Here is a 288,358-nt window from a genome sequence, read left to right as displayed (position 1 = left end):
GAACTAAAGAACGATTTTGACAAAAGCAGAGAGGAACAGAGACTGTGTATAACAGTTCTATCAAGAAAAAACTTGCCTGTTCTATCAAGAAAAAACTTGCCTGATCTCAAGACAAATGGTGACCACACCTGTCAGAGTTACTGTTGAAAATTAGATGCTAATTAAAGCACAATCAGGTCATGATGGCATTTTCCCATCAGCTCAAGGTGGAGGTTGCAGTAACAGGTAGGGATTTGTTGAAAAGGACCAACAAGGGGCTGAATAACATTGCAGAAATACGTTGGTGAAAGAAGTTAAAAATGTTATTTGAGAATTAAAAATTAAATAAAAAGTTCCAAACCCTTTTGATTACCCTTAAACAAGCAGTGACATGGGCAACATTGGTAAAGTTTTAAGCACAGGCAAAGGCTTCATGCTGGTAGAATAAGGAATGTTGTCCTTCCTAGTGCAATGAATATGCAGTTTTTGAAGTTACTGGGAAAGTAATCTGTATTTTTATTCTCACTTTTTGAGCTGGAGATAACACAGCCAAAGCAACTATTTCATGTCAGGTCTACTTTTGCTGGACATGGTTCATCTGACATAGGGATGGCAGTCGCAGAGGTTATAGCTCTGTGAGGTTTTAAAGACCTTAAGGTGCTGTTTAGGCAAATAACTGCTTGACCTTACTGCTAGAACCCAACAAGCCACTTTAATACACTTTGAAAACAATAAAGTAACTCCTGAAAGGGTTTCCACTGACACATGTTTAGCCCTGCTAAGGTACACATCTGCCCCATTAACACCTGCAGACATTTTGTGTAACAGAACACTGAAAATAAAAGTATTTTGAATAGCAGAATCTGAGACAAAACGAAATCAGGATTTTTAAGCATATTAAGAAACAGGTAAAATCAAGCTAAACAAGAAGTCTGCCTGAAATGAGGCTTCAGGAACCTTCCCACTACACCAGAATCATACAGACACATCTGGGCATGAAAACACACCTGCAGCTTTCCATGGGAAGGACATTGTGAGAACAAAATTAGGGGCAATTCTGTGCCTTCCAGAAAAGAGAGGGATACACTTAGGGAGGATTGGCCTCAAATAATTCAGTCTCCAGCATTTAAAAGACACTAAACTTTTGGGTGGCTACAGATGACTCCTAAGCAGAGTTTGCCATTTCACCTGGACAGGTTCAGTGCCTCATCTACTGAGACTGGGTCTCATTTTTCTTTCCTTGGTAATATCAGAGCTTCCTACAGGTCAATGCATCCAGGTCTTCTTTACATGGAAACCCAGGCCTTGAGGCACAGCAGGATCAGGCACCGAGTCTGGCAGTCACAGTAAAACTACTTTTGGTCCCATGCTGTTCCACAGTCACTGCCTATTTTAAGCATTTCAGTTTCTCAGGCAATGGAGCTGGTATTTTTCTAGAAGGCAGAGTCATGTGGAGTTGCATTGCTGCATACCAAGGGTTTGTTTCAATGATGTCTGCCCAGAGTGAGTCCTGAGTCCTGTTCAGCTTAACCAAAGTTCTCATCTGACTACATCCAAAATATCTTAAATTCATCTTCAAGGAAAAGTTTGTTCTGAGCACTATCAGTCTTTGTCAAATAAATGTCTTCTAGAAAAGGCAGGGTATAATAAATCTCATAAAGAAATAAGAGCCATGGACATTTAATGACCCAAGATATTGAGAAAAATACCCAGTTAAATCAGCATGCTTGGTAACAGCATTACAGTGTCTCATCTCAGTAGATACTGTTATCCAGCAGAAGCAATATCTATATTCCCAAGTCAAAAAACCAGCACATATTTCTCTCTGAAGGCAGGAGTCTTGTGTCTCATGCCTCTCTTCAACGACTAATGCTTTCCTTAATCTTTGAAGGCACGTTATTCCCTTTGCATACATCAAGTTTTTTGCCCATTATTTTCCCCTCAGGAAGATTTCACTGCTTTTGTATGTTGAGCTACTTTCTCTCCTTGGCTTTCATTGATGACAAAATCACATCACCAGATACTCTCACACCAATAACCCAGATTGTTGTTTTGCCTGGTTATACATTGCTATAACTTTTCGTTTCAGTCTTAGGTCCCACAAACAGGTTCTCTGCAAGTAGAATTTCCTTTCCCCGTTCCCAGCGTCTTTATGAACTTTCATTGCTCTCTGGCAGAAGCAGAGTTTCTGGGTCAATAATTTTCCATCTTTGGAAGCTCTCCAATTAATATTTTGTTATTTCTTGTGGTATCCTTGTGACTAAGTTGAGATGCTATTCCTAAAACTGTTTTAGACTGTTTTATTCTTCCTCTCCTGGGAAGAGAACACACAGTCCTAATTCACATCATCTTAAAGACATTCTTGATAGCACTGCACGCATTTTCAGCACTTTCCTCCATTGTAGCTCATTGTATTGTCCAGGGATAGATTCCATAACACCATGCATTTTCACCACCTTTGTCAGTGGCTGGTCAGTCCACAACCCCAGAAGTGGCAGGGTAACTCTTGCTTATTATACAGAGAGACAATTTATCATCCTAATGGATTTAACATTCTGCAGCAGAAGCTTCACATCTTCTGCTGTGCCTGGTGTGCTGGGTTTGCAGCTCAGATGATTTACCAGATCTGAATAGCACAGCACATTCTCAGATCTAAACAAAGACCTTCTCTATGCCCCCAAAGAGAGCTGTCAGAGGCCATAAGTTGCCATGGCTCATGAAAATCAGTGGCATAGCTTCACCAGCTGGTATTCAAGCTAACTTCATCAATTGATGAGGCAAATAATCTATGCAGTCATCTCTCTTTTGAAACAGTTCTACCACTTTATAGTACTTTTTAATTTCTGTCTACACTTCTGGTCCTAATGTTAATCTTCAAGCTGCCAGCTGAACCGTTCTCACTTTTTTCAGTATAACTGACAAACCATTTTTGGTAACACTAATGATTTTTGTCTGCTGGTATAGGTACTTAGTTTTTGCCCCCTCACTATTACCAAATTTAGCTTTGCTGTGTGTTCCCACTGGTGGCTAATGTCATATGTTAACATGCCTTTCTAATTAGCTTCTACTTTAAACACATGTGACAAAAAGAAATCTTTTATTTTCTAAGCACACAGTGCCAGGCAAAATTAACTTACAGCATGGTCTTTGTGTCTTAAGTGAGAGTGGTGTGTTAATGGCCAAAATACCAACAAAGCTGACACAATCTAGGTGATTACAACATGAAAGTTGCCCACTGATGCCACAGACTACAGTTTTTTAGATTATAATTCACCTCCTTCTCTGAATCCAGGCAAAACAAAACAAAACAGAAAAAAACCAAACCAGAACCAACCAACCAAAAAAGCCCAAAACACAGAGAGAAAAACAAAGGTAAAGTCAAGATGAAGGAAAAGTGTTCTGCTACAACCCAGCACAGGTAAAGCCACTGGGCCTGTCTATTCTCCTTGTTTAGAAGTACAGCAAGATTAAGTATCAAGGATATCCTTTGCAAACATCAAATTTTATGAGCCAACATCTGATGTGCCAGTGAGAGCCTCACTGAAGGTGACTCATACATATTGCCAAAGCCCAGGTCACACCCAGCTCCCTGGCCTTGCCTCATCTGACCCCAGCACAGTGGAATATGAGAAAAGACACAGCATCCTAAAGAAAACTTTCTCCTCCACCTTCTTCTAAGCTCTGGAGACATGAAAATTTACATTTGCCACATACAGTGGATCTAAGATTCTGTAAATGAGGAAATTCCTCAGAGGGCTTCAAGGTAACAAGTTATAATATGCCCAAGTACTTTATGCAAGCATACTTCCCAAAACAGATCTCCATGCATGACAGTTGAGCATCACCATGACTGCTTTAAGGCAAACTCAGTGTTCAAAAAATTAGGCATGATTTGAGCACATACAGCAACTAGTGCACCTTTGAGATGCATGCATTTGTTTCTCCACCCTAAACTGCCCAAGAAGGGAGAAAGGCATTTGAGCAGGTGACTCAACCAGGTCAAGAATGGCCATCAAAGGCTGATCATTTCTAGCATCATGTAAAATTTTTCTTCAGCATTTGGGAGCCTAGAGCATCTCAAAGGATTACAGACATAAAATGAGACATTATGATCCACTATTGTTATAAACCTGACCAGCTAAATCCCACACAGACTGCATTTGAGACCCCTGTATGCCTTGCTAATTGCTTTCCTAAGCCTCCCATGCCTTTAGTCCAGTCTGTCTCCAGTCCTCCAAAACAATGACACCTTGCAGAGCTGGCATCAGCAGATATCAGGAGCTCATGCAAACCTTGTTATTTTGCTACACAAAACTGTCAGAGAGAAAGAGATATCTGACCTCTCCAAATTTTAGTATTCAGCTTCATACAATCGTAAGGTTGCTCAAGTTTTGTGGTGTGCTTTGTCACATCTGTAAGCTCTGTTAACTAAGGACAACCAGGAACCAGGCAGCATTCAGTCTGCATGAAGATGGATGGGAGCCATGAAATCTGGATGAAGTACATCTCATGGATATATATGCCTTTTATTAAGAGTCACATAAGGTGGTTGGACGAGGCAGTCTGATTCCCACCATTTTCATGTCCTGCAATAGTTTTTTTGAGGTCTCATCAGTGTTGTTTCTTGCACAACCCACAGTTTTCTTGCTTCTTTTCCATGTTTAAGGACCAGGAAGGCCTAAAACAGTGGTCTTCATGTGGTGCTAGGCTGCAGACGTGCAAGAGGAGTTTATGGAAGCAGTGGCTGCCAAGTTCTGCCCAAGCAGGCAACACCCAGAGTCACTCCAAGTAACCTCTGAGATGACTTGTGATGAGAACACAGTGATGAAATGCTGCAGTGATGAGAACATGATGACCAGGTTGGAGAGAAAGAAGAGAAACCACCAGACCAGCACACGTGGTAAATGTCTGCAACACCAGCACAGGTACATGAACCAGAGCCAGTTGGAAACATGAGCAAATCCTTGCATGAAGGCAGACAAACACTAACACCACTGCTCATAAAGGGCAAAGCAGAGGCAGGGAGGTTAAGTAGTTTACTTAAGCTATGGAGCAGAGCCTAGTTAGGCATCCTGGAGCTGGGCTCAAGCCACTGTTAGACCAGCAGCTTTCAAATAATCATTCCCACAAACTTCTGTGGTGATATTTCTGAACAATACCAGGGAACATTCCATCATAAATTGTGCTGTGTTCCAGTTTCCACATTATAGCTATGATGTAACTCAGTAACACTTTGTCCCATCAAGCCCAATGACAATAGATTCAATCAGAACATTTGTCTCAGAGAGACAATGGGGAGTTCTCATTAATCTGGCACCAAACTCTGGCAGTTGCCTGCAAGGGTTTTTTTTTTTCCTAAATGCTTGCCCTTGGCAGCTCTTCAGCCTGCACTATGCCAAACCTGTGCCTGCCAGGAGAGCTGTGAAAATGCCCTATAACATTTGACATGCAAACAACATACTTCACTTTAGAAATGTAACATTTCTGCAGAAGTGCAAGAAGGAAGATGATGTTCCCCAGACATCCCACCAGCCAACCCTATGAGCATCGAGGACATCAGACCACAGTCAGAAGCAAAGGACCTGTCCTGTGAGACCTTGCTGGTGGAAACCAAACAGCAGGCACTGGGCTCTCAAAAGAGGGAAGGGGACAAGGGTAGCACTGCAGCACTGCTCTACATTGGGTTGATTGTCTCCTACACTTCTGCTCAGACCACAAAATCTCTATGGGTTGCTGCAAAGTGGAGAGGCCTCTTCACATAGAACAGGTGCAGATGGGAGCCCATTTGAGAAGTCAAAGCACAGGTATACTCTAACACAGTGATTGACACACATCACAGTCAGTCATCAAACATACAGGAGCACAAGCTATAGCCCTGCATGATTGTGAGCAGAGGCAGGGCTTGATTCTGTTTCTCTGCATATTTCTGCAAAGATTGGGTTTGTTGTGACAGTGTAACCAACATGACAAACCATCCTAAACAACTTACACGGCTCTTGATAATGCTGGCAGTAAGTCACACTGCTGTATCCAAGCAGCAAGTGGCACGAGACCTGCAGGGTGCGATAAAGTGTTTTTGTTTGGGCTTAGGGGATATCATGTACTGTCCCCTAACACAGCACTCCTTGCTCACAACTCCTCCCAGACAGTTTCCTCCTCAGCCTGCATGCAGATAGCACCTCTACATCTTCCATCCATGCACCTGTCCCACACATGGTGGAGCCATTTGGCCTGCTCACATCCCACAGCCAGGCTGGTTCCCTGTGTGCAGCACTGCAGTCCCAGAAAACCCCTTCCATAAGGGCTAAAATATGTCAAGTCTGAGTCTTAGACTAGAATTGAAGTGGATTGCTGCTGGGCAGTAATGGTTAGGAGTTGAAAATGTAATGACAGCGTCTATCTCAAACTAGCCCTTGGCATTTGCAATCTAAGAAAGTTTGATGTAGGTTGCAGGGCATATTAAAAAAAAATAAAAGAAAAAAGAAAGAAAAGAAAAAAAAAGAAGCAAAGAGAACCGTAAGAAAGAAGAAATGTAGTAATCAAAGCCTGCAACAAGGTCCCAAAGCAGCTATCAGCCTGCTCCATCCTTCCTCCTCCTGCTCAGCTTTGCTGTAGCTGCTTTCTCTGCAGTAGCACAAAAGAATCTCCTCTAGCAGAGCCCAGAGAAAGCCCTTCACCAGGGCTCCCAATCAGAGCAACTAAAAATAACACTTCAGCATGGCATCTTCTGCAAATCCTTCTTTTCCCACCAAAAATATCAAGGTAGCTTCTCCAAAACTTGGGACGAGACAAAATTCCAGGTTGCCTTGTTTTTACCAACACATCCACTTCCACTCCTGTCCTTTTCCCTGCTTCCTGTTTGGCATGAGGAGTATTTCTGTTGTTAAGGAAGTTCTTGTGTGGGTTGATGGAATTGAAGGAACTTTCTCTGGATGGATCTAGTCAGACAGAGAATCTTGAGGGTTGCTATAAGCATGTTACTCATCTTGACCAGCTCCCGCCTCCCATTCATTTCAAGAAAACATGTTTGTTTTGTTATAAATCTTGATTTGATTTTTGGGACATGAAAAGCCCATCCCTGCCAAGAAAAAATGCTACATTTTGCATGTAACTACTATGTCCTTCTCGTCTTAAGAGCTGAATGTTTTGAAAGAAAAAGATCAATTTATATTAAGGCCATATATTTATCAGGCCAAGACTTCTAACGGAAGGAATCTGTGCATGGAAAAATATATTAAGAATCACTGAGAGTTATTAAGAAAGCCACCAAAACAGTCGCTACTCAAAGCATGTAAGCCACCACCTTGTTTACTCTAAAATTTATCCAGAAATCCTTAACATTCTCATGACACATATATTATTGTTTCACCCACCACAAAAATACTGTCCTGATTTCAGAATTCATTTCTCTGGCTCTCAGATAATACAGGTAGACCACTAAGTGTGTGCCCAGGAATTAAAAAAAAAAAAAAAAAGAAAAGAAAAATAAGAATGAAATACACCTCCTCTTGAGCTTTTTTAGAGGGCCTTAAGATACCAAGTGGAAACTCTCTGGTTTCTTAAGGACCTGACTCATTACAGGAATTGTATTCCTCTCATGAAGATATTCAAATTTTTTCCACTCCAGAGTTTTTATAGCTATGCAATAATTAGAGTTTTTCTTCCACACTCAGGAGGTATTGGAATATCCTGGGGATACCCATATTGAAAATATAACAAAATCTTTTTCCCATGGCTGCAGAGAGACTAGACAAGCAGACAGAGAAGACCTAGCTGTACAGTTACAATTATTGTCCGTTATTATTTGGAAGCTGTTCAGGTCCTAGTAATAGTGTGCATACACCATAGTTCTGCTCCCCTGCCATCAGTAGGCTAATTCATCTCCAGCTGCATTTCCAAACAACATTACCCACATTCCTAATTCATGGCATTTCAAGGAGACTAATGTCACACTTAGCCTCTTTGTTAATAACCACATGGATATTTTAAAGCCATCCCTTCAATTGCTCTGTATCTTCATTAGAGATGGTTTCAAAACAGATTTTGATGCCCCAGGTATGGAGTCATTCACTGTGTAGACCTTGGGTCTATTTCTCTCAATGAATAAGTCCTATAGCAAAGGTGTGCAAGGTAGAGCAGCCTTTCATGCAGGGACTATTTTCACCTACAAGTTTGGTTCAGTTCTGAGAATAACTTTTCCCATGCTTGAGCATGGCACATTTACAAGTCAACCATGTGGTGAAGAGGATGCCTGCAGCTGTAAGGACACAGGCCCTTCTCAGTGGATAGAGATGTGGAACAAGTAACAAATTAGCATGGCCTGAAACATAGTCCCATTGACCAGTCAAGAAGGGTTTACATCTCTCAATAGGTATTTCTTCCAGAAACTACTCACAACAGAAGCCATACCCAGTAACCACTTGCTCCTCAGAGGTGTGCAAATATCCAACAGCTACAGAAAACCAGGGCCCAAAGCCAGTGATCGTCAAGCTCATCTCGTTATGTTATTTACCCACTCTTCAATCTCTTTAGTATATTCAAAGTTCCACCTCCAGATTTTTTTCTTTTCATATGCATTTTTTTGAGTCTAGGAGGTTTAATTATTTCCAGACCTTGCAGAAAAAGTCGAATGCTGAAAGAAACCTAAAGCATATGATCAGAATATTTTTTCCTTAAAACACCATGAATAATCCATTAAAATTATTTATGCCTTTGGATTGGATCAAAGTAAGAGAACAAGTAAGTCATAAATGACATCATGATGTATTTTGGTATACCACTGAACTGCGTCAATGAAATTACTTTTAACTTGTTCAGTTGAGGTTCCTGAGAAATCTTATCAGGATTATTGCTGGACATAAGCCAAGGTTGTTACTGTTTGTATTTTCAGTTCCAGATTACAAAATACAAGAAGTGTTTTGAGTAACTCTTGAAGACAACTAAAAGAGCAACTGTTTTGAGACAACAACACTGGTTGTGATGGTCCAAAAACAGAGGCAAGGCAATGTCTATAAGGAGAAGGCAGTAGTGCTGAATTGTTCTTTCGTGCCAGAAAACCTACGGACTTCAAATATAATTGCCAGTTAAAAAACCCCCATGTATCGGGAATTAGAATTGTTGACATTTTTGGTCCGTGTTTTTGTCATCTGCCACCTGTGAAAAAGATCTACCCTTTTCCTGCCTAGTTCTAAGGAGAAGGAGCTGATAAAGTGAAAATTTCATCCTTGAAAAAAAAGACTTTGCATAAACTATAGTTATTTTGAGTCTCTCCTATTGGTTGGACTGCCTGGAGAGGAGAGAGCTGTTAGGGAGGGAAAGAAAGAGAAGAATTTTGAAGCAAGAGAAGAAGCAGCAGCGAAGTCAGCAGCTTCTTCCGCGGGAGAGAGAGGGGAAGGCTTCAGTGCCTCCCCCACCCCACCCCACCCCACCCCACCCCAGGCAGACATCTCCGGGGGGCTGGTTTGCTACACGAGGGAAGCTGTTACTGCAGTGAGTTGGCTAGTGGGTCGGTAAGACATTAGTGCCAGCTACTCCCTTGGTGAGTGTGGGGTGTTGGCACACCTGGGTTTATTGCTTTTTTGAAGACTTTTTTCTTTCCTTTGGCTTCCTTGCCTTTTCCACTATAAAACTCCTGTCATTTTAACAGTTTCTGGTGAATAAAAAAAACCCATTTGTTAATCTTTTCACAGCGTCTCTCTCACTTTCTGGCATCTTTTCGAACTCACACTAAAACACCCCATGATGTATTAATCCACAAAATTTGCCCTGATTACCTGTACCTTACCCTCTACCTACAAATCTTCTCATCCCTTCAAGATATCCAGTTGCTTTAGGTCAGTAGGATATGACTCAAATTCAAGTGATGACCTATTCAGAATGAATATGCATAACAATTAAAATAGTCACAGCATTTATAAACACCTTTAGATATGTGATAGCGAAGAACATCACTAATCATTGCGTGTGCCTGTATCCCTTTCATATCCAGAAATCATTGAAATGACTGGTCTTGTTTTGAACTTTGAGTTTGCCATCATAGCATAACTGAAATCACTATTTTCTTTACCAGAAAGTTTGATGATATAGTATGTTCTTCTAGAAAAAACTGGTCCCTAGTCAATTCTCATTCATTAGTCCTCAAGAAAGAATATTTGTTGCATTCAACAGAAAATATTTGCATTAAAAGCAAGATCAGGGTAAATTTTTCAGTTCTGAAAGAATTTTCTGAATCCAGTGTTATTAGCAGCTTTCTTCTTCACTTCTAAAAATCTAAAATTTCTCTACCACTGCCCATATTCAAAATTTGGAAGGATGAATTTCTGTCCCTGCAATAAGCATTTGGTCCCTGCAATCAGCAAAATGCCCGTGAACAGCCTAAACAAAACTAGATTGTTCATTCCTCAGAAATGAACACTGACGAGAATTTGCACTGCTCTAAGTTCAAAGAGCTTGAGTCTATCTTCCAACAGGCTGGTGGCTTCCCATTTTGCTGCAAAACAATCAAGGAGGACTGCAGAAGTCTAAATAGAAATGACAATCATGCTGCCCTGCCAAATGACAAGCTCTCTGGGGTTGGGGTTTTTTTCTATTTAATACCTAAAATAAAATACTACAGTGCAAGGATTTGGTTCATGCATCAATTTTTTCCACTTTTGCCAAGTCACCACATCTTCCAGTTTGTAATTGTGCACTGCCAGATCCTATGTGAGACTAGTCTTGCCACAGCAGGGCTACCTGTGATGATTAACCAGTGCATGCACCAAGTCTTCAGTGCTGTCATGCTGTACTGCTAGAACTTCATGCAGCCATAACTCATCTTGAAAGAGCAGTTCTGAGTCAAACCTTATGGAATAAGTCACACATAAGAAGTTAAGCAGAATTAGTGGTGCTGGCATTTGTGTGTCATAGCAGGTAGAAGACCTTAAGACTTCTACATACTCGATGAACTTCATTAAAATGACATCTTGAATTCTTTAACACATTGTTTTTGGTTAAAAGAAAAACCACATCAAGCTGGTTTGCAGCTATATTCCTAAAAATCTATGACACAGTGTCTGTTTTTGCAGAGAAAAATGAGAGCTCTTTGTGTGATGTTTCCTGGCTCGAGCAATCCTAAATCTTTACATACTGTGATGTTTTGAGAGGGCTAACAAAGTCACTGTGAGACGCTGAGGCCTTTGTCTGTTTTGGGGCTATCTCTCAAGGCAAAATAAATACAGCGTGGATTTGTTTCTCTTTTAAGGAGCTATTCTTAATGGAAACCTGAAAACAGGGAGAGCTCCACTAGGTGATCAGACAATAGTCTATGTCAAGCAGTAGTGCTGCTCACACCGCTTTTTAAAGGAAGTGCAAGTGTAAGGAGCTGGGACTGCATCTCCTCACTCTGTGTGCTGCACAGAAGCTGCAGCAGGAAGCTTCAAGCAACTCTGGATCCACACTGCTGTCAGCTTCCTCAATAGACTTTTGTTCTGTTTCTCGATGGGTTGTGTTTTCTTAAGATACCTTTACCAGTTAATTGCCTCATCCTTAGCTAAGGACTTTAGTCAAATACACAAGGTGCTCAACTTCCCTACAGAGCAGCAAAAAGTTAAGGTCAACCTTGGGCTTTGCAGGGAACAACCAAGCCATACATCCCAGCCTTTCCTCCCGATGGGCTTCAGCACCTGGGATGGAGGTATTCAGAGTCAGATCAGGCAACTGACCCTGCTTAAAACACTTTAAGTGCTCACCCCTCTGACAATGCAGCTTCACCACCACCAGTGGCAGAGACACCCTGGGAAATGAGATGAAGAGACTAAGAGGGCAGCCACAGCCTTGTGGTTGCAATGTGGTAGGAAAGGGGTGAAGTTAAACCACCAGAAGGGTTACTCCCAGAGTCTGGGTAGATGCTAATACATGGCGATGTGAGCCCTCATTCCAACAGCCCTGAAAAGCAAAACCAGTCCCCCTTGGTGTAGCACAACTTGGTTACTGACCTCTGTGGTATTGTCTGAAGGAGGACAAGACAAACACTTCATTCAAGGCTGCTACCATCATACTTGAATATGCATTTTCTTTTCCCAGCCACTTCTAACACACTGTCTTTGGTCCATATGCTCACTGTCATAGCCATGAAATTAATCAGATCAGGAAATTCTTCCAAGTTAAAATCAGTAATTTATTTCTAGCCTGGAGCAGTCACTGTGCAGGCACTGGCATATGGCACAAGCAGCACACCACAGCCTAGGCAAATTGGTCTGGGGAGGCAGGGCAGGAATATATTGTAGGTCAGTACTGCAGCCAGACACCTCCTGATGCAAGAGCCCATCCCCAACCAACACACAGACAAACTCATCCCAAGACAAGCAGTGCAGGATCAGCAGCAAGAGCAGGGCAAGTCCCATGTAGCAAAGCTGAAAGAAGAAAAAGGGTGAGGATAGGTGGAAGGAGAAATACTGGAAGGGGAAGCCATGGAGCAGGCATCTTCTGGTCTTGCCTACAGCTATGTAGTGAGGGGTCATTTATATACTCATGAATCCCTGGGACTGTTTGGTCAGAAAACACGCTAACCCAGGCAGTTTGCAAGACCAGGGAGGAGGAAAGGTTTACTTTTCTCAGCTAAGCAGTGAAGAGCAGGCTTTCATAGTGTCTATATGAGGATTTTACCTCTTGATAGTTCACAAAATCACGTCTCTGAAGTCATGTGAGGAACAGGCTGGAAAAGTCAGAGCATCTGCTGGTGATTGCCCATGGGTCCTGCCTTCCCTGCCTGCACAGGGCAGGGAGTCCCACCTCTGAGCTCTAAATCTCCAGTGACAGTGGGAACTAGTAAAGCTGGGGCTCCCTGCTTCGTGTTCCAGGGACGCACCTGGTTATGTTTTCCCATGTGGAAGGCCCAGTCTGCACAGTGTGATATTCTGTAACTGCTTGTTGCTGATCAAGCACTCTTACAGTTTCTCTTAGAGGGCACTAACCTCTTTGCTTGACCATCATCCAAACACACTCTTTGCACCACACTTTTTATCTCCCCAGGTGGTAGCTGCACCAAAGGAGGGTCTCAGACAAATATCAGTACTAACACTTTCTCCCTCACTCATTGTTCTTCCATGATTCAAACAGCTTCAAATGACAGATTTGAAAAATGTCCAGGGGTTGTAAAGTGTGGGAATGGAAAGTTTCTGAATGCTGGCAAATGCTTATCAACCCCTGCATTGTAATATCCATAACCGAGTGGCAACAAAGCTGAGCCAAATTAGGTGGAAAAGGAGCTCACACAAAGAAAGATCAATAGATCTTAAAAGCGTGAGTACTCCTGAATAATTTCACCCACTATTTGCTACAGCAGGAGTTTCTCTTCAGTAACATCTCTAAGTGTTGTTACAGTGACTCTCAAGGAAGCCGATACAAACATCTAAGGTTTTCAGCTGCAAGACAACATGTATTTCTTCCAATTTTGCAACTTTTCAGCAAAACCAATCCAATAGCTCAGTCACAGTTTGTTGGGGAAAATATTTTATCCAATCCATGAACTCTTTGTTTAGGAATATCAGAGCACTCAGGCAGACCTTCAAAGAGAAATGTCACTGAGTATCAGGTACTACACAATGTTACAGAAAAGTTTTGCTCAAGAACATAGAGTGAATATGTCATTCAGGGTGGTGGGATGAACACCCTGACCAGTCTGTAAAACACTCCACTGACTACCATTGAAGTGATGCTCTCAGTTATAGCACACATGCCAAACCTCAAACACCAAGCCCTCATATCCTGCCCATCTTCTCCCTGCAATAAAAAGAGCTTAGCCATTCTTCACTAATATAGTTACTGTCATAGGATTCTGACAAAACTATTTTTATGCTGCAGAATTTCCTTTTCCAGAGAGGTTCTGTGGGAAAAATAAGACCATCAATCCTCCAAAAGTCCATTTGAATATTACAAAAATGTAAAAGAATTTCTACCCTTTCTTCAGCAAATTTTGCAAGAACTAGGGCATCTTCACCAAGCATGGCTGACTCTCCCACATTAAGAAAACTCATCCTTAACAAGGTTAAATTCCCCAGACAAATATCATGTCTTCCTAAGCTCTCTCAATGATAACCCATTAAAAAAATATAAAGAAATGGAAGATATTACAAACTAGTTAGTAAAGGCTGGGCTTAAACCTATTATTAAGTTCCTATTAAACCTAGAAATCTCAATTTAACTGGTCCCTGGGATGCTGCAACCATAATCAGGAGATATCCATATGTAATGCCTTCTTCCATAGGTCTTGTGGATGTGCCTGCCCAATGCCAGGCACAGCTACAGCAAAGTCCAGGTTATATAAGGACAGCACTGCACATTGGTCTCAATACTGAAAGCAAAATGTTTAAAAAGATGATCCAAGACTGGGTTTTAAAAAACCCTCTCAATTTTTGTCTGTAATAGCCATATCTTATGCCACTTACTTCAGCCATAAAAGGTATTCAGCACAGTCTTGAGCTCACAGGTAAGTAATTTCTCTCCAAGTCAACAGTAGTATCCAGGCACCAAATGGTGTGGAGGTGAGTCAGGTGCTCAAATAATTTAGAGGCTCTAAGACTAAACCTCTTTTGTTTAGTTTCCCCTCACGGAATGAGACAAAGAGCAGCTCCTGGCTGCCTCAGGCTCTTGAGAAGAACCGAGGACACTGGGAGAGAACTCACAGGAACACCAGGAGAGCAACTAATAGTTTAGCTAAGAGGCACATGAAGGGATCCAAGGTACAAAAGCTGCTCGACAAGCCAGTTTGCTCGAAGCTCAAGTAGTTAAAGGACTGATGTTCTCTGGGGTTGTTGTATTATTTCCTAACTGAAAGCACAAGGGACACTCATCGTCTCCAAAACCCTCCTTCCTAGGCCAGTACTAGCAACATGCACCACTGCAAACATGGCAGGAGCTGTTTGGCCAAGTCATTAGGTCAGGTACCTGTTCAGAAGACTGTTTGCATAGTCAAAGCAGTGAGAACAAAGTGTACAGGCTAAATAACTCGATAAATAAAAATGTACCTTAGGCAATTAGTGTTCTACTCTGCTCTGCTGCCCTTAATTTACCAAGGTGAACAATGAATTAAATAAGACTTTGCCAAGGGAAAAAGTCTGTACCAGAACATCCCATTTTGGAAATGTGGCAGAAGTATTTTTGAATGGCAAGACCTAAATTTACCAGTTGTTGAATTGCAGTTTTGAAGGGGTATTTTCACCCTAAACATGGATTACTCTAAAGAAAAAAAAATAAAATAACCAGCTATGAAACAGCAAGAAATCTTCATTTTCTCAAAAACTGTATCAGACACAGGTGGGCGATTTGAGGGAAGGTTTGAAATGAAATTCCATAGAAGCACTTACTTCTGAACAGACCATGATAACCACAGGTCCTCAGTCATGTTGGCAGGGACTACTCACAGTAGCAAATGTGTCAGTTAAGACTTTAAATGAATAAAAATATGAACTACATAACTGTTTTTATTATCATCATCAGATTATCCCATTTTCCATGTTTCAGGTCCTTCAAAGGTCAAAGACTTTCTAAGGGTGTGTCTCACATCCATTTGAGTGTTTTGCACTTAGAGCTGGGCTCGTCAGCATGAAGCCCATAGTCACAGCTCAGATGAATTAGAAAATTGCCAAAGCACCCTCTAGAAATTCCCCCTTTTTGAAGGATTGTAAGACAATCATACTTTCCTTCAAAGCAAAGGCATGGAGGCACCATGTAATGCTCCTTGTGCTTCAAGCCTATGAGCCAGGCTCAGCTTGAAATATTTATCTTGGTTTCCAGGCAGAAAGTCTTGCCAGTTGCAGTCTCTTCATCCAAATGAAAAAGCATTGAAAGGAAAATAGCTTGCATCTTCATATACTTCAAGCCTGTAACTTAAGGATAAGCATCTCTTATTTGCTAACTCCACAGCTATTACTTGGTTGTGTGTTCTTTCACCATTTAAAAATTAAAAAAAAAAAAAGAAGCCAAGTTAATGCAACCTCTCACATCCAGGTTACATGAGACACCAGAGCAAGAAAACAGAGCTGGGAATTTGCAGCACACAGCGAGCTGCACTAGAACCTAGTTTGGAGATTTAACCCATTCACAGCACAGTCTCTCCAGGCTGCTCAAAATGCAGACTACACTGCCTCCCACCACAGCACATGTGGAGTAAGATGGCATCACGCTATATGGAGAAGTTCATCCATTGCAATTTCATCCTAGCTTAAAGCCCACCAGACCCCTCACACTGCCAATCCCACCTAACCCTGTGAAGCAGTACTTTTAGAAAGTAAAACCTTAAACGTTTAGTGTTCAACTCCATTGTGACAAGTTATATATTAGTTGGAAAACACATCACTACAAGAACTGCCCAACTTAGCAGAAAGTGGTTGCCAAAGTTATATTCTTTCTATTGACTGGAGAAAATTGTTAAGTAAACAAATCTATCCCAATTTAATTTTTAAACAGACATTCTTAAGGGATGAACTGATAGATAATCATGGCTTGGCACACCTGTGTTATTTTACTTTTCTCCCACCCAATACTGGAAAGAGAAGAAGTTTTTCTTAGTGAGAGTATTCAGAGATTATCTGAGGCAAGAATGGAGTATTATGATCTCTGGTTGGGTTTCCTGGCTAGTACTGGCCATGAGCTCCCCCTTGTTGACCCTGCACAACACTAAGGAGCCTTTGGACACGCCCTGCTTTGAACAAGGTTTGGGCCAGATGACTTTTGAAGACTCCTTCCACACTAAATTATTTTATGAGCTTATGAGTTTATAGCCTTTGTCACAATCACAGGTTGACGTCAATCACACATTCTGGCAAGATGGTGAAACGTGATATTAAGGCTGGGAGCAAGTTTCATTCATAATGCCAGTTTTCATGAGTAATTATCTCATTGAATGCAAAATCACCAGCCTGTAATTAATTTAATTGCATCCTTCTGCAGCTCCCACCAGTGCCAAGCACCACACAACCAGCACTGGACTGGTAATTCTTTAGACACCCAGAGGTGAGCTTCATTGGGAGGGATTGGCACAGTTCACAGCTGCAGGCAGTACTGCTGGCTATACCAAGACTTTGCCTTTATGATTTGGGGTCTGAAAGCTACTTGCCTGTGTACCCATTTTTATCCCCCAGACAGCTTAGATGAGAAGATTTTTGCTCTGAATCTGTCAGGATTTGTTTCCTTTACACAACTAGATAGGCAAAACCTCAAGTCACACAGACCCTTGAGGAGCAAGGCAGAAAGAGCAGGTGACTAAAAAGAGATTATTGGGATCACTAGCTGTTCCCATCACAAACCTTCTCCAAACTATGCCATTAACTTTATTCCTAAGGAAGTAGCACCCATTGCTATAACAGCAAAGTCTTATATCACAGCTGGCATCAACCAAGCTGTGCAAGTCGCTGATGAAAGGAGAGTGACAGAGGGGTAGGGAATGGGGAAAGCAATAGGAATTTTCATACCGGTGAGACATGGTACAGACCTGTAAGGAGCCTTACTGCAGCTTTGAGTACTTAAAGGGGGCTTATAAGAAAGTTGGGACAAACATTTGAGCAGAGCCTGTTGCAAAGAACAAGGGGTGATGGTTTTAAACTATAAAGGAGGTTCAATTTATGTTAGATATAAGAAAGAAGTTTTTTACAAGGAGGATGGTAAGACATTGGAACTGGTTGACCAGACCAGGAAGGTGGTAGATACCCCATCCTTGGAAACATTCAAATCCAGGTTGGATGGTGCTCTGAGCAACCTGATCTATGTGAAGCTGTCCCTGCTTATTGCAGGGGGGTTGAACTAGATGACATTTAATGGTCCCTTCCAAATAAACAAGTCTATGATTCTATAATAAAGCCAAGAAAGAAGCACAGTACTTACTAACAGTTAACAGCACCCAAGTCCAGACTCTTCAGCCCCTCACCTGGGATGGGTCCCCTGCTCCTACTTAGCACTGCCTCTCCTGCAGCCACCTGGGGAGGGAGGTGATTCGGTGTGTAAAGTCAGGTCTCCTGACTAGGTGCAGGGAGGACTCCTTGACTGTGCTGGTAATGCTGACCCCATCACAGATCAATCTGGGAAACTAAAATTCCCAGGAACACCTGCTGGCTCATTTGCACCTCCCAGGAACACCTGCTGGCTCATTTGCACCTCTCAGGATATTCTCCCAGCTTTAGCAGAAGGGGAATTTCCAGCCCTGGCTTCCTTTCAAGACATCCCAAAAATTCAAATGCTTAGGTAGAAAAGAGTGATTCTTCATTAAGTGCCATCATTTTCTTCCCCAACACTTACTACTAAAAGGCTTCCTTGCTCTCCATCTGTTACCTTGCTGAAGGAGACAAGCAAAATACTGGAGAAAGGACCGCAGTGGTGTGACTTGGAACCTCAGGGCATATGACACTGCTGAAATATGGCTTCATGTCTTGTACTCCTGACTATCAAAATGGACTGTTGGGTTTTCACTTGATGTCTTACCCAGGCTTCAGCTATAAATCTCTACAGAAACAATCAAGTTAAAAATTGTCTTCCACTCAGTGTCTACAGACACGGTAGAAAACTCACACACTGCCAGAGTGGTGCCATGATGTTTAAGTTCTTATCATTCTTCCAGTGCTTAGTAGATGCATAATATTTCATTTCTTTTTTTAATGTATGCATCTTCTATTTATTCCCTCATTCAACCTGACACACATATTTCCATGTTTTTTCAACCAAGATTGATGGCAACCGGTCAGGAACATACCAGGAGTCTGATGGTTTATTGCTTTCTGAGTTCCACAATGCTGTAATGTCACAAGAATTTCATTTTATGAACAAGTGTCAGGTTAGTTCTTCTCCACAGACACTAAGCCCTGACAAACATGTACGACTTTTTGGCCCAGGTGCTCAGTTTGGGTTTCTAGTCTTGCTCTTTGCACCACTGGGGCTCAGATAATTTGCACTAAAATGTAATTTTTAAGGACTTTTTCACTGAGAGGGACCTTTGGGCACAAGAGCCTGAAAAATAACAGATTAACACCGCTTGGTGATGTTCATGAGAGAAAAAAAAATTGTTTCATCATTTTAAAGTGGGAGTCTCCAAGAATCCAAAGGCTTGTTTTCTCACAATGGCTCTGCTTGCGCAGCTGCTGGCCAGCAGGTGAGCATAGTCATTACCACAACCAGATGGAAAATTCAACTGTTCAAGAATTGGAAAGCACAAAATAAAACCAACCCAAAACTGAGTACAGCATTGCAGCATTCACACAGAACAGCAGGACCCTCTTTGCTGTGCAGACACGCTCAGCTGTGCACCTTGAGCTGGATCGTTGTGGTCCCCTCTCCTTTCACAGGGAGCTGTCAAGGCCACCGCACATCACTCATGCCCAACAGCTGCGGGCACTCATGCCCAACAGCTGTCTCTGGTTTCTGAGCTGGACAAAGGGCATAGCACTACCTCAGAAACAGCATGGGAGGACAAATACTCCTTTTCTCACAGGTTGTTTAGTGAGCCATCTGCTACCAGCCAGCTGAATTTCAAAGAAAGTCAACGATGTGTTGCCATGTTGTCCTCATGGTGTTAAAAGTAGTTCATGCTGGAGTGAAGTAAAGGCTCGATTACTTCCTTTCCTTAGTGACCATCAACTAACGGTGGCAGGTTTGCTTGAATTCCCCTTGGCAGATAGACTGGAGACCATTTCCATATCAGGGATTCAGCTCCATTACCAGCAGGGACACACTAAACAGGAATAAAACACCCCAACCCTGTTCCTATTGCTGCAAGAATGTGTGTTACAAAACTTGCAGACTTGCTTTGTTTAAACAACTGGGGAGAGCAGTGTCCTCCTTAGCAGGCTGTCAGCAGGTTGTGTTTCTGAACACTGTGCTCAGGAGGTGGACATGCACTTAAACCAGCAGCATGGCTGGATTTCTTTGGGAACAGACACTCCTCTTCTGCAGACTCGCTGGGAATGCTGCAAAGCCATTGGCACGGACTGGAACAGCCAAAAGGGAGGCAAAGCATTTGAAAAAGCAAAGAATGTCTCTCCTTTCTTCCCCCATGTCCCTCCAGTAATCATTTCAATAATCACCAGATTTATCCCCATGTTCTCACTTGGACTTCATTTCTTTCAGGCCATGAATGTGACAGTAAATAACTATGGCTGCTCTAGAAACAAGAGTCGTGGCCTCATAGGCACTGCCGTGAAATGAGGTAAATCTGATGGAAAAGGGAAACTGTGGGTGGTTCTGGAATAATTTTGTCTGGGGCCACGTTTTCAGTCCTCAGGACAGCTGTGCTGAAGCACGCACTTGGCCTCCATGCCTTGCACTGAGCTTTCCTTCCCCAGGCTTGCCCATGCAGCCTCAGTCAGGTTTTCCTTCCTGCATAAAGTCACACTGTTCATCTTTTTACTCAACTTTTCCCTTATTTTACTACCACAGGTTAAACTCTTAGGTGATGCCATGGAGATCTTAATTTGCTAAGTGGTGCCAACCCATCCAGGAACTTTTTCCTCTCAGAGATACCAAGCTTTGAAAATATTTTCAAGGAGAAACTCCTCTCAGCATTGATTTTTTTTCTTTTTTTTTAGTTATCCAACATATTTCTAGAATGTCTCCTCTCTAGAGCATAGTCTTAACTTCAGCATTTAAATTTTCAGCACTGGAATATTATTTCTCAGTGCACTAATGTGCTCACCTACTTTCAGATTCCTGCTAATCAAACTTTTTTCCAGCTATATCATACTTGCTTATGACAATATCCGACAAATCAGAACTAGTGTTTGTTTAGACTGCAAAATGGATAGTGGTGCTGTTTGCAATAGCCAAAAATAGAAGATTTTGGATAAGATAGGATAGGAACAGGACAGGCCTGCCTCCCTAGGCCACACATCACTGGGGAGCACGGAAGTTTACACTTGTCTGAAACTTGTTTGCAATAAAGTGAAAAAAAAATATATTTATTGTAGTGTCAAATCTTTCCCACCCAGGTAAGCCTGGAAGCATTTAACTTCTTTACAGAAAGTACGACAGATGTTACTTCTCTGCCTGCTCCATAGTTGTAACTGAAATACTGCATTGCTTTGTGAATTGGAAAATTAATTGTAAAATGTTTGCTTGCTGTTGAGGATTTAGATGAGATTAGGCCAATGCTTTGACTAAGCAGCTGCTGTCTTAGGTCTTGCTTCTTCTCAAAGTAGATCTTTACTGCTCCTGTCCAGTCTTACAGCTGCCACCAACTTCTGGGTATATCCCTTGGAAGTCTTTACCTTGTTTCTCTATTGGTGTGTTTCCAGAGAAATTAAATTGTGCAGAATTACCTGTTTCCCTGTCCTTCAACCCTTTTTATTAGGTAAAAACCCTCTTAGTGTTCCTTTTTGTATTTACCAACCCCTGCCAGCACATAGGTCAGGCTTACAGAAGAAGACAGATAATTTTGCATGGAGCTTGGTGGGAACTACCCATGTATAAGATGCTCACCTGGCACCACACATCTGGTGAGACTTAGGGAGGAATTGACTTCTTCCTTCTGAAAGCCCCAGGGATGGCCCCTGCCACTGGCAGGGCTCATACAGCCACCAAGCATGTGCTGCCAGTATCCTCACACACTCAGCTCTCTCCAGACAGCCCTGGAGAGCCCAAATCCCAGCCTTGTACTCTCAAGCACCCACCCAGATCCCCTGCTGCTGCCTGCAAGTGGATTTTAACCTGTGCTGAAGATGCTGCCTAACCATGCACATAGCAGTTGAACACTTTAACAGTATCAGGCCTCAAACAGCTGGACTTCTGCCTCCAGAGAAACTTTACGCTAATAGAAATGGGCATAGACAGTCCCTTTCCTCTTCGCAGTTATGTCACCAGTAGGGAAAAATACTCAATTCTCATCTACTTTCATCTAGGAACATTGCCTGTGCCCTTATACTTTGCATATGAACTGATATATTTAATTTATGATCCAAACAATTCTTCAGCAAAGGAAAGGAGTTGAAACTGCTCTTGAGGTCAGTTCAGATTAAGGAGCACATGTAGATTCCCTCTTCTTTACCTTAAGGTGAAGTTTGGCTACTGGAAGATACTATTTGCAAACTGGGCTCCATCTTCCCTGACTGGAAAATGACACTGAACATCTGCTGATCTCCTGACCGTGTATGTTACCAGATCTATGGCTTAAACCTCAGAGGATGCTGAAGTTCTTCCACCCAAACCGCTGTGAATGCTTCATACCCTCTCTGTCTCTGCTCCAGCATGTGTCTTACAGCTGCTGAAGGGGAAAGAGCATTACTATGAGGAAGGACTCTCTGCTCCTCTCTGATGTCACCAAGGACCAGGCTCTGAAATGCCTGTGTCACAGCACTGCAAGACCAAAGCCAACTGTCACCTAACACAGCTTGTGCTCTCACTAAAGCACATGCCTATTGTCACGGCATCTTGAAGAACGAGGCATTTCTCCTCATGCCTTGACCTGGAATAAACACGAGCTGGTCACTGCATTGTGCTGCAGAAAAATGAAGTCAGTCCCAACACAAAGAAAACACTGCAGGACATTTGGCTACAGCTGGCATTCTCTTGCCAGCACTTTGCACTCTGCTGCCACTCATTTTGAGAGGGTGCCCAGCACCTTACAGCAGCATGCCATGGAGAAGCTGATGCTGAGGCTCTCCTGTGCCCATCCACACCAAGTAAAGCAGAGACCAAACCCATGCTTCTTACAAACAGATTTATTTGCATTTTGACTGGAGCACAGATACAGATTTCTTCTGCACAACAGTACAAGAGCCAGTGCAAAATATGCTTTTTTTTTTTATTCATGTACAAAAACCCCCAATAACGAAACAAAAAGACAAAGAGTGTGGCAGTATTTACCCACAACTGGTAACGCCTCAGCCTCCCACCAACCCACCTCCACTCACCCTTGCCCATCATGCCAACTTTGTGGTCAGCATCGCCTGCCTCGAACAGCTGCACTGTCAGTGAAGAGAGGTAACTCCCCCCCCCCTTTGAAAGATAAACACTCACCCCAAGCAAACTGGGAAAACAGCAGGCTACTTTAAAAAGCTGGACATGCCATCTGCTTGCCAGGGAGCAGAATTTTGAGGGGATGGCAGAAAAAAAAAGGTACAAATCAAAACCACAAAATTAGGCACTAGCTTCACCCACTTGTTAGAGAGAGGCAAGGATGTCAGATACAGTCCGCCTTCTCATAATCACCCACAGTAGTGATGATCAAAACCAAACACTCCCCACTCTGAGTACCCTGTGCTGTCAAACAGATTATATTCTTATGAAAATATTTCTATTAGTAGCATAAAGTTAAACCATTTCATAACTGCAAGAGAAAAAGAAGCTACAGTCTGAATATAAGCATTTCTTTGAGAAGTCAAAAAGCCCAAAACAGATACAGACAAAAAAATCTGTTCCAGTCGTCCACCAGATGATTGTTAGAATTACAGCCAATGCTTAAGCAATACAACACTGAGCTAGGAAATGACATCGTATGGTTGTTCTGCTTAGGGAGTAGCCTTACTAGTTCACAAAGCTTTGGGAAACCTATTTCTCTGTTACTCTAACTAATTTTCAGAAGCTGCAATGTAGAACTGCAGCATTAGTGCAAGAATATGCTCATCTTCACCAAGGCCTGGGATTTATATTGCAGAAATTCATCAAATTTACATCACACTAAGTGTACCATGTCCAAATCACCTAGAGTTGCTACTATGGACTTTTACATTTCTACCCAAGGAATGGCTGGGTTTTGAAGCTTGATCAACCACAGTCTCTTACATTGAACTGCAATTAAACAAAGCAGATTACCAGTTAAAGCCAAAGAACACATGTACTCAGCACAAATATGTGTTGATACAGTACAGTATGTATGTGGATATATATATGCATATATATGTATATGTTACATTATAAAGGAGAGTGCCATTCAGGGTTTCTCAACTGCAAGAATTCTTTTGTCACTTCCAAGTCTTGAAACTTCAGCCCATTAAATTTCACACAAAGACAATGAGAACTCCAATGTTTTCCAGACTGAATGATTATTTCTATTTTAGCCAATTAACCACAAAAGGCCAGCTGAAAGAACAGGAGCTTTCATTTTGATAGCACCAGTCCTGCCACCTCAGTCAGATGGCCAAATTTTGATCACCAGATTGCCCCTTCCCTGCTCTGTAGTTGTGTATCACGGGCCTATCTGTGAGTTCTCAGGGCAGCACCGGTCATACTAACTGATCTGTATCAGTTTCCTCAGTTGATAGAGGAAAATGCCACAATTTATGAAATAATTTCAAACAGTCAGTACAGATCTGATGAGAACACAGGTTTATACTTTGCAGTACTGGCTTGAGTCCTATTCATATAAATCACATAATGATTCTGCCTTTTCATTCCCAGGAAACCCACTTCTACTCATAGTGGCTTTCATTAGGCATACAACTAAAAAGCTAGACAGTTTGGGAAACTGTATGATTCATTGTTATCCTAAAACTCAGTCCTTATAAAGAAAGATCTGCTGGACAAATTCTACATATAGCTGAAAGAGTCTCATTTAAATTATTTTAAGCAACTTTCATTTGTTGCTTTTTAAAAAAGGAATAGTAGCAACAATAACAAAAAAGCAAAAATAAGTGTAATAGACACTTAAGAGCAAAATAAATGCAGAACTCTCTTGGATATTTAGATGAGTGGGAGCTACTCTGCCTTTAGCCTATCTAGAATTTAGATATCTATCCCAGACTAATCGTTTATGCTTCCTCCAGTCTTAAGGAAACAAAAGCTTCCTTCTGGAGGTTGTCACATCCACAAACAGTTCAAACAAGTTCTTCCAGGGACAACAGACCCTCTGCAGCCACGGGGTGGGTCTAAGATTATCTGACACTTACACAGGGAGTATTTTTCACGTAAGCAACCAACATAAATCCTGAAGGTTTTCCTTGGTTCCTGCACAGATAAACTCACCAGCTTCAATAGGGCAGGGGTTTGCATTTATGATTCTGGGAGGCAGAGGGGAAGGTTCCTCAGCAGTCCAATCTCACATCAGCATTGCCCTGTCCACATACACCACCCATGCAGCCATGAGGGTCTGTGGCCAGTTTGCCCCTATAAAACCACCAGCTGGATAGGCAGCATCATGGAATAAAAGGACAAACAGTGCACCACATTTTCCTGACACCCAGAGATGTGACCCATTCTGCACCTTCCTCAAGGAGGGCAGTGGAGACGGAGGTCTTGATCTACTCTGGTGACCAGTGACAGGATGCAAGGGAATGGAATGAAACTGAATCAGGGGAAGTTCAGTTTGGACACTGGAGAAAAGTTCTTCACCAAGAGGCTGGTTGGTCACTGGAACAGGCTCCCCAGGTACCTCCCTTGCCCTTGATCATGGCACCAAGCCTGCCTGAGTTCAAGAAGCATGTAGGATGCTCTGCATGACACTCTTAGACACATGGTTTAGTTTTGGGTACTCCTGTAATGAGCAAGACATTGGACTCTATGATGCTTACGGGTCCCTTTCAACTCAAGATATCCTATAAGTTTAAGCTGAAGAACTCAACAGTCTCGTATACACCAAACCAGCTGTGCTGTGCGTGTTACTTAACCACAAACCTCCATATTTCTGCTGTGACTACAGAGGTCCAATAAAGACTAGAACTACTGTGTCAAGTGAGTGTAGGTATTACACACACATTAAAGCTATACAGCTTTACAAGAGGCTAACATAGATAAAACAGCAGAGTCCACCCAGTAGGACAATATGTATAATCTATGGGATTGTTTCCTCTGATATACCTTCTTAGAGCATGGAAAGGAAAGCAAGATATAGTCAAATTCACCCTCATATCAGTAAAAAATTATTTTATTTTTAAAAAAATCTAAACACAGCAAGACCCTAACAGTCTTATTTTTGTTCAAAATTGATTAAACAAGTGCTAATGAAACACTATGAGGGCTTTTGCATACAATTCCTTGGGAGAAAGAGTTGTTTTTTAAAGAATCAAGAAGAAGTTAAGACTTTTTAAAATAAGCGAACAGTTCTCAGTCCCTGACTCTGGGAGCAAAGCTACCTCCATCTTTTCTTCACTCTGCTGTGTTTCAGTATTGGTGTGTCCCCTCAATTACAAGGCTATCACATCTAAGTGGATATGACAGAGACTGCACTCCTGGCAACTTCAAGCTCTATTTTGAACTCTTTTCATGAGGTACAATTCACCCAAGTTAGAACTTGGTTGTAATAATGCCAAGGTCATGAGTTCAATCCCCTTTGTGGGCCATTGACTTAAGAGTTGGACTTGGTGATCCTTGTGGGTCCCTTCCAACTCAGAATAGTCTGTGAGTCTGTGAAAGCACTTTTTACAAAATAAACCAAACAGCTCCTGGTACACAGGGGTGCACTGGTCCCACCTACTCACAAAAACATCTGGAGTTTATTCACTGTTTTGGAAGGCAGCTGTAACTGTGTGACTACAACCTGGAAGCCCCAGTGTCCACAGCCAGAAGCTACTCCTCACCTAAGCAACGTGGTCCTCAATCAAGAAGCCTCGACTCCTTTACTTCAGAGGGAGGAGGCACCATGTCCCAAAGCCTAGGCATCCCTTCTGGAGAAACACTACAATTCATGGAGCATCCAGGACAGCCAGTTGTGCAAGATCGTGCCTAAGAAGGCACTGTTAGTCAATTAGTTGAGTTGGCCGAAGGCTTTCCCATTGTAACACGATTTTTCTATTCTAGTATTATTTTCCTTGCAAAAAAAATTGCTGGGGATGGGTGGGGCTTTTGCGCAAAACTTGTTGCTTTTAATGAAAAAAAGGTTGCTTTTCTCAATATTTTGCTGTTTATTTCTGTTGGGAAAACTTGAAACACATAATTTTTGTCAGAAAAGTATCAGTCCGTGTCTGTCCGAATTCCTCTAATGTCAGCTGGGAGCTGTAATTCCAGGGCTCCATGGCCCCCTCTTTCCCTGGGCACCCCTCCAGCCTTCATGACGCACTCCCGGTTTGACTAACCCATGGTAAGAGCATCATGGGATCTGTAATTCAGCCAAGGAGCTCAGCCCCAAGGGGGACACAGCGCACAAGGCACTTGAATGATAATTTCTGAGGGCTGCAACAGTAGCTCAAACTGATGCTGCTTTAAGGGCCAAATGGATTTAATTAAATGTTTCCATTTCAAAAGGCTGGAACATTTTATTCAGTGTTTTCCAGTTGACAATTTCTCATTTTTTGAAAAATTTCTATTCCAGGAAAATGTTTGGTATTTCAGCTTTCCGTGTCAATTCAGGATGAAATTAAATATTCAACAATCAGATTTTAGTGCTATATAGACAATCAGTTTGAGAAACAGCCTCCTTATTTAGCTGCCAAAAATGAAATGGCTTCACCCATGCAAGAGAGATGTGATCCAGTTTGCCTTTGACATCAGTGGAAGCCACTTTTTTAGCTTAATGGAGCCTGGATGGCATCCCAAAAGGCCAAGGAGGGTGGAGCTGACCATAGTTAGAGATATTGGAAACAGGAGTCAAGAATGAAAGAGCAAGAACACAGCAAGCAACAACTGAGATGATCTGTTACCTGGACTTGGTCAAAACTCAGTTTTACTTTAGTAAGTAATAGGAAGTCATTAATATTACAAAACCTAATTCCCAGATCCAGTAAAGATAGAAGTTAATCACTGCTTTGTAGAGTGGAAGAAATCCACAGTATGAATTTATCATGAGCACTACAACTTTCAATGTTCAAAACATTTCCTTGGAAAACCTCCATATATTCTGTTCAGGGAGACTACTCTAAAGATAATAGTATGCTACTGAACTGCTTGCCTCAGATTGTCTGTCTTCCCTTGAATTCCCCCAAATTGTTCTGTTGAATTGGCATTACAGCAGCTCTGTCAGGAGAGACCAAGGTCTCTGGACTTTGAGCACATCTGCAGGTGGAGAACAGCTAAGTGTGGGCTTCCAGAATCAACACTTTGGGTGAAGACCAGGCACAAATCCATCCTCTGCATTGCCCAATCTGGTTTAGGATGTTGCCTCAAGACTTCCACCTCAAAGAGCAAAAGAGGAGCCCCTGGGAGTCTACATCCATCAGCAACAGGGTGCGTGTTGAAAGCAAGAGAGCACTCAGAAGAGTAAGTAAATCAATTCACTCAACCATGAGGGTTCTAGAGAATTGGGATTTGTTTATCTTTCATTTCCCTTTAGTACAAGGCAGATTTTTCTAAGTAATAAGCAGAAACCTCTACAATTTTTTAAGACTGAAGAGGAAGGGAGGGACGAAGAAACATGTACAAGCTTTGAGGATGTTCTCAGCTTAAGAAAAAGGCAAAACCAAAATCACACACCACCAAAAATGTATATCTGTAAAAGCAAGTTTTTCCTTAAGCTGTTTGGTAATTCTTAGTTCACAGGAGCATTTATCCAGAAGGTTCTTCATGTTTCCAGTCTAGGTTGTAGCAATCTCAATGAGGCACTAAATTTCAGGCTGTTAAAGTCTTTCTGTGCAGGATGGTCATTTTAAAATGATGTGGTAGCCATCATTGCTTTCAGCTGTAACAAAGAAATGCAAAGTATATTTTCATTGCTTTTAGGAAAAATCAGAAAGACAGAACTTCAGATTTTCTTCCTAGGTAGTTTGAAATAGTTTGTACTCTTGTTGCACAATCCACCCATGAAAATCAATGTTGAACATCTAGGTCAAATAATTTACATAACCCACACACACATTGTCATCTTTTATCATTTTACTAGAAGTTTTTCTGTGCATTTATGTTAGTGGTATCAATGCATTATGAAACTTTTACAACAGTGTAACTGAGAGGAAAGCATAAGATCAATCAGTCTATCATAGTGTAGCCAACACCTTGACTTACACTAAATTAGATTACTTATCTTTTCAGGATAACAGCACTGAGTTTGTGATAACATTTAGTGCAACTGAAAGGAGGAGCTATCTTTAGAGCCACAGGCAATAGCAGCAGCAATACATACCTTTCAATGTGCTGATAACAAAACAAGATTCATCTTGGAAGTTTTGCACCATCTGAAAGGCAGAAACAAAAAAGCCAACACAACATATTTTTAGCAATTAATTTCAAATTTCTTTCAGTGTCAGTATAGACTTAGAGAAGAGGTATCAAACAGCATTTGGTGTTTAGTCCTACACAGCCCTGAGTAGCCCTGCCCAAGAGATTATTAAAGTGCATGACTGATTAATTAAGGTCCTTGCAGTTGCTAGTGATTTTATGAGAAGCCCATACTAAAAGTGCTTGCCTGAAGCTGGTCTAGGTTATTCAGCATTTTACCATCCTCTTTGTAGCTCTTCATCCTGCAGCTTCTTATACCACTCCAGTTATTCTATTACAGATCATGCTCTTAATTGCCTCCAGTGAAGCTGTTCTAGTTTAGACTGAATGAAGATAGCCTCTTTCCTAAGACCTAACAGAGGTAATTACACATTCAGCTAAACGATGGAGCTCAGTTGAGCTTACATTAGCATTTAAATAATACCTAGGGGTGGTAAACTCCAAGAAATGGGCTCCTTGCTGAATAAAGGAATTGCTACTGAAAAGCTGTCTCAGCAGCGTCCATCGCGTTACTTTGACCAGACATTAGTACAGATGCTGTGGTTGCATCATTTACCTGTTGGTATTTTGTCAAGGAATAGGAATCTTCGTGAAACTGCTATGAGAAGCAAGGCAAATCATGGCAAGAAAGATTAGAACCTAAAGATATGAGTTATCCATGAGAAACAACCAGATTTTCAGAAGAGGTAAAGGTTCTAGAGACACCCCTAAATACACAGGTGAGTTAAGAGACTCAGATGTCTTCAGATCCAATATGAGAAGCTCATTTAAGCTTCATCCTTAGTCTATGCTTCCTCCCATCTTAGAGTACCTATGTGGGACAGAGGAAGTGAATTACCTTCAGGAGGTGTCTCATACAGTTGAAGGAGATGCTGGACACGATTGCAGAGCAGGGAGATGTGACCAGAATCTCTCTGATCAGCTCAAAATCCAGCTTTAAGAAAAATTATTCTCCTAGATACTGCACTAGTGCACTTTCCAGCTGTAAATTCTCCCACAAAATACCCTTTCCAATTTAGACTCATCTGCTTATTCTGTTTTGGTTTTAACATTCAGCCCTTGCTCCTGCAAATCAAACTTCACTGGTCAGTTTGTGTGTTTTTGTCTAATGATGCATGAAATACATTCACAGAGTGCCTCACTCTTGCCACTATAGTATAGAACAAGAAAAAATATTTAAAAAGCAATAGACATTGTTAATAATTGACTTAAACAAATACTTAAAGTCATACCCAAACTGGTTCATGCAATTCCCCTACCAAGAGTTGCCTCCAAGCACTTTGCATCCATAAAGCATCAAAGTTTCAGATTTAATCAGGTTGGAATAGCAAGGAGACTTCAGAAACAAGCATTACAGCCTTCAATTTAGGCTCCAGTTGAGACCCATGCTCTGCTTCATTTGTTTTAACAATGCTTCTTATAAATGAAGCTCCTTAAGTGATTCTGGTGCATGAATGAGTAAGTAACTTAGTAGGGGGAAAAGAGGAAGAAGGGCAACTTACTATTAACCTGCAAGTTAATGGAATGGACTAAATTAAGCCATCATATAATGGGACGTAAATAACTGGCAGAGGTCCATTAAATTATGGCGTGCACTTACACAGCACTGACTGACCCAGTGGCTGTAACCACTGGCCAAGATGCAACACTAATTGCCCTACAGATTTTCAAACTTGCCTTCTTTAGGAAAGTTACTTACTTAATTTTACAGGTTCTTACTTTAGACCCTCACTTCAAAATTCATGTAAATAGCCAAAATGAAAAGAAATTAATAGAATCATTTAGGTTGGAAAAAATCTCTAAGATCATCAAGCCCAAATGCTGAGCTATCACCAGCAAGTGCACCACTAAACCACGTCCCTAAGTGCCACATCTACACATCTTTTAAACACCCCCAGGGATGGTGACTCAGCCACTTCCCTGGGCAACCTGTTCCAATGCTTGACAACCCTTTCAGTGAACAAATTTTTCCAATATGCAATACAAACTTCCCCTAGTGCAACTTGAGGCCCTTTCCTCTAATCTTGTCACTTGTTACTTGGGAGAAGAGCTGAGCCTCACCTTGCTACAACCCCTTTTAAGGTACTTGTAGAGAGCAACAAATGTTTGATTTTTCTGTGGTTTGTTTTGCTTAAAAAAAACCAAACAAAAACCCAACCTCTTTTACAAAGCAAAGGTCTTGAAACCACACCAAAATCAATGCTATGCATGACTGATTCGCTCTAAGTATTTAACCTGTTGGGATTAGTAACTTTGCAATGCTTGAAGTTGCATTCCATAATTTGAAAGTTCATTCCAACTTCAGGAAGTCAAACAACTGTTACAGCTCCAACAAAGTTTGCATTAACCCCTTACCTCATTGCTCACCAATACATGGATCCCTGTGGGTCCCTGCCGATAGATCCGATTTATCTGCTGCGGAGAAATGCTGTACAAGTTGGCAATCTTCTCCATTAATTCCAGCGTGGTCAATTCTTCTAAGAAGATTGCATGATATACTGCAACAAATTGAAAGTAGTTACAGCCTAGAAAATATAGATTGCACCAAGATGCTCAGCATCAACAAGGAAATGGGTTCAAGATGAAGGTTCAAATCTTGAAAGTACATAAACAAGTTTTGTTCCTTTAAAGCACCCCCCAAATATTTAGCTTGACGATTTGCATAAAAATATCCAGTATTTAGATGCAGCAGGCAATGAAAAAATATACAACTTTTACTTAGAGGAACACGCAGGGTCTAATGGCAACATTCATCATAGGCCACTTAAAAAACCCTCTCAAATAGATGCTAATATTTTTGGATAATCTGCTTTTACTGATTTTGACATTTTTAAAAAAAGATCCAATTAAAAAGTAAAATAAATGATACTATGTTACATAAAAGCAGTATTTTATTAGATGCTACCCACTAATCCCATAGGCACAAACTAAAGCATACAATGTATAAAATAACCACAGATTACAGTACTGTTTTACAAATTCAATCCAGAACCAGGAAGGAAAGCTCTGCCTGGTTAGTACTAAGTGCAAGAATTAAGGACACTATTCTTATTTGATGGTACATCATGTCATGAGGGATGACAAGACCCCAGAAGCTTTGAACTTCCAAGAATTAGACCTTCACTTTGGGACCTACTGACCTTCCATTTCCTGGAATTTTTTCAGACAAGATGTAACTTAAAGCAAATTGTTGATGGAGGGGTAGTTTATAATGCTATCGTCCCTACTAAGAACTGAATAGAGATTGTGCTGTGGCATTCTGCACCTAGGTTGTAAGCTGGGTCTGTTCTCCAGGCAGATGGTATCAGTTGGAATCTGTAGCCCTGAAGCTACAACCAGAGTTGCAGAACTGGGATAAACTGGACCTCTTCAAACACTCAGAACACTAAGCTGTTCCACACAGGACCTCAGGCAGAAAGCAGCATTCTCACCAGATAAGTTTTTAACAAGATCCATACTAAAAACTTACCACAAAGACTGCCATCTCCATTTTCTCGTTTTTGGTGGTGATGGGACCTGTTTTGCTCTGGTTCTTGACAGACGTAAATTGTCATCTTGGGCCTTACATTTCTATGGATTAATAAAAAAACAGTAGTAAGTTATTTAGTAGATCTAAAATTGTTCCATGTCAGCTACCAAACAATGAGAGATGGAATGACTCAGGCTGTGCATAAACAACAAAGGGATAATCTTGATGCTGGTGACTTAGATGTTTTAGGATGTCTAGTAAGAGACCACTGGGAGGTGGTGCAGACCACTTTAATCTTTTCAGGATGAGATAAGAATAAACAGTTTACAGCAGTTGCTAAGCATTTCATCATACCTGCCTCTACTGATTTAAATCCTATCCACCTGTAGGTTTTATAAGGTTACTGCAGCGAAAGGAAGTTTAAGAGTCATCTGAGGCTCCAGGGGTTCATTGTTTTGTTGTTTGTTACCTCTGATGGACATGCAACATAGGGTATTGTAGGTTATGTCTCTGATGAAATGGATGTAAGCTATCAGCTGGTAGCAAACAAACCACTGGAGAGCCACATTATGCTGCTTCATATTTTGGCAACATTTCTGAACTGTGGGTGGATTTGAACACCATTGAGATCTCCATCCTCTGAGATAACCTCTCTGAAGTATTAAAAGGAAGTCTAAATGCTACAGCTCCAGGATGAACTTCTAGTTAACACTGAAGTTACCAAGGGATGCTGTCATAACAAGAAAAAAAATAGGAAGGAAACAGTACAAACCTTCCTTTAATTGCATTAAAGAGCCGAATTCCATCAGCAGGCCCACAGATTTGAACAAAATCTTCTTTGGACATCTTCAGTAAGTCGGCACCTACATATTTCAAATTCATTTTTTTTCAGAAGTTAAGCAAATCTTAGCATCCAAATTGTGTGTATGGGCAGCAGGGAAGGGCAGGGGAAGAGAATCCACAAAATTAAACCAAACAGATTTGCATAGAAAAGTTGCAAATTCAGAGAGGTGTACACTTCAAATCAATCACTGTGAAACACAAAGCTAGAAGTTGCCAAAAGAGCAGTGCTGCACTAGAAAACATTCTAGCCAACTCAGAAACAAGCTAGATATTTAACACTGGTCATTAAATGACCCAAATTTCTCTGTCACATTCTCCAGGTTATTTAATCAAGTTGCAAGTCAGAGAGAGACTCCTCATGGTTTCAACATCTCTAACAATTGCCCCTTCCACCATCTTATTGGTGTGTACAACTACCTAATGGGAGGGTACATGAAGATGCAGCCAGATGCTTCTCAAAGGAGCACAGGGACAGGATAAGAGGCAGCAGATAGATGGAAGATGGGAAATGCTGATGAGATATATGAAAAAACATTTTCACCGTGAGAGTAGTTAAGTATTTGAAGAGGCTGCTTAGAGAGACTGTGAAATTTCCAACCTTGTTGATATTCAAAGGCAACTCCACAAGGTCCTGAACTTGCTTGAAGCTGGGGTTTGCACTTTATGAACTCAAGAAGTCCCTTCCATCTTAATTTATTCTCTTCCATCTTTACCTACTCTATATGTCTATACACTGTTTTGACAAATGCTAAGTAATCTAAGAACAGAAGAACAACCACACTGGATCAGACCAGTGATCCCACCAACAGGGGCCAGCAGCAGATGTTACTGATATGAAGCATGAGCTGTACTTACAAAAGAGAACAAAACCAAAATAATTGGACTGTTTCAACTCACCCGAAAAACTTGAGAAGAGTCTACAAAATGGAGAGAACCTATTACGATGAAGCCACTGCTGGGCATCTTGAATAGAAGCAGAAGGAAGGAGATGCTACATTGCAAAAAGAATAAGAAGGTCTTGAAATGAACTGTTCACCAGTGTCCTAAAAGAGAAAAGCACCACATTAACATGATCTCAAGTACTTACATCATTGCTGGGAGGCAGGAGCTCCATTTGGTGGGTTGGAGAACTGTTGCTAAAAGAAATTATACAAAGTTGGAAGAGAAAAAAAATACATTATTTTAAATTCTGCATTGCAGCGTCCATCCTCTTCCCCTCCTCTATTTGACTCACCTTAGTTACATACCAACTTGGTTTTTTTTCTCTATCAGGTTCTTTAAAAGAAAGAATAATAAAACCCTTTCTATCCAAACCTTTTGTTGGTCAGTTGAGGTCCTAATCAAGACTGGGAGAAAAATTCACATTTACTGACCTCTTTTAAGCTTTTGCATACAGGTGACTCACTAATGTGACATAAAGTAAGCAAGGAAATTGTAACCTACAGGGTGGCTGAACTCAAAATTTTTATGAGCCAGAAATACTCTAACTAAATACTCTGTTTAATAATAATTCTTCACAAAACTTGAATAAAGAACCTTATCATTCAACCCCAATGTTCTCTTAAACATAGTAAATTGCAATTTAACTATCTTACACAAAACCACATTTCTACTAAATCCTCCTAAACATAGACAGGACTTCTAAACACGTAAAGGATTTTACCAGAGAGCTAATAATCTACCACTGGAAGAAAATGCTTAACAGATCTCTCCACTTGTGATTTCTATGTTTGTCCTTATTCATAGTTTGAGGTGACTGAAAACTTGTGATACATGATGGATTGATTAATAAGCTGTGTGGAAGGCAATTAGATGGCCGAGTCCTACCCAAAGAAAAAGAAAGGCGCATCTATGCCAAATTCCCAGGGGAGGTACGCTGCAGGGAGGACTCAGAAATACTGAGGGACTCTGCTGTACATTTCTCCCATCAGTTATCTCCAGCATTTCGGGATCACTAGAACTGTTTCTTTATGATGGCTACATTAATGAATTACACAAGCCCTCCATTAGTCCTTTCTTCTGAAATGGCTTCTCAAAACTCAGGCTGTTTTGCTCCAGACAGGATTTCTTTACATCCCATACAGCTGGGAATTCAGCACCACAAACTATGTCAAGACAAAGTAATGAAGAAATACCAACTCTGAAGAGGTGCCAAAAGCCTCTAAAAAGCTTGTGAGAAGATACTGAGAATTGCTGGTCCAGGGTATGGTGTGTTCTCACCAGGAATTGCCTTGTTGGTCCTCTGATGCTCACCTTCCACAGTGGGCATGCAAAGAGTACTCTGCATTACAGAGAATTCCTGGATTGAAGGTCTTAGAAGGCTTTTGGGAAACACTCTTCCCTTCCTAGAAAGGGTAGTCCTTGACCTTTTCTTTCAGGGTATGAAATGTACGGACACACAAAGCTTATGCACACAAAGGGCACCATATCAACAGGAAAGATAAAGCATTTATTTGTTACATACCCATCTCCGAGGTTGAAGCTGTTGGGAGAACTGTTGTAGCTTGGAGATGGAGCATTGTTCATTTGATAAGGCACATCTGGCCAGGGAGAGCACTGTTGGAAGAAAGGCAGTGGAGATACTTTCATAAGGATGGAAATAAAGGATTTGATTCTCCTCTAATACCACATTCATGCTGTTGCCACGCCACTAAGTTCAGCTCATCACTCCTGCTGGGAGGAGGAGATGGGCCATGGATTTTCTACGCTGCTCTCCAAGCAGGCTGTCAGGGGGCCAGATTGATTCCAGTTGTGCATTCCACATTTCTTTCTCCCATTTCACAAAGCCTGTCCCCAAATAACACTGGGCCAAAGTGGGCACAGCTGTAAGTCAGAGCAACGCCAGTAAGTGAACTGAGACTGAAGTCAGCAATGATACAGAAATACCCCTGGTCTGAATTATAAAGCCCTAATTAAATCCAGGCAAGAGTGACAAACACGCTCCAGTGGCATCGCTTCAGGTTCATACCAGTGAAAGAGCAGAATTTGAAGCCTGCTAAAGCCTCTGGCGATTAGTCAAATAACTCCAGTCATAAATGGGTATTACATGGAGAAAATTTAAGATAGACACACAGACACAAAAGTTACTAAAAGCCTTCACAAATATAGGTCAGACTCGACATTCCATTACAGTAGTGTAAAACCAGAGTAATGCAGTTAGAATTGATGACTCTTTTCTGAATTTAAGCCTGTGTAATCAGTAGGAGACATCTACCCCCTTGGAACCCCTTGCCATCAAGAGCTCAATGCTTGTAGTAGTATCCTTGTTTGCAATGATAAAAAGACAACAAGTGTAGCTTTGCAGCTTTATCATCTCCACAAACACTAGCAAATATTTTATCATCTCCACAAGCACTGGCAAATATTTAACTCTTTGGCAACCTACATTTCCCCATGCAATATGTCAAAGTGCAGCAGAGCTCATAGGACAATTTGGGATCTGCCAACTCAGTAGAATTAGGTCTGTCAACTAGAAAACATGCTGGTTGCTCTTGGCAACGTGAGGAAAACTGAGTGGGAGGGACTAGATCTCACAAACAGGAAGTCGATTTAAATTAAAATTAAATTAACATCATTTTTGGAAGTCCAGCAAGCCACTTCAAAAACACAAGAACTAAATCTAACGACAAGATGTTCCCATAGGGAGACTGAACTGCCCTTTTAAATCCCTTTCTTGAGTTCTGTTGCTTAGCAATTCTGCAGCCTAGGGTAAGTTTACACATATGTCTTAGTAATGACAGGGAGGGGCAGAAACACATACAACTCTACACCAGATGCACCAGAATATAAAGCATTCATGATACTCCTAGTGTACAACCCAGAATCTTCTCAGATCTTGTATGTAACAGTAGCTTCATAGGTATATTCACAGAAAAACAGATCAATAATTTCATCAGACATGTCCATTCACTCAAGTGCCCCATCTTCAACATAAACTTTGGCCACACAGTTCTACAAAAAACCACCTCATACAACGGGCTCCTGAGGGCCATGACAAGTGCCCAGGAGCAAGGCAGAATATTGAGAAAATATTTTTTTTTTAAAGCTAGGCTGTTAAGGGTTGGTTTATACCCCAAAACATAAGAAACTTTGGCATCTTTCATAAATTTCAACAGAGAGTAATTCTATAATTTCACCCCACTCTCAATTTCAATCAGATCTGAACACATTATGTTTTCACAAGACAGTCTCCAGGGCTCAGTTAGATGCCATTTTCTCTCAAATTTATCTCCCAGCATGAGGTAGTACAATGTGTCTAAAATGCTTTACCTCTGTGAGAATAGTTGTCTCATAGGAAGGCTGATACTTCTCCTTCTCTTGGGTGGTCTTCTTCTCCATTTTTTCCCTGTCAGTCTTCTGTTTTCTGTCTGCTCCTTTAGGCTATAAGCACAAGCACAGACTCTCCCTTACACCAAGTATTACAAGTTTGGAGACAGAGGCCAACAGATTTATCTAATCTGTTCACAAAAGCTTCCTTAAGATTTATGAAACAAGATCAGATTTGCATCTTCTGGACAGAAAAAAATTAGAGAAGTGTCTCTACTATACATCCCCCATGAATGACTACTGCAATCCTAAAATAGGCTGACCACAGACCTGAGATGTGATTCCAAGTATTTCAGAACATGAACCCCATTACTTATGCATCTCAAGAGGTATTTGTACCATCTTTCAAGGTACAGGAAAGACACTGCTCACAGGAGCAAAATTGAAATAGCAGATCCTTTGAGAAAACAGGGCTACGGAAAGATTGTTGTTAAGTAGCCAAAAGTCTGCCATGCCCAGATTAGGAGCTTCAGAGATGCCTTCTCTCTGAATTCTCCTCTCCTCCAGGTATTTAAAATCTCCAAGATACACTTGTTGTTGTAGGATTAAATCAAAGAAACTGGAGATGCCATGACACCATAATGTTGTGATTGCCTATGAGCATCAAAACACTGTGGATACCCTAAAAATCTCAGTAGTTGCAGTGTTTGAGCACAATGGACTGGTGTAGGTCTTGGTGCAGCACCTGGATCATTTGAATTCAATTAGAATTGCTGTGTAGTTCAACGTTTATGCCACTTTGTGCACAAGAGTCCTGTCTAAGATCTTAAGCATAACCTGCTAAAAGTCTGTTATTTTACACCACTATTTGCATCACTTCTACACAATTTAAAATCTCTGTGTGTTTCTGTGCCTTAATCTAGTTGATGACAAAGTCAAAACTACCTCATACCTTGAACACTTTGATCTGGCAGCTTGCAGAATGCAAGTGTTCTGTGTATTCACCATTCTCATTCTGCTTAAAGGTGTCGATTTGCACCCGGAAGGGCACCCCTTTCTCTCCTCCATGTTTCCGTGGAGTAAATTCTGTGCTGATGCAATGTACCTGGCAAAACAGAAGCTGTGCTCATCTCTGGAGACAGTTGGAACCTGTGCAAATCTGAATTTCAGATATTGCCTGAACATGAGGTTTTGGGTCTTCCCAAAAAAACTGGGAAAGGCAGAAGAGTTCATTTGTTTTTATTTCCATTCCTCAAGAAAAAACAATTAGAAGAACAAGCAGCTCAAAGAAACAGAGCATCAAGAAAAGTATTCTTTGACTTAAGTAAATCTCTCATACAGATTAAAAACATACAGTTGGGTGTTTCAGAAGGAGAAATACTCATTGAAAGTGGAAAACGAGCAAAACTAAGAGGTTATGAACAGTTTCCTCTAGACAAAACCCACACTTAGATGGCAACATCAGAGTTTGGGTATTTTTTGAAGAAAATCCTAGCTGTAGCAGGTAATACTCCAAAGTTAGCAAGTAGCCATCAAATTGGTTTAGTGAGTATCCTACAAATTAATTATATATGATTGTCACATGAGTTGGTATATTCTATTACCATTTTTCTCTTCTTCATGTCCTGGCTACTCTAACTCTCCGGGTCTTTATAAAATATCCAACCACTGTATTTACAAGAGAAATATCACTTCTTTCTTACCTGAATGAATGCTGAGGCTCTCTTTGATGGATCCCAGAGAAATTCAACAGTGTTCAACTGGGTTGGGCTAGCCCTGGGATCCAAGATACCAACTGACAGCGGAATATCTGTAGAAGAAAACCCCTAAAATTTTAAAAATATTAAATTGAAGAAGAGAAAGCATTTCCATACAATTACAAGATGCATGTGAAAAGCAAAGCCACCAATGAGATACCTATTTGGGACCTATAATACTAGATCTCCTTCCCACCCAAATACATACAGGATTCCTATGACAGTAGGATATAAAAAACCCTAAACACACATGCAAACACTCCATAGACACCATTCAGCTTCCAAACACTGCATAGATATGATAATGAAATTGTCTTACCTATATCAAGGATACGGTCCCCAGGTCGACTCCACCTCCAGCCCTCGAGCTGCTGGTGCTCTGTGTACTGCAGGCGTCGGTCATGGAAAACTACACGAATTATGCTCTGTTAAGAAAAGACAGTAATATAAACAATGTGATCCAAAAGCCCCTTATCTTGAGATGACTTCCGCTTTCCAGAGTAGAAGCAAAAGCTGATCTGTTATATTTCTCACTCCCATTCATGAGGAGAGTAGAGGGTCCACCTAAGAGACCCATCACCATGTTTATCAGATTCCTAAGGGACCCCTGAGTGAGAGAGAAACACACTTCCCCCTTCACAGGGCACATCTATACTGTGTAACACAGCCCTGTACAGCTTTCTGGGATTCATTCTGGAAGCACTATAGGCACTTAACCTTAGGTGTCATGCCATGTAACATCACTATACTGCCTGCACACCCAAAAATGCTCATATGGGGGCAATATTTAATATGCCTGTAGCATGTCCCAACCCCAGTAAATCCCATTCCAATCAGCAAATGTGAAAGCCGCCTCACCTGTCCCTACACCTGCAGAGCTGACATGTTCAGACACCTTGTCAGTGGGAACTAAACTTGATTCCAGCCGTTAACAGCCAGTCATTGGATTTGCCCCAGTGTAGAATAGGAAAGCACCTGTAACAGCAAACTGGTCTGCACTTGTGCAGCCATGCCAATAACTGGAGAAAAAGGACTGGAATAAGGGCAATCCCCAGGGCAGGCAAGTCCTAAGTACTCCTAACTAATATGTCCTTTTCTGTATTCAGAGGGCTACACTTATATGAGGTAATGACCTCTAGCATCCCAGTTTGAAGCCCATACTCCTGCTGGGGACTTCCATATCAAATGAGTGAGCAATTTTTGCCAATGAACCTCATAAATGCCCCAATCAAACCCTAGCTTCGAGAACCAAGCAAGCCACAGTGGGAACACCTGCAAAATTGGAATTCCAATCCACACACTATCTGAAATGGGCCAAAAGACAAATAGGCAAATGCCTTAACTTGGACAACTTTTGAAATCCAGCTAGGAATCCAAATTTTGCAACTGGTCCCCACTTCTCAAAAGAAATCCTGAGGCAGAACAGTCAAGAATTGAAGGTTGGATCCAGAACCAAGGCCCAGACCAAAGGTTTTTAATTTGAGCTGTTTGGGGAGGAGGGGAAACAAAAAATTCCCCCTCCAAACCAAACAATCAACTTCTATATATTGATAATTATTCCCATTAGCAAAGTAAACTAGAGCTATGCAGAATCTGCCTGGCAGAGTGATGTAAACACCTGGGCCCTCCATATGACATGTAATAACCCAGGCGTGTTGCTGGGGTTAAGCAGGGAGACAAGTCTGCCCTTTAGCAGCTTTGACCATGTTCACCACTGAACCTTGGGATTCCCCTGAACCCAATATTCACTGTGAAACCCTAGGGTCAAGCAGAAAAAAGGTTTCCTAGAAGCTCTGCAAAGCCAAGCTGCATGGTCCCATGAAACTAGCACTCAACAACTTCATCAGCCCTGCTCCCACTAAATACAATGGCAAAGTGCTTTCCATTGTGTCAGTGTGAGCAAGGTCAGGCCCTTCATTAAAGGCTGTATGTAGTAGCAGGAAGAAAAGAAATCTATATTTCTCCTTACCTTTACATATTTTGTGTTTAAATCTTGAAACTCTCCCAATTTCCTATTCTCAAGTAGACGGATTTCATAAGACTGACCTAGAGTTTAAGGAAACATTTCCAAGGTGTTTAATATGTTGTAGCAATGAGAGAGTCATGCTGGCATTTTTGTGGCTGATAAAGCATACGTTTGATCAGGGAAAGCTTATTTTTGCTAACATAATGCATTTGCCCAAGTAATCAACAGGCATGAAAGCATAGCAGAAATCTGAGGGGAAGGTTTGCTTTTTGGCAACTAAACCCTCTCCAATTAGGGCATCAATCATAGCTGTCTCCCAGGGCTGCTACACTTCTGGTCACCCTCCAGAAAGTCATCAAGGTGTTCGAGGCAGCTGTCCCCCCATGTCACATGGCTGTGACAGCACTGCCTTTGTCTGTCTCTTCTGCTAAAGCAATGGTTGTGTGAAGAGATGGTGGCACAACAGGTCTAGGCACTATTCTGCAGAGGACAGAAACTTGAGTAAAATCTTGCCTTCTTCAGAGAGCAGTCAAGCCTGTAAGGTGTTTTGGTGAACCAGAGATATAAAATTTGTTCCGTAAGACCTGGAAAGTGGCTGTTCAGGGCATAAATACTCTTTCAGATGTGTGTGTGGAGGAGCAATGGGTATTACAGCATGTTCAAGGACCAGTTCCGGGAAGGGAATTTATACTCCAGCACCCCACCACCACCCTCAGCAGAAGGAATTTAGCCAGTTCAATAGAATTTAGTAACTGGTTTATGAAACAACATTTCTCTCCAAGGCTGACAGCAGACAAAGGAGACCGATGTCTCAATACCTTATGCACAAATTACTACAACAGTACATAAGCTCACTGTATTATACCAAGTCTTTACCATAAATCTGCAGCCAGTACCAAGGAAGGACAGGATCATTAGGATTAATGAAGCATATGTATACCTTATTTCTTGTTTTTCTTGTTCATCTTGCTATCCTCCCCTTTTCCTGAAGCATGTACAGGGTATGGCAAGGCAGGAGATCAGTTTGGATTTCCTGGCCCAGCCAGTATCTCTGCAGAACTGGCCCTGCAGAAAACTGCAAAGCACATATATCTCCCTCTAAGCAGCTCCCACTAGCAGAGACAAAAGTGCTACACTTCTGGGTAGGCATCTAGAAATGGAAGACTTATGAGAGCAGATGTGTCAGAAAGGCACCGTGTGTCAGTGAGATTCCCTTTTGAGAACTGAACCCACATGAGTATAGACCACATCAACAGAGCACAGGGATGACTGTACTTATTCAGCTGCCTGGCAGTTAGGAAAAAAAAAAGTGGGGGACAAGAGAGGCCATACTTTGAATCCCCAAACATTTGCACAACACTCCTGCTGATGTTAATAGCAGTTCTGCAAATAGAAAATTACTCTTGAATCTCGCAAGTGGCTTAAGGTATGGGGAGAGGGAAGAATAAACCATATGAAGTACCAAAATAAGCACTGGAAACATACATAGATCTTTACCCATCTCTTTGCATGTAAGTAAAACAAAATTACAACAGCAATCTGCCTTTGAAGACTACTGGACAACAAAAGTGGATTTGGTAAACTGCAGTGTTGAAATTGAGGTCTTCCAAACTTTAACTCAAGAGACTTTTTAATGTTCCCCTGATAAACGTTGATACTGTTCACTTGGAAAATTTTAGAGTTGTACATATTACCCTACATAATTAATGCTGTTGCATGAGCATAAAAAGATCAGGGTCAGGTTCATAAAACAGGTTTTCTCTCACAGAATCATAGAAAAGACCCATAAGATCATCAAGTTCAACCATTAACCTTGGACTGCTAAGTCCATCACTAAACCATGTCCCCTAAGTGCCATGTCTGTTGTACTATTTACTTGTATATGCTATCCATGTTTATCTATGAAGTACTTGGCTGCTCAATGGTTCAGTTCGGGGATAATTTCATCAGCTATAGACTGATACAGTTCATCCTCTCAAACCAATTTACAAAGCCAGGTATCTCCTGCACTTACAGTTCATTTCCAGGCAAAAATGAGGCTAGTTAATCATTGAAGAAAATTAATTTAGGTTTTGAGACTGAGAGCCCAAGAGACAGCCTATGACTGTATTCAGATGGGGTAACAGGGGCAGCAAAATTTCATATGAGCTGTTCTACAGAGGAAGATAATGGTCCAACCAGAAGCACTGCCAGCCAGCAAATATCTCAGGAATGAACAGGTTTTTGTGGCACCTCTGTGTACTGATACACTCTTACTCTTTGGTCAGACTGATTTGCTTATTTGTAGTTAAAATGAGACAAAGAAAATAATGGGCATAAAAAATATCATGTTCCTTCCACACTAGCATCAAGCACTCAAAGCTCTGCATCTTCCACCCCTCACATGGGGGAGGAACAGCACTGCAACCTGGCAGTCAGAGGGCACCACACATCTCCACCTGACAGGAGCGATTCACCTTGGATGGAGTTAGATTCTGTCAACTAGAAAAAAAGAAACTGCAGTGTAGACAGAGTTAATATTAAACTGAAAGCCAAAGAGGAAATAAAATGCTTTGATGAAAGATATATGGGTCATCTGATGGAAGCCCTGGAATGCAGTTTATGCCATGAAAAACCTCAGTCAAAATGGTATTCTACGCTAACTGCTTTCCTCTTGAACTCTGAATGTTTAACTCAAGTTGCTACACAGAATGATCATCAAGCAAGACTGCTTCCAGTCAAGCTTCAGAAAACATGCAGTTTATTTCCCTCTCTGTGAAACTCTATCAGTGGCAATTTAGTCCTAATTTCTCAAAGTTCCTTTACACATCAAGCTTTTGGTATTGATTTTGAATTTATTCCCCTTAAAGCTTTCCAGCCAATTCATTGCTTTGTGGCCCATGGTACCCATAATTCATTAGCATGGACAGCATTCAGGTACTTGTACTTTTATAGCAGTGAACTGCTTGGATTATACTTTTTCCTTGAAAAATACCTTCCAAACCTTGTTCACCCTACATTTTCCACCATCACTATTAGCAAAACTCCTGAAATGGTGAATTACAATCAGGCCTGAAATTATAACTGCGGGGGGAAAGGCCCTAAAGAATGACCACTTGGGCGCTGGAAAACACAATCTCTTTGTAAAATAAAGTGAACAATAGCGACCTAACCTGAAAAAAAGCTGACTCCTCCCTGGCATCAGAGTGCAAGGAGGTCACACAGGGCTTTGATACACAGATCATCTATGAATCCTCTATCCCTGACTCACCAGCACTGGCAGGCACAGACTGACAATTTTCTGCTGAAACTAAATCAGTAACAGATCATTCTTAGTCAGGTATCTAAATCTGCAAAGAAACATGTCTGCAAGTGTGACTAAAACAATCCGTACTCCCAGTTCCCAAGACAAACTGCAAGTAGCTAAGCCCAAAACACACAGCTGAAATACAGAGTTCCCCATATTGAGTTCTTCCCATCTGTCTCAGATAGAAATACAGATCAATACAGGTTAGACTACAACTTTGCAAGTCTGTACTTGGTGGCAAAGCTGAAAACAGGGGCAGAAGGTACCAACACTGAGTTTTTGTAGTGGTTTGATTGAATGGCCCAGTCAGGTTCAGGACCAGGACAGTATCTGGTCCTCAGGTGACAAAGGTTCAACATCCGCTGGGCTCAGAGGGAAGAAAGAGTCTGAAAAAACCAATTGTGGAAAAGGAGAGCAGTGGTGGCCATTTTAGATCAGTCACCATTTAGCAGGATGATACTCATCACCCAGTGCTAAAAGCCAGCAATTTGCTGAAACCCTCTTCCTACCCTGGGTCACAGCTGCACCACCATAGGCAATACAGGTTTGAGATCACTTCAAAGGCAGTGACCAGCCTGGCCTCTGGTCATGGTGTAATACTGGACACACACACAGGGGCTCCTAAAGCATCTCTGTCACTGCCTGAAATGAAGAAGACACTTTGCAAACAAATCCCCAGCACAGCTGATGCCAAAGCAGCCTCTGCATGCCCGTGCCACTCAGTGCTCTCCTCACTCACCACAACACTCCTTTCCTACCTCTGGCAGAGAACAAAACAGTAATAAATATTTAGAAAACCACAGTAAATTCCTGAGACGCAATTTGTCTCCCATCTTCATTGAAAGCTTCAGGGGCACCAATAAAAACCTGGGTGGGTGGTGATATACTGTAATTTGTATTTTAAACAGACATTCCCTGAGCAACAGCAAATTTCTGCAATCTCCTCCTAGGCTACAATTTGAGCAACTTACTTTACAAACAAGAGTACTATCCAGCAAAGTAGTAACCACCCAGGTCCAGAGAGTTTCTGGTTGGTAATTCATAAAGCAATTGCATCTATCTGACTGTTTACTTTTTTCAGTTTGTATTGTCTTTGGTAGTTAACGCACATTAAATGCAGGTGTGACCACTTAATTTGGGGACAAAAGAACTGCAAGTCAACAATTTGCTACAGATGAAAAATAATTCAGTTCAACACAATTTCTGATTATGAAAGATTATCACCATTTCAAGCTCAAAGTTACATTTTGTTCAAAAATTATTTGCTACACAACCACAATACCCTGCTTACTTTTCTTTGTTTTGGTGTTACGTTTCAAGGGTCACTTGCACTATGCATTTTGTGGTTTTCTGCACAATACACCGACACGATACACTAATTCTCAATTAGGATGCTGATGTTCCAGGCTGATATGACTCAGGCCTTACTTAATCTAGCAGAGTAGTTTGCTTGTCTTTCCAGCAATTAATTAAATCCTAACCTTTGAATAAGCAAAAGTCTGTGGAAAGGAAAAAAAATGAACTGAGTCCTCTTTCTCAGAATGGTCCACACAGCACTGGACAGAACCAGCCTAGAAACTGTTTGATTATTAAGCCAAGCTGGCCAATAAAAATTCCATTTAGCAACTTTATATGGACATCCTGAAGAGCGCACAGATAAAGGCAAAGGAATGCTGACAGTAAAACACATCATGCAGAAGGAGGGGGAGGGAAAAAAGCAAGCATTCAGCGTACCAAACCGAAGAACCTCCAGCAGGCAGGAGGTTCACCTTTGAAACAGCCACACACAAGTATTCAGGGCACCAGCCACATACAAAGATTTTTCTGACAAGATAGTTTAATGAACCCCCAGGGTAAACAGACAAGAGTGACAGAGCTGGCATCTGAACTTTCATGCTTGATTACCCACACCTTTTTAGCCAGTCACAAACAAAAATAAAAATTTGCATAAGACTTGCTCAAGTGTCCCATGTGTGGAAACTCTGCAGGATGAGAAGCAAAAGCAGAACCCTCAAACCCTGAGCCACAAATGGCAGTGGATATTGTGCAGTTGCTTACTGCAGCCTCATTTGACAAGATGCTGTAGATGTTTATCCAGTGGATATTATGAATTCACCAGCTACACAATAGGCCACCCTGAAAGTTCCCAACTATGCAAGGAACATGGAAATCCTGCAAAGGAGGACAAGCTGTGGGCCAGGAAATGAAAAAGAGCATTTGAGCCACTCTAACACTGCAGTGTGGGCTCATCTTGCCCCACATCCCATCTTCAACACAGCACCCAGAGATGGAGCAGGGTGGACACAGCCAGCCTTTTCCTTGCCATATCTCACCAGTTTCTGGTACTCAGTGTCCAGATTACATCCGTATTAAACTGCCCAGTCATGACCAATGTGCATTAACTCTTGTGGTCTCCTCCTGAACTTAGTCTTCCTGTGGCAATCAGAACCACAACTTACACATGCCTTGTTCTAGTATTCACAGTCTTGCCCTTCACCTGCCTCCTGCCTGTTTTCCCTTGCAGCACAGCTACCTTACCTCCATCCAAGTTCAGCACTGAGGATACCTGCTCTACTCCCCACTGCCACCAGCGCAGCAAGATTACAGAACCACAGCAGACCAATTCAACTACTAACTCTGCTATATCACAGAGCTTCATTGTCATCATGTCTCTATATTTTTCCTCCTTTTACAATCTGCCCCCAACTTGAGCGGGTTTCTTTGTCCTTTTCTTTCTCTTCCTACCTCTTTCTTGTGGGAAAGTCAACATATGCCTCGGAGCCAAGTTTGCTGCAGGAAAATTTCACTGCTCATTTGCCATATGAACATTTGGCAGAACCCTACTCTCCCCAAACTTTTGAAGATGGTCTATTTTACAGTGGTGACACAGCATAGCTAACAGGCACTAAGAGAAATACGCCTCATTTACAGCGGTTTCCACTTAAAAGAGGGGGGAGATACATTTAAATCCCCCAAGACTATAGTCCAGCTTTGAATCAAGGACAAAAAATGAGCCAGAAGACAAAAACATCCCCAATTGCTAAATTCACTGTGTGTACTTGGGCTTCCCTTGCATAGACCTCACCACTTTGTTGGATCCCACCTAATCCATGTTAGAAGCCATATTATAAACTTTTGACTTTTAATATAAATTAATCAATGAAGAAATTACAAACTTCCAATGGAAAGCTGAAAAAATATCTGCCCTGTGAAAATAATTTCTTCCTGTATTTCCACTTCTCTAGCATGTACTTGAAACCTTCAGAATTATCTCAGTCACATCTGTCCAGTTCAGAAAACCTCAGCCATCTCTGTGTAAGTAAAAAATACAGGCTTTTTCTGGTTTCAACCTGTTCTAAGTCAATTTGGACAACAAGTTTTATAGCTCTGTAAGAGTATCTCTGTGTGTAATATTTACTTGAGTTTCAGATAACTAAAAAGAATGGCCCTGGGTGAGGGTGCCTGAGAGGGATGCAAAAGAGCTGAGTACAACTCCTGACCCCACCTGGCAGCTCCCTCAGATGCCCTCAGGTAAGTTGCTTCCTTCATCACATTTCTGCAGTTAATAAACTGGGAGAAAGCAAGTCCCACTATCACATGTGGCTGCTCAACCAGTGCCCACCACAGGGAAGGGGAGGAGATATAATTGGCAACCATTCTACCAAAGCAGACTGTACCTTCCACACTGCTCACAAATGTGGCACTGAGTTAGGACAAGAGGAATCTCTCTGCTCCAGTGCTTGCCATGTAGCTTCAGGAACACATAAGAAACTCTTTGTAGGAAGCAAATGGGAGGAAAAAAAAAACACACTTGTTTCTCTACCACTTTAGGGGAAAAAAGAATATTATCTTCCAGAAAGGTATATTACTCCCATAAAAACAGCTAATCATGTCAAACCTACAGTATTTCTCGAGCTTCTTACGGTTACCTAAAATGTGACCTTTTAGGACACTACAAATTGGAAGAAGCTAACTGGAAAATTTCCACATCTTCTCAGATTGGTAGCTACATTAATATAAACATCAAAGCCTGTAAAAGCACAGGCAAAAATTTCACTATCATACTTAAAGTAATCTCAAAGTAAATATGGATAATGGGGTAAAGTAAAAAAATTACATGGAATACAAGGGAAAAATCTTCCAGTTATTCTCACATTTCTCACTATGGTCAGAGGAACTTCTAAGTATTCCCTTCCTTCACAGATACTTAATATTTATGGAAGAACAAAACGCAGTCTAGGGGCTTCCAGTAGAAGTCGTACTCAGGCTACAGTCCAGCAAGTTCACAGTCTCATTTGAATTTTATCCAGATGTTAGCAACAGAAGCAAGGATTACAGAAAGAATAGAAAACAGGCTCTCAGTTAACAGACAACTGAGATTCTTGCTTCCTAGGGACAACAGAAGTCAGATGCTCTACTTACACAGAGGTGCCCTGTCATCTGAAGTAAGATTCATAGTGAGCTTAGGGATGGTGTGGTTTGGAGACAGGGTTGTTTATCCTGGGCTGCCAAGTGAAGACAGAGCTGCCAAACATATGGGGAAATTGCTTCTGGCACAATTAATGGCTTCAGCTGAGACACCAGAACCTACTCAGAGCCATCTTCAAAGTCAGGCAGGAGACAAATTCCTTTTCTAAAGATGAAGTGCACCACAAGAACCAAAACCATCAAGTAGCCAGTCTCAGAAATGGGAAAGACAAACCAGCTTCATTAATTAGCCATCTTTTAAGCCATCCAAACCCTGGAACAGAGTGCAAATGGGTCAAGGAGCAGTATGGCACCCCACAATGATCAAGGAACAAGGATGCATAGAGGGCAGCCACAGGGAGTACCTGGTACTCGTTCTCAACAACACAAAGTCATTGCTCTGCCTGTGATCTCAGGCAAGGGTGGAGTGCATGTCCACATGGGAAAAACCACCAGCAGCAGAGTTCCTACAGATGCCCAGGGCCTGGTCAGTGATGACAGTGACTGTTAGGGAAAGAGGCAGTTTCTAGCATGAGACAAAGCAAAAATATCCCCACAAACAGAGCTATAATTAAAGCAGAAGCACACCCAGCCAGAGCTGGTCACTCAACCTTCTCTACACTTCATTTAGGCAAATAAAGAATTGTTCCAGGAAAAGTCCAAACATCCAGGCAGTTGTGACCCCATAAAAACTCAATTACGTAGGAGTTAACGTCAATACAAAACAGCTTTTTTTCATTTACTGTAAATCTCAGTGTTTAAAACTGGGTTCTCTGGCTGTAGAAGATTAGACAACCAAATTTGAACTTTAGACTTTTCAAGGGAGGCAAAGGTTCTCTTTTGCTTTCTGTTGTAAGCAGTTTCATCTCCTACCCAAACAATTACAATCGACCTCAAAGCGTCCTCTTCAACTGCTCCTTGCCCAGCGCTTTCTGCACTTTTCCTTGGAGAAGAAACCAGAACACATCTGCAGTGAGCTGAGACAGGACAACACCCAGCAGGTTTTAAACACAGCACCATTTAAATTGTACCAGTTAATGCACATGTCTTGAACCTTAATATATGCCTTTGCACCCTGGGGTTGAAATGTGGGGCTTTTGTTTGGATGTGATCCAGACTCCAGCTAAGTTCATCTATAGCTTCATGAGGCATCTGCTGCTCATGCATCTCTACAGCAACACTCCCAATATCAGCACAGGTTTACTCAGATGTTCGTGGTTTTCTCTCATCGTTTGTGTTTTTGGCTTGTTTTTTTTCTGAACCGTCTAGGACTGGCAATAAGGCTGACTCCTGGAAGAAACCGTAAAGCGGAGACAGTCAGCCTTCCAAACCCTAACCAGCTGTATACTAAAATCCTCGCATGGCCAAAACCCACAGGTCACATACAGCAGATCTAGAGAGCTGAACAGAGCCCAGGAAAACATTACAGGAAGAGGAGGCCAGTCACTCTGAAGTACCACTGGGGAACAGGGCTGGATTTGTCATACAGCCTGCTCTCAGTGACCCTCTGCCATCAACCTTAACTGTCCTCTATTGAAGTAATTCAGACCTGAGGCTCTGAGCCAGCCTAATGCTGGTCAGGAAACAAAAATCATGACTTGAACAGCATAAAGTCCACATGTGGTTCTGGCACTACAAGCTGATTCCCTTGGGCAATGACTTTCAGGTTTATGTGATTTTTGGCATTTTGTTTTTTACAGGAATGATTATATTTCCTCACATTTATTAGCATTCAGATCTACTGTACACAGGACTTGTTTCTTCCACATTCTTCCTGCTGGAGTTTCTGGAACCAGCTTTCATTGCTCCCATTTCTGTCCATGTTTGAAACTGGTTTCAACCAGACATGGTCAAACCACACCCCATATGACTGCAGACCATGGAATATGCACTGCATCAAGCTGTCTTGCTAAAGCAGTGGTTTGTAATATGGTTGCTGGTTGGTTGTTTGTCTGCAAATCTCTATCCACAAGAGACACTGAAATAGTGCTAAAAGGCAGGCTGGTTCCAGAAACGTTAGACGATGTTTGTGCTGCAGACTTCTGGACAGTGTAGCTCTGCTGACAGATGTGACTCCTGACCAACATAGCGATGCCAGGGGCAGCTTCTAATGCAAGGACAGCACCTTTACCAGTTTAGTGGACTGAAGGTGGAGCAGTGTTGAGACATCACATTAATAAGCCTATACTTGGGTCCATTGGATGAGTAATCCTCCTGAGATCCAGTAAAGACCTCTTAATGAAGCAACTGCCCTAAGGAATAGCAAACTAAGATTGTGTTCAACTTGGCTCCAGTTTCCCAAGGAATGTGGGAGGCAGAGGGGTAAGAGATCGGGAAAGACAAGTGTAGTGAGTCAGCCTTTGGTAACTGAGCTAAGGATTTGACTCCAGTTACTTCATTTACAGGCTGGTTCTAGAGCTGTGGCCAGCAAGTACTCATGATTCAAACGAGAGTAGACAAGCTTGGGACTCTGCCACTGCTGAATGTTCCCGAGTCGACTTAACACCATTCCCTTAAGCTCACTCCCTTATGCTCTCTCACAAATACTTCCCCTGCCCATGTTGAAAACACTGGTCTCTGGTCTCCAGCTTGGAGTCCTCTCAGCCTCCACGCTTGTGGAGAGCTCAGGCCAAAGACCTATTCCTCCTCAATGCCACTGACCATCTCTCTGGCTCTATCCATCAAGAAGCAAGGCTTATGAGAAGTCATGCTCCACAAGCCTGGAGCCCTCTCCCATCTGTACACAAACACAGCCACTGGATAGTTCTTCTTCTATCCCTTATGAAATCCTTTCAGATTTCACTTGAAACTCTACACTGGTTGCTCTTCTACCTGTGCTATGCAACTTGGTCTTCAATTTGCTACCCAGCACTTTCAGCTTTCCACAGTCCATAGCTCTGTCTGACCTGCCCTTTATTCCATCCAGTTCTGCCTATGGACTACTTCCTGAGCTGGTCCATTCACCACAACTGAACCAGTCACATGTGGAGAATGTGTTTCAGGGCAGAAAGCAGAGCTGCTTCACAACAACAAAAGGTCAGTTACTGAGTTGTGAAGAGCTCAAGTTCAGAAGAAACATTTGAACAGCAAGCGGCAAGAGTTATCGAGCAAGCAGAAAATCCCACATCCTTTACTCACAGTTTGGGAAAGTAACCCCACTGGATGTGAATTGCTTTATTGGTGCTGGGACAGCCACTGTATCTTTCTATCTGTCTTACTAGGAGCCAGCTATGACTGACACACAGGCAGAGTGGAGAGACATTCATTAATGAAGTTACCCATTTGCTAACATAATCCATCCCAACACTCAAGCATATGACGAAGGGAAGTGTTATGTAACAGTGTTTAGCCAAACCACAATAAACACAGGGAGAGGATAAGGTGCAAGAGGTGTCCCTCTGCTTACAGTCAGCATAAGGCAATAAGGTGTAGGGAATGGCCTAAATTGCTTCATGAGATACCTGTGGCATTGCAGTTGGTCACAAAGCTTTGAAGTCTGTCAGCTCTTGTGCCATGCTACAAGACTGCCCTGAGGTCCCCTTCACAAACCTCCTCAAGCTGATACAACATAATTCTATTAATGGGGTTAATTTTCTGACAGTCTTTAAATCATCATCTCTTCTTAACCTGAGGCAATGTTCTCACTGATATCTCACCAACAAAAATTAGACACCCAGCTCTGACCACAGCTCGCCAGCACTCTCTTCTCATATCTGTAGTTACATTTAGTGAACCCACAAGCTTCTCACAGCAGCTTATATCCACATGGGACCAGACTCCATGCCCTTTTTACTAACTAGCACAGGCAAGGGTTTTGGTCTAATGGATTTAGTATGAAGGTAGACTACATATCAGACATATTTACAGTCAAGGACTGCCCGTGCTACAGGAGACGGACAATGCTGGGAGCAAGACTGCACCCAATCTGTGGACTCTGAAGGAGCCTTTTGAAGTAGAATGGCTTTTAAAGTAGGCACCTTGCAAGAGCTCAAAAAAAAAATCCATCTACATTGGGACAGCCTTGAATTTCAAAAGTTTTTTCAAGAAACCTAGAACAACTCAGTGTAAGGAAGAAGACAAATTGCTTGGGAGCTTAAACAAATGAGGTGAGGATGCTCCTGAGAAGGTAGCAGGCAGATGCAAAGTTCCTGTCAAGGGGAACAGAAAGCAGTGAGCCAGTTCAACTGTCAGGAGATGCACAAATTTTTACTACTAATCACCCCTCATAGAGAAAGTGCTGTTTCCATGCACTGTGGCAAGCCAACAGAATTATGGAGTTGGCTTCTATTCCCAGCAGCTTCCCAACTCTGCCCCACTACACAGCTCCTGCCAACCTCTTCCCTGCTTTTCTCCTACAGGCCTATCTAGCCTCATTCTCCAGGTTGTGTCTGCAAGGACACATCCCACCTTTCCCCTTCAGGGATGAAAGACAGATGATATCCAAGAAATACCAAGGAAACAGGTCAGTACTGTGTCATGATGTAGCAGGAGACAGCTCATTGCAATAGTAAGTAGGACAAAGCCTAACACAAAGTCTGTCTGAAAGGCAGGAACAGTCAAACTTCACATAGGAAACCGCAGACTGCTCCAGTCAATGAGTTTTTTAAAACTCATGGTATTGTGTAAAGAGCTGTCTAGCTTTTTCCTTACCAAGGTAAAACAGCAGGCACTGCTTCATGTATGCCAAAATATTTCGCTGTTGACTGCTTTTCACAACAAAAGAAATCTGTTATCCCAATACAGGAAAGAATTGTGTTTCACAGGACATTCATCTCAATCTCACCCTTGATATGCCCCATATCACCTCCTGGGGTCTGCTCTGTTTAAGTGAATAATCTGGGATGACACAGTCACACATTCAAAGCATCTTCTGATTCCAGGAGACAGAACAGTGCCATCTTATGTGACAGGAAATACATGACTCCTTGCGTAGAGCCTGCAGTACTCCACTGATCTTTCTGTAGGGCTCCATGGGTCAACAGCTACCAACACAGATCCAGCAGCAAGCTGCACCTGAGGTCAGAGTCCAAGGGAGATCAGGGCTCTGATTTCTACTAGCATTGAAATAAACCTATGTGGGGAAGCATTCAAGCAAGCATCATATTTAGTGTCTGAAGCCTAAAGAGCTGGTGCAGTGTCCTGAACCAGGAGAGGATCTCACTAACAGTGCAGACAGCCTCCAGGTTGTTGTTAGGCTAATACCCTTGTTTACAGCCCGGCAGAAAATAAGTATAATATGTTTTAGCATAATCTGTGCCTGGAGAGGTCTGATCTCTTCAAGACCCACATGTAAGAGGTGCTGCAAAGTGACAGCCAAACACCAACCATAGATGTGTCTGCACAAATTCCGCCAAAGTGGAGGCAGCGCGGGTGAAAGGTATAGAGAAACACACAGTGCTTGTTTATCCTGGAATAAAAACTACCCTATGAGGTCTTTTAAAGAGGACTTGGATGCATTGAACCCTGGCAACTTGTCAAGTTAGGCACTGAGCAAAGCCACACCACACAGCCAGTGTGAGCAATGTCACTCTCTGCCCAGATCACAGAGCAGCCCTTGGATACCTGCTAATTCATCCTCTGGCAATGCCCTCCAGCAGTGCCTGAGGACTTGCAGTATTAAGAGCCCTCCCTAACTCAAAGTTTGCCCATCTGCTAATCAATCTGGCCTTGTGACTGTAGTTTAAGTTGTCTGAGATCTAGCCAGTACTCAGTCACAGGAAACTGTGTGTGCTACAACACTGCTTTAAGTCAACAGTTAAATAAGTGGTACTTCATTATTTTATAATAGGTGATAATCTGGTATCTAAATGTTAAAAATTGAATAATCCTCCTTTCCTGTACCCTCCCCCCCCCCCATCTCTATCCCTCTTTTCCCATCCCACTGTATGTACACAAGTATGGGATTAAATGTCTCATGAACCGTTCCCAGGAAATATGCTCTTCTTCAATGTAGTGCAAACCCTACCTTGGTTGAGGTAGGTCAGGGTTTCTTCATGCAGTTTCACAGCAGGTGATGTGGCTGTACAGAGGACATACTGAAAGGGTGGCAGTTTGGCATCGTTCTCAGGAGACAGTTGTGGTTCTTCCTGCTTGAAAATCGGCAGTGCAAGGACATCTCTGCAACACACAATTTACACACATTTAATTACAAAGAGTTTATGGAATATTCTAGCCTCAATCTGCACTTGGTTCTCATGGTCTGAGATAATGGAGATGACTTCTAGAGAAACACAGAGTTAAAATGGCCAAAAGAGAAAGGATCTGGCCTGTATAATGTAACCAGGCAACTTCTGCCTTTAGGATATCAGCACTGCACACAAAAGAACATAGCACTGGCAAAATAGAGTATGTCTGAGAATTAATTTATTATTTTAAAAACTAAATCAGATTTATGTTTCAGTAAAGCAGTTTTCTTGATGAGGAAAAAATATCAAAAATAGATTCTTTATCCTTGTGGAAGTACATTTGTTTAACAGTACTTGGGTTCTCTGATGAAAGTCTTTCAGAAAAACAAACAAACAAGAAAGGGCACTTTGACAGCTGAATGTCTGATTAGTAAAATGTCTTCAAACAGCGGCCAAGGGTGAAGTGCAGACATAGCTCTGGTGTGAAAAGGAGACATTCAGGTAAATAATTGCATGAACTGCTGGATTAATTGACTCATGAGATTTCCTTTCACTCTATTAAACCTGGTCCCAAGGAATCGCATAGCTCTTCTGGGCCATCTTCATAAATGCACACACAGGTGCTCAGGACCAGCTTCACCAGGACCTGCCCATAGTCCCTGTCCTCACTTCTTTTCAAGATGTTGATGCTGACTTGCCTGCTGATTTAATGTCAGGCTGATCCCAGTCCACACTAATCCCCAAGCAGAACTGGTATTAGCAAGACTGAGAGCTCAACAAATTAGTTGATTAGCACAAAATGAGATGTCAGGAATAAGCATCAGCTTGTCTGATACTTAAGAACCACATTAGCCTTAGCCATGTCACTAACACTTCTGATCATTGTGTCCACCTACTTAAGACATTTGTATCCTTGCAAATTAGGAGGATTATGTTGAACATGGAGACAATTCAGAAAAATATTCTTTTTCTCCTCCATTTCCTCCAGATGTGTGAAGACTTGAAATTTCCATTACAGAGGCTGCAGTTCTGCTCCTTTCAATAACCTCATACACAAAAAGCTTTAAGAAAAACCACCCAGGAACATGCCAGCATGTACAGGCATGCAGTCTGAAAGGGCATTAAGAATTTTTGCCTTGCCTGTTCAGTTAATGATCCACTTGTAGCACCCACAACCTTGAAGGACACCCAGGTCATGAGTGAAACACTGTAGCAGTTTAGAGCAAACTGCAAAAGTGCCTGGTTCAAACATAGGTACTCCTGTTTATGGCAAAATAAAGCCAGAGAACAAACTGCGCCATTTCAGATACAAACAAGAGAAAAGAAACACCCATCTCTGATTCTATTCTCTCTCCCAACCCCACACCCTCCACATTATCACCCACTCGAAGGCATCCAGACCCATTTGCTTACTGGCATTACTGACATAATCACAGCTCTTGCCCAACCACTGCCACAGAGAGGGTTTTCTTCCTTAGTGATGATTTACTACAGTAATGAAGTGACAGAAATGCCTGCAGTAGATTTCTGAAATAGATAGCATTGCTCCACACACATGCAGAATCTGATACTGCTCCAAAGTCATCTTGCTCACCCCAGATGCCAACATTTGCTCTTCTGCACAATGCTGTTGGAATGTGTGCAGCTTTACATATGGGAACGGATCAAAAACTCCGAAGCCCAAGAACTTCTGCACTTCAGCAGAAACTGCACAAAATCTGGCCCAGGTTTAACATTTAGGGGTGAGAAATTTGTACACCTATTCACCTGAAACAGTTGAGAAATTTAGGCACGAGGAAGTCAAAATTCAAATATCATATTTCACTCAGATTTCAGGGCTCTTAGCACCCCTGCACTTGCCAGAACAGCTGTCTGATCACTGAAGACTGGAAGCATGGAAGAATCCATGATTCAGTTTCTGGAAAGCATCACCATAATAAAGACCCAACAAAGCCACACAATTTAATCATATTTTTATTACTGGGGCATTTGAACTAATGGCCTGTGGTATCCGTGGCTTTGGGTCGAGACCTTCTAAAACATTTCACCTTATTAAAAGTGTTTTGAATTTAGAAGCAGGTCAATTCAAGGCTTACAAGAATTTTTAAGTTGTAAGTATATAAGCCATGGCAATATTCAATTCTTCAAAAGAAAAAAAAAGGCATTAAACCTTTTAAAACTCTCACAAGTTTCACCTTTAATGCTAAAGCTATACAGTTCTGATCTTAACCGACAGTAAGATCATGACTTACCGGGGAAGATAGAAAGTTATTTGAGAGCTCAGTCAGCTGACAGAACAGAAAGTAAAACACACACTGGGTTTTCCTAAAAAATGAATGAAAATGTACAAGGATTTTTCTGTCATATCTTAGCTCTAACTACAACTGCCACTGAGGTATGGCAGAACTTACACGGATGTCTCAGATAGACAGAAAGCCTTTGATCCCTGCAACGTATAATTTATATAAACTTTTCTTATAGCAACTTCAAATGTTTCAGTTTCCTGTGCAGTCACTGTGAGGGGGTATGGAAAGCCTTCAGAAAGGCACAGCTCAGCAGAAAAATGCCCCTCTTAGAAATGCATGACTTGACATATTCTCATAGAAAGTGAATTGGCCAGAATTAGAGGTCTGTACATAAAACCTATGAGTTTTCATCAAACAGCCTTCCCTGAAACACCTGAGGGCATTATTGCCATAAAAAGCATTTTAGGGCTTTTAGTCCCAGATCAAAACCACTATGGTCACAGTAGCAGATACTCATTAAAGCTGAAGTTTGTTCCTAAAACACTGACAGGTCACCTCCATACCAGCAGCCTTCCTGACCGAAAGGCATCCTTTAGCCCCCAGCTAGCATCAAGCAGCAAAATAAGCAAATGTGTTTTCTGGCCAATTAAATGGAATTTAAATTGTGGACTCAAGCCTGACCCAGACTTGATGATCTTGAAGCACTGTGCTAGAAATCCATGGAGTTAATGAAGCAGTCTGGGCACCACAAACACTCTCTAATGCAGAGAATACACACAAGCACCAATGCTGATGCTCCTCTGCTGCTACTGTTCTTGCTGTCCTAAACTAATCAGTTCTGCAAGAACACAGCAAAAGAATTTTGGCCACATACATGTTGTGAAACTGACATTGATATAGAGGGAGGAGATGCAGAATCTTGTATGAGGAAGTGGAGAAGCTGTCAGAAAGCAAGACTCTTACAGTATTGTAAGGGAGGTTATTACTTAGTCAGAAAAAAAAACAAATTCCTTTGCAAATACCCTGTTAAGGAGCAGGAATAGTCAAGACAGCATGTCTCCTTGAAATGAAGTATTATCTGTGTTGGAAGTGCTTCCCCAGACAGACTTAATGTCCTCTCAGGAGTGGTTGTTCGGGGGTGCATTTGACAGTCACGCTCTTGGGCCACAGCCAGGTCCTCCACTGCCCCAATTCAGCAAAATCCCTCTCCAGAGGAGCAGCAGCAATCGACACCAACCGAGGGCTGAGCTTTACATCTTCACAAAACAAGTAACTCACAAGCACCTGGCAAAGAGGAAACTCCCGAAGTTGCCTGCTTTGACATCGTTTGGAGGGAGGAAACACGGGTTTGTGCTACACATGTTACAGACTATTGTTTAGCAGCCCTTGTACTTAAATTAGGCGCATTTAATTAAACACAACTGTGCGAAGGCAGGAAAAAGCTGGTTTAGGCAAGTTCGGAAAGCGAAATTCTGAGCTTTTCACACTTCGCCCCAAAAAGCAGAGAAAGAAATCGCATCCCCAGAAAACTCTGTGCCTTCTCCGTTTGCCAACAGGCGTTTTCCACAGACTTTTGGCAGCGCTTGCCCGCGGCCGCACCTCTGCCCTCCGAGTCTCAGCCCGGGGCAGAAGGAACCCGGCACCACCACCGCGGCAAAGCTGCACAGCGAGAGTCAAAAAATGAAGCTGGAAAAAGAAGGTGGCAAAAGAAAAAGGAGCCCGCGGTCCCTCAGACAGAGAGAGCGGCGCTAACCCGACGGGGACCGAGGGGACCGGCGGTGCCGCTGGGGAACTGAGCGGAACGGGGGCATCGGACCCCCGAAAACACACACACAGTCACACACAAGGGCAAGGGCACCGCCGAAGCTCCCGCTGCCCGGGACTCACCGCAGGTAGCTGCCGGTCGAGTGCTGGTTGTAGTGCTCCGGCTGCGTGTGCCAAAACAGCATCTTGGGGGTGGCCCGGCGGCGTTGGCTGGGGCTGCGGAGGGGCGGCCGCTGCCCACCCCAGGCGTGCCGGGCACGGCTGCCACCAGCTGGAGCCGCGGCCCCGCCGGCTCCCGCCGCTTTTATGGCTCAGCCCCGGTCGCCGTGGGTTGGCCGGGCCGCGGGGCCGGGGCCGGGCGAGCCCTCCCTCCTACCCGCCCAGCGCCAGCCCCGGCCCCGGGCGGGCACGGAGCGCGGCCCCGGGGCGGGGCAGGGCAGGGTAGGGCAGGGCTGGGCGGGGCAGCCGCGCCCCGGAGCGGGGCAGGGCCTTGGGGAGAGAGAGAAGGGGTGGGTGGCCACGGAGCGCGGCCCCGGGGTGGGCTGGGGCGGGGCGGGGCGGGGCAAGGCAGGGCCGGGGGGAGAGGGAGAAGGGGTGGGTGGGCACGGAGCGCGGCCCCGGGGTGGGGCGGGGCGGGGCAGGGCAGGGAGACCAGCACCGACCTCGGGGCAGGGCAGGGCAGGGCGGGGCGGGGCAGGGCAGGGCAGGGCAGGGCAGGGCAGGGCAGGGCGGGGCAGGGGAGGGCCGGGAGGAGGGGGAGAAGGGGTGGGTGGGCACGGCAGCGCCGGTCAGGCCGGGGCGGCCCAGGGCGACTCACGACTCTGCTGGACCTGCACTGGCCTCCAAATTATCCGTGTTTTAAACGGAGCCGCAGGTGTGACCTGGCACTTCCATCCTGCTCGGGCCCCTCCGAGGTCCCTGCCTCTTTGAGAACGGCTGCTGATGGCTTTAGCAATAGCGGTGCCTGTGGCTTAACGCCGGCCTGTGCCTCGTGTTAACGGGACCTTTGTGTCGGGGCATTTTCCAGGTGGGAGGGCAAGAGGCAAAATTTGCCAGGGGAGGTGCAGGAACAAGAGGAGAGTGCCAGGGACTGAACTCACCCCTAACCCTTATCTCAACTCCCCCTCTCAGTAAGGAAAAATATGTTTCTTTGCCCTTTACTGTTGCAGATCCTGATCCTCACATACCTGCCCCTTTTGCTAACCCTCTGCTCTCCCGGCCCCTTCCTGCCCCATCAGTGCCGCTCTAGTGTAATTGTTTGTGCAGGGGAACGAAAGGGTAAAAAGGTTCTCTTTTTGGTCATTTTCTATTGTGTATCCACCAGCAGAAAGAGAAACAGGTCCTTAATTACTCTGAGTCATTAAATATTTTTTGATCTGTTTTCGAGGAGAAGGCTTCCTATCCATGAGGATCCTGGTCAAATTTCAGCTGACAAAAATGCAGTTTACCCAGAGTAGTTGTTGGCATTCACTGCTGGGTTTCACTGTCAGATGAGTTTTTTCAACAAGATCAAATTTCTATTCTGCCATGGTTACAGAATATTGTTACAGCAATTACAGGTCACTTTTAGGCCAAGCCCAATAGAGTCAGACGAAGTATAACTATGGGCATTGGTTGGTTGTGTCTTAAAGAACAAAGTAACCTGAAAGCTAACTAAGCAGCTTCACAGAGGTGCTGAGTGTAATAGTTTTAAGATACATTGTTTATATTTGGTTGTTTCTGTTCCCTTCAGGCTAAGAAACGGCACAAATCAATGTGCCTTTAAGGTAGTTTCTCTTTCCTCTGTTAGTACACAGCTAGACAAACACCTGGTTCTAACAAGGCCAAATGGCTGGAGTTACCTTGTCACTTTTTTACACTTTTAAAAATATTTAGCTCTGCTCACACAACATTTGAGACCTTGATTAAGCAAAGCCTATATATAGCTCTTGTACAGAGAAACAAGGCAAAGTTTGCTGAGTTGTCCAAGGACTTCTCTAAACAGTAAATATCCTTCCACAATTTGAGTAGTTTATTGCACCAACTGGAGAAATATGAAGTCCAATGTAAGAATAAACTACTGCACCACCATGAGACAAAGGATCCCATCAAGTCTGGCATGTCAGTATTTTATTATCCTTCTAGAAAGTAAGTATGTTGGAGTGAAAATTATTTTAAAACAATCCCATTTGTTTGCTCTCTGACCTGTTGCTGAATGTACAAAATAAGGTGAGATCTGCTAATTAGTTTTATAAAGACTGGCAACAGCTTTGTCTTCTAAATGTTTCTGTCCTTACCATTCCTTTCTTGGTCAAATCTGAGGAAGAAAAAAAATCTTTGTTCCTTGTCTACCTCTCCTGAAAGAAGCCATCTTCTGGTCTAATTCCTGCTCTTCCCCCAGCACGGAAGTTTGTACCACAGCATCAAATACCCTCTCCTGATCTTCAGAACTCACCACATCATAGACCAAGTCTTCCTCTGCTCCCCTTTGGGGCTCTCTTGATTGCTCATCTGCTCTTCCTCTTACCCTAACACAGCCCCTCAGTGAAGAATTCTTCTCCATTACAGCTTTCTCACCAATCCTATCCCTTCACTCTCCTATTGCCTCATAGATCAAAGTACTTTCTTTCCCTCTGCTGTGTTGATTGCTCTTCATCTCTCTTTTTAAAAGCTTGTTCAATTTGCCACAGTAAAATACTTTGATCGTATGATTAAAAGGGATTGAGTGAATATTCTGTTTGATGGATTTTTCTACTAGAGGTAATGTTATGAAGGGGCCTCAGGGTATTTTTTTGTATGAAAAAAAGAGGTATTTTAAGAATAAGTATCTTTTTCTGTAGGTATTTCTGCCTGGACACAAAAGTCCTGTGCCAGTGAGCTCAAGCTGGCATGAGGAGAAACCATATTTTAACTATGCAAATTCTTTTGATTAAAAAAAAAGGCAAAAGAACAACAAAAAAAAAAAAAAAAAAAAAAAGCAAAACAAAAACCAAAGAAACAAACCAAAAACACAAAAACCCCAAACCCCAAACACAACACCTTCTGCTCTTTCAGTTTAAGATACTACTGCTCCAAAAGTTTGTTCTGCTGCTTCATTGGTCATTGCAATCCCTTTAGCAAAGCACTGAGTGGGAAACATGTATGACCTTCTTCAGCACTTAGAGCCAAACTGGTAGAGCTTGGACTGAAGTGACCAAGACATGGTCAAATATTCTGTTCCACTTCTCCTGTAGAAGAAAGGAGTTTCCATTAGCCAGGAGTCTGAAGGGATGTGAGCATGGAAGCATTAGAACGCTGTAGAGATGGCTAAGTAAGAATCTAGATCTGTAAAAGAAATTAAACACTTAACTCCCACCAAGCAGAAAAGAAACAAAACATGTCTATACCTTTATGGCTTCCACCACAAATATCTGAATTGCTTCTGAAAAGTCTAACATAAACTTTTATGTCAGTTAAGCCATTTTGTATTCATGAAGCCCCAAATAAACTTAAAGGATCAAGGTTGAACACTATACTCTATTGAAGAGCTTCCATGAGTTCATAATGGTATTAGTCAAGGTTATTCAGGGGTTACTGCATTCCTCTCCTGATGCATGGACCACAGAGTTACGGCCTGTCTGGATGAACTGCAGGGATCTGAAATGAGCTGCAGAGACTTGGGAAGGCTTACTGAGATGATCACCCAGGTACTGAATATGCTTTAAGAAAAAAAAAGTCAGCATGGTGCCTTTTGTGTTCCCTCTATGTGTATTTCAGCTCACATGTTTTCAGCCTCTGACTTGGGGATTCTTGGGGAAACTATATTTAAGTAGGTTCTGCAAGATAACCAAGAAAAGTGGCTAATCTGTGACTGGCTAATTTGTTCTATCTTCCCTGAACTGAAACAAGAAAGGACTGAAAAGCTGAGGTTTTAATCAACTGCAATATTATGAATGAAGAAAGGAATGGCTTTTGTACAGCCTTTATTATTCTAAAAGCTAGTAAAATATTGCTTTGCCTTTGACAGGGTTTGGGACAGCTTCCAGTGGCAACTACAGGCTTTCACAGGCAGCCCACTGTCCCCTGAGATCTCCTGATCTATTCCATGCAAGTCTACTTTTCAGTTAAAAACCAACCTAGATGGGTTCCCATCGCCCTCTACTGAACAGCACCTCGGGATATAGCTGGTGGCCATCAGCTCTGGGCAGTGGCTACCACCAGGAGTGTGAATGTAATCTTGGTGTTACAGCCAAAGAGGATACTGAGCTGAACAAACTGAGAACGAGCAAGGTCTTGAAAATGTACGTTATAGTGACAGAAATGTTGAGCTTAGTTTAGTTCTACCCAGAGAAAGATTAACAGGTGACTCAAACATAGTTTATAAATACTCACATGGCAAATCAACATTTCATAAAGAATGCTCCTAAACCTCACAACAAAGGTACAAGAGACACAGAATAAACACTACAAGTTAATAAAGTGAGGCTAAGAAAAGAATGGTATGAACATAATCAACCATCAGTACAACTTTCCCAAATTTTGTGGTTAAAGCCCCCTCCCCCCCATTCTCATTTTCTAGATGTAACTCCAGACAAAATTCTTCTCACAAAAAAAAAAAAAAGGGGGGGGGGGGTGAACAAACAGAAAGGAATTCATTTCTGTGACCAGTTTGACAGAAGAGAGCAAAGATGCTCACCAGGACTCTTTCTGTCTTTACAGTCTCTGACGTTTCCTGCTAAGGGCTTCCAAATGCCCTCCTATTACAGCCCTGTCCCTGCTCTGCCTTGCAAGTCTGTGGCAATGCGTCCCCTTCCCTGGCAGCCAAACTGCCACAATGCTCATATGGTGTGAGGTGCTGTCAACACAATCACCACGACACAGTGGGAACCACATTAACTGAACTTAATAGCAAAACAAATATTAAGAAGAATACCACACAGATTGGCTTATTTATTTTCTTATTCAAGTCATTCATTAAAACCCTCACCATTTTCTCATTTATCAGAGGTCACCATCAAATTTCCAGCTGCCATAAATTTCCAGGCACAACATAGCACTGATGTATCCACGAGGTCTTTTTTCCACAGAAATTAAGCCTCGTTTGCAAACTTTCCCTTATGTTATATTAATCATTTTGACTGTCCTGATTTTATCACCAGAATCAATTTTTGTTTTCTTCCTGGTGAACATTTCTTTTAAAGTCATTTTGTTGTGGAAACAAAAAAAAGTATTTACACAATGAGGATGATCAATGATTGGATGACAAAATAAGTGCTTTTTAAATGCTCATTATACATCTGTTGGCATTGGCTGCCTCATTGTGAGCTACAGGCTGCAGTCCTGGGGACACACAGTAGCCATGTTTACATTGCTGCAAGAGAGACTGCCAGGGCTGACAGCGCTAGTAGGAAAGGAGCACATGACTTAAAAAAAAAAAAAGAAATTAAAAAAAAAAGAAAAAACCACGTACTTTTTGGCCAGCAGCAGACACTGAGTCTGCAAACATCTGTGCCCGGTACATGTCTGGGGGTTAGTTACAGTTTCTCTGCCCGAGGTCACCATGTGTACTGCCAACTCCAGCAGCGTCAGGTCTCCTGGCTGGAACAGCATGAACACATCACACCCTCACATACACACACACCAGGCTGGCAGAGCATGCAGACCGTCACCACCCAGTGCTTTGTGGGGAGCAGTGGCAGGAGGCAAAGCATCGTCACCCAGAGCCAACAACAGCCCAGCTCTGCTCACAGCTCTTCTGACTGAGAGAGCTTTGCTTCACAGCTGAAAAATTGCAGCTGGGACAAAAATATCTGTGATGGCTGCATGTATCCCACATCCACCCACCAGCCTGGTCTGCCACCCTGCCCCAAACACTGGTGTCAGCACAAGAAGGGAGAGGAAAGGGGGAAAGGAGTGGCCAGGAGCTGGGCCACAGCAAGAACTGACTGCTTCAGCCAGCTTTGTCAGAGGGGGGTGTGGGAAAGTAGAAGAGATGCCAGAAGATGTCTAGTCCATAGAAGCCACAGACCAAGGCTGTGTCCTCTCTCCTCATGGAAAGAGAGTTCTAAAAGCCTGAACAAGAGGCAGAAGGCACCCTCTGCAGATTTGCAGACAGCACTGGGTGGTTGGCATACTGACCACCAGTGCTTTGATCCAGCAGGACCGTGGGAAACTTGAGGCCGAGAGAAACCTTAAGTTGTGTAGAGCCATGCAAAGCACTGCATCAAGCTGGAATAACCCCACGTGTCTGTTCAGGCTGGGAACCAACTGACTGAAGAGCAGACCTACTGAGGAGGACCCATGTGTTACCTTGAAAGACAGATTAAATGGGAAGCAACAGTTCCCTCTTATCACAAATGAGGCAAACCACTCCTTGCAGTGCAGGAGATCAAGGGAAGTTACTGCCCCTTCTCCCTGGTGCTGGTGGGACAGCACCTGTTTGAGCCTCTTGTTCAAGACAGAGGTGAAGAATTTGGACAGGATCCAGCAGGTCAACTAAAACACTCAGTGTATAGAGCACACCTCCTGTGAGGAGAGCTTGAAGGCCTTAGGCTTGCTGAGTCTGATGATGCTGAAGTCAAGACAGGACCTAGTAACAGCCACTATGCAAAGACATTGATTAAGCCAATGTCCACACATTGGCCTTGGAAGTTAAATTGAGCACTAACAAAAACTTCTTCACTAGAGGAGTGGAACAAGTTACCAGACAGGCCGTGGTATCTTCATCCTTGGAGGTGTTCAAGATTCCAGCAGCAGAGTCATAGTTGATGCAATTCACTGTAGGCTCCAGCCCTATTTTGAGGTGGAGTTTAGATTTAGACATTCAGAGGTCTCTTCCCACCAACATTTCAACAAATCTGTGAAATTCTGCAAGGGATACTATGGTCCTCACATAGGTTTTAATGTATGTGCCCACAGTTCCCTTCCTGCTCAAGGCAATGTCCAGGTCTTTACCACACATGTAATACCCAAGCACACATAGGATGTCCAAGCTTTGCAAATTCTGAAGAGACTCAAGGTAAAAGGTCTACTTACTGTTCTACTGCATATACTGTCCTGCCCTGATGAGACTTCTGTCCAAAAGAATGCTGAAAAGTGGTTATTTTTAACTCTAGAGGAAAGGATTTATAATATGGACCTGGCAAAGTAATACTGTCAAGCAGACCCGTCCTGTCCAATGTAAACTCCTCAGACATGAAATTACACCAGGATAATTATTAGACACAATTGAGCATGTAAAAAGATCTGAAATGCTTCACCCCAAGGCATTGCAGAACAGCTCAAAGCATGAAGTACATTACAGTCTTTCATCTCCCCTTAAACACTTCAGAGACATTTTAAAGTCTTTGAAAGGAAAACATTGTAAGATCCTTCATATACTCAAAATGCCTTTCAGTAGTCCCTCAGAGAAATCTTTGTACTTTAGCAGAATCACAATTTACAGCTGCAAGTCCACTAGTCCTTCACAAACACTATGATTTCTGAAAACTCAAAATATGAGGAAACAATGACAATAATAATAATAATAATAATAATAATAGTTCTTTGCTTCAAAGCAAAGTTTTCATGAAATGAGGTTTTTTTATAAAAATGCTCTAGTTAGAGGATTCACACAACAAATACATAACTAAGAAGAAGATAGACTGGAAAAGGGAGCGTGGTTTTCTTGTATTAGCTACATGTAGTCTGACTGTAATTATTCTCAACTGGAATATCCCTACGTAAAAGCAATTTTTAAATGACAGTAATTTGTATAATTATTCTAATAACATGTTACTTCCTTTATTTTTATAAACCAATTTTAAGACTCTTTTTTTATTGTGTTTGCATAGCCATTTCTAAGTCAAATAATGAAGCCTCCCAAGTTTTCTGCAAGGTAAGGTAAGGTGAGGTGAGTGCAGACTGTTCTCTACTGCTAGTTACAAATGCATTTATTTCCTCAGCATTTCTTGTTCCCTCAGAATATCCCAGACTTCCTGCTTGTACAAGGTGTCACCTCTCATCTCTGCAAGTCCTATGGGGCAAGTTAATACATTTATATTAACTTCCTATGATGGCACACAGTGTGGATGCATCTTATATCTGCAAATATCTCATCACCGTTAAGTAACAAGCAAGTAGTCTTACCTTGCAGAAAACTTAAGGGCAAACTGACCAAGACAGTGATGGATGTGTGAATAAATCCTAGGGGGATGAGTACCCATCTAGCTCTCCTTAAAAGCCATACAGTTAGACCATGAGAAGCCATCTCTTTCAAGGTGGGATATGCTGCACTGAAGTCTGAGCTTTCACTTTCTTCTTATGCATACAGGGATGAACTTCAGAATTACCTGACAAAAAATAGCAGATTACAGCAATGTCAAAACCATGTAGGTGGAAGAAAGGTCACAGAATCACAGAATATCCTGAGTTGGAAGGGAGCCACAAGAATCATTGAAGTCCAACTGCTTGTCCTGTGCAGTACATCCCCAATAGTTTAACCATGTGCCTGAGAGCATTGTCCAAATGCTTCTTGAACTCTGCCAGCCTTGGTGCTCTGACCACTTCCCTGAGGACCCTGTTCCAGTGCCCAACCACCCTCTGGGTGAACAACCTTTTTCTAGTATTCTATTATCTAACATAGACACTTAATCTTCCCACAGGAACAGTGTGGTACATGGATATGGCTTTACAATGACCTTAGGGAGACCAGTAGAAATGTGACAATTTTAGTACATTCCTACACAACTCAGGGCACTGTTTTACGACACTGTTGTTTCCAAATTTTTTAAGACAAATCTGCACAAATTTCATGTCTCTTTAATACACAAATCACCTGACCACTGAGGTACCTTTGTGCTGTTCATAAAGACTTCTTGGAGCAGGATGGAATACCATCTGAGGGCATGAACAGTAATGAATATCCTCAGATAAGATGATCCAAGTGACCAAAGCGCAGAACTGCTATGTCTTCACTTCCAGAAGAAGACTTGTCAGTTTGTTTTCATAGTGAAATAACTAACCTCACTGCCCAGCCCTCCTGGGGACCATTACTTTAACTTTTCCCATGATGTAGTTAGGGAAGGTCAGCAGCAGTTCAGATGCACAGTATTTGGTACTGCTGGCTATAGCATGGCAAAAATTACCTATTTCTTGCCTCCTAATTGTCGAACAGCTGTTGGACTAGAGAGACAACAGACACTGAGGATATAATTGAAGCTCACTGCACAAAGCAGAAACTATTGTCTTCAGTAGGATTTTATGCTAGGCTAGAAACATCCCCCTATTTCATAGTAAAGACAAGCCTCAGACTTCCACAGAAAGTTTTCCTTTATTCTACTTTAATCTATCAGTGCCAATTAACCAACATTTACTTTCAGCTCGAGTAAGGAATTACAGAAATAATTATATCCTGAGAGAGATATCCCATCGGCTTCTCCAAACCTATTAACTGCCTCAGATGAATTGGCAATCAATTAACCGAGATTAAAAGGTTTAGCACACAAACCATCTCCATTTCCATCTCAAGAGCCAGGAGGACACAAAATTACTCCCCAACCTCTGCACATGTTCTTATAAATGCAACATTATTCTCTCCATAAAGGCATTTTGCTGGTTCATCCCAGGACATGAGTTCCTCTGACACTGAAATACAATGTGGGCTTGCTCCTAGCTGACCCTGAGCAGGGAACAGAATAACCACTCCTGACATGTCTGTTTATAAGGCAGCAGCTAAACAACTGTGTTACCACAGAATAATTCAATCAAGAGTTTTATTCTATAGGTACAGGTGGCCCATTTTAAAAGAAATCTGCAGTCTTGAAGAAAGGTTATTGTAGATAAAGATACAACAAAATATAAATACTAGTGTGCAATAGGAGGGTAAGGTTGTGGTAGTTTTAGTTACTTACAAGGTGTAGCTCTGCCTTCTTTGTTTGAATGAATGTAAACATTTGTTTAGGATAGGATGCACAGCATCCTAGACTCCCTGGACCATGCCAGTGCTGTCCCACTGTCTGTAAACACTGGAAATGAATCAGATGAATCCTGCCAAACATCTGCTTTCATTTATCAAAACAAGGTTAGGAAACTTATCACAGTTCATAAACATCTCTCGGGAAGGGACTTAACACAAACAAAAGGGAGGTGGTAACACTGAAGAGGAAGCTGAGCCAATCTAGCAGTGTCCAGCTCTTAACACCTAGTGTGACCAGTAGCAGTCACCAAGATTATTAATGGTGAGACAATACTGTTACTTTTATGATTAATAAATAGAATAAACCCAGGATGACATAATCTACTTGGCTGTGTCAAACAGCACAATTTATATCTGATCTTCATCGCTGCTTCTCAATAGTCTCCATTTATTTGGAGCACCTAACATTTTGATTTTATCATTATACATGCCTCCTGTGCTTTTTTCCTTCAAAAGCATAAAAGAAATTATTCTTGAGTTCTTCTTCCTGAAGGTTTCTTTCTGGACTTTTCTAACCTTAGCAGTGAGTAAAATTACTCTTAATCCAGCAATCCAAGCATAAACTGCATTGAAGAACAGTCTTTACCATTGGTGCCAGTGTTCAGCATGACTTGGAATCATGGGGAATTCAAAAATCCCCACACACTGTGATAATATTTACAAAATGGGAGGGATGGCCTCTTTAGGTAGCTTGCTAACTGCCCCAATCTAAGGAATTAAACAGTAAGTAACGTGAGGATATGAGGGGAAGTCTCTTGGTAGAGGTCATTGGGGTGACACGCAGATGTTATCCTAGGTCAGCAGCGGGGAGCTGGGAACAGTCACAGCCTGGCACCTTCTGGAAATGTGCTTTTAGTAAACATAGCTCCTTAGCCAGACCCCTCTGTTGCAAATATTAATAACTTTACTACCACAACTCTCTCTAGTAGTACTTAGAAAAATTTAAAATTTGATTAACTGTAAGAGCATACTAAGATTGCCTGAGTCATACAGACTGAGGAAGACACGTGAAAGATGCCAAATCTCCAAACTCAGAGTAAAAAGACAAACATACTAAAAACAAAACAAAACCAAAACCAAAAACCCCCCCAAGGTGTTTTAATACAACAAAATAGGAGCAACAGGACATGGGTAAAGACAGAAGCATTAGCATTACTCACAGTGGGAAATCTGCAGAGTGATCATAGGACACAGCAAGTCTCAAAATGAGATTTTGGAGGACAGGAAGAGGATTTTGTTTTAAAAGCAAACCCACTTTCACCCACACCCACATACTCCCAACCAGAGGAAGTGTGTCTGTCCATCATCCAGGCACTAAAACATGCTATCCAGGATCTGCTCAGGATCATTTGCAGTGACACAGAGTGGAAGGGACACAGCTCTGTAGTCCTCATCCTGGCTCCTTGCATGCCTGGTGGCCACTCACTGCTTTTTGAACCCTGTGGATAAATGTGATCAAGTGTTCCTCTGCAGCCTTTCACCTGTGATGATTTTGATGCCAGCAGATGCAATCCCATGGCTCCTCCTGGATGAGGGGGTTGTGTTGCAGCAGATTTCAGCCAGTGACCTGGAGAACCTGCAAGGGCCCAGGTTGCTCCAGGTGTTATTTCCACTCCTGTAGAAAGTGACGGCACTTGGCAGGTCAGCTGGCTGTAGATGTGACTTTTGGGGATTCCCATCTCTACTGGAAATAAAAATAATGGTTGAAAACCATTGAACTAGATAATTCAAGAGCCTTCCAGTGGCCTTGAATATGCTATTCATTGAGGTCGGAAGCTGTTATGGAATTTTTCAATACATGATTTAATCTGGGCAGCCTGAGCTCCAGAAGCAGAGGGAGGAAACCCAGTGACTCTGGAGCCAGGGGCCCTTGGGCAAGAAAAGGGAACATTTTCAATGGCTTTTAGAGAACACATTGGCCAAGTCACACCAGCAGTGCACTGGTGACATTATAAAGCTAGAAGAGCAGTGTCAGGTGAGCTGCCTAAAAGGAAAAAGTTTGCTCTTTATCCTGCAGCATGCAGAATTTGGGGTTTTAATTGCCTCAGTTAGAAGGCAATTTTTTGGCCATCGTAAACACAGAGTGAACAGCAGCCCCTCAGCAGGCAGAAACTGCTGTGCCACTGACTTCTCAGCAAGTGAGGTGTCCCACTGTGGGTTCTGGGGTGAACAGTTCTGCTCTGGCAGTTCTGTTCTTCAGTTTGGATCTGAGTCCCAGTGTGGCCATGCAGCTGGTGGTGCCAGCACAGTGCAGAGAGTAGGGAGGGAAGAAGCCAAGGGAGGGCTGGGGCTGGATTCTGCCATCAGCCCAGTGAGGTATGACTCCCACTAAAAGTACAGCACGGTCTCAACTCCAAAGGGACCAGTGTCTAAAGAGCTTTCCATGAACCACTTCCACATCTTTCTGCCTCAATGGCATTCTGTCTTTCCTAGTGCCAGGAAAAGTTTGCTGATGTTTTCTGCAGACAGCGTCTTCTTTTCTATTCCAGAAAATCTAAACTTTATTAATAAACCAAACAAACCCATGACTCCTAACCTTCACTGGTTTGTTTCATTCACTTCCAATATTCTAGGGGAAAATAAAACAAAATATTCCCTGTCTGGTTCCTGCAGGGTGTGGGAGCAGCTCGCGGTGGAGAGAGGTGACCCAGAGCTGGGGAGCACTTGGAGGACATTCTGTCTCTCCTCACACCACACCACACAGTTCTTCCCAGGCCGTCTGATAAAGGTGTGTTGTGACAGATCTTCAAGAGTGATGTTCCCAAGTCAAGAGAACAACACCAGCAAAGAGGAGCATATTAAAATGCCAGTAGCCTTTTGGTGGATGTATTTGATTTGATTTTAGAGACCGGTCAAACCCAGGAATTTATACTTCACACTCTAATATATCCAACTGCTTTTAAAGCAGAGAGCATTGCCAGTCTAAGAAATATAATCTTATCCCAAGACCTTGAGAAACTTGGTGGCTGTTTATAAGTGTCTTCCTCCATCACAAGCAGCTCTTTGTCAAGGGCAGCCAGTGCTAACCAACACTGATAAGAGGATCACATTCCCCCCCTGCTGCAAATCAGATTCTAAAGAAAAAAAACCCACAGCCCATTGAAAGGCATCGTGCAGGCAGGGCCTGAGGAAGAGCTCCCTGCCCATCGCCAGGTATGCCAGGTTAGAGACCTCAGGACAGGCTGTAAAACCTGCACCCTGGCTGTGGTTCAAAGGGAAGGGACATCACCCCATGCAGACAGGGACCATCAGCTGCATTACCAGTCTCAGGGCCAATTAATCTCAGAGAGCCAAGGGACAGCAATGCTCCCCCTATCAAAGGTGGCTTCTGCAGCATCTGTGAGATGGGGTGAACCTGGGGCATAAGCAAACTTAGAAAACAAACCCTAACAGAAGCAGAGCTGAAGGAATGATTGGATATCATTTAAACATATTTCAACAGTAAAGAAAGCCCATATCTGAACATGTGTTTTAACTCCATGAAGATAGGTAATAGCTCTGCAAGGATCCTGGAAGTGCAGAGAAACAGCATCCCCTTGTTGACAGGGGCCTTGGATGAAGATGTGCTCTGTGTCTCCAAAAGACCTCCCAGTGATCATAAATGCCTTGCTGTATTTTTTTTCCCGAGTGCATGGTTTGCATGGCCTTCTCCTGAAAGGGACCCTGCTAGAGCACCATCCCATACCTTGGTTTTCTCACCTGCACAGCCAGGGTAACTGGGCTGTCCCCACAGGAGCACTGGGAAGATGGATTGGTTAATATTTGCTTAGTACTCTGGAGATAGCACTATATAAGTCTAATTACATTTTATGCCCTCATGCGATAAGGATGTCATCTTGGATTAGAAGGGATTAGTTGTTAATGCCATTCCTGTACATACCGGTCCCCTCCAGGGCTTTGATCTCTGCTGAGAAGGTTTTTTGCTCTGCTTTCAAATCAGTAAGGTCTTCCTAGTTATGCTAATCAAGGAAATCAAAGATTCTTGGTGGTTGAAAACAATACTTGGTGGATACCTGACTATGCCTTCAGCCAATCATAAGTGTGTGCTCAATGAATGATGGTGTGCAATCAGTGACTCTCTTGCTCTGGCATCCCTAAACCTTTGGCAAGGTCAGGTAAAGGGGATTCGGTGTGTCCCCTCCCTGCGCACTGAGCTCCAAACACACCACTGAGTTATTAAGTATAAATCTAAGTTAATGTTTAGCACTTACCCAAAACATGGCAGTTACTGAAAGCCAAAGAAAATGGAGTGAGAAGCCACATGTTGGTAACAACTGCAGGAAAAGACGCTACTGAGAGGACCTGCCCATATCCTAGGACTGCTGCACTCAAGGGAGTGCTTCAATCTGCAGACATGTCCCAGAACAATGAGGGGGAACTGCTGGCTTCCCAGGTGATTCATAGGGAATTGGCTTTTCTAAAGCAGCAACAGAGAATATTCCATTCCTCCACCACAGTGACCCTGGCTGGTCTCAGAGGACTGACTGGAGAGCCAAAGTACTCTGCCCTGGCTGCAGAGGTATCAGGGATTAAGCCAAGATCCCTTTCAGGATCTCACTTGCTCCAAGCAATTGCTTACCTCTGGCACAGGTTGGATTTGAGCTGCTGACTCTGAATAAAAAAGCGCTGTCCTGGCCCCACCTCCCACTAGTGAAGGTTTGCCCCAGAGGAAACACTGGGTCTGTCCTCTACCACTGAACACCCAGGATTAGCCAGGAGTAGCACCCAGCCTCCTCTCAGCAGCAAGAGGGGAAGGATACCATCTCCTGGCTCTCGGTCCCCAGCTGACAGGAGCAGTTTTGGCTTAATGGCATGGTGAAGGACCTCATTGGAAACGAAAACCTTCAGAGACTTCTCAAGCTGCACTAAACTTCCAGAGACAGATCCTACCATGGTCTTTTAGTTGGGACCATCTGCAGCCACGTATAAAACAGGGAGCTGCAACAAGAAGCGTGGGAACCGGTGAACAGCAAAAGTCTTGCAAATGCCCCTAAACTGTGAAACCAATATTCAGCCAGGCTGCATGGTGATGGCCAGGGTCACATGTCAGCACAGGCTGGCAGGAGCACCTACCAAAATCCTGTGAGGAGGTGGTCTTCCTTATAGTTAAAGCTGGGAGCAGAGGCTGACAGCCTGAACTTGTTGCAGCAGCACCCGAGTGCAAAAGAGCTCCCTGAGCAAAGGGGACCCCATTGCAGCAGCTGCTGGAGTCATCAGAAGGGATTCTGGAGAATGATGCAATCTCAGCAGCAGTGGAGTTGGGCATTGCCCTGGGTCCAGCTGTGATTGAACAGCCTGCTCCAGGTGCCTGGTTGAGGTTTTCACAGGGATGTTGGAGGCAACACTTGGGAATTAGATGCCTAATTATGCTTTTTTCACTGGAGCTGAGCAAAGGCAGACCAGCAACAGGTGAAGAGGAACCAGGAGCCCTTTATGGTCCCAGGAACACCCATAACAGTGCTGAGAGGGCACAGCCAAGAGAGGAAGAGTGTGGCCAAACCTTTAGCCCCAGCTCTGGGGAGCCTGGGAGGGCTCAGATGAACACAGTGCAGGCTGAGCCTGCTGGGATCCAAGCTGAGCTGGTGGTGCTTCTCCAGCACCAATGGATGCAAAAGCAACCAGAGATTTTGGATTACCTGGGTTGGTTCCACAAGAGAAATAACCTCCATTTATTTCTTATTGTTTGCCAGAAGAGCTGGTCTGTTGCAAGACAGGACTAAATTACTACCACTGTCGCTCTGGGTAGGTGCTCCCCATCCTCCCAGGGCAAGAAGAGCTGGGGTGCAGCTGGGGGCAAGCTATTTAACTGTCTCCAACACAGCATTCTTAGCTCAGGCTGGTCTGCAAGGCAGAGCTGACTCTGGTCAACAGGCTGTATTGACACTCTTAAAAACAAACAAACAAACACTATTTTTAAGGGAAAAGAGATAGTTTGGTGTCTGCAGCAAGACATGTTCCATGAAGGAGAACCCATGACACAAGAAGCACTAGGGGCAGCTCAGGGCAGAGTGCTGGGGGATGTGCAGCTGCAGATACACCAGGGTATCCTGGCTTGGCACAGCCCCTCCAGATCCTCAGCAGAGCCATCACACTAGGGAGCCCCAAGCATCACACTTCTTCGGCTGCAAAGACCAACCCCACTCCCAGCAGCCACTCCAAATTCAGGGCACAGAGCCAAGCTGCCAGGGAAGCCAACAGGATCCCATTAGTGATTTTATCAAACTCAATGTTTTTTGGTAGAACATTCCCATTTTGGTGAGTCAGCAGCCTTGGAAATGTCTGTTGGCAGCAGTGAAGCTTGAGGTGGGCACACAGGGAAAGGCCCCTGGGATATGCACCTGACCTGGCTGTGTGGACACTTCTCAGAAGGAGCCATGCACTGAACCACCCCACTTTTTGGCCAATTCATCTCAAGTCTATTCATTGTCCATCAACAGAAGAGCTTATCCAAGCTGAGTTTTAAAGTTAAGAGGACAAATATGCGACAGGCCAAGACAACAGAAGGATTCATGCACTGGCTCATTTTTAAGAGTTACTTTCCCCTTCACATGCTTGCTCAAATCATCTGTTAAAATTAGGCCTGGAAACAAGTCAACATTATTACTCTGACTAATTAACAAGATTTCCTCATCTAAATTTTTCATGCTAAGCCCAAGATGTCTTGCCCTTCCACAGAGATTACACCCTCTTTGCATTTGCCTCTTGCGTATTTGAGGGCTGCTCTCATGTCTCCCTGGGCTTCTTCTTTTCCCTCTTATGCAGCCCAGATCAAGTTTGCTGGGAGTCATCTCCTTGCTCATCTCTGGCCACCCTCCAACCTGGCCATGTCTTCCTTGTTCCAGTCAGAGGCCAGCTTTTCTTCACAGACCTTCTCTGTGCAAACCCTGAGTCCCTTCTTCCAGCAAGTCCTCACACCCTTCACAAGGATTTACAGCCTGGTGCTTGGCAGGGATGGAGTTGCTAGTGCTGTTGGAGAGATGGAGGAGATAGGGCAGGGGGTGCAGGCTCAGGGGTAGCCAGCAGATGGGAGACTTGCCAAGAGACCAAAAATCCTGTCAGTCCTCACTCCCGGCTCCCTCTCTAGTGGGATTTTTCACCCAGGGAGCAGAACTGGGTCTTCTACATCAGCTTACAGCACTTGATCAAGGGCTTCACCTGTTCCAAAAAGAGGATGGCTCTGAGGCAGCTCTGGAGGAGCAAGGCAGGAAGTCAAACTGGGCTGGGGACTCAACATAGATCAAGATTGTAGAGCCCCTGCAAGGGCAGGGCTTGGTGGGTTTTTTGGGGGTTTTTTGCTTTCTTCTGTTGTTGTTTTAACTAGAATGGGTTAACGGAGGACTCACAGATGAGTCTCATTGGGCAGGACTTGGCTGCTCCTCTCCCTCTCCCAGCGTTGCCTGTGAGGCTGCAAACTGTAGCTGTTGCAGGTACCTCCTTGCAGGAAAAAGCAGGAAAAAACTGGCAGGGAGTGGAAATGAGTGGCAAGCAGATTAGAAACCCAGCTCCTATTTATAGACCAGCAGTCAAGAAACTGCCCCTGTGACAGAGCCATCCGTTTAACCCTTCTGGTCCCAAGCACCAACCCACTCAGAGATGCTGAGCCAGCCATAGCTTGTGCCATGAGGGAGCATTTTGGCACAGGGGAAGCAGGACAGATCCTGAGCCAAGGCACCAGCAGAGGGACCAGGAGACAGGTCCAGGCACAGTGGAATTTACAGGGGTTATTCCTCAGCAAGGGAGGGAGATGGGGTTATGGTGTTAAGAAGCTGGGTCACCAGGACAAGGGAGAGAATATCCCAGTGTCCTGCTGCATGGCAGTCAGAGGGAGACAAAAACATTTCTTCTAATAGTGAGGTAATGAACCTGTTTTAGGAGCAGCTCCAATGTTTCCAGCCTCTTTTGTCTCCCCTAAGTTTTGGTAGTCTGAAGGTAACAGGGCCATTGATTTAAGGGTCACTGCATATTCATTTTCCAGTAGTAGCTGGTGATGCTCACAGAGGGCTGCTGCGTCCCACAGGAGTAGACTGTGGTCCCTACCTCCTGCTGCTCCCCACCATGGTGTCCCCAGAGTTCATCAGCAAGAAGACAGACAGTGTCACCAGTCTCCCTGTCACATTCACAATGTTTGTTAAATGTATTCTGAAGTTCCCCTTTGTCTGCTACTCTACCTGCTGTCACTTATGAGTGTCTTTATGCCATACACAGTTGTTTTATACACCACCATGGAAAGACTTTTCAGCCGTTCTCCCACTTGCTTGTGTCAATAGCTATTTTTACAAGATTGCTTTTCTTTACTTCTTAATTGATCTAAATCCTTTCCCTCAGCTTTCTTGTTAAAGGTGGATTTAAAGAAAAGGAGTTCATTATCTCGGACATTTTTGAGTCATTATGAATGTCATCCCTCTCCTTATTAATTACTCATTACCCCTCAGCTCTGGAGGGTTGCTGTGTCCCCAATGTGTTTGTGAGCAGCTTCCCTGGCACTCTGTAATCCCCCCGGCCTCGTGTTAGCTCGGTCTGGTTTACACTGCCCTCGCTGTCCTCTCCGCTGTCCGCTCGGCTGCTCCCAGTCTCCTCCACTCCCAAACAAGCCTTTGCCTTTTTCTTGTGTCCCAGTACTCTCTCCTGCTGAGCACTCCAGCCCTGGGCCCCTCAGTGGGTTGAACCCCATGAGTATTGTCCCTGTGCATCTTGCCTGCCTCAAGGAACAAGCAGCCATTCCCACTGGCCTTGTGCCATGCAGAAAGAGGAGTCACTGGCTCCTGGTTCATAGGTTGGCTCTGGAGTTTGGATATAAATAGTAGTTTTTTGGAAAGCAATGGCTTTGCTGGGTCTGTTTGGTAGGTGCCAAGTTATGACAAAGAGGCATGGAGAATGGAGTAATATTGCACAGGGGCCTTGGGATTAACAGGCCAGTATTTCCCAAACCTTTGGCTGCAGTCAGATCCCCAGGGAGAATCTGAAACATGTAAGCATCTCCTGTGCTGCAGCAGTCCAGGGGGCACAACAGCTGCAGTGGTGTCATCATCCTCCCATAGTCTTGGCAGAGGAAAGCCATGCACAGCTGGGTACCCAGATACTGGCCATGCTACTGAAACAACCTTCCTCAGCCCTTTACATGCATATATTGACTATAATCCTGTGTTCCCCACAAATGGATTCATGACTGGGGATCCAATGAGTGATGGCCTTTCTCTGGACCTGAACAAGCACACAACCATCCAATCTGTGCTGGAAAGAGGCATCCTCTATCCCAGTCTCATGCTCAGGTTGACTTCCATGCTTCTGTTGCCCCAGCAACTTCCCTAAAGCTTTGCAGGACTTTTTTTCCCATCACAGCAAGGGATGGCCATTTCTTGTCTGGCCTGGCCTCTCCTCCCTGAGGTCAGTGTTACATGCACTTCTGCAATGAGTCTCCTCCAGCAGGCTCCTGCCAGGGCTGGGGCCAGGTCACTGGGGAAGGCCCTTTCCATGCTTCATGGAAGTGCATGAAAAGGCAAAGCAGGAAAAATGTGTTGGGAGGAGAGGGGTGTGTGACATTTGCTTGGGGAGGGTACATGAGGGTTGCACAAACAAGCAATTAGGTTGCACAATCAGAAGCAGTGGAAATATTTACCTTAAGTTCCAAGATCAACTGAGCTGCACTTTCTCAGGGGGTTTTAGCCAAAACACCTTATTCTTTAACAAGCATATTGAGATAAGACACCTGGTCCAGAAGTGCAACTCTGCTGATGTGCCCTGAGCTGTGCCTTGGCTCAGTGGGAGGGAAGGGGGTCACAAAATCATTTGAGGGGGATTACAGTGTTGGATTGTGAAGAAATCAACAGCAGCTCAGACTCTTCAGGACAGAGAAATAAATTGAGAACAGGCTGCAAGTGCTTTGAGCAAACCTTCACACTTGCCAGGAATCTGCTAACTACCTTTAATGGCTGGCAGCAACTCCAGTCCAATGTAGGGGTGAGCCCAGCAAAGCCCTCTGAGCCAAGGATTTCAGCCATTCCTCATTCTCCATCTGTGAAGCAATCACGAGGCTGAAGACAACAAGGGACTTAGTGACAAAGGAGCTACAAGGAAGAGACACTTTCAGGTGGTTCAATAAATAAGCACCCACTTGTCAATGCACTGCAGTGTCATCCCTAAAGAACACATCACAATCCATAGAACCATTTAAGTTGGAAAAGACCCCTAAGATCATAAAGTTCAACTATTAACCCAGTACTGACAAGTCCACCACAAAACCATGTCCATAAATGACACATCCATGTCTTTTAAATACCTCTAGTGATGGTGACTCAGCCACTTCCCTGGGCAACCTGTTCCAATGCTTGACAATCCTTTCCATGAAAATGTTTTTCCTGCTTTCTAAACCTCCCTTGGTGCAACCTGAAGCCCTTGTCCTATCCTTGTTACTTGGGAGGAGAGAACACTTCACTACAACCTCCCTTGAGGTAGCTGTAGAGAGCAATAAGGTCTTCCTTGAGCGTTTTTCTCCAGGCTAAACATCCCCAGCTGCCTAAGCCACCCCTTGTAGTGCTTATGTTCCGGACCTTTCATAAGTGCTGAGCACAGGGGAACAATCACTGCCCTGGTCCTGCTGGCACACTATTGATGATACAGGCCACAGTGACATTCGCCTTCTTGGCCACCTGGGCACATGTTGGTTCAGGGAGATTTTGACCAGCACCCCCAGGTCCTTTTTTCTTGTGCAGCTTTCCAGCCACCCTGCTCTGAGTCCGTAGTGCTGCATGAGATTGTGACTCAATGGCAGGACTTCATCTTGTTGAACCTTGCACAATTGGTCCTGGCCCATCCATCCAGCCTGTCCATATCCCTCCGTAGAGCCTTCCTACTCTCTAGCACATCAACACTTGTCACAGATCAGGTCAGTCAAGCAGGACCTGACACTCACAAACCCATGTTGGCTGGGTCTGGTCCCCTGATTGTCCTGTATGTGCCACAAGATGGCACTCAGGATGATCTGCTTCACACATTAAGTACCTCAGCCTTTTCCTCATCCTTTGTCACTATGTTTCCCATTGCATCCAATAAAGGATGGGGATTCTCCTTACTTATCCTCTGGCTGCTGTTTATTGTCTTTCACTGCAGTAGCCAGATTAAGTTCTGTCTGGAATTTGGCCCCTCTAATTTTCTTCCTGCATAACCTCACAACATCCCTATAGTCCTCCTGAGTTGCTGCTCCTTCTTCCAAAGGTCACAAACTCTCCTCCTTTCCCTGAGCTCCAGACCAAAGCTCTGTCCAGCCGAGCCAGTCTTCTTCCCCACTGGCTCATCTTTTGGCACATGGAGACAGCCTGCTCCTGCACCTGTTAAGATTACCTTCTTGAAGAATATCCAGCCCTCCTGGACACCTTTGCCCTTTAGAAATGCCTCCCAAGGGACTCAGTCAGCCTCCTAAACAGGTCAAAGTGTGCCCTCTGGAAGCCCAAGGCAGCCATTTTGCTGACTCCCCTCCTTAATTCTCCAAGATTTCATCATTTGTGATTGCTGTGCCCAAGACTCATCACATCACCCAGAAGTCCCCCATCACAGGAGCCAGGAGACTGAGAACATTATTTTCTTCTGCTCCTGTATTTCAACTCCACCCCCCAAAACTTTTGCCTTCTGCCATAGCCATGCTCCTCCCTGCAGCAGTGGGATGACCTACGCCGGCATCTCCAAATGTGCAAGTCTTGACATCAAGACCCGTATTTGTGTCTTTTCCAAGGAAATCAACAGGTGGTCAGATCTGGGCAGTGAGTGCCTGGAGGCATGAGCCATTGCTGGGAGAAGGCAACTTCTCCAAATGGAGCTCTCTGCATCTGGCAATGGTTGGCAATGAGCCAACCACAGCTCCATTGTGGCCTTCTTCCTTATAATCCGAGCAACAGCACATGGACTTGGTAAAACTCAGTTGCAGGGTATGGAGAGCTGTGCTCTGGAGATGGAGAATGCGAGTGCCCAACCCGCTGTGATCCAACCATGCTGACCAGTGCTCGAGGGCAGGGAGACCTCCACCTACACAGACAGGCCTCTCTCTGCACGAGTCTTGCCCAAACTCTCAGAATGACTTACTCCTGCATCTGTAGGATGCCCCTCTCCTCAGCTCCCACAATGGGTTTTGAAACAACTGACCATTTTAAGCATGTGGCACTGAAATCCATCTCCCCAGCTTGGGTTGTCTAATACATTTGCAATGCCTCAGACTTCAGAACTTTTCCAAACACCTCGGGAATGTAAGGCTAATTTAGGTCAGTGTCTGGAGTTTTACAAGGCCCAAATGAGGTATTATTCTATTCATTCTCTCTTCCCTTTCCTTTAACCCCAGGTACTGGCACTGCTTGAGAAAACACATGGAAAGTGCTCTGGGAAGAAGTCAGGGTCACTGGTCCCTCCAGCCAGGTCCCTCCTACTGCTCTCCCATGCAGCAGAGGCAAAAAAGATCCCACAGTGGCAAGATGGTCCATCTGCAGCAGGAGAGCATCACTGCTCCTCGCTCCCGGTCCAGTCGCTGCATCTCAGTGCAGAAGGGTCCCTGGGCTGGCATGGTGACTTGGTGACAGTCAGGAGTGCAGGGCAAAGGAGACACCAGTGAGGGCTGCTGATGCTGTGAAGGATCTGCCCGTCTGAAACACTCCCAAAACATTGTCAGACATCTGGTCCAGTAACAAGCTACAGAGGAAAAAGGACAGATCAAATAATACTCCTGAAGGAGAGGATAGTTTAACTAGCGGTGCCTTATCCAGCATGGTCAGAACCATCAGGTCCTGCACGTTGGAGCTCATGCACTGACACTGTCCATGTATTTCTCTGTCTAGGAATATTCACAACAAAAGCCTCCATACAAAATCTAAATCTCCTGTGCTCTCCTGGCTTCCTTGCCCCCACCACAAAGTATTTTGAGGGAGGACCTTTTACCTTCCATCATAAAGGTAAAAGTCATACCTTAGGGGACTCATTTTCTCAGTGCAGAGCAGAGCTTCACTGTAGGTTTATAAATTGCAATGAGCTGTTATTCCCTCAGGGCAACACACAAGTGCTTGAGTGCTCAGGCTCCCCAGACAATTAAAATTCAAGTTCTTTCTCCTTTATTTTGTACCAGGCAGAGAGACCAGTGCAGTTCCCAGCACCCCTTCACTTCCCCAAACACTTCATCCCCCAGATTTCTACTGCCACATATTTCAAAACCTCTGCTATTCCCCTCAACAAGCCTCAGAACACAGGCATCTTTTGAAGCCCTTGCTGGTTGCGCTACATGACTTTGCGTGACCATGAGCTTTCAAACAGCATATGGCTCCCCAATTTGTAATGTCACAAGTATCCCCTAAAATCATGGCTTCCCAAAAGACTTGCATTCAAAAATCAGCTGTCTGGCTGGTTGCACTGGCACTTATAGACAGGTGCCTACAGGAAACACCCAGCCCACCACATCCTCTAATACATAAAAACATAGAAGTCAAGGCAGGAATAAGACAATCATTTACAAGCACAGGCTGAAGTGAGAAACCACTCCAGAAGAAGACACCCAAGAAGTCACCCATGTTCCACTTACTCTAGGGCAAACTCAAAAGGTTTTATTTTAATTTTTTTTTTAGCAAATTCTATCACATAAATGTTAACAAAAAACATCTGTACAATTGCCATGATACACTCAAAAGTGAAACAAATAAGATATAAATACAGATATGGATGTAACATGACAAAAGCGGAAAAAATAGAAAAAAATACATGCGCATGAACACGGTGCCAACAAAGTCATTTCTCATAGCTGGCATTTTTCAGAGCATTTTTAACTTCCCATTTAAAACATTGTTAGCAACGTCCTGCTGTATACTACAAGGGTTGAGATTTCTGTCCCTTAATATGTAATATTATGCTTGATAAATAAAGGGGTGGGGAGAAAAGGTTTTGATGACAAAGATGCAAGTTACGTTACTTATACAGGTTATTGGTAAGCTAGTAATAAGCAATTAAAAAGACAGTCTTGTATTGTATTGTAATCCAGGCAAGCACACATAGTGTACCTTAAGAAAGCCACATGCCTCAATATTTCTGAACTACATGAGAACTACAGTACGTAGACCTGTGGGGCGGATGGAGCCTGTATTTGCCCATGCCCACGGAGCACTGGTGCAGCCAATGGCAGAAAAAACACCCATATCTGAGATTTCTGCAATCTTGCAGCCAAGAGCTGCTGTCTGCTGAGAGTTTTCTCCCATTCAGATTTTTAAAGCATGGTGGGCAAAAAAATACAATTTTTTTTAAAGGTATGAAAAATTGAAGCCCTGCATAACGGGCGGCAAGAAAAAAAGAAAAGGCAACTGCAGTAGGTGGCTACTGCCAGGAGAACGTGAACACAAGCTCCACCAGTGCAGTGAGGCACTGCAGCATGCAGACTTTTCTCTGCGTGGACACTGATTTGTAGCCAGAGAGACCTTTATGCTTGCTGAAGAGAAAACAAAATGATTGTACAGCTTGTTGAAGTCAAAACTGGAGATCAGAGAGGTGACATTCAGAGCTAGCCCTTTGAGTACTTCAAAGGAAACACAAAATAAAAATTGGGTCATGTTCAACATACTAAACAACCTTACTATGTACATTATACGCAATGGTTTATAAATACCTAAAGCAGAATGCTCTCTACTGTATACAGGTATAACACACTTCTAGAGTACTCAAAGGATGAATAGTCCTTGACTGACATAACAAAATTAAGTAGCACATTAATGAGCATCTGTTGACAAACAGACTGAATCTGATTCAGAAAGTAAGGCCTGATTCTACCATGTGCAGCCCCAGGTGTGCCAATAGCATTGGAGAGCGCAGGCTGGTCGCTGCCTGCAGCAGGTCACACATGCCTTTGCAAGGACGAGCTGGTAACCCCGACCGAGGTGCTGGGTCAGGGACATTACAGTGCGTTCACTCTCAGTGCATACTAACAGGATTTTATAAAATATATAAAATCATTTGAAAAGGAATTCAATTCCTGAAGGTTTGCTACAGTGTGTCATTCAAAGAAAAAAACCCAAAACCAACAAACAGCAAATTATGATGGACCAAGCTCCATCATAGCTGGGAAGGACTAATCACCACCTGGTCAGCTGTGCTGACCTTCTGAACGCCAGAACTGGAACAGAAGGTGCTGAACTGAGATGGGGAGAGAGAGAGGCATAAATACTAAGCAGTTAGGAGTACAAATTAAAAAAACAAACAAACAAAAAAACCCCACCCCAATGAAACCTAACCCACTACCAAAACTTCAAACAGGACAGCTAACTGCTGCCAACAAGTCAGCTGAGTATTTCCTCAAAAGGAAAAATAAATTTGTGTTAACATAAAATTTGAATCATTCAAAAAATTTCAAAAAGAGCATTCTAGCAAGCATACTGAAAGATGTTGAAAAGAAATGGTCCACAGAAAGGGAGACACAGACCATGGAGCAGCCAATCCTCCTTTTAGTGAGGATAGCTTTTCTGAGCCTGTTGAGACACCCTGTGAGAATCCCACGCATCAGGACTACACAGTTGCTCCTGCCATTGTATTCCTTGTTGGTTAAGATGAGGAAACTAGCCTTGCAGTCAGAAAACGCCTGGACATGGATAAATCAGGGGCAGATCACCTCCTCTGCTCTTATGTGAGCATGGAAAGCGAGCAACAAGCTTTGCAGCTCCATAGCACATAATCCCCACCAGCCCCAGTCCCTACTGACATGTGGGCTGGGAGAGCAGCTGGCACCAAGCATCAGCTCCCGGCATAGCTCCTCAGGGATGAGGCTAAGACACAGAGGCATGAATTGATGGAAGGGGCTTTATCCTCCTCTGCTGCAGTAATGGAAAATCTCATGTTCTCACTATGTTCCCAAGGTGTCCCTTCAGCTCCCCAGAGTGGACATGGAGGAAGCTGGAGAGACTCCAAAGCACTGAGAGCAGCCAGGGAACATACATCCATCACCACAGCTGCAGCCATAAGCTGCACGTCCCACCATTCTCTTGCATCACTGGCACTGGGGGCAAAACCCTAGTTCTCTGATCTATTGCAGGTTTGGGGTGGGCATGCCCATCAGCCAGGATTCAGCCCAGGCCCAAAACCAGCATTAATTAGCAACCTCCTGCTTTCCCTGGTTACAGGTAGAGCCAGAGGGAGCTGCCTCTTTGCAAACAGATGGGTCTCAGTTTGGGAAAAGGTGATGCTGTGTGTTATCTGACTGCAGCTAGTTTGCCTCTGACGTGGTCTGTGTCATCAGGCTGCAAGAGGATTTGCCCTGCTGCACTCTCACCCAGAGCACCCTGCTGTGCCCAGCAAGGACCCTCTGCACTACTCTGAAAGGCAGAGCACCCAGCAGGCCTGTGCATGGGGATGGCCAGGAAGGAGGAGGTTTCACAAGGCAGTTAACAGCCCTGCAGGGTCTTCAGGCACAGGAGGGGATGTGGCAGGCAGCCAGCACTGTCCCAGCTAGCTCAGCGATGCTTTCATATGGTATTTCTGTTCAGATTCAGACACCCTTTCTTTTTTCTCGGATGAATATTTTGCCCAAAGTACAAAGGAGTTGTGGAGACAAAGCTACTCATCACCCAGCACCAGCAGGTCAGTCAGAGAAGCAGATCAGCCCTTTGATGCTACAGACTTAGAAACAAATCATCTGGCACTGAGGTACAGCTCTGCCAGCTCCCACTGCCCACCCATGGACACACTCAGAGCACAACCTGATCCCCACTCACCTAACTCCACCACTCTATTCGTAGACATCAGTCCCAGAATTGGGTCTCAGATTCCCTTTGGGGAGTAATAAGTAACCTGGAGAGTCTTTTGAGCACATGAAAGAGCCAAATGGGTTGAGAGGGAAGAAATATTTACACAGTCAAAGAAAGGAGCAAGATCCCAGCTGTTATGCACCGCACAGCTGGCTGGAGAGCAGTTAGAGATAGATCAGCTCATCTGGGGTCTGTCAGAGCTATGTACAAAAATTCAGATGTTTAAAAAGAACCTAGTTTTTCATTACTCACTTCGTATCTCAGTATTAAAGCATCTGAGGCTGGAATCACAGCCACATCTGCAAAGACCTCCCCATGGAAAGCCTTGCAAGTCAGGCAACCTGCAACAGGGAGTACAAAACAGGAACACAAGACTTGTAAGAAGAGGAGAACCCAGCCAGACTGGGTGCAGGGAGAGAGCAGGTAACTAGCACACAGAAACCAAAACTGGGTATGAACTAAACCAACAAGATTTGTTTGACTTTTACCTGTGTCCGGGTTCTCGGACTCAGTGTTAGAACGCTAACCTAAACATATTTCTGAGATTTCAGCAGGCTATACAAATATGTTTAAGTATGGCTTCCTGTTGTTCACTTTTAATGAAGACTGCAACACAGACCTTGCTTTCTTTACATTCAATACCAGTAAGATTCTACATAAAAGCTCTTAAGGGACTAAAATACTGATTGCAATAAATATCTGCATGGCCTCCTTAAGCTGATGGAGCGCGCCAGTGAAGAGTAGCAGAAAGGTCTCTGAGAGGCACCGTTGATTGCTTCTAAGTCTACACATATGTCCACACATCTCCATTAACTGTGCGTTGAAACATCTGAAGAGGAACTGCTGTTGCTGTTGGTGGTCTGGGCCCTCTTTATATACAAGTTTAGTAGCTTCATCTGAAAGAAACAAACCAACATCAGGAGAAGTTGTCAGGAAAAAGAAATGGGTAAAAGTTGACTTAAATCTAAAATCTCACATTCTGTGGTGAGCTCAGTTTTGAGTGAGCTGACATTGGGCACTCTGGAGGAAAAGCAAAAGCAAAGCTGACCGAGTTTCAAAATGGAGGCAGAAGGGTATGCCCAGTCCCACTGAGGTTACAGACACATTTAATGGGATTTAGAAAAACCTCTTGCAATTCACTTCAGCAGCCATCAGTTCAATCCTGCAGCCTGATCAGGTCAAGCAGGATTCCCCCAGAGGTCAGTAGGACTGCAGGCACACTGGTGATCCAAGAGCCATGGGTCTCTCCTAGAGAGCACCCTGAACTCTGTGCTTTATAAAATGTTCATTGTCAATGACATTGTATCTTCACTAACTTGGAACATCTAGTAAAACTGCAGTTGTTATGACTATATACTTCCTTTGCATGGGTTTGTTTTCTTTTTCCGCCTTGCCACCTTCACTCAGATGCTGTAATGACTCATGCTCACTTTAACTTTAAACATGCAGGCAGTCTGCATAAACCCAGAAGAATTACTCACATGTTTATAGTTAGTTATATGGTGGACTAAGTCCATGGCATCTCAGGCACTGGCATAATAAAGCCTCTACAACACTTTATAGGGGAATTTCCTAACAGCCCAAATATAATGAGGGAAACCTCAGTACCCAAAGCTGTCTCTTTCCAGAGCAATTTGGAGGCACAAGTACTTTCTTTAAGGACAAGACAACTCAACATAAATGTAAAATCCAAGTGTCTCAGTCTCAGGTTGCCTTGGCTTGCATCACCAATGAAAAGAATTATTGCTTCAAAATGAAATGTAGCTATTCAGATGCAGAGATCTATTTCAGAAACAAAAAATGCAGAATTCATCTTAAAATTGCATAGAAATCTTGGGTATGATGACTTAAGACAGGAGAAAAAAATTTTGTGATGGCTTCTTGAGCAGCTCTGAAAACCATTAAACACTGCCTGCTTCAACACAAAAGGCCAGCTCTTGTCTGAAGGACAGAACTGAATTAAGGGCTTGATTTCACTTGCAGCATCAGATCAGAATTTCAGTTCTGCAGCCAGTCTGACCCCAGGGCACTAAATCCTTTGAAGGGTCACTTGAGCTTGCTTTTGTCCCAGAAGGAAAGGGACTCGTGCTGTGCTATTAAGCGGGAAGCTTTACCTGCATTTCTACCATCCCTAATCACAACCTGCTGCTGAGAGGACCTGCTCTCCCATCATCCCAGCCATGCATTCCGATCACTCCCTGCACCAGGTTACCTGGGCAGCCACAGAGCGGACTGAAAGGTATTTAATTTGTATTGCAGATCTGGTTTTCAGGCAGAGCAGCCAGCTGATCCAGCTCTCTGGATGCAATACCAAAGGGGCAAGGCAAACGTGGCTGGAGTGAGAAGGACCTGCTCAGTGGCAGCTTGCACTTAACACAGGATCGAATGCATCACGAAACCAATCTCTGAACTCCATCATAATTTTCTCAGTAGGATTTTAAATGCTCACACTGCTGAGCAACTGTTGTGCTGCTCTAGTGGTATTTGTCAGGGTGAGACAGGATTTAACAGAGTACGGGTAACTTGACCCAGAGCTGCAGTGAAGCCACTGGTCTTGCTGCTAGTAATAGCCTGCAGTATCAAAACACCAGAGACACATTACTCCTGTACCTTGCTTCCTGTGAGCTGTGCAAGATGAGGTTTTAGTTCTTCTCCAATTACTGAATAAATTGCCACTAGGCAAAACACACTAGCTTTACGGACACTGCTCTCCGTGTTATCATAACCCTAGGAAACAAGAAAAAAGGGTCAGAAGACAAACAGCACACCCCAACATCCCTCGTGAGCAATATACTATGGAGCTGATGTATATTTTGCAAATGTGGTTGACCTAAGAGATCAAGAGAAAAGCGCTGTTTAATGTAACAGTTTGCAACTTGAATATTCAAGGAGGATACAATCACCCAGTACATACTATCTGATCCGTCTGTTATTACTTATTACTGCCATAATTTATTAATATCTTGTTATTTATAACATTAAATAGTAATACACAGTTTCCTAACATAAGCTTGGGAATCTATTGGATACACACACCCCTGTATTCAGTTCAGATGACCATGTACTGTTCCGGATGGCGAGGGCTTCTTGAAGGGAGCCTACCTATCAGGTAGAAAATACTACAGGAAAGACCCCTGTACATGTGCTATCTCTGGCAGCTTGAGCAGAGTCACCACATCACTGAGCAGCTGGTGACATCAATCCCCAGCTCAGGCAGAGATTCATCACTCAGCAGCCACACCATCCCATGAGAAACACAGACATTACTTTAGCCTGTGGGATCCTGGCTCCTCCGGATGACAGATGACCCCTGCCAGGAGAGCCAAAGGAGGGATGCAGCACTGCTGGGGCTGTTCCACCTGCAGGGCCAAACTACAGCCCAAAATGAGAGTCTGCAGGCCCACAGATCACTGAGCTAGAAAATCAGAAGACATCAGTGAATCCAGAGAAACACCAAACTATTGAGAATCGAGGTGGAGAAAAGGCTGAACCCAGGCCCACAGCAAGGAACTCAATTCCCTGCAGTGGAGACACAATCCACCGCTGGGCGGACAGCTGGGAAGCTGAGGGCTCTCTGTGGGTCCCAACCCAAAGGCTCGCAAACCCATAAGTTGCCATTGCCTGATCTCATGTCTTCCTATGGACCTGGGATTTTTCCTACATGTGCATCCCAAATTGCTCCCATGGAGGGCACACAGATCCATGCAGTGTTGAGGTCTAAGAGAGCTGCATCCTGGCAGATGCTGGGTTGGCAGAGCCTGCTCTGTATGTGTCAGTGGAACCTCTCCATCTGCCAACTTGTTGCTTCTTCTCCCGACGTTTAATTACCCAGCTCACTGGTTAGAGCATTCACCCAGGAGATGATCCGGGCTCAAAGCTCTCTGTGGCCTCAGGGTATTGAGAGGCAGCACATGGGAGAGTTCCTTGCAGCCTAGCTTCATCCCCCCCTGCTCCGAGGGAGCCAGGGCTCCTCAGCAGCACCAGGGCAAGCACCACAACTCTCCCCTGCCAAACCCTGCTCCTTCCTGGAGATCCCCATCTGTTCACGGGGATCTTACTCCAGGCTGTTGAGTTGCACACTCATGCTCGTATTGCTGCTGTCTGACACTCCTCACCTCTTCACCAGTCTGCCAGTACCCTCAGCATGATAAACAAGCATAAGGGTGATACTCTCCACACACAGTCCTTAAGCCAGGATATCAAATACTTCCCAAATGTAAGGAGTAGAGTCCTTTGATCACTATGAGTTTCTAGGGTAAGGAAGTATCACTGGCAAACTAGGCCCTGAAACAAGAACCATTTAAAGACATGGAAGCAATTTAGGAAGACTAATACAACAGCCTTTTTAAAGGCATGCTGCTCCCAAACTTTTCCAGTGCAGCGAAGATTCACTGTTCATGTTGTTGTCACCAACAATTATGGCTAAAACCATTTTACAACAAAAGTTTAGATCAATACAGAATTGTCCAATTCCCAGAAGTTGAGAATTAAGAAAAGAATTGCAAGAGTTGACACTATGAATGCTAAGATAGATAAGGGGCACTTCTGACTTTGCTCTTGTCCTTCCAACATTTTATGATCTCAATGAGAAAGCCTCTTTATCCCAGTTCTCCACAGAAGTCTTACCCACCCAAACACGTCTTCCCTTTCACAATGACTGATTTGTTCCTGTCAATCTCTCCCCCATAAATACATATTCTCTTTTCCCCCTCACTGCTACTTCCCTTATTTTCTTCTCGCTTGCAGCCTCATCCCAACCGCTGGCACTGCCCACTGCTTGTGCAGGGGACCAGATGACAACACTGACACAGCCAGTGCTCAAAACTAAACTCACAATATAAAACCAAGCCTTAGCAGTGACAAAAACACAGCTCTCCACCCAGCCTGAGAGGGTTATGAAAGAGGGTGAATGAATTCAGCAAGCAGTTTGGCCCTGATTTCAGAGAGGAAAGAGGAGAGGAGCAGCCTGCCTGCTGGGATTCAAATTCAACTGCAAATACCATCAAAGCACAGAACAGCTCAGCAGAATTAAAGGGGACTACAAGACATACAGAGACAGCATAAGATGTGGCTAACTCCTACTCTCAAATTTATTACGTGGCTGCTAGTGGCTTATTTAGGACGCAGGTCAAGGCACCTAACTGTGAAACATACACTTAGCAACCTGAGTTTTCTTTGCCTTAACACTAAAGACATCAAAACCTCAAATATAAGAACTTTAATTTACCAAAATTTAAGGCATTACAACTTCAATTTACCAAAATCTGGCCCTACAGGGGTCCATCATTCTCTCTCAGGTCACAGACCTTACAAATTAGTCAATAGTGGTTTGTGCTCAGGGAGCAGTTACATGGGATTCTGTACCTGTAACAACCCAGGAATGATATCAGGTAGGAGCTGATGCAACGATTCCTTGGAAATTCTCTCGATGACTTTTGTCTGCATTTTGATGGCAGCTAAATTAATTGGATAATCTGCAGTCTGAATGATGGGGCAAAGCACCTTGATGCACTGCTCAGGGTGAATGGAACTCGCCAGGGTGGAAGCAGCTTCTTCAGCAGCTCTGACGACCTGAAACGAAAGCAGAGCAAAACCTTATGTTACTGGGGTCACCCCTGACAGCCAACACCACTGGTGTGTGCTAAGGAAGGACTGCCAGGAAACGTTTGGGGATGTTCATTAACAGATCTGCAGGAGGCTCTATCGAGAGGCAACTGACTCCGAGAATTCACATCTTTTGCCTTCCAGTGACATCTTTGTTCCAGCCAGTGGCAAGATGTCCACTCTGCCTAATGTAACCATGTCAAAGCTGTGACTAGTTTGAAAAAAATCATCTGCCACCCAAGACAAGACAGGCACTCCCATCCCTGGAAAAGCAGAAGGATGACATCTCTCCAGTCACTGCCAAAGAACCTAAACCCACTAGCTTAGACTTACACAAAATTTATGTCCTTAAACACTGCCGTGAATGGCACTCTTGCACCTTTTAGTATCTCACCTGCCAAGAAGTGCTCTGGTGCCCAAGCTGAGACACCTATGGCTACACAGGTATGTCCTGCCATTTCCCAACTAGCCTATGCTGTGATCAAATCCAGGCTACAGACACATACAGACTTTAGAGTGTCCCTGACCAGGCAGCTGTGCTCTCAGAGCTGCTGACTGGGATCACTATACAAAATGGGAGGAAGAATAAGTGGAAGCAGCAGTAGCTGCTCACCTTTTGCAACTAGCTCCTACTGTAAAGCAATCACGCAAAGCAAGGGAGATCCTTAAATTCAACTTCATCCTTCTATCAAGGGGAAGGCATGTTCACAACTTTCACTCTTCCCCAGCAGGTAGGACAGTTAGTTCAAAGAGGAAAGACCCAAATCTGGTCTCTCCTCCCATGAGAATTTACTCATTTTACATTCTGCAGTAATTGGATAAAAAAGAACAGGATGGGAAGACAGGTTTTCTTTTTTTCAAGTGTCTGTGCTAATTGCCAGGCAACAAAATGAAGCTTCCTGTTGGTTGCACTCTTCCTGGCCACAAATAACACACCCTTTGCTCCTCATGTTCTTGTTACAATACAAAAAATGGAGGATGCTTTTTCACATCTCCTCACTCCCCTGGACTCTGGGCTTACTTATAAGGGAAGGTAGATCCTCAGTGAAGGCAGATCCTCTGCCCCACTAGGCAGACTTAAATCCAATACCTCAGTTTTAAGAAGAAAGAAGCATTCACAAGTCCTCATGTTTAGGACCTCCCAGCTAGATCCAAGCAGCCCCTAACCCTGAGTCCAGGAGCATGAACACAGCCTTTCAAGGCATCTCCTATTCCCTGGCAATGTGGGATTTTCAGGTGCTCAGCACTGGTTCTCTAACTCCTCCTGAACTGAACTACCCAAGGTTGTCTCAAGTCAATACTTTGCAATCAGCACTAGGAAATCTGTCCCAGGCGAACCACAAAAATGCAAATAAATCAAACCACAGGTTTGATTAATCAATCAATTAATCAATTTATCAAACCACAGTCACTTAGACTGAAGCCACAACTGCTGGATTCACGTCATTCTCTTCCACACACTGTGATGGTATCAAACTCAGGGATTCCTGTTCAACTAAGGCAACCCATGGATGTAGCTCAAAAGAACCCTCAAAAGAAGGCAAGCTTTCATTATTTTTAAGCAACTACTGTGGATAATGCATCAAACAGGAATATTTGGAAGTTTATCTCACTTCTCACTAGGACAAGAATGTCTCCCTATCTGGACTACAAAATATTATCCAGAAAGGTTTAACTGACTTTTAAGATGGCAGCAATGACCAGTGACCAGAAGAGATCATGGCCATCTACAGAGCCTAATTCACCCCAACTGCACCACTAACAATCCTCCACTCATGCTGACAACTACCTCCATGAAACAGGAATGCCACAAGACACTTGGATACCCAGAAAATAACAAAACTCATTCACTTGACTTTTGGCATCCTCTAAAGTAGACCCAACAGTGAACATGATCTCAGACACATCCTACAGCACAAATAATGCATGCAGGCAAGGCCCAGAAAGGATGATGAAATAACCTGAGATCTTGACTGATTCTGTATCAGTGCTCCATTTACAGAAGAAAAGCTGTTCAAATGCTCCATTTACTTCAGGCATTTCTCTGCATTTAATAATAATAATATTAAAATATATTACAAAAAGAATGGCAATCCAGCATGTGGTCAGTGTTAAAAAATTTCATCCTGAAAGATCTGTGAATGAGTAACCATGCAGAACAAAATGCTTGCTTTCCCACTTCCAGCAAGTTTTCCCTCTTTCAGCTACTTCTTTGCTAATTTCTCTTCAATTTCACACATAAGAAGCATGAAAGTATTTTTCCACATAAGTTAGTACTAACTTAGGAGTAAGCACTACCTCGTGATTTTGTTGGGAAATGAGAGAAACACCAGAGTACTTAAGGGAAACCAATGCCAGGCTTTGATACCACAGAATTGAATTGCTGGAGTGGATAAAGTCAGGAGGTCCCAGAAGGTCTCCTTTAAAGGAATCAGCTTCCTGACACTGCAGCTTCTGATGTCTGCTTTCCACAAACAATGCAGTGGACTTACAGAGAACCCTGGTATCATGCAATCAATTAAACTACATTCACCAACAACTGCTGGCTAAAAAGCCCCCACTGTAACTATTTGAACATAGGCACTTGGGATTTTTGTTTTGCAACGATGCCAAATACTTTTGGTAAATGTTTTAAGACACCCTCAGAAATAAAAGCTTGCACATATATCACAACACACTAAGAAAAAATAAAAAAAAATTAAACTTACATCCTCTTGGTGTTCTACTTGATTAGAAAGCAACAATACTTTAGTATGCACCACCTAAGGTCAGGCTCTGACCTCAAATACACTACTGTAAAAAAAAAAAGTAGGTAAAAAATTCAATTACTATTCTGCCTGGGTTTCAGCTCTATAGCCTGTTTGCATATAGTTTACCATGCATGTTAAATTGAAGGTATGAGGCAAGTCCATGAGAAAATTTTCTTCTTAAAGCCTATTAACCAATTCCAAGCACAAGGGACATTAAAATACAGTTGCAATTTTTCACAAAATAAGGGTTCCATAGCAACAAAGCTCACACATAGTTTGCACATCATAAGGTGAGCAGGGAAAGCTGTGAATGTGCAGGAATTATTTATGCCCCTTGCCAGTCCTCCTTTCAGCACAGATACCCATTTCTAACAAGGATCAGGCCACATTTACACAGTGGTTGGGTATTTCACATTCCTTCTCCCTGCAGGGCCTTCCCCCTGAGCACAGAAGGATGTACTACACATATCCATTATGCTTCCTGCTGATAGGAGCTTGTAAATGTGACAACACCAGGGAGACTTCCAAGCCTTCCGAGAGCACATCTGGCGGACAGTGCCTGCATCTCAGCCACGCTTCAGCAAACTCTTAAGTGTATGATTAACTTTAATAACATGCTGAAGTCTCACTGACATCAAGAGGATTCAAGCATGTCCTTACATGCTTGCCTGAATCAGCCATCATAGGTAACTAGCTCCTGGCTCCCTTGGGAAGGACGGGCAGGCGACAGGGTGTAGGAAGGGGTAGGACATTGTCAGCTGCAAGTGAGGCAAAAAGACAAATTCATCCCTGCTGTCACAGAGGCCCAAATGCCACCATTCTGCAATGCAAGCACCAGCCCTGTCTTTCCTCCTGGCTTTGGCAAGACATAACATTCAGCCACTCAGACAAACCCAAAAGCAACTCCCAAGAACTAAAACAAAACTTAAACCCTTAAATCAGCTACAAAAGCCCCAAGAGGAAGCACGTTTCTGAGTATTCACCCAACCCTCTCAGACTCATGCTAACCTGCTAATGCCAGGGAAATCAGCAGCATTCCCACACAGAGGGAAGTGCATTATCAAAAGTGCATGACTGCCAGGTCATTTGGCAACAGAACATACAATTATAGCAGAGCTTAGCAAAAATATTTTGCCATGAGGCACAACACTTGTGTCTCACAAGTTCCACATACCACACAATATCAAAAAAAAATCAATTATCTTTTTTAATCAGGGCTTTAACCTGGCCAGTAGAGTGAAACAACCTTAAAAGGAGTGGGAAAAATGAACAAACAGCACCAAGCAACAGATCTTCCTCCCATCTCTGAAGGCAAGATCAACAGATACACATCGGGAAGTGACATGAATGACTCATACTAGCAGTAACACCACAATAAGTAGTGGCTATGAAATCTATCCTTTAAATCCAAGAAAATGAAAGGGTGCTGCATGCTACATGCTCAGACTGGGGAGCTCGCTGTCATAAGAGGATTAAAAGTTAGACAAGTTTACCAAAGGTATAAAAAGGCCATCACACACAGAGAGGCAGACAGAACCATCTGCATTTACGCTTCAGACAGTTAGAAGGAGGAAGAATATCTACAGGGAAGCATCACTGTATGTTTGCTTTTTGATAGTCAGTCAGGTAGGATATCAAGTGAAGCAAACTTTTTGTCTGACCTAATATAATTATTCTCAGAGATCTCAGAAATACAAAAGAAAACTAGCAAAGCCATCAAATGATGATGGCAGTTAGAAGCAACAGGTTCAAAAGGGTGGCTATGAAGCGAGATGTGCAAGACTAGAGAGAGCCTGTAGCGCTTTAAAAACACAGACACTAAGCTTGTGTGTAAAGTATGTCACAAACATGATTTTACCTCCCAGTAAAAGCTTAGAGCAAACCATGACTTGAACTGGATAGTTTGACATCGCTCAACACAGGGCAGAAAGCCCAAGAATGCAGATCTAAGAGATAGCTCTTGGCCTTAAAGCAGCAGACTTTTCTCCTTTCCCAACACTCTACACACTGGAGACTAAATTCAGCCTGACTTCTGCTGGCATAACATAAGTTGTGTTTGCTGGGGGGTTCCTTGAAAGATATCTGTGGTGCATTAAGACCTTTCTAGTGAGTCTCACAAAAGAGAGAAACTTTTATACTTCCCCTCAGTTTGCTTTAGGGAAGGAACCATATTCAAGTGCACAATGCCAAAGACATGTAGCACACAGAGAGTCACCTCTAGCAATATCTCATGGTAATGTGTAAGCTTCAAAGTAATAGGTTAGGCAGTGCCAGAATATGCACATGGAAAACTTCCTGATTTCAGTGGAAGGGGATATGCTGATGTGCAGTATCAGGAACAGTGTGATCAAGACAGTAGTCACCTCTCACAGATCCTTTTCTTTTAATAGAAAAGCACATTGGCATCATCAATGTTCTACTGAATTTGTTGGATGAACTTTGGATGACAATTCCCACTGGTTCACAATGCACTGCAGCCATGGGATCCTATTCACTTAACACAGCCACAACCAAGACTCCCATCTCCTCCCACTTGATTTCTTCTGCTCAGCTATTACTCTCAGTGCATTAAGATGTTGTTTGCTGCCTGATGGCTGCAGCAAGCAGCTTGTCTGTAGCAATATGCTCTTGGTCAATATGCAGCAGCTTTCTAAAGAGTTTTGATAATTTAATTTCTGCTTTAAAGTGACACAAACTACTGGCAAATAAGGAAAGAAAAGTATGTCCTGACTCACCTAAGGCTGAACCATACCAGGTTCATAGGCTGCAGAGGACATCGGTGTAACAAGCTGGGACCTCAGCAAAGCAGCACCTGCACACCTAGATGAGAGCTGCATGTAGGACCTCAAGCTGGAGTACTTTGCCTTGATTATTAGTTACACTGTCTCTGTACAAAGTTGTAGAGGATGAGGCAGTGGAGGTGAAAAGGCTTTGTACACTATTGTGAAACATGCAGAGAAACAGAATTCTATTAAGCAGAAGAACAAGGTTTTGCTTTCAGGTTTACAAGGCATGTGTGGCTATGTTCTTGAGCCAATTTTTGCCATCTAGAGGTGGTTACTTAAAGCCTGTATAATCTAAGCTGGAGGGGATGGAGGTTTACCAATACCCAGCCAGGCAGACTCCCACCCCTGAAGGCTTCACAGTCTGATCCAGACAGGAACAAACAATTATGGACTTGGTTTCAAAGCAGGAAGTGGACTCAGCAATGGGGAATGCTAAGTAGATGAAAAAACAATGTGATTTTTATACGGGATTCAGAGATGAAGTAGATTAGGCTGTTTCTTCTGTGCACTAAATATTTGAAATGTGTTGGGAAATAGAGCACATAAACATATACCATGAAACATCACTAGCCATCCAGCTGCAACGCTTGGTTGCTTCCAGCATGGACTATATAACAATCCATCTTCAAGACTGATCATTTAGTGCTTTTCTTCTTTAGCAAGCTAAATTTTGCAGAAACCTACACAGATTGTACCATCGTCAGAGGACAGTTATAAATCCTATAAATGTCAGAGGCCAGTCTAAAAGCACCTCAGCAAGATAATAACAATTATCTACAGCTTAATGGATAACTGTGATTTCTTCTTTTTTTCCCCTCTTTAGAGGGTTTCAACAAAGAAAGTTACATATAAATTATCCTTATGGACCTTCTAGATAAAAAAATACAGAAATTAGATATCTAAGATATGGCATAGTATCCTTTCCTTACACATAGAAAATACAGATCAGCTAAGTTTATAGGCAGAGAAAAACAGAAAGCAGAGAAAAAGTAATAAAGAAAAACAGAATGGCAGAGACAGAATCAGGGAATTAGCTATCCTATGATTTTTCACTCTGCAGATTTCCAAGAAATAAACCATTTCTGCTTTAATATACACAATTATCCTCATTTTGCTGGTATGAATCTGAAGCAATGTCATATCAATGGTATTGGGTCAGCAGGCAGCATCTCTCCTTAGTTACGGGTGAGTAACTACACTGGAACAAATGAGTTAATATTAACTAATTGGCAACAGAAAGATGGTTCTCTTCCAAATAACTCCAAACAAAGACTGATAAAAATCAACAGGATTTAATACCATCCACAACCTCAATTACGTTCTAATGCTCCAAAAGCAAGTGAAAGGCATTTACATGTCAACCCCCATAAATATTTCCAGTTATGACTGAAGCAGGCTTGGCTCTTCACATCACCCCATTAAATCAACAGCATTGAACAGACTGTTATACTACAAACAGTATAAAAACAGGATGAAGTTAAAAAATGCAAACTAAACATGGATCCCAACCCAAAGTCTACTAGTCTGTAGCCTAGGGTTACAATAATTTTGACCTGCCACTGAGGTCTGTGCTTTGCCAATCTCCAGTATTTGTACTCACAACAAGGTGTGACTCAGCCTCCAACTCCATGCACCAAGTTTTCCTCTGCTGTGTCCCTGGGAGGAAATGTGGTGCTCTTAGCTGTGCTTCTCAGACTCTGCCTTCAGCAAAAGAAGGAAGACTTCTAGCCATGGCAAAGACCCAACTGTCTAAAGACTTTTGTTTGGACTTGGAAAAATAGCCTATTATCCAGGCATCCCAAAATATCCAACTATGCTAACACTGCTCTGATACTTCCAACTACACAATCTGGAAAAAGCACAGGCTTTTTCTGTTTAAAAAAATCTTTAACTAAATCTTTAATCAGCACTCAGTTGAGGTAGGGGGTAATATTTGCTGGTTGGTGAATGTGTTGATTTTAATTTGTCATTTTATCTCTCCTGGCCATGCTGAACAACAGCACTATTGAAATATTTGGGTAGACAAATAAACCTTCTTGATTTCCAAAGAGCTGTCTCTTAGTAGGATGACTTCTTGGAGACAATACCTGAGATTAACAGTTCTATACTGTGCTCCTCTTCAAACTCTCTTTTTTGGTCTCTTTAGATTGATTCTCTGTGGGTCACACATAACAGAAAATGTGAGCAATAACTTGGAGCAATTAGTAATCCCTGTGGTGGAGGGGAAACAGGTGAAACAGGCAAACATATACACCTTGCTCAAAACTGACATTTTCTGCTAACTTACACACCAAAGGATCTCAAACCATAAACCAAGATCACTTCTGTCTTCTACTACAAGGCAGAAGCAGTCCAGAAATGTAACAAACTCTGGAGTGACATCAAGACACCACTTATCAGGACAGGCACAGAGATTAACTCTTTCCTAACTGAATTTTATAGCAGCTTTTCTTGAAATAGTTCTTACAGTCCAGAGGAAGATTTTAGTATTGCTCTGATACAGGTAAAGAGAAAACTGTAGAACAAACCACTCAAATCTTCCTTTCCTTCTTCAGCTATTCTTTCAAAGTGCCCTTCAATCACAAATTGGTGAATCTTCACTTAATCTCCAGCTCACTGGGATCCAGGCAAAGGGCAGCACCTCTGCCCCTCCTGGAGAGAGCAGTGCTGCAAAGTCAGCAGTGAGAGCGAGCTGAAGGGCCACCACAGGAAGGGAATTTGTGACCTTCTGGCCCAGAGCTATGAGTTTGACCAACTGGGCCATGCCCAAATGAACTCCAAGTTAATTTTTCACTGACTTAACTGAATCAGCAAATCCCAGCTACAGGTAAAAATACCTAAAGCATATTCCCAGGTATATCTTTAGCCTAGCTCAAGATACTCAAGTGCAGGTACCTTTCTTAACTTCAGGAATGCTGATATTCTCAGACCACTGAGACACAGATGATGCCTTTCATGGGCTGCATCAGGGTTTTGAGAGCTTCATTTACATGGGGACCAGAAAACACTCATACACAGAATGAAAAATCCAGCACCAGTGCCCCCACTTAATACAGCTGCACACACAACAAATAGCAAATAGGAATATACCTGCAGTGTCCTGCCATGAGAACTGCCGCCCAAAGGTCTCACTGCAGCAGCTGATTTTTCATTAGGAAGATGCTATACAAAACCACAGTAAATCAAAGCTATGCTACGTACAGCAGCACAGCAGCTACTTGCTGATAGCAATACAGCTCAATTATAAAGAAGTGCCAGAACTCCCATCTCTTCATTCCTCACATGAGCTTCACTTTCTCTGTAGCAGATTTATTCTTTGTTTTTCCTTGGGAGGCACCTCATCCAAATCCTGAAGAACCTTTCCACACCACAAGCATGAAGAACACAGTGTGGGGAGCACAGAGACAAAGTATGGTATTTTCAACATTTTTCTTGATTTCTGTAAACTCCCTCAGTCCCACAAGAACAGTGAATTCTGATAGAAACAGCAGTTTTGGAGGACTCTCAGACAAAAAATACAAAGGGCATTGAGTCAAGGTGAGCTGAGAAACATGCAAGCAGGAAAACTTGCCAATAAAAGGCACTCCTTCAGAACATAATGTTTTGTCTGACTGCTTTATCAGGAAATCAATTTACAACTGCTTCTTATTACTCTGAACTGAAAATGACAGGGGTGCAAAGGCTCTAAATCAAGGAAAGGAAGGTAGGCAGAGTAGGGCAGCCTTCATTCACAAAGGATTAAATATTTTCTACTTTTGCATTTTAGAGAAATCCAGCCTGTCAGTTTCTTTTCCTGGGGGTGTTTCTTGTTTTGCTGTTTGGATTTTTGAACAGTACTGTTTCTGCTACCCACAACTAACATAACCTTGTGCCAGTTACGCAATGCTCTGGAGCAGTCTGATCTATACAATGATCTTTTCATGGCCAAATCTCTTCAGGCAGAGATGCCCAAAATTGCTGGCTTAGAACAATCCTGTTGGAGAGCAGAATAAATGTCTTAGATTTCAAAGCAAAGATTTGGGTAACAAAGCCACATAGAGAAATTCTGATAGCACTTTTTAAACTTGCAACATTCACAAGGTAGATTAAAAGATGCAGCTTGGAAGACAATCTACAAAACTTTACTTTAAATGTAATCTGAATTGATCTACTTCAAACATTATCATGCCCCTTTATTCTTCCTTTACTCCAGAATACTTTCAGTTTTATGTGTGAGTTCTCTCAAAAAAAGGAAAATGCAATTCACTCTTCCCTTTGCTTCTTCCTCTGCCCCTGCAGCATGGCCTTTTAGTCCATTTTCTTCTGTTACTCAACAGTGTCCAGTTCTCCAGCACCGCCCAATTTCACCATTCAGTTTTCACACACAATTCTGCTTGAACACAGCCCTTTGTGTTCTCCAGTACATTTTCTATCCTACCTGTACAGACAGAGGCAGCACAGAGCCACCACTGTCCTCCAAAAAATAATGAAACATGCACTTTTCTACTACAGTGTCTCTGTCTCTTCCAGAAAGCAAGGAAATCCTGGGAACGTGATTAACGGTGGTCTACAATTCCAGGTAACTCCAAGTCCCAACCTTTTTCCTCACTGCTTCAGCACGTAAAAGTCTGTCTCTTCTTGGGAGATTTAATATTAAATTATTCTATTGTCAAGATGGGTCAACATGTTCACCTTTTAAGTCTCACAGGTCCTACATTTTTTCAGCAGGTCCATATTGCTTTCCCAGTGGCAACACCGAAAGGCTCACTCACCTCCTTGTGGGAATCCTTGTGTGCTTCCAGTGTTTTCATGATAGTCAGCTCCGCATAGTTCTTAAACCTTGCAGGCTGGTTCCGTAAGATCTCTCTCAGGACTCGCAGCGCCAGGGCTCTTATTGAATGCTGTGTCAAGAAATATCCGCATTAGAAAATGTCACTTTTCAAAATTGTAGTTTGAAGTAAATTCTCATGGCTCCCTACACCACCAAAAATCTTACTGTGCTCTACCAAGTCCAGTGGAGCGAGCAGTGTAATCCAAGTAACAAAACTTCAGAATTGGTCTCCCTTACTTGCTCTTGCACAAAAATCCACATAAAAGCCACTGTTCTCACAGATACAAGAATCAGAATTACTCTACTTCATTAAATTTCATATTCTTTTGACAACGAAGTACAAATTTGTACCCACAGCAGCATGGCTGCATTACATTAATTACATTAATGTCCACAGAAGGTCAGACTGCATTTGTTTTGCCCTTATTCTTTTTCTTAGCTTTGCAGATATTAAACTGGGCTTCATCCATGCCACAAATCTGTCTCTCATGCAGTAAAATCGACTCTTCCTGTAATTCTTATGGAAAGTACTTTCAAGAACTTAAACTTATTGTAGTCAACACTGACCTATGTCTTAATCCTTTATATCAAAAAATCATTAGCAAAATGGACTTGTAACACTTGCTTCAATTTCATAATTTACATTAAGTTTCTGATCTGTGGCCATACAAAACAGATTCTATCACTTCAGCAGAGAAATACTTCATTTTATACTTGGCCTTTAAAACATGTACTTTGCCATTCATCTGCAAAATTCATGCAGTAGCACAATTCACATGTGCTTAAAGCCACCAGTGTGACAAATGCATGACAGTGATATTATTAAACATGTACAACTAGAGCAGCTCATGCTTATACTACAAACAATGACAAAATGTCAGCCACCCACACTGCTACAGAATTATCATTTCTGTGATAAAACTGTAGATTTTTTTAAGACTTCAAAAGAAGATTCCCTATAAAAGCAGCTTGTTCTTGACAACATTTTTGCAAGAGATAGAGACCCATCCAATGAGATCTAATATCCTGGGTCTTTAAAACAAGCAGGGAAAAAATAATTAATTTTTTCAGAGTGCCTTTATTTTGCTTTTTGGAAATGCGTGTGATACCATTGAGAGTTTGTAACTTGATACTAACTCAAAAGGGACCAACTACTGAAGTTTTGGTAGTTTTTGTACTAGATTAGAAGATAATTTCCTTTTTGATTATAATTCAATTTCCTAGTTATTTATTAGTAATGATCTGGAGAGAGGGGAAAAAAGGGGTACATTTCAGAGTAGCTTAAAACTCATCACTGAATACAGTGAAAACCAGAGTTGTCAACCTTCAAGAGAAAAAAAAGAGCACTGCAGCATCACTGATGAGTAGCAGATTTCATTTAAACCAGTGTGTAGGAACTATCACCACAGATGAAGCAATATACAGTAGAGTTAAGACAAAAATCTACATCTCACATCTTTGTCTCCAAGTGTTTCAAGCAGCAAGAGCAGAATGGTTTTGAAATGCTCCTCCCAAACTCCAAGATTATCTTCCCTTGTGATCTTTAGCAGCTCCAGGAGAGCTCCTTTCCGCTCCTCCACTCGCTCGTTGTGGTTGGAGAGCTCTTTCAGAAGATCAGCCACCAAATCTGAATGGTCAATGGGTACTTCTAGGACAAATGGCAGCAAATTATTTGGAGAAACAGGGAACAGATCAAAGATGCCAAGATTACTAATCCTCTACAGAATAAAGTGCATGTAATAAGGGGCCCCCCAAAAATGCATCAAATTCCCAGTGGTCTCAGTCAAGCAGGCAAAAGAGTCTGACTAGCCCACAACTTAATCTGAGTTCATAACACAGCTCTTGAATCTGCACATGGCTCCTAATGAACCAGGAAGAGATGACAACTGGATTTCTTCCAGTTCCAACAATTACTTCTACAAGATGAGAATTGCTGTGGCTTTTTCTCAGACACATACACACCCCAAACCATCAGTCACATGCGTGACCTTTAGATCAAAGTACAGTGACTCATCAGTGTACTGCAAAAGAATAAAGTTGAGGTGTAGCACCACTTAAATGAAGTGCAACATTCAGCAATAACAAGCTACTGAGTGAGCCATTCTGGTCATAGACAGGAAGGTCCCAAAATAGTGTCCCTACAGGTGCACGAGGATGCTTAAGGGACTAGATTGAGGGAAACCTCAGGCAAACAAAAATCAAAACTACAGTATAATATTTTCTCAATAGCCACAGATGTGGTTCTGCTGGGACATGAAAACAAAGGGTATTTCATACCAAGCCTCAACTCAGATGCAAAGTAACACAGAACACATGCCCAGGCAGACACGTATCTGAGAGCACTACCCACACACAAATATACGAGGAGCAAGGGAAGCAGCAGCTGCCTGCAGTTTTATGAGGGATGCTGATACAAACCATCCCGAAGCTGGTCCATGTCATCATCGAACACTGCTTCCTTCAGGGCAGTCTTGTCATAGGTGTTGATGGTGTCAGTGTAAGGATAGGGGTTATATTCTCGAGCACGTGGCCCTGAGAAGGCGCGGGGAGGCTGCGTGTTAAGCAAGGAGGTTTTGTTATCTAGAGCCATTCTGCCACCTTCCACAATGTCGCTGCCTCCACGGACATCACCAGAAGGAAGAGCAAGGCCACCATCTCGAGACACCTGGGGGATCAAACAGAGAGAAAAAGATATGAGACTACTCAAATTCTGTGGAAGCTGCAGCCTTTTTGGAAGTCACCCATCAACACAAGGAGGCATAGAATCACTTATACTTACTACTCATACATAATACAGAAGGAAAACTTTCATTATCACCTCTTTGTTTAACTACAATGTTCAAAAATATCTCCTGATGACAGAGAATAACACTATGCTAACATTCCTAAATTTAAATTAGTATCTCTCAAATAGCAAAAACTGGCAAAGATCATAAGCTCTGGAAACAGCACTAATTTGCTAAGAAAAGGAAAGGAAGCAAAAGCAACACCCTGCTCATGAAACTTCACAACTCACTGACAGAGGAGACTGGGTGATGCTTAACAAGCTAACATGAAATGACCAATAGAAGGGTCACAAAAAATATCTCAGACCAAGAACTTTTAGCTTTGAAGGCTAACTTAATCTACCTTTTTGACCAGATAAGAAGCAAAACTGTCATGGAATCATAAAATACCTCAAGTTGGAAGGGACCCATAAGGATCATCATTTAAGATTCCCATAAATTTTGCAGGCTGTGTATTTAATTAAAACAAATGGCACCACTCATAGGAGATAATTCTGTAACCACTCAAGCAGCACAAGATATCATATGAGCTGTGCACTGGGAGTGATTACAGGTCCTAAGCCTGTGAGGGAAACCACCCATGCATTTTAAGAACTAACATTTGCCCTACAGACCTGACTACACACACTCCATGAATAAGCCATCCTTGAGACATACTGAGCCTGAGGGACACCACCACTGTTTCCATCCTGCACAGGATGCCCACAGAGAGCACATTTCACAGGAGGTTAGACTTCAAAGGGAGCAAGGGACTATACTAGTGGGACCCCATAATTAGGGTGTAAGAAGTTAACAGCCAATAAGGAGAAGATGCCTGTAAGAATATAGCAGGAATAACTGGATTTTGTACACTAACAATCAACAGCCGGGTTTGATCACAATGTTTTAAAATGTCATCTATCTGGAGACATTAATAAATTGAATACTTACAATGTCACAGTCTTTCTTTCCATCACGTTTGATTGGCTCATTCAGGTCCTCTTGACTACGGAAACTAAATTTTTCAATCGCTTCTGTGACTCCACGAAGAGAGCTGTAGATTTCATCAGAATTTAGGTTCTCCGTGTCATAATCCAGCATACTAAAGACCAAACGCATATGAAATGTTACAAAGGAAATTGGAATCTGCTTCTGAGTGTTAACAAAAACAAGTTGGAGACAGATGGTTTGGTGTCCCCTTCCTTACAGTGACTTGCAACAAAACATGGATGGAATCAAGACAGAGTATAGGTCTGAGTCTCCCCTCAAAAGAAGTTAAATCTAGGAGATGCTCCACCGAAATCAGTGGTGTTACATTGCTGTAAATGGGGGGAAACCAGGTCCACTGTTTCTTACATTCCATAGCAATAAGTGTGCTAAGATTCTGTAAACCAAAAACCCCTATCCCCAGCATGGTAGTGGTGTAAATTAAAAGGAAAAATAAAATCAGTAACTATGAGAAGTGAAAGGTTTGTGATAGCTGCTGGAAATGAAATCAATTAAATTTAAGTTTAATAATATATGAAACTGTGACAGATTTAAATGGAAAAGGTATCTTGACATAAACCTCAGTCTAACATGGCCCACTTTAATTCATAAAGTAGTAAAACCAAAACCACTTGCACAATGCCTTCATAAAAGATGTATCTCAGTATTGAGCCTAAGATTGGGAATTCTCTGCCTCAAATCTGATGCTTTCTTGTAGTCTGTCTGTTCTTCAGAAATCTCTAAGCAGCATAAAGCCACAAAGGTTTTGGGATTCCATAAGGAGTTTTCCAAAATTAAGTTCCATTATAAAATGCTCTGTATGCAAGGGCAGATGATATTAAAAGATCTGACTAAAGAGAAGCTTCTACAAGCTTGGGGAAATTAAAAAGGCATTACTGGCAGGGCTTTGCTCTATCTAGGATAAGTTGAGTTTGCATGACAATCAGTTTACTAAGAGAAAATTGAATTAATAGACCCAGTAACAGAGAACAGTTTCTCTGGTGGAGTCTCAGACCTCAGTAGAGCCAGAAGCAAATAGACTGAATCAGACATTTACATCAAGTTGTTTGTCAATAAATTGCAAGAAGTGGCTCCCTACAGTGGTGAATTACTACTACTACTTAGCAGTTTGGGAAGGATGACAGAATGGGCTTGGAGGTGGATGGCTGAATAAAGAATTGCATTCCTTTCCCACAAAAGAAAAATTCCTTTTAAGGTGGTGGTGGTGAGTGGAAATCAAACCAGAAAATCCCTTCTGAATCCTGGGTACACAACTATTGTTCTTGCTAGAACCAGAAGTAGGATATTAAATATCTAGAACCACTATTTTGTTCTGGAAGAAACTTGGGAACTTCAGACAGAGAATATGATTGGTGCTGCCCAGTTCCTCCGAGATGAACACTCTGAAAATAGCCCTAATCCCTGACTCCCAAGCAACGCGCTCGCACTACACTCACACAGGCACCAGCACCAGGTACTCTGGCAAAGAACCAAAGAACAACTCCCCAGCTTTAAACACTGTCAGGTCAGGGAGAAAGGAACTACTGAAAGAGCAGACCAAAACCAGGAAACAAAAGCTCTTCATAAACCTACAGAAGTCCAACTGTTTAGGGCTCTTCAGACAGCTGAACAACACTAATGCACTGTGATGGCTTTCCAGACAAGAAGGGAAGGCAGTTTTTAGATTCTTGAAAAGTATCAGGCAGGAATAGGAAAATCTTCACTTCGTATGATCTCAAAAATACACAATTTGATCTCAAGCACATTTAGTTAGTTGATCTTAAAGGGTTCTTCATACAAATACATAAAAGTGAGCAATGAAACCACCATCTGAGAAGGTAAACATGTGACTGAACCTGTGTGCTCACACCAAGAGATGGTACAACTTACCCAAGGTCACACAATTACATCCGTGGCAAAAAGATGAGAAATAATTACAAATATACTGACACTAAATCTTCTGCTGAAATCATCACTTCTTTCCTCAGTGATGAATTCTGCCCTACACTGTTAACAAATAATCCAAGTACAGATTCTGAAGTGCTAAACAACTAAGCCGACTTCTCAACAGAGCCACCAACCTGATGCGTTCATCAAAGCACAGACCCGTATTTTAATAAAAATCTGAAGAATCCAGTGATTTCATATGTCAAGATTAAGCCTGTGTAGGAGATCACATTATGGCTGTGTTCTACATGAATGAAAATTCTACATGTGAACACACATGTCTATTGACAGTATGTGCACTGGAATACTTCACAGACAACACAATGCAAGGAATAAAAATAAAATGGAACTACACTCACCTTTCAGAAAAAAAAAGGCACAAAAGGGAAAAAAAATTATGAGCCATGCAGAAAACTAGAGGAAAGGCACAGGATGAATAAGAAGTGAGTAGAGATGAGAAGTGTTTAGGGATGTCACAACATTATTTTCCATCTTCTGCTGCACAAAATCAATGCAGCTGTCTACAAGTTTATCAGGATACAATTTGGCAGTTTTCCAGTCTGCATGAAATATATTTTACTTCCATAAACTGTTATTCCCTTTCCAATCCAAACTATGCGTAAGTAATTCACAGTTAAGTGTCTTCAAGCAGTACACAGTAACTAACTTCCTTGCACTTTCAGGCTCTGGGCTGCAATATATGTCAAATAATTCTAATATCTGGTGTCAGATAATGAAAGGCAGAAAAAATATTCTCAACTAGTTTTACTCAAAAAATCAACATGGATCTCCTCCACATATATCTGAGCATCCTACAAGAGTCAGAACATTAATTTAAAGTTTTACTTCTGTAGGTATTCATAGAGTATCAACTACTGGATTTTATTTTCTCTGGTTGTCAAATTCTGAGCCCTCAAATTAAGATTTCTTTACTTTTCTTTCCATAGTTTTCCATTAGGAACTTCTCGTTTCAAGGAAAGACAATATGAGTTCTTCCTCAGGTGAGAAAGCACATCTGCAGATAGTCTGTTGTCAAGGTATAAACTTAAAAAAATCCAAAGAGTTTTCAGAGGCATCTGAAAAATTAAATTTGTACTGAGAAAGGGTTTTTTGATTAAAACCAGTATACAGCTTTAGTCCAGTGTACTGATCCAAGATCTGAATGCAGATTGGAACAAAATGTGAGGGCATGGGAGAAGGAATAGATGCTGAAAATAGAGATTGATAACCTCTAAATCTTGTGGTAAGACCAATTTTAAATTCAATAATACAGATTTCCAAGATGTTCCACCATCACACTGTGCAAGCAGCTGTTAAAATCATATATGCAAGGTTTGATGGGAAGTCACTCCTGAGCTGTATCTGCCATTTGGAAATGCTCGTCTACCACACGCACAGCAAAGTCAAATTAGAAAGATCTTGCCTGTTGTATCACAGTGCAACCAGTGCCTGCCAAAAGTGCTCAGTAACTGTGTTCTGTGTTGGAAACCAACTGTGAATCATCTCCCTGCCACTTTCCCGAATATGTGCAAGAGTCTGAAAAAATCCACTTTTTTCCCCACTTGCATGCTCCATCTTCCCCAAGCAGCAAGCACCTCTGCTCTCTGAAAGCTGGCGTCATCTTTTTTCCTTTTCCAGCCAAAACCTCTGGAAGTCCCATATTTGAACAAATCCCGCAGTGTGAAAGGTAAATAATATTGTGACACCTCAGACAAGTTGGTTTAACAGGTAGCTTGTTACCTGGGAGAGTAAGAGCGTCTGAAAGTCTTGTGGGAAGGAGCAGTGGGGATGGAGTTAGGCTGAGAAAGGGGAGGGGGGTGCTTCGACAGCCCATCTGCACTCCAACCCCAGAGCCGACTGCCGTGATCAGAGGAGAAACAAAAGAGAGAAAAAACAGAGAAAGGAGAGGGAGGAAAAAAAAAGAAACTATAATCTGAGTGGCTTAGTGCTGTCATGCTGCCTTGGAGAGAGAAAAAAAATTAATAGAAACAAAATTAAACAAGAATACTCCGTTGAGCCTCACAAGTCATTGTTTTGTCCTTTATTATTCATTTCCATTTTTATTTCTAACATAATTATATGATTCATGAAAAACCAGTCCCTACTTGTGCTAACCAGTGGATTTTACAAATGGATATAGCCTCTATAAACAACTCTTGTAACAGTCTGTGTAACCAATCCCTGACCACACTTCTGTATTCAAACTCTAAGAAGGTTTTTCTAAGCAACAGGATTTCCCTGAAGAAAGGAAAATTGTTTTATCAGACACCTGAAGGTACCTCATGAAGTCTGTCTCCTGGTGCCTCAATAAGAGCCTGCAATCAGACCCTAAACAATCAGCAAATCTTTCACAGGGCTTTAGATCTGATCCTATTTCACCTGAATCCAAATATGCAGCAAGTGAAAGTCAGTCTAGAGTGTAAATGTATCATGCAAACTGGGGACTTGGCTCAGGTCTCGGCAGACAAAGCTGGAAAGACTGGGTGAAACCACCCTCTGAGTTGATTCAGATCTCTCCTTGAACTTCTACAAGCCCCTTTGGGTTATTGTTTCACCCAGTGCCTTTGAGTCAAGACATCCATCCCTGTGTCAATTTGTCTAACTTCTGCTTTTGTCCTGTTCCCTTTATGGCACATGAATTTTCAAAATCACGTTCTAAATGAAAATAGAGATGCTTGAACTGATGGAGTATTCACGACACCACTTTGTTTCTATTGCACAGTGCACTGCCTAGCAATGTGGTACTTTAATATATGCAAGTGAAAGATATTGTAAGGTCAGAAGTGGCAAACAAGTCAAGAATTGCTCCAGTGCAAACAGCAGCAAAGCCAGCTGAAAACTCCTCTGAAGGGTAGTGCCAAGAAATTCACTCCTTAAACAGCAGTCAGAACCCACAGCTATTGCGTGCCACTATTATTATGGAAATACCCAGACTCCAAGACTGCTGATGAGAAGTCTCACAGCTCAGGTCTCACCTACCTGCAGACAATGGCCACCAAACAATGCAGGCTTGTACTTATTGTACAAAGTCGGAGGCTTATTTTAATTCTGTTTCCATGCCTTGACTTGCTAAACTTAATACTGAAAGTGTCAAATTTTAATTTTTAATATTGTTTTCTATTATCAGTGAAAAAGCAAGCACGTAAACTTATAAAGCCAAATAAAATTGATAGCCTTTTATTTCATGCATTTCCTCTAGAGATCTTTGAAGGACTAAATTCTTTTCTTTCTTTAGGTGTTTTTTGTTTGGTTTTAATAATTATAACTATATAGAGGCTTCTGGACTACTAATAATGGCAGAAACCATAGGTTAAATGTACTCATTTGATATTCCTTCAAATATTCCTCCAGAATTCTAGGTACATAAGTTCATTTACCAATCAGAACAGTACTCTTACACCAAAGGACTTCACAACTTAGTGTTTTCCTTTTTGTCACACAGCATCATTTACTAAATCTCGAAAATATTTTCTCTGTCCAACACAAACTCAAGCAATTCACTCGTGCATTGCCTAGGAAACACTCCTTTCAGTCTGAAGACTGGGGTTTTTTTCTGATTATTTTCAGTCCTCCCAAGTACCCTTCCCCTGCTTTTCTTCTCCTCAGAAAGCACCTCTTCCTTCCATAACTCCTCTCACCAAAACCTAAAACTGTCAAGGAAAAAAAAAATCAGGTACAAATGCAGAAGTAACTCACAGATGAAGTGGATATGTGATAGCGGTCATGAAGCAGAACCAGAGGGAGCAAATTAAGGGAGGAAAAAGGACTCTGTCGAAAGCCCTGAGAGCATGTTACCCTCCTGAAGACACTAATTTCAGAGGATACCTAAGCAGATGTTATCATCTGGACAGGCAAATTAGCTGTTTGCAGAGTGCAGTTCAACCAAAACATTCAAAATCTATCCAGAGAGCCCAAATACACTTACACATAGATACACACACCCTAAAAAATCAGTCATCTGGAACACATGCATAATACAGTAAGTCTGTACCATTGAAACCTTGCTGATTAAAATCGAGGATATTGTCTAAAAACCATTAGTAAAATGGGAGACCAGATGTGCTTAGCAGCTTTTTTATATTCCTACAGGGTGCAAACATCCTTTCCACACATATCCCAGCCCCAAAGACATGTAGGTCTCTAGATAAGACTCCCAATCTATGCATCAAGAAAAAAGGAAAGTAAAACCTTCAACACTAAAGCTGGCATTAAGAACTGGAGATAATCCTTCCACTGAGTACACTCAGGTTTCCTGTACAAGACATAGGCAGGGACAAGGTAGGCAGGGCTGGCACATGGAGCACTCTGGGAAGCAAGAGGCATACACAACCTCCCTACAAACCTTTGGCAGTGGGTCCCATGAAAATGTAAAGCCAAACCTACTTTCAGAGGAGGGCTACACAAAGAAACTGGGCATCTTTATCCTCTTACACTGCTATCAGAATGACCTGGGTGTGCTTATGTTCCAAGTTTGCAGACAGAAAAGTGACATTTTATACCAGTGATGAATAGTAAATGATGAGCATTTGTAGTGGAAACAGGACCATTAAAGGACCCACACCTAAAAATACAACACTGCAGTGTCCCCTACTTCCCTCAACCTGTTAGCACATCTTTCGAAGCCTTTTTCCTGAAAGGATGACAACCAGAGCTAATTCTCCCTTGTAAGTCAGGATCAATCTGTGATACATAAGACATTGTCAAGAAGGATGCAGTCCAGGAGAGCATCAGGAGCTACTGCCCCTGATCTGCACTACCTGCCACTGCTTTTCCTACAAACAGCAAAAATCTGCAGCTGTTGTCACTGCTCAGAGGTCACTCACCAAAACAAAGTAGAACTTCTTCCCTCTATATTTTAAAGGGCTTTAACAGCAGCTTCCTCCTTCACCTACCACTGAAGAGTAACTTCTAAACATCACCCTTGAATAACTAAATCCAGGAGGAAACAGGGCACACTTCTTGAAAAGACACCTAAATTTTTGATTCAACATCTCCAAGAATTCCACAGAAAATTGAAGGAATGGATGCTTTCTAAAGGAATTTCCTGGCCCACTCTATCCACAGCAGTTTTGATCTTGACAATGGCATTGCTCTGGAATTACGTGCCCTCTCTAACTATTCCTTGAGCACACAGGGTAAAAAACTCCACTTCTTAAATCTAAAATGTTACAAAACAACGGCAATAATGTACACTGAATGCTTTAATCCATATTCTGGTATCAAGAGGTGAGAAGAAGGTGAAGACAAATTGAAAAGCAGTGAGTGAAGTGGCAAAACAGTTGTGTTCCAATGGCAAAACCCAGAAAGCATGGTAAAAGGTTGTGGAATTATAAAATAAGTGCCACATGCAAATATGGCTAACAAAGCCACAACATAACCACAAGGAGACACATCCCAGTTAATAATTTCCCGTGACAGAAATCAGCAGGGCAACAATGCTCAAGCTAGTCAAAAAGGAAGCAACATAGTTGGAACCATTCCCCTGAAACTCTACCACTTAATTTCTTAATGAAACCTTTGTGCAAAAAGCTTATAATAGGCAACTCGACCTTGGCTTGCAAACTCTCAGTTTAGTTTCAGATTACAGCAGATTTAGGGGTCACAAAAATATATTTAGATATCCAAAATTTTCTCAGGAAAACCCATGTGCTCCTATGCTGCTGGAATTAGCTACTCATTACAGGCTAAAGGCCTGTACTTTTCCTGACACAAGGAAACTCACTCACATATCTAAGCATCCCTCCCCACAGAGCTTCACAGGTCACAACAAGGGTAGATCAACATATTTCAGTGTAAATTACTATACAGGACTACAAACTGCAGCGCTCACCCAACATATTTCCTTCTGTCTCTTCCACAACATAGGGAAGTGACCTCCCATGGAGAGGGCAGGCAGACAAGAGCAGCAGCTTTTAAGCTTTCCTAGCATGAATCAGCTTGTCCAGGTAACAACTTAATACTTGCACAAGTACTGTACTAGTCAGAAGAATTACTGATCATACCTGTGCACACCTAAAAAACAGACACAATCTGAAGCCCCTGACCTGAAAGTCATTCTGTATTCTGTGATATATGCAACCTAAACAGGATCTTACTTCTAATGCTGCCATTTAATATTATTTTTATTGACCCTACAAATGCAATTCTGGAGAAGGCTTAGTTATGAAAGAAAATGGATATTGTAAGAAAAGACATTAGGATTACACAAATAACATGAGGACTGGAACACTGAAGTCAATCACCAACCATGTATTACCATGTTTAAACCCTGTTTCTTTGGAGCAATCTACTGTAACCTTTTTGTCTTGTTTTTGCTTTCAAAGTGAGTCATATTCTGCAAATGCACACTCAAGTGCTGAAATTCTTTAATATTTTGCAAGTAGTTTAATTAGCTGCCACATTACCTTGGAGACAGTCCCCCATGGGAACAGTTGGTAGGTGAAGTTAAGGGGCTGGTTCTGCTGCTGGAGTGCCGGGAAGGAGTTCGACCAAGGGTATTGCTGGGGGAACCCTGACAGAAGCAGGAAGACAGGGATTAGCAACATGTTGCAATGCACAGGCAGGAGTACAACAACAGGTCCAAACATTGCTTTTGTTTGCTCTAGACAAGCTTAGTGCAGTTTTGAATTTGCCTCAACCTAAAAACACTGCAGCAATGGTTCAATAGTCACTAATGTGATCCTGAAGATTCTACTCTGAGGATAAAGAAAGTATATGTGCATTTCCCTACAATCCACAATAACTGCAATTTTCCTACCCAACATGTATGGCCTGTAAATATTGCCAGAGAAATGGTTCATCAATCCAGCAGGCCATTCAGCTTCTCAGACATGATTTGCCAGACTCCAAAATATGCAGACCATTATCCTGGCAATTTAACATTTTAATTGCACGGCTGTTTTCCACATTGTCTAAAGCATTCTGATTATGCTTGTTACAAGCACAAGTAAGCAATCTAACTTATCATTTTTCCACTGGCCTGTACAATCATTTATACCACAGCAAAATGAGTAGAAATTGCTCTCAATTCTGACACTTAACACAGAAAGTACTAGGGAATGCAGACCATCTGCCCAGAAACCTAATGCTGCAGTTCAAGCTCACACAAAGGTCTACTTATCCCTATCAAAGTGCAAAGATAGGGAGGGAGTGCTCCGGGAAAGGAAAAAAATTTCTTAAATTCTCTACTAACATATTCCTTCAGAGAAAAAAAAAACATGCAAGAATTTCTTATTAAAGCAAAACAGAAGTTAATACACAGACTGGTAGATCACATTAAAGGTCTGGCAACTTCTTAACAGAAAATATATCTGTTATTAAACTAATTTCAATCACAGTCAAAAGCCCAGAAAATCTGTGGTATCAGGATCTGTTTTAGAGAAAGTCATTACTGGCAGGATTTTCAAAAGCACCACCAACTTGAAAGCACAAACCCCACCAAGTTTTAATGCACTTCTCAGTCATTTTTTAATCTCTTCTGGTTATGGCTATATTAAATTTCAAAATAATCAAGTTTCTTATTTTAATGGTCCCTATAAAAGTAACATCAAACAAAAGGCTCTGTTGCCATATTGCTTCAAGACAACAGTTACAGATAATTCAAACTGCTGAACATCTGCAACAGCTTATTGATGACCTGCTGTCTTTAGGGCTCTGCTGTTTGCAAGGACAAGGGCTCTCACCACACTGGTGTTACTGGAGTTCTTGAGGTGGTTGTGCAGGAGCTTGGTAGCACCATCCTGGAATGTTTTTGGCAAGGCACCAAGTAACATGGTAAACTCAGGAGTGTTCAGTTCAAAGAGAGAAATCAGGACTACTTGTGCTGCCTGAAAGGAAGAAGAGAAGAGACCATCAGCTTTTTTCCTTTGAAAAGAACATGCATTCTGTTAGTAATGATCCTTACAGAAACTGGATGTGTGTTTCATTGCAAAAGAGGACTCCCATACCAGGCAAATTTTTGAAATGTTCTTTGTGATGTATCCTAAGGAATTACTAGCACCTACAGTTAATTTTTGAGTTCTTAGACCTTACAATATATTTTTACATTTATGTAATTAGTTTCTTAGATGTGAAGTACAGTTATTCACAGCTCATGAGAAGCTCTTACCATTTTCCTGTCCAGCACATATTTCAATTGAACAAGTTACTGCAAAAACTTATTGAAAACAAATAAAACCAGAAACTCAGGTAAGTATGAAGGACTGCAGTTTGTCCTTCCTATGCTTTTTATTTCAAGTGTGAATGGGACTAGTTCTTTTCCCATCCAACCTGTCCTCCTCCTAAGGATCTGAGAAGTTTGTTTCATCAGACAATCAACCTGTCTTTGTAAGTCTGACCACTGAGGATGTTACAGCAACAGAAGACTCCATCTGAAGTGGAAAATCTACTAGGATGGCAAGAACCACCATTATCTTGACCATGGGCAGGCTAAACCCCACCAGATTTCCTACATTTGATAAGCAAAACCAGGGTACTGCTTGAAACAACTGAGAATTTTATCATTAATTTTACTCAACAAGGTTTGCTTTATCTGCCTCAAGGAACAATTGCCAGAACAGGGTCTCCACTAACCCATCAGCAAACACAGAGCTCTGCATATCCTGAACTAAGACAATAGAATCAAATGGGAATGGAAGCAGAATAAATCACAGTGTGCAGATCTGCAAGAGTAATTAAGATCACATGTTCCTAGCTAGACTACCCTAGCAGCATCCAACCAGTGTGGATTGCACCAATTCTGGTTTCTTCGCCCACACCTTTACTTTCAGAGTATACAAATATACAAACACTGGTTAAAAGAACATTAAGAATGAAGCAATGACGAAGGACCTGTGATGGTTTGCAGCAGCACCTTATCCAGTGGGGGTGTAGCCACTGGAAAACTACCAGAATATTTATCTAGACACAATGCAGTGACTGGGGTTCACAAAGTAAGCATCAAAAGCTACACATGCTCTCATTTTGGAACAGCATATACACGGGCCTTAGAAAGAGCAGACACTTGTGTTTCAGGAACTCTCTAAAACCTCCTAAAAATGAAAAAGAACTTTCAAGTAGATATAAATGTAATTCACTGCTGTGGGGATAAATGTACTTTCATTGTTCTCATCAGTTTAAACAAGGAGTTTTTAGTAAGTAATGTGCTTGTAAAGTAGCAATAATTAAGTGTATCTGCAGTTCCCAGTGGAGTGGAATTCTTTAACAGATGATGAACTTGGCTAAACAAGAACCCTTTCATAGTGGAGGGGAATCAAAGTACCTCATTGTTTTAGTGTACAAATTACAATTCAGGCTATACTGTTCCTTCTGCTATCAGCAGCAACTAACACAGACTTGTATGTAAAAACATTTTCCATCCATGAAACTTTGTTAAGTATCATCCTTTTCATATGGCCAACAAAGAAACGGAGGACAAAACACTGAGGAGGCTTCCAAGGTCTGCAGCAAAGAAGTGGTCTTCAGACTTCATTCCACATGGATCATGCTGCCTCCTGGTAAAACTCTCATTGACTTGAACAGAAACACAGTATGTCATTAATTCCACACTAAAGCCCTAACGATGAAAGAAGCAGGGAGATAATTGTCCCCATGGTTTTCTTAACTCCACAGTCTCCCCTCCTCTGACCTGACATTCTGGGCAACTCTGCTGTGAAGCCTGCCTGGTATCCAACAAGGATGTGTATGTCTGTCCATTTTGAAGCAAGAACTTTTAAGTTTTCACCAGCATAGTATTTTCTGTAATAAAAACATTACTGCATACAAGAGATCTCAGCACAATGAACAAAGTGTTGAACTAAATGCAAAGTGACAAGTCATGCTACAGTACATTCCCATCTGTGAATGGCATGCGTATCCTTAATGGTTAGGAGTGGACATGCACATCCTCTGTGACAGAACAAGCAGATCTCACACTTGTTGGGCTAAAAAACAAAACCCAGTGTATGCACTGATCATCAAGGTTCCCAGATTGAGAGATTGCTCAGACAAGAATATCTGGACATACCAACTGGTAAATCGGGCTGTCCAAGGTGGGAAAGAATTGCAGACACCTTTGTCCCACATATCTCCCACTGATGGGTTAAAAATAAAGTCCATCCTTGAAGACCTCCTAAGCAAATAGAGCAAACAGGTGCAAGAGCACATGCACTCTACGACAGGACATTCTGGAGGTACCTTTCTTGTGTGCCAGAGATGTTCAAGATGCTTTTCACAGATCTGAGCAAATCCTTCACTAAAGCTCCACCAAGGAGCTTATGATCCTTATGATCCTGTGGCTTCACTCTGAAGCACAGAGTTACCTAACTGGGACAGTCTGACCCTAACACACAAACTCTAATAGCATAGACATTCTCCTACAGCACTAGCTGAGTAAAGTTTCAGGTCTCACAGGTCACTTCAATTCTATTCCATTTGTGTGTTTTGGCTTTAATAAAACCAAAACTGTGTCTGCCCTCCCTCTTTGCACAAAACACAGCTTGTCTTTAGGAGTGTCTGCCAGTATTCTGTGTACTCAGTGCTCCTTAGTAGCTTTGCTGTCACCTGCAAATAGTCATGGGGCTTTGAATGAAGTGATGAACAGTAGCTCCCAATGTTCCCAATCTGCTGTGGTGTGGCCTCAAAGACAGCAGACCTATAGTCTATGCTTTTCAAAATAAAGACAAGTACTACTATATCCTGGGAGTGATGCTCCAGTAAAGGTCTCAAAGGCTACATGGGTAAACCCTGTCTGTGTTCTTTCTAAATAGTCCTCAGCTATCCAACTGCACTTCCAGGTTTATTTCAGGCAAAAGTCATTATCTGAAAGTGCAGACATAACTTCCTATTTAATATTTAACACACAAAGGTGTTGGTCCCAGCCACCATAAGATCAACACTCTTACTACTGGCCTCAAAAGCCAGAAGGTCCACACTAGCTTGAAATCACATTTATAACATGTTCCAAGTTTCACTACTGCAATACTTTCCAGTTATTCCAATACAGCTAATTTTATTTCAGTAATGAAGAGCATCAGGAGCAGCACTTCTACACCTGCCTTAATAGTTAGATCTGGCACACTTGATAATCCTCTAAGTTTCATTTATCTAACACATTTTTTAGTTAAAGGACATATTTTTACAGATAATGTTTCTAAGAGTTTAAAATTTATGGATTTTCAGCTTGTGACAAACCAGGGACATTTTCATAATCTCTGAATCACCAGTCACCCTCTAAAATCTTATTTCATTAGATTACTGACAGAGTATATTTCACAAGCAATAAAAAACTTACTTCTGTACACTATACAAACATTTTTCATGCAACACTCATGCTTGATGATACGTAGTCTAAAGAAAGAGTAATATCTGAATTTTCCCTTACCTTTGTGTCCCTGTACCATTATTATGGAACACAAATCCATCTCCTTTCAGTGACATATAACGTAGACTCTACAGATTATCTAATCTTAATGAAGCCATTCTCTGCTGGCTTGAGCTGGAGAAACTCCAGTGACTTCAGAGCCTGACTATGCTAGAGAGGGGGTCTGGCTCTGTGTCAGGCTTTTGAATCATTTGCAAAGGATTGCTTATGTAACTTCATTATTTTCCTTATCACAATGCAGTGAGGGATTGGGTTCCACAAGCTGGTAGTGGCTCCCAAAGTTTCACACTTAGGTCAGTACAATTCATGCTGTCCAACAGCGTTGGCTGCTAAAGGGACACAAATGCTTTAGCAACAGTTGCTTTTTGGTTTCACCTAGACAGTGGACAATAGCCAGATTTTTCAAAATTTGTAACCTTTGCAACTTGGTTGAATTATAATAAAGTTTTTCTGAAATGGTTTGGGCTTATTAAGCAAAAAGATCAAGGCTAACTGGAAAAATCCATTGATTTTAGAAAGGAAATGTGATCAGTGACCAAAGGTTAATACAAGCACCTTATGATTGCTGCTGCTGGTGGTCCAAGCAGAATAAGCAGCTGCCTGAGCTACATGAAGGCGGTTTCCAAGTTACTCAAACATCTGTTGGTGATGAGCTCCCAACAATGGAGCCCCATAAAAGGAGAGGACTTTGTACCCTGATCCTTTATGAGAGACTACAACAAGAGAGTTAACAGGAAAGCACACCAAAGCCAAAAATTACTTCAGACAGACACACTTTTTTCAGGCTTCCAGTCCAGGTCTCTTTACACAGCTAGACAGTTGAGTTGAGACTCCAAACACAATTAGTGTGATTAGTACACAAGGCTTTCAGTCTACCTGTTTACATTTCTCTTCCAAGTTTCCTTCACCAGGCCCTGAGGAGGCTGTAGTTGTCCTAGCTGGCAAATCCTCACCCACCCAACTATGCATGGTCTGGGTTTAACAAACAGGAAAGTTGATATTATTTAAAGAAAACATAGATTTCAATTCAATCATCTTTAACAGTACACATGCCACCATTTTGCAGAAGAGTTTTAGTCAGTTGCTTGCTTAATTTCAAGTAACAAAAAGCATTACTAGATATCATCTGAAGAGCATTCCTTTCAGAAGAGGGCAGCACTGGCTCAAAATTCAATTCAGCCACAATTCTCAGGCTTACAGATCATCCGTTACAGCTCCTAGAAGGCACTCCTGGTGGCCTCCATCATCACCTGAAAACCTCTACTGAGGTGCAGAGCCCAGGCAGTGCTGAACTAACATGGCACTTGCATCTGGCTAGCCAGGAGTAGGGGAATAGGCGCATCTCCCTGCACCTACCCATACAGGCATCTCTTTAAGTTCAGAGGAATAAAGTTAACAACTTGTAAACTCCTGTCTGGGCATTATCTGATGGACCAAGATTGTCTACAAGTGCCTTTTTTCATGTGACTGGTCTGGGGAAGATCCTCACTAACATCTACTCTCTTTTGACAAACAAAATCAAATTCTGTATGCACCCCACATTTCATGCACCAGTCTAAGGTAAGTGTGGTTTTTAACAACTTAAGGCACACTGGACCAGAGAAGCTCTCTCATGTCACTATGAATTGTACTAAACTGCAGATCAAATACAGATCCACTGAGATCAAGAGGCAGCACTTAAACATTAGGCAGCTTGTATTAGCACACATGGGCTTCAATTCTCCTGTGAGTGTAGCTGATGTTAAGCAAGTTATTCACATCTACTGAGAGTTTGCAGGCTCTAAACAAGAGTTATTTCAGTGTATTTTCCAGCAGACAATTAAGTGTTAGCTGGCACTAAGCTAACAAACTGTCTACCAGACCAAACCTCCTGCTTGTTTCCTTTTCAGGTCTAGAATCAGCTGAGCATGGGCATCCACATTACTGATATGAAAATATGAAGCACAAAGGCTTCAGCAGTTTATACATAATCCAAGCACATTAGCTTGAGGACAAGTTCATAAACACACAGTTTTCCCAAAAGACTTGTGTTAGAATATGCTGTTCACATCCACATCCTGAAAAGGAAAAATTTGTTTAACAGATTTAAATACAGACTCATGTACAGATTAAATCCACATTGCTATTGTGTTTTACACAGCACACACTTTCATATATCACAAAAGGCTTTTACAACTCAGAGATGGTTGCATTACAAGTGTCAAAGGCATCTCAGAAAAGTGACAGCAAAAATGATGCAGCACTGAATCATCACATATTGGGGTAACTGTTCCACAATGGTTACAACTCCATATGCGTGCTGTTGTTTTGCGACCTGGACACAGAAAGACCACGGCAAAAATGTTACTTCTCAAGAACAAGATGATACCCCAGAAACCAAGTGAATGAGGGCTACCCTGGGTAACTTGGCTCATTACAAAGTGACATTTGTTGCAGAAACAGGTTTACAAAGGTTAAATTTCATTAACAACTGAGAAACTTTTATCATAAACCCGGCATGATAGAAGTCTGAATTCCGAGGTGAAAGTTCCCACGTGCAAGCTAAGAAAGAAGAAAAGCTACTGAAGTCATATGGTTTGTAATGAAAACATGTACGTCAATCTGCATGGATTTTTGAAATGCTAGAGGAAGTATGGCAGGCTGACCTGTCACAGTACAAACAGCTCTGCAATGCATCATGTAAACATCACCTCTCGACTTGATTTTCAAAACAGATACATCACCTATACTTAGTAGGTGTGTGCATGTTTGCACTAGCTCTTCTAGCAAACAATGTGTGCTTATATTGCAAACTGCTTTCAACTCAAAGGATACTAGAAGGTTGTATAAAGTGAAGAGGTTCATTTTAAGGAAATCTACCCCAGCACCATGATTCCAACAAGCATGTGATGATTTTCTGGCCACTAACATTGGGTAAAAGCCATTTTCCTCACACTGCGTACACTAAAAACATTTGAGCTCTCATAGCTCTGTAGCATCAAATTCAAAACAAACAGAAAATGAGGGATACTGTTTTGGAAACACAGCTAGGACACAGAGATCCTTTTTGTTCTAATAGCATTAAATCAAGTAAACACTAAAGTCCAGCAGGTGCCATTTCTTATGTACTACACTCTTTTTCCTAACACTGACCATATTTAAATGCCTGGAAGGACTTCCTCTGGGCACTTTGACTGAGTTTGACTTCTTTAGGAATATCCTTTGTCTACAAGGCTGACCTCAGCAGTATGGACATAGTCCTATTTAAGACTCCATAAGCCCAAAATGAAATCCTAATGCCTCCTTCTCTGGTAATTTGGCTCATCATGGAGTCCATGAGATACATGAACGTGGGGTAGGAATATTGCAAGAGTGCCAGAGGAACCTCTGACACAGAAAGACAAGAGCTGTGGCTGGGGAATACTAAAACAATTTGCCATTCAAAAGCATTTCTGCAAACTTCCTCTTTGCCACTGCTACTGTAACAGGCCATAACCAACAGCGTTTATTGCTCAACACCAGTAAAGATAAACAATGTCATTTCAGCTCACTGAGAGGCTTTGGGAGTGCTTTTACAGTGAAGCATCTGTCCCTGAGTTGCTGAAATCAGCCTGGTGCTAGATGGAAAATGAAAACTTCAAATGATTTTACAGGTCTCAAGGCACCACACTGCAAAGAAGTCAAATTTAATTTCCTTAGAAGCATTTTCTATCCTGACTATCACTGGTGCTCCCATGGATATCACAGCAGTATTTTATCCAAAGCTGCCCTAGGCTTTATTGATAGATAGGATTTCCTTATCAAAGTGACAACATCAGTATTTCTCATGCAATGACCTTGAGGATTACTTGTTAAAGTAGTAAATACATCCTCATTGCCTGCTTCAGCTTATGAAAAACTTGTTGACCTGTAGCTTTCTCTCTGAAATCTTCCTCATCTTCTGGTATAATTCAGAAACAGTTTCTCGGTCAGTTCTTAGAAAAAAATTTGATTCCAAACTCATTTTCTTTGGATACCCCTAGACTTCACCTGCACACCAGTGGTGCCAATTCAAGGAGGGCCCTTCCCAAGGGAGTCTGAGGAGGACAATCTTCATGCAAATCACAAGCACTGGCAAATAACACAAGCACTCTCCTGGGCTTTTGACTTTTTGCAACAGTTACAGTTTCTTTACCAAGTCCCATCCAACAGTCTGTATTCAAGGGCAGCTTGCAGTGGCAAATGGGACAGTTGAAAGATAAAGTTTCCCCAGTTACATAAGTGGAAGGCAGAATGTGATGTACACGTGACAAAAGGCTGCCCATAACATGCGAAAATGTCCCGAGGCTGGTAAAATAAAACCACTGTAGGAATGTTTCATCAACAGAGAAGCCAGTCAGGATACCTGGCACAAAGGTAAAAATTTCTTCTGCCCTGAGATTAGTAGTCCAAACAACAATCAGGCAATACAGATCTTATTATTTATTGTTAAGACCAGAGCTTGGCTGATTAACTCCATGGCAGGCATTGTCAATGGCCCTTCACCTCAGGAGTCCTCGCTCTCCTCCAGCCTGTACAAGCTCCTCCTGAACACTAAGATTCTGTGTGCCCTCACAGTTGATTCCACACCCTCAAATTCTGGGTGATCATATTTAATAAAAGTTTCCATTCAGCCAAACCTTGGACAGTAGCCTTCTGTAGGCTTTGGCCAGAGTCAAATCAGAAGCCTTATTCTAATTTCCATTCTCAAACTGATGGCTATTTTCCAAGATCACAGTATTTTCTCACACAGAGCGCATACCTGTCATCTAAATTCAATAAGCACTTTACCTACGTAAGGATTGCACAATAACTTTGCTGTCAATGTGATAACATGGTGAAGTTACTGACTTAATATCCTCGGACCAGTCATCACAGTGTTGGCATTGCCGCTGTGTTACTTTTCTGTGCAGTAATTTACTGCCTTTTGTAAAATTATTTTGTCAAATCTTTAGCAATTTCTAGAGAAAAATCACAATTAATACCCTGCTGAGGAATAAACCAAGGAAGAGGATAGTCAAATGCATCACACAAGGTTAGATGCTACCACAATCAAAATCAGAGCTCATTTATCTGAAATCCTGATCTGTGCCCTGCCCACGGATCAGTTCTGCTTGGGGAAAAAGCAGCGAGCTGGCTGTATGTGTGGGAATTACCAACAGGTGCTATTCTCGCACTGGAACCATATCCTGCCCAGGTCCCCACGCAGTGCTGCAGGACCTGCTCCTACGCTCTGGCTTTTGTTCAGCATGAAGGGCAAATGTCTTCACCTTTCTTCCCTGCACTGCTTGCAGGAAGCAAATTGTAACTTGAATGCAGGGTAAACGCCCACAAGTACTAACAATCTTTAAAACAAGACAAATATTTACCTGTAACACACTGTGGATCACCTTATTTTAAACCTGAGGCTTTACAATTATTTTAACTGTACACAGTTCATGGCTACTATCAGCAGCCTAAAGGTTTCTGCCCTGAGAGGGAATTACGCCATTTTGTCAGTGACACTCTTTAGTATCAACTACACATTCCTCAAAGTACATCACATTTTTCTTGTGTTAACAGAGCTTATGTTTAACTAAAGATGTCATTCCTTACAGGAACATAAACTGGTTTCTGCACAACAGCATTTCCTTTTACTTTTTCTGATTTCACTAGCTACAAAACATGATCTTTAGTTCAAGCCAAGTGTCAGATTGGTTAAGTGTTCTCATTAAGTGTGCTTAAGAAGTTGTCTCAAAAATGCACAAAGTTATTAAGAAAGCTGTACCATTCAGTTTGAAGAAGTTTTTGGACTAAATGATGGGTTTTGTTCTACTTTTTTCCAGTGCTTTAAAACCAGGAGGCTGGGACCTCCATGACCATCACACATAGTAAATAGTAGTAATAGACAGATGATCACTAATAAAAGGATAATCTCAGTATTGACTGAAAATATAATCCATTTCTTGAACAGACACCTTGATTACTATAGGATCAGATCTGCACAATTAATTGCCATGTGCAGCTCCCCCTCACAGCCACAAGCTTTGCCCACTGACAAAGATCACCAGCATGAGTGCAACTTGTTTTACCTGCTTCTGCTCAGTGGTGAAACCCAGACAGAACAGCATGGCCATTACACACAAATGCTACTTGCTTTAAGGTAGCATTCCATCACTCGAGCCTGGGAGAGAAGGACATGTGGAACTGTATTTCTTGGGGGAAGAAGCCCCTGCCTCCAGGAGAAGCTGAGCTCTGGCATCACTGTCCCACCCAGTCAGCCACAGTCACACGCATGGACTGGACCACAGCAGCTGAGAGTTCTCAGTACCAAAGAGAACATGTGCTCTTCTCAACTTGCAGGAGCTGAGCTCATTGCACTGGTATTCTCAAGTCCAGATCCTATTGAAAAACTACCTTATTTTACACTTTTTACAGGCCTCTTGTGTTACTTCAATCATCTGAAGATGGAACTGGTTCGTCCCCCTCTCCCCAATAACCTCAACTACTGTTTCCATATTTAGGTTCTCACAGTGTTTACAAGTCATGGTATGCTCTGCATGCAGCAAACCTCAGTCCTTGAAGGCCACCAAAATACCCTCCACAAAGGCAGAATTTTCTGATGCTTAAATGAATCATCTTTATTCATTTCCAAAAGAAGTATTTTTTTTTCTAAGTTATAGTCTCAAAAAAAACCAAGGGTCATTTTTTAATTGTGTTCTTCAGAACATTTCACCTGCCTGGGTTGGCCCTTGATAATCCAGTTCAGTACTGCCTAACGAATTTATTAGTATGTTAACTACAGTCCTGACAGAGATAATGGCCAATTGCTTATAAATCCTTTTGTTGCACCGTTTCTTCTAAAGCCTGTGGTTTGTACTATGTTCTTAATAAAATCATAGTACAGCAACGGTATGATGAAATAAAAATCACCTGAGCGCTCCTTTTTTTAGCAGCCTGCATTTGCTTAACTGTGTAATAGTTCATTTGAAAGCTACAGGCAGCAAAGGCAAATCCAAATCACACACAGATTTAATGAAAAGAACTTAGATTCAGTAATCTCTTGTCAACCCTAAGGCACTTGACCAAGTCCTGCTCAGGTGGAGTTTTTTGGAAGTTTTGCCAGAGCTCTGCAAGTCATTGAAACGGACGGAAGGACGGACACCACACTGTGAACAACCACTCCCACTTCCCACAGGGAACAGCCAATTTATTCAGCTGCAGCAGATACTCTTTGCTCCACTTTGCATGCAGCAATGATGACCCCTAACGGTGGAACAGTTCTCCTGCTGAGCAAGATGCAGAGATTTTGCTTTTCAATGTGTACTTCTGCTTAAAGTAATTACAGCTCCCCCTCACAGATCACCAGCAGAGTAAAATGCTTGAGGTTTATCTGAACTCCAACAGAGAACCAGCTGCTTTGCCAGTTCAATTCTTTCTGACTTTCAACATGCAAACATTGAAATGCAAATGCATATTCTAGATCGAAGTCCAGGATTTCAAGTCCCCCTTTTTCATGAGGCAGACTATCTTACAGAAGCCAATTTCAGTAACACTGCTGTGAATAACCCCTACAGAAAGTCTCCCAAAGAGAGGATGAGACATTTTTCTCTAGAAACAATCACCTCTGTCTGAGCAAGCAAACAGCACACACCAAAACAGATCAGCTTTGTTTCAGCTATCACATAACGCTGCAGTGGCAGCACATTTGACACCCAGTGATCTTTTCAACAGAATCAAATAAAAATCATTTTACTATTTCCAAAGTTATAAAGTTGTATGTTATTCTAATATTAAGCCAACATTTAATGTGTATGTAGAGTGTCAAATTCTCATACAATTTTTACGTTCTGCAATTATTAAAGTTTGGGTTTGGGTTTTTTTCTTTTAAATCCAAGTAAATCTCAAAGCCTTTAACTCCTCCTGGGAATAGGAGGTAATTTTAAATTGTGTTACAGATGCCAGGTACATAAAAAGAAGTCTCTTTTTTCTCTTGGGAGAGATGAGTATCCCAATCTTCCCCATTTTAGCTTGCCTGACACTTGCATCTAGAGCAAGATAAAGAACAAGGTAACTATTACCCAGGCCTGACCTAATTGTGTCAGTTTTTTTCCAGGTAGAGATAAATATGCAGCTCCTAAAAGAAAAGGGTTGAGAGCCCCTGGCAGCTTTGTTTACTGATTTGTTTACTTTCTTTTAACAATATTATAACACTGAAGTTGTGCTAGATTTAAGTCTGCAAAGCACAGAGCCTTCATCTGAAAAAAAACCCCCACAACACCTAGAGATATTTCCAGACTGCTTAAGAAAAAGCATATTTTCAAACTATCATCTCTTTTTGCATGGTACTAGTAGTTAAAGTCTCGCAGAGATAAGTACCTACTAGGAAAAAAAGACATGCTTCAAAAGTGTGCCTGTGCTGAGCCAACAACTTCATTCGGACAGTGAGGTATGAATATGAGGGTTTTTATAAGTTAAGAGTCTAATCACTGATTTTTCATTACCTTTATGACAGGTTTGTTTGGGCTTTTTCTTCTTTTCCAAGACCAGGAATTACTGCAAACACTACATCATTCTGGCTTACCTTTCTCACATCTGAGCTCTTTGGTTCTGTTGTCCAAGTTATAATTCTAGATACAGCAAGTCTTGTCTCACTGGAATTTCCAAAGTCTGTTGGATCCATCTGTCTTGCCAAGGACTCAATATACTTCAGGATAGCAACTTTCACCTGAGAAAGAAAAAGGAATTTTTTTAAGCTCAGGAGTCAGCAAAGATGGATTTATCCCATAGCAAACAGACACCAGTTCAGATTGACAAAGCTTATGTCACAAGTGTGTGGGGTGGGGAAGTATCCCTGTGACACGTCTTTACAACATTCCAAAAATCAAGATCAACTTTCTACCATGGATAAATTTTGTGTAGTAAGAGTCTGGAGTTGAGTATTAGAACTGGTTTGAAGTATCTATGTACGCTTGTACATTTGCAAAAGCAGGTCAGAACTGCACCATACTGTTCCCACTAGCAGTTATTGCTTCTGATGCCAAACTACAGCTTCTGGTCTCAAACAAAATGCCGGATGCTGGAGTCTGAAAAGATCCGAACTTTGGGCAATTGAAGAAAGAACACTTGAGTCATTTGGCATCTCGTATATTCGTGTCTCTGGAAGATAAATGTGTATGACTTCCAGAGTTTACTGGGTTCCTATAGCTTGAAACAGCAACCTTCTGAAAAAAGAGTCTGCACAACAGTATTCCCTTAGGGAGGATTGAATGACAGAAAAGCTCTTAGGGCTTTTCTCTCCAAACCTCAAACGTGCTACATCTGATCTGTGCAACAAGCACTTGTTAAGGTGTGTCTGGGGTCCCAGTTTCCCAGCTTTTTAGAGTCAAGTCTCATCTGTCCTGCATAGCCAGGTTTTCTTCCCACCAAATCAGGATGAGGAGGAATTCCATGTCTGAATTTTAATACATTCCAGTGTGCTTAAAGCCCAACTCTTATTGACTTATGATGAGTTACAGGGCCCTATTTTAAAGATATTCACATTTATTAAATTGGAGAATGAGAGAGTTAATCAAAGTTGCCAATATGATCTATGTATCACTCACATACTTAAAATTAATTACCTTCTCATGAGTTCTATGCTTTATGTTAAGCCTGACATGGCAAGCTAAGACAAGCTTGTTGATGCTTTAATGAAAGACCTTTTGATACTGACCTTGAGATTTGGTGTTTGGGTCTGATCTACAATAAACCTCATCAAAATGTTAAACTGCTGATCAAATGGAAAAGAATCCCTGTTCAAAGAAAACAAAGGCAAAAATGTAATGCAACAAATTTTTAGGACTAAATTAACATATTAAAGATTAAGCTTACACACCATATTTCAACACTTACACTTTCTTTTTCTTAACTTTACCATCAATGAGAGAAACTTCAAGTCAAAGACTAGCTGATTATTGACAGAATACTGGAGAAAAGTACTAAATCAGTATCTTTCTACACTGTTACTCTATCTACACTCTGTACACTTCTCCAACTTTTGGCATATCTATTCATTCCTTCTTCATTTCAGACTCTGCTTTGTTCCCTTATCTCTAGAAGCAGCCTGGTTTATCTTGCCCTCAGAGTTCATACCCGATTTTGATTTCTTTCCTCTTTTTTTCTACTCTATCCTATTTTCTCCTGGATTATTACTGCTTTTTCTTTTTTTTAATTATCCTTTTTCCACAATGACCTGAACTTTATAACAATGTCTTCTGATGGACATCCTTCAAAAAGGACATGGAGTTTAGAATTGTATGAACATGACAGTAGCATTCAAGATCTGATCCCAATGTAACTGTTATTTGCCGTTTGAACAACATGAAAGACGGTCTGAACTTTGTGGTAAAGCACCTTTCATATTCTGAATCCTGCAAATATTTTGTACCTACCAGTTAAAATAAACTGATATCTAAGCACACACACAACAAACCCTCCAAATTAATCAGGTACTTATTTTAAAATTTATGCTTTCGAGTTTTTTACTTAGAAGAGAGACAGGCCTTTTTAATTTAATGCTTGGAATATTGACATTGTTCTCCTTTATTCTGGTATTCATCGAGACTGAGCACTCCAAATATACAGTGCTGCTGGATTTCTAAAATGATCCTGCCTTCCTGCAATCCTGACAAAAACCTCTATAACATTTACCATCTGAGTACTCTACCTGGTGACATCTAGAGCTTTTTGAACTTTCGCCTGCACAGACCCCAACAAATCTGCTCCCATTTTCTTTAGCAACTGGGTCAAGAGAACAAAAAGCCAATCCTGCAAGTCATCTTTATGAATGATGATGAAATCCACCAGGGTTTCCAGAAACATGCTGAAGACCTATTAAAAAAACAAGTGTCATAAAAAGAAATAGAGTGTTTTAAATAAAAATAATCAAAGGGGAGCAGTTTACAATCTGAGTTTCAGGATGACTTTGTTATAAACAGTTTCATGAATGAATGATTTTAGTGACTACATTGCTCAAAAAAAAAAAATCGAACAAGACAAGTCTAAAATGTGTCGTATTAAAATACCACATGAAACAAATGAAGGAAGGAGGTAGAAAACACTTACTCTCTGTTGTGAATTCCACGGCAAAGCAGGCCATGCAACAGAACAAACCACTCGTTAGCACACATAGTGATCAAGGCTAGTTGTTCAGATGCAGTTTGTCAACAGATAAAAGACACATTCATTGAAACCTTTCATTTTCTTAAAACACAATCTCTTCTCAGCTGAATTACTCAAAACGTTATATACCTTGGATCAGACCCAGCCTCCTCAGGCATGAAAGGAACATGTTTATATACATTTGTATGCACAAAGTTTACACGTGTTTAACACCACAGCTAATGAGTTTGTAGCAATTATTCTGTAAAAGCAGTGGTGATAACAGATCACTGCAGCCAGAAAGGACGTACTGGAGTCCATTGTGCAATAAACTCTCACCTTACTCAGAAATTGGAAATACTTTGCAAACAAATATTTACACCTTCACTCTTTCCATAACACATACTGAATTCCTGAGAACCAAAACGTTAAAACCTTACAAGTAGGAACTACACACTGCTGAGACCTGTGGGACAGCTGGTCCACACTAAAATTAAGGCCAAAAAGGCACCTTTTGAGCAAGACCTGTGACAGGCAACACTATCCACCCAGGGAATTTCCACCTGACCATTGCTTATTAAAACTGGTTTACCAAGGGGTCTTGAAGTACAAATATTTATACAACTAATTCTTTCTCAAATTGTATTTTACTCAACAGCAGATGTTTTTACCCAGACATTACTGGTTGCCCTCAACAGCAAACCTCTTAAAGAAAGGGCATGAAACACCCTTTTCCCTTCTCCCTTTGCTCCCACTTACCTGTCAGCAGAAGACTGCTGGGTCTGCATATGCCTATGGGCCCATACTCCCCATCCTCTATAGCCCATGTTTTCCTTAAGAAATGTCTGTAAATTCATGCCATGGCCTTTAACTTCCAAGGTCTGTGTTATAAAGGCAGCAAGGTGCTATATTGAAGACTTTAATTGTGAGATTCAGAATAGTATCTTGGTGAGACCCTCCTGCTCCCAGGTGTTTCCAACACATGAACCCCAGCAACTACGCTGATCATGCCCCTTCACGGACCACCAAGAGACTCTCCAGAGGAGCACAGATAAAACTGAACTTCTTGCTCCAGGAAGTGACCTCCAAAAGGCATTAGGCTGCTCCTTAAGAAGCATGGAGTGACTGGTTCCTGGCAACATAAGAGACACCGAGACACATCCCTTTCCTTGTAAAACAGATGGAAATCAAGCAGATTTATAAATGCCCGTTTCTCCCAGCAGATGGCAGGGGTAGAAACAGAAAACACTCATCTTGGAACAATGTCAAATGTGCACACATGGTAAGGTAAGAGTGTGAGCCAAGTCTTTGTGATCTTACCTTGCTGTGAGGGTCAGCAAACATGCGAGTAAATATTTCACACAGCCTTTTTAACTCGACTCGGCTGAAACACATAAATAAAACATGATATTAATACTAAAGCTTTAGTTGTAGCAAAAATAAGCTAACAAATACTAACAGCTAAAGGATCTAACCTTCTTCATTAAAATGTTACTTCAGTCACACTTCTGAAAACTCTGTATATCTAGGCAAAGCCTTAACTGGCACTTAGGTTTAACTGCTGGGAACACCAGTTTTACATTAAGAAATCTGATAAACATTTATATTTTTTAAATTTTAGGGCAGACATTTGGATTTTCTCCTGCTTTTATTTTCTTTTATATCCTGGATTTCAGAAGACAACTTGAAATATGCATGTGTGGGAGGCACTTAGTTCTGCCTGCGTCAAGGTTGCTGAATTACTGAATCATATCTATTTTTCAGCTTAGAAACAGGTTTCTCAAGTCTCCTTTGAGTCAGGGGTGTCAACTTTCCAAGAAATTTCATGTTGTCTGGTTATATACTAATGAAATATTTTAGCCTAAATTCTTAGTTGCTTCAGTAGTACCAGTCTAGAATCACACATTATTAACAGATCAGAACTGGCCCCAAAGTCTGAGAGCGGGCACATTTAGGAGACAGAAATAGAGGACACATCAACAAACTATCAGAAGACAATTAAATTAAGACACAACATAAATTGCCATTATTAAGGAATTATTATGTGCACAGTAGTGTTTTACAGTAGGGAAAAAAAAAGATATGCATGGAATTCTGAATCTTGAGTCAAATGCAGAAATCTTTGGTGCCAAAGCTATTGCTGGCAATGTACTGAAAATCAAAGTCTCAGCTTTCCTGCAAGGCAAACAGGCAAAGAAAACAGAAACTTTGCCTGTTTACAGTGCAAACAAAAACAGAGCAAGGTAGTTGAGTTGCATTTCCTGCATACTACAGATGCAATTAGGCATTTTTCATAATTACTATGAAACCAGAGCAACTAGTGATAGCTCAGAGAACAGTTATTGAAGATTTTGACTACTTGTAACATCTTTCCAGACTGACATTAATTCTACAGTCCACAACTTCTCTCTTTCTAAAAACAAGCCTCAGACAGGCCAGAATATGCTAGTAGCATACAGGTATTTTATTTTAGATTATTTATAAGTAACAGAGGACATTTTTTCTAATAAATCTACACATCAAAAGGCTGATCAAATTTTAAAAGGGCACAAAAACAATGGTTTTAAGAGTTTGATAGAAAGGAAAAAATCTTTGTAATGACATCACAGTAAGCTCTCAGGTTAACTCAGAATGAGGCTGCACAGACTCAAAATGACTACAACACTCTCCTGAGTTCAAGCAGATTGCAGCTCTCTGAATGAGCCCATATTTATTACTCCAATGAATTTTTTTCTGGACAAAGGTTACATAAAGTCAGCAAGTGTAAGTCTGTCTGTTTCTAAAAGCTCGTGGACCCAAGGTGTCAATGCAAGTAACTAAACTCCAACAGGCAGTGGAAGAACATTTCCTTAAGGGACTCATTGGCCTTGTTTTATTTAGAAGACCTTATGGGAAGCCCTTAGAAAAAGGAGGCCACACGAAGCTGTATGCAAAAAAGAGTATAGGGAAGGGCCATTCCACTTTGCATGCACATCCCTGGACGTGCAAATCCCAGCTAATACAGGATCAACCATCTTTCAGTACAGAACAGTACAGAAAACCTAACCACATCACTGCCTTTTATTAACTTGTTATACCACAACAGAAGATATAAGGTTTAATTAGAAGACAGACTTGTCCCTTGGAGTAATGACCTTGATGATGTTCTGCAAGATGCCGTGGGAACAAACAGGATGATAAAATCTAATCATTAGAACAGGCACCAGATCAACTCTGAACCAAGGAGGAAGCAGATCAAAAGAAAACCAAAATAAAATACATAGAACTAAACACAGTATCAAATTAAAAAATAACTGTGCAGAGCTGTAGTTTCTGGGACAGGTTTAAAAATGATTCAGGATCAAAGCTAAGAAGACTTGCTAGCTTTAGAGACTAGTGACAGCAGTACAGTTCAAACACTGCAACCAGCAGGGTTGAAATCAATAGTTTAATTCCACTGGCAATTCTTCTAAGAGCTACTGATCTGGATATAGAGCCCATCACCAAAATCTCTCAGCACTTCCTCTCTTGCAACTATCCCCCAAAGCACTCCAAACTTTGGTTATAGTCCTCACACACCTTTGTGGCAAAATCAAAGTCTCACCCAACTTTTCCATGCAAGTATATGAGGTGCCACAGTGTTTCCAGACAGTTTGTTATAGAGAAAAAAAAAAAAAAAGACAGCACACGCGTGGGAAGTATCTTTTAAGAGACTCAGACCATATCAAAAAGTTTCTCTGATGCAGAGACTCTTAACTACCCATTCTAAACACCTGTAGCACCTCCCGGTTAAGGACTGCCTCGCGTCATGTGAAGTGCTGTAATATTTTTACGATGGCAAGAAAACAACTTTTCTAGGCCTGTTTCCAGTACATTTTCATTCAGACTTTTAACATGAACCATCAAATATTTTCAGCCAGTGTGAAGCCCCTTTAAAATGGAAACAGTTGCACAAATCCAAGTACGCAGGCTGTAAACCGCACAACAACCTGTTACAAACTTGGCCGTAATTTAACTACATCCGACTCATAACATGAAAATAAAATTGTCACAGTTGTTTGTGAATATTATCTTCAAAGGAACCAAGACATAAACAGCTTGTTTCAAATACTTTCATGATAAACTGAAGGTGAAAAGCCTATGGCCTGAGAGTCAGTTGTCTAGTTAACATGACCTATGGCCATAGGGAGTTTTCACATGACTCCTGAATAATTTGAAGTCCTCTCTAAGTTGTCACTTTTCAAAGATGTTTGAAGGGGTTTTGTGGTTTTCAACAGGGAAAAGGGTCTGCTTCTCCTGCCATAAGCAAAGTTTCAGAATTGGGACACCTAGATCATTGCCTTAAGAAATTTCACTCTACACTATGTACTACATTTATAGGACACAAGTTTCTGATTTAAGATTTGTCAAGAGTTATAAACAAGATCTATAATTACAGCCTTCAATAAGAGTCAAAGTATACCCAACGTCAGCACCGTCTGATCTCAGCTTTGAAACACACACACACACCCTGAGTCATTTTAGAGTAAGTACAATGTTTGCTTCACCAACTAAATTGCTGTGGGACAAAACACTGAAGGTTCAAACAGACTAATGTAAAAATGGTACCACCCTTTGAGTATGGTTACAACAGCATCACTGTGGGAAATCTCACTGTGCTGCAACAAGCGCCTACCACTGGAGGTCTTCATGAGACAGAGGAGGGCCAAGAGAAGACAGCAGGCTTACCTGAGCCTTTTCTAAACTTCTGTCACAATTTAACACCAATTATACTGATGACATAGCAGAAATTTTTCCAAAGGTTACTTGAAGTCCTACATTGTGGACAAAGCCTTCACAGCATAGAAAGATACTTCTCACCTCCCTAAGGCAGGTCTGTATTACTGACTTCTGATTGTAGCCAACCCTAATGAATTACTGACACCATAAAACTATGAAGGTCACCTCAGTGTCCGCTGGCTTTTCAGTAAATTCTGAAGACCTATGAGCCCTTCCTTCCTTTCAGACCAGTTGGAGCTGGCACAGTGGTTCAGGACCTCAGCCACATCTTCCGTCTGCCGCAGGTAATGTGGAATGCCCCCATTCCTGGAGCCGTAGGAGCGCTCCGAGCAAGCGCTTGATGCGTCGCTGTTCGCATCATCATCAGAGTACATCCCATAGGGTTCATATCTTCTTCTCACAGGCTTTTTCTGGAAAAGGAGAAACTCAGACTTACCAGGTTATATACAGTTACATCAACGGCAAAAGAAAAACACTCTATTTGTAAGCATTAAAAGGAAGATTAATGCTACTGTTACAGTGACGTAAGTGTTTTAAAGACATCATCATGCACTCCCTGCTTAACTCTCACAGCAGAGGAAGACAGATCCCACGGATTTCAATGAGATTAATTGAGTGAATAAGGGGAGTAGGGTCTGCCTTCCTCAGCATGAAAGCAAGATATTTATGCCCTGTGGAATTAGTTACTGGTAATGAAATTAAATGTTGTTTTACTGGCAATAACAGTCACTTCAATTGCTACAGATCCTATGATCATACAACCCTACCAACCAGAAAAAAAATTATAAGAAAGAAAGAGCTGAATGATACTGTGCAGGCATGCACAGTCGCTTTGATATATTGAAGTGACTGTAGAAATGTACTGCATATAGGAAATGGCAATTTCTCTGTTAGTCTGGGCTAGGATTTTTCCAGAGGCTGCTAAGGGAGTTGAGTACTCACACCCCACTCACATCCACAGCATGGCATTAGAGGACCTAATTCCCTTAGGTACATCTTTTATAACTTTGGCCCTTACAGAAGGAATATTAGAATAATTATGGCAGCAAAAAAAACTCTTAAATGAACCTTAGCAGAACAGGGTAAGGCAATGCATAAGAAAAAGATCATCTATATTCTAAAGTGTTTGCTACAGAATTCCTTCCAGTGACCAGTCCTGGAGTTCTTGGACTTGTGAAGCCAGCAGAGTTTTGCTTCCACTAGGACTGGAGGACTGAAGCATAGAAAGTAACTCAAGTGCAGTATCATGGGCATTTGCAACAGGGTGGGGAGAGTTGGAAAGTAGAAATAAAAAGTCAAGAAAGCACTAGTACCTTGCTCCTGGAGTCTCCTAACAGCTGTAGGCAGGAAAATTTTGAAGGGTGGGAAAAAGCATAGAGAATTATGTCAGAAGCTTATGTAGGGTTTGTTTATGCAACAAAAACGTATAGCAAATGTGTCTTAGCAAATTAAAAAGAAATACAGTTTACGCAAAATAAAACTGGGTATAATAATGCCTGACCATCTCCTAACTGTTGCACTACACGTATTGCCTGCAATTTCCATAAGGGTGCTTGGAAGTGAGATTATCTGTTAGTAAGTTTTTTAGGAACAGATCTATATACAGTACCTCTGCTTACTTTTAAGAAATCCTGCACCGAACGGTATCAGAGTTTTGGGTAATGGTTTCTTTCCCAACATATTATTAGCAGCATTTCAGTTTAGGGTCTTAAAAGAAATTCTGATGTGTGTGAGCCACTATCTACAGAACAGCACATTTAATCAACTTCACTTGTGAAGTTCCCTTTCAACCTGCAGTTCTTACACCACACTTTTTTGAAGATTAGCTGCTTTAAAAAACCCCTGGCTGGCCCCCTGGCTTAAAGGCCTTACTTAACAGCAAAGTTTCCATCACCCTTTGAGCTCTTCTGACAGATCTGAGCACTGATTCCCAGTATAGACACTGTGGGTTTAGGCCAAGTCCAGCTCAAACAGAAGCTGTCCATCCAACAAGAATTGTACAGAGGAGTAGAGGCCAGAAAATGACCCACTGTGTTTTGTTTAAATTGGGAATTTGGCTAGAGCCATCTTTGGAGAAGTTTTTTTCATTTTCTACTACATGGAAAAGAGAACTCTTTTGAGAACAAGGCTATGGGGCAAAAGCTGGCGTCGCATTACTCTATCAAAAGGAGCCTACTCAGTGTTTGTAAGGTGCCTCTTATGAGAAGGCAACCAAGACAAAGAGCAAATTGGGATGGTGGAAAAGAAGGGGACAAGAAGATTGTTTTGTATCCCTTAAAGCTGTACAAATTCAGACTAATCAACCAAGTCAGAAGCACCACCTTGTTTCCAGCTAGACTTAAGTATTTCCCTTTTAGCATTCAACCTTTCATGATTTTAACATTTCAGTATAATGTTTTTTAATTTATAAGATGAAATACTTAAAAGGGAACTCTGTAAGTCTAGCTGAAGATTAAGTCACACCCAAAGAAATCTCAGTGCTCAGCAAGCCACTGAAACACTGTGACAGTCTCCCTCAGGAAACCTGTACTCAGCAGCTGCTCACATGCAAGGATAAAGCCTGATTTCATTTACACAGGCAAATTATTGCCTGTAATTATACCCTGAACTGCTCTGGTGGCAAATTTGAGGTGCTGAGAGCAGAAGTTGACTCACAAATTGTTTACGGTATTTGGTAATAAAAATGCTTACTAATGATTCAGCCCACTAAATTCAACAGTGTCATCCATTATATACTGTCCTACCTTTCTATTATTCACAAATACATTTTTTGTTTTGAAAGGTAAATTTTTTTAAAAGGGACATTTTTCTAGGGATACTCCAATAGGTGACATGAGCTGGGAGATAATCAGATATAACAAGGAAAATGTTAGCCATCCTCAGGGAAAGCAAACTAGAAAACAGAGAAAGGCCATCCGCCAGAAATACTGGGGACATGGTTCATCCTCCTTAAAGAGAATCTGAGATAGGTTTTTTAGATATCTATCTCAAGATACATCAGGAAATCCTTCTCTCAGTTCAGGTATAGAGCTGGAGAAGACCCACTGGTACCAGCTAATGCTCCACAGTAATTTCTCCTGTCTCTGCACATCCTCTCTCTCTCCCAAATAGTTGAGGCTTAACACTTGCCTTCTGAAGAGCAGAAGACACTTTCTGAGTTGTAGCCAAGAGATACTATACTAGAGTAAGATTATACAGGACAATATAAAGTTTTTTAAAATCACAATAAAAGCAGTGAATGTTTGAAAGTACTAGCAGCAAACTAGACAAATACACTTCAATTTAACTGCATGAGATGGTACCAATTCCATGCAAGTCAATTTATGAGCTGAGTACCTATCCAGGTGCAAATAAACACAGGGCAGGAACTTGTGAAATTCTCTGTTCTTGCTGAAACCTGATCAGGAATTGACACTAACAGAGGGCACTTGTTTTTCTGACAGTCTTCAGGCAGGTAATGGGACTGATGGAAATGCCCAACCCCACGAGTGAGGAGCATGAACATCCTCTGACAGCTAAGTGAAAGACAAACAGCTGATCCAACCCATCCTGCAGCTCTAGCACTAAGCCACAGCAGTCTCTCTGCTATCAACTGTGGAGAACTAACACGGACCAAGGGAAAACATATTGCTGCCAATATACCCATAGACAAAATAGCAAAAGGTAACTATCTCTACAGCATCAGACACAACTACCTCTACAGCGTCAGACACTGGCACAATCAGAATAAAGCTATTTAGAAAGAGGAGAACATACGTACAGGTAACGTTAAGCCACTTTCCGGTGTTGGAAGCATTTTGTATTTTTCCTCTTACCAGTGCATCGGCCACAGCAGCCTCCAGATCTGTGCTGGTGCTCAGGACTCGCATGGCATTCACAGAAGCAGGCATCCTGCCTGGCTGGCCGAGTCCAAACCGGTCTGCACAAAAGACAACATTGAAAGGCAACGTTAAATGAATTCACAGTCACTTGGAATCCTAATCAGGTGCCCGAGTAGCTCTCCCCAAGGGCTCTGGGAACTCACGGTGCTTTTCCATTAAACACCCTTTTACCCAGAGCTCCGGTGAGTTTGCCATTAGGGTAAGAAATAAACTATTGTTTGTTGGGCGTTAGAGACAATTTTGGATCCTCCGGGCAACTTTGTATTTATTTATTTTAATCTAGGAAGCAGGGTATCTATTTTGTTTTAATTTTTACTCAGCTGTTTCAAAGTTTATATTAATGTCAGAAGCAGACATGCCCATCCCAATCTGGCACTCTCAGAAATCAAGAGAAAGTTTCTCATTAACTTCAGAGAGACAGAACCATTTCGAGTGTCAGAACATGTTAATACTTGAGCACTCATCCATCCTGCAGCCTTTTCTCAGGCAAGGATGTGAGACTAGCAGCATCAGATTAGCCTATTTTATATCTCAAGGCTTGATTAACCAGTACAATATTCCCCTATGCCCTCACAGTATAAAGTTTATTATTTACTTGAGAAGAGTCTCCACTTTTTGGTTTAGTCCTGTTCTTAAGAGGCCATTTAAATGCCAAAGCTCTGTATCAAAACTGAATTTTTAAGCATACGATATAATGTTTTTCTCTTTGAATTTGATGGCAAAGCTCTCAATGGCACCCAAAGCAACAGGGATTGAGTCTAAACCCCCATTTACACTCTTAATATTAATTAGCTCACTTTATCATTCCCCAAGTCCACAAAAAAGTTAATGAAATTAGTTTCTTTAGCAAAATCCAAATTCGAAAGGGGATGATAACAGGGATGACAATGAGTGACTGGAGTACCATGGGGCAGGCTCTGGCAGCCTAGTCCTTCTAGATCGGGGCAGATCAGATACCAGATTACTGAGATCCTGGATTCAGTCCATGAGCAGGAAGATTGGTTTTGACATTCCAAGGTTTTGTTTCCACGTGAGCTTGTGTTTGCTCATGAAGTACTTAGATTATCCCTCCAGAAACACACATTACAAGTCTGTTCCCTGCACCCAACATGCCAATAAGAGTTTTGCCAGCAAATTCAGTGGTGCATGAATCAAACTGCATGAACCCACTTAATAGACCTTCAACTGATCCACACTGGGGGCAGCCATCAAGCAGCAGGACAGAGGGATCAAGTCACGCAGGTCTTTTAATAGTTCATCTATATTTAATCTAACAACGGAAAAATACTGCTCATCAAATTGCCCAGCTATATTGTGGATTTAGAAAAAACTGAGGTCAAATGTGGTTTTCAGCAGCTTAATGTATTTTTTGGGAAAATACTGCACTTACCATAAAATCATTGCTTTAAGAATCTATTGCACTGAAATATCTTTTAAGGAATTAGCTCACAATGGCATGCATAATTTAAATCAGAGATTGAAGTGTGCCAGTCTACTGTCCTAGTTCCAAACCTTTATTTGAGTGTGATGAAGATCAAGCTACTAAAAGGAAACAGGGAAGATTTTTTATATCCAAGTATTTTGAGAAGAAAACCCGCCCCCTACAGACTAGTATTTATTTCAAATAGAAGTGTTATCTACCAAAATTTACTGCTGCTTAGAGTTATGAACCCAGACAAGACATTTCTGATTTATAACAAAAGCACATTTTCTACGAAACACATTACAAGGGTAAAAAAAAATAAACAAACTTCTTAGAACTACTGCCAAAAAGTAATCAAACCATGACATTTCACAAAGAAATAAAAGTTGTACATGTTATTACTATCCCCTTTTTTAATGTACTTGGGTTGAAGAATCACTTCAAATACTTAGGTGAAATAGTGCTTTATCCCTAAAATAGAAAGATCTGTGCACTCAATAGACGCACACAGGAGATGAAAACGAGTTAGGTCTGATTGAAACTAAAGTCACGACTACAGAGATCTACAGTACAAAGATGTACAGAAGACAAGGATTATCCTAAGTGTCAATAATATCTGGTACAGAGTGAGAGTTATAAATGTTGAAGCAAGTCCTGGACTCAATTTTACATTTAAACTCAACTCAATGACATTACTCAAGTGTTACTGAGATCAGAATGTGGCTTTAACTTTTGAAATTACTTAGCATCAAAAATATCATTTGTTTTCACATAAATCTAGTATTACATTAGAAAAGGGTAGATAGTTTTCTTTTTTTTTAATTAAATGAAGAACAAAATGACAAAGTAATTCAGTTGTAGATCAATTTAAATACCCAGCATAAAGAAATAAAATTGAGCTTTTTTAACAGATTAAGTGCAGTGTGGCATGCTGGCTTCTATCTCCATGGCTATCAGGAAGTTTCTGAAATAATTTTTTCAGTGATCTTTACATTCATAACACCCAAGTAACCCTGGGCTTCTCCCTACGACACTGTTGCCATATCTGAGTGCAGAAGTAAGACCTTAGAAGAGATCTCAGCACATCTCTAGTGTGGGGCTGGGAACACATCTGGCTCCAGGAATAACCACTACAGGCAAGCCCAGTATTACTGGGCAAACAAAAATCAAAATGCTCTGGCCACATTCCCTCCTCTCCTTGGCTAGATTCATTATGCTTGTTACAAACTTGGTGAACATTTGCAACCATCACTTTTTACCTTATTTTTCCATTTTTCAGACAATTTTGGCCTTCTGTAAGACACAGGTAACCATACAAAATTTGCTTAAGCTTTGTAGCAAACCACAGGATCCAAGCATTAAGTGACTATCACAGGAAGCTGAATGCAAACAAGGCTTAAATCTCTATTACAATCGAGCTATTTTAAATATTTTAAAATCCTTTGGTTACATACAAATTCAAATTGTTCTTTGGAAAATGCCAGTCAAATCAGCTTGCAACATTTCTGTTGAGTAACCTGATATGGGAAATGTTTTGAGAGTTTTAGGTAAGTGACAACCACTTAACTAGACTCATGAGAAACAGATTATTTTTCACTCCCTATCTGAAGGGGGTTAATTAAATAGCTTTGACTATCACAAACTCTTTATGCAATTTTAGTCTCCAAGGAAATAATGAAGGCCTCATCTTTTACATCACCTTTGTCCCCACAACTAAGTCTCTATTGTCCCAAAGCTAGCAGCCCTCATTCAATTCTTTTAAGACTCTCAGTGAAATATCCTGATTTCAAAGGGAGTTACAGGTTGTCCTTAAGAATCCAGCTCAGGGGTGAGGAAGAAGGAACTGGAATCTGCAGATTTTTCTCATTATATGTGAGCATCATTTACCTGATGCAAAGCCCAGTGAAACTGAGGAAAAAATTTTGGGGTTTTTGTCAACAACTTCCATGTACTCTGGACAAGGCCCTCAGAATTAGATGAAGGACAGATCAGCATGTGTTGTGCTCCAAAGTTAATTTTGAAAGCTCATCAGGTGTTTAATTTTTTTGCTTTTGTGTATTTTGGAGAGGATTACAAAGAACTTTCATTAGCAGAGACAGCAGTCCAAAATATTTAGTGATAATTGGGATGAAACCCATCGGAAACTGCTATACTACTCCTAAAGAGGACATATAATTTGCAAGTACTTTGCATCAATCAGGATTTAGCCCATGCTGCACAACTGATCCAATTTACATGAGAACTGAGTAAGCGATTGAATAAGCCCTGGATCACCCTTTGTTTAAACACTGTTCAGAATGTTCCTACAATACATAAAATTAAAAACATCCAATAAAAGAAATTCAAAACAAAAAGCCACGTTGAACAAAAGCAGAACAGAAAGCCCACAGCGGTGGGAAGCACATGCCAAGTGCTGGCTGATGCACACACAATGGCAAATGTTAAGATGGTGTAATACAAGACTACGTATAAGAAGCAGATTCATGCAGTTAGCGCTTGTTCACCTGACTGCCCAACAGAATCAGCAGTGGAGAGAGCACTAGTGGACCTGGAATGACGTCGAGAAGCTGCAAGTAGAAGGAATGGCAACACCCACAGGATTAACACACATTTAACCCGAGACAGAAAATGCCACAATCCAAAGGGGATGCGTGTGATCGCTACCAGTAAAGGTGTTTCATAGTGACAGGGAGATGAGGCTGTATGTGAATGCATAACAGATACAGTGCAAGCCCCACAGCGACGCCTCCATCTGCAGCTTCCCCGCCTTCCCCTCGTGACCATAAACATGATGCAGACACAACTCATTTGTAACAGTCCCAAACCAGGTGCAGCTCAGCAAAATCACCCCAGTGCACAACAGTCACGTTCCAGACCCACAGGTCTGGGAGATGGCCACGACAAGAACGTGGAGCACAAAACCACAGAGAAGGATTTAGATGTGTCTGATCTAAACCCCAAAGTGAAGCCATGATGAACAGTTACAAATTGTGCTTGCAGGTATTTTTCCACAACATTCTAGCCTATGCATAAAAAAACAATGTTAACAAAGAGAATGCATAACCACATAAGTAGAAAGAGTCATACAGGGAGGTCACCAACCACTGTGTATCGGTCCTTGGGTTGGGTTTCTTTTCCAAGTAAACACATGTACACACATATTGCAGGTGTTGCTACTGCCTAAGGTGTCTTGCTTTTAACAAATTTTGTATACATGTTTCTTGAACCTCAGTATGAACATGCACAGAGAACCAGAATAAGCACATCACAAACCTATCTAGAATTACACATGTATACAAATTGTTAATAGCAATGGAGCACACACAGTAGCAGAGGAGCCTAAGCCAAATATAGCTCCCACTCCAATTCCCAGTTGTTAGCAGCACATCAATCACAAAACGCCTTTGGAAAGGTCTTCAGTTCTTGGATTCAGCATACAAGTGAGTTCTTTATGAAAGCAAATGACAAACTGGTCCAGTTATTTCCAAATTACATAAATTTAGGTTTCCTAAAGAAGCTTTCCCTATGTCTAGCAACGACATGCTCACTAACTCAAAGCAACTGACTCAAGAAACTGATTCTTCATTTGAGCAATTCATCACCACAAACTCACTGAAGGCTTTGTTGCTTTAACATCATAACTATTATTGTCAAGAAACTGAAAAAATAAAGCAAAATCACCTTCTAATACAAACAGGCTTTGTCAATTGTGCATATACATGTGCAGCAGAAAAATTCTAAGTCTTCTTTCTAAGGCAAAGAATTCATAAACACAAATACTAGTATTATGAAATAGAAATCAGCAAAGTGAGAAAACTGAAATTTGTGGTTTTCCAACTGTAAGAGCTTCATTAAAAGATATACAGAATAAGCAATGTGGTCTTTGAATATGGAGAACACATGCATTTATTCCAGAGAACAATCCCACTGACATCATCACTAAACTCATGGAAGATTTGCAGGATCAGTGCAGGATTATGGACTGAACCTCACAACTAAGGTTCTTAGATCACCATTGCTTTCTCCCAAACCATTCACTGTGTCCCTGTGGACACCACTGCACAATCAGGGCTCATGGAGAAACAAGAATAATAAAAAAAAATAATAAAAGATCCCACAGCTCTGCAAGGAGGCTGAGCATAGACTGACTCTTGACTAGTATTTACTCACTTAGGAAGCAAGACCCCTTATGCACAGACATGCACACCTGCACAGCAACCCAAAACCCAAAGTGAGTTTGCAAGGTCAGGATGTTAATCTTGACATTGACCATAATACCACTAAATGCAAGAACACTGTCTATACACAAAGCTACTGTAATTCACGAAGATACAAATTAATCTTTATGAGCTAAACTGGGCCAAGCATAGTAGGATTATATTATCTTCACATTATTGCAAGATTAACTGGGTTCTAAAAATACTGTAATAGAACCATATTGTTTTGATTTAAACTGACAGATATAAATTTCTCTGAGATGAATTACACACTACATAATTAACAAGTCCATGAACATGTTCAAGTTTAAAGCATTTCAAAGAAAACACAAGGAAAAAGGCAATAGGATAGCAGCTACATTGGATTACTGTTGTTACATTGATACTTCCTCCCCACGTAAGCTTTATGACCTAGTAACAACATATTTCTAGAAATGCATTAACTTCCAGGTAATTAAATACCATAAACTAAACTGAGATTACCCTCTCCCCACAATAAAGGTTGCTACAAACAGTGTAACACACACCTGTGAGTTACATTTTATAGTCAGTGTACCAGTCAGAATTGGTGAAGGTGCACAAAGCTCACCCCAACTCTGATTCTGGTACATTGCAGTACACTGCAATTATTTTTCAGAACAAGGGCTCAAGACAATATTTCAACAACTGTATTTTCAATAATATAAACAAAACATAGCACAGTGATAGAACACTGATGAGTTAACCCTGACATCCAGCCTGCTTATACATTTTGGCTGAAGGAAAAAAGCATCATCCAAAAAGGAAGCTAGGAAGTTAACTGTAAAAATGAGCTACAGTTGTGTATCTACTGTCTTTTTATCAAATCAGCTTCAGTTATGAATGATAAATTGAACTCTTCCCCTTTTTCACCAAAAATTGAGATATTAGAGATAATGTAAATAGATTATTTTATAGCTCAATATAATGAAGTCTTTGAACCCAAAAGCCTCTCCAATATTAACCATGTGATGTTCCACTTACACCTGTATCACGGATCTGCATTCTGGCACTGTGTGCAAAACAGATCCTGTAACACCATTCTCCATTAAATTACTACATAAACGAAGAAGGCCTAGAGATCAACTATATGTCATGTCTGAGATGACAAGTCTTTGATACAACAAGTAATGTATTAGGTTGAATATATGATATGGTATTTGATCAGAAACATTAACTATCTTGCTGCATTCAGCATTGTGCAAAAAACTGCATGTGGTAAGTATAATGAGATTTTCTATTTGTACTGTACACTTAAGCTGCACTTCAACTACGCTCCTTTAAAACCTTTCCATGATTTTAAAATGCTTGACAAAGTTTCCTACAAAACAGCATGTGCAACTTAACTGATGACTAACAATGTCCTGTAAAACCTCTATGAAAAGAGTTGCTATATCCATTGGAGGATTTAATATCTAAATTATATACTATAACTGTATCTAGCTGCAAGAAAGTCAGATTGGGAATAATTAGTCACTGCACAACAGACTCGATGCTACCAGCTACGTTAGTGTGACCTGGAAGATCCAGGCTTGCCCTCCCATCAGTGTTTTACAGCGAAGTACAGCAGCCCCATACAAGCTGATTTAATGAAACTAAAAATTGCAAAAGTTCAAACTAAACTATTTTCCTGCTAACAGTGAAACACTGAGAACCAGAACTGAAGCATGCAGAAGAAAACAGAGGGGAAGAAAACAGGGTTGGAAAGAAGGAGTGTCAGGAATCCAGAGGACAGGAAAGAGCTCATTCCACCTAGTAGTGTCTTGAAAGGGCAATCACAACAAGGGAAAAAGGCAAAAAAATATTGACCCTTAAAGCTCCAATGCCTACATGTACTCACCAAGTGGAGGAAAGCCCCGAGCAGGGCTTGTATCTCGACTGCTCTCACGGCTGGTATCACGACTGCACCCCTGACTCATGCTGGGTCGGGGGATACGACTGCTCCGTGCTAGCATGCAGCATGGAGAGTTTCAGAGAAGGTGAACAAGTTTAATGAGGACAGAAAGCTCAAAGTCAAGTCACATTTCTGTTAGTTACGGTAATTATTACATTAGTAATTACAATTTGCAGCAGCCTGCTCAGGCTCTTTACAAACCAACTACCTTACATGCTGAGCGGTGTTTGTGATGTGAAATTTCAGCAGCATTAATGTCTGGCTGACAGTTTGCTTTTTTCTTAAGCAATCCAAGTTTTGTTATTCAAGTAGAGCAGGGATCTTCAATCATTTAGGGGAGCTCTACTATTGCAAAACAGATGAGGCTGAAAGAAACCCTTCTGGAATATTTCTTCCTTAATTATAAGATAAACATCCTTCTGGAACAAAATAGCAGATGAAATTTTTTTAACTAATTATGATACCTATATGCTATTTCTACATAGATTTGCCTTTCACAAGGATAGCTTTGCCATGAACAAATATCCTAGGGAAAAAAAAGGAGTACTGTACAGACTTGCAGAGGTATTTTACTCTAATGAAAGATACTGGGAAAAAGCATTTAGAACCTGAATACCTGAAAGACAGGTTAAGAAGTTATTTGAATTTGAAGAGAGCAGCAGCTTTAGATATTTAACAGAAGCTAACTTCTGCTCCTCAAGCATTTCTAAAAGCTTGTATTTATAGTTTTATATGCAAATAGATTGAGACATATGCACACTTAAGGGGAGCTTTAAACTATATTCTTTACTTTGACAAAACACTACATGTTTATGGATGTTTGAAATCCTACATGTTTGAAAGATGTTTGCAGAATGTTATTTAGTAAGCTTTATACCTGGTAAAGAACACAATATTTTTCTAGGAAAAGAACAGCAGTTAATTGTCAAGAGTTTACCTTGAAGAATTTAATGACAAGAGGGATTTCCTTCGCTGTTTTGAAAAGGTAGGAGCACATTTTAAGTGTTCAGGAAAAGCCATTAATTAATTTTCTCATGCACAGAGTAAAATCTAATCTACCAGCTTTGATGACAATACAGCAGAGGTACATATGCATAATATGAATGTGCTAATACTTTGACAGCATCCCTCCCTGTTGATATAAAAATAATGCTATTTGCATGCTTCAGAATATATATATATATGTTCTTATAAACCTCTATTGATTTGTATAGAGAATGTAAATGCCTAGACTCAAGCTAATGAAGTTCCTCTACAGTGTCTTTCTGGTCTCACATACACCCTGTGTATTAGTATGCTTTAAGCAAAACAGTACAGAACAAAATAGAAACCTTCATATTTGGGATTTAAAATTCAAATAGAGACTTCTGCCAGATTCTTGGTTTGTCAAATCCCTTCCACTTTTGCAAAATCCAGTTTGCATCTCTCAGCTGAATTAATGGTTCTGATGGTAGACCTTTGATGTCAGACAATACAAGATGAGCTATTAACCAAGCTGATTGGATCATCAAAATGTCTAATGGTTCTGCGTGAGTTAAATGGGCTTACAGTAAACAAAACAGACTAAATTATAAGAACTGAATGAAATTAGAGTCCATGGGTACAATAATCTCACGTCAGATGTACAAGCTAAAAAGCTGACAGGTGAACTACAGGTAAAAGTCACACACTGAAGTCTTCCATACAAATACCTGCTTGAAACTGCAGACTCTAGAAGCAAACTTCTCATTCTTGGGTCTCATGCTTAGATGTAAATAATGGCAGCCTTCACAACAGGTTTGCACAAGCAGTCGTATCTCTTAAGAAGAGATAATCTGCCAGTCTTTTCTATAATACAACCCTACTAAAACCAGTAAAGGCTCTTAAGAGAGGGAGAGATGTGAATGATTAAATAAAATAATGGATGCACACAATACATTCTCCTTCTGTAACAGCTAACAGCAGAAGCATGAAGAAAATGCACTCTAACTGCAAGAGAACAAACTAGCAGGACAATACTACAGACGAAGCACAATACTGACAAACAGCACGAACAGAGCACTGGTTACTTCATGAGTAATGGTCAAACAAAAGAGTTGCATGTTACTGGATACAAATACAAAAGCAATGAAAAAAAATGGACTGAAAAGAACTAAAACATGAATCTGCTGTGGACTCCCAGGCACCTCCCTCACATTTTTAATGCTGTGCTGTGTAGAGAAGATTGTGTATTAGCTGCCCAGAGTATTTCCTTTAGACACTGCCAGAAGTAAGAGCCAGCAGTGTTGTAATTTAGAGAAGTCTCTCATACTGTGACAGCCTGTCTCTGCACTGCAGGCAGCAGAGACGACAGACACAAGTCTCAATTTGAGAATTCTCAACCCCCAAATGCTGGACAAAAATCAAGTAAATGAGTAGCAAAATGGATTAAAAGGAGTAAGTAGAATGAAAGCAGACAGTGTGCCCACAGCCAGCTCTGCTGTGAGAGAGTCTAGGACAGGACAAGGATGGGTGGCTTTTAATAATATCCAACTTCCTAATCTGTACTGTACATCGAAGTTTTACTTCATCTAGAAAGTCAGAGCACTTGGACACCACTATTAAAACACATTAAGCTGTCTGACAGCAGTGGAAAAGAACAGAAATAAATATCACTAGCAAAACATGATAGTGCCCCTGTTAACCAATCTATCACTTCGAAGAAACTTGTATTTCATAAGGGTGTGAATTTTAATGATTCTTAAGTGGAGACTAAATATCAGCAGATGCTTTCTTTACATCAATATGAGCATTTTAGAGAGTCTGAAATGCTGCCAAAAGAGCCAAAGGAAAGCTCTGCAGTGGGGGTACATCCAGTAGAGGCAAGTCAAGAACTGCCTTCAGCTTTCCAGTAAATATGCATAGCATAACCAGACAGAGTGCTGCTGCATGAAACTGATAGCCAGCTGTGCCTGCTCTACTTCTTGGAAAATGACAATCTTGAATCTCTCACTCCTTTCAGATTCAGCTGTGCCACAGGATCTGTTGAGCATCCAACAGAATTAACTTCAGGCAGGTAACTTTCAATCCATGGGAAACGGACATCATCTTTTTGAGGACATGATCTCCTTCAAGGGGCCCAAAGAAAATCTCAAGATTAACTGGACTATCCTCCTCCTTCCCCAACTATCATCACTAGAAAACTCACTGAGGAGACAGCAAAGGCAAAATTAAATCTCGAGTTTCACATGCAGGTAACCACAAATATGCCTCTTTGAAAACAACATACACCAAGGTTTCCAGTATACAGAAGGAACCATTACTCATAGATGCCTGTGGCCATCATGCAAATCTAAGCTAGCATCAAGGTACTGATGCTAACAGGCATCCACATGCTGTATTAGCTTGCTACTGCCCCAAGAGGACCTGAAGAACTCCAGTGGACAGTTCCTGCACTGAGACCCAAGGTGAGTGGGAGTCTATTCAATGAAATGAGCAAATAAAATAAAATACCAAGGAAATACAGAGATTGAAGCAACATAATAAGAAAGCATAAAATGTTGTTAGCTACTATGCTATAAAGTAATAAATACAATGGAATAATGATATCTAGCTGACAGCTAAAAAGCTAACCAAGCCAGTATCACCATTTTCAAGATCCAGTAAGAAGACCGAATTTCTGCAATTGAGCAGCAAAGTCAACACAAGTGTCAGACACTCCTGTTCCCATAACAGCCCAGAAAGAACTGGTTGTGGCCATCAGCCCAGGGAGGGCAGGTGTAAGCCACACATCTGACACATGTCAGAACTCTCTCCCACTCTCAAAGAACAAGCACTGACTGTTCTCAGGGAGCACATCAGAGAAATGAGATATAAATTATTCTTTCAAACGAATTCAAGGCTCCCGTAATGTACCTGAAAGCAGGCAACCCAAGAGTGAGGATTTTACACAAGGCAACTTCCCTTCAGATACTCAAGACTGTTTCAAATCAGACTACATAACATGATGATCAGCTTAAGCACGGGGTGATGGTACTATCCATCATTCTTTGCTTCCTCCTAATAAACAATGCTCTCCTACAGAGTGATAGCAGAACAATTATCTCCAGTATTTGGGAGGCACTTTACATTTTAAAAGCAGTGAACAGAAAAGCACAATGAATTCATACAGAGGCCATAAAATAGATCCAACATAAGAAGAACACTGAATTTGGAAAAGCAATCACAATGAATAATGAAGTATTTTTTATGAATCATAATGGCATATGCACTCAGGTGCTTTAAATGTACTTCAGTATACTGGAAGAATAAGTTACTTCTCTATTAACAATCTACTCTAAATATAAAGGTAGCTTAAATGTAAAATACATTTCCTAAGACAATAGTTATGAATTTAATTGCCAACAGTAAGGCTATAACTTCAATCAATTTCAACCTACTAGTAAAGTCTTTGGAGACAAAAAATAATTTAGTCTTAGTATAATTTAAAGTGTTCTTCTTCTACATTAGCTTCACACTTATAAAACAATTTCTATTAAAAAATGAAAATATTCAGATAGTACACTGAATATCTTTTCACCTCAATTCAGATACACAAGTTTTACATACGATGTTTACTCACCTGATTTTAAAAAATAAATCTGCTGATAAATTTGAAAATAGAAACTATTATAGAATATTTACATAACAGTCAATGAGACAAAAATGTTGAAAGTAGAACACAATTAAGGCAGAAGTCTAAAATGCCATCTAAGAACGTGGCTCCAAGAAATTAAGGATGAGAGAAGCAAACCATTTAAGCTGGAATATTTCTAAAATAATCCAAGAAGGTGCTTTTTGCCTTTGATTTCAACTGACTGCAACGATTGCTCAACTCGTTTTAGAACTGAGCCGCTTACAGCAAATGAGGTCTTTCTGCTGTGATGGTTATTCACAACAACTGTTTTTGCTGTCTGATCTAGTAACATCACTCATGTTGAATTTTGAACAGAAGACACATCATGACATCTTAGGCTTACTTTGAAAATATAGCTCAACCTGGAAAATTAAAATTATTCTCCTATGAACCACAATCACATTAACCTGTTAGCTGAAAAATAACAGTATCATAAGCAGTTTCCTAGTGAACAGGAAAGTCCCTCCTTCAAGGACGCTGGTCAGCATGTCACTGCAGTGACTGTTCTTACCTAGTCCTATTCTGTTGGGACTTGTCTCTCGACTGCATCCCTGGCTCCGAGGAATCTTGCTGCGCTTCTCTGAAGATGATGGCACTGGCTGGACTCTGGATGTTCCACTGCTCAGGCCACCATAGGAGCTTCCCAAGAGCTTACCCGGAGAACTAGACCGGCTACCAGCTACAAGAGAACCAGAAATAAGGAAAAAACAATTAAAACACCACAAGATTTTAAACACACTGACAGCAGGACTAGGACACAATAGCTCTATCTAAGAATTTGATCCAAATCACTCAACAAACTAATGGGAGTGTTCCCTACGGGCTTTGTAGGAAGACCATGGGAAAGCCCATGGACAAGGAACACTGACATCAGCAATCCTGCCTTCTATGAACTGTGCTGCCCAGGGCGGATCTAGCCCAAAGCAGACACTGCTGTGTTTGAACACCTCAGCTGGCTTCATGAAAGCTTGTGGAGGTGCTGGGACAGCCTTGCTGCACCAAGATGGAATTCACAGGCTGCTTCTCCTCCTCACAAAGCAACATCAACGAGCCTGTGTGGAGAGCTGTGCTGCAGCTGCCACGTCTGGCACAGGTCATCTGCTGCAAAGCAGCTCAGGCATCTTCATGCTACACTGCAGTGGTGGCATTACTTTCCTACAATAACTCACTGAAAGAAAATTAAAAAAACACCTCAACCAACATAAAAACCCCACCATGTCTGAACAGATCAGCACAATAAAGGGTAAACCACGTGAGCCTGTCACATTTGTAGAGATGCTGGCTTACTTAGGTCTGGTTGGTTAAACATCAGCTATTTATATTTCAGATGAATTTTAGCAAGTTGAATAGTTGGCCTGTTTTATTTTTTGTCTGTTTGAATAGTCCATGGCAAGTTTATATTTCTTCTAAGCCATGTTATCTCTAAGAGAGTCTACTAATCAAGATTAATTTACATGTTTACATTCCAGCTGCAGAATGTCATTCTATCTGAAACAGTTTTGCTGTCTACCTCAACGAGGTGACTGATGCTTTCTTTTTTTCTGCTGTGAGTCTTCATTTGTAAGTTATTTGAAAATTACATAATGCAAGCTTAAAGGTAAAGAACTGTAATAGATTCCTGACAATTTGTTTTGCTTCTTCACGTATGCAAGTCCCTGAAAATCTGCTCTTGCCATTACCGTTCCTGACATTTAATTTTTTTGCTAAAACAGCCAGGAAAAGTATATTTGAAAAGGTTGCAAGAACATATTAGGGTAAGCTCATATTTTGAACTGATATTCTTGTTGGTTTCTTTCTGAAAAGTATCTATACATATCACAAAAATTTCATTTCCAGATACTATTACAACCAGCAAGAGTTAAAGACTGTTCTTCTGTCTTAATTTAAGATGATATGGAATTCTGTTAGTCTCGTAGACAACACCATGATACATGTATTATATAAATTACTTGCCCCCTCCGATTTCTTAGTCAAAACCATTTTGTATATACTCCGATACTGTATGTGGTGTTGGCTCCATTCTCCCCATCCCAAAGTGACAGATGCCAGTCTTACACACAGCACCACAACCCAAACACCAAGACTCCTCTCAGTTATGCTGCTGCATTTCACTGATGTCAGCAGGGTTGCACTGCAGTAACTGAAGAATTTAGCACCTGGGGTTAAAGCTACAGCAGTGAGCCATCTTCAACATGCAGAACATATGCTTACCATGTTTGATTACTGGGAGAAAGCAAAATCTCCTGTCATACACAATTAGATTTAAGACTTTCAGAAAATGTTTTTAAGTCTCACAGAAGAGAATGAGCGATGCTAAAAGCTTAGCAGTTAAAAAATGTGAAGGAAATAACATGAAAAAGCAAGAAAGGGAAAAAGTTTCTTACCACCAGCAGGATTAGCTGATCTGGATCCTTGATTATGAGGGCAGACCAAGGGACAGGCAAAAAGTGGATTAAAAGACAGCAAGACAATACAGCATTCAGCATGCGGTTTATGCTATACACGATACAGACAGATTTATTTACAAACAATGTCACTCCTAAAGCCTCTGCAGAATGCAGTGAGTTAATGTGCAGATGCAACTAAATTTCCCAGTGTTGATCAGCTACTTAGCAAAATGTCAACCAAGACACCGAGACCCAAGTTGTGCTCGAAATCACACCCCAGCCCAGCCTGCAAAATTGCAGCATGGTTATCTACTGTGTGGGCATGGAGAATTTGGTCCTGTGATTGTATTATACTTGAATTCCTAAATTACTTCATGCAATGTTTAGCTTAAGGTTAAACAATACATCTGGCTGGGCTAGGCTGGAAATAGGATTTAGCAAACTAGACCAAGGCACCAGGTTCAGACAAGACCAACCTAACTCTTCATAAGGCGTTCTTTAAAAAAAAAAAGGAAGTCCATAATCTTTGAAATCTTTGGATACTTAACTATTCTTTAAATACTTCTGAGACTTGTTTCATGTGGTCTGACCATTTTTCACCAAACTAAGTTTTGGGGAAAAAAGTAATATCTGGCATTAGATCAGATTCAAAACTGAAGATATCAATTTGGATCAGCATACCCAAGCCCAAACACATCTTCATAACCTCAATGTAAAGATTTCCATTTGACCCCATCCTCAACATACTACTACTTTCTTCAGCTTTCCCAGCCTAACATGAGGCTACAAACTGCTTCTTCACCCCTTCAGCATGACAGAGCAAAGCAATGAGAGAATGAACAGAGAAGGGCTTTTAAATAGCAGTACACAGCAAGACAAGTCCTGAGAACAGACAGGTCCTTCCCCAAACCCCATGTCCTCTTTACCCACAAGGCTGAAGGTCCTCAAAATAGGGAGAAGCTTTCTCCCTACCCCCAATTCCTTTTAGAGTTTGAGTGACAAAATTCTCCTTAGATACACATGACAAAGATGCAGCAGCATCATCCATATGTGTGGCTCCTAAGGGAAAACCATGCTTTGCCAGGAAGCCAGAGGGTGCAGATGTGTCATGTGAGTCAAAGCAGAACCTTTTTCTCCGTATCTACACAAAATAGGTAATGTCCTATTTTAAACTGATGCCAAAACCCATTCATTTTAGACAGCTCACATGTCACACATACAGAAATAGTCACGTAAGCAAGAGAAGCTTGGCAGGGCAAGAACCCAGGACAGCAGTCAGCTACAGCCACAGCGGGTGTTCCCAGCAGGACTCAGCACCAGTTGTTTGGTTCTACAGAGCTCAGCAACATGAAATTCTGCTGCACAACTGGTAAAAAAAGACAGCTACTAAGCCCTCAGATTTGGCGCTCTCTTTGTCAGGAAGAGAACACACCAGCTACATGGGGATCCATTTTATTACATGTCCAAACATTATTATCAGAAGTGAGCCCAATTCTCAGCTGATACTGCTGCAAGAGAAACATATTAATAACTCCATGTTCTGCTCCCCCAGGAATAAAACAATGCTTACGCTGGGACTGGGAAACTACTTTAGCCCGGCTGCGACCTCGAGAATCAGCTGGTGTTGAGGTGACACTTGTGGCACTGCCAGAGCTCTGTCTCCTCGTACGGATCCGACCTGGAGGAATGCAAAGACAATCAGACCATTAGTAAGTTTCTCACAAAGGCAGCAGCAGTGTTTAACACACTATACACACAATTACCCAGGGTATACAAAAGAATTTTACAGGGAGAGGCAACACCTTTTATTAAGCTGGCTGAGACGCAGGGGAGGGATTGAAAACAGCCACAGTCCATGAGTCCAAGAACTTCTTTGCTTTCTGTAAACACTATCATCCAGTTCAGTTAAAAAATATTACCTCTCTATAGCCTTTGCTTCTGTTCTATAGTAGCTTCTTTACCAAGGATCAACAATAAAAAATTTCAGCCTCCTCAGTGCAGCTTCCTATATCAAATTATTACTTTCTGAGAAGGTGATCACCCTTTCAGAGACAGGTGTGACAGATGCCCTCCTAAATTCCATCACTGGGATATCCAGCTAGCTGTTTAGTGCTTTATATCCCGCTCCCCCTGTGCAGGCTGGCATGCACTCCTGTGACAGTCTGCCAATACAGTCTGACCACACTTTTATTTCAGCCTCATTGAATTTTCCCTGTTTACAGATCCCTCATATTTATCCAGAAATCAGTGTAACTTTACTTGTAATGGAGAGTCTCATTTGATACAATTGATGTTGTGGAAAAATGATTCTGTGTGCTTTCTCTTTATTTAAGCAGAGAAAGGATATAAAGTGTTCTTGGACCTTGTTCTGTCCTTTCCTTATGAAAAAGCCACGGAAATTTGAGCTAGGAAAGCTCACAGGGCCATCAGTTCACCCCCTTCCTAGGGAACAGTTGTTTCCTACAAAATGTTCTTTACAGTGCTAAGCTTCAATTATCTGTCTCCAGTTAATGGGAAAGAAATTATAATTAAGAGTAACACAAAGAAAGCCTCCATCAGTACTTTTCAACAGATCAGTTCCCAGCCAAATCTGAAGTTGTTTCTCAGGACTCATGCCAGTGCTATCCTGCATTCAGAGGATGACTTCAAGGTTCAGGCACAACAATAAAAGGGGAAAAACCCACAGCAGGTAATAGAAGAGTCTAGACAACTGCACCCACTGGCTACAGATATCCATCTCCTGCCCTCTGTCTCCACCATAAGCATACAGAGAAATATGAATGGGGAGACACACACTTCCCACCCAAAAAAACCCCACTTCACATAAGGTAAACATGCAGGACAAGACAATGGCAAGCAGCCCAGGCTGAACGATTGGGAGCTGGGATCTTCTCTGAGCTCTCAGAATATTCATAACATGGTTTGCAAGTTTCTGCTAGACACAAAGTTACAAGGAGATGCTTCAGAAGAAAGGCTAAACTTTCCTGCAAGGGAAAAAGCCTACAAGACAACTCTACTTCAAGCCTCTCCACTAGCATCTAGTTTTAAAACAGCTCAGTAAGCGAAATACAGGTACTGTACATTCAAACAATTGCTTATAAATCAAACACAGAAGAAATCATTAGCATAAAACTGGGAAAACATAAACAAAACTTTTTAATGACTGGCTTAACTAAACAAGCTCTGAGCACACCCCCGTGGGTCCAGCAGTCATGAAAATGGCTGCTGAGGTGGTCTTACCACCAGCAAGGCTGCAGTTCTCCTCTGCTCTAGGACAGCCTTGCCCCTTACAACAGTCAGCCTGAGTCAAGAACCAGAGGCAGTTCTTGAGCTCTCTACTGACTCACTGCCATCCCCACGCAAGTTTGGCACTGGCACAGCTACCCACAGATGAGCAGAGCCACGCTGCAACTTGCTGACAAGGCATGAACCCCAGACCCCATCACGGGCCTCCAGGCAGGATTGCTGTGGGAAGGAGGCACACAGAACGCTCTGGTCAGAAGCCCCGAGGCTTCCCCTCATTTCTCATGTCAGAGGGGTATTGTAGTAAGAGAAGAAGTTAAACCTGACCAGTCTTAGGAACCAGTAATGGAAATTCACTTACATCCTTCCAGAACACCAAAGGAGGCCTTGGCATTGCAGAAAGTCCTGGGGATTAACTCAAGCGGAAATTCAACATTACACACAGCAGCAGACAGTACTGGAAGACAGGTTTAGTGATGTGTATGGGCCAACAAAGGGTGAGAAGGTACTGATGCCTCCTCGTACGCACAGGCCACCTAAGATCCTCAAAATTTTCTAGATTTTTCTGCATCTACAAAAAATCTACTGATTTCTCTATCAGTAGGTGACTAAGAATGAGAAAACTGGGACAATATGTAGTGACTCTTCCATCTTAAGGAATACAATGTCTAAGAAATTATATAAAGAGAAACCGAGATAAGCTTCTGATAACAACTCTAGAGGCTTTAAGAAAGAAAACTGAAAGGTCAAACAATTAACATGTGACTATCAGTAGGATTAGAAACAGAGAACTCACTCCTATTCTGCAACCTCTGAGAATTAGTGGAGAGATTCCTACTAACTTCAGCAGTTTCTGAACAAATGAATGCCCAGGAACAAAATTCTGCTTCCTTTTGGACTCGTAAATTTGCACCCTGTTTTTGCCCTAATGTGTGTCAGAGAGAACAAGGACTTGCTCTCTCAAAGGAGGAGCAGAATGCCAACACTGATACTGGTTTCCTCATCCTTTTAAAAAGGCTGACAAGCACCTGAACTGACACTGTGCTGGACCTGCATTGTGCAAATGGATTTTTATATACATTATACCAAGTACAACATGTATATATAGTAGCTACATTACAATACAAATGTGTCTGCTACATTTCCCTAAGAATTTCATCCACAAACAAGAATCTCTATTCACACCCAAGAGTTATTTGCACACAGGACTGTGGGTGTGGCTTTATCTCTATCATTCTAACCCAGACAGAAAAAACAATTTCAAGCAGGACTGGAAAAAAATGTATTAACTAATTGATGTAGACTTTTTTGTTAATAGTTAAGCAAACACCTCCCCTCCCAAAACTTCTTTGCTTTCAAGTGGGTTTGTCTCCATATCTAGCTCAAACTGCAGATGTAGCAATCCATACGTTGTTATTTTTCTGCTGCTTTTAAAAGCATTACTGCATCCTGACAACAGCAGCACAGCAAAGGAACAGATGAAGACTGCCCCAACTAGTTTCCAAAAGCCATAAAAAAGCCCTTGATCTAAATTTGATACGTGACACATCGCTGTTGGTACAGAAAGGATTTTGAAAGACTTTAAAGCATATAAATGCTTTGTGTTAAGAAACCATTTGTGGATTTTTAGGAGGTTTTGGTTTTCTTTTTTAAAGTTACTGTCGTTATTATAACAATAGTTCAGAATCAACACTCTGAAATGTCTAACAAATGTCTAAACTCAGGAAGGTTGTTTTGTTTTTTTAAAAGGAACAAGTGAAGGAAGATTCTATGATAATTTCTGCTTTACAAGAGGCATCACCTGGCAGCACTGCTCTAAACTCCTCTGGATGGATACTGCCTCATCCCCACATCCAGTGCTCAGAACAGACACTCAGCCTGTGTATTACACTGAAGAAAATGGCTCTGATATAGTCTGGAAATAGTATGTAAAAGTTCCACAACTCAGTTTAATTGATTTTATGCTGTGAATAGTGGTACCTACAACCAAAAAGGTTATATATGGAAGCACTGGGACAATGGTGGGATACCTACAGATCAGGTTAAAGCATTTAGGTTACTCAGCACTGAGGTTTTCATCCCACTTGAAGAAAACATTCCTGAAAGAGCCTCTAGGACCTCCTATCTATATCACTGCTAAATGACACATGGACATCAAAGACACGGAGCAATTAAAAACATGATTTACATATAAATCTGTAAACAACTTTTTACAACCACCACTGGAATTGTTTCCATTGCATATTCAGCACTTGTCCAACATTATACTAGTGTAAGACCTGACCCTGCACCATAATTTTCCCTGACAATGATTTGACCCTTACTGGAAACCATCAGGTTGTGCCATCTCTGGGTTTTGCACAAGAACTCCCTCCAAAGCAGAGGGCTCAGGGAAAAACAGACACTCCACTTTGCCCTACACAAACAAGCACAGGGAAATCAACCCAGCACTTGCAAAGGGACGGACCAAGAGAAGCAAGAAACTACTACCTGAGCAGTTCCACTTAAGATACCACAGTCAGACATTACTTTTAATGAAGCCTTGCCCTTGAGGACAAGGGAGCCTTTAAGGCAGGGAAGAAAACAGGACTGGTGATTTCTTAAAACTTCTGTTACTCCCAAAGCCTTTGATAAAGCACTCAAGGTGTCCAACTGAGACTAAGTTATCTGAAAACTGTAACGAACCACATTTTATTGTTTTGTGGTGAATGACAAAAACTATTGAAAATTGTGCCACTGTGACTCAGGAAACTGCTGATTTGGTTTTAAACTTGCCAGTTTCAGGTCAAACCAGGGTTTATGCTCACCCTTTTGGGAAAGGCTTGTCTGAAAAAAAGGCAGCCAGATAATGGAAACACTCTGAACCATTACTCCGTACCAAAAGTCAGCATTAGCATCTTCTTAAAATATTCCTTGAAAAGCCCTTTCATGATAAAACAAGCAGAAGCTTTTCTAAGGTTTCCCTTTAATCAGGTATAACAAACATGCCACAAGTGTTACCTCCCCAGCACTAGCTGTGAAGTCCCAATCAAGACTATAAGGGTTTATCACTGTTGAGGTTTCTGTGTGCAAAGCCCCTCATGCAGTCTGGGGAATCCCCACACATGAAGGGTCTGGGCAATCACGGTGTAACTGTGCACTACATGGAGACCTGCACTGATTTCACTGCTGTATCAGCTCACACTGTCTTTCTGTAAGGAAGTGCATTTCAGCAACATTTGCCAATTGAGATGGCACTACTTAAAAACCAAAGGACTGACACTCAGCTCAACTTGTATTCTTGCAACTGGCACAACCTCCTCTGTCTTGCTCCTGTTTTGAGCTGCCTGGCTCCAAAACAAACCACTGAGAACCGAGGGCAAAGCAGATGGGAACCGCCAAGTCCACACAATGTTGGCTCTGGCTGAGGGGAAGGTGCAGAGCTTTTACACTGTAGCTACAGAAAGCCATGATGGGAACCAGATTGCAGATTTAATGTCAAGCTGAACCACACAAAAACAGACAGGGATTTTCTCTTAAATTACTTACTGGTGACATGCAAAAAATCTAAAACAAACCTCAGGGGCATGAGTGCAGATGGCATTTCTGCTTTATATTCTGTTTCCTCCTGTATTTCCAGAGCAAGGTGATGTTTTTCTCTTCCCCCACTCTTTTAATTTTTACATTTATATCAAGAATATAAAATTTTGCCCTCCCTGTGGTTCTTTACAAACTCTGCAAGATTAGAGAGTTGTCAGAAGACCTTCCTCAGCCTTCATCATTCAGTGTAAGACCCTAAATCCTGAATAAAGGTTGTTTTTCCCTGAACTATCTCCAAGGAAAACACAGATGAGGAGTTTCAAATAGGGATCAAACTCATCCTTCAAGGACTCTGGCTATTGGTGTCCTGTGTTGTTATAATTCTCCCTGATCCTCATTCTCCCAAAAGAAAGAGAATCCTTTGGCAAAAAGAAGACATGAGATTTGGTATTTAACAGTAAGGGGATGGGCAACTCCACTTTTGAAAGTTCATCTCCATCTTCCTTGCCCCAGGAGACTTGTTGGTATCTATTACAGCTTTTTACCAAATCCAATCTGCTTCTAATGTAACTGAACTGAAAACAATAACCAAACAAAAACCCCACCCTTTTGCATTATGACAGTAAAGCACTTAATAAACTCAAAACAAAGGTATTCCACAGTTCTGCTGTTGTAACAGGCTTTTACAAGTATTATTACAGCTACAGAGAAGATTGAGAGCTGCATAGAGTATTTCATAAATTAACATTAAACCTTAAGCATTTCAAAGCTAGGCCAGAAATAGAAAGGTATGAGAACGGGGATGAAAGGAAGAAGATAAAGGGGTCAACAATTAACAAAACCAAAAAGCTCAGTATTACAACTTGGAATTTGCATCCAATTCATTACTGATTTAGAAATACAGGCACTTAAGCCAACCTCATAGTCCTTATTACTGACATATCACAAAGCACAAACATTTGCCTGAGAGGCAGAGCCAATTCATCTCTCAGCACTAAGTACCATATCCAAAAACGGTACAGACCTTTTCTTCTAATCAATAAATCAATACATCAACAATAGTAAGAAAAATAACACACGTCACAACAGCACAGTGGCACCTCTCAGACCTCCACATCCAAACACAAGCGGCCATCAAGGACACAAGCACAGTCCCACAAGACAGTAGTAAATCCCTCAAAAAGAGACTTGCATTGGGAAAAAAAGGTTTATTGGGGAGTTTGGTGTCTTCATTCTGTGTAGAAAACATTCTTGTTTTCAACTCCTGTCTACCTCAGAAAAAGTGATTTCCCAGTGATCTTTTTTTGCTTGAGAAGTAGGAAATAAAGAACAAGTTTTGACAACAAGCCAGAGAACAGACTGGGATCCTTCCCAAACTAGCAGGGTCAGTGTTCTCCTTAAAAAAGCCTTTCCTCCAACTGTCTTCAATGTAAGCCATCTCACTCAGTTAACAACAAAAAGAGAGAGCTCAGGTTTAAAGAGGTTGACTAAATACTCCTTCCCCAGAGATCACTGTTTACTGTCCTCATTTTTCTGCCATGTGATCATCTCATTCAATTCTCTCACCACCCAGGCTCTTCCCGAAAGCATTTGGCAGTTGTGACCTGAGCTTTGGATGGAAAAACACAGCAAACCTTTACACATCAAGGAGTAAGAAATCACAAGCCTTGTGTTGGGGGTCTTTTTGTTGTTTTTGTTTGTTGGTTTGTATTTTAGTCTTTGCACAGGTCACCTTCAACCAAAAGCAGCGCTTCAAGTACAGAAACCTACACACAACTCCATGACCAGAAGTCAAGTCATAAAAGCAGACTAGTGCTTATCAGCAGGGAGGAGGTTGAAGAGAAAGTGAAGAATACCCATGGCATCAAAATGAGCAGGACAACCATGCAACACTTCATGCAGGTCACCAGTGAACATGGATGAGAACCAGATAACACTTTGAGAACAGAGACCAGGCAGGGTAGTACAACTGTGGACACAGCTCAGTTACACAGAGAGACTGCTTACCCTCGGCTTTACTGGTAGTACCATCTTTAGGCAAATTAAAGAAAAATAAGGAAAGGGTTAACAGGGAAAAAATCAGTAACATCAACAGAAGTGGGCACTATATATTAGCTCCATTAATGTGCAAAAAAAATTAATACAATTAAAGAAATGAAAAAAGTTTGACCAAGCAGCAAATCAAACCTTGATATATCTGAAGAAAACACTTGCAGGTTTTCCCTCCTGCAATAACCAACCTCTGCCAAACTCCATTTTCATTGCTTGCCTCACCATTTCTCTCATGGAACCTGAAGGTGATAAACGTCGCTACTAGCTCAAAAGGAAGCAGAGTCCTTCAGGAGCAGCCGTGTTTGCATCACTTAGAGTGAATTTACTGCTTTTCTCCTACAGCCTAGTTTAAGAACAAGACTAACAGTTTATTCAGTCTCTCAGGTCCAAGGACCAAGTCAGCTTGAAGGAGATACTGCCCCTCTCCTCCATTCTTCCTCGCAACATAAGACTGTTTGAAGGCCGTTTAGCCACTGAAGCCAGTGTGCAGCATGACTCAAAAGTGGCTGCATCTGTAAGCCCAAAAGCATATGATCAACTTTTACACTGTGTATTATGTTCCCACTGCAATGTATCTACATCTCAAACCAAGCATGAACAATTTAAATCAGAATAAGAATTCAGCTTCCGAACTGAATACAATCAACACACCTAAGCCAAGGTAAAACATTTCAGATATGAAAGAAAGCGGTCTCAAAAAGGAATCTATAGAAACCATCCCTATATAATTCACTAAGGATATATTACTAAAGACCAAATGCCCTACAATAAGGATAAGAAACTTCTCAACTGACTCAGTGAAGATAATCTATATAGTTCAAATCAAGACCAAAGGTTCCTGGCTTTCCTCCCTCTTGTAAAGAAAACTTGATGACAAGTCTGGGATCACATTACTATGAAACCAGTAGAATGAGAAACTAGCTCAGATGAACAGCTCTGCTCATAACCAAGATGAAGCTCAGCAAATATGATGTTAATCAGTTTCTTGCTTTTCCTCCTCCAGGACTCCTTCAATGGCATCTCCAGGAGAAAAAGATCCAATGTGAAGTGTACTGTAAGAAACCCTGAGGCAGCTGAAGGTGATTTACAATGCTCTGAGAGAATAATGTGACAGGTGGCTACAATCCAAAGAGTCAGCATAAGGAACAGATGCTTATATCCTGTCCAGAGGAATGGTAAGGCTGACTTCCCCTGGCTTCTGTATCTGTCTCTTTTGTGAAACAGAAAGTGATCAAACTCAACTGAGATGTACTATTCAAACCATAAAACAATAAAAGGAAAACCAGTTTCAGGAAAGGAGGGATGAAAAAGAAGGAAAAGAGACAGGGGAACATGTCAAAAGGAATTGAGCAGTAAGTGTTCTCCTCAGCATCATCCCAGAACCGTAAGTTCTGCTTTTCCCCAGAAAGAAGAGACGCAGACTATTATACAATTCAAAACATAAGAAGTTCCTTTAGGTCAGTTCTGTCATCACTTTTTTTCCTTAATCCCAAAGGGCAAGAGATCACACACTGATCCTGGAGAGCTGGATATCTTAAAGGTATGTTCTTCTAGAGTTTAATATTCCAGTAAAACTATGAGGCACTTTCTGCTACTAAAGAAAGCTAACTGCAGGAGTAGAACAGGTAGATTTACCTAGTGATGCGTATGACCCTGGGGGCAAGGCTGCAGCAGAACTGAAGGGGGTGGATGCTCCAGAAGACGTCACTTTTGACTTGGCACTAGCTGCTGCATTCACATCGACGTCACTGCGGGATCGCTGCAGAGATCCTGGTGTTGACACAGATTTTGTACTTACTGTAGATGCTGCAGATGGGAGTGGGAGATCCAGAATAAAGAAGATTAATTTTTTGAGCTGTGTGCTTCAAAGAGCCTGACAAGCAGTTTAAAGTACTATTTTTAACACTCCCTGCTGGCACTGAAATACCTCAACTAAGAATGCTTTATCAGGGCAATGTGGGCTTCCCCACACTGCCTGCAAAGATACTCCATCAATGCTGACCTGATGCTACCTATAAGAACTTTATCAGACACAAGCCTAAATGATAAGATCAAAAAGGCTGTCAGGCCAGTAAAAAGAAATTTCTAACAGAATCTAGATGGGAAAGTTCAACCACAGTACCCATCACTGGATTGTGAGTTGTTGGCCAAAACAGACCTGCAGGTCCTTCAGTCCAGGTCTAATAACTTCCTTCCCAACACCTCATCTTCTCGTGAGGACCGTTGTTCCCATCACTTGTTGATGCTCACCCTCTTAAGCATGAAGCTTGACTACTCAGCTGCAAGCAAACATGCATTTGTGTGCACAGTCAAGTAGGTTATACAGTAATACCTCCTTGAATCAAAAGTTTCAGTTGGGTGTACTGTATAGACAAACAAGCCAGAACCTGATCTTGGTCAGGTGTACAAGGCAGCTTATCTTTTACTAACAAAGTTTTGACTATTATATTTTGTATTAAAATGTATTATTTAGATTATTGTATGCATTTAGTTAAGACAGAAAAGCTGTACCTAAATATTCCATCTGATGATAAAAATAGATTAGTAATAAGATGGAATTTAACAGTGTAGGTCTTGTGTGCAGACACCTCCACTAAGTGCTGAAACCACAGAGAATAAATGACAGGAAACTGTAAAACTGAAGGCATCATTAGACTATGTAGCTGTATGTCTGAGGCATTAGCAGCAGTTTATTTTAGTTATTACACAGCTAAACATATCTTGCTTAAAATTTTCAAGGCTTTTTAAGCTTCCCTTTGGGTGTAAGCAATTACAGATTTATTAATGTCTTTCAAAACCATAATTTTATCAGCAGCTGATGCACAGAATATGGTGTAAAACCCAAAACTAGTTAACATTTTTACATACTAAGCTGCCATTTTAGGGTGCAGTAAACAGTGATCAAACTTGTTCTTTGTATATCACAATGTCTTATATTCTCATTCTAATCCATCACACTTCCTCAGCAACACCAGAACACATTTTTCAGCTCCTGTTCTCACCTCTAGATGTAGTACTTCCAGTAGGACTTCTTTTGGCAGACAGTGGACGGCTGGAAATTAATATAAATATTTATTAAAAAAAACTAGTATTTCACAGTCATCAGAAGCAATAGTATTGTTTCCTCAGTGCATAACTGAGTTAATAGAAAATTGTTTATATACAGGAATAGACTAATAAAGCTTGTTGTTTAAGAATCAATAACAGCATCACCATGAAATCCTTTATATAAGCACTAAGAAATAAATTAGTATTCACATTATTTGTGTAAGAAGACATTTTTGAGAACACTTCTTGTGGTTTTAAAAAGTTACACCAATATTGATATTTTTCATAAGGACATTACACATAAATCACAGACATTTGGAACCTAAATTGACTGTATCTCTAAGAGTAGCTAAAATACATTCAACAGAAGAGTTACATATTGGCTTTGCAATTCAAATTTAGTTATTTTTTTTTCTCTCATATGGAAAGAGGCAGACTTACACCTTTGGATTAATGCTAAATGCAGAACCTCAATCCAGGCACTGTTTTAAGCACAGCTGAAATGAATGACTAACAGTACCTGCAGAGCACAAAGAGCTTCCTAGAAAATTATTTATGAAGTCAAGATAATAATTATATTTTCAAAAGCCAGTAAATAATTTTGCTTGCTTTTTATTTGCATACAATGCTAGCTAAAGAAAAAAACAAAGTATATATTTTCGAGTAACCAAGCATAGAGTTCAAATGGTGACCAGATGAGACAAAGCTATGTGCCTCCAATTCAATGGAGCTGCCTGTCTGCAGCTGTTTAAATCGAGAGGTAGTGACACAAAGACCTACTTGAGACTCTCCTGGGAGCTGGAGGAGGAGCGATCCGACTGTGGCAAGGACACGATGCTGTCAGAGTTCTTCAAATGTGACTGCAGGGCCTTCTGGTAGGAAGACTCCAAGGTGTGGTACAAATGCTCTGCCTCTCGGCTGAAGTGACTGTGGAAACCCCAGTAACACCTGGAAACAAGGCACAACACTGTGAACATGCCCTTGTCGTGTTTGAGGGGGCAGTGGGGCAAAGGTACAGCCAGAGCCCTCTTTTTCACCACTGCCATTAGTGGGGTCCTTAGCCCAGTCCTTTTAACCATCTATCCTGACACATTTAAGACATTTAATTTTCTTCAATCCATTGTATTGCTCAAGCACTCACAAAGAAGGCAAACTAAATGAAAGAACCATTTGGTACACTTGTTGTAAAAGCACACGTAGCTATAGAAGGAATCCTCATGCCTCCAGATGTTTGCTGTACACGGGCGATTGCAGACTTACTAGACTAATAATAGTTTGGGACTGGGTATGTAAGAGTTACTTGAAGAACATGCCACAGGCAGAACATACGCATGGGCTTGATTCAAGAAAGCACCAGCAGGTGTTTTCTTCCTTAATTTTAACCAACAGTCCTCCTAGAATGCTGCAGAGACAAATCTCTGTACTGAGTTGAGGCTGCTGACTGTCTTCTTGGGAAGAAATAACAAAGAAGAGGAAATAGATGCTCCCGTGGACTTCGAATTAGTGCCATGAAAATATAAGAGCATTTTAAAATGAGGGAAGAACTTCTCTCTGATTCAAATCTCCAGGCTGTTAGCAAAACACCATTCACTCCCAGTACAAAGGAGATGAAGACTCTCAGTACTTTTCAGGGGGCAACTAATGGACAGTTCAAGAGTATGATCTTTAGCACAAATGAATCAAGAATTGTTTGTGTGTGACAGCCAGTCCTCAGAGCCTCAGAGAAGCCACAACATTCTCACATCACCAGAAGAAACAAATTTCTCTTACAATCAGCCACGCTACTATTTAATAAACATGGGAAGAGAGAATCAAGCATGCCCTCTGAAGTCTCATACCATTCTCCTTGCTGTCTATTCAGATTAAATAGTCACCTACTGTGAAATCTCAGTGACTCCTGTAATTTTCAGTGATGGACATGCTGCCTTTCAAAAGGATTTAAGCAGTCCTAGTGTGAAACACCTCTGCTTGTAACACAGCATTTGGATTAATGAAATTTATTGTTCATTGATTTCATGTTTTATAGCATCCTCTTTCTGAAGAAAAACATTCCTGTAGTGTTCTGTTCAGAAGTGCATGATCCTGGTACATCAGCACACCACCATAAGCATAACCACATTAAAGGAAATGCATAAGATCTTCAACAGAAGAAAATTAATTGCAAATACTAAAATTTCATATCGATAAACACAAATATATTGTTTCAGTGTCCTAAAATATTACCCTCATTTAGGATACCATTTAGCAGTATACTAGCACAAGGACTTTTAATTCAAGAATAGTAAATAACAACAGCTTCCTCAGGAAGCTGTTCAGAATGGTCACCCCTCAGCCTCACCTTTTTCCAAACTAGACAAGCCCAAAGTCCTTAGCTGCCCCTCACACAACATTCCTTCCATCCGTTTCACCAGCTTTGTTGTCCTCCCCTGGACACACTCAAGGACCATCAAATCCTTCTGAAATAGTGGGGCCAAAAGTGCACACAGTGCTCCAGGTGAGACTGCAGCAACACTGAATAGAGTGGGATAACTCCCTCTGTTGAGCAGCTGGTCATAATTTGCTTGACATACCCCAGGCTGCGGTTTGCCCTCCTGGTTCACTCTTAATAGCTGCTGTGTGGAACCACAGATCCCTTTCTGCAGGACTGCTCTACAGTCACTCCTCTCCCAGTTTACAGTTGTGCCTGGCACTACTGTCTTGTGTACAGCAATATATTGGTAATAGTATATCTGTATATAATATGCTTGTGTACTAAACAGAAATCTCAGCTTCAAGCAACTCAAACTTCAAAAAGAAAGATGAGGTTGCTAGTTCTCAACCCTAGACTGTTAAACAAGTTAGGTTAAGCATTTGAACCGCTCAGACAGAAAAAAAAATATTACAAGAACAAAGTAAAATAAGCACTACTAGAAGATGCAATACATGTAACTCAGCTCCATGTGATGACCTCCTATGGCATCTCCTGCTGAAACACACACTCCCACTGAAGCGAAGGGAAAGTTACCATCAGCTGAATTCAGGAGAATGCAACTTGGCTTGCACTTATGTCTCAACCATGCAATATCACTGGCTCACCACACATAAGGGCAAAGAGGGGGAAGGAAGCACAGGCATCTTCCACTTACTTTCTTGCTTCTATCCTGGCTTCAGAGTCTGCATCATGAATTCCCTTCTTTATTGTTTCAGCTAACACTGATATGTGTCTGAAATAAGAAAGAAAACATTATACAGCCTTTCAGAAAGATGAGCCACACTTAAAAACTAATAGCTGATTTGATTTTGCCTTGGTCTCCCAAATACAAACAGTACATCACATCCTCCCATTTAAGTGTAAAATCCTTGTTAACCTCACAAGTCATTTTTATTTCACCCACACTGCTGTATATGAAATGGCAAGCAGCATTCTTCACAGATTTTTAATGAGCTATTCAAATGCCTTGGGTTCAAAACCACTATCTTAATAAGCCTTAAATACTCTTGCACAGTCAGGGCTAACGAAATTGTGTCCCAGTTTCTTCTGCCACAATCACTAACTGGTCATTAGTTTGAAGTAAGGTGGAAGCCTCAGAAACTGATAAGACATGTAGTAGCCTTCACCTCATCATCTCACTTCAGGGTGCAAAAGGGAAAAAAAATTGTTAAAGAAAAATTATTGAGTTCAGGAATTTGTTCAGCCAGGTTTTCCAAGGCTGGCAGAGAAGACAGACCCACCAAACTCTGACTGACAGAATTACAGGAACAAATGGTATGTGTGCACATACAAATGTAATTTTTTTTGTGGCAAAAATATGCCTATTAGAGCTGCCTGATATGATCTCCATCTCTCCTTTCTCCAGAATTAACCTCCCTAGATACAAACAGGAGAGAACTAACCCACTTACATTCAGAACTTACCTTTCTAGGGAGTGTGTTTGCCACTCCTGCAACAGCAAGTCTAAAAATTCGTAACAGCGCCTGAGAGAAGAGAGAGAGGAAATGCTGAGTTAATATACAGAGGCACAGGGGCTTTGCCGTACCTGACTCTGAACAACAGCCATGTTTTGTTAGGAAGCTTTTTGGAACATCAAAATCCATCAAAAAAACATCAACATCTCTAAAAACATCATTAATAAACCATCTGAAGTCTTAACTGGAGGCAGCTCACTATAGAGAGAAGTCTGTGGAGAAGACTTGACATAAAGCAATCCAGGAAGCCAGGATAGGAAGCCAGAATATTCATGCTGATGCTTTGTACCTGTTAGTTCAGGCTTCAAATAGAAATTTCACCACTAGCTTCATGTGGGGACACTTTCTGTCTTTCTCCCTCACTTCACGAAACTATGGCACAAGTGTGCTGAATTGTGTTCAAAGTTTGTCACCAAATGCAGCAACAACAAAGCCCTTCCGTTTGTCTAACTAGAAGAGAACTGGTCCATCTATATGGACGAGGCAAGAGTCTCCCCGTGAGGCAACAAACTGGTGTACTTGGATTTTGAGTGCAGATAGGACCATTAGTACCTCCAACCCAACTTCCCTTCCAGATGACACTATCACAGAAAACTACTTCTGCTACTGGTTTAAAGACTACACGTCACTACAACAGATGAGTCGGGAATAGAAACGTGCCCATAAAAAAGCTGAAATAATACGATGTTATACCAACATGTAAGCACTAACATTACTTTAAAAAACAATTCTTTCTGGAGAAATGCCTTTTCCTCTCTACAGTGCTGCAGCTTATACAAGTCAGCTGACTTTGAACTGGAACCCAAATCATGGGGGAGAATGAGGTTCATGTCATAGTAAGTACATATGTGTATCAATCCTTTTCACAACTAATGACAAATACATTAACATTATCAGAAAGCACATATGAACCGATTTACTGGCAAAAAACATAAATTCAGACTAAATTCTCACCTTCTAACTGCAACAGACTTGGAGGTACAATTACTGGTTATGATGGGTATTAACCGAGGGATGTGCGTATGCTGCAAGAAAACAGGAAGAAATCTTTATATCACAGTTGGACAGAATCAAAGACCATCTTCCAGCCACTTGAGCTCAGTGTTCAGACACTTCTTGCTCTTCAATTCTTAAAAACAGAACTGCTAAATAAAGTAACACTAACAGACATGGACAGATTTTTATTATTAGAAATATTTTATATTTTATCTGCTAAAATATCTTTAACAGACACTTTATTTTCACTGTCACTGTAGGAGGATATAAACTGTCAGTGGTGACAACTAGAGAGACATCAGGCTATGCACAGCTTAGCCAATAAATCACTAAGCAGAAGTCACTGCTGTGAACTAACAGTTTTAGGAAACGTGAACAGTCTGTGAGGTATTTTAGAGCATAATTAAGAGGATGAGTCTCTGCTGCAAGGCAGGTTTAAATTCCTTTCAAAGAAAAAAGTTTGCTCAGCTCTTAGAAGGACAGAAATATCTTGCTCTGCAAAAAGAAGTATTTTTCCTACTATTCTGGCAGAGCTCAAAGAACATCATCGACACAAGGCTGCACAACATCCAAGACAATCAAGACCAGCATAATCAGAAAAGTAGATTTAGGCACTTTATTTTCCATTGGAGTAGCATTCATATTTCATCAGAAACACCACAGTATTTGGAAACTGTAACATTGTTCTCTTTTGATGTATACTTACCCGAATGATTAATCTAACTGCTACAACACCAGAAGTGGCCATGACTTTGGCACTATTAGGAATTAGATTAAAAATTGTTGGCATGATGGCTTCTGCCCCATGGTCAAACTTGTTTCCCAAAACTGATGACAAATGTCTGAAAAAGAGAATGAAGTCATGGTGATAAGTGAGCTGAAGATTAAGCAAGTCAGACTTCTACAGAACATCTGACATAAGCACATCTGACATCTCCATCTTTGCAACTGTCACCTCTTCTCCAACTCCAAAGGACAGAGTTCCTTTACTTTCATTTCAAACTTGTGCTCTATATTCATCTGAACCCTTAGAAGCAGTAAGATGAGCATTAGATAGAATAACTAGCACAGCTAAAAATTTATTATCAAACAAATGGAATCATGTTGATTGAATGCTTTTTACTGTCAGTTTGTATTACAAATTCTCTGAAACTCCCTATTTTGCCTTAAAATGCACAAATTTTTAAAACAATGTTAGAAGCACTGCAGCACCCTTTTTCTTGAAGTATTTCACAAAGGATAGATCATCAAAAATAAAAACTAGCTCAGTCTGAACCAGAACAAAACATACACATTTTCAGCTTTATTGTTCAATCCTTCCCTATCATGCAAAGACACAGCTTGATCACTCATTCTGCTTATCTCTAATCAGCATTGTTTAATACTCAGGAACACGGTTTGGCAGTAGTACAATTAGCAGCCCACATGGTTGTATCAAAATCATGTTCTACCTCTAACAATGTAGAGCTAGCAGCACAAGTTGAGTCCTAATAATGTTTTAATCACAGTCTGTTCCTTTCTTTCTGCATCAGATTTCAAGTATGGATAGAAAGTAAACTTACCCCAAGGTGATACAAGCCTCTCGTACTACTTGAGACCGCAGGTCTTTAGCAGATAATTTAAATGCTCCATCCAAAAGTCTTAAGTGTTGGAAGAAGTTATCATATTCTGCAGCTCCAGCCAAAAGTAAGGAGCGGATCTTTTTCAACTGTTAGGAGCATAATGAAATCAGTGACTGTTAATGAGCAATAAATATAAGGACAGTTATAAGGACCCAGTTATGTTCTGGGTCAGTATCTCATTTCCAGGGTTCTTGTACAATTCTTCCACAACATGCATTGAAGAACTCGATTCTTAATCTCCAAACAATTTTATTATTTCTTATCTTATATTCAACTCATAGGTTGACATACTAAGTATAATAATACAAACACACACTAACTTTCAGAAATACAGAATGCGGCTACTCAAACTGTATTGTTAATGACCCAAATATTAGTTTTTGAGCCAAAAGATATCTTAAACATTCCCCTCTCTTCTCCTATTTACCACAGCTTCTAAAACTTAGTTCATCTCACAGCTGACTCATATTAAAATGGTATTTAGATCTAAAGGGCATGGCTCACACTCAGGTTTGAGTAATACTGACATATATTGAATGTGCCCATTGACTTAATTAAAACAATTATCTGGCTCTTATCGAAGTGGACCCCTGACAGCGAAAAAATGGGAATTTTTCTATTAGTATTACAAAGACCACCATCTCCTACAGACATTCCCCTGGACATCTTCACAGGCCCTCCTGCACACAGAGATATCTGCACATTGCCTCGATTTAAGCTGTCACTCTATACAGAAACAAAATTAATCAAAAGTAACCTGAATCAGCACAGTCTGCCACTCAGATCTGTAACACAGGATTTGACATGTCAAAGTGCTACGCCAGTGATGAAAGTCTACTGTGTAGACAAGACCATGCACCTATTCATATTATGAAAACACAGCTCATCTCAGTAAATACAACTCAGTCTTGCCATGCAAATAACATCCAATTTTCCACTTCCACATTTCCCACAGTCATATTTATTTATTCAAAATCTAAGTGTGTGAATTCTTTCTGAATTATTTTGCACCTTCTTTTGCAGAAGTATAAACAAGTTCTCTGTAAGCAAAGTAATTTTCTGCCTTATCAGGTAAATTTTAATATATTCTGAGGAGGTCTTTTGATTTTAGCAACTGTTAGCAAATCATTACCCTTATATTTGGATTTGCTACGTGACTTTCACTTCAACCTGATGCTGCCTGAACAGATTCCTGTATATCAAAAAGCATTTCCCCTCACAGATGTGGTTTAAATTCAGTCTCATAAGGAAATGTTTCACTCTAGTTTGGGAGAATATAACAGATGCTCACCACTAAAACTACATTACAGCCTTACTCTGAGATTCTCTCTGTGCCTTATTCATGGGACTAAGCTCAGCGTAAAAAGGCCTTATATTAAAAGAGATCATATCTAAGTTCACTACTTACCGCGGAAACTCTCTGTTCCCAGTCATGCTTATCATCTGACAATATCTCTCTGATTTTGTTTATGGATTCCTCAAGATCCCGGCTGGAATAAATCTACAATTTGAAACACAGAGCAGCACCATAATGCAACATTCACTCCAGAAATTCAGATCACTTCCCAACTACGTTCTTATGTCCTTTGCTCCTCAATGCTTAAACATCATGTGCTACAAGTGGCTTTGCATAATGCACAAAGTTTACACTCACTGCCTGCAATCAAGAATTACAATATGATCACAAGATAATTAAAGGATCATCTCTCATTATTTTACTATAGTTCCACAACCTTAAGCAGCATTCCTGCAACTGCTAGTGGCTGTGTTAGTCAAGACCCACAGAAGATCATGAGTGCTGTTCACAAGTGCTGTTCAGCTGTCCCAAACATAAAGCTCTGGCGAAGGAGAGGGGATATGGGATGCAGCTCAGCTATTTGGCTAAATCAGCAAACATGCACTGTCCAGTTGTCAAGACTCACACGACACCACTCCCTGAGACACAAGTCACCTTTTGCTTTCAGTTCCCAGTTGGTACAGATGAGATGAAGGGAGGCTCCTGCTGACTTAAGTCTTCATTTGACCAGACTGCACTGCACAGTGAGCACATCCAGTTCCAGCTCCACATCCAGCCCCGTGACAGCTCCATCACAAGCCTTCCACCCTCATTCCCTCCACTTCTAAGAATTTCACACAAACTAGCAGCAGATGACACCATTCAAAACTTGCCTCACTTCAACTTTTAACCTGCTTTCCCCTTAAAGATTTGTCAACATCACAATAAATCACAAATTGCCAGAGATTAGCATGAGATCCTATATCCATCTTCTGCTTTTTAGTACACTGTGGTTTAACATGTAATTCTACTTACCTGAACCGTTGGGACATCTTCAAATGCCTTAATGAAGTCTTCTTCATCCACAGCACCTGCTCCCTCTTTGGCTGCTGACACACAAATGAAAAAGCCTTTTCAATCTTCTTATCAACAAGAGAATCAATTAAGAAACCACCAGCTATCAAGGCACTTAATCAGGAGAAAGTTCACTACCCCTGCAGCCTCAGAGTGCTGCAGATGTAATGAAAGCAGAGACAGGGAAATTCAATGCCAGGCACAGGCTAGACATTCATGGCATCCTTCAACTCCTAGGCATAGAGGGCACATTAGGGAAGTGATTACAGTAGTCACTCAACAGTTAGGGGACACAGTCTGAAAGATGAAAGGGAATACTTAGTTTAATTATATGGGAGATTTTATTTTAAAGGATTTAATCCCATCTATAATAGATGAAGGTGGAGATCTGACAGGTGCACAAACAGACAAATGATAAGGACGATAAATAGTCTCTGGAATACTAATCAGATTAGAGACTGATATAGGAGCTTTCTCCATTTCTCTAGGACACATGTAGAATTATAGTCACACATAGAACTGTTGCTCACATTCAGAATGATTGTTTAGGTTTATTTCTGCACCTTAATTGCCAGCAATGCCCAAAGGTCTGAGAAGAAAGCCACTGTGTCAGTTTTAGCTTGCAAGGGCTGAAGTTTACCATGTAGCTGTAAGCAGCCTGACCCAGTACAGTTAGAGATGCAGCTACAAAGGCAAAAAACACTGCAACATTGACAAGATTTACTCACAGCCCTCAGTGCACAACCACACAGCTACAACCTTTCATAAATGCAAAATATATCACAGGGATGTGGGGACCACTTCATCCTACCAGACTTTGGTTGGGGCATGCAGAGAACATACATGTAATGATTTCACAGGGAAATCATTACTGGATTCTGGGGGCCAGTCTGGATGTCCTTGAAATAAGCTCAATAAGAGCACTATAAATACTTCACATCAATGTCAATTCATACAAGCTATTGGCTTACTTGAAGACTTGGAGCCCAGCGGTGCAGACCCAAGTCTGCGGGTGGTCCCCATCCCAACTCTGCGTGAGTTTGCAGGGGCCTTTGAAGATGTAGAGGAGCTGGCTGAGGAAGGTCTGTTCCCATCCACGGAGTCTTCATCATCAAAAATTTTATCTGCCAAAAAAAGCCACACTCAGCTGTAAGTCCAGTGAAGCACAGGGATGACCCAAAGAACACGTCCATGCTATGGCAAACATGCAGCAAGTTCCAGTCTGCCCTGCCAGTCCTCACCTCAGCAGTGTCCTCAGCCTAGAAATCCAGTTATTCATAAAACACCACCAGGTTGCTGAACACAGTCCTTTGCTATTGCAACCACTATATTATAAACCCTTTCAATGAATGCATTCAGATAAAAACAGCAAACTTCAAATCCACAGCAGAAAGATGCAAGCCACAGATAATGCCTGGGGTGCTCACAGTCCTCACCTTTCATGTTGATGCCTCCATGAGATACTTTGCCATGGACTGTAGCAAAATCAAGACAATGAGCAAATCCAAGACACAGGTGAGGAGGGGACCAGGCAGCAAAGGCTGCCCCATCACACCAACCAACCACCTGAACCAGACTGAGGATAAATAGGGTAACCCAGGACAGTTCACACGGCAACACTCACGCTGTTGATAAACCCCAGACTATTAATCACAGACTCAACCAGAGCTATAAATTCCCTTTAACTCTTTAAATTATCACCAGATATTCCTTACAACGAAATAGAAAAAGTTACCTCAAATTCATAAAAACATAAATATAAGGTGCATTGAAACTTGTAGAACCTTCTGTGTATATCCAACTTCAGCCTCTACAGCCAAACATGAACATAAATGAACTTAAAATGAATTACAGTCACTTTGATTCTCACTCAAGGTCACTGCAACTCCAAAGGAGTGCTTATATTGCAGTTTCACATGGATTATCTAATTCACTTGAAAAACCAGCCTTAGGTTGAAAGGTGACAAATCATTTGGGCAGCTGATAGAGGCAGAACACATAATTATTGAGGCCAGAAAGCCAGCTCAGTCCCCATCACTCAGCTTCTCCACAGTAACACTTCATTCAGGATTTGTGACTTGCCTCATGTTTATCCCTCTGCAACAGCCCAAGGTACACACCCATTCTCCACAGGTTTAGGAACATTTCCTTTACAATCTTCACTTGGCAAAAAGTCAAGCAGGTGCTTTAATCCATCCCTGCTCAGGAAAACACCTGGGAACATCTAGTAACAAATACAGGCTCCTAGTGAGACACTAATGAGTGAAATTCAATACAAGTTGAGCCTTCTGAAAGTAAAAAAAAAAACTTGGTAACAGTATAGGGATATTAAAGGGAAGACAAGAAAGAAAAGCCTGTGTTGTTCTCAGCCCCATCACCTTCAGTCTTCCCTGCACTCATTTATCAGCAGCTGGACACAGGAAAACCATTACAGAGCATCTAAAAACCTAAAGATCCCATTTCGGATAATCACAGCAAAACACTGAAATAGCAGTACACAGAAGCATCCAAAAAGTTAATACAGGTGGCCAAGGACATCTCTTCCCTTAATTTTGATGTTCAAGATGTCTTGGAATACGGGAAAGGGCTAGGGAAAAAAAAGGTAATATACTAACAGGTACTTGTACTGTTTTTCAGGCAAAAATGAACACAGCAAAAATGAACGCATTAAGTTAAAGGAATTTCAGGTCACACTGCCAAGGAGAAGAATATAAGCCATAATTAGGATGTAGGCTCTCTCTTTAACACAGTGCCTGAAGGCAGCCATGGAGACCGTGCTACCTCCCTATTGACACCAGTCATGTTCTGACATATGTAATTCAAAAATAATTTGAAAAGAGCTCAGGGAACAATCATGAGAATGATTAAAGGATTAGAAAATACATTTTTAATTCAATTAAATGAAAATTCACTGCAGGAGTTTGTTTAGCCTAGCCAGATTCTTAATAAGTTGTTTGATTATATTCTGTGTTAACACAACAACTCAAGATTTATTAACACAGTTTCCCAATGTGGTCTATTAATGTTGTTTCTCACCTACCAGAAAAATATACAACAAGGCCACTGGCTGAAGGTTAAAAACTAATTATGTTCTGAATTGCCTTTTTTCCCTCTCTTCCCTCCGCCCTCCTTCCGCTTTTTGCAACGAGGACTGACCCTCTGCGAGGCTGGGAGGTGTGTCACCCAGTGGATTCTACCACAGGCAGTTTTCAAAAGCAAAATTGAATTGTTTTTTTCCCCATAAAGATACAGTCTAGTTCTAACAGGAATATTTCAAAAACACTACTGGGTGAGAGTTGCACAGGGGTCAGGGCAGATTAAAATAGCCTTTAAAATGTGTAATGTCTGAAGTCTATAGGAAGGCGCTTAAGTGATTCAGAAAGCCTCGCACAGACATTCAACCCAAAAACTTCTAAGCAAAACCTGTCCCAATTGCACTTATTTCAAAAGCTTCTACACAGATATTAAGCAAATTATTATTTGGCATATGTGTATTACCAGCCAAGAGAAAGTCAGTCATATGCAAAACAAAAGATACTCTACCAGTTCATAATCATTTCCATCAGGTAATAAAATTCTCCATAGCTGCATTTCAGGCTATCTAATAGCAGCCTTACTTAACTCCCTTCCTCTTCTATCTGCATTTTTAAAGCCCACGCCTCTGAAAGGAGAAGAGGGTGTGGTTTACTATTTCATATAATAAATAGAAAAATAAAAACCCCAGGTATGAAAAGCATCACACTTCTGTAGCATGTTAGCAATTAAATAAACTATAATTTTCATCTAAAACAAGGTTTGCTGAACATTATCAAAACTACAACACTCCTAAAAAATCCAACCAGCCTGCTCACAGTTCTGGGGATGTCTGGATTACAATCACATCTCCCTGTCCATTAAGTCTACAAACTAAGCATTACATATTTATCAAACCAGCATATCCCTTCAGAAACCCAACAGCATTTTCTCATCTGAGCAGGGAAGAATGACAGCACCACATTCAGAACTGCACATCAAGTCTGCCAGCAGCACGTGTGCAGGACAGAAAGAGAAACAAAGAACAGAAAGAAACCTGACCAAAGGAGTACAGGAAAGAACAGAAAAAGAAGCCACTACATATTATTATTAAAAAGCCTTTTTTTTGTTTTGCCACCCATTGACTCCTGCTCATAATAATAATTTGAGCCAGGATCATATTTTTCAGCGTATCTGCAAATGGTAAATGCAGCATGGGTGTAACTCTCAGGACACCAGCTGAGGTGCACTGAAGCAGAATCGGTGCCCCATTCTAACATTAAATAACCACTGATGCTCTCCCATCCCAAGACACCCCCAGCACTCATTTATAAGAACCTTACAGTTCTCTCTGCCAGAGATATGCCCTTATAAAAGAGGCCTTTGTCTGCTCGGCACTCTGCTGTCTCTGAGAAAGAGAGCAGACAATCTGCTTTACATTTTTTAATTCCTTTACATTATTTAAGAAGAAAGAAAAATTTGCTTACAAGTACATATCCTTCTGCAAATAAGCTTCCTCAACATTCCTTCATATTTTCCATAGCGTGCCCAGATGCAAGAGTGCTTCACAGAGCGCCGTGGCTTTCAGTCCAGAACATAATCAATCATTGCCCCTCGTATTCATTAAGCGTGCTGTCTTCACACGTGGATTTAAACAGCCATGGCCTCTGTCCTCTCTCTACAACTGCAGCTCTGTGGGATTCTCAGCAACACCCATTTCAGGCCACGAAACTTCGGTTCACTTCTAGGAAGGAAATTCCCTACTAGCGGGGGGAACCCGGGACAAATAATGCAGGATGGAGACGAGCTGAGTCTGCCTGGCTCGGCTGGCTTGCACTAGGATCCAGCCTGACTTTATCCCCTGGGAAGCGCTAACAGGAGCATCTCAACAGCTGTCATCATTTGTCCATGACGAATAAATTTAGTCATTATTCATTTTAGAATGTAACCCCTTCAGGTCTGGGCAAGGTGTAAAATGGTGAGAAGAGGCTGCCCTAGCTGTTCAGGAACCATAATAAACAAGGGCCAGCATTTCGCCTGCCTGAACCACCAATCTGGACCTTTTAAAGTGAAATAAAATCTCAAATTTCCTTTCCACTGAAAAGAGATGCCTTCTGGCTTTTAAAAACTTTAGTATGTCAGATTCAAATCTTTGAGTTATTTGCCTGTAAGCTTTGAAGACAGCTATTCTGTAATGATGGCACACTGGGAAAATAGCTTACCATCATGTCTGTTCCTAACAGATGCCCCACTATGGTCTTCAGATTGGAATCTGTAAGGGACTGAACTTGTCCTGGGCTCATTGTGCCCATATGTCCCATCTCCAAGAATCAGTGCAGCTGAAACAGGCAAGACAGATTCAGTTTGCAAGTATCACTCAGATCTCTCTTGGAAGAATCTCCCTTTTGGGTGCAGTTGAAGGCAGATGTCACCAGAGAAACCTGCCTTACCACCCTCCCCATGGCATCCTGCACCAGGAGCAGGCACACAACTGCTAAAGCTGACATACACTTCAGCACATCCAAATCCCACGCTCACCCCTACTAGGTGGGCAAAGTCCACCTCCCTGAAGCTCTGAGAACCCTCTCAGAGCCAATAACACACACTGGCAAACCTACCAATGCCAAAGAAAACTGGGTTATGTTCCTCTTTACTCCTTTCTGCCAGACACAACCCCACATACATTGGTCCACATTCTTGAGACAGATACCCCTTGGACATTTCAGTTCATGCCTTGCCCCAAGGCAGCCTCTGGCACATCCATGGCCAGCTGTATCTCCCACAGGACACAGGGCGCAGTGCACACCTCTCTGTGGGTGTCCCGGCAGCCTCCAAGGCAGACAGCCCCAGCCAAGGCCACATCCCTCTTCCCATCAGCACACAAAAAACCCATGCATAGCTTAGCTGGAAGCCTGTCCAACTCCAACACGGATATTGTAGAGGTTTCTCCAAAAAAATGACTTTATGAACCTACTAAAGATAAAGGAACATGCATATGCTCCTCAGCAGGATTAAATGTTTGAAAACAAAGGAGTCACAGCTACAAGCAAAAGTGCATGGGCACAACACATTATTAGGGTTTCCTGCTTGGCCATCAGCTCCCCAGCTGCTCTCTCCTAGCCCCAGACACAGCCCCTCCTTTCCCATCCTCCACACCAGGAAGTGTTTTGAGCCTTTAAAATGCCTTCCACTCAGTGACCCTGGTCAGCTCCCCAGTGACTCCCACCACTTCTCTGCCCTCAAGTCCAGGTCCTCCAGTCACCCACTCCAGTCCCAGTCCCCCCTGCTAGTGCCTTCTGGAACTGTTTTCTGAATCTCTTCATTGTCCTTCACAACTGGCTTTGAAGTGGATTCCCAAAAACCCAAGCTCAGCAAGAACCCCTTCAATGGCTCACCAGGACTGAGCCAGTCACAGCAATGATCTGGTCTACAAGAACATGCATATCAGTACCTTGGCTTCTTCCTCTATCTCACATACCTCACCCTGTTTAAAGTAGAGTAGGTATCATTGTGGGTAGAAGTTTGTCTTCTGAATAAGGTTTCTACTATGTAAATCTAGACACTTGTGACCTTAATAAATACAGTAAGCAACATGATCGCCATCAACCACAAGTAAGGTGGTGCTTAGAGACCTAAGACAGGAATGTTATGCCAGGTAAGTGAACAAATGCTTTTTGTTTTAATAATCCTTACAACACCCATGTGCTTTTCTTTAATCCCAAATGCTTCAGCTTTCCTTCTTTAGTCAGGAAAGGGGATATTCATCATCTTGGCTGCTGTCTCATTCTGTCTAATCATGAGCTAATGAACCTAACAGATCTTCAACTGCTATCACAAAGGAAAAGAAGAATCCTGAAAGAAGCAACACTTGGAAATGTCTTTTGCTTCAAATACATCATATTTACACAGGCAGTTGTTCTGATACACATCCTGCTTAGTCTCAAGCACAACACTAAAGCAGTTCCAGAGTATCGAAGCCTGCCATCCCTCTGGAAGCAGAAAAACATTCAGGCAGTAGAAATAACAAATAAATTACATTTTAAGATTCACTTTATCTTACTGGTAAGAAGAAACTGTTGTACACTCAGACCTGACCAGATCCAACATCGGACTAGGCAGACACAATACATATATGGGAAGCAAATTCCAGCTTCTATCTCAGAGAATAAGCAAAAGCCCTGGAAACATTCAAAATCTGCTCTCAAGGAATGGCCTGGTAAGTAAAACAAAATTGTCTTACAGAAGACTGATCTGAAATCATGCAACTCATGACTGATTTAAGTTGCTTTTCTGAAGGACATTATAATTTTCAGTGCTGGAATAAGATGACTCATTTAAGCTGTAGCCGTGATGGCTGTGGGGATGCTCGAGAACAAGAGCCCTAAAGCCTTGAAAATAAGAGATAAATAAAAAAGATTCAATGAGTCGTTTACTTCAAAACATAACCTTTTTAAATCCTAATGTTGACAATATTAATGCCATTATGTTAACAAGTCACAGCATGCCCTAATAGCAAATGAGCATTAACCCAAGTAAGAACACGGCAGAAAAGGTTTTAGAATGTCTGTTCATGAAACTAACACACCTGGAAATATTTTTAACTGTCATTCAGACAGTTTTCAGCCATATGAAAGTTTCCATTAGCTTTAATAGATTTAGAGATGGTACAAATTTTACAAAGCTTGCATTCCTACAAACTTTGTAAAATTAAGTATCAATGGGAGACAATAAAATAGCTATATACTGAATGAAGGAGCACCAGCTCAAACAGCCAAAAGAATTCATTACAGCATCAAAAGCCGAGATAAATCCATCAAAAAAGCCAGGACTTATTGGTTTCACTAATTTCTTTAGTACAGTTCATTCAGACACCTCAACAAGAATCAAACTTGTGCTAGGAGCTGCCCAGACACAGTCTTTACCCCATACTGATTTTGAAAAATGAAGTAATTGAGAGACAGATGCAGGCATGTACATAAGGCAAAATAAAAAGGGACAAGAGAAAGAGATAAGGATCCGCTTTCCTCAAAGTCATCCTTGGAAATAGAATATTCCCACAGTGCCTTTTCCCGCCAGCCACAGCGTCCTCCCCTAGACCTCAAGAGCATCAGGAAATCCACAATGCATACCCTGGAAAAACTGACCCATCCCAAAAGCCCATACGTTTACATAAAGTTTCAATTTAAAGAGCAAAACCAGCTTTTCCCTGCCCTGCACTCACCCCTCTGGTCACCCAGAGGTTCATCATTAGGCTTTGCTGGGCACCCACTCACTGTTCCCCTGAAGGGAGACACAACTATCTCCAAATGCAGTTTCCCACAAATAACACAGCTCCTTCAGAGCCTGTAACACACTCCACAACAGGGTGCCAATTCTGTGTTTCACTGCCGTGGCTTTCCCTTTTGACTGTGCTTGGGGGTGCTATCCCTGTTTTTTTCTGGACCCTTGAAAATACCCTTTAAATTGCACTGCCCCAACCACAAACATTATTACTCTCTCCTCACAGTGCTCTCCTTAGCATAATCTTCACAGATAAAAAACACTAAGTGGGGTCCTTCGCCCCAGAGATACCAATCAGTGAGAAAGGCTGTTTATGCAGGTTGGATATGGGGAATCTTTTAGAGTCAGAAAATACCTTTTTCCAGAACTATATGAATTAGCCTTGTTGCAGCATTGGTGTAGGTGCAGGAAAGCATTCAGTCACACCTGAAGTGCAGATAAAGCACACTGTTCTCCCTTTTAATATTAATCCAGTGTGCTGCACAGCACCAGTGTTAAGATTATGCCTCAACCGTACTGAAGTTTAATTATTTAGGCAAATAATTACATAGAAGAAAGTGAATTTTTCTGCCTTTGTACACAAGACAGAAAACTTCCATTCCACAGAAGCAAGGGAGCTCCCTCAGGCATCATCTCCATACACACACATAGCAGGGATGTGTCAGTCTCAAGAGCAATCAATGAACCTTTTCCCCTCTTTGCTCTAACCTCCAGCTCTGCATTTGCTGGAAAGCTCATGGCAACAGCCTGGACTCACTGTCAGTGAGCAAGTGTTGGAATTCAGGCAGCATCACCCAGCTTCTGATCATCCACACTACACCCATCATCCCATGCTGGGCCTGTGGTCAGCCTTGCACAGTATTAACTCTAAAAATTATGTAAACGGGATTAAAAGGCAGAGCCATTCAGCAGGAGCAAGGACTATGTGTTGTTATTTTAACATGTGAGTAAACTGAAACAGGGCTGAGGGACACTCTCAAGGGCATGAAGAGTTCAGGGCATTGCCAGAGTCTGGATTTAAGTTCAATTCCTGAACATATGCGTGTTTTTTATAGATCACTTTCTCTCCCTCCTACTAAAGATGCAAGTAGTGTCACAAATGTTTTCTTATTTTCCCAATATTTTCTTCTAATCTGGTTTATGCACATTCAAAAAAGGACATTTGCAAACGGTTCAGATAAAGTAGAAAATCACATGACAACATATTAGAAAAAAAATGTTTTAATTTAGTTGTTCTTGACAGGTTTCTTGAAGCTTAGACACCTGAACCTGAGTTGTCTGTATTTCACTGGGTTGGTCGCCAGCACTGATACAGGAAAACAGCAACCAAAGACTAAATGGAACTCCCAGGGAGACACCTGCTGGTGACAGCTTGGGGTTGATCAGCCAAAACCCAAATGAACAAGCAGAATAGAGGGAATAGAGGGGTGAAATTTTGTCTTACTGGGCTGCCTACCCCCTATACAAATGAAGTGAATTATGAGGCACACCAACAATTCGAAGCCTTTGAATGGACAGATGTTATTCACAAGTGAAGGGCAGGAGCACCATGAGCAGACAGGGCAGGTGATTTTGGCCCAACGGACCAGGTCCAGATTTCCAGCTTTGCCCATCTGCTGCCATGACATCCATCACAGGATGAGGCCCTTCCCCAGCCTGCACTCCCCAGTTGGCATTCCCTGCACGGATTGCTCTGCCTTCTCGGCCCATTAGGGCCTGTGTAGCTCACCTCGATGCTGACTGCCCCAACGGCCATCAGTGTCAACAAAAGGAAACTGCAGTTTCTGTTGTATCACTTACTGCTTCTTGAAGGGACGTTCATTCTCTACAAATGCAGCACAGTGGTGCATAAAGCACTGACAACCTGCGTGCAGAGGTGTATTAGCAAGGAAGGAGCACCCTGATATTTTTAGGACAAAGCACTGTTACAAAAAAGGGCAATGCTGCCTCCGGTTACCCAGAGCACTTTTTGGGGAGAGGGCCACCACAGAGCATCTCACAAAGCCTGCTACTGCACGCAAGTCCTGCAGCAGAAAACTTTCCAGAAATATCTACAAGGAGATAAAAATGCCATGCTGCAGCCTTGTTTCCTTTCTGGACCGGTCTCAGAGGATAGCTGGGTCTGTGCAATGAAGCCAGTAAGATGTGCTGGAGGGACCTGGGGAAGCTGCAGCACCAGCCCTATCCCACTACCTTTATTTAGATCTATTTACAATCAGTAACAGGGGCAACATGTTGCCCAACACCTCGTATTTGCCATGGGATGATCCTCCCAAAGGATAGTGGTGCATCCTAAACTTTCTAAGCAGTCACATCTGAGCCAAAAAAACAAAACATGAGCAGTTATTCCTGAACAATGAAGGAAAAACAAGGCTGTCAGCCTATGTCTCCTGTACAGCCACAGAAAACAGGAGCCAGGGCTTCTGCCCAAGGCCTTCATCTGTGTGATTAAAAGGATAATGCAAGAACACAGGTACATCTGCAAAAACTGTACGGTGCTATGCACATCACACATCAATGACTCCCACCCAGCATGCTTGGTCTGATGCATAATTAATATACTTTCATTAGATGACCATTTAAAATACTGTAAAAGGCTCAGCTGGCAATAACTATGAGATAACAATGTCTAAAACTGTAGGTGGTTGAGACAAAAGAAAAACCACAGAAGGAAAACTGGGGAGCAACAAGCAACAACTCGACAGCCTACATGCCTCTTGAGAGATTATGAACTACTAAAACAGGCATGACCAGTGTGAGGACCAGGAATTTCTACCATAAACAAATGCTTCATCTTTATAAAGATGCATGTTACTGTAGACTGTGAAGGCACATATACAAGCAAAGCGTACAGACAAGTTTTGTTCATTTAAGAATAACTCCAAGTTGAATTTTATGATCAAGGCTATGCTCTGTAGCCAGAAGTGGTTACCAAACAGTGGTTTGAGATGCTTCTGAGCTCCTGGGACAATGGCTACTGGGTTAAAGAGTTGGCACTACGTTCTCCAGAGCATCCACTGCAGCTGATAGTAAGGGAAAGGGATGGGGAACCTGACTTGGTGCTGATGCTTGTTCTGGAGTATTTAGTAGCACTGACTGTCTGCATCAGCACTCCATAGCACAAGTTTCTGCCTACTCCTAACTAACAAAAGTAGTCCCTAAAAGGATTCTTGCCTCCCCACCACTTCAAATCGACTCCATGAGAGCAAGCAGAGCCTTTGATAAGCTGAATGCACACAGGATCATACAAACCACGATTCAGCACCATTACATCAGTGCCAACATTTGCTGCCTGTGCCAGCTTCTGTAATTTCTACGTAAGCACATCCAACCACAACCAGAGCTTAGACCAGCAACCTGCTGAGAAGTATCTCTTCCGTACCCACATCTCCCTCATTTCGGTAGTTACTGGCAGAGGGAAGCAGTAGTTTGCCAGTAATCAAGCCCACTTGGATTTTACTCCCAGTATCTCAAAAGAGAATAAACACAGCAAATGAACAGCCAGCAATCCACTTTTCTAGGGATCACTATTTATTATGATCACTCAAGATCAGTGACTTCAATGGTAGCCTTGAAAATGCTTTTTTTCTAGAAGCAAAAGTAGAAACTAGTAGAGAACAGATTATGAAAACACTTTAGACTCTAAAAGCACCCAAACCTCAGAGCAGAAAGACGTGTTTTACTACTAGTAAAAAAATGCTTGTTCAGTAACTTTTAGAATGAGTGTTCAGTAACTTATAATACTACTCTGCACAGATTTGTGTATGATCTAAATAGTATTAGTTCCAGGTTTTTGACGCAGTGGAAACAAAGGCAAAATTCACATGAGGAGGCCGACTCTGGGTCACGCAGGGAAGTCAGAATCAGAGCACATGCCAGAGGATGTATCAGAGTACAGGATTCCCTTCATTTAATCATTGTCACACTAGGCCAAATTGTGCTTCCAGCACTATACATTGGGGATGGAGGCTAATGTCTCAGATTTTCTTCTATATTGTTTCAAATGAGTATGGAGAGGTTTTAGTACATCAAGTAGTAGCCTATTTAACACACATCAGGACAGCATATGGTTTCCAAGTGGTTGGCTAATAGAACTAAAAGAATCAAAGTGATATTAATATGGCTTCAAATTTAAGCACAGTCTGAATGTCTGACCTACAAGTGGAAAGCTTCAATTCCTGCAACACATCAGTTTCTTGGGCCTTCTTCAAACACCCTTCAAAGCCCTAATTTAAGCAAACTATTGTCTCAAGGAAAAAAGTCATGGGAGAAAAGCTCCAAAGCCAAAAATGTGTCACAGCTTATAAAATATTAACAGTCAGCGTGGCTTCTGCTTTCCTGAAACTGGTTTCCCCTACTCCCCAACACCTTTAAAACAAAGACAGATCTAAGCACCTTCATCCGCTTTCCTCCACCATAAACAATCATCATTATTAGGTACAGCAAATAAGGCAAGTCATATTCAGAGGGGAAAAAAGGAAATACAAAGGTGGAGACATCACTGAAACCTTCATTCCTTTTGTCACTAATGATTTCAGAGTACTAAATCTGATCCTCATGTTTCAGAGGCAATGTGAAACCCTGAGCCAGCAGGGGAACTATAACATGTTGCAAAGAAAGCATCTTTCCCAAAGAGCTTTCAATATAAATAATGCAGTCATAGCATAGTTAAATATAATTACTGTTATTCAGACTTCATATATATACAAAAAACGAGCACAAATATCCTTCCCCTTTTTCTTTTAAAATAAGGGCAGATAAAGAAATGCAAGTAGTTGTGTCCTAATCAGTCTGTTTAACATAATCCTGCCAACCCACTTTTATTTGGCCTCTCTGCTGCTGTTCACCTTCTCCTCATGACTCAGCATCCTTTTTCAGTCATCCTCAGGTCCCTGTATCTAGGTAAAACCTAAGCCTGTCACCCAGCCATGACTGAAAGTTGGGCTCAATAATTGACTCTGACACCACAGCTGGTCATTTGATTTCTTTAGTAACCACCCTGTTTTCTTCTCATATATTGTGTGTACAGTAGAAACTTTCACAACTGTTACATCCATGAAATAATGATGAAAGAAATCAGTTTCCCCACACAAAGCTACTTACTGCACCAAATAAATATGTCAGGATCAATTAGGAAATCCAAATTGAAAAAATGTGGTGTGACAGACCAGGAAGCTCTTGATTCATCTGAACTGAGCTCTACCAGTTTCTCTACTCTATCTCCTATACCACTTGACTCTAAATCCATGACCACCCTACCCACAACAAGAGCTAAACAAAGGGACTAAGGGCAGGCTAATTTTGGCCTTAATGTCCTCGTTTAAATCAGAGTTCAGAACCTGGTAAGAGGTAGTGGAAACTAGGAATAAACATTTAGAAGCAAACAAAGACCTCTGGTTCAAGGGCAAAGTCTGTTAAGTAAAAATGAAGGATGAATTTACCTCAGGACTCAGACACATGATCAAATTATTGCTGCTTAACATGTTATAAGACACCAGCTGAGACAAAGTAACAGCCCTTGTGCTGCTCTTAGGCTACAGCAAGTGCAAAGTAATGTAATTTAACTTAGCCCTAAAGAAAGTAAATTAAGCCAAGCAGAATTATTCACATTTACCACAAAGAATACAAACATTAATCACAACCCAGCTAAATATCTTATTCTGGATACAGTCATTAAAGACTTCACAAAGCAAATGCTGACCTAAATGGAATTGTAGACATTAAAAAAAAAACAACAAAGAGGTTCCTATGCAAAAGCTGGGAACACTGATTGCAGAAAAAGCCTGGCACAGCCATTTTCACCACTGCTAGGGAAAGAAAGAAGTCAAAATTCCTTAGCAGTGATGCCTTCTCACAGGTGATTCTGCCAACAAGACTGAGACAAGGTGCTGAGCACTGCTGGTTTAAATCCTTCCTCATTCACAGAAAGTTACTGAAATCATGCTGAGGTAACATCAACAGCAAATGCTGGGGTTCATGAAACCAAACACCCCAGATCTCAACAGCCATAAGGAATCTCAAAGGCACCCAGATGCAAAGAAAACCTACGTGCCAGTCTCACAGGATACCTAAACCCAAGCCCATCTATGCAGATTTCTGGTTTCACACAGGCACACTTGACTCCATGCAAGACTTGAAAGAAGTCAACAAGTCAAAACCAAAAAGAAAACAACACTTCATTAGTACAAGGAACCATTTTCTAAGCAGCTTGAGATCTCTCCTCTCCCTAAGGCAAGTCTGGCTGGCACAGCAATTTTGTACACATGACCCTGGAAGGACACTGCAATGATAATTTAAGTGGACAAATTAGATAGCAGCTTCTTCCCTCTTGCACTGATTTGTTTACCCTGTAGAAAGCTACTTCCCTTCATACATGGCATTTACTCTTTATTCCTAAATTGCAAGCTGTAAAGGCTCAGCTCCCAGAAACAAGCTGTCCCCTTCTCAGCATGATGTAAACACACAAGTCACCAGAAGAACCCCATGCTACACAACTGTATTTCTGCTTTGTAAAATACCGTTTGAAGTTGTAAAGAAAATTGTAAAGAAAAGCCTAAATATATGTGTTAAGATGAACATTTCCTACTTTTATTTTGGTTATAGGACATACAATTCACCCTAAAGCTTAAAGTCTTTATCCTTAAAACTTACAAGGATTTTTACTACTTGCCTGAAACACAGAGCACCCAACACAGCCAAAACCTGGGTAACCACAGCTTAATATGATACTTGATGTCCACTGCCTGAGTCAAAGTTTTGGGAGATGGAAATAGGCTCTAGAAAGGACCCAAGGAGAGGCAAAGTTATTAAGCTTCTACAACACACAGGGAAGGTGAGACAGGGAGCTGAGAAGGGAAGACAGAAATCATTGTGAAACAACACATACCACAGAAGTTCACAATCTATGTGCTTTGTGAGCCATCCTGGGAATTGGCACATTTGCATCGCCTTGTTTGTCAGATCAACTCATATCATGCTCAAAAGCAAGAGTCAGGCATCCCTTTCAGTCCAGCAATTCAATTCAATACTTCCTAGTGACTGAAGTCAAGATACCTTATTCTCCACTATTATAAAGTCACTCCACACAGTTTGATGTTAAAAGAGAAAAATTACTAAATATCATAACCAGGAGACAATTTAAATGGCTAATATTCCCACTAACAATGCCTTCTTGGTTGGCATTTTCTGAAGTGCTAGACACAAGTTCAAAGCCTATCATAACTACCTAGGGTCAAACAAGGATGACCCATTTAGACCTTCTTTCAGTGCAGAAATCTTATGGCACGTACTTTAATGCATGAAAACTTTCTGGACAGGCCTCCAAAACTTTAGGTCTCCCTGCTCTCTGAGGCTTGCACGGCAGACACTTTTGTATTCAGTTGGTGTGGAAGAACAGGCAGAGAAAACAAGATAAAATGGATCCATAACAGTATAATATCCTACAAGTCAGCAATAGAAGAGAGCACATGAGCAACCCACTGCAAAACCAGGTACCACAACATTTGAGGTTAAATCCTTACCAGAAGGAAACAGAAACTAATTTGTTGCTTTAATCCTGAACAGGCTTCCTTCAAGACTGTTTGGCAAAATAAGCCCAACAGGGCTGAAGTCAGAGACACTCATATCTTGGAAACTCCGTAACAGCCGCCCAGGTTGAGATGATGGTCTTCAACTACTTACTGGGCCTTTCTCAGTGCAGTAGCACTTATGAAATCTTCCTCTGAACCCAGGTTTACCATAAGTGATGACTGTGAAGAAGAGATTTGTTTCCTAAGTTTGCTATGAAGATAATCACCTCAAGGTTAAGTACCTGCAGCCATCAGGTCACAGAGATGGTGAGAGCTGAGGGAAGGAAAGATCTTTGAAGCACCATTTATGCTGCTTCTTCACGCTTGCACAATTTCCTATATGCCCATTTTTATTAAGTCCTTATTTTTATATTGTTTTGTTGTCATCTTCCACTCACTTCACAAACTTGTACAGCAGAAAAGGCATGACTCAGAAAAAAGCACCATTTCTGCTTCACACGAGGCGAAATGGATGGTTTTCTTCAAAAGGGTGAGGTCATCCAGTGAACGCCCTGCAGGTCCTCACTCACATACACAGTGTTCTGTAACTCATCTGTACACTGCAGGACAAAATAAGCCTAAATTCAAGGTTACTAAAGGGACTTTGTGCCTCATGTGCTGTAAGCTGTCCAGACATATAGAATTTACATTCCAGAGCAGGAACCAAAAAGAATAACACATGTCAAAGAATTAAAATAATTTTAAACACATTTCACTTCAGATACAGAAGCATGCTTTAAGTCAGAGGCACAAGCATTATAAGGATGCACCAAGACTAAGATGGTTTGGTTCTGCTTAAGAGTTCATGTGAAAAACCTTTTGAAATATGACTGCTCCTATTACACTTATCAAAAAGGAGTACATGAGTCGGGAAATACTAAAAAATGGGAGTAAGTTGTTCAGAATTAAGTATGTGTTAAAGGGTAAAATCTAACAAGAAGAATAATGGTGCTTCTATACTATTAATGTCACAATAGCCTCTCACTCACATGTGCAAAGTTATACACTCGTCTTATATATAAGTATCCATTCATGTGGTGGTTTGTATTTATTATTTGTGCTACTTGGTGTAGCAACATCAAGAATCCAGGTGACACCAAGACCATCCTTCTACCAGCTGAAAGACACACCAAAACCAATCTTCAAATTATGACAACTAGTTACAGACTCTACCTAAGAGTTTTTGTGAACCTTCAATATTTTGGCTTGTTCGTCTGGGTTTTCAGAGCTCTGCAAACACATCTGTCCTAACTAGTTGCAAGAACTGCTTGAGAGCAGAGACTCCCTATTTCTGTTTACTCATTCACTAAGATTCCAGACTCCTACGCATTTGCTTTACATTTTCACAAATCAGAAGCAGGAGTGACCATGTCAGTGTTATGTTCTGTGTAATTAAGTGTTAATACTCGCTTTGACAGGCAGGATTACTCTCTGTTGACACAATGAAAAATTCTCACAAACTCCGTGACTCAAACACTATCAGGTATGGAAGTGGTAACGGCACAGAGGAGGTGTGAAAGTGGAGGCAGATATGAGCACCAAATTAGCAAGTTTTTATTATTAGCAGTTGTTTCCAGGCATTGCTTAGACTATCTGAAGAATCAGTATGAAGAACTAACATTAAAAAGATTTGCATGAACAACTGACTATAAAGATGTGAAGTGAAGGAAAACAGAAAAGTGTATCAGTAGTAGCATCTCAAAAAAATGTCAGCAGACTGGTCTGCAAAAGAAAAAGCTGCATAAATCTTTCTCCACCCAATTCAGTAATTTTTAGTAGGCAATACAGGCTGCTGGTACCTTGTTGTTTAACACAAATAACAGGGAGCACTCACAGGGCACTGCCATCTGTCAGCAACTGTCACTGAAAACCAAACATGGGGGGAAGGTGAACAGTTAGCAGCACTCTGCCTCCAGAGCAGTCAAAAACTCAGAAGAAACCAGAATAAAGTCTGGAGGAAAATATCTTAACAAATCCCTAAACCCAAAATCTATGCTCAATATGTAGATAAATCTTCAGCATTTCTGGAGAAGGCAAGTACCAGTTGGAGCTTGAGGGTTTCCAGGACCACTTGATTCCCATCCCAAGCAGGAGTGCTGAAGTCCTGTATACTTACAGGTACCACAGAAGTCTTCTCTCTAGGGATGATTACTCTTCAGATGTGGCCAAATGCTTTACCAGGTATCAAGTTATTCAGAGAGAAAAAGTTTTGGGGCCTCCCAAAACATGAGAGCAGGATCAGACTGGTTCACCTGAAGCTCACATGTCAACCACTTATGTCACATGAGCCACCTGAATCTCCCTCCTCCATTACAGAGCACTTAAACTTTTATTTCAAATAGCAAGAATTATTATTTTGTCCAGACTGGAACTGAATGGCTCAGTTACACAATGGCTACTCACTGTTCCAGCAGCCTGCAGCAGTGACCAGCAGCATCCCAGTTCACTGGATTAGTGCGTGTCCCATCAGTTCCCTACATGTTGTCAAAGGTTGAACCCATGTTTAAGAGACACAAGCCAACCAGGGAAGCAAGTGCTGAGCCATTAACCTGCATATTAACCAGCACCCAGGCGGGCTTCCAGTCCAGCTAAACTAAGTCAGTTGAGCTAAAAAGGTGAAACTACACTCACACTGACCCTCTGGTGAGGGTCTGTTCTTGGCATGATTTATTTTGAAGGGTTTGTGAAAGGATAAGAACAATTTTGTCTCCTGGCACTATGGAGAGAGGAACTCCTAAGTCTCTTACAAAACTGAGGTATGTCCTATCTGTGAATTTCTCCATGCATGTGCCATTCTCATTTAGGCACCATAGATAATGAGGACAGTTCCTTAACAACAAATGACTGAAAGGCCAAGAAGCATCTTGCTAGAATGAAAAAAAAACCATAAATTAATCACAAACTAAAAAAAGGGGCAGAACTTAGGAATTTCACCTTTCTAAATGAAAATTTTGCACTCAAAGCCATGGCAATAAAGCAGCCTTAAGCCTGTTCAACTCTCACTCCTGCAAATACACCACCATGCTGGCAAATCATCTGGTTCTCTTTAGGAACCATCTGTGCTTGCCTTCACTTATAGAAGAATTAGCAAACTGAGGAACTGGTACATGTGAAGCACAGCATGTAATAGACAACTATAGATTCACTTTTACCTTCACTCAAGACTGAAAGCAAGATCAGGTTTTTGAACTGGGAAATGTGAATTTCAATGCCACCTTTATATATTGGCATCCATAAGAAGTGAATGCTCCAATCAGTGCAATTTTGACCTGTTTGCTGGGCCTTTTCCCCCGTGAAAAGCTTCAAGGGTCCCTACTACGCTTTTCCTCTTCTTTACAACTTGGAGACTGAATTGATGAAGCCTCCACTGAGAAGCACAACTGAGGAGATGGGTCAGAGAACTTCCAGTCCCTCTTCTTTTTAATAGTAATTTTGTGGTTAGTTTTTAAGTATTAGAACCAGGGTCCTCCTAATTAATCTGGAAATCCCCTCCCAGCTGACACAAATTGCAACGGGAGTATGAGAGGGATTGCTGATGTAGGGGTTGGTTCTTAGACCACTAGATTACATTTAAACCAGGTTTAGTTACCTTCTGTTTGCAAACATATGAGGAAAGAAGGTCAGAAATTTTACTGAGATGAAGAAAATGCATTCAAACATCCTGAGTTACGAAAAATGTTTAGGTTGTCTACACAGGGAACAGAAGTACAGAGCTCTGCCTGCAAAATAAAGCTTAATGTTACAAGTAAAGGTTCAGAAGACTTGTAAAAATAGTATTTCAAACAATAGCACAAAGATTTAATGGAACAAAATACAGCTCACCTACTAATTTGTAGCAAGCTGCTCCTCAGAAAAACAATCAGAATATATCCACATTTAAATATACAGATTTAAGTTCTTAATATTAAAATCAAAGAGTAATCTGCATCTTCATGCTTCACCAAAAATACCCGTGTGCAACTTGACAGTCAGGCTGATGACAGACCAATAAAACTAGAGTGAAGTAGTCTCACCAATTCTAGTATAACACTAAATCAGCAGAAGATGTGCATTAAATGACACAGGCTGCCATTTATAGAAGTGCCTCTGTTGTGGCTTGCAGCCTTTTCATGCTGACATCAGGTTGTGTTGTTAGCTGAGGTCACATTTTCATCTGCCTTTAGCCCTGTTACCACCCTTTATAAACTAAACTAAGTGCTCGGTAACAAACACACCATCTCAAGTGACACTGGCAATCTGTGTCTTTAGCTCACTGACACAGCTGTAAAGCACTGAGTAAAAAAAAACATTGAATGAATCTGGAAGTCTTCAATAGCTACTGCCTCCTACAGAAGGAAAAATAAAATAATGGCATTATTTAGGTTGAAGGGGACCTCTGGATGCCAAGTGATCCAATCTCCTTTTGAAAGCAGGGCTGATAAAGTTAAATTCCTCAAGGCCTCATCCAGACTCATTTTAAAAGTCTCCATGGATGGGGATCCTCTGAGCAACCTGTTCCAGTGTTTCACTCACCATCTTCAAAGTGAAAAAGAATCAACTCATGGGAAAAAACCCAAGCATTGAGCTGTCCCCTTGGTCCCTGTAGTATGCGGACTACTGGAACTTGCATAAAACCAACTGCATCTCTTGATAAAAGAGGTCTTATTTCTAATTCAGAGGTTTTCTGGAATTAGTGGTCTTATAGGTACACAAAAGTCAAGATTCTAGCCCAAAAATTAAAAGATGAGCTGCTGATCACAGCCTTTTCCTGGCATTGGTATTGTGTGTTGTTTCACAGAAATCTCCTGCATGCCAAACACACGTCAGACCATGGTCAGCCAAGGGAGCACAGGACTATCAAACACAGCTCAGGTGCATTCTCACCTCTAACTGGCACCATGCACCACTTTTTAGGGCATGTACAACATGCTGGTTTAGATGGCTCTGCCATCCAGCCTTCCTGGGAAGAAGCTGGTGAAAAGAACCAAGCAGTTTCCCATGCACACACTGGAGGCCCTGAAGGGAACATCCCACTGCAGCTAATGGAGCACCTGGCCTGGTTTCTAGAAATGACACAGTGTCTTGCACAGTCCACCTCTGTCACAAAGCTCCCAGTGCCCCAGCATCCTACTGCATCTCCCACACTCTCAGGCAGAGTGAGCAGACCTCCTTATACCATGCTTCAATAAACAAGAAACAGTTTGGAGAAAAATAGGGACAAGGCTGCCTTAGAGCCCATGATAATAAATAGGCTTCAGGGATCAACATGAAAGGAAGCAGCAAGCAAGGAGCACAATGTGCATACAAAGACACAGTAGAGAATCTCTGGAGAAATCCCACTGCAGTGAGACAAGATCCAGCACATCAAAAAAAACAGGAAAAAAAGGAAGAAAAAAAAAAGACATCTAAGGAAAGCACTAGGGACAAGTATGGAGCTTCTTAAGGGGGAAGGGACAGAGAATAAGTTTCAGTGAGCTGGTGCATAAATATTTTGCCTGTGGAAGCTTGGGATCAGATCTTATTTAAGTCTCCAGTGAAAAGGACCGTGATTGTCTCTCCACATCATGGAAGCTCCATGTGATTACAAGTCTCTGCAGATTCAGCTCCTGCCCAGCACAGAGCTCACACAGCAGGAGCACAAATCGGAGCTGAAGTGCACTGGCAGAGCTGCAGGGGAAGACGTGTGCCCGGCCCTGCCTCTCCAGACTGGCTCCAGGACCGCCCCGATCCCTGGCAAGAGCTGGGGAGAGGTAAGGGGGGAGAAATATAAATGATCAAGAACAGAGTTAGACCCATTCCTCATAAAGCAGACCTAATTAGAAATGTCAGGTCTCATTATGAGCCAGCGCTCCACTAGACAGGAGTCCCATTACTCCAGAGATGTATATGGAAGACATGCATTTCTTAAACATGCACCCATTCCACAGCCAAAGGGAATAGTCTGATTATGTGGGGGTAAAGGCAGCCCCAATGCTACCAGCTGCTCAAAGAAAACACTAACAGAAGCAGTGCCAACACTGTTTCATACCTAAAACTTCTATTTCCTCCTTCCCTCTGGAAGATGAGGAGCACTCATCTTAAAATCATTAGAAAGAGCCCATTAATATCAAAGGGAGCAGATCTGGAGCAAAAAAAAATTAGTGTAAACCTCTGCATTTAAGCATTCAAAACTCTTTTATCAAACCACTATCCATCCTGGTCTCCAGTGAAGTCCAGTGTTTCATATTCCTTAGACATCAGTATCTGCATCTAACACCAGAAACTTCCATGTCAAGCATCTAAAGGACAGGTATTTATCTCTTCCTCTGTAGTGCATTGTTTGTGCCAAAATTCACCTGGCTTGACTCTGAAGGCCAAGTGCAAAGCAGCAGCCATTAGCAGCTTCCCTCATGAAGATTTGTCTGCAGTGAGATCCCTGCAGGCTACGTGCAGGGTGTAAAGCAAGGCAGGATTATTCAGGGATGTCTGCAGTTTTGGGGCTTCAGGGGAATAAACAAAAAAAGAGACTCAAACTGCTTTTCACAATACAAAAAAAGGATTCCTTTGACAGAGTGGCAGGGCAGAATTAATTCCTTCAGCAGGCAGAAGAAACCCAGTCATTATACAGTATTTGCTGTCTTAATACTACAAAAATAGGATGCTTTTATTTATTATCACTTGGTTTTGTTCTATTTCACATCACTATATCTGAGCTACAAACAAAATAGTTCAGCCAAACATAATGGAGGAGGAAGGCAGCATAATGCCAACCAGGGCCAAGTACAGACAATGCATGAACTGTACTTCCCCCTCTGGAGTAACCAATAGCATTTGTCCACTCCTGCATTTGGAAAGAAGGTCCTCTTCATGCCCCCAGCTCACACGGCTGTAACTGCAGGTTTTGTTCTAGTATGTTAAAACTGGATATACCATCTGTGTTAGAATGTCTTTCTCAGAAATAGACTTGACAGTCTAATCTCATCCAGCCTAAGGTCAGTGATCTGAAAATGAAAAGTGACGAGGTACAAGAAGACCTTCAAGTCTCCAAGCCTTTGCCCTTAGGCTCTTTAGAAATCAATCAGGTGCTCTTCAGTCTAGACACTTGAATAAAATCTTGTGGTTATGGAAGCTGCAGCCACTGTGGTTACAGTATACAAGGGTAGGGATGTTCTTGGGCACTGGCAGAAGAAAACACACATCTCGTGTATTTTCATTTTCCCTAAAAGCCTATCCTGCCAATGACAGCAGCTAAACTCAGCTCACTTGTTACATACTCAACCTGAAAACAAATCTCATCAAATAAATGAGAGCAGCAGCATAGGAATTCATCAAAGTGCTCCACAAGAGGTGCAAGAAATTTCATCTCTTCCTCAAGCAGCCTTTGGACCCTGCTGAAGTTGTTGATTAATGGAATTCTAACTGGGGCAGTGATTCTATATAAAAACAGCCCAGAGCATTCATTTAAAAGTAGTACCAGGAAACTACTCTCAAGAGCCCAGCACCCAGCCAGCATACAGGAAGGAGGAAGACCCCCAATACTCCACCACTTTTTGTGGAGACTGAAGTATTTGTGAGACTCAGGCAAAAATTCCTATGCCAATAACAGTTTTGTAATTCTTTCCAGAGCAGCAGAAAGCATGTGATACCTTCACTGAAGTACTTTCCTGTGCTCCCCCAACAAGTGTTGAAGTTCAGAATGTGTGAAACACAAACATGACCCAAATAAGCTGCAGGAATCTGCAGAGTACACAGCCAACTATTGCAAATTAAATGGCTGATCCTAAAATCACTGCTACGTTCACAGTGATGAATATGTGTGCACAGTCACATGTATAAACCATCCCTATTAATAAATTTGCTGCTGGAAGATTCTGTGTACAATAAATGACAAAGTTAAGTGATGAAAACCATGAGATTTAGAGTTAGTCCTTTCATGTGAAAATGTCACTGGAGTTAATGTTGCTCCAGCCTTGATCCCTAAACTCTTTCTGACAGGAGAGCCAGCTGGGCCAAGCAGCACAGAAGATAACAGGAAACTGGTCCAGAGATTTTTAAGACAATGTCCACTGCAGATTTGAGGCTCTGTTTCACAGGTGAGAACAACCTGACACCCAAAGAAATGAAAGAAATTGGAGCAAAAGACCATAGCAGAGAAAACAGCAACTACTAAGGATTCCTGAACTGTGATCACTCTGCAGCTACACCAGATATTACTGCAGTTTCCACAGGAAGGGTGTACGATTTTTTAATTCTACCTCTTTATGAACACTAGATTGGAGATTCTTCCTTGCAATGTGTTCTCTAAGACAACGACTGAGGTCACTCAGATCCACATGGTACTTTTACCGAAGAGGAAGAAGAAAACAGGCTCTGCATGAAGAAGTTGTTCATCTCCAGATGTGCAGGATGTTCACACATTTAACTTCCATTAAGTGTTAAAAAAAGTTAAGTGTCAATGGAACAGTGCACATTAATCTTCTGCTCATGAGGCCCACCCTAAACAGCAGCATCTCATCCTTAAGCTGCCCACTCCCTTTAGCCTGTATTTTATGCACATCTGTTACTGATGTTGGTAGTAAAATGGTTCTGCTTAGTTACACCAAAACTTTGCCAAAACAGCATTTCTGTGTTCATATAAAACCATCAGGCTTAGTGAAGCGATAAAACACACACAACCAAAGTGACTCTGGTCTAACACTTCTTTGCAAGGAAATCCTACAGTCAAGGCACTTTGGATTCACTCCAGGAGACACAACAGCATTGACAACTTACACACTTACTTTTCTTCTGACATTTGCAACTACCACAGTGCAGACAACCAGCAGTGACCTGGAGGTCAGACATTTCCCAATAGATAAGACTGGCTGGACTACTGCCCCAGGCTCTTCATTCCACCAGCTGATCTTTTGAAGCTGAGAAGTTCTCAGCATGATGAAATCATCATGCTTCATTGACAACAACAAATACATGCTTGTTTTCTATAATAAGCAGTTAAGTATATTAATTATTCAATTCCAACTTCAGGGAAAAAATGGATTATTCTCAACTGCTCTTTCTACCTGGACAGGAGAAGCCAGAATGAAAAGGTCTCTCAGTTGTAGATGGTGACACTCCCACTGACAGGGGATGCAGCCTAGCCAGGTTAGTGTGTTTATGGAGCTGGGAGGCATTTACTGACAGTGCACAAGGAAAGCTTCACACATGCATCTACTGACTCTCTGAAAATACATGCAATAATTGCCTCGGAAAACACAACATTCCAAAAGGATCCAAATCCCTAAAATGAAAAACTGTCCATAGAAATGGCACATACTGTAACATGTAGAAGCCATTCCACATCATTCAATTTGCCCAGGTGATTTTCACCTTCTGTTACAAAAAAAGCTGCCAAGTAGCTTGCACTCTGACATAGTAAATATCAATATAAACCCAAGATCTGACAATCTCAGACTTCCTAAATTTAGTCTATGACATCAACACTGTAGTAAGGATTTTAACAAGACAACAGGTACAGTGAATGGAGAGAAAAGGAGGGAGAAAAAAGATGCAGCTTTTGCAAAGATGGCTAACAGAAATCATCTCCTCTGAAGGGTAAGACAAAAAGCACAGGCTTCTGATGTACCAAAAATAAATGCAACATATGCCTCAATCCTGTAAAGCAATAGTTCACAGGTGAATAGACAGAGCTCCTCTGCCTTTCCACTTCACCTAGACCCCTCCAGCCTCACTGACTAGCACAGACATCCTTTCTGTTACAGAAACGCAGTTAAAACACAAAAATGCAGGAGAAAACAGTGATGTCTCAATTTGGCAGTCTTGGAACTGTGATTCAAATTCAAAAGCATTCATAACCAATTTAAATAATCTTCCCAACTAATGCTGCAAAAGGCAACAGCTAGGAAATTAAAATCTCAAGGTTCACTCAAAAACATCACAAACCAGGAAGGATTTCTGAAAATACCTGTCCTTCACCTGTCACAACCTGTTCCATTCCCTTATATATGCACACATCCTCTTCCTTCACCCTATCAAACAGAACATTTATCATATTTTATAGAAGCTGAAACAGAGCTTGATGCCACCAGGCTACAAATGCTTGCAGGCTATTTTTTAAAAGTTCTACTTTTACTGCAATATTACTTCAGTCTCTTCACATGTTAAAAAGAAACAGAACAGTCAAATATTCAAACACTAACAAATAAAACACGTCCATCCCTGTGGCACATTCATCAGCACCCACCTTTCCCTGTAGTCATTCTCTGCAGTGCCTGGGAGATGCTGGGAAGGGCACTGTGCTCCGGGAGCAGCCCCACATGTCCCTCAGCAACTTCACCACCAGCAAACTCTCCTCCCTCCTACACCACCTCCCTGTGACCAAGCAGGCAACTGCCACCTCTCCTCCAAAATAAAAGCCTGCCCAGCATTCACTCAGCTGGAGCTCTATGTCCTTCTGTGCCTGTCTGCTCACACCCCTCCCTTCTGCATTTCAGGGTTTAAGATCCAGGAGGCAGCCATTGACTCATTTACAAGCTGCTGGAAAGGGAGCAGAGCTCCTCTTGTCCATTTATAACTTCCACAAGGATGAACTATCAGTGCTCATTCAAATATCACTCAGATCCTGCTCTCAGCTCCCACACAGGTGAAGGGGTGTTTACTTGCTTTTTTCATGCCTTAAAAATGCTGAGCCAATGAAATGAATTTTCTATTTCAACTTGAAAACTGCATTCATAGAGAACAAGCTATTATGGAATTTAAATTGCACAAGGAGGAATGAATGCAGAAAAGCACAATTTGGCATTTATTGGTTCAAAATCTCTCTGTGTTATCACAGACAGCTGCCCTCCTTCCAGTCTGCAATTCTGTTGCTTGGACATGTGTTGACAAACAAACAATATCCCACCCTCAAATGCATGGCAATACTCCGCAAATGTGGGTGATGCTCCTTTCTACAAATATGAAAACATCATTCAATGACTCAGCTTTATTACTAGCAAAACACAGGAATCTAAAATAGTTCTAATTTCCATCTAATTGACTCCAGGTTCTCAACTTCCTAAACAAAAGTCATTTAGCAAATAGCATATTTATCTATTACGTTATCTCAAATACAGATGTAGTTCTACTGAAAAGCTGCATTGCTCCTTCTTTACAGGTTTACAGTAACAGAAATTATCACATCTTCTATTTAAGCACTATTTTAATTAACTTGCTCACTCTTAGAACACACACTCATACAGTCAGCTACCAAAATTGCATCCTCCTGTCACCTTACTCCGTGCAAGCACCTGCGGGGGAGAGATCTCAGCTCCAGCATTCTGGCTTTAACATCTCCTGCTCCGACTTCCTTGCAGCCCAAGACCAGTACTACCTCCACTGTCGCTAAATCTTGCTCTCCCAAATCCAAATTCAGCACCAAGAACAAAGTTTAATCCCCTCCTTTTCCACAGACACACCACTGCAGTTATCCCTGCACACACAAATATAGAAGCATCTCACAAAAATTGTGTGACCTGTATAAAACAAAAGGAGGTTTACATCAAAGAATGACATATTAAGATATCACAATGATCAAAAGCATAACAAATACACCAAAACACTCTGGTTACTAATAACTTTGGTTTGGATCATTGACTCCTGTCAGCCTGTATCTCTGACTACATCATTTATTTTATTCTTAATCTATATTGAAACCTGATTATAAAGTCTTCTGGAGTCCTGGTCTCATCCAAAGACAACTCAAATCCATGATAAAACTGTACACGTTGTGTTAAGGTTCTTTCACATAATACCAAGGAAATGCATGCAGCAGGAATTTCTTGGAGCCTCTGTGTCCAATGGCCTCTCTCTGCATCACATCCCACTCAAGATCATCACACAATGCCACATGAAGACAGCAGCTGACTAGCTGGCAATTACTGGCTCTTTCATGCTGAAAATGTATTTGTCCCAGGGGAATAAGGGATCTGCATAATTAGCAAAAGCAGTTACACAGAAAATAATTAGCTAGCTGAAAGCCCAAAGGGGGAAAACTGTAATTTTTGCTTCAAGAGGCTGACTAATTACATACCAAATAACAAAACAGAGATGCACTGAGAATCATCGAGAAATTCAGTGTGGATTTTAACTTCTTATTCTAGCTATAAGGGCTGCTGGTAGCCTAGCAACAAGCAGCATCCTTGGGCATGCCAAAACCTCCCTCTGACTTAACGAAACACCTCAGATTACCATGCAAACCTCCCCCACCCCACTAGGCATTGGATTCTTCTATTACAAAACAAAAAAACCAAAGTCTAACCAAAAACATAATCAAACAATTCAAGATAAAGAAGCACTAATGGACCACAATACAGAAAGATAAGTAAATACAAAACATTAATTATTTTCAGAGACTTGAAATTCACAATCTGATTAGAGTTGATTAATTACATTTATTATTTGGGTTATGAAAATGTCTTGTTATTTTAAGCTCCTTTTCTAGATTTCTGTTCATTTGTGTCTTGGGAACCATTAGGTAGGAAATCTTTAACAACTCACAGCAACTTGCTAATCTCCAAAACACCCCTGATACACAAACAGTGCTGCTGCAATTGCTCTCTTTTACTTGAATCCTCAGAGAACTGGCAGAGCAAACTGTTATCCCAAACAGTAGTCTCGTCTCAGAGACAAGAGACCAGTTTTTACCATATTGCACCATTCCAGAAGCTACATTTGCTTTCCCACCTGCCCAGTCCAATAAGACAGGTTGGACAACCACTTTTAAGGCTCACTGTAATTAGCAAAACTCCGGTGCTCAGTTTTGAGTGACCTTTCAGCCAACACCTTGCTCTTGATTACAAACCAGAAAAGTACAGGCTCACAGATTGACCCATATGAACAGTCTGCCAGGCTCAAAGGGTTAGCAAAACTAAGAGCAGTTTCCACTGTTTCCTAGGAAAGGCAAATCTTTGGCATGTGCAGGATTTATCATCATCTTCCCTGGTGACTCTGACAACTGCTGAAAGTGTCACCTTTGTTCAAAAGCCACAGAAGGTGTCAGGAAACCTGACAAACTTAGCTTGTCCTTAGGCCATAATAAACTTGTGACCACGAGTAAGGATAAGCCTCCTTCACTGGCTTACGCAACCTCAACAAGATAAACCAAAAGTTGCACGGAGCTGTTGACACATCAGATATGAGGAGTACGTGCACTGTGTTTGTGCTGCGGTTGGTGGGCAAGGAAGAAACAAACCAGCCTATGGCATGACGGGAAACTGAACCCTCCCCTAAAACTCACACAGAAAATACTCTAATAAGTATTGCTATAATTATTAGCTTAACAAATGAGAACAACTTAAACTCTGTGACCATAGGCTTTTTTATTGTTAGGGAAGATGAAAAGGTGCCAGCAGAGCAACAGGAGATCCTACACTCTCTTTGACCCCTTGATACCCCTCTACTCTCACCATCTCCTTTTCCTCCAGGCTACTTTTTGGACTCCATGTCCACAAAGGAGATTCAAGAGAGGAGAAATGCTAACACTCACACACAGAGTCCAGGGACTGCATCAGACCACAGCATGAGCAACAACAGTGAGACATCGCGAGATCAGGTTAAGCAGAATGAGGAAAACAGACATACTTGTGTCTGGAAGTACTGAAAGGCTGTCTATGGAGTCAAGGACGTGAGATTTGGATCATAAGTCTCACACTTGATGCACAAAAAAGTCACCAAATTCATCAAAACAGTGACAAAGGGGTATAAAAGAAAAAATAATTTTCAATGAAGCCTAGAAGTAGAAGATCTGATACACAGATGCTTTAGATGCAGCAATACACCTCACCACAGATCACAAGTCTGGCTCATCGAACTCCAAACAACAGCAATTTGCACAGTACAATTGATTTGTCTTTTTTGAAAGCCCGTTCTAGTTCACTGCTAGTAAAACAAAAATTCTACTTTAGCCTAGCCAAGTGGACAGCAGAGTAGCTGAAACAGCAGCAAAGCTTGTTTTAGTCTGAGTCAGGATTTCAAAACAATCACCTGGAGGTTGTGAACCTTAAGAACTTTGCTAAGGGATTAAATATTTACTTCAGTCCCCCTTTAAACAAGTACAAGGGCACTTGTTTCTCAACTGCACTTTTTTGCCTCTAAGTCCCATCTACTTGTGCAGACAAAAGTGACATTATGCAAAGGCATAATTTTAACCCATTCCATCACAGAGAAACCTGCACTAGTTCTTCATTGTTCCCAAACAAACAGGACAATATTATGTTATATACCGAAATAATTCAAATTATAGCTTCAGGATTTTCAAGTAAGTTAATTTTATTACTTCCTGCAGGGATGAAGTTTACTGTATTTTAAAACAGATATGGAAACACGAATGGCAGCTAGAAGTGAAAAGGATTTTTTTTCCAATTTAAAAAAGCAAAGACATCTCTGCTCTCCTGGCTTCTGAGAGCACAGTGAGAATGACTGGGGACATCAGCTCTCCTGCTTTGGGCCCTGCAAGGGGTGCAAGCTTGATAGGAACCCGTAGTACCAAACTCAAGTTCTTCATCTCTGCTCTACTCAGCTGTTGGCAGAAGCATGAATTTCCTCACCAAGACTTCTCTCAAAAATCTATTCCTAAACAAGGAGTGATACCTATTAAAATTACTTTGTAGCTCATAAGCTTATCTACAAAAAAAGCAGTAATATACACTTGTTATTAAAGTAAGCCAAATACTAGTCTCAGACAAGACAGACAGGATTAAGGCTCTGATAAGGATCTTTCACTATCAGTCCTAAATGTGCAAAGTATGCAAACTTAGGAAGTACAAAATACAACTCATAAACAATATCAGCTTTAAATGGAACACTACTGCATTAATGTGTACACTCTGTGCCTTTTAGGGCATTAAACTGAAAAGGCTTCTTCTCTGAAATTAATACTTAATTTATCTTATGAACAATTTAAATGCACGTAGACTTAAGAAAAGGAGATGCAGTTCATTAATGTAACCAAAGAGGAAAAGGACAATTTCAAAAATGGAAGGCGGTGTTACAGCTTACACTTCCTTCTCCTTCTGATACTACGAAAAGATGGAACAGATTAACTGAATGCCCATTTTATTTTTGCAAAGCTCTGTGTAGGTTTCTGAACAATCACCTTACTTGTTTTCCCTGACAGAACACTTGCTTTATGACCATTTGAATGCCTCACCAACTGAAAATTGCTTAAACACGACAAAAGAGAACAGAAGTACTTCTACTCACCACCCGAACTCTGGATCATGTTTCCAGATTTTTGGACCTCATCGAATTTTGTAAAAATTACATTCAACCTGTTTGAAAGTTAAAGAAACACACAATGAACAACTGAATTTAATTTTTAGGAGCATCAGAATCATTGAGTCTAACCTTTAACCCAGCACCACTACCAAATCATGTCCTGAAGTGCCACATCCATATGGCTTTTGAACACTTCCAGGGATGGTGATTCCACCACTTCCCTGGGCAGACATCTTTCAACATCTCAAGACATTATGGAACAAATTTGGCTTCACTCAGCTCATTGGGAGCATGGTCAAAAATGTCAGTATGGAAACAACATGTAACAGCTGGTTAGAAAAAATGAGAAACGACTGATACTACAGAGGTGTAAGAGATATAACTGGAAATACTACATCACTCAAGATGTGATGTGGCTAATTGTAGATGCATTTTCAGTTCATCACTCCTTTGCCTATCTTAACTATTTGAATACCACAGAACACACCCTAAAAAACACCTTCACGCAACATTTGTCTTTAGCCCTGACACTTTCCCATTTATGTCACAGGCCTGGTGGAGCAGAAGATCCTTATCACTTCTCATTATTTCTTCCCAGAGAATTTATTACTTTGGGCCACATTGTGGGAGCAGATGTTTTCACTGGAGAGCAAGGGGCAACAGTGCTGCCATCTGCTTGTGCCCCACCTCCAAAACCACCTTCTCCCTCCTCCCTCAGTGCACTGATCAGGTGCCACCTGCTCCAGCCTCAGGTCTAACCACGCTCTACCCTGCACACTGGAGGTAAGTGCAGAGCTGCTTTCTTAGCACACCTGAAATGCATGAAAAGCAGAGACATGGCTTTGTGGTGATGTAGGGTTGGCTGGGTTTTGTTTGGGTTTTTTAGGGGCTTTTTCTTGTGCATGACTTTTTGGGTTTCAGGGGTGTTTGGGGATTTTTTTTGTTTTTATAAAACCTTAAAACTGATTATTTTGACTGTTTTTTTGCATAAACACAGGCTATTCTGAAGTGTCCCCTCTCTTATATTCAGAACATATAGGGAAAAAATCTTAACTCATTCAATCTTAAATCAGTTAACTAAACATCTGTAATAATTTTATTGATTTTTTCAAAGATGCTGTGACATACTTGGACAAAGGTACAGGATCCACATTAAGTGAAACCTGAGTGCTCATCAGATGAAGAAAACAAATCCTGATCCCAGGAAAAGGTACAATCATGCAGCTCCTGAAGACTTCTAAAGGAAGGAAGAGAATAAAATGCAGCCCAGTAACAGTGAAGACATAAGGACATTCTCAACTTACCGAGACTGGGGTAATCCTTTTTTACTGAGATCAGCCCTTACACGTTCACCAACATGTCTGTAAATTTCCACAAGACTGTTTATTGCTGCATCTCGAACCTGAATGTGTGAGATGAGAGAAATCAATCATCTTTACAATTTAAATAAATAAATCCCTGTCCTACCCTGGAGAACTAAATTTGCATATTTCTCAGCAACAGCAGTTGCCACCATACACCTTACCACAGAGTTCATAAAGGAGCTTCCAACCCTGCATTTCATATATTAGCAGTATCAGCAGGTCAAATTTAATTGAAAAGGCAGTGAAGGCATAAGATGAAAGGTTTCATACAGAGGAAGCTTGGCAGCCTTTGCCAAACTCCATCCATTGTGTGTAATGGGTATATTTACTCAATGAAAAAAGGAGAGAGACACAAATAGACCTCATATTACTAGGACATTATAAAACAAACTGACTTCTAATACTGTCTTACAAACTTATGTTTCTATGTTGATAACAAAACACAGAGGGAGGGAGGAGGAATCAATCACCCAAGTCACCACTAATTTTGCATGTTTTCCAAACTCATTTGCAAGACAAGAAATTGCTGAGCACATCCTTCCCTCCAGACAACAGAAGACATAAATCTGATTAAAGTGTCACCTTTCTGTACTTAAATCCCTTCCTCCATCAAAGACAGCAAAGAAGGTAAACTGCAGAAACACCCACAAAGCTGTGCACTTCGCTTCTCAGAAGATGGCCTGGCAGCTACCCACACAGCCTGGGACTAGACATGGAATATCCTGTGGACAGAAGCTAGAATTGCCTATAGGCAGGATTCAAAGGGCAGACACACAGGCCCTGCTTCCTAGCCAAAAAAACAGCTGAACACCTGACTCATGCTCATCCAACTCCATCCAGCAGGTCGCTGTTGGTTTTCAAACCCCTCCTTCACTCACACCAGCCTTTAATCAGTGCTTTTGCCCCTCATCTCTCTGCCCATCAGCCCCATATGCCACCAAGCAGGGCTTCTGGGCACAGCTCTGGAGGAGCTCTCTGGTGTGCCCACTTCTGGGCACACAAACCCCAACCCATCCTCACGCTCTGCCTGTGTGTGCACAGGGAATCAGAGACTGCAGGACTGTGCAAATCCTGCACTGGGTAAGGCAAGGGAACCCCACCATCACACTTGGTTTAGTATATCACAGCAATAACAAAGCTTTAATAAATCTCGATTTTATTTTTGAGAAAATAATCAGGGTTTAAATATTGTTGTCACATTAGATGTGCACTGCATTATGCAATTGCATTAGCTGCAAACCACAAAAGCACTTTCTGAAAAGGGCTGTAATGGAACAGCTCCCACGTCCACAACCAAAGAAAACAAAGTGGACTTGACCTGGATGTGTTTCCCCATCCTCTCTCTCTCCAAGAGAGGGCAGCAGTGACCAGGCAGAAGGTCTCTCAGCCTCAGAAGGCACCAGCAGCGCAGCAACAGCCCTACCGAAGCCCAGGACCAGCCCCTGCCCCGGGACAGGCACTGCTCCACCAGAAGCCACTTTCGACAGGGAATTGTGTCTAATCAGTTCACCCATGGGCATTCCACTGACAAGGAACCAGATCCAGGAAAAAGTGAAAGAGGTCAGCCAGCCCCATTTACCCCTGCAGCTGGATACCACATAATGAGCTCTACCAGGTATCTGGAAGAGAGAGTGCAGAGGGAAAACACATCTCACTGCCCTCACCAACTTCTCATTCATTTAACAGGTCACCAATAGCACGATCAAGTCATCTGTCTGCTCAACACATCCAAGCCCTAAACCCAGAAGCCCCTTGAAGGGTACCAGCTTGCACAGTCTCAGCTCACAACTATAGAGGACCCTGAACATTAAACTTCCTCAGAAACTTCTTGGAGTAATGGGTGTATCCTCCTGCAGTGACACAAGCAGCAAGGGAAGGCTGCTTCACACTCAGGCCTCCTCTTCAGCAAGGGGAGGCCCTCACAGCCAGGGGAATATGGTCACTCCCCAGAGACAACAGAAACCTATTCCCCAGCTGGACATGCCACACTTCCTTCCAACTGAACACCTGCTCCAGATCTGGAACACGAAAGTGTCACTCATGCTGGCAGGGCAACCAACAGGGCTATTGAAAAACTCCTAATACATATCACATGACACAGGTTTGAACCCTGCTTCCCCAACCCCTTCTTCTCATTAACCTCACACACTTGTAACTAAATTCAAGCAGAACAAGAGGCATAAATATAGGAGGAACAAATTTTATTCAGCTTGTATTTTCTTTTGGGTTGCATTGCTGATTTAAGGTCACTGTACAACTTGCCTCCATCCCCTGTTCAGAGCATGCCTGCACAGCTCCTAGCAGTGTGCATGGCCAGGCTGTGCGACTGGTCCCATTTGCCCTCCCTGCCCAGAAGGTGAGGGTGCTGCACCAAGCCCAGAGGGATCCCTGCAGCCTCCCCTTTCTTTATTCAGACTGTAAGGCACAGCAGTTCCTTTCGCACAAAGGTTTCCTGCTCTGTTCATCTCACCTGCAGATTCACATTGTTCTGTTGAACTCTTGGAGTAATTCATATGCTGGTTTGTACCTACTTCAAATCCTATCTCTTCAAAACCAGCCAAGGGCTCTTCATGCACAGTGTTGTTCCGAGCTCACCACCAGCAGCACAATGAGCTAATTTACCAGACAGAACACAGAGCTCTGCTCACGAACAAAGGCAACCAGCACAACCTTTAGACAAGACTCACAGCAAAAGCTTACCTGGCTGTTTGGATCTCCAAGTAAGTTACATATATGTGGCACTATCTTACTCAGTGTTAAACTCTGAGCTCCAGATCTGGGAATAAAGAACAAAAGAGCACCATTGTGAATCACAGAACAGGCTTGTGTACACAACACAGGTCTGCAGAAGGCTCTGACTTACGCATTGAGTGTTGCAATAAGGCAGAGGCAAATCCCTTCTCTTGTCCGAAAATTCTTGTGTTTGAATCCTCCCAGCATCCTGTCCCACACATACTGGAGAAGATAGAAAAAAAAGTGAGACATAAAAAACAGATGGTGGGGGAAGAAACAGCTTCCCTCTTCCAGCAGACATACACCATGCCATCTCTGGAGCTCAAATACAAGCCTTGCACCCATCCAGCATAACAGGACAAGAAGTACCAAGACACTTTTAGGCTGACTAATTCTTTGTTCTATGCTGACTTCACAGTAACTCACCACTACCTAAAACAATATTCATAGCAAGTACCTTCCAAAGACCCAGAACAACTACTCTGACACCCACCCATCCCATCCCATCCCTGGGAAATCCACTGACAGTCATCCCATGTGTATCCTGTCACACAACAGTGTTCTCAAGTGAAGCAAATATCTCGTAATAAGGCACAGGGAGATGAATCCATTTCAGAAAGAGCCACAGGACAAAACCCTCGGACAGAAGCAAGTTTTCCTTTTTACACAGCCAGTCTCTCACATTGTGGAGGGCTGTTGAACATACCTGAGGGTTAGCAGCTTGTTCCATGATCTTCAGCAGCAAGGTCTGATCCTGCTCCCTCACAGAGTCCTTAGAATCTCCCAGCCTATCGAGTAAACTTGGCAGCACTGAGGAAAGAAATCAGGAACATCCAAATCCCTCAGGAAAAACATGACAGTGGCACAGCCCCTCTGCTCTCCCCCCCTGCTCAATGGAGGAACCAACCCTGCTGCCCTTCAGCAGAGCCTGAAACCACCCAGAGCCTCCTGAGTGCTGCCCTGGGGAGAAAGCAAGCATTGTGTACAGCAGCCAGAGGGGATGCCAGCAGAGCACTGGCAACATTCAGACACAGACCCCTCACCTGTGCCAATCTGGGCCTTGAAGCGATCTTGCAAGCGGGACACCAGTGCTGAAATGATGTCAATCCCCAGGAGAACCACCTGCAAGCACAGGACAGACAGCGTTTCAGTGTGCTGCATTACAGCTGTAATTGCTGCCTGATGCTAAATTCATACATATACATGTCCAACGTACACAAACCATATACACAGCCATTGCAGTATTTGCTGCAATTAACGTTTCTAATTAATTGCAATTATTACAATTATAATTAAAAAATCATGTGCACTAAGAGCTGCTTAATCATTTACTGGCATAAATTAAACCCAGTGCTTTTATAACAACTGAAACCCAGGGAAAGACACCTTGTTTGAGAGAAGTTTCACGACAGGCTGCAGATCAGAAAGCCCACTCTGAATAACTAATTTATTAGCTACAAGAAGATATGTTACATGCTGAATATGCTGTGTGGCTTATATATGAAACACTTGCCAAGACCCTATCGATCATCATTGCACTGATATGAGACATTTCCCTCTAAGTTTTTGGAGCAGCACTGAGCTTAGCTACACCTGGAAGTGTTAGGGACACCCAGGACTCTGAGGAGCTGCCACCAGGGCTGTCCCAGTGCAGCCCAGCTCCCTGTACACAGACTTTTTGTACATACACAACAGGGTACATCTGCACATTTTTTAATTTAATATTTTAAATTTTATATTAAATTTATTGCTGAACTGGAAGGGGCCCATCAGGATCATCGAGCCCAACTGCTGGCCTTATGAAGGACACCCCAAGAATCACACCGTGTGCCTGACAATGTTGCCCAAACACTTCTTGAACTCACACAGGTTTAGTGCTGTGACCACTTCCCTGGGGAGTCTGTTCCAGTGCTCAGCCATCCTCTGGGTGAAAAGCCTTTTCCTGACATCCAACCTAAACCTCCATACATAAGCACATCTATACTTCCTCTATATACACACAAGTGTGTACACAAAATAACACATGCATATATCCATATTCCTGTACAGACACGCAGGTGTGCGCACATATGTGCGGATTTCTATGCTCTGACACACGGGTACAGCGTAGATAATGACCTTTATCTCCCCGCCCACGGCACGGGCTGTGCTGCCGGCGGGGCCGCGCCCGCAGTGCCGGGGGCGCGCAGCAGGGGGCGCGCTCCGTCGCAGATGCCCCGCCTCTATGCAAATGAGCGCCCGGCAGGCGCGGAGCACTCTGGGTAGCGCCGCCGCCGCAAGGCTCAAACCGGGGCCGGGGCCGCCCAGAGCCGCCGCTCCCCGCGCGGCCCCGCGGCGAGCGCGCCCCCGAGCCGGGCGGGGGGAGCGGGCGGGTCGGGCGCGCGCCGTCCCTCGCCGGGACCTGGGCCGCAGTTCGCCCTCCCCTAGCGGCGGCGCGCCCGAGCGGCCGCCTAACCGTCCTTATCTGGGGGTTGCGCGGCTGCTCAATGAGCGTGTGGCGAGGGCAGCCCTGCTAACGCCTAAAGCAACACAGCGGCGCCCGCTCCGTGCGCGGCGCAATTTTTGGAACCTCGCACCGCGGCGCGTGCCCGGCGCGACACAACCAACCCCCGCGCCCCGGCCGGGACAGACTGAGCAGCGACACCGCAGCGATAGCGCGGGCAGAGACGCCCCAGCGGTCCTTGGTCCCACTTACTTCGTTTCCTCCCTCCCCGAAATGACCTGATGTACCCGACGGAACTGCGCCCAGGGCAACCCGCCACGCCGCTGTCCACACTGAACCCTCCTCACGTTCCATTCCCGGGTCAGGCCGTTCTAACCTGCTGGGATTGCGGCTCCGCACGCCAGTGGCCAGTCCACAACCCTCTGCCTGCCCCATGGATTCACCCCACATTCAGCTCCGTAGCAGCCAGGGAGCGATGCGAGGTGTGCAGAGGAAACAGCCTACCAGTCCATGTCAAGTTTCTAAGAAAAACTTCCTAAATATAAGCCCCCGGATCCCAACTTCTCCCAACACACCTGCTACAGTTTCTGCAGTTTCCCCCCTCAGAGTAACAGATCCTTCAACCTTGTCCTTTTTTTTAATTCAACATCATTTGCAGCATGCCGACAAGATCTAGAATCTATTCATCCGCCAAAGGAGAATTTTCCTCGTGCTTTTGTTAAGCCATGTTTCGCTTTCACATTCATCTTGCACACTGGATTTAATCTACCATTGACAAATGCTCAGCCAGCTGCCCTAAGCCCCAGCGCTGCCGGTTTTCTGTCCGCTCACCCGGAGCCTCCCGGCTGGGCTCCGGCAGCGCAGCCCCAGCAACACGGTGGGCTCCACAGCCTCATCAGCAGAGAGAGGCTTTTAGGGAAAGTCAATGGGATTCTGAGTGCCAGTCACCATTCACAGCTGTCTGATCAGAGTCCCATCACAGCAGCATCCTGCAGAGAGATAAGTGTGCTGCCTGCAATTACAGAGATGTGCCCCAGGGATACATTCGATCCCGGGAGAGGAAGGCATCCATCTCTTCTTCAAACTGCCCGCAAGCCAGAAAAGGTGAGGGGAACTCATCATTCAAACATTAAAGGAAACATATGCAGAGTGCAAACATAGCCTGCAGATCAGCCCCAGGATGAGGCTGGGAGGACAGGCTACGCTTCCCAAGTCTTTTTGCTGTTGTGCTTTTAAAAATGGGGAGTTATTGAGTGCAATGATTACTGTGGCGCTTGGACAGCTACTGGCGTGAGCAGATGTTATTCCCAACCACGCTGGAGTAATTTATCAACTCCAACGTGCCACCTGCCTCAAACTGCTGAAGGTCAGAGGTAAAAAGTTGAAATCATGTATGGATTGAGAGAGACAGCGAATGAATCCACTACAAACAGATAACAGACCACCCAGGGCATGGCTGACAAACAAACGAAGAATGAATTGAATTGCAGCCCTTGTTGCATTGGACTGACTGCACTAAAGAGCACACCCATTCACCACTGAAGCTGTTACTCAGCTCTGCCTGAATTAACACACGAAGGACCCGGAGGAACTGCCGGTGAGGGGAGACTGCTAGGACTGGAGCAGCGATGGGCCCTGTCAGCCTCACCCCTGCTCCTGCAATCCCACAGCAGGGCCTCTCCCAGGGACACCAGCTGGCCAGCACAGCTTCACACCGAGGCACAGGAAGGGCAGCTCTCCATCCGAAATTCCAGATAACGCTGCAGTGCTGATAACTACAGTGCTATTCCAGGCCTTTACATCAGCACAGGTCTTTTAGCCCCCATGTTACACAGGCCCCCAAAAGAGCAATCTCAGAATCAGAAACACACAGCACTGTGTGCTCAGTTTGAGGATCTGACTCTGCTTATGTCACTCCTGAGGTGATCCCAAGACAGTCAATAAAGCAAGTTGTGCCACCCAAAATTCAGTCCCATTGGCACCTGCTGCTGCTTTCTCATGTCTCAGAGTAGTTTCCTTAGGCACCCAGGGCTGTCAGCAAGCCCTTCTCCTGCCTCTCTCCAACTGCCAGGTCATCACTCCCAGTAAAGAAGGCTCTTGTAGCTCCCAGGATGCCACACAGCCTTTCCCAATACAGACAATACTTTATTTTTTTTATAAGAGGTCAACAAAAAGTTACTTCAAAGAACTCAAAGCACCTGCCCTTTAATACCTGGGTATTACACAGCTAAATAAACTCCCATAAAAGGGTAAGAAAGCTGCACAATCCAGCAGCAGCTGATCCAGCACAGTGACCAGAGTGAATCTCAGCCTGCACAAACTCATGGGGAGACAAACCTTCCCTCCACTCGGCACCATGCACAGGTCCCAGAGATGTGGTGGCTGCTGCACAAACCTTGACCCCTTGTCTCTGGCAGGGAAGCAGCAATGGGCTGAGCAACACATCCCCACGGAATGGTTTCACCCTGCTGGCCTCCTGCTGAACCTTCCACACCTGGCAGCTTGGGACCCAAATGGAAATGCTGAAGAACTCCTACCCCAGCTGTCACCAGTTTGCTTCATGCTCTTTCAACATGCTCATTGCCACCACTGGTGACACGGCTTGGCTATTTTGCTTTGAAGTCTTCCTGGGTGGTTTTTCTTGGAGGAGGGAAGAGTGATGGTAGACAAGACTTCCAAATCTCAACATGAAGAAAAGAATTTTAAGAGAATTCAACCAGGGTTTTTTTGAATGCTTGCTTAGATAGTCTTTGAATTCATAAACAAAGACATGGAGAAGCACTTGGATACTACAAGTAAATTTAATATATTTCTGAAAACAGGAGAACAGTTCATATTACACACTGAGAAGACCAAGGCAAGCACTGATGCCCAACATCACTGCCTGTCTGACCAACAATAAACAGACACGGAGCATTTTTAATTCCTCGAGACATGAAACATTCACCACAGCTCAACTGGGCACTGAAGACCAAGCAAGTGCTAAAGTTAGATGACATTTGCAAATTTAGTTTTGAAGGCAGGTGTGTATTTTGGATCAGTACAACAGCAACAAAACTCATGGCAGACAGAGAAACATAAAATTAGCTTATGAAATGCTGACTGCTGCATTCTACCTGCACATGATACAACCACATCCACCCTGGAAAAGCCCACCTCCTTCTGCCATTCCAGCAGTTTGTAACACTTCATGTTCCAAGGCAGGGATCACCTCTGCACTGGCAGCATGAGGACATCTCCCCTACCCAACAATCCTAGCACAGACACAGATCATCAGTTATTCTGTACAACACAATTTGCTACACCATCACCAGCAAACAAGAAGGCAGCAACAGCAGCACAACTGGTTTTACTGGCATGGCTACAAACTGTGGTCAAAGAGCTGCACAGGGGAAGATTTAAAAGTTATTTGTGGGTTCTTTCTCCAGATCCATGAGATGCCATCCATTCTACCACAGACACCACCTTCAAAATCCCCACAGAATTTTGGGTGCTGGGCCATTGATTTGGCATTCAATACAGCAATGCCTCAAGAAACATCTACTTGGTTTGGATATATAAATTTTTACATTGGAACATGGATCACAATCTCTTGGAGTAGCTACCTGGAAGGAAAATGACCCGTTTATTTCTTACCCATGGACAGATTTCCAATTCTGTGACGTTTAGAATATTAATTAGTGTGGGGTTTACATTACTAAATAGAACAATCTTATAGTGATTTTCTTTTTCTGTTTTAAAATACTTATGAGAGGCCAGGCATGTATTTTAGATTTAGAAGAATGGAAAAAAGAGTTAGAGAAACCATTCAGAGAGGTTTTTTTCTGCCTCCTCTCTACAGGTGATCAGTTATTCTGCCCAAAACATGGAGTTATACTATGCAGCACCAGATCAAACTAAGACTCCCTATGGGTGAGAACAGCCACAGTGGGTCAGGAACATTCCTGCCACTCTGTCCGTCCTTAGCAAGGACACCATATCCTGCACACTGGAGAGTGTCAGCACTGAGGGGGGGCTCCCAGCATGACAGCATGCAATCAGACTAGTAGCACACTTAGCTGACCTGACAGGATTTAAACCATGTAACAGTTTTCAGCTCTATATTCCTTTTCCCAGTCTCTCTTACATCTTGCTTGATGACCTTTTCTCTTCTCTTGGCAATACATCCAGGCATGCCTGTCTCTTCTGAAGACAGCCCATGACAACAGCCCCCTCTGAAGGCAGTGAAGCCCAGGCTGCTCACACTGTCTGTACCCTGGCACTACCTCAAAGAAAAATCCAGACGGTACCTTGTAAAACTGTGTAAACACCCCAAGACCTAAAGCTTTCACAGCACCTCCCAGCCCTGCACAGACAAACTGCCTGCTCAGCTTGTACAACACTCCCCTACACCCTTGACAGGAGATACAGTCAGGAATAGCCCAATGGGACAATGAAGAGCTCCACTGAGAAAAGAAGAAAGGTTCAAGATGCCTTTGTCAGCTGCAGAAAGACAGACAGCAGCCCAGAAAAGTGAAGGGATGGATGTAGATAGAGAAAAGGGCCATACATAGGAAATGTACCCTCCACAGAGGAAGGCACCACCAGCCAGAATCCTACTCATGCTCTTTCTGACCCATTCAGGAGAAAGCCCAGAGAATGACCCTTAAAGGTAAAGGTTAAACCACTTCTCAGTCTCTCCTACACCAGTGAGGGTACACCTGGGCTAGATCTAACACAGCATCTACGGCAGCCACAAGACCGTGCACAGCCCATACAGCAAATGTGATGCTTCCCACAGCTTACTGTTCTGTAAGGCAGGTCAGTGAAGACTGAGAGCTTCTGGTTCAAGCTGTTGGCTACATCAGTTTTGTATTTTACCATTCTCTTAGTCTCTCCAAGGTACAGTTAATTGCTGTTCTTCAATTCATATCAAACAACTTAAACGGACAAGTTTCAGAAGTTTACCCTCAGTGCTATACCAGTGACTCCAGTTAAAACCAGCACCCCAGAAAAAACAGTACCACAAGAACACAGAAGGGCACTGCCCCAGAGCAAACGTGCTCACCTGAGTGTGCCTATGCAGGTTAAACAAGGCCTCACATCAGCAGGTAGGGACCAGTGTCCACCTGCGAGCTGGGCAGCTGTCACTGTGCACTCTGAGCCACTGTGTGATTCAGTCAGGGGACACAGAGGACAAGGACATTCGGCTGAAGTGACACAACTGGTCCAGGCCTAGCACAATGCAGACCTCCTTACACAGATTCTGGCTCAGCAGCTCCAACCCGTCCAAGATTCTTGCAACTGTGTCTCTCTTATACCCAGCTCTTAGCACAGTTCTTGATCAATTCAGGCATCATTTCAAATATCTTTTAACTTTTGGCATTTAGGTCTCTTCCCAGACTTTCATTTATCTAGTATAGAAAGCAGAAACCAATGAAAAACATTCTCCCTCCGCCCATTTAAAAGGTAATGCTAACTTAGAGGATAATTCTTTCCACATGCTTCAGAACTAAACCCCACATCACCTAACATATAGGTAAGAAATTATTTAATGTTCTTCTCCTTAACTCCTTTTGACCTATGTGTCTTTGCCTTTTTGGCTGTCATCACTGAGATCTGGAGCAACAGCTGATGCATCACTCTACTGAGCTCTCAAGAGAGAATAGAACATCTGTTTTCCTCTCTCCAACTGAAAACAGACGCCTTTTTAGTTGTGTCCAACAGATACTCAATTATATGACAGCACAGTGAAGCACAATGCATCTAAATCAGGGCACACCCTTGGGCCGCATGGGTGCCTGGCATGTGGTCAGGAACACAAAGAGGTTTTGCCATCTCAGGCAAGTCACCTATTCACAGGCACCCAGGGAAGAGACACCTGCACACGGCAAGGGTGGATTTCTTGCCTTGGCACTTGGAGGTGCACTGTCTGCAGAACTGCTCTGGAGCAAACACCACGTGCACCAAGCCCCGAAGCTCAGCTTGTACTTCCAGCATTTCCAACAAGCTGTCTGTAAAACCCAATTCCATACCAAAAACACTCCTCTTCATCCTACTCACCTGACATTGCAGATATAAAACAGGTGACAGTTGTCTGACTGCGGGATAACTGTTCAACAAAATCTGCCTGGAAAGATTTTATTGGCTTTGGCTGTACTGTTGGAAACCCACTGCTACAAAAAAACTCCTGCAACTGTCACCCATGGAAGCCCAGCCCCAGCTGATGGAAGTGAACAGCCTGGCAATCACTGGTTCAGGATCCAGCCTGGGACACAGGGGTGGGCTGACACTGCTAAGGCAGCTCAAGCAGTACCTCTGCCGTGTCTGTTCCTGTGGCCAAAGGGCTCCAGTCTCCAGAACAGCTCAACTGGAGAGACATTTTACACATTTAAATAAAAAAGCAAACTACCTCCCCCGGCAAAAAAACCCCCACACCAAAACAAATCAAAAAAAACCCCCAAGAACAAAAAAAAACCAACCACAAACAGCTTAAGGGAAAAGAATCCTGCATCCGGCATCGCTTGGAGGAGCCAGCATTTTGTTAAGGGAAAGGACCAAGCCTTGTAAGCAGCTGACAGCACAAGTGGAAAAACAATTGGAAAATTACAGGGACAAATCACAAACATTTTGGCTTCTATATCCAGCTCTAGAAACATTAAACAAGTCAGGCAAATAGCTCCTATCGATGCCCTCTCTAGTGCTGCAGCTACACAAACAAGCATCCCTCACACTGAAGGTTTCCACAAATTCTTGAGGATTAATACAAGAAAGGTATTAATGAAATGTTCAACTAAATCATTAGCGCTCAGATTAATTATCTTAAATGGAACTCTTAAGAAACTGGAATACATCAGAGGAACAGAAGCTATAAATGTAACCCAAGAAGCTGCTCAGGGCTCAGCCAGGGCACACAGAGCTGACACCCCACACAAAGCAGGAACCTCCTCCTGGACAGGCTCTACTCACCTCTCACAATGGTTTTGCTCCTGTTTTCTCCCCTTCACAACTATCATCATTATTTTCAACACAACAAAAGGTAAGCTGATCAAGTGTTTCAATAATGATCTTGATTGTGATTTTTAGAAGATTGATGCCTTGTTTTATAATTTTGTTATTTTCTCAGAGGTTTGTTCTCACTCACACTTGTTTAAAAAATAGTCTTGTCGCTTCCTGCTGAACAGGGTATACTGTGTATTTATGCAAGCAATTAATAACGCAGCATATCTTTATAAACATGCAGAAATTTAATTTAATATAACTTAGAAAAAGAGGTTGTGTCATGTTTCAGGGTGAGGCGGGGTTGTTTGGGCTTTTCTTTGCCCCAACACTGCAGAAACTTGTAGCAACACTTACTAGCAATTTTGAAGAATAAACGTAACCTGCAGAAAATGTGAGCTACATTTCCCCACACAGAAGAAACGGAACTACAATTTTCCAAATGTTTCGTTCTTGTTGAAATCAACATGTTTTATGAAAGAAGCATAGAAATGGTTGTAGTTTGCGAAGCAAGAGACTACTTAAGAGACTCAGCTATTCCCTGTGGTCACCACAAGCACATTCAAAAGTACATTTACTTACTAATTTTTGTGTCCACAACATTTTAAAGAAGGCTTGGTGCAAACTCCTAAAGAACAAACTACACACCAGCTTGAACTGAAACATGCAGAACCCAGAGGGGCTGGTAACTCTGAAAACATGACCTTCACATCTTTGAAACCTCTTCGTTCTATGCTATTTCATCTCTTTTTATTCATACAGGTTGAAAGGTGCACAAGCCTTCCCACTCCTGTAACTTCAAAGGCAGTTTCGTCCCTTTGAGAAATCTATTCCAAACTGCCCCATTAGTAATATTTTTTTTCTCAAATATAGCAACTTCTGTTACACAGAAGGGAAAGGACGGTCATTCTGAGAGCTCCCAGGGCCACAAACCTGATGCCTTGTGAATTCTGAAACAAGGCAGACAGAATGCTGGATGAGACAGTGTGCTACTGGCAACCTGACATGAAAAGGATGCCAGTTGCTTCCTCCCATCCCATCCAGCCCTGCTGCACGTTCCATACTGAGTTAAATCACACAATAGCTCTTTACCTGTAATATAAGAATAGGCCTCACCAATAAAATCATATTAGAAGGCGCTTCAAAGGCCAATTAGTTCAACACCACCCCCACCCCACTGTTCAAATTAGATCAGGCAGGTCACATTATTACAAAGCATTTCTTTTATTTGATTCTTAACATATAATTCTTCAGCTGTAAATGATTTCTGATGTTCACGAAAATCTGAAGCAGTTTTATATAGTCTAGTTAGAAGCAGCCCTGTCAATTCATAAAAAGAATTAACGAGCTTCTGTATCAACACCTGTAAGACCTTGCTGACAGACTGTGAAACAGCAAAACTGATTCTATTTTTCTAATCCTTCTCTAGGCACAGTAGTATAAGTCAGGCGACAATTTGCAGCCCCCAAAGACTAAAGCTACAATGATCTGATCCATGAGAATCCTGGACTTCACCAGGGTTTCATGCAGATATAAAGGATCTGCAACATAGATCAGGCAGCAAGATACACATCAGGTTCAAATACTGCCAGTCATACCAGGAACTGGTACATTTTTTCAGCAAGGAAATGGCATTGGGCTTCTGGTTCATTTATCTAGGTTTTGTTTAACTTGACATCATCTGATAAAAGTAAAAACTTCAAAGGCACACACAGCTATATGCTTCAATTACTACTTCTCTATCAGTCTGTCAATGGCAATGGGGTTCTGGAAGGAGGAGGGATTGCTGCTGGCAAGTCTCTTCAGTCTGTGGCACAGAGGCTGTTTCAGCTGAACTGGAGATTGAGTTTCACAGATAGTAACTATGTCAGTCTAGAAAGCATCATTTAGAGGACTTAAAGTATGACAATGCCCAAGGATAAAACCAAGAAACAACACTCTTTCCTGATAACACTGCTTGTAGTGCAGGTTAGAGATCAAGTGGCTGCTTTTTCTTAAGCACAGACATTGTAAGAGAAGTCAAGCAGATAGTTGCTAAATCTTCCACAAAATCAACATCACAAAGCGCTTCAGAAGCAGATTCAGCTACAATTATGTCTCTCCTTGCCCTTTATCTTTTGCCTCCTGCAGGTTAATAGCACTTTCCTGCACCCTGGCAAGACAGGAAATACAAGGTTGGGTTTTTCATGAGTTTTTTCATATCCTCATCTGGAACTGCAGAGCATTATTATCATCATAACTTTGTCACACTGAGGTCAAGCAGTACTGCATGTTGGGAAGAAGTATTATTTGGCTACTTCTTGTACATCTGCCTGCAGTGTTGGGACTGTGCCAGCATGCAGGCCAGTAACAAATGAAGTTCAGTCCAAGATCTGTACATGCAGGAAAAAAATATCCATGCAGACCTACTCGTACCCTCACATCACCATTTAAAGCGATTTCTCCCTCATCCTTCAAAGGACTTGGGATTTGAGTATGCACATATACATTCTGTTCCTTGTCTCCGAATTCATACATCAAAGGCAGTGCCACAAACACAAAGCAACACAGAAGCAAAGCACAGATTCTTCATTAACTCTTTCTTTGAAGAAGGAAACTGAAAGAGATGTGCCAGCCTCGCCCTGGATTTTTATGGATCTTGACATTTTCATCAACCAAAGTTAAGGAATTTGTATTTGCTGCTACAGGCCAGATTCTGACCAACACAAACCCAGCTGTCTGCACTAACGCTCTCCCCAGAAACAGAACAGACAAATCAGCAGTCCCTGCACATTTCTCACCTTTTGATGACTTAATTCAGACCTTTTAAAGATCAACTAAATTCTATTAGAGAAGAAAAACCAATTCCAGAAACAGATTTTTAGCTCCTAAGTTACTTCAGTCTCCTAGGGAGGTCACTTGCTCTTTAAAGACTTGCCCAATTTTGTGCTGACCTTACACGTGCTCTGATGGTTTCTTTGACTCATTAAATAACCCAAGATAGTGACAACTTCATTTTGTCAGACAGATTATTCAGTTCCATTATTTTTCCATAAAATTCTTCTTGGTCACTAGATAATTAGGCCTGGAAGTGAGGATACACCAGCATCAACACAATCCTTTTAATTATCCCCCAGCAAGACATACAAGGCCCCAAGCAAAATACCCACAGAAAGCAAATCAAAATCCCTCCTTATGAGGGTTTGAGAAAGAATACAACACTCATCAACAGCAGCACTGATTTTATTTTCTTCTCACTTGTGTAATGCACTATGCAGGCAAATAGCACCCTTTCAGCCTACACTGCCTCTGCAATAACTTGAAGGTATGTCTGATTTTACAGAAAGGGACTGGTGTGCTCCCACTGACTCCAGACACCACAAAACAGACCTGCAGCAGAGCCAGGATCAGACTCCCAAGTCTGCTTCCCAAGCCTTGGTCAAGTCCTCTTCCCCACAAAGGAAACATGAGTCCAGATACAGTTGCCCTACAACCACCCTGAGCCAAGAGCATGCCCAGCAGCTGCCAGGCTCAGCAGGGAGTTGAGAGACCTGCAGCTCTCCTTCCTCACTAAGTTTAACAAGAGCAGCACAACTCAAACCAGTTTTCTGCTCACGTAGTAGCAGTTCAAGAACTTCTTCTGAGGCAGGCCTAAAAGAAGGTCTGAAAGGCTGGTTCTTCCAAGCCCCCAGTGCATTCACCTGGCCTCTCTCCCACAGAAGTGCTGCAGTCCAGCCCCAGTTCACATGCAAGGGGTGTCTTCCCCAGGCCACAAAGCTACCCCAAAATACCAAAAAGGTATTCCTCCTCCATGGAACAGACAGGAAAGACTGTGAAAACTATATAGACACAGTCACAAACCAAAGCACCACTAACACCACCCATCACTTCTGCCACGTACACCAGATGAGCGTAAGACACTCTATAAGCACGGTGACCCCCGAGGGAAACAGCCCAGCTGATCCGTGCAGGACACTTCTGCTGCAGCCAAGAGAACAAGTCTACAAGGCCATTTCTCTTCTCCACTGCTGCTTTCCAGACTGCACATGCAAGAAGTTCACCCAGGATAGACTGGCTCAAGCCCTCCATCTCCAAGGGCAATATTCTCTATGCACATGGATCAATCCTACCACATCCTACTGGTGCCCTTCTCAGAAATGCCTTCAATTCTATCACCATCCTCTTGATCACAGCAGAAGCTCCTAGTCAGGGTGACATACCAACATCGTGACCCACTTTGCCACAGCATGAAAGCTTCACACCAGTGTCTCCTTGACACGACTGTAGCTGCACTCACCCCATCTGCCAGCATGCTCTTTTCCCTGCCACATGCTGTGTCTTTCTAGAGATTACAAAAACTATTTCTGCCCACAACAATGCCTTTAAAGCTTCATCCCACATCTCCCCCCACCTCTTTGTTAATGACAGTGCTACAGAACTGGAGCTGAAAACCAGAGCAGCTACCATAAAATGGCTAAAGATTCCTTTAGATATTCATTAAATAATGAAGATGCTACACTTCCAAGGGCACATAATCCCTCAGTGAAAAGGAGGCACAAGCAAGGCCTCTGCCTTTGAGCAGATTAACCCAGGCCAGTGAGGGTTTGCTCTTCTGTACCCTTCAATTACTTATCACCTTTCTCTGGAATGAAGAGGGAGGTGTGCCCTCATCCCAGAATCCCACCCGATCTAGCAGCAATTAGAGGATGCCTCAGCACAAAGCTCTGCCAACACACTGCAGAACAAGGCACAAACTACTCGCCTCATCTGGCACAGGTAAACAATTGTAGTGGAAACCACACTGAAGACATTTTGCCAGCAGGGTCTTGAACAAGGGTGGTGATCGACTTTTCCCACACCCTCCAGAAGGATAAAGGGAAATCCTCTTAGATTAGCTAGAAAGGAAATTAAAAATTAAGAGCACAGTGGCAGTGGAACAGACAAATTCAGGAGGCTATGAAATCTTCAAAGAATGTATTTTCTGCATAGGTTGGATAAATGTCTGACAGAATACAGCTGGTTACATTTGTTTGTCTTCTGTGAGCAAACAACTGCATTTGACTGTTTCCTGAAATCCCTTACATTGCAATGCCTGTAGCACCTCAAAATTTCCTCCTTGTCATTAGAGGATACATTATCAGCAATATAAGTTATTAGTTAGTAAGCAATGAAAGGCACAGTGACACAGTGACAGTCGATTAACAATCTACTGTAGCAATACTGGCTAATAGAAGTTACTCCCCAGGGTAATACTGACACCCTGGTTAACAAAGCATTCCAATACTGGCTTAAATCAAGATTAACATCCAACCCTGACATATATAAAGGCTATGGTGAAGCCTTGGGCTCTCTCTCCCATGTGTGAAACTCATATCAATCCTGTCTTTCCCTAAAGGATCCTTAGCTAATCCCACAGCAATGACCCCAACACAAGCACAAATACTCTTCTCAACAAAACTTACTTTGGGCCCAACTTTGAGAAGTATGGAGCATGTACATAATGAGATTTCTTGGAATAACATGTTAGGGAAGCAATCACTCAGAGAACATGAAAGAGCTTTGTCCTGTCTGAAAGCAAGATGCAAGGAGACATTTGGGCTCTATCAGGCTGATCTGCTCCAAGATGCAATAAAAGTCCTCACACTTGTGATATTCATTATTCAACAGCAAACAATAGGTCTTAACAAACTTTTGGCTATTCAGAACAACTTTCTAATCACCCATACACCCAGCTTCACAAACCACACATGCTGGACCCTGCATGCCCTGTCTTGGCTTCCATCTCAGGGTGACTCAGTTGTGTTGCACTGCCACAGACAGACCTGCTACTAAAGCCCGAGTAACACACAGACCAGCCCTTCCCAGTTAAATCACATGGATTTGTGCCACACTAAGTGAGCCAGACCTTGTAAAAAAGTCTCCAGGCTACTCAAATCAGTATAAAATTAATTTTAGGCTTGTGGTATTTTAGCTCATTAGGGACAAGTTTAAATTGTATGAAAGTGTGTCCAAAAAGCAATTTGCACAATTTCCCAAACCGTCATACATGGAAAGTGTCTTTCCCCATGTAGTTAAGATCCACCATTGAATGAAACCCCAGGGTGAGGTCTATGCTGCAGTGTATTCATACACCTTCCTTCGCTATTGGCTCTGGAGGAGGCAAGAAACCAGCTGATCTAAAGTCAGGCATCCTCCCCCAACTACAGAGGTCTTGACATCAGGCCATTTTCAAATCCCTACAATGGACTTACACAACCAGAACTGTCAATTTAATAAGGACAAATATTTTCCCTAAAGAACAGAGAAGTGATTCAGGAGGAAGGAAAGACATTGTATCCTTGGACACTGCACACTGCCCGCCCCTGGCAGAGCTGCCAGCTGAACCTGAGTCCATAACAGCCCAGCTCCTGCATCAAGCACAAACCCTCCACCTCCGCTGACTCAGGCTGTGACTGATGTTCACCACTTGTGCTCCCAGGCCTTGTAAACAGCATCAATGCTACTCACACAAGAGAGGATATCAAATAGCCCACGTTACCTGGAAATAGAAACTTTATTTGAAAATCTTACCTCAGGAGATTTTTCCTTCCATGGATAGCCTAAATACTGCAAAGGTAGAGACCATCAAAACATTTCAGAGACCGCAGAATCACAGAATCATAGAATTGATTGGGTTGGAAAAGACCGCTGAGAGCATCAAGTCCAACACTTGGTCCAACTCCAGTCCCTTTACCAGATCATGGCACTCAGTGCCACGTCCAATCTCAGTTTAAAAACCTCCAGGGATGGCCAGCCATACACATTAACGAGTAGGAGTCTTATCACATTATTGCAATGCCCATTCATCTTAAAACCACAGGGAAAGAATACAGTCTAGCTTGCAGTAAAGGTTTTCTAAAAATTCATATGCAGCCTTTGAACTCTCCAACAGATTCTTCTACAGAGCTTTCCTTTGAACAGATGAACAAAATGGGCAACAACCTCCCAATCAGGACACTCTGCAGTGCTGCTGCAACCGTGTCCCCTCCTGTAGCCCTTAATGCAGAACACAGCCTCCTGCAGGCAGGGGCTGCATCCTTCTGCCTGCAAACAGCACAGGCAGGACACAAGCCCAAAAAGTCTGCTGGTGTCTGCAAGGTATCTAAAGCATCATCTCATGAGCCACCTGACAAACACACTGGTCTGTTCTGACCACCTACACAGAAGAGCTTGGCTGTGGGACAGACCTGGGGTTTGCAAACCTGGATTTTGTCATTACCACCTCTCTTTTACAGTCTAAGCACCCAGCAGAGGGAGAAAGGTTTAGCAGAGTCAATAGCAGGGTCTTCACTATTAACCACTCTTCACTATTGCTCTCCTCTTGTTCACATGAAATAAAATCTACACAGTTCCTTCCTAGGCCGGACTGGGAGTAGTAATGGTTGGATGACAAGGATCTGCAAGGAAGTTTCTCTTTTTCAAATCCAGAGTATGCAACATGCCTGGGAAGGGGCGAATGGCAAGGCTCTGCCCTCTAGTCATTTCCCAAGTGCCCAAAATACTGGAGGCACAATGCAATTACCTGCTGCTAAGGCTGCCAGCTCAGCAGCAACTAAGCCCTTCCCATGGCTCCTCAGTGAATTCACTGTGGTGGTTTCAGGAACTGGGCGAACAAACCAGACCCAGCAACTGGATCCTGTCAATACACTTCTCCCTCCTTTAAACAAACTCCTGGGGGAACAAGGTGTCATTAATCTGGAATGAGAAGCATCTGCATGTGGCCTTAGCTAGAGCACCTGAATATACAAACAAGAGGGAAAACACCTTTTCCCCTAGAGCTAATCCCTACCAGGGCATCTGCTTTCCCAGCAAAACTTTACCCAGTTCCCACTCAATTGTTCACAGTTCAGCAACCCAGACATATGGTCTCTGACTTGTAGTTGTAACCTTCTGACACACAAAACCCCATCTGCAGTAGTTTAATCATGTTTTTATTCCTAACCGGCCAAGGCTAGCGAGCAACCCCCTTAGCCTCTCTTCCACACAATGAGGAATTCTTCTCAGCAGGAATTTGTGGAGGAGCCTCCATACTCTGGGGAGTGACTTACAGCTTCAAAGAAACATAAGGCAGAAAATTATGAGCATGAAAAATAACCAGGGATTTCCTCTCCACTAGGGAGTCACCTTGCCAGCCTTTTTCAGTCACACAGACAGTGGAGGGGTCCCTCCCACCATGTCTGGTTCTCCTAACACTGGTTCTGTACCTTTCCCTCCGAACTGAGGTAACAATTCTGCACACCAGGTTCTTGTGCTCAGTCCCACTAGAGCAAGCCAAGGAAACTCTAAACCACCCTGGCAAGCAAAAGCTTCAGACTGCCAGAGCTGTGATGGGCAGAGAACCAAGAGCCAAGATACCTAATGCAGCTGCTGGTGCAGCAGAGAAGGGAGCAGGAACAGCTCCTCCACAGGAAGCAGGAGAGAGTGAGAAAGAACCTTTACGCTGTTTCAGCAAATACGCTTGTATCTTCAGAGCAGTTTCTTTCCCATTCAGAGGGCAGAAGGGAGGCAGGATGGACTGCAAATACTTCGTAGCCCTTTCAATTCAAGTTCCACAGGGTCCTATTTCTGTAGCTCCAGAAATCCAGAGTGGGAAAGAAAACTCAGAAAGTTAAGCCAGAAGGAGTTAAGTCAGAAGAGAGGCAATAGTCTTACCTCCTGTCTAGCCTTGGGTTGTTTGCTTTAAACTGAAGAAATGGTTTTAATTGAACCACTAACACAGTTTTGAGAACATTGTATCTGAGAGCAAAAGGCACCAGCAAGGATCAGAACAGGCTTTTGCTTGTAAATGAAGGACACTGCCAAGGTGGCTCCCACAGGCTTGTGGCACTTGCTGCCACAGGGACATGTGGCCATCAGGACCAGTCTGACTGAAACAGGGACACAGCACAGGGGGCTCAGCAGGGCCCACCCTCGGCACAGCCACAAGCTGAGAGCTGCCACCGAGGAAGGGCATTCTCCTACTCCTTTGGAAGCTCTGCTCAATGTGCTGAGATGACCCTCCAGACCTCCTCCACACACCGGTTCAGAGCCCAAAGAATACTAAAATTCACTAGCCCATTGCCAAATTTTCCCTATAGTATTCCCTTTTTAATTTATCTGTGAACTAGGAACTAAATATAATCTCTGCCTAAATGCCTGGTGACTAAAGATCATTGCATCAATATTTAAACCAATCCAGTTCCCCTGACAGAACGCAGCACATTTGTGCCAAGTCTGCTGTTCAACCAGTAAGAGGAACAGTCTTCACTGATGGGTTTAGCCATTTTGTTGGACTGAAAAGTAATTTCATATCCTTTTAGACCAAACACACAACAGAATTTCAAAATTGCTATTAATCTCATCCTTCCAAAATCACTTTATTTTCTTTTGATCCCACATTGAAGATTTTCAGGATATGAATATCATTAACTATGCCAACCGGACGAGCAGTGAATCTCCAAACCAACTATTTACACTGTACGTAGCAAAAAACCATGAATTATGTATTTCTAAATTAGATCTTACAAGATCAGAGGAGAAGCAGAGGGTTCCTCCTAACAAGCAAGACTCACAAAAAGTTTTATACACAGATTAGTTCTAGTGAAAGCTTTAGACATTGGGCATCCTTAGCATTATCTGTATTGGAGTCCATTAAATGCTCCAACCCAAATACTCTGGACAAATATGGTCCCTACTGAAAGAAGACACAAGGCATGGGCCACCATCACAGTCTGAGACAAACCAGGTCTAACAAACTACATAAAGACTGACATGTGATGCTCAACTATCTACAGTGCAGACAAACCACTCATTGCTCATTACCAACAAAAGAGCACAAGCAAATAGAAGATCCACAACTCCCCTGGAACAGAACATTTATCTCCCTGTGACTCTCCCCTTGCAGACTCCTGGTGCATGTGCACAAACTTGCTTTCAGCAGTAAGTTGAAGCACAGTGCATGAAGGAGAACATTAGCTGTGCAAGTCAAATGAAGAGTGAATCCTTCTTTTCAAGTTTCTTTTTTATCTTTTGATGCTAGATAAAAGGAAAAAATAAGATCCGTCTCACAGGTATGCAACTGTTCCAAAAATGAGCACTGAACAACAGACATTCAAAACAGACAGGCACAAAGATAAAAACAGCATCCATATGCAGCTTAAGCATGTCATCCTCGAACACTTGGACCTGCCAGCAAGAAAGAAAACATCTTGTGGCAAAGGACGACCGACCCCTTTCAGCCTTATCTGGGTTCCATCCCCATCTCCCTCCCTGCCAAGTCTCAAGACTCAAAGAAGCAGGACACACCTAGTCATTGCAAGAATGGACACTACTGCAGGTCCTGGGATATCCAAGCATCTGCTGATCAGCTTTTTCTAACATCTCATTCTCAGCTCTTCTATGTGCTACAGAACAGTAACTCCTTCAGGTACACAACCCTCAACTGACCACTCAGCATCAACCCAAGCAAATAACCTGCACAAGGACACACCTTCGTGACTGAAGCCTTAATTCCACATCACAATCCCCTTGTAGTGCTGGTTAGTCAGCTGCTCTCCCCAGACACTGATACCTATAATGATCCTATTCAAGTCCAATGAGATTGCAAATTTCATCCAAAAGAACCAAGAGCAGAGCACAGGATGTCAAAACAAGCGTTGTCTGGAAGGAGAGGGAACATCCTTCTCACACCACTGATCTGGGAAGGGCAAAGGAAACAGCAAGGACAAGAGAAGAAAAAAATGACTGAAAACAGCATTATCTGTCTAGCATCAAGCTACATTATTTTAAAGAATACAGGCAGCAAAGACTATGATCTCTTTATCCTACATTATTTGCACCAATAACAGATTTTTAGAGGCAGAAGGGGCTCATTAGGTCAGTTAATCTGATATTCCATGTAATACAGTTCATGAAATCCCACGCAGTTACTCATGCAATGAAACCAATTATTTTCTATGAATAAAGTATTTCTTCTGCAACAGGGCTGGGGTTTAACCTGATTTAAGGTCTGAAAATCAAATAAAGGAAGAAAATCAGAACCAAGAATTCTGACCAACAATTTAGTTTTTGTTATAGATACAGACATTGCATACACCACAGTAAAATGCAGACAAACATAAGCATTATTAGAGTATTATCATTGGCCAAAAAAGGACACCCCCCCACCTCCAATTCACATGCAATAGTTTTCAGCCTTCTGAAATGGACAGTGATCAACACATTTTCCAGTAAGGATGTGTATCTCTACAGAGCAACTGTAAGCCCACAAGCAACACCATCACTTCCTTCAGGTTATTTTTTATAGCTCCTAAACAATAAACCAAGTTCCACATGGCTGAGAGATCACAGGCTGGAAATTGGTGTGATCCAGAGTGCAAACCAGCAGAGAGAGCTGGGGGTTGTTCTCAAATCCATTCCTAGGGCAGTACCAAAACAGTAATAGCCCGTGATTTTTTCTCCCATGTTCTATTGTGTAAAAGCTTTATACAAAACAACACTTTTTGACGATGTCACATTCACGTAATGCCAAAGCAACTAGCACAGAAGCCAAAAATTCTCATCTAAATTCACATATAATTGGCTATAAAAAACTGTCCATGTGTTTTTACTTTGAAATCACCAAAACTATCACAAGGAAATACAAATTCAAAAGCTTCAAATAAGGGGAGTGGAAAATCATAAATTTCAATCACATACTCTGACTTGTGTAAGAAAAGAGAAAACAAGATTAGCTATCCCCTGATTACCCATTATTAGAGGTTAGCCTCAAAGGAGTGTCTCCCAGAAAAAAATTTCCATAAGAAACAAAATTCAAATGTGAATTAATCCTTACTGACACGCACAAAACTAACACAGGCATGTTATTAAAAGCATTTGAAGAGCTAAAACTAAAAATAAACTGACATATCTTCCCTGCATTAGCTGTGGTGTTCATCCAGAATCGTGTCCCATCTCCGGAGAGCCCACACATGGGCACTGCAGCAGCCGGGGTCAAGCTGAGTTTCCCTGACTGCAATAGCAGCAGGATTTTGCTGCTCATTAACTACCAGACTTCCCATTGTCCCAACCGTACCACACCTTTCCTGATTAAAAAAGGCAGTTTTTAGAGCATTTTTGTTTTAGTTGTTGCTCAGCCAAGTTCGGCTATAGAGCCATTTTCTAGCACACATTTGCTTATCAGAACTGCAGCTCTCATTTATCACAAGTGCCCTTCTGATCCCCGGAAAACAACCCCCAGCAACATGTTTCATTTCCATCCTCCCAGTCTGAAGATGCCAAACACCTACAACTGCTGATAGCTGTGAAGTAAACAGGAGGAAAATAAACAGGCTCAAGGCACCTCCTTGACATCCCCGAAGTTTTTCCTGGCTCACCTCCCGCACTGATGAACACCATCCAAGAGTCCTGCCCTTGGCCTCTTTTGTCTGCACTTACCTTTCCCCATCTAAACAGGTACACCAGAACCTGCCCTCCTGTCCTGTTCATCTTAGACTACCATATATGAGTCACCACTGGTTATCTTCCCACAGGGAAAGTAGAGTCTATCCCACCCTCATCCTTCTCAGGAGCTCCACCTTTTACCAGATCAGCAGCTTCTTTCTCTTCCAAGATCCCTGGCTCATGCACACCTGCTCACCTTCCCCAGGGGGGCTTTATCCAGGCCCTCTGAACTCCCAGCATTAACCTGTCTGCACAACAACTGGTTCTTTGAGCCACGGCCACTTACACAGCTGCCCACACTTCCTCACTCCACGTCTCACCCATCCAAAGCAAAGCCTTTGCTCAGCCGTGTCCAAGGGCTGCAGCTGCACCAAATGAGCCCCTTTGGCTGGGAACATGAAAACAGCAGGACCTCCCAACCACCTTCTGTGCCTGGTTCAACAGAATTATATTGATGTTGGACCAGTGATTTGGAATCATCATAAAAGACACCTGTAATACAATCGTGATAAATTTGGATTTTAGTTAAAACACAGAAAACACATAACACATGGAAGTCTGAATACACACACAGAGTATAAAGTACATACTCCCAGCAATTCATCCTGGCTCTCCTGTCTAAATCAACTTTCCTTTCATCCTATTGCCATCCTTAATGTTAGTTTGAAGAACTGGGGAACACATGAGAGCCACGTAACCTAAATGACTTCAATACTGTGTCATGAGAAACCTGCTTTCCTTAAACAAAAGAAGCCACCAGTCATGCACACAAACAGCAGCACATCAATGGCACCCTGCATGCCTCAGGATACTGCACTGCAGTGCCCCTCTGAATGTCTCTGAGTTGATCAAGGTACACAACTATCTTCTCTAGGGGCTTAATTTGCAAAGCCAGGAGTCAATCTACCAAGGGATCATTCTGTCCATAGCACTCTAAATGGATAAGAATATGCACAAATGCATTTATTGAGGAGTATTAGTTAAAGAAATTTAGTGCAACAGGACTGACTCCATCAGTTGTGACCAAAGAGAATTCCCTCCAAAACTCAGGTACACTTCTTCGTTCCAATTTGAAAGCTGGAGCTGTCTGTACTTACAGAACTATTACAGAAATTGGGGTATAACAGGCCTGTCTCCATCACACAACCTTGGTGATGGGTGTACATCAGTAAAAGCCTGTTAACATTTGGCTTCATACAGCACTGAATGAGTGGCAGCCCCTTCACTGAAGCTCCCAGTAGTGAGACATGGAGTCCTCCTGAACTGTTAAAAGCAGACATTTGTTCCACATCACTGCACAAGAGCTATTGCCTCCATTTGCAGTAGGATTTCCAACTTGGTATTAGTCAAATGGAGTGTCATGGCAATACAAGGCACAACCACTGTCTTTTAATGGAACAGAGTTCTAACAGACACTGAAAGAACCAAGGCAATTAGTCCAAAGAGCTGATTTCTAACATACAATTCACAGTAAACGCAGATATTACTCAAACAATAGAATTTCAAAACACATTGAGCAGAAGCACCTTTAGGTTTCTCCTTTGTTATTACCAGGTTCCCAACCACCAGCTGACTGGCACAAACACTCCTGGCCCTGGCAAGGTTGTACCCCCACAGTTAACCTCACAATGCTCCCACAGCCCAGACAGATCCTGCCGCTTTCGCAGTTCCACACATGTCCCGCAGGAGCAGAGCCAGCCACAAGGAGGGCTTGGCCAAGCTCGATGGGGCTTTGAGTCCCCTGGTCTACTGGAAGGTGTCCCTGCCTGTGGCAGAGGGTGTTGGAACAAGCTGATATTTAGGGTCACTCCCAACCCAAGCCATTCTATGGCAGAATGGGGCTCTACTACATCATTTTTCATGGTTTCCACAGACTTCTCTCCCCAAAGCTACTTTTGGAGCTGAAAAGGCATTAATAGCCATAAAAATTTTCTTTCTCATATTTAATGCAAAATCCAATCCTACACATTCTTTTCTCTGGCTAAAATCCCAGCCACTCCATAAAACATCTTGCTTTCCATGCTCTGATAACTGGGAGTCTTTGCTCCAATTCTTGAATACTCAAACGTTGCTTTGTTTTAAAGTTCCGTGTTTGGCACAAAAGCAGTAACAAATGAGGAACACAGCAGGTTTTGCCTAGTTAAAAAAAAAGAGATCTCATCCAGAAAGAAAGTAATGAATGATTTGTGGGAGGCAACACTCATTTGGAGAAAATCAGAGACTACATGTCTCCACTGGGCTCCCACACCTTCCCTCCTGCATTTAGTGATGTGGCTACAGACCAGCCAATCCATGGGACACAAACACATGAGGCAGCTTCATACAAACTGATACACAGCACAATTCCAGGCATCAGAAATCTGGAGCTTTGAGGGAGTCAAGCAGAAAGACAAAACTGAGTGTGTTAAGCCTCAGCTAAATTGTCACTGGTACCTTGGGTGACTCATCGCAGAGTCAGCACACACCTCTGAGACAAACCAAACTGCTGCCATCACCAGCATCCCCAAAACATTTATATGGCCGTCAATTTATTTAGGCACTTCTGACACTGGGACACTTAGCACTTATGTGCTAACAAATCTTGTTAGAAAACAAGTAAGAAACAAGTTTTAGGGCCTTGACTGTTAACAATGACATGGTGGATGAAATTGGATGATGAGCCCAAAGGCCCCTGCAGGATGAATTACCCTGGGATCCCATGAGTTGATCCTACTGCCACACAGGAAATGTCACCTTTCAGTCACAAAATCCAACTGCTGAAGAAAGGCTGCCAGAGCCAGAATCATGTATTTAAAACAGCAAGATAACCCTGCACCAGACTGCCTAGTCTAGTGGGCTGATCCTCCAAAAATAAGTGCACTTAATGCTAAGAACACACTGGAAGCTTTATTTTTTTTTTAAAAAAAGTATTATCAGGTATTTTTCAGTTTTATTTTTAAGGAAGAAATCATTAAGTTGTTCATCTAACATTCATATATTCCTTCCTGTCCCTCAACTTCTGAATTCTTTGACCACTTCTAGCAAAGTTCAAGCAAGTGAAAAGAGATACCAAAGATGATATGCTCTTACAAGTACAGTAACCAAAAAAGGTTTCAATAAAACAAGACTTCTGCATGAAAACCACAGCATTACACACCAGCAAATCTACATAGAAAAAGTCAAAGGAAATGAGGCTCCATAAAACTTCCATACTTACAAAATTACTTAATTACAAATAGACAGTGAGAGGCAATTAGACCTCACTGACAGTGGGATTGTCAGTAGGTGATATTTTCATATTGAAGTTCAAATAGTGAGACAAGAATGGCTGTTGAGACAACCTAAAGGAATATCCCACAAAGAAGACATGGAAGAGTGTGCATACTTTTAGTGGAGAAGTCAACAGGATGGTGCTGGTGGGAGGACCCCAGGGGCTGATGAATATTTCTTTCAGCATCAGAGGACAACAGAACTTAACCGAACAATTAAGGGATAGCAAAAACAATCAAGGTGCATGTAAATCCATCACAGGCACTAACCTTCCCTCCAGGCCGTGTCAGAGAAAGTGAGGATTCTCCTGTACTCAATTGCTACCAACTAAACACAGAGGGAGATGGATCACACAAACATGCAAGTGACCACTAATTCTAATCCAGAGGTAACAGACACAGCATGAACAGTCTCTATAAGTCACTTTGGGATTTCTGAGGACCAAAATCAGTACCACTGTATAAAATATTTGTGTTTGTTCAAGCATTTTCAGGTGTAGTATCATACCTGTTCTACCACACAGACAAAGGACTGAAATGAACTTTATCACTGTGCATAATCTTATTTCTCTACACTGTATATAAGCTATTCAAAATCATGACAAGATCTATCCCAAAACCAAATGTCTTGCCCTTGTCTCTTCAAGAGTTTTCCAATGTTCTTGCTGCAGGCAACTTTCATCTCCCATGCAGACTAAATTTACTCACGGCCAGTTTATACCCTTCGTTCTTGTGCTAACCTTGCCCTTTAGATCTATTAGTTCTTTTCCCCTCCCTGATGTTCACCCCTCTGATGTATTTATAGACAGCAGTCATATTCCCTGTCAGCCTTCATACTGCAAAATAAACAAGCCAAACTTTAGTCTCCTGGTTAGGCAGGCTCTCCAATCCCCTAAACACTCCACTGGCCCTTCCCTGCACCTGTTCCAGCTTGAATTCCTTCCTTGCAGACAGACAACCAGAACTGTACAACACATGCCATAGAGGGTCCAACAAGGCCCTGTACAACAGCATTAGTACACCCTTATACCCACGGAAATAAATCCCCAATAATCTGCCTTTTCCACTGATGCATCAGTTGTGACCCTCAGTCTGCATCAAGCAATGAACACCGAGGCTTCCTGCGAGCCGGGTAACTGTGTTGGACGTCTGAATAAACCCTGGTGACAAACATTGAAGTGCTGCAACTGAAACACTACACCAGCATTAAAGGAATGGCTTTATCCTCTCAATTTAGTAACCTCAATGGTTCAGTCTGTTGTGTGTTGACCAAACTCTCAGTCCCAAACAAGAGCCTGTTTGGCCATGCCAGTGCTGAGGCAGCCACTCTACCAACAGCCAAGAGAAAACAGATTCAACAAAACAAAAACACACACACACAAAAATCAGCCATAGACAACACTTGCCAGTCCCAGGACTAAAAATCTATAGGATTAATTTGGTGAGAAAATGAAATCAGGCTCAAATCTCTACAGGCCTGAAGGATATGCAAGGGAGACTTTTACATTGTATCCCATTTTTCTACTCATCTCTCACCATCCAAGGGCCACCAAGAGGCAGGATACCAAGTCAGCCAGACCCTGGATGTGCCACAATTTTGTAAACAAACTTCTGTCCTATTTATTTCAGCACTGTGTCTCTGCTCTTCACACTCACTTGGGATCCTGTAGGTTCTCACTATTGCTATTTGATTTGGTAATACCTTGGCAAACAACTGAAAAACACTGTTGTCTGGTACACTCAGGCTTTGTTTTATGCAACCAGTAGCACATCCACACTGCGCATAAACAACCAGAAAATACTACTACACTACAGTTCTTCCCACCCTGGCCAGAAAAGGACAAACCTTTCTGCTACAATCAGTCATTATTGCCTTTTGAGTGTGAAGGAAAAGCCACAGGGAAACTAAACGCTGACTTGACACAGCAGTTAGTTTTTTCCCTGCCAGGAATACAAAGGACTGAAGCTGGTTCTGAATTTGATCTATCCCAGCTGCTCCCATCTCTTCTGCACTGCACCCTCTGTGGCACTGCCCACACTGCTGACACCACACAGGTAAGAGCTGCACCACAATCCCATCAATTAGCACACAGAGAAGTGAGTATTGGAAAGGCAGGTCCAGCTCCTGGAGCCAAATTAAAAACAACTGATCAGCTGGACTGGGAATTAACATCAATGCTTACAAAAAAAATGGATATCCTGAAGCCAAAACTCTGCTTTTTTATAAGTCAGGAAAATCCACCTATAAGGAGCATGCCAGCACAGAAGCCTGAAAGTAAGGACTGGGCACACTCCACAAAAGTAGTTCAAACACCATGAGTCTTTAGCCCTTCCTACTCTTTTCCCCCTAAAGAGTCAGCAAAAGCAGTTTTTGTCAAGATACCTTTTGCGATATGGTCACACACAAGGAATAGGCTCTACTTGCAAGTCCAGACCTCAAGACCACTCTTCCTCCATAGTCCATTTCTCATATCAAAACTAATTTAATTCATTTTTATTAGCAATTTCAGCTTCATGGTAAAGAGGTTTTAAGTGCTAAATGAATGTATAAACTATTGTTCTTCATGTACCTCCAGCATCCCAAAATTCACCAACTAACAGCAGCTGCTTGGAAACCCTACAAGTCTCCTTTTCTTCCCCAGACAGTGAAGTCTTTTCCCCCCATGCATTAAATACTCAACAAAACACACTTACCAAATTATTATATCAACCCATAACCATGCATGATAATTATTTCTTAAATTAGGACTTCTTTCACTGAATTTCAACCAAAATAAACACAGCAGAGAACAAATGTATGCTTATAGTGAACAACCATTCATCAGCTTAAGTAACTCTAATGGATGTCACTTCAAACTAAGCCTGCACCATCTGTTCTACCCCTCAATTAGCAAAGCAAAAAAAGAATATTCAATACACAGTTTAAGAAAGCCAGCTAATTTATGTATGTAAGTTTTATTTCTCTTCAGTTCAGCAAGGCGTGCTCTTGTAATGCTTGATATTCAGAAACAGATCAGAATGGAAGGTTGTGTTCTCCAACACTGTTAGGAATTCTGTCAAGGGAAAAAATTTCCCTGCAGTATTTCACCATACCACAAAATTTCTCTGCAACATCTTAACATATATTTTATTTTTAAGAGCATGATGTCTCTTTAAGTAACATCATCAGCTGGGAACTAAACAAATCAAATCTGAAGTCCTGCATACATGAACACAAAGCAAGCTTAGGACACAGCCCTGGCTGACAGACTGGGTCTACCAGCACAGCAGGAGGCTGTGGATGTGTCCTCAGATGTGCGGGTCTGTTAACCATGTCAGTCCCTCAGTCCCCTCTCAGAGGCAAACCCCAGTCCTGCAGGATGCTGGGCAGAGCCTCACACAGATGGAGCTGCACTCGGGCAAAGGGATCATCCCATACAAGGGTGAGATACTCTCCTTGGAAAGTAAACCCTGTCCAGTGAGAGCAGTGCAGCAACAGAAAATCACTACTTGCCAAAGTTCATGAAAAAATAAAAAGCTTCATCCCATCCTTACTGCAAACCCAGTTTCACTTCAAACTGGCCTCTCCTACCTCTCTGCAAAGTGAGAAAACATTGAGTAGAATCTCTCTTTAGTATGTTGGCCCCTGACCTGCTTGAAGGCTGGCACCATGACATTGCCTTTGCTCTTGCAAGTTTATCAAAAACAAACCAGCAATAACAAGGGCTACTTCCAGTGTAAGCCTGGACTACAGCAGCACACGCCACATCCCCCAGGGACAGAAAACATGCAAAATAGCTCATCGACACTGCTGGATGGGGGCAGCAGTTCAATACTGTTGTGCAGAATCAGGTCACTGCCAAACACCCTCAGTTCACCTCTAGGAATATCAGGTTGGTAGAAAACTACTTTAACATCCTGGACATATTATTTTACACTACACCTCAAGGGGATACATCAATGGCACAACCTAGTCTGGGTAGCCAGAGAGGCACATCAGCCAGAGATGAGCCAGGAGACCCTGCACACTGAACAGCAACATTATTAAATACTGCCACAAGCAGCTCAGAGAGAGATTGCTCACCAAGGGATTACTGATGATTTCAGCCCTCTCCCTTGCTACAGGACTGTGAAGCTGGGAGGACATGCTGAAGCCCCTGACAGCGCTGTGCTGTTTTGCTTCACGTCTCAAGACACACAGCTCTGTGCAGGCCTTAGTTATGGTTTGGAGATTCAAAGCTCAGCAAAATAACTCCCTTTTATGCTTAGCAGGGGGAGAGTAATCAGGCACTGGAATGGCCTGCCCAGAGAGGGGTAGGCCATTTAAAAAACATCCCTGGAGGTTTTTAAACCAAGATTGGACGTGGCACTGAGTGCCATGATCTGGTAAATGGACTGGAGTTGGACCAAGGGTTGGACTTGATGATCTCGAAGGTCTTTTCCAACCCAATTCATTCTATGATTCTATTCTATGATTCTATGAAATGGAGTCAAGCAGAACCACCATCTCGAAACAGCACAGAGCAAGCAAACAAAACACATAAAGAACCAGAACAGAGGCAGGATTCCTCTTTGGGCTGCAGCATCCTGCGAGACTTTCCTCATCCCAGCCTCGCTGGTGTAACACACAGCTCCTACTGCTCACCCAAACATAGGCTGCTGCTCCAAGGAACTGCACTCCAAAGAGAAGTAAGAGCTCTCAAAGTAAATTTATCTTTCACTCTGCACCATTGTTCTGTCTTACACACACCTGTAAATACTGCCAGGAAAGCACAGGCCAGGCAAAGCCTGCAGGGTGCAGTTCAAGCACAAACACTCAACTGGGTTTGCACTGAACCTCAGTGCCTTATTTCATGTAACTACCCTTATGTTTCATTCACTTAAAAAGCATCTTCAATTATCCAGGCGACTTTTGCACCTAAGGCAGCCACCTGTTCAAAAGCAGGAATCAGTCACCAGGTCACAAGATCATTCATTAAGAGTTTCAGAGTGCTGAGTGCTATCAGAAGCACATTAGGTCTCAGTTTGTTTCACACATGATGTTTTTACAGACTTGGACAGCAACAAGGAAAGAGAAGCATCTCTGCCCTCCATCATTCTTTTTTTTGCTGCATCACTTGAAAATGAAGATTGTATTGTCTCCAGGCAGGGTGCTGAGGTCAAGGACTTTACAACACAGTGTCATGTTAAAACAGAAATAGTATCCAGAAAAGCATCAAAGCCCAAAAATATAAACGATGGCCACAACATACACAGCTCAGAACTGCAAGCCAATGAAACAGCTTGAGCCCTTCCTGTAAAAGTCTAATAATTTCATCATCAGTTCCAACTCATCCTAATCCAAACTGAGCTGGTTTGCCTTAAAGATGTCGCATCTCTTTGGTTTGCTGATGTTTCCTCGGTGATGACATATAAGCACAAGTGTATAGCTGGAAGAGTCCTAGACAAGCAGGAGCCATGAATCGACTGGATGATGCTCCAAGATAATGGGTCTGTTACACAGACTTGGTCTTATTCTGAGAGCACACACTGTGTCACTGAAGTGCAAGGAAACTGCAAATCATGCAGATGATCTCCATCTTTGTTTTAAGCAGATATTTTCTCAAATGAACAGACAGAGGTGAGAAGGGAAGCAGAGTACAAATTTAATGGCCTTTTCAACTGTGACCAAACAACTGCAGTTTAGCTCTCCAGATGGCTATTCTAGGGCAGGGATACTTGGCCTTTCACTCTCAAGGTTGAAACACTAATCCATGAACTGGATTCAGATGACACCAGCTTCCCTGTGCTCCCTCCACACCAGACAGAGCTGAGCTTCTGAACTCCCACCCCACAAGCAGTCAAGAAAAATGGCAAAAAAAATGCAGATGCAGGCACTAAAACAAAAAGAAGGGATTGGCATATGATGATGCACTGAGCCTTGGCTGGATCCTGAAGCAGATCTCCCCAGATCACCAACCTCCAGATAGCCAGCCTGCTCCACTGAAAGGCTTCACATCCCTTATTATACTCATTCACTGAGAAAACACACTCCAGACATCCAAGACATGTCTCTGTTATGCTTACTAGAACTTATTAACCACAGCAAATGCTATCTATAGAACACACACATTAATGAACAGCCAGCTCAGCAGCATGAGTTCTGGAACAGAATCACTGCAGTACAAAAGTGCCACCAGTTTGTTACTGGAAAATGAGCACCACAGTGATCACTGTAAGCATGCAGTTCAACAGACAAAAGACTGGGGGGGGGAGCAAGTTATCTGAAAAGAAATTCTGCCAACTAAGAGTGACTCTGGAATTGCAAAGCACTGAATAGCTCTGTGATCTACATCAGTTAGTAAACACCCATGCAAAAAGCACATTTTGTAACAATTTCGATTTTACTGTGACTGGGCTACCCTTACCCTGAGAGTCATGGAAGTCTGGAAAAGAAAGCCAGTTAGCAAGAAAAAGGGGAATAAAAGTATGAAATACTCTCAAAAAATTCTATGTACACTACTTATTCATGACAGCAAACGAAAAAGTTCTTCTTGTGCCCCACAGAATGGATCCTCTACTAGACCATATTGGCTTTGGTGGTTGTGATTTTAGTGTTTGGGTTTTTTTTTTCCCCGACACACCAAAGAGCTTCTACCACAGCTGCTTGTTGACAAAAATGTAGAGAAAAAATGCCACTTTGCAGAACACATTGACCAGCACCCTGCAAGCTCACACACATTTCTCAATCAAAATTTCTGCTAAAAATAAATTAATTTGAGGATGTTGAGCTCCAGAGCATTTGCAACCTACATGGCCACTCCCTCCTTCACTTCTTCAGGTGCAAACTCCTGTACAACCCTCAGTTAAGTATCTTCAGGATCAGATCTGTAGGAACTTTCACTCTCAGACATTCCTGGACTTAATAGAAAGGAACAGTCTCCCATTACATCCCATACAGTATCTTATTAAAAGCTGTCCAAGTGTCTCATAACAGATCAGGATGGGAGTTTTCCAAGCCACAGCTGAGAAGCCCTCCCCACTCCCACAGTACCTGCTTTGGTAGAATTTCCTCACTAAAACCTGTAGGGAGATGAAGCAACACAACAGGGACAACAAAGCAGCAGAGTTCCATGTCCTACCAAGTCATTTCAACACTATCACATTCAACAGAAGATACACACAGACATTACCTTTCTCGACCCAAGTACAATTGATCTACTGTGTTTAAGTTGCCCACAGAAAAAAGGTCTAGTGCCCCAGGAAAAAAAGTCTAGTGCTATTTAATGACTGAAAAACACTGCTGTTTATATATGCTTTTTGTAGTTTTAGAAACTTTGCTAATATGGCAGCAAATGAACACTGCTGACTACTGGGATGATCAAAACATGCCACCCGCTAACAAGGTACACAAAGACACCAGCATATCACAAACCATGAACACCAAATGTAAATCCACTTGCACTTAAACCACCATTTACTGAATTCTCACTGCCTTGAGTCCTCAATATCACAGCAGCTATCAGATACCAAGATATGGAACAGCACTGGTGGACTCAGCATAATTACCAGCTTACAGAACAGTATAACAGAATGCCTACTATACAAGTTTCACTTACATCAAATAGCACTTGACATCAAAACTTGATGATAATCACATTCCACCTGAAAAGTCTTACCTTATAATTGCTGGAATTTACCCAAGAAGTGGCCAGTCCATCAACCATTTTATCCAGCATAGTCTGATCATGTTCAAGATCAGCTGACTTCTGTTTATCTGAGAAGTAATCTATCAATTCCTGGCCAACTTGAAGTCTCTTTCCAACATCCTTCTGCAGCACCTGCGCTAAGCAATACTCCATACTGGGCTCCATGGTATCTCAGAAATACAGCACCAGCAACAAAGCTAGAGGGCAGCAGGTCCACAAAATCCCTCCACAAAAGCACGCAGGAGGTCGCCTCTTCCTTCGATGAAGGTTACTGAGGGTCTGGGTTTCAAAGACGCAATTCTGAGAATGGCAACAATGCACCATGTGTGTGTGGACAGCAGCTGGCAGGATATTAAAAGTCCAATTTAAATAACTGGTAATAGATGAAGCAATGAGCAGTACTGTACTGTTGAGTCTGCAATAAATCCCAATTCAGCAGTCCATTCTGAAAGAAATGAAAAAGAACAGTATTGTACGTTAAATTAAGACTGGAGAAAGAAAAGACAAGACTGAAAGCATGTCACAAAATAGGTTATTCATATACAGCTGCCAAGCTGTGGTAAGTCGGATACAAGCAGCACTGTTCTATTTTCAGGAATCAAACAAGGTAGGTCAGGACAAAACCTTTGGTTATTCTTTACAACAGCAGTTACCCATCAGTTCCCTAAAAAGTTTTCATGATAGACAGTAAATGTGCAGCCTAAGTAAGAACTGATTAGTAATCTATATTATTGCAGTTGCCACTATCACCATCCACCCACAAAGGTGGGGACAAAATGCTTCGGCAAATTATCAGGAAAACCTATTTACTTTAAGTGAAAGCAGGAAGAGATCTGGATCCTGTTTTGACTGTTGGCCCTCAGCAATCAATGTCACCAGCTGGTCAGCAAGACAACACTAACACCGAGCTCCAGGAATGTAAAATGATCAGTTTTAAAAACCAGGTGCTCAAGCTATTTCCAGGCTGAATTCTGTTACTTCCCAACTACAGGTGTACAGGAAACAGCACTGGCACAGTCTGAATGCAGTTCAACAGACAGTGCCCATCCTGAGAACAAAGGCCATACATAGACAAAGGAGGCCAGGCCACTCTGCAGCCACTCAGAGGCACAGCATTACCTCTGAGGAAAACTTTTGGCTTATGCATAAAAAAATTACTGTCAGTCTAGGGTTTGATCATGTTCCTTAAGCCTAGAAACATTCCCATGGAAGGACTTCATTAGGGATCCAGCTACAGCTCTTTTTTGTCCCTTCATCTGCAACCAAATGAATCCCTGCAGGCAGCCAGGGAGCATCCAGGGGGCCTGTCCTGCACCCTGGCACAGACCAGGGCTCCTGGCAACACCATTCTGCTTCCTGAAGCACCCCCTCACCACAGGTTAGCTCTTCCAGGAGGGGGAATAAAAACCCAGGGTGTCTTTCTGTTTCCTGGCTAATAATACCCAAAGCTAGAAATCTGCCCTACTTTTTCCTCCAGTATAAGGAAAGCAGGTCACGCTCAGAGCAAGGAAAGAGGCTGCACGGCAGACACCTGGTTCAACAAACAACTGGAAGGAAGCTGGAGGCGCACGGTCACTAATTGGAAGCACCGGGGCAGCAAATCTAAATACCTTCTGTTTGTGCAAATAAGGCATTCACAAAAGTCTTAATAAAAACAAAGTGGACCTGACAACAGACATGGTGCACACAAGAATCCCAGCCTGGAAACAACAGCAGCCCTGGCACGGCAGAGTTCTTCAGTTCATCATCTCACCTCCATCTCCCCTGGCCAGACTTACACACTGCCACATCTCATCACCACCAAACACAGCAACTAATTCAGCACGGAGGTGTTAAGCCTCCCTAACCCTGCAGGCACTGCCAGATGTGTCCCAGCTGCCCACACTGGCTCTGCAGGACTCACCAGAAAGCAGGTCCCTCCATTCCAGGCAGCCAATTCAAATCCCCGCTGGCTGATGGTGATCAAAACTGGTTCTGTACACTCAGGGACTCACCTCAGCCAACTGCCTGAAGATCCTACCCTCAGCCAGAAGGTATTGCTTGTGTCTGTAGACTGACTTCTCACCAGCAAACCTCGCTCCCCAGAGCAGCCAGGAAGCCTTAGCTGCACTGCACACACAGCACCTCGAGCTTTGAGTCAGTGCTGTGACAGCTCACCTGTGACCAATACCCCAATCTGAACTACTCAAGGACACACAAAACTCTCACCACTTTGTTTCAAGTCACTTCAAGAGCGATTTGACTTTAAATACTAAAATTCTCAACATCCTGCCTCCCCCCAGTCAATAGTCTTAGAGCAACTCCAATTTTCTTTCTAGAAGAGATACACTAGTTCCAAACTAGAGGAAAGCACCACCTTTTTAATTGCTGATGCTACAGTTTCTCAGTCAGTTCAGCACCAACTCTGAAAAGTCCTCTGAGCTTTCCCACTTTCAACTGAAATGGTTCATGACACAGCTCTGACTACCCATGGCAGCACAAGCACAAGGGCCACTTTAACCAACTGCAGAACTGCAGCAGACATTTTCATCCATGTCTCCTTGTCTGCAGCTCTGAATACTGTCCCCTGCCCTCCAGCACAGTCTCGTCTTGCTCCTTGCTGCAGGCACTCCAGTTATGTGAGGCAGAATAACACACAGCAGCGTCAGACTACTCAACCAAAGGGTTTTCACTCAGTGAAGCAGCATTTTACTGGATCCCTCACTAGCACAGAGCTACCACGTTCTAGCTCAAGCCTTTCAAATTAGCTGTGCAGTTTGCTTCTGGACTCCAGGGGGGATCTTCTGTTAAACTGAATAGAACATGGTGAAGAAAGTCTAACTGCTTTTACAATGTAAATGTAGAACTTGCTTAAACTTGAAAATTCAGATTACAGAAGGGTGTGAATGACTGTGTGTTACCACAGAATAGCCATTTTTTATTACCATCACACACAAACAAGTCTCAACACATCCGAAAAACCATTAGCTGGCCACAGTGCCATGAGAAAGGAGCATGAAAGTTACAGGCCTTTCTTCTACGTGGTTTTCATTTGAGTTTGTAAATCTCTGCCAACAAGTACAGAAACAACCTTTTAAGCAAATTAATGTAAACAAATGTCTTTCAAAGTTCTGGATTTTTAAACACATGAAGGAAGGCATGGGAAAAACATCATGATGCATTACAGAAGAACAGGTTTGTGTCACAACCTTGAAGACTGTACTCCACAGAAGATCCACTACACATTATGGCACCACTACTAAATACATGCAGGGGACAAGAGCCAGAAACACCTCTGAATCCTGGGGAAATCAGGATTAATAGTAAGCCAAGAGGAAAGGCTGAAGCTAGCTTGCATCTACCAGCCAACAGGTTTTTAAATAGCACTTTTTCACCTAAAAAACAAGAAAAAATATATTTTCTACACTTTAAGAAGTCTGTTGGGTCCCTCTCTTCCTCACAGAAGGAAGTAGAAAAAATATCACCTGAGAAAAACAAGTCCCAAACTGACAAAAAACTTACCTCCCAGGCAATGAAGCATATGGCTGCTACATCCCATCAAGTTGGAAACCAACTGGGCAGATGCTTCCCACATGACATGCTTTGAAAAAACACAGTCACAATCTGAGCCCCAGTGGCCCACTCCTGTTCCTGCACTTTTCAGGTAGCCAATGTTACAAGATACAAACAACTTCTGTTAACAGCCTCTTCCCACTGAAGAACAGTCATGAGAACTCAAAAGTAGTAACTCAGAGGCACAGGTCCTGTGTCTGGAGCTCCACCAAGTCTGGAGAAGGGTTGCAAATATAAGCTCCAGAGCAAGGGTCTTCTACAATCCTCCTAGGCTTGAAGAGACAGGCAAGGCTACATCTAACAACCACAATATGTAAACAAAAAAATCCAAGAGAAAAACTCTTCTTCCACCCCAACTCTGTCACTGCAAACAAGTTCCCTGTTTCACTAATAAGACATCAAAACTACGTGCTTAGTCAAAGCCCCTGCCAGTAACACATGGATTTTCCATCCAGAGCTATCCAGCAGAAAGCCACTATAGAGAGGTTTAAGTTTGGGCCACCTTGGAGCTCAAAATTATGAATTAAAGGAGAAAGCTGACAAAGACTCAACAGTCCCAAGTTACTCAGCCCAGATACCATCACCATAACACCACAAACACTGGTACAAATTCACAGCAAAAGAAACTAGCTCAGCACATAGAACAGGTCAATTCAAACAGTAATAGGAAATACTTGTCACATTAAGATGCTGTGGCAACATTAAACTGAGTACATAAGACAATTAACTTTTTCAGCACTCATGAGAACCCCACTGATCCCAGACTAAGTGAAAGTGCATTATCTGCAATGCTCAAGCAAGACTTTATCCTTCACAGGAAACTTTAATCTTCTTCCTCTTGCAATGAGGAATAGAACCTGAAGCACACACAAATGCAATACTACTCTTTTGGGGCTTGCCTATACTTGGGAGCTCTTCTGATACAGCCATTCAGCTTTAAAACAATGCCCCACTCTCTTCTGCTCTAGTCATCAGGCTATCATCTTTGTCATGTTTCATTGTCATCTTCATGTGCCAAAGTCAGTGCAGTCCATAACCTCTCCAAAAAAAGCTTGCACAGACCAGTCCCTTGCTGCCACTCACTATCACCACAGGCAAGAGCCAGGGCGACACAATAACCAGCCCTTTCTGGTCATCTTCCTGAAGGTATCTCTCTACTTGTGGCCAGTAAGCTTAATTTGCAAACAACTTGTAAATACAACCACAGTTCTTTGGTGTCTTTTCTTTCTGTGTGTGTACATGGTTAGCTGTAGCTCAGCAGCTGCAAAAATAACACAGTAACACAACTGTACCAACAAGAATCCTTGTTCACAGGTCTCAGGACCTAATTGCATAGTCACTTCACTTTAAAATTAAAGTATATTAGGCAGATATTTCCTTGAACTTTGACTTTTCACAACAAAGAACTCATCTGCTCCTTCAAGAGATCTCCACCCTAGCCAAATGCAGTATTTTTTCAAGTATAAAAGCTACCAGACAGCAAACCCACAGTAGCTCACCACTACTGGAAGGTGGTCAGTGTAAACACAGAACTAGTGGGTTTGCCAGCCAAGAACCTCAGAGCTATTAGAACAGCACCTGGAAATCTTGTGCTTGCAAAGACTAAGTGGAGACCTGACTGTATGTATGTATGGCCAGACTTCGCCAACGCAGATTTGGGAAGGGCTCTCCCCACATGCCCTTCCAGCCTGCACAGTGGATGTTTTAGGTGAGGCACAGCGTGTGCAGAACTGGCCCCACCGTTTAAGTCCCAAGGTCCATCTGCCACGGCCGAGCGAGCTTGGACAGTGACAGTGAAGTCCTCAGGACTGTCACAGCACCCGGTACTAACCGAGGCTGACCCTGCTGAGCATCCGAGGTCTGATGGGATCGGATGGCAGGGAGGCATTTACTGCCAGGGGACGGTCCCTACTGAGGCTCGAACTCAGGACTGTGCTCTCCATTACACCAGGGGACCACCCACCTGGACATCCTGTGCTGCAAAGAGTGGAGACCTGATTAGCAAGGCAGCCTCAAACTGCAGCTCTGTAGAAGGGGTGGAAGCTCTCAGCCCACTGTACACTCTATTTTTGCTTCAGCCGGTACAGCCATCCCCTGCCCATGGGGGATTAGGTGTCAGGGCACTACAAAGTACAACAATCAGTAACCACTCAATCAAATCTTCTCTTTCTCTTCCCTCAGTGTGCAAGTAGCAGTGAACAAAGCAGCTGTATTGACAGTTTCCAAGCTCAGAGTATTCTCACTAGTTCAAACCCTCTGAGAGAACGAGGTGGCAAGTACAACATCAAGTGTCCTACTTGAAGAAGAGAGCAGCAGCCCTTTGCTGGAGGTAAGGGAGGATGCAGGAAACATCCACCCAGCAACTGACAGCTGGGCCCTTCCCACTGTTCACCTGTCTCCATAAGTAGGCAATAATGTTTCTTTAGTGCCAAGCAATATTGCACAACCCTGGTGATTGTTTTAAATCAGTAATTAGTGTTGCCTTGTACTTGAGCCACCCTCTCATCCAGAGATGGGTATCTTAGATTTCCAGACTGACAACTCATGCTTTTCCATGAGCTGCTGAGATAGCCCCGTGCTTATCTCCATGTCCCAAGTGTCTCTGCAGGTACTTGATGCAGAGACTCCTTCCACAGTAACTGTCCTCAGACAGTACTGCAGCTCCTCAGTACAACCCTGATGATAAGCAAAGCACTGGCTATGTGCGATGCAGTTTCTTTTCGGGAAGGTCTTCCAAGGAGGGTTTCTCTCTCTTCCCACAGCACTGGCCACACCAAGGCAGTGTTTGTAGAACTCTCCACTGCTGCAGGCAGTTCATGCTCAGAAGAGCAGCATCGGGCTGAAGGTTTGCTGGGACTCTGCTAAACACCAGCTGGTCTTCAAACTTGAGAGATGGGCTGATTCCAATGGGATGAAGTTCAACAAGGCCAAGTGCCGGGTCCTGCACTTTGGCCACAACAACCCCCTGCAGCGCTACAGGCTGGGCACAGAGTGGCTGGAGAGCAGCCAGGCAGAAAAGGACCTTGGAGTACTAATTGACAGGAAGCTCAACATGAGTCAACAGTGTGCCCAGGTGGCCAAGAAGGCCAATGGGATCCTGTCCTGTATCAAAAATAGCGTGGCCAGCAGGACCAGGGAAGTGATCCTTCCCCTGTACTCTGCATTGGTGAGGCCACACCTTGAGTACTGTGTTCAGTTCTGGGCCCCTCAGTTCAGAAAGGATATTGAGATGCTGGAGCGGGTCCAGAGAAGAGCAACAAGGCTGGTGAAGGGACTGGAGCACAAGTCCTATGGGGAGAGGCTGAGGGAGCTGGGGTTGTTTAGCCTGGAGAAGAGGAGGCTCAGAGGTGACCTCATCACTGTCTATAACTACCTGAAGGGAAGTTATAGCCAGGTGGGGGCTGGTCTCTTCTCCCAGGCACTCAGCAATAGAACAAGGGGGCATGGGCTTAAGCTCTGCCAGGGGAAATTTAAGTTGGATATCAGAAAAAAATTTTTTACAGAGAGAGTAATCAGGCATTGGAATGGGCTGCCCGGAGAGGTGGTGGATTCACCATCCCTAGAGATCTTTAAATGCAGATTGGACGTGGCGCTGGGTGCCATGATCTAGTAAATGAGCTAGAGTTGGACCAAGGGTTGGACTCGATGATCTTGGAGGTCTTTTCCAACCCAATCGATTCTATGATTCTATGATTCTATGCCTGGAGCCCATTAGGCGGTTCACGTGCACAAGTACAGACCCAAGTCACGAACCTACAACTCCCCTGCCATTAGGAAAACTGAGGCAGATTTCCAGAATAAAGACAGCTGAAAGATTTCCAGGGCTTAAGTTGGCTGTGGCCTCCAGCCCCCACACAATCCTTCTAGGCCAGATGCTAACTGTGAAAGTTGCATTATCTACCCTGGATGAGAGATAAGCTTCAGGTAACAGGAATTCTTATGCCTCCACTTAAAGTTTACATTGCTGCCTCAGTAACTGAACACCTCACACTGATACCAATTTCAGCAAGGCTACAATCTTCAAACAATCTCCCTGTAATGAAGATGCAGCAAATCAAAATGACTTGCAGGTCATCTCAATGTGACTCCAATACCCTACACTCATGAAACCACTTTGCGGAGTAGGAACAACCTTTCCAGAGTAGGGCGGAAAATTAGATGTGCTTTAACACCTTTTGTTTTCCTAATACAACACCTCTCTGAAATTAGCTCAGTTTTAACTTTGAGACCAAGGGCAACTCGAATGAGCTTTCAGGGTCTCCTTGCTTTTTAACAGTTTGAGTGCTGAGATGCAGCTCAAATCCTACAATGTCAGGAGCTGCTCTGTGTGGACTCCCTCTTGTAGGCACCGCAGTTCACGGTTCCAAAACAACACACTACAAGCAATTAATTAGGGGCAATGGACTGGTGGCGGTGGGAACTCACCATCATCGTGACACTTGATTCTGTGACAGAACTCAAGTTTTTGGATTTATGAGTACAAAACCCCTCCCTCTCCCTCACTCTAGAGATCTAACCTTGTCTTAGAGCCTGCAGCTCTGGCACTGTGGGACCCTGGCCCACAAACCACAGCACTGGCTCTCAGCTCAGCTCTGCAAGGTGCACAAGGTTCCCTGACAGGCTGTGCTGATGCATCCCAAAAGAATGGAGTGGCATCCAGCCACCTTTTTTTTACTGCAATGAGGAGTGCAGAAGAAAATTTTCTAGAGTCACATCCTAACACTCTCCTCCCCAGTTCAGCAGCAATATTGGCTCATCTGGAAAAACATGGGAAGGAAAGGAAGAGACTTTCACTTGTAGCCTCATGTGGGTAAAATGCTTAGCAAGGTTCGTAAGTAGAACAGCACTGAGAACCAGAGCAGAGTGACCAATCACTTGTCAGTTTGCCAGCAGGCCCAGGAGCTTCACATCTCACATCTGAATCTTGTAATCTATGTTTGCATTGCAATCCAAGTCCCTTAGGCCAGGATCACTAGTTTAGCCAGTCCTGAGATGGAAAGCATTTCTTCCTGTGCATCAGTTGAAAAGAAAAGCGGTAGAACACCAAGAAGCTCCTATTTTGCAGGCAGGAATAGGGTAGAAATTCAGTGCCTTCCCCAGAGACACTGCAAAGCAAGTCTGTAGTGGCAGCAGGAACTGAGGGTGAGGTAACACCTTGGGGAAAGAAAAAAACGACACCACCACATGCTGGAACACAATCAGGATAAGTGAATTTTAAAGACAGCAGTGGGTTCAGTATAAATTCCATACTCCAGTCCTCCAGGACCTTGTTATCCTTACTGATATATAACAGGTTAATGACACAGAAGTAAGTTTTCATGTACAAGTCCAAGCCAGAACTATCCTGGAAGGAAGAACATGAGACAAGTGCTAGCAGTAAAATGACAGGTTGGAATGACAAAATAATACACAAGATCATACCCTGCGTGCAAGCCCTCAAGCAACACTGGTGTGAGATGCAACAGCAGCAATTTGCAAGTCAGCAGTTTTGGGAAAAGTTTATTTTCTTGGTCTCCCTTCAGGCTTCCCAGCTGATGCCCATCTCTCTTCTGTGACTCTAAACACAAATTTGTTTGCACAGCAAAACGGGGGTCTTTGCCTACCCCTGTTGCCCAGGGCTGTCACAGAAGCTCTTGGCCAAGGAGAGAACACTCAGCAGCTGCTGGACTTCAAATGCTGACAGGGCCAGCAAGAAACAGCATCTAGAACCAGTTCAGATCCAGGGAGAGGAGGGAGGGTTAGTTACCCTCTACATTCAGGCATAAGCAGATTCTCTTCAGCCTGGCATCTGCAACCACACGTGAGTGGATGGCCAAAGAAATCCTTCAACACAAACTGCAATGGAGTGCAGAAAGTCACCACAACACTTTCAGATTTATGAAACAGTGGGTGGGGGGAGCACAGGACAAGGAGCAGCAGGAAGAGGTTTTTTTTGACAATAGATGAATTAGACTGAACCTCTAGTGGCAGCGAAGAGACTTCTGGGCAATAAAATCACCTGCATGTAAGGAGCAGAGAGACACAACTGCAATTCCTCCCTTCTGCTCAGATGCATTTTGAAACACAGGTCAGAATCTGACTGTTTTGATCAGATCTTTGCCTCAAATTATTATTGGTTCAATCTGGCTTTCTGACATATCTTGGAATCTAAAGCATCGACAAGTGTAAATAAAAGGCCACAGCTTAAACCCGAAATACAGAAATGCTGTACCAAGGACTGGCCTGGTTAGGCTCTTTAGTCTATTAACTTGCTGGCGGTGGAAACAAATTGGAGAATTTTAAATCTGCCCACTCACTTTCAATAAACTAATGTTGATGATGCTCTTCTAACAATTAATTTTGCGGTTCCTATTTGGCATACTTGTTTCCAGATGCAGAGTGGACATCTCCCTCCTTAAAGAGCCAGACATGAAGAGATTTGATTAAGGAACAGAGCAGGAAACCAGGTGAACTCAAATGCATGAATTGAGATCAAATCTCTTGGGAAGCATCAGCAGCCTCTCAGACCACAAAACCCATTTGTCGCACTCCTATACACTTGAACACTCACAACTCCATCCAGTTCATTTGTGTTTTGTGATGGGAGGTTTTTTTGGTGTAAGAGTGCTAGTGCTGCCAAAGAGAGGAGAAAGTGAGGTCTCCCATGTGTGACAGAGCCAGACACCAGCTCACTGCATAAGGAACATGTATGTGTTTAGCTCCTCAGTATCCCACCGTCTAAAGCTCATAACTAGCTCACATCAGGCTTTCAGACAGCTTTGAGGACTAGTAACAGGTTGGTCCAATGGACAATGTCCAAAGCACCAAGTGAGCTCAGAAGAAACACATAAGGAAAACTTCATCGCTCTGTAAGGTGATGAAAATGAAGCAACTGAGCACAGAGCAACATGAAGTGGATGCCATCAAACAGAGGTGTAATGCTAATGCTGTTCTGCACAACACTGTCACATCAACCCTCCATCAAGGAAAGAACCAAGCCCCTTCCTCTCATAGTCAGATTGCTTATAAGTTACTAAAGTCACAGTCTGAAGAAATTAATAGACAAGAATAGTCTATTTTATTTACTCAGGTGAGAGACCTTTATATACTTGCCAGCATTTTCTCTAATGCACTGGCAAAGGCTGCTCCAAGGTGTGCCAGAACTGTCAGAATCCAAGAGGAAGCCTCAATTACAATTGCCAGCCAAGGAGGCGTTAACAGCAGCAAGCCCGATCCAGAGGCACGCCAACATTTCCATCCCTAGTCTAGGCTAGGCCTGAGATAATGAGAGGTTCAGGGTGACACATGAGCCTGATCCAAAGTCATCTGAGGTCAGAAGGGACCTGTAATGGCAGTCCACACATCTCAAAGCCACCTCTCACAAAAACCTGCATGAATGTTGAAATGGGGAGGTACATGCAGGGAAGGTCACTGCTTTATCCATCTGAACAATTCATGTCCAGCCTCACGAAACTTCTTCTAACATGACACAACACAAAGGTTGTTGAGGAGATCTTGTCCTCATCCTTCACTGTAATGTAAATCATTACAGAAGTGGCCAGACTTGCTGTCAGCTCTCATCCTCTTACCACCAAGAGCCCTGAACAAACCGCCTGATGGACGGAGAGAGACTGAGTAACATATAGGAGAAATAGATAAATCATTCTGGTTTGGGTTTTGCTGTTTAAATATATGGTTGTCTTAACACCAAAGCAGCAGCACAAATTTAACATTCCTACATAACTACAAAGTTGACTGGAGGACCAGTTCACTCAGTCGTAGGCATTCTATGTCCTTCTAGGGAACCTCATGTGAACTAGAGAAACATTTCCATCTCCCAGGCACGTCACCCTCTCACTTTTAACACTGCATATTAACAGCCAAGTGAAGCAAGGCCAAAGTGTATAACTTCATGGCATTTTTCTTCTTGAAACAGAAGCTGTTCGATCAGATCTGAAGACATCAAAGGTGTGTTGCAAGCATCAGTTGCAAAAAAGAAAAATCTATGTTGGCAACAATTAAAAAAATTAAGCGAGACTATGACATACAGAGATCACACATGGTGACACATCAATCCTTTGTCTCTCTTGTAAGTTCCAGGTTTCAGTCCCACTGACAGGGTTCAATGGAGAAAACAAGCAAAGCCTGGACTTTGCCAAACCCAGGACTGCAGCACAGAGGTTGCTCCACACACTGAGCTGCACTGCCATGGTAAGGAAGACCCTGAATAAGACAGCCCTGCAATTCCAGTAGTCCTTTCCTCTAAAGCTTACCACTACTGGAAGTTCTCACACATATCCCCTCTCCAGCTGCAAACCTCTCAATTCAGAATCCCACACAGAAGCAAACACCTGCACTTCCAATGCCTCTACAAGAACTACTCTGAAAACTGCTGAGCTGTTTGATGGATCTGTGTCTGCAGGTATCAAGCAACAATGCTTTGGTTTGTCTTCAACAGTGCCCAGGTAGCATAAAGAGAAGCTTACAACAAAGACACAACTGCTCAGAAGATGCAGAGAAACAGGCTGCAGTGCTCAGCAGCACACTGGACTATGACATATTTGCCTCCAATGCTGGCACAAGTGCTGGGCTGGAGACTGCATCCCTGCTCTGTTAACATTGGCTCAGCACATGCTTCTTTACTTAACCCTTGTCTCCTCTACTAAACACTGACTTATGAAATAAGTCCAAAAGGGACAAGATATCCACTGGACAGAAGAATCCTCACACCTGGGAAGCCTCTGCGCTGCTCCACCACAGGCTTCCCTTACAACCCTGAGTTTGTCATCCTCCCTCAATTTCCCACGTCCTTCCCAGGGGCTGTGCAGAGGGCTGGGACAGGGAACAGCCTCGCCCTTCCTCAAAGGTATCTTTAAGCCACATAACATTAAAAATACCTTAAGCAGAGCCCACACAGGACTGTAATATGCATAACTAAATTTTATTGACTCAAACCCATCATCTCTTTGAACCGTTTCTGCCGGATTTGCCTAATGATCAACCCACCCTTTCGCAAAGGAACAAACTCACGTTCCCCGCCCGACTCCCACAAAATCGCTGCCAGAGGGGCCCGCAGGGAAGGGGCACGTGCACAAAGGGGCCAGCCCCGGGCCGAGCCCACCCCGCGCACAGGATGCTGCTGCCGGGGGCGCAGAGCCCCGAGCGCCGACACAGCCCCGCCTCCCTCGCCTCGCCCGCTGTTTGTGCCCAAGGGAGCCCCGCCGGAGCCCCCGGCGCTGCCCCGGGCCCCGCATGGCCGGAGCGGGGCGGCCCCGGGCCAGGGGGTGGTCCCGCGCCAGGCCCCTGCAGCCCCCGCACCGCCGGTCCCGCCGGACCGCCCTGCCCTGCCTTGCCCTGCCCGCGCCGCCGCTCCCTCCGGCCCCGCGCTGCTCCCGGCCGGTGCCGCGGGCGGGCGGGCCCCGCCCCGAGCCGCGCTGCCCGCGGTCACCCGGCGGCGGCTCCGCACACAAAGCCCCGCGGCTGCGCTCCCCCCCGCGGGCCGGCGCGGCGCGGGCGGTACCTGCGTGCGGCGGGCCGGGCGGACGCTGCCCCGCTGTGGCGGCCCCTGGGCCCCGCTGCCGGTGCCGCTCGCTCAGAGCCGGCGGCGGCGGCGCCCGCTCCGCTCCATGGCCGCGCGCGCCGCCGACCACGGGAAGAATGGGGGGCCCAGCGCGCATGCGCCGCCCGTGCCCGCCCCGCCCCGCCCCGCGCGCCGGCGCGGCACCGCCCTGCGGGCCCCGGTGCCGCGGTGAGGTCAGCGCGCTCCGTGCGCATGCGCGGGCGGGCCGGTACCGCGCGCCCGGTCGCCATGGAGACGCCGCCCGGCGGGAACGCGCCGGAACAGGCGGGCACGCGCGTTCCCGGGAATGGCACGGGAATAGCGCGGGAATGGCACAGGAATGGCACGGGAATAGCTCGGCCTCGGCCCGCCCGACCATCCCCGCGGGCGCCTCCAGGCACTGCCGCGCCCCTGCCTGCCGGGTCCGACCGCAGAGAGGTTCAGATGCTTTGGGGAGGATCCGCCCAAATCCAGTTGTGAGAAACGCTCACATTTTACCAATAAAAATTAGAGGGGACAAAATCGTCAAAGCAAAACTAAACTTTTATTTAACAAATTCAGCTGAATCGGGTGTGTCCCTCTGGCCTAGGAGACAAACACAGAACAAAAAGAAATAAAACTTTTCATAACCTTTCCCGGCCGAAAGGTCCCTGCCCCTCTTCCTGTTGCCTGGGAACTGGGGACTCAGAGTCTGGCCCCATTCACCTGCTTGCCCAAGAAACCCCATCCCCTTCCAAAGGCCGAAAAAAACGTTGGAAAGTAATTACCCCTTAACTATTCTCTTAGAGTTCTTTTAGCTTCAGAAAACCCTAATTCTGTTTCTAACACAGTGATCCCCCAGGGAGGGAATGTGTTCCACAGAATGCGTCGGGTTGGAAGGGAGCACAGCGGGTCATCCCAGAGCACACGGCACAGGAGTGCGTCCAGATGGTTCTGGAATGTCTCCAGTGAGATTCCACAGCCACTGTGGGCAACCTATCCCAGTGCTCAGTCACTGCACAGTAGGGAAGTCCTTCCTCACATCCAGGTGGAACTTCCTATGCATCAGTCTCTGCCCATCCCCTCGTGTCCCCTTGGTGGGCACCAAGGAGCAGAGCCTGGTCCATCTTCTGACAGCCCCTGTTCAGATAGTCACACACATTGATGAGGTCGCCTCTCACTCATCCCTTCCCAAGGCTGAACAGGCTCAACTCTCAGCCTTTCCTCATGAGAGGCTCCAGTCCCTTAAGAATCTTTGTTGCCCTCCACTGGACCCGCTGGATGCACCAGGAGCTCCATCTCTCTCTGCTTTGTGCATCCTTAGTTAAAAAGCTGCATTTAAAAGCAACTAATTCTTTCTCCTAGAGCAGTCCCGTGGTGTAAAGGAGAGCGCTCTGGACTCTGAATCCCAAGGACCTGAGTTCGAGTCTCAGTGGGACCGTCCCCTGGCAGTAAATGCCTCCCTGCCATCCCATCTCGTCAGATCTCGGATGCTCAGCAGGGTCAGCCCTGCTCAGTACTGGGTGCTGTGACAGTCCCGAGGACTTCACTGTCACTGTCCAAGCTCGCTCGGCCATGGCAGATGGATCGCAGGACTGAAACGGTGGGACCAGTTCTGTGCCCACTGTGCCTCACCTAAAACATCCACTGTGCAGGCTGGAAGGGCACACCCACGTGGGGAGAGCCCTGCCCAAATCTTCATTCATGAAGTCTGGCCATACATACATACAATTCTTTCTCGTATGTGGAACGAGTTGCAGTGCTCCCACCATGTAACTGAGGTGAGAGTGGGAAACAAGTGGCCTGGGTGGAGGCTCTTTACCAAGAGGTGTGTGACTTCCTCCCTGGGCTCATGATTGCTTCTGTCATGGTGTTGTGGGGAATGAACCTCCATCTCCCCTAGAACCACCGCTGTGCTCATCCTCTGCACTGCAGAAGGCAGCTGACCCCTGTGACATTGTGATTCCCAACAAGAGTGTAGTCTGAACCATCAAAACAGTTCATAAGAGAGAGCTGTATATGGAACAAATGGTTCATTTTCATTCATAACTTCTTGAAATATTAATACCCTTCTCCTTGGCTTGTGGTTTTGGCACAGAAATTGCTTTTGGCAAGCCCCCTCCAAATAATCCCAGGTTTTCTAATTTGTTCCTTTCCTCCCTCAGGTTCTAGAGCAACACATAACTGCAGCTTTGCACAGAGCCATCGGCACAGGCTGAACGTAAACTCTGGAACAGGCTGTGTGGATGTCAAGAGAAAGGTGGGGATATTAGAGCTTAAAAGGATGCCAGCTTGGGGTAAACTGAAAGCAGGTGATTACAAACCAGCTTTAGAAATTACCACGGTTCTCACCCCCAGGCAGTAGCTAATCTCCTGAGCCCTAACTGGCTAAGCACTACCCACAGTAAAGGCACAACAGCTCTGCTTCACCTATTGTGGCTTCCCAGGCCCTATGTTACCATCCATCTGCCCCCAGAGGGGTCACAGCCCCTGGCCAAGTGGTTTCCCTCCCGAGCTGGGCAGTTCTGCAACCAGGACTACAGTAGTTTTCTCTGCTCTGATTCTGCCATCTCCCAACAGCAGCTGATGACAGAGGTCATGGGTACATTAATAAAGGACCAATCCTTCCACTTCACCCAGATCTGCTACAACTACAAAGTTCTCTCAGACACTAGAAAGTTCCCTCTTTCATCCCAAAATACCATCACATTCCATTTTGAGCAAGAAAATTAGATAAGAACTGAGTAGTTCTAAGTTAGCTGAATTATGATAAGCGATACGTCTTTACTTTTAGTAAGAAATAAATAATTGTGTATCACATTTGCTGCAAATTCATTCTCTTCAGTATTACAATACAGAGGCATTTACTTTGGAAGTCTCCCAATACTGTCTTCTGATATAATTGTATGTTTGCCCTTTTTTCACAGAGATTCTTACTTCTGGTGACTTTACAGTCACTGTTTGGCAGCTTAAAACCTTGTAAAGAAATGTTGGGAAATGCAGCTGGCATAGTTTTTAAGGGGTTTTTTCCTCCCCTCATAGAAAACACTTGCACAGAAAACATGTTTTTTATTTTCTCTTTTGTTTCAAGACTTCAGGGGATAACTGCACAAAACTTAAAACCTTCCTCACTGTGCAATTAACAAGATTGTGGACATGGTCTTTTTCTATGTGTTTTCTTCACATTTTTATTATCAAACGGGTAAAGCCTCTGCACAGAAATTTGTCACCTAATCAGCTCTAATATTTTGGGGTTTTTTTTCTGTTTTTTCTGTTATAACATGACTGGCTCCCCGCAGAGACTTTTAGATCAGGTTATGCCTATATTTAGGATAACCAAATTGTTCCATGAGCAGCAGCACCAATGATGTCTGGTTACCCATAGATCTTTGTTCTTTGTCCCTCTCATGTGCCCTGCTCTTTCAGCAGCCCTGCCTTCCTTTGTGTGTCCTGTGACACTCCCCTCCAAGGGGACACAGGCAGTTAGTCCAGGGCTGTGTACACATGCACATCCAAGGGCAGCCTTCTGCCAAAGGGATCACACCATGCCTGAGCTCCCCTTCCGCCTTCCCCTGAGGCTGGCAATGATTATTCCTTTCTTCCAGTTCTCAGAAAACTTGAGATTCTTTCCTCTCCACTAAACGTTGAGAAAGAAAAAGGAGGGGGTTAGCCTGACAGCTGAATAGCAGTCAGACAGACTGACCACATAAGCCTCACTTTCATTAGGAAAAGAAGTCCAAAATACATTATAACCTGCAGACTTTCTTCAATTTTTTTAAAAGTATGAGGTGAAGGCATTGTTCTGATTCTCGTCCTTTAGATTTCTCAACATTAATCTCAATATTTTTTAATTCAGCTCCAAGAAGGCTCCTGATTACCCTGCACAGTCCACTGACTTTCCCAGGGACATCTATCTGCTTTAGTTCCAGCACACCTGCGACTGACCTGCATGTCCATTGCCTGTGATGGCTGTCCATGGAAACCCAAAATGAAGGCACATCAGGATAACCCAAGGACAACCAGATCTAAGCTTCAGGATGGAATCCAATCTGCAGAGATAACTCAGCTTCTCCAAAGTTATTGTTAGGTAATGACTATGCTATTGCTAACCAGTCCTTGGGATTTATCCTGGGGCACAGAAAGGACTCTCTAAATGAAGGAAACAGCAGTAACCACTGGAGGAGCTGCTACCACCACACGTGACTGCTTGACAAGGCCAGTGGCTCAATAGTAGACATTTGGCAGTACCCTTACACAAAATATACATTAAAAAGGTACTTTTTACTATGCTCTCACTTCTGAAAGATCTCCACTTATTTACCAGTCTCACACATGGATCTCCAAAACAAACAGACTAGTGCAGTGGAAAGGTAGGAACATCTGTCTCCTGAGAGGATACTGTTCCCAGTGAAGCAGCCTGTATCTGCCTGATCAGTCCACCTGCAAAGCACATTGTTCCCTGCTTGTTCAGAAAGGTCTGGTTCGACAGAGGCACGTGTGTGCCTATACATGTGCACAACAAGACCACCTGCAAGGTGAAACACAAGAGGAACGTAGCGGCATCTGCAGCAAGGGCACCAAAAGCTTTAAGCAAGGGCAAAGCAAAGTCAGAAAGCTTTTTAAAATAAAGAAATGTAAGGATAGACCAGCTTTCAATTACCAACACTGCTCTTTCAAACAAAAACACATCAATAAAACATAACTGCTGGGAAGTAGAGGGATGGACAGGCTCTATTTCAGCAGAAACACTGACTACACCTGAGTGACTTGCTCTTCCCCTTTTCTTCAGGGATCTTTCGCACAAGATCAGCTCAGGAGTCTGGGGGCAAGTGCTCCAAGGAGAAACGTGTTTATTTATGAATGACAGTATGATGATATAGAGGACATGACAGCAGAGGACAGCAGCACCAAAGCCTGGCTGTCCCTGAGTTGCTTCCCTAGAATTGAGCACACTGCCATGCAGACTTAGAAAGCCACATTTCTTTTATGTGCTGCCCCAACTTGACTACTTGCATGGCTAAGGAGCAGAAGAGCTTCACTTGACTCGATGTAGTATTACATCTCTCTCTCTCTGCTATCTCCTGGCACTTACAGCTCCTGCACACATCACCTGAACAGACTTCTGCAGTGCTAAGGAGAAGGCTGGACTGCTGCTGGCACAAAGATAAATACCATGGGCCACCATGAGGTGAAGTGCAAAGACCCAGCTTCTGAGTGCTGTTGATCCTACTCTGGCACAGGGTCCCTCACCTTTTCTACCCCTCACTTACCTGTGAAACAGGGAACAAACTCTTCATCCACACTGTGTGAGAACAAACACGTGAAATAGGGAAAGCACTAGTACTTCAGATCAACATTAAATTTAATAATTCCTTGTTCTTTCCTTTGCACATGACAGTTGTCACAGTCCCAGATTTGAGCACTTTCAGCTCACACAATGTGCTCCTGCACCACTATCTTTAATTGGTGCTTTCCTGCCAAGCCCCAGCATTTTGCATCGGACTTTTCCACGTGAGAGCTGCCACGAACAAAGCATCCCACTGACCCACTTAACTCCCACGTGAAGGCACATGAAGCTTCGCTTCAGTCACCAAACAGAAAAGAAAATGCAAAAGCAGAAGGTTTTGATTAAGGGGAAGTGAGCAAATGGCTTCAAGGCTCATCATGTGCACATGGGCACGTCTGCCTGTGTTCACTCCTTGCAGACATTTGGCCACCCAAGGAGAAACATCAGGTACAAAGCAGGTAGTGTTCATGAAGTGTGATTTGGGTTTGATTGGACATTTCCCGTTGGCATGAAGGTCCTACAAGCCATGCAACATTGCCATGGGCCTCTTCCCCTGACCTGGAGCAACTGCCTCCAGGGAGGCAGGGATTGGTTTGTTTTCCCTGACCAAAACATCAAGGAAGGTACCAATTAGTGTTAATGTGTCATTCTTTGTTTTGTGACCGGAGCCTGAGCTGAAAGCCCCCAAAACTGAACACAGGCTACTGGCAACAGTTTTCCACCCTTTCTGGGCCACGCTAGATTTAATGCAGCAGCCTAGATGATGATCTCTGATCTTACCAAGGCAAGGGCACTAGGTCTTGTATTTGCATCAGAGACTGTATTTTTCCTGGCTGCCTTCAGCTCCCCAGAAGAGACATTTACAGGTCAAAGTTACAGGAGCCCTATTTGTGTCTCACACTTAAATTTACATTAAACAACATTTCAGCCCCATTTCCTCTTTCCTCATAATTTCCCATTTACACTGTTTCAAATGGATTTGCTTCTTCCTGTGCTTGTTCTCTGTAGTCATCTGCTGATGTTATTATACCTTTTTTCCACCACCCAAACACAATTATGTTCACGTCTCCTTTTTTTTTATACTCACATATCACACGTGCACATACCTTAGCAGCATGGGTTCTTTTAATCTTTGAAAAACATTTCCTTGTTATCCTCACCCAAATATTAAGCCAACTGGAAAGTGACACATCAAGGTTAGGAATTCAGTCTGCTCCCGACAAGCTAAAAATGCTGAGCTTTGCAAGAAAGGCTAAGTGGATTAAGACCGTTTTTAAAGATTAGGTCTCCCTTCACCCCAAATGCAGATTTCTACTGAAATTAATGGAAGCTCTGACAGAATGCAATGGGAGGGCTGACATTGAATGGCAACACAGCAAACATACACTGGCAGCTCACCCAAAACCAATTGTCCATATCACCAACTCCAAATGAGTCTTAACAACCGATTGATCCTATACTATGTATTAACACGGCGGGATTTCATCTTGTAAAATTATGAGCTGATGGGGAAAAAAAGCTGAGCTAGTAGTTCTCAGGATAAAAACTTGGGCTGTGATTCATCTGATGTGGCTGCACTGACATTACACCAACAGACAGGTTTGCCTCAGGATAATCCATAATGACTCTGAAACTAGTCCCTTGCATTTGCATAGCTCCTGCCAGACCAGTCACAAAACTCCTGCAGCTCCAAACCTGGAATTTGTTTTTCAGGATACAATTCAATGAATGCACTTTAAGCACTGTCCAGTTAATAAACTGCAAACACCACGTCTTTGTTTGGGATAGCTGAGGGAAAAGCCTTAAAGACTGGTCTTACATTTGCTCTGCCCATTGCTTCTGGTCAGATGAACCCAACCCTTCTAACAGGCAGACCTACAAACAGCCCAGCACCCAAAAATCGCACCAGATCCCTTCCAGCTCTCACATCACAGAAATAAAAATGCTGCAGTCTTAAGCTCTGCCAGGGGAAATTTAAGTTGGAGGTCAGAAAAAATTCTTTCCAGAGAGAGTAATCAGGCATTGAAATGGCCTGCCCTGAGAGGTGGTGGATTCACCATCCCTGGAGGTTTTTAAACTGAGACTGGATGTGGCACTGAGTGCCATGATCTGGTAAATGGACTGGAGTTGGACCAAGGGTTGAACTTGATGATCTTGGAGGTCTTTTCCAACCCAATCGATTCTATGATTCTATGAAAGCAGCTGTGCTGCTGCTGCACAGCTGGCTCAGACTGCTCACTCCCCACTGCAGGCTGCCTTCTGCAAGGAACAGCAACTTCTGTGAGTACATGAGCAAGCACAGCACAGAGGCAAAGTACTGCCTTCACTCTCAAAGTGGTGCAACACTTTCACCTTGTGAAGCCACCCTGGCAGAACTAACTCTACTTCCCTGCTTTTTAAAAAAACAAAAAAACAGCACACATGCAAACTTGCTGGATTTGTGCAAGCCGTTGCAGGAAACTGGCAGCAATGCCACACTGTGGATCAAGCAGCCTGATTTCCAGGGCTGTACCTGCTTACCAAGCCTCCTCTCAGAAGGAGCTGGAAAAACGCACAGAAAAACACAGGCCTTTCCCAAATCACTATCATGAATCCCAGATTTATTTGTTTCTCTCCTTCCTGTTCTTCAAAAGAACAAATCAAAAGCTTCAAATCCAGGCCAGGCCCTAGACTGCATGTAATGAGTCAAGTGCAGGGTCAAATGTGCAGCCAGGGAAAGGAAGTGACCTCGGTGACTGTGGCTCGCTGCAGACACCCACTCACTGCCTCCAAGTCCTGCAGTGTTCATCCTCCCAAACCTGCCTGCTCTCCTCAAGACAATTGTAAAACAGCATTTTCTTCCTTGTTCATAGCCAAGATTTGTGTCAGAATATCTCTGTAGCTTATTCTTTCCCAGCCACATGGTTACTGGCCACAACTAGTTGAAGTCTCCCAGGACAGCCAAAATCTCTGTCCCTGCCATATGCTTAATTATGCTGGGTGGGAGAAGTGATGAGAGGCCTTGCTGCACCCTGCATGGGACAAAGTGTTTCGCTTCAGAAATTATCACTCACACAGTTAACCATTTCTTCAGCTTCCTCTGACAGCTGCTGGCCTTGCACAGGGAGGGATGTACATGCATTAGCCATGCCAGGCAGCAGCCTGACACTCAGAACAGCCTCCCCTCTGCTCCAGCAGCACCCTGGGGTGGTCCCCAACATACCTCTGGCTAAGACAGGTCCAGATCATTGCTGCCTAGAGTTGAATGTTTCAAGAGTTTGAGGGTTAGATTGTAAACTCAGGAAAACAGTATGGATTTGAACAGTGTCTTCGACAATGGAGGAGTCTGGTCCAAGAAGTCTTGTGGGTATTCCTTGAAAACACATAATGGAGATCCCATTCACTGCACCCCTGTTACCTGCCCGTCCAGCTTTCACCTGCAGCTCCCAGGGCAGGGGTGTGCTCAGCACCTCACACAGCACAGCTCAACCCAGACAGCTGCATCCCACAGCAAAGGGAGAACCAAACACCCCAGCACTCTGAAGGGAAAGCTGGGAGAGGAGGAATTTGCCAGAGCTACCCTCTGCCTCGCTGGTATGTTACTTGAGAGGAGAGCATGTCACCCCTCATGCCCAAGCACTCCCTTGCACCACAAGCTATTTGCAGGCAGGTTTTAGCCTTGTTCCTCGGGGCTGCAGCCTTTTGAAAAGCCAAGTATGCAAAAAGACAGGCTTGGTACTGGCAAGAGCAAGTGTCACTCGCCCAGCCTGCTCTCCTCCTCCACTCTGATCATGAGCAAGGACTTGGACCATGGTGTCAGCACACTCATGCTCTGTGCAGCCTGGACTTGCCACAGTCCATCTAACAGGTGAAACAGGAACACATAAAACTGCATCTTTAATTTTGAGCAGTCTAACTACCAAATTCACCAGTGCCTTTTTCTTGAGATGTGAACATGGGCTTCATCATTTCTTTCTCCCTTCGATCTCACAGCCAATTCTGTTTTTCTCCCCCACCCTCGCTCCCTTCCAGTACTTCATGTGCTGGGAAATGCTGGGCACTCTCAAATCCAGCTCCTCCTCCTGCAAAAAAACAAATTGTAATAAACGTGTAAATTAGCAGGCTTGGCTAGCACCTAAGTGTTTCTGAAACTTGAAAACAGTATTACACACGTAAGTGTTCAGCAAAACAGCTCCACAGTCATTCATTACTAAAAGGCAGAGCACTTGCAAGTCATGCCTTGAAACCACAGCCCCTCATGCCCCAGTAAAACAACTCAGAGCTTGCCCTAAAATCAGTGGCCAGGAGGTTTGTGTTTGTCCAAGATGAATGATCAAACGACTAGAGAGATGAGAAATTAAAATCAGTGCAGGGACTGAGGCATAACTCATGACACAGCATGTCTGTCCACTTGCTATGGAAACTATGTTTGGCAAGTATCAGGTGTCTGAATTTCTGCTTACGTACATCTCCCTGGCCAGCAGTGTATTAATAACACAGGCAGCCTAAAAACAGAAACTATCACCAAGAAAAGCTGCCCTTCTGCCCAGAGTTCTTTGCTCTAGAACTTTGTTTCCTTGCTTTTCAGAATTGCCATCTCAGCTGATCTCAATCGAAGGAAGATGAACAAACAAAAGGAAGGGAAAGGAAAATTACAGCAGGAAGCAACCCTTATTGTAAGCACAGCTTTATTGAATGTCTTCCCATCGAGGCTCGCACTGCTATGTGACTGTGGGGTCAGCAGCAGCCAGGGTAGTGGCTTAGAGGCACAAACCTTTCCAAGAGACCTGCCGGAGCCAAAGTCCCTGGAAGTTCATGCAACCATGCAGGAAAGCCTTGGCACTGCAAGCAGCACAGAAAGAAGCCACTGCATCAAGCACAGAATAAAGCAGCAAGTGGACACGGGCAGGGACAGAACACTGGGCAAAGAGAGGAGCACAGCAAGAGAAGCAAAGTAGGAACAAAGCAACCCCAGGTTCTAAATGCAGGCCAGAGAGTTGGAATGGGAAGCACAGGGAGATGCTCAGGCTTTGGTGAACATGGAACTGCACTGGAGAAGTTCTCTAGAAAAACTAAGTTTCCTTAACAGCAGCTTTAACTTAACAGCCTAGGAAGGAGCATTTGTGGCAGCACCAAAGAAATGAGCACATTTGATTAAGATCCGTACCAAGATTCTCACATATTGTTAAACCCTGTAGGAGTCACGTGAGCCACACCAGTGCAGGCAGTCACCCCAAACTGCCTGGACAAGACGCATTTCTTTATAAACCTGGACGTCATTTCCCAGGAAGCTCTGTGCTGCAGGATACATCCAAACAGCTGAGGCGTGCTGTGCTGCCCCCCGGTGTCAGGCTGTGCCCGAGTGACTCAGCTCCCGGCACGAGAAAGGCCACGCACATTTCTAGATCATCCTGACCCAACTGCCATCTTTATTTGCTCAACACAAAGTTAGGAAAATGGATTTTAGAAGGAATTGCTTTTTTTCTGCTGTTCTCTGCTGTGTGATGTCAAGGTAGAGGTTGTCAGAGCTGCACATCAGTTACAAACATATAAGCAATTTCTGCCAACTATTCTGATCCCCTGTACCTCAGACCTCAGCTGAGGAGGTCTCTTCCACAGACTTGAGATTAAAGCACTGCCTGTTTCACATCAAACAATGCACAGGAAAGAAAGCCTGCAAATGTACACAGCAACCCTGCTACTAAAAGGCAAGGAGTGTCCATGACCACCAGGCTAGTGAACAGATTCCCCTGACATGCCCAAGATGACAAGTGTTTGATATAAAGACACACTCATTCAAGTGGCTTCCAGTTAGGACAGCAAAGAATAATGTAATTTGAGTCAATAAGAGAATGTCATTACAATCTCATGATAATTCAAGTGATCAGGCCAGATAGGTCAGGATTAGCCAGGCCAATGGTTTAGATTTTTTCTCCTCTGCCAGGACTTCAAGTCTTAAAATAGCCAAGGAACAAGTGCCAGCCACCTACCTGAGCAGGCAGTTATTATCACCTGGGCTTTCCTCTGAAATCTTCTGCCAGCTTGACCTGCAGCCAACAGCAGCAGAGAGTGTTTAATCTCAGACAACAAAAGCCCATGGCTAACCAGGTGCCACAGAACCCAAACTGCAATTTCTACAGGTCTCAGATTTGCAATACAATCCAAATTCTAAGTTCACTGCCTTTTCTAATTGGAACAAGAACAAATCCTTATGCACAACAAAAAGGTACATTCAGTTCTCTGAATTCATACTACTCTACTGGTGACAAAAACCTGCCTTCCCACTCCTGGTTCACCAACCCAATGCTTATTACAGTCTTGCAATGCATTTATTGCCCCCTGAAGGAGAAGGTACCCTTGTTTCATGCAGGGAGTGAAACTAAAATGCAGGGACAAGGTGCTGCAGAACTGCCCACAGAAGCCAGACTGCCCTGATCAGTGATGCATCTTCACAAAAAGCCTTGCTCACTCTGAGAACAGCTGTACCTAAGCGAGTTGTCACTGTTTGCTCCTCTCCACAGTTCAGAAAGAAGTCCCTCTAAAAGCAGCCACACTTTGCAGGTCCTTGAACGTTTTCTGAACTGGGCAACAGCACATTTGTGGCACAAAAAAACCCCAGAGAATTAGCAAGTTACCTCTGCCTGGCCAGCCCAGAGGCAGAGCAGCATGTCAGCAGGTGCCACTTGGGAGCTCTGCCTTTTACAGAAGCGGGTGAGGAATGGAAGTGACTCTGGCTGAGCCACCAGCCCCAACCCCGTGTCCTCCACAGCAGCAACCACTCAAACACAAATCTTTGGCTGCATAGGGGAAGGAATGAGAGTCACGAATGCAAGTGACTTCAGTCATCTGACTGTTTTTCTCCCCATCTTCCTAATCCCAGGCCTTTCCAAGCCCCCTGCAACCACTCCACATTCTGGCAAAGGCAGTTTCCCTGGCATTGCTCAAAGGATCTGGCTTGCTCAGCCAGTGTAGTATTCTGCCTCTGCCCTGGACAGTACAGGCAGATCTTGACTGATCACAAACAGGAGATGAAAATCATGGGATGTCTTCCTTAAGGAAAAAAATCCCTCACCCTGTATTTGTTCAAATATGTGAGAACTCACATGAAACACAGACACTTACTTAAACAGAAGAACCACCACCAGAGCCAACAAAGTTGAAAAATGGTTAATTCATTTTTAATAACCTGACATTAATTATAAATCTAAGATACACGTGCTTTCATCAGCAAGCTGTGAATGAACAGCCTCGTATTTTCTTTCCACACAGTGAGCACCAGAGACAAGGTACAGAATTAACTGAAGGTTCTGGCATGACTGTAGCCATGTCACAGCATGGGCACTTACCAGCATAAAGTCAAGAAAATCTTCAAAGGCAGAGAAGATCACAGGTCCCCTGATACCTACACCAGAGGGGGAGGATTTGTGAGCAGAGTCCTTGAATAAAGCCAGGGCACCAGAACTGCAAGAAGCTCCACCTCAATAGCTTTTAAGTTGAGGGAAAACATGGCTACAACTCCGAAATTTTATTACTGTATCTTCAGGTTTGGTCTTTTCCTTGGCAGCTTCTTTGGCCTCTGCACAGCATTGTTAACACTGGCAGGGGGGAGTCGGAAAGTTACTTCATCATCCTCTGCATCATCATCCACCTGAGCAGCTTTCCGGCGCTCGAGCACTGCAGGAGTACAGACTGGAGTGGGATCCTGAAGAGATCAGAAAAACACGATTGACTGCAAAGCCACCTGCCCGAGAAAGATGTTGCTGCTCCTGGGGTACCACAAGGCACCTCAGTCCAGTTGTCCTTCAGAATTTCCTCATGTTAAAGAAAATTGTTCTCTTTTTAGAACCAGCTATTTTTTTAGATATTATTTCTTCATAAAAAAGTGTCATCTTCGTCACAGTCTGGGTGAATGGCAAATGTAAATTAATTCACACTTGCTAACATGTCATTATGCACATTTACTTTCTAAACTTTGTATCTCCTGACTCAAAGTACCAAGAAAGCCAAGAGGAAAAACCTTAGGGTGACAGAGGGGAAATATATTTGAGACTGACACACAGAAATGCCACATTCAAGCCCACAGCACAGCTGAAACATCTCAGCTTTGTTACCTCAGTAGGTCCTCAGAACTTAGCTGTTAAAATGTATGAGTTATCCTGTCTTGCTCACAATCAGCCATGTCTCAATTATTACAAGTAATTTTAGTAACATTAAAAATAAAAAAACCAACCAACTCATAACAGTGATGAAACAAAACAGAATGTTCATACCTTACAGACCTTTTTAGACTATCTCAAATCCCAGTCCTGATGACCTGAGCTTCCCTTTCACCCATTGCTGCTCTCAGCTCACACTTGTTTACAAACACCATGCCTGATATATTGTATTGTATGGCCAGACTTCATGAATGAAGATTTGGGCAGGGCTCTCCCCACGTGGGTGTGCCCTTCCAGCCTGCACAGTGGATGTTTTAGGTGAGGCACAGTGTGCACAGTACTGGCCCCACCATTTCAGTCCTGAGGTCCATGTGCCATGGCCGAGCGAGCTTGGACAGTGACAGTGAAGTCCTCAGGACTGTCACAGCCCCCGGTACTGAGCGGGGCTGACCCTGCTGAGCATCTGAGATCTGACGGGATGGGATGGCAGGGAGGCATTTACTGCCAGGGGACGGTCCCACTGAGACTCGAACTCAGGTCCTTGGGATTCAGAGTCCAGAGCGCTCTCCATTACACCACGGGATGAGCGCAGGGTAGAAGGGACAGCACAGAATGTAAATGGGGGCACACCACACCAGGCTGCATTAACAGTTCAACTTCCTTTTTATCAAACAGGCTGGCACTGTAACATAGTGCAGACCAGTAACAGGATGCCAGCAAGGAGACCATTCTGAACCAGGTTAAAGCCCCATGTGGGTGGTGTCTGGGTGCCTGTCCCCAGCAGAGTGAGCCCTGAACAGCCAAGTCTGACAGCAGACCCAGCACTGCCCAGGGGCACCACGAGACAGGCACTGTTGGCTACAGGACACTGAGCAGAAGCCCTTCCTGCTGAATACTCTGGCAGAACATGGAACCAAGAGGATTCAACCACCCTCCCTCATTCAAGAGTGTTAACACATCTCAAAGGAGCTACTTCTGGGACAAAAATCTCCCAAACAAGCAACGTCAAGGTTTTTGAAATCAAGGTGAAGATGCCACTTGCAGACTTGAAATACCTGCCCCAGTGTGAGTGGTGGGCCGTGGTATTGGACACCACCAGGACTGGTCCATCTTACCTGGCTGATCAAAGAAACGTTTGGTTTTGTTTTCTTGGATGCTTTAACTTTTTTCCTCTTTTTGCAAAGTTCCTGTGTAGCCTAGGAAGCAAGACAGACCAGGTGAATTGCTACAGACTTCCCTGTGTGAAGTTGCAAAGAGTCACTTAACAGTCCATAGTTTGTCACAGCAGATTTAGAGTAATAAACTGACTGACACAGAGGTGATCTGGTTTGAACAAAAAAACCCCAAAGCAACACAAGAAAAGCTGCTATTGTGCATTTTAAAAAAACACCATGTCAAACAGCACTGCTTACAGCTCAAGCACTGGACCCCAGCCCTCTGCAGAGGGGTGACATCCCAGAGGGTGTGGCCAGGGGCTACGGGTGGAACTCTGGGCTTGGGACCTGCCTTCAAATCCCTCCCTGCCAAAGCCTCCCACAGGGCTTGGGCAAAGCCCCTGCTGCTCTCCAGTGACCTGAGAATATCCAACTGCTTGTACCAAAAAATAGAAAAGGAACATATCCCTTTTGCTGTTACTTAGTTACTTCTCTACAACTGAACCCACAGGTACACGGAGGGCAGCCCAGCAAGAGCACCACACTGACTGCCTGGAGCTTCCACACAGCCCTTCACACCAGGGAGCCTCTCTGGGGCTCCAGCACTTTTGCCAGTTCCACACAGAACACGTGATTTTCTCATGTTTAGCATAACCCCAGAAACACGTTGTTAGAAACAGAATCAGGGGCTTGCTGAAGCTAAACAAATTGTAAGAGAACGGGGGGTGGGGGAATTAGTTTCTAATGGCTTTTCGTGCCTTTGGAGGGGGTTGGGGGTCTCGGGCAGGGAGGTGATTGGGCCAGACTGTGAGTCCCCAATTCCCAGCCAACAGGAACAGGGGCAGGGACCTTTCAGATAGGAAAGGGTATAAAAAGTTCTGTTTCTTTTTGTTCTGGGTCTGTCTCTTGGGGCAGAGACAGAAACACCCAGTTTGGCCAAATCTGTTAAATAAAAGTTCAGTTCTGCTTTGACGACTTTGTCCCCTCTAAATTCTATTGGCAAATGTGAGTATTTCTCACAATGTTTTGCACAAAACACTCATGGAAAAGGTGCCAAACTCACGAATCCCGGGAAGTCGTAGTCGAGCCCCTTGTCAGCCAGCCGCTTCCGCAGCAGCCTCTCCTTCCGCAGCAGGCGCTGCGTCATCCGCGCCTTCTCCAGCAGGGAGCGCACCCGGTTGTACCGACGCACCGCCGGCCGCGACGGCTTCCGGAACATCTTGTTGCAGTCCTTGAAGAGGTTTTCATGGACCCTCTCGGGAGGTAAGAACTGACCTGCACCACAAACACAGGACAGGAGGTCACGGCAGAGCTCCCCTTCTCGCCAAGCACACCCACAGAGAGCTGCTCACCCCCTGGGACGGCCCTGGCACTGCCACAGCACCAGGGAAGCACCTTCTGTTCAGCTGGGGGTGTTCAGCCTGGAGAAGAGGAGGCTCAGAGGTGACCTCAGCACTGTCCAGAACTACCTGAAGGGAAGTTCTGGCCAGGTGGGGGTTGGTCTCTTCTCCCAGGCACTCAGCAATAGGATAAGGGGGCACGGGCTCAACCTCTGCCAGGGGAAATTTAAGTTGGAGATCAGAAAAAAATTCTTTCCAGAGAGAGTAATCAGGCATTGGAATGGGCTGCCCAGAGAGGCGGTGGATTCCCCATCCCTGGTGGTTTTTAAACTGAGACTGGCCGTGGCACTGAGTGCCATGATCTGGTAAAGGGACTGGAGTTGGCCCAAGGCTTGGACTTGATGATCTTGGAGGTCTTTTCCAACCCAATTGATTCTATGATTCTATAATTCTATGTAACTGAGCACTCAGGCAGTGGGAGAACTGGTGATGGATGGATGGATGGATGGATGGATGGATGGATGGATGGATGGATGGAACACTTTTCAGTTTCACCCAGAAAAATCAGAGATAACTGTTTTACAACACATGGCTCATAATCCTCTCCAAAGCATTACTGTCACACATCTGAGGAACTCACTGATTTCATTAATCTTTTAATCAAAAGCCCCTTATGTTACACAATCACACCATGAGCATTATTAGCCTGGAGGATAAAACAGCAGCAGTGATCAAAAGACTGCTGAGGATTCTCCTTATACATGACAAAAAGGGAGGAAGGAGAGCTCAGTCCCACAGAAAATACTTTTGGGACAAAACTTCACAAAAACACAGACTATTCACAGACTCACAGACTATTCTGAGTTGGAGGGACCCACAAGGATCATCAAGTCCAACTCTTAAGTCAATGGCCCACACAGGGGATTGAACCCATGACCTTGGCATTATTACAACCAAGTTTTAACCAGCTGAGCTGATCTCAGGGTCCCTAAAGGTCTATGAACAATCTGAAAAAATAGCAGGAATATCTGGATTTCTTTTGCATGTCAGAGGACTTACACTTCAGCAGTCTTTCAGAAAACAGGTAGTTGTTCATTGTGTCTGCAACAATCTTGGCCACATCATCAGACTCAAACTCTATAAATCCATAGCCTTTGCTGCCTCCAGTCTGTGAGCAACAACAGAGAGAAACCTGAAACAATGTTTTGGTACCTGAAGAGCTCTATGAAATTTATTTTATTCTTCCAAAATCAGCACATTTTCAGCTAAACACAAATAATCTCAAAATGATCAATGAAATAGTGAAAAAACACCGGGTTTAATCCTAAATTGGTATAACACAATTTGTAAAATACATATTTACACACAAAACAAACTGCTCTCCAGCACCTACTCGTTAAAAAGCCAACCTGCCCTGCCCTGCCCTGCTGCTGCTCTGTTGTTGTTACCAGGCTTATACAGCAGCTTCACACCCCGAGGGCAAATCCAGAAATGAGGAGAACAACTGAACACCAAGCAAGTGGAATCGTCACGTTTCACGTTGGATCTTACACTGGTGCGCTCCGGCAACGCTCCCCACGGGACCGAACTGACTGACGGAAAAGGGGCCTCGGGGGCCGCGGTTGGGGCAGCCCCGGCCCTGCCGGGATTGCCGCGTGGGGCGCGGGCAGAGCCCCGGATAGTGCCCAGGGCGGCCGGCGGTGCAGGGAGGGCGGCCGGGGCTGGTGGAGCCGGCCCGGCCCGGCCCAGCACAGGCGGCGGGAGCGAGCGCCCGGCTCGGCCCGGCCCGGCCCGGCCCCGCAACTCCCACTCACCTTCTTACTCCTGGAGAGGCGCAGCCGCGTCACCGTCCCGAACTGCCCGAAGTACTCTCGGAGCTGCGGTTCGCAGAGGCCGCGCGGGAGGTGCCCCACGAACACCACGCCGGGCGTCAGCTCCTCCTGCGGGCACAGTGACCGCGTCAGCCCGCGCCGGTTCCGGCCCCGCCGCGCCGCGCCGCCCCTGCCCCGCCGCGCCGCTCACCTTGGCCGCCCGCTTGTTGCGGGACCGCTGCACCTTCTGCTGGAACTCGCGCTGCAGCCGCGGCTCCAGCGCCAGGAGCGGCGCCGGGGACATCGGAGCCTCCGCCGCCATGGCCGCCGCCGCCATGCTGCCGCTCCGCCGGAAGTGCGTCACCGCCTCGCGCCGGCGCCGCGCAGCCCGACGCCGTCTCCCAGCAACGGGGTCCTCGTGGAGAGCGGCAGGGCCGGCCCCGCCTTACCGGGACACGGACACGGACAGGGACACGGACACGGACACGGGGCACGCCCGGCCAGCAGCTCCCACCCCGCGGCCACCAATTCCCTGCCCTCGGCAGAGCAGCCCGCCCGGGCCGCCCCCTCTGGCCGCTCAGGCGGTGCGGGGCAGCCCGCGGCGGAGGGAGGTGGTGGCGGGAGGGCCCAGGCGGGAGCGGCGGTACCGCCATGTCGGTGAGCGACATGTTCGCGGCGCTGCAGGGAGCGCTCGGCCAGGACCAGGACATCCGAGAGGTGGGGCGGGCCGGGCAGGGCAGGGCAGGGCAGGGCTGGGCTGGGCTGGGCCGGGCCGGGCCGGGGCTGACGGGTCGCTGTGCCCGCAGGAGATCCGGAAGGTGGTGCAGGCGCTGGAACAGACGGCGCGGGAGATGCTGACGCTGCTGCAGGGCGTGCACCAGGGGCCCGGCTTCCAGCACAGTGAGTCCCGTCCCGTCCCGCCTCCCCGGGCATGGCGGGCCGGCCGGGGGTACCCCGGGAGGCGGCTCTGCCGTGGCGGGGCAGTGGGGCCGCTCCGCCGGCCCTTCCCGCAGTGCTGCTGGGACAGGAGGGCGCAGCGGGAGCGTTGGGAGACATATAAGCAGCACAGCTGCCGGTCAGCCCCAGGGAACACCGTTCTTTCTCCTTTCCTGGGGTGATCACAGACTCACAGACTATTCTGAGTTGGAAGGACCCACAAGGATCATCGAGTCCAACTCTAAGTCAATGGCCCGCACAGGGGATTGAACCCATGACCTTGGCATTATTACAACCAAGTTTTAACTATCTGAGCTGATCTCATGGTTCTCTGCCTCAGTGCAGAGCAATGTCTTCTCTTCCAGGTGTTCACTCCTTGGGCTGCTGAATCGGCCCTTGGTATCCTTGTAACTGGCCCGTACATGGATTGTTTCATCATCACTTGTTGGGCCTTTTTTATCAGTGTCTTCCCACCCCTTCACTCTGCATCCCAGAAAATTCTGAGTCTGTTTCCTGTGAGGAAAGGCTGAGAGACCTGGAGGTGTTTAGTCTGGAGAAGAGGAGGCTCAGGGGAGATCTTATCACTCTCTACAACTACCTGAAAGGATATTGTAGCCAGGTGGGGATTGGTCTCTTCTCTCAGGCAACCAACAGTAGGACAAGAGGGCACGGGCTGAAGCTCTGCCAGGGGAGGTTTAGGTTGGATATCAGGAATTTCTTTCCAGAGAGAGTAATCAGGCATTGGAATGGGCTGCCCAGAGAGGTGGTGGATTCACCATCCCTGGAAGTTTTTAAGGTGGGACTGGACGTGGCACTGAGTGCCATGATCTGGTAATCAAAGTGGGGTTGGATTAAGGGTTGGACTTGATGATCTCAGAGGTCTCTTCCAACCCAACTGATTCTATGACTGGGATGGGGCTGGACTTCAGTCAGATTTGTACAATACAGAGTCTGTGTGTGTATAGAAAATCAACCTAATGTTGCAAAATACAAACAGACTTTGCAAAGGCTGAAAAAGCAGGTGCTGCCCTTGATGCATGCTTAGGTGGCAGCAGGAATTGTTCTGCTGTTTTTGAGGTTTGGGCTGTCCCTCTCCTGGTTCCAGCCTTTCAGCCCAGATTTGTTTCAGGTGTTTGACAGGATGTTTTGGGGCCAGCCCATTTCCTCCAGGCCATGAGAGCAGCACTGCAGGCCCTGTGTCAAAGGTGTTTTTTCTGCTCCCCCATTTCTCAGCTTCCTGGTGAAACTACTGGAATAAACTTAAATATATGACTTAAAAGCTGAGGTCTTTTTAGTCAGTATCTCCTGAAAAGCAGCAACCATTCTGACATTGCTGGAAACTCTTGAGAGGAACTTGGGCAGGCCACACTCTGAGGGTGATTAGAACAAGCCTCCCCAGGTGCTGCTTTACTCACCTGCAGGACTGACTGGTTGTTTTCAGCCTGATGATGTTCAGCTGCACGTTCCTGCTGGAGCTGGAGCTGGAGCTTGGGATTCCTCTGGGCCTGGAGGGGATCAGTGTTTGCAGCACCTGAGGTTTGAACTGTGCTGTCAATGTAAGATCCACCTGCTTGGAAAATCTGGAAGTCAGACAAGCAGACACTCAGTTTTCTAGGCTGGGAAAACCTACAGATGTTGAACTTCAGGTGTTGTTTCCCAGCATTTAATAGTAAAGGGCTGTGTCTGACTCTGTGTATTGTCACTTTAATTCCTGGACAGAGCTGGTCCTGGAACTTGCAGAGTCTGAGAAGAGATTTGGAATAGTTAAAGAAAAAAAAAAGAACAAATCCAACTGAGAAAAGTTCCAAAAACCCCAACCAAAAGCTCAAAGCCTCAGCTTGTAATTCTTGTAATATGGAAAGTAATGAATTCATGCTTAATTAATTAAGAATTAACACATGGTAGCAGACCTGTCAGTTTGTCATCAGTTACAAGCATAGCAAAGAAAGTTAATAAATGTTCAGATTGATAAGGGTTTACAGCAGAATAATAGAATGCAAATTAACAAAAGCATTGTTGGGGCATAAATAGCACCTGTCAGGTGTCACAAATTCAGACTACAGTTTTATTTAATAATGGTTATAGTTTGGCAGTGCAGTTCCTTACCTGTCTGTTTGGCTTTCTACAACAACTCTTTTCACTAAGAAACTAGAATGATTCCTCCTTAGCAAATTAAAAAGGGCTAAACAGTGACTCCTGTAACTATGACATAGAGGATTGTTCTCATTGCAACAGAATTCTGGCTGTACTTCGTAATGTGAAGGGTTTTTTGACTTATACTTACTTATTCCAACATAAAAGGAAAGCTATTATCACTATTAATAAACCATATTGAATGATAAAAATAATAAATTATAAATAAAATATATAAACTAATAGTGAAAAGGCAAAAATACCATTATTTGCTACAAGTTCCCAGGTGCCAGAGGAGCCAATGCTGGGTGACTGCAGCTGTGTTGCCCTGAATTGCAGCTGGTGCAGCTCCAACAGGAGCCCTTCTGCCAGTTGTTCCCCATCCCCTGTGCCAGCCTCAGTGGGAGAAGATTTACTTCCTCCTGCAGCCTCCTGGTTACTGCTTTGTTTATTCCTGCATCATCAACTGAGTTGGGAGCGATGGAAACTCAGGGAGACAACAGGGAGGCAGAACAGGTAAGGGGTTTGCACGAGGAATCTGTCCTAAGGGCAGGGGTGGTGTGAACTCCATCAGTAGAGATGGGGTAGTTGGAAGTTTGATGGAGGACAGTTCCCCAGACCAGCCAGGGACCTTTAAGATGTCACCTTGCACCAGCTTCCTTGGCTCCCTGTCCAAACGAGTCTGAGAACTGCTGAGGAAGCTGCCCAGGGCAGTGAGAGGCAGCTGATCACTGACATCAGAGTCACAGGCAGGGGCTCCAGAGCCTGGAACTCACCCCAGTGTCTGTGCTTTCAAAACATCAGAGCTGGCACCTGAGGATGTAGTTTGAATTTGGGAGTTATGTGTCTATCCTTGGGCACTGTTGTCTAAACTTTTACAATTAACTTTGTTTATTTTTGTCACAGGTTTCCTTTGGTAGAAGCTGAAGTGCAAATGTGTTCCTTACCCTGTCCCCCTGCCCATGTGACAGCCACAACGGAGGCAGCCCCGTAACCCTCAGTGAGCTTCACGTGCATCTTCATCCCAGCTGCCACACAGAGCACTCCCACCTTCTGCTGCCTGAAGCTTTTACTTTTTTAAGCTATTCTCCCCACCTTTTTCTTTTTTAACAGAAACTGTGTTCTATTAACTGGAAGAAGTTTTATAAACACACCTAAAGTGACTTCTAGTAAGGCCTGTTTGGTAAAAACCATGACAGCTTTCAGATTGACCTTCTGTGGATGTTGAGTGAATAATCCTGCAGGAGAGCCTGTCAGGCTGATCCTTGGCCTTCCTTGGGCCATGGCCAGGATTTGTGAGAGGGCTGCAGTTCAGAAGTTCAGGTCTGACTCCTCTGGCTGATTGCTGTTGCTGCGGGTGCAGCAACTCCTGCCGGCAAACAGGAGGTGGCAGTGGGTGGTGTGGAAACCAGACTGTGGCTCTGCAGAGCTGTGGCACACACTGGACAGGCTGGAACCCAGTTTCTTCAAATACATCATTAAAGAGCAGGAAATGCAGTTTGCTGGAGGGATGTTGCACCTCACATAACCTAACTCTGATTGATAAGAACAAAATAGGATAAGATTTTAATATGGAGGAAATAAAATTGCTTTTCCTTTGACTGTACAAGTTGGATGGCCCAGAGCAGCCTGGAACTCAGGAGTCTTTCTCCTTTACCTCTGTGGCTCATGGTGCAGGAGGGCTCTGCAGAGGGATCTGGACAGACTTGAGAGATGGGCTGATTCCAATGGGATGAAGTTCAACAAGGCCAAGTGCAGGTCCAGCCCTTTGGCCACACCAACCCCCTGCAGCGCTACAGGCTGAGCACAGAGTGGCTGGGGAGCAGCCAGGCAGAAAGGGACCTGGGGGGACTGAGGGACAGGAAGCTCAACATGAGCCAACAGTGTGCCCAGGTGGCCAAGAAGGCCAATGGGATCCTGTCCTGTATCAAAAATAGCGTGGCCAGCAGGACCAGGGCAGTGACCCTTCCCCTGTACTCTGCCTTGGTGAGGCCACACCTTGAGCACTGTGTTCAGTTCTGGGCCCCTCAGTTCAGAAAGGATATTGAGGTGCTGGAGCGGGTCCAGAGAAGAGCAACAAGGCTGGTGAAGGGACTGGAGCACAAATCCTATGGGGAGAGGCTGAGGGAGCTGGGGTTGTTTAGCCTGGAGAAGAGGAGGCTCAGAGGTGACCTCATCACTGTCTAGAACTACCTGAAGGGCAGTTCTAGCCAGGTGGGGGGTTGGTCTCTTCTCCCAGGCAGTCAGCAATAGGACAAGGGGGCACAGGCTTAAGCTCTGCCAGGGGAAATTTAAGTTGGAGATCAGAAAAGCTTTCCAGAGAGAGTAATCAGGCATTGGAATGGGCTGCCCAGAGAGGTGGTGGATTCACCATCCCTGGAGGTTTTTAAACTGAGATTGGACGTGACACTGAGTGCCATGATCTAGTAAATGGACTGGAGTTGGACCAAGGGTTGGACTTGATGATCTTGGAGGTCTTTTCCAACCCAATTGATTCTATGATTCTGTGTGACAAGGAGTATTTCTTATATTGATTCTAAGGGTTAGAAGCTTATCTTGGACAACAAAGGACCGTAAATAGCACTGTCTGCACTAGAAAGCTCTGTTTACAAACTGCTGTTCCCTGTCAAATATCCATTTCCTGAATTTACTCATTCCCCAAATGCTGTGCTGTTCTTTTTCAGTCCCAAAGAAATGCCAGAAGGCTCGTGAGCACTTTAGTACAGTGAGGACACAGATGGAGTCTCTGAAGACCAAGTTTCCTGCTGATCAGTATTACAGGTGTGTCATATCACACACAGCCAGACACAGACATAGATGGGAATTACCTGGGCATTTGGCATCATTACTTTGGAATAGTGACCTAAAGGTGTATGGGCTGAATGCTGCTTTCTGTTTGAAAAGTAAATTGTGGTAGACAGGTGTGAGGTTTTTGTCAGCATAGATAAAAAAATGCTGTTGCTCAAATGCTGTAACTTTTCACTAAAAATACTCAGTATTAAATTATTTTTCTAGAAACTTTCTTAAAAAAGAAAAGGAAAGCTTAAGAAACTGACTATCTGTTGGAGCTGCCCTTGTGCCTGGGAGCTGAGCATTTGCTGCTCCACTAATTTCAGTTAAGTTGTTCAGTTTCTGACTTTTCTGGAAGCAGAGCTCTAAATCTGTCATGAAATGGCTGTTTGGTTCTGCAGACATTAAATGAAGTTGCCACCTTTGTGTTTTGTTGCTGTCAGAAGGGGAAAGTGTCTGGCAGGAACATTTCAAAGAACACGGATCTTGTCATCTCAGATCTGCTGAGGGAAGGTGGGAGGGAAAGCCTTGGCTGACTGTGGGCACCACAACCTGGAAAACTCTGGGAGCTGAGTTAGGTGTGCGAGAGAGGCGAGGAAATGCCCGTGTCCAGTGTGGTTACCTGGGGCTGGAGTTCTGGAGCACCAAGGAGGTGGTTTTCAGCTGGGTCATTTTGCCAAGCCAAGAATGCTGATAAATGCTGTGTAAAGGTAGAAAACAGAACACACACACAGCGTGTGCTTGTTGTCTAACACTCCAGTAACAAACATTACTTATTTATAGCTCAACTTGGTGTTTCTTCTGCAGATTTCATGAGCACTGGAGGTTTGTGCTTCAGCGGTTGGTGTTTCTGGCAGCATTCGTGGTCTACTTGGAGTCAGAAACATTAGTGACCCGAGAAGCTGTTGCAGAAATACTTGGGAGTAAGTTGATGTTGTAACCAAAGAGAAAAAGCTTGTGACCTTCTTAGACATTGTAGGGAAACAGCAGAATTAATTTCTTCCCAAGCAACCGGTTCTAGAGTTTTATCTGGTATTTGATTTCATTATGTAAACAACAAATTCTTAGATGATGGAAGTTGGCAGACTTTATGTGAACAGAAGTATTTGTTCATTGATAGTTCTTTGTTATGAAGGCCATCCATTCAAACTGTGTAAACCTACCAAAAGAGTAACACAAAGATGTGAGCTTATTTTTTAAGTTTTCCTTTTGCTCTTTAAAGAGGGTGAGAAACATTAAATTCTTTGTCATAGAAGAATTGTGTCCTTGCAGAGCAAAAGATTTGAAAAAAATAAGGAAAATATATCCCGTATATTGCTGTAATTTCATTTATTCTGTTGGATTGATTATAACCTGTTGCACGTCCAGTTGAGGATGTCCAAGATGCTGAATAAAAATGCTGAGGAAAGTCAGTTATTACATCACATACAGGAAAATACTGGCTTTTGTTTTGTAATGATATTTCATAAATTTGATATTCCAAATAACCTGCAGTAGACAAATGCAATTTCAGCTGGCTGGGTTTGCTCATGCTGACACCACCTGATTGCTGCTCTGTTTGTGTCTCAGTTGAAGCTGATCGAGAGCGGGGCTTTCACCTGGACATTGAGGACTATCTCTCTGGTGTATTAACTCTGGCCAGTGAGCTGGTAAGGACCACACTCATGCATGTCTTTGGATTGAAACTGACCTAAAACCCCAAATAATGGGTTGTTTGGCTTTCCCGAGTTGTTCCTGAAAGTTCTCATACACAATAGCTTGATCTAAACTTCAGGCAAGGTGCTTCTCTGCATGTTCCTCACTGATACTTTGAAGATTTAAGCTAGTCATATGATCAAAAATCCAGAATTGTTGTGCACAAAAAGGAAGATCTGAGTATAAATAATGTGACTGTGGAACACGGGTGCTTCACTGGTGCTGTGACTGGTGGGGATGGGGATGTGACTGGGGTGGGAGCTCTGCCAACACTCCTCTGTCTCCTGTCCCAGGCCAGGCTGGCAGTGAACAGTGTCACAGCTGGTGACTATTCCCGCCCTCTGCGCATCTCAGCCTTTATCAACGAGCTGGATTCGGGATTCCGCCTCCTCAACCTGAAGAACGACTCCCTGAGGAAACGCTACGATGGCCTGAAATACGATGTCAAGAAAATCGAGGAAGTGGTGTATGACTTGTCGATCCGAGGACTCAATAAGGAGGCAACAGCTGGTGTGGGAGGAGAGAAATGAAGGATGCTCATTTTAGCAGCATCGTCCATTACCTCAGATGGTTGCCAATTTAGGAAGTATCTAGTGAAGCCTTCCTACAGTAGTTAGAAGAACTGCAGCTCAAAGCTGCTCTCTATTTTCTTACAAAAGTTGTGGTCCAGGTGTTAGATGTTTTGTAAAACGATGTCTAGATTAGGGCAGGAGGCTCTCTGTTTCCTGTGGAATTCCTCTGTCAGAGCACAGTGCCGTTGATCGCACAGCAGCAGCTCAGTAACGCCGCTGAGCTGAGGTGCCCGTTAGTTCTGTAGTGCTGCTTCCCTGCTCTGGCAGGGACGTGCTGTGGCTGTGGCTGCTCACACAGCTCACTGCAAAGACACAGGATGGTTTGAAAAACACGGTGTGTAAATATCTACTTTTTTTTAAGACACTGATTTCTTTTTTGCCTTTTTGTTTCTTAAATTGGACAGATTTGCGTAACTGTTTATTAACCAGGTCTTTTTAAATGGTTTCTGTTAATAAATCCCCCTTAATTGAGAAATTAGTGAAAATATTCTTGAGAATTCTTCCGTTGGAACTGGTGTCTGGCTCATCTCTTTCTCTCTGTTTCTCTCATTTTTATCTTTCCTCCAGAATTTCAGTTCCCATGGAAAGCAAGGTTTTCTCAAACACCTGCTTTCTCTGGTGTTTTTTTTACTGACATGAGTAAATGCTGAGTTTTAGTAGGATCATTTGCCTTGAGAACTCAGTGTAACCGATTTTTTTTATGCTCTTTTTAACTTTAAAGATTTCTGAATAGAGAAGTATCTGAGTTGTGACAACCTGTACAGGCCACAACTGTACCTGTGTCCTGGGATTAAAAAACCCCAGAACTATAGATCATGTAGTAAAATGTTTATATCCTGAGAAAAGGGGAAATCACTAGTTTCAGGTAATTGCATGTACGGTGTTGGCAAACACCAACAGCCTCTTTCATCTGTGTAAGTGAACAGACTCATGGCTCCCAGTGTGCTTGTTCTCTTGTCCTGAATGACTTCAAGTGTTTCCATTCCCCTACTTTTGGTGGTGCAGGAGTGTTAAAGAGAACAGCTAACTTCTTTAGGAGGAGGAATGCTTCCAGAGACGAACATGAACAGTCAGGTTCATGTGGGGTTTGCTAGAGTTTGTCTGTTAGCAAAGATTTACCGCTGTTTCAGTTAGGGGGTTGATTTGTTTATTGGAAGAAAATGGTTTCTTGATTATTTTGGCCAATAAAAGCTGTTATTTGATTTTGGCCATGTGGTACCTTTGTCTGTTGTCTGATCATATGCTGTTATTTGCTTCCCTTCCTGGGAGCCTGTTCTGATATATTGGCATCTAAGTTATAGCCAGATGGTAATATCCCTCTTTCACAGGTGAAGAAAATGAGGGAGTAACTTCCTGAGTCCTGTGACAGTGAGACCAGCTTTCAGAGTACTTCCTGGTTCTTGCCCTGTGCTGCTGTTTGCTCCTTTCTCGATTTAACCCTGTGGAGGTGGGAGGAAGGAAGGAGCTTCAATCAGTTCTACTGCCAAAACCAGAGATGTGGGGTGAAACAACACCCTAAGGCTCTGAGACACAGCTGTGCAGATCAAGGTCACACAGGAAATGTGTGGGAGTAGGGGAATTACAAAAAGGTTTCCTGAGCATCAGTTTGGGGTGTCTCAGGCTGGAGGTTTCCTGGCATGTGAAACTGGGATGTGAGGCCATGTGGAAGGGCAGGTTTCTGGTTGCAGGGCAGTTGTTCGTTAAGGCTCTGTGCTGGCTTTTGTCCCAGGTGCTCCAGTTGCATTTGGTCAGCAACAGGTCTGCTTCCTGCCACAGGATCCCACGTGCCTCATGGAGGTTTTCAGTATCCCACATCTGCCAGCTCTTCCCTCTCTTGGTGGTTTCTGAGAGCTGGTGGAGATGGAGCAGCACTTGTGGAGCAGCTGGTGGAGATGGAGCAGCACTTGTGGAGCAGCTGGTGGAGATGGAGCAGCACTGTGCCATAGGTGCAGGGACTGTGGGAGGGCAACTGGAAGAGCAAGTCTTTTACTTAGGGCTTCAGAGGTGCAAGGTGTGGGATCCTTCTGTCTAAGGCTCTATGAAGAGGAAGAGAAAGAGACGCTCTGGTGTTGTGTTTCTGGAGCATGTTAGCAAATACCTTGCTGTTTCCTTTTCCTAGGTTTTGGGAGAGCCTGGCATCTTCCTTTGGAAAAGCATCATTGGCAAGAGCCAGGCTGCACGGTGTGTTCCCAAGCTGGGTCTGGGGAGGGGAAAAGAAAGCCACCAACTCCTTCTAGGCTGCAGCAGGGAAGGGCAGGATGTGCTTTTGTAGCTTCCTCTGCACAGAGGTAGCCTGTAGGATCCTCTGGTCTTGACTGTACATCTGCACTGTACTCTGATCCTAAAAGATAAGTTGTGTTTCCATCTCCAAGCGGGGAGCAGAGGGAAGAAGGAAAAACACAGAAGGATGGGGAGGTGTCTCTTCCTTGACCCTTCCCTTTCCCAGAGGAACCAGGAGCGGGTTAGCCAGCAGGGAATGGCAATGAACTCCAAGGACTGCAGAGGTTTGATGGCTCATGATGAATCAGATGCACTTGAACTCTTAACAATTGAGTGGTATTGAAGGGACTGCACAGCCCTGGCAGCTGTGAGGGGAGTGAGTCAGAGCAGCACTGCAGAGTGACTCAACAGCCAACATGGCTGTTCACTGAGCCACTTCAGCCTTAAGTGTGTTCCAGAGAGCACTCTCTTGGATCATCATTGTATTCACTCGTCTGTTTGTTTGGGGTTTTTTTGCACCTTGACGTAATTTCTGTGGGGATTTTTATTTCAGTGAAAAGGACACTTAAATAATTAACTGCTCCTTATTAACAGCACTGCCTATTCAAGCCCAGCAGATCAATGAAAGGGCTGACCCAAGGTGGTTTGGGAAGCAGGGCTGAGCAGAGCTCCGTGGCACAGGAAGCAGAGTGGACCTTGGGGCTGGCTTTGAACTGGGCTCTGCCTGCTGGAATTGTTTAACTGCAGCCAGCGTACAGCCACCTCTTTAAACTGGCACTTGTTAAAGGACATGTTATCATCTCTAGGCTGCCCTTTTCTGGTGCCAGCAAACACCTCTGTGCAGTGAATAGGATCAAGGAAACAACCTTTATTTTTCAGCAGTGTTTTCTCCCAGTCTGGTGCATCACACAGTCCCCTCACATGCTGTGCCAGTGTGTGGAGGGAGGCTTCCTCCTCTCCCTCCAGTGCCAGCTTTGAGTGTTCTCTGAGCCATAACACTATGTGGTAAATTTTGAATTTTCTTGCAATAATTTAACTGTTTCCTATTTTGTTAGGGTTGCCAAGGATTTTCTCCCTGAGTAAATAATGTGTCTTCATTTCACTGCAAAGTGAGAACTTCTGTACTATAGAGCCTCACTCAAGTTTTTCAGCCAGTTTTACACACCAAGGCATTTAAGGAGAGCAGAAAGTGAACGTGGATGACTCCAGGAGTTTCTGTGGACACTGACCCCTTACTCACCTGCAGTCCCTCTTCCTCATTAAAGAACTGCCTGTTGCTGGGTGCTGTGGTGCAGCTTTACTGAGGTGTGTAGGGACTGTTCAGAGCCTCCTCCCTGCTGATTTCATGGAGTGTTGTGAAACCAGTGTTTGATTTTGGAAGAGTCCTATATGGTATATATCTCCTGTCTGCATGTTGTGGGTCAGGCATGAGTTAGGTAAGATGGGCATCATCTCCTGGCAGGTTTCACTGCCTGTTTATTGTCACTTCCAGCTGCAGCACTTCTGGCTTGCAGAGGTCAGTTGTCACCGGTGGCTTGCTGTGCCCAAGGAGAACATGGCTGTCCTAAAACCAGGCTTTTCCTGAAAAAAGGGGGAATACACACCTTGTCTGAATACCTGTTCCTCCTGCCTGTTCACGCTACAGGCAGGTCTAACCTGCTTCTGTTGGGGAAAATGTCAGAGCCTGAGCTCTGCAAGGGTGCTCTGCTGGCTCCCAGGGCCCTGTGCAGCTCTCACAGACCTCTCTCAACTCTTAACAACCACCACAGCCTGTTGAAGACTTCAGCAGGGACTGCAGAAAGCCTTGAGGGAAGAAAAAGACCAGATTTCAGCCCCTGTGAAAGGGTCCAAGGCTGTAAAGGCCTTGTGCTCTTTGCATGGTTTCGTTACCCCTGGCATCAGTCATGGGATCTGGTCTGTAAATTTTTTGTGACCTCCAGGCTTGCTACTCCCATCTGCCAGCCCTGCCCACAATACCCAGAGAGATGTTTGATGCAGGTACTCCCAAGGATGTAACTGGCACTGCAAGGGAAGTTCCTGCACCAGGAGGGAAGGGTTCAGAACCACCTGGGGCTCCACTGCCACTGAAACAAAGGGTTGCTGTGCCTGATTCTATGCAGAGAACCTTCCCAAGGTCTACCCAGTTTGCAGACTGGGTCTTCACATTTGCAGCCAAGATAATTTCTCATGGATGCAAAGCCTGCACTGGAGATCACACTGGGGCAGGACTTGAACTGGAGAGTTGCACATTATCATTAATGCTGCTAATGAATCTAGAGCCTAATGCAAACTTTTCAACGTTTTTCATCCGTGTAACTCCTCAAACCTGGAGGATGCTTTGCCTGTGTTCCGATTCCTTCAGAGTGTTCTTCCATGTCTGTTGAAGAACAGGAACTCTTGTGTTCCTATCACTCAACTTTTCCATCATGTTGTAGAAAGGTTTCCCTTAGTGGATCACCTTCAGCTTCCAGAGGGAGATGTTTTCCTTTGGACTGTACAGTGTTATTGTCAAAGTATTTTTTTAAGTAATGCTCGTACCTGTCTCCAATCATATTCACCAGCAGATACAAGGCAGTTTCTTTGCCTGCCTGATCAGTAAAACTTTTTGCTCCTTCATGAGCAAAAGTGACAGGTCCCTCAGCAATGACAGTGAGAGTTTTGAATATTTATTTGATCTCTGGGAGGACATCTTCCGCCTTTGCTTTTGGTTCCAAGTTTTTTCCAATTTCAAGTCAGAGAATGTCAACCTAATTCTAGCTGAATCTCACCCAGTTCCCCAGCATGCATTTGAGAGGGGACACGGCTGACATCCCAAAATGAAAGTCACTACAGCTGCCTCATCCATGAGCCCTGAAGGGATCTTTGAGAAAGATTTAAATTAATTTTCCTTTGAACACGTCAGGGACAAGAAAGAGAGTGCAAGATTCACCAGCATCTCCTGCTGGAGATCTGCCTTCCTGGGACTTTTGCTGCATTACAAATTCATATGCAGTGAAGGCAGGAGATCCAAGATGATCTTGGAGCTCTTTTCAGGATTTGGGATGTGCCGAGTTCAATCTCTCAGTCGCCAATGACAGCTACACCAGCTTCCTGCTGCCACACCAAAGCTGGGGCTCCATTTCAGATGTGTTCCTGATCACAGAGTGGAGACGCACACTGAACACTCCTTCCTCATTTGCACCTGTGTTAAGGACAACCAGGAATGTACAAGAACTCCATAAAGGAGAAGATCTCTATTCACCAAAGAAGTCTCTGCCCTCTAAAGCATTTGCTCTTCATCTCACGTTTTTTCCAGGCTTTCCCACCCAGTCTCGTGACTCCTAAAGGAGCTATTCTTTCTTTTCTTGGGACCTGAGCTCACAGGGGGCTCTTAATTCAGTGTTTTGTCTTCTTGTGTGTCTGCCTTCACAACTCAAAACTACCTGATGTCTATAAATAAAGACTGCCTTTTGTTGTCCTGGTAGGTTACCAGTAAGGCTTATACTAAATTCCTGTTAAAGGTCACTTTTGAGTTCTGATAAGTTAAGGGAGTGACCAACCTTCTCTTTTTCCCCCCTGACGTGGTACTTCCAGAAAGGTCTGTTTGTACTAGCTGAGTAAGTTCAATGGGCAGGAGTCTTGAAAAGTAATCTTAGTACTTTGTCAGTCTTGACAATGAGAGGCATAAAAATATTACAGAGTCCTTGGACAGCCAGTTTGGAACAAATAATTGCTTTCTTGGCTTGCAGACAACCCTGTTGCCAAGTACCCTGGGTTATAATAGTATTTTGTCTGTTAATCAGAAATGGAAAAATACAGCACAACTAATCTCCATGGCTGCCAAGTAGGATATGTACATGTGACGCTGAAAGACCTGGAACTTCCCAGGAGTGGTGGGATTGTCCAGTTCAGAAGGGTGCCTGAGGATTATGGAAATCTACTGCCTTGTCAGTGTGCTGGCACCCCTAGCCCTCCCTGTGCTGCCTCACCCCACATGGTGGGCTCTCCAGGGCCGCAGGGATTGTTCCATGCTCGTGCTCTGTTTCCACACCTGTAATTTACAGGCAGGCAGCTGTGCACACACCGGATGCAGACAAGAAGAACACATGTTGGAAGCACAACCTCTGTCTAGTCTGACAGGTTCAACCATCCCACTGTCTCTTCCCATGGAAGGCTGTTCCAGACAACCTGCTTCTGACCACAGGCTGTTTAGGACAGGGCCACAGCACCAAGTACACGTCTTGCTCATAACTCAGTGCCTGGTGATTATTTATGGACCTTCTTCTGGGGACAGTTTGCCTGGTTCAGAGGAAACAGGCCATGATTACTTGGAGCCTGGCAGGCAGGTGCTTCCTGTGATACCTAGAAAAACCCTGAATCTGACAAATGGAACAATCAGCCAAACACAAGCTTGATGCTCAATATCAGACCTTTTACGTGTATTTATTGTTCTCTAACCTTTTTGAACAGCCAGGCTGGCTGAAGGTACCTTGATTGAAAGATACGACTGTACAAACAGTCCACAGCTGGCTTTGAGCATGAATTGATGTGAAGAAAATCACTGTGCTGGAAAGTAATTGGAAACTTTCCGGAAAGCAGCAGCTTTGTGTGGCTGTGAAAGTCACTTGCTGTTTGGATAAATTAATCTGTTACACTTACTGTACCTATGCCTTGCCTTGTCAAAGCTGCCCCGGAGGTAATGAAGAGAAGGTGGCTGTGCCATTGTGATCTTGGGAGAGAAGACAAAGGTGCTACGAGCTGCTGCTTTTTGTGTGTGAGGTGAATGGGGCTTGAAGGTTCATAGATGCAGATCTGTTGTGACAGCATAAGAAATTTTCCTCCAGCAGCTGCTCTGCTCAGGCATCCAGCTCTGTGAAAAACAAACAGCAAACTAAAGCAATGCCTTGTGCTCTTCACTGGCTGTTCAGTATTTTGGGGAACAATCAATTTATTGTCTAGTGACTAAGAAATAGCTGGAGGGAATTCCAGCTCACCTGAGGGAGCCAGGCTGCTACCCTGACAAGCATTTTGACAGCTATTGCTCACTGCAGCACTCGGCTGTGTGGGGCCACCCTCACATCTTGGACACTCTCCAGATGATGCAAATATTTCCTCTAGGACAAAATGAAGCACTAAAACACTGGATGATGCAGCTGAAGAGAAAATACAGCAGATGAAGAGCAAATACAGTGAGACACAGCACATCTCACTGCTGGTGTCTGCCTCAGTGCAGTGCAGTGTAACAAGCCCTGGCAGCTGTGGCCAGAGGACAAAACTGGGCATGGTTTGAGGCCTGATCAGGTGTTGGGTCAGTGGTG

The 288,358-nt window shown here is 43.0% G+C and overlaps 4 protein-coding genes and 1 non-coding gene across 5 annotated transcripts; 2 read left to right on the top strand and 3 right to left on the bottom strand.

Moving 5' to 3' along the window:
• Positions 1 to 22,640: 22,640 nt before the first annotated feature.
• Positions 22,641 to 59,490, bottom strand: TFCP2L1 (transcription factor CP2 like 1). Its single transcript, XM_071561817.1, has 15 exons — positions 59,329 to 59,490; positions 55,036 to 55,187; positions 41,321 to 41,397; positions 39,671 to 39,776; positions 39,298 to 39,404; positions 38,547 to 38,699; positions 37,598 to 37,708; positions 35,793 to 35,884; positions 34,416 to 34,464; positions 34,226 to 34,319; positions 33,258 to 33,348; positions 32,486 to 32,586; positions 31,372 to 31,514; positions 28,922 to 28,973; positions 22,641 to 28,480 (listed from the first exon to the last, which is right to left on the bottom strand). Exons 1-15 carry the CDS (start codon positions 59,388 to 59,390, stop codon positions 28,443 to 28,445), a joined length of 1,428 nt encoding a protein of 475 aa, XP_071417918.1. The 5' UTR covers positions 59,391 to 59,490; the 3' UTR covers positions 22,641 to 28,442.
• Positions 59,491 to 82,667: 23,177 nt separating this feature from the next.
• CLASP1 (cytoplasmic linker associated protein 1) lies at positions 82,668 to 255,110 on the bottom strand. The gene is made up of 40 exons (XM_071562499.1): positions 254,971 to 255,110; positions 241,890 to 242,364; positions 210,189 to 210,267; positions 209,852 to 209,955; positions 209,276 to 209,367; positions 209,113 to 209,188; positions 206,353 to 206,450; positions 205,034 to 205,101; positions 174,950 to 175,102; positions 173,940 to 174,013; positions 173,037 to 173,129; positions 171,569 to 171,714; positions 170,713 to 170,848; positions 169,965 to 170,035; positions 168,960 to 169,019; positions 168,191 to 168,268; positions 165,846 to 166,013; positions 165,020 to 165,069; positions 163,653 to 163,823; positions 154,774 to 154,881; positions 153,201 to 153,227; positions 151,328 to 151,495; positions 146,130 to 146,237; positions 138,566 to 138,669; positions 134,916 to 135,160; positions 131,313 to 131,376; positions 129,957 to 129,959; positions 129,559 to 129,722; positions 128,566 to 128,644; positions 127,435 to 127,578; positions 115,198 to 115,341; positions 113,920 to 114,026; positions 109,256 to 109,372; positions 105,533 to 105,683; positions 104,235 to 104,481; positions 103,271 to 103,461; positions 101,758 to 101,886; positions 91,231 to 91,437; positions 88,477 to 88,593; positions 82,668 to 86,762 (listed from the first exon to the last, which is right to left on the bottom strand). Exons 2-40 carry the CDS (start codon positions 242,082 to 242,084, stop codon positions 86,676 to 86,678), a joined length of 4,623 nt encoding a protein of 1,540 aa, XP_071418600.1. The 5' UTR covers positions 242,085 to 242,364; positions 254,971 to 255,110; the 3' UTR covers positions 82,668 to 86,675.
• LOC139675393 (U4atac minor spliceosomal RNA) lies at positions 211,599 to 211,715 on the top strand. Its single transcript, XR_011698481.1, has one exon. It is a non-coding gene; the product is annotated as a U4atac minor spliceosomal RNA (small nuclear RNA).
• Positions 255,111 to 267,416: 12,306 nt separating the features above from the next.
• NIFK (nucleolar protein interacting with the FHA domain of MKI67) lies at positions 267,417 to 273,091 on the bottom strand. Its single transcript, XM_071562012.1, has 6 exons — positions 272,927 to 273,091; positions 272,719 to 272,844; positions 271,964 to 272,072; positions 270,628 to 270,839; positions 269,526 to 269,606; positions 267,417 to 267,956 (listed from the first exon to the last, which is right to left on the bottom strand). The coding sequence occupies exons 1-6, from the start codon at positions 273,050 to 273,052 to the stop codon at positions 267,783 to 267,785; spliced, it is 828 nt and encodes a 275-aa protein (XP_071418113.1). The 5' UTR covers positions 273,053 to 273,091; the 3' UTR covers positions 267,417 to 267,782.
• Positions 273,092 to 273,146: 55 nt separating this feature from the next.
• Positions 273,147 to 282,048, top strand: TSN (translin). The gene is made up of 6 exons (XM_071562013.1): positions 273,147 to 273,432; positions 273,522 to 273,615; positions 278,469 to 278,565; positions 279,382 to 279,497; positions 280,144 to 280,223; positions 280,563 to 282,048. Exons 1-6 carry the CDS (start codon positions 273,367 to 273,369, stop codon positions 280,797 to 280,799), a joined length of 690 nt encoding a protein of 229 aa, XP_071418114.1. The 5' UTR covers positions 273,147 to 273,366; the 3' UTR covers positions 280,800 to 282,048.
• The last annotated feature ends 6,310 nt before the right edge of the window (positions 282,049 to 288,358 follow it).

Source organism: Pithys albifrons, chromosome 8 (genome assembly GCF_047495875.1).
Source record: "Pithys albifrons albifrons isolate INPA30051 chromosome 8, PitAlb_v1, whole genome shotgun sequence".
Taxonomy (NCBI): Eukaryota; Metazoa; Chordata; class Aves; order Passeriformes; family Thamnophilidae; genus Pithys; species Pithys albifrons.
The sequence above is the reverse complement of the archived record's forward strand: the minus strand, read 5'-3'. Positions and strand labels throughout refer to the sequence as shown.

Bases quoted from the DNA above. Each gene is read 5' to 3' on its own strand.
- CLASP1 (XM_071562499.1), bottom strand. From the start codon at position 242,084: ATGGAGCCCAGTATGGAGTATTGCTTAGCGCAGGTGCTGCAGAAGGAT. The intron at 206,451-209,112 runs GTAAGCTTTTGC...TCACACATTCAG, and splicing joins TTGGAGATCCAAACAGCCAG to GTTCGAGATGCAGCAATAAA. The intron at 205,102-206,352 runs GTAAGTTGAGAA...ACTTTCAAACAG, and splicing joins AAAGGATTACCCCAGTCTCG to GTTGAATGTAATTTTTACAA.
- TFCP2L1 (XM_071561817.1), bottom strand. From the start codon at position 59,390: ATGCTGTTTTGGCACACGCAGCCGGAGCACTACAACCAGCACTCGACC. The intron at 39,777-41,320 runs GTAAGGAGAAAT...TTTTCTTAACAG, and splicing joins TAAACACAAAATATGTAAAG to AGCATAATTCGTGTAGTTTT. The intron at 34,465-35,792 runs GTATGTAACAAA...AATTTCTTTTAG, and splicing joins AGCTTCAACCTCGGAGATGG to CAACAGTTCTCCAACCCACC.
- TSN (XM_071562013.1), top strand. From the start codon at position 273,367: ATGTCGGTGAGCGACATGTTCGCGGCGCTGCAGGGAGCGCTCGGCCAG. The intron at 273,433-273,521 runs GTGGGGCGGGCC...CTGTGCCCGCAG, and splicing joins AGGACCAGGACATCCGAGAG to GAGATCCGGAAGGTGGTGCA. The intron at 273,616-278,468 runs GTGAGTCCCGTC...GTTCTTTTTCAG, and splicing joins GGGGCCCGGCTTCCAGCACA to TCCCAAAGAAATGCCAGAAG.
- NIFK (XM_071562012.1), bottom strand. From the start codon at position 273,052: ATGGCGGCGGCGGCCATGGCGGCGGAGGCTCCGATGTCCCCGGCGCCG. The intron at 272,073-272,718 runs GTGAGTGGGAGT...TGTTGCTCACAG, and splicing joins GCCTCTCCAGGAGTAAGAAG to ACTGGAGGCAGCAAAGGCTA. The intron at 270,840-271,963 runs GTAAGTCCTCTG...TTTGTGGTGCAG, and splicing joins TTCTGAAAGACTGCTGAAGT to GTCAGTTCTTACCTCCCGAG.